The 244,131-nt window shown below is 40.9% G+C and overlaps 2 protein-coding genes and 3 long non-coding RNA genes across 7 annotated transcripts; all 5 read left to right on the top strand.

Annotated features, from left to right (window-relative positions):
* Positions 1–21,468: 21,468 nt before the first annotated feature.
* On the top strand, positions 21,469–89,751 carry AP1S3 (adaptor related protein complex 1 subunit sigma 3). Of its 2 annotated transcripts, none has more exons than XM_047721126.1 (5): positions 21,469–21,657; positions 68,890–69,068; positions 71,094–71,202; positions 78,713–78,850; positions 88,566–89,751. In XM_047721126.1, the coding sequence occupies exons 1-5, from the start codon at positions 21,655–21,657 to the stop codon at positions 88,617–88,619; spliced, it is 483 nt and encodes a 160-aa protein (XP_047577082.1). In that variant the 5' UTR covers positions 21,469–21,654; the 3' UTR covers positions 88,620–89,751. The 2 variants fall into 2 exon arrangements, with proteins under 2 accessions (XP_047577082.1, XP_047577083.1); XM_047721127.1 differs by lacking the exon at positions 88,566–89,751 and adding an exon at positions 83,978–84,330.
* Positions 89,752–91,478: 1,727 nt separating this feature from the next.
* Positions 91,479–143,370, top strand: LOC125095126 (uncharacterized). Of its 2 annotated transcripts, XR_007125793.1 has the most exons (5): positions 91,511–91,525; positions 101,226–101,307; positions 102,770–102,946; positions 126,201–126,386; positions 143,160–143,370. It is a non-coding gene; the product is annotated as an uncharacterized LOC125095126 (long non-coding RNA). The 2 variants fall into 2 exon arrangements; XR_007125792.1 differs by lacking the exons at positions 101,226–101,307; positions 102,770–102,946 and having other exon boundaries at positions 91,479–91,525.
* A 10,932-nt stretch (positions 143,371–154,302) lies between these two features.
* LOC125095128 (uncharacterized) lies at positions 154,303–165,897 on the top strand. The gene is made up of 3 exons (XR_007125795.1): positions 154,303–154,350; positions 155,339–155,418; positions 165,324–165,897. It is a non-coding gene; the product is annotated as an uncharacterized LOC125095128 (long non-coding RNA).
* Positions 165,898–191,514: 25,617 nt separating this feature from the next.
* Positions 191,515–200,488, top strand: LOC125095127 (uncharacterized). Its single transcript, XR_007125794.1, has 5 exons — positions 191,515–191,818; positions 196,410–196,597; positions 197,620–197,753; positions 198,795–198,925; positions 199,295–200,488. It is a non-coding gene; the product is annotated as an uncharacterized LOC125095127 (long non-coding RNA).
* Positions 200,489–209,221: 8,733 nt separating this feature from the next.
* SCG2 (secretogranin II) lies at positions 209,222–214,599 on the top strand. Its single transcript, XM_047723282.1, has 2 exons — positions 209,222–209,379; positions 212,314–214,599. Exon 2 carries the CDS (start codon positions 212,328–212,330, stop codon positions 214,179–214,181), a length of 1,854 nt encoding a protein of 617 aa, XP_047579238.1. The 5' UTR covers positions 209,222–209,379; positions 212,314–212,327; the 3' UTR covers positions 214,182–214,599.
* The last annotated feature ends 29,532 nt before the right edge of the window (positions 214,600–244,131 follow it).

Genomic DNA, 244,131 nt, shown 5'->3' with positions numbered 1-244,131 from the left:
GTCTGCCAAGCAGACCATGCTTTTTTTCTTTAATTTATTATTATTATTATTTTTAAAGATTTGTTTAGTTATTAGAGGGCACAAGCAAGAGGGCAGAGGGAAAGAGAATATCAAGCAGGCTCTGCACCGAGGGAAGAGCCTGATGTGGGGCCCAAGTTCATGACCCAAAGGTTTCTAACCTGAGCAGAAACCAAGAGTTGGACGCTTAACCTGCTGCTCCACCCAGGTGCCCCCAGGCCACATACCTTTAGGACAGTCCACATAGAACCCAAATCACCATTGGAAGGTTGCTTAGCAGCCAAGGACACAGAAAGGTTGGCTGGATGACTGATGCCATCGTGACGGTCTGATGTGCTCATTGCCAAGGTTGCTGAACAGTGGAAACACATGCGCAAGTTGTTTCTGGACTTCCCTTTGTAGACTTCACACGACTTACCATTGATTTGTAAAACACATGCTCAGATGAGCGGTTCAAGTATTAGAGTTCCAGCCTTCCTTCCCTTCACTCCTTAGTTTCCGAATCTCCTTGGCTATACGTTAGATCTCTCTCTAAGTCTTTGCATTATACATGCAAACTATCCCTCATGAAGCCCATTACATATTGGTACATGCAGTTTCTCATGAAAGCAGAGAAACACATTCTGGGTCCACCTTCAGAGCTGTCATCTGTAGTGTAGAAGCAGGGACTGAGACAACCTTGCAGGTCAAACTCAAGTGGGAGACTGAAGGTTCAAGATTGTTCTTTCTGACGTCAAGGCCCACGCTCCTTTTTGTTTTACCCGATCTGGCTCATTAATATTTGAAGAAATTTTAGATCCTGAGTTTTGATTTTCTGGAGAAAGCCACAGTGATAGACATTTCATAACAGCATTAACAAGGCAGTGTGGTGTATTTTCGCACACCCAAGAGTTCCAGTAGAACTCTGACAGCCATGACATCTAATATCTTGCTGCAGGAGTCCTAGCAGCTGTTACTGTATGAAATGGATCTCAAGTTGCACATGTGTGCTGAAAACATGGGCGGGCTTGCGGATACAAACCTCAGTACAAGCCTATGGGCTCTACCTTCAAAATGTATCCCAGCATGGCCCCTTTGCAGCACTGAGCTGCTATTGCCATGGTCCAGTACAGTATTATCTGGATGATTCCATTAGCCTTTTTTGTTTTTTAAGATTTTCCTTATTGGGGTGCCTGGATGGCTCAGTCGTTAAGCGTCTGCCTTCAGCTCAGGTCATGATCCCAGGGATCCTGGGATAGAGCCCCGCATCAGGTTCCCTGCTCAGTGGGAAGCCTGCTTCTCCCTCTCCCACTCCCCCTGATTGTGTTCCCTTTCTTGCTGTGTCTTTCTCTGTCAAATAAAATCTTTTTAAAAAAGGATTTTATTTATTTGATAATATTTATTTATTTGATAATCATCTTTATTTTTTTAAAGATTTATTATTTGACAGAGAGAGAGATCACAAGTAGGCAGAGAGGGAGGAGGAAGCAGGCTCCCCGCCGAGCAGAGAGTCCGACTCAGGGCCCGATCCCAGGACCCTGAGACCATGACCTGAGCCGAAAGCAGAGGCTTTTTTTTTTTTTTTTTTAAAGATTTCATTTATTCATTTGACAGAGAGATCACAAGCAGGCAGAGAGAGAGGAGGAAGCAGGTTCCCTGCTGAGCAGAGAGCCCGATGCGGGGCTCGATCCCAGGACTCTGAGATCATGACCTGAGCCAAAGGCAGCGGCTCAACCCACTGAGCCACCCAGGCGCCCCGAAAGCAGAGGCTTTAACCCACTGAGCCACCCAGGTGGCCCAATAAATAAAATCTTTAAAAAAAAAAAGGAAATTCTACTGCAGTATGAAGAGTGCCATGGAGACCAGGAAAAGCAGGTTCCTGCAGATGGAGAATGCACACAGGTGGGGGCCAGTTTGCCAGCTGGAGTGATTGGGGTGATACAAGCTCAAAGAATTTGAAAAAGTTGAGGAAGATAGAGTGAAAAGGAAAGAGGTCCCAGGCAGAGAAAACAGCTAAACAAAATGCTGCAAGACAGGAGTGAGCGGGGTGTGTCTGAGGAAAAGCAATGAGCCCAGAGAGGCTATGCAGAGTGAGGGAAAGGGAGAGTTTTAGCACAGGAGGTGTGAAAGAGTTCAGTGGGGGCTGGGTCATGGAGGTCTGGCGGGCCTTTGCAAAGACATTGGCTTTAACTAAGTGAGGTGGCGGCCCTCAGAAGGCTATGAGTATTATCTGACTGGCACCTTGGGAAGCTCACTTTGGCTGCTCTGCTGTGCATACCCTGTGGAGGCAAGAAGAGAAGCACGGAGGCTGCTGGAGAGGCTGTGGGGTAACCCAGGACAAATGACAGCAGCTCCCCCAGGGGCAGTGATGAAGCGGGTAAGAAGTGGTCATGTTCTGGACATCCAGGAGCCAGCATGACTTCCTCCTGCCTCGGAGGGGAGGAGGTACGAGGGAAATCGGCAAGTCAACAGGGACTCCAAGGTTGGCCCCAAGCACCTAGAAGGGAGGAACTATTTTGTTAGATGCCTAGGTCCTTCGTCTGAGAAGAGGGGGCTGCAGATGTTTTATTGTCCCATTGTGGAAGAGCCATTCCAAACACACCATTTTCGATCCACGAAGGGTCCATGGTTCCTTTCTCATTATCATCAGCTGGTAGCGTAAGCTCTTTGGTTTGTGGGATGCATGCGAAACCTCGGCTGCTTCCGACTCTGCCTCAAGGTTTTTTAATCTTGGCTCCCTGTTTCCAATTATAATTTAAATTAAAATTGATCATGAGTTAATTAAATTGATACTTGCGTGGCCTGACTCCTTAAATTTTCTGCCCTCAGAGACTCACAGGCTGCACCCTAATCCCATCTTGAGTCACATTACCCAGATTGTCTTGGTATTTATCATAATCGGAAACTATCTTCTTCTTCATTTATTTACCGAGGTGAATAATGTGAAATAGTCCCCTCTCCCATCAGACTATAAAAAGCTCCATGAAAATGTAAACTCTTATCACGAACAGGGTTTGCTAATCCAGTAGTTTTAGAAAGCACGGCGCCTACGGAACATGACACTTGCAGGGGCTCATGCAGATGTCTGAATTTTAAGTTCTTCTAAAAATCAGAAATGCTATTTTCATACTGTTTAATTTTTGTTACACCGTTTAATTTTTGTTGTCGTACTGCTTAATTCTTGTTATCCAGAAAAGGTGAGAAATGGTATCTCTGTAAGTTTAATTTGCACTTCTCACATTACGAGTGAAGTTGAACATCTTTTCGTATGTTTAAGGGTCATTTAAAACGTTCGCGTGCAGGTGCACACGCCTGTGCATGCACCTGTACCTGTGTCTCTATGCCTTTTGCTCATATTTCTAGCAGGTATTTTGACCTCTTCCTCCTTAATTCCAAGGAGTTCTTTGTATGTTAGAGAACTAGCCCTTTATCCAAGGCCAATGTTGCAAATATTTTGTCCCTTTTTTCATTTGCCTTCTGACTTTGACTTATGGTGTTTGTTTTCCTGTAATAACATTAAAAAAAAAAACCATTATGGAGTCAAATTTATCAATCTCTGATTGAGTCTAGCTTTTTTTAGAAATCCCTTCCCTAGACACAGGTGAAGAGGAACTTATGTTTTCTTCTAGTACTTACATGATTTTCTTCCCTTCCTTTTTTTTTTTTTTTTTTTTTTTTTTTTTTTTTTTAACATTTATGATGAGGGAGTAGAAGGCAAGCTAAGGGCCAAGCACAAGCTGACATGGAGCAACAGTCCCCCAACACACACACACACACACACCCAGGTGGGATATGTGTGACCTTCCTCAGGCACTCCCAGCTGCCGTAAAAGTTAAGGAAAGAAAAGCAAATGGTTAAATAATAGAGGTCACGGTCCTGTGGGACAGGAGTCTCCAGCTGTTTACAAACATGTTAGTAGTGATTCACAAGTTAAAAGCTCTCTTATCCATAGCCTAACTTCCAGAAACCCATAGCCACAATTTCCCGGAGTCTGAACATCACCCATCCATCCATAGTGATGTGAGAAACAAATGTAGAAGGAAATGTAGATAAAATTAAATTTCCTTATAACAAGCAGCCCATTAACAAATACTTGAGCCAGGCAGAGTATAACTTTCCTCCAGGAAACTCCCAAATGTCTTAATGTTAAACAACCTTAGCTTGACAATAGGCCTCCAGGATCCTGGGAGTCTTCAGCATATCAAAGCCCTTTTAGACATCTCCCTTTTTCCTTACCCAGCCCTCATTCCCAAATATGTAATTAGTAGCTCCTCACAACCCTGGTCAACACCTCTTTCTGCCCACAGGTCCTGTCCCTGTGCTTTCATAAAACCAACTTTTTGCATCAAAGACGTCTCAAAACGTCTTTCTTGGCCGTTGGCTCTGGACCTCACCAACCTTCAAAACCCACATGATTTAGATCCCTGATTCATGTGGAGTTTCACACCATCGATCTATGGTGTGAGGTAGAGATCTAATGTTATCTTTTTCCAAATAGGGAATCAATATCCCAGCATCATTTATTAAAAACCTCCTCCTTGCCTTGTCCATATTTGAGATACCAGCTTTGTCATGAAGTGCCAATGAACTTGGGTCTATTTCTAGAGTTTGTGCGCCCTTCCGCTGGTCTGGTCACCTCTGGGCCTGCTAAGCTGCCACAGTTGTAAAGACCTTACAGCACCTGGCCGTGTCCCGTAGGCCTGGTCCCACGCTGCAGCTCTTCATTTTAAATGTTTCCTGACTGTTGTTCTTGCATGTTTATTTTTTCATAACAACTTGATTCCTATTTGTCCTGCTCCATAAACAATGACTTCTCATTTTATTGGAACTGATGCTTTTATACTGTTGAGTATTCCTATGCAAAATAGAGAATGTGTGCCCTTTTGTTGAAGTCTGCTCTTGGGTTCTCAGGAAAATGTTCATTTTTCTCAAATAAATTTTCCAACATTTTGTGTTAAATTTATTCCCAGGTAATTTTTTTTTTTAATTTTTGTTGCTGTGGTAAATGGAGGTCTGCCTGCTATTATATCCTTTAATTGGAAATTGTACAGATGAAGGATATTGGGTTTTGTTTTGTGTTTGTTTTTTTGCCTTTGGAAATTATATCCTGCTTCTTGACTGAATTCTTTTATTGTTTGAGTGCTGAGTGCTCTAACAATTTTGTGTTTCCCTCTCTCCCTGAAAAACTACACTCAAAACCTGGACATCGGTGGCTCGGTTATCATGAATTATTTGAAGACTTTTTTGGGCCACATTTCAGCCACTATTGGTGAAAGTGCTTAAAGGGAAATGAAGAAGTGTACCTATTTACAGCATGTTATCTCAAATCTTCATATTTAATTTTGATTAAAAAGTTCAAAGTCCTAATTATGGAGCCAAGTCCAATTTGTGAAGTAGACTTTTTCACATGGCTCCTTACAAATTTCTTACAGGGACTTAGACAACCATTTACAACTATTAAGCAAATTACACTTTTGAATTTGAATCAATGAAAACTTTAGCAACGTGTTGGGTAGAGGGTAAGAAGGAAACTTCATACATTTTTTTCTGATTTCTAAAAGCAGTGAGTAAACGTAGCTTTTTAAAAAAATCCAATGTTTTATGTGTTAAAATGTATTAACTGAGGGTAGTACGCAAATAAGTACCTAGTTATGTTGAAAATGCAGTTGCACATTTAGGGAACATTAGGGGACCTAGTCCCCTAGTTGCAAAGTTGTTTCTGTGCTCCTGTAATCATTTTAATGGCTCTTTGATCTCCTATTTAAACTATTTATCTGTCTCCTAATGAATGCACTGGAAGCTTCTAATTACATGCATGGTGCTGGTTTTATTTTGGCCTAAGTCTTCAAACCGACTCACAGCAGGATCCAAAGGGCCATGTACATTTCAGGACATCATATACCATTAGAGACTGGATGTCGGCATGTGCACTTAGTGTCTGAAGATCAAATATCGAAAGGAACATAGAAGGAAGTGTGTGTGCCTCGAATAAGTCTGGCAGCCTTTGCCTGGCTTCTGGCCTCAGGAGCTTTATTAGAGTTAATTCAATGAAAATATATGTCTCATTGTTTTTCTAGCTATCTCTGATGAAATTTAGGAAAATTAGGTTACTACTTAGAGCCAGTTGGTTATTTCGACAAAGTCGAACCAAAAGGTAGGGCATCAATGAACCATTTCAAAAAGAATAAATAGTCATTTATTTGTTCATTTATGTCTTCATTTGAATATCTTCTGGAACATTCTCGGTTCTGGCCCCGGTTGAGCAGGACGATTGCTTACTCGTTCTAGCCACGGTGTGAAATTCTTCACCTGGCTTACTTGATTTAATCTTTTTAAGAATTCTCTATAGAAATCGTCCTCAGCTTCCAGATTTTCTGCTTCTAAAACACACCCCCTCACTCCCTCCCTGGACAGTGATCATAGAACCTGGGAGGAGGCCAACAGGAAGTGCTAATAACCACCTTCAGGACAGCATCAGGTAGAAAGAGCGTGGACTTTGGCTCCAGACTTACCTGGGTTTGAATTCCACGGCTGCTACTCATGGGCCAAGTTAACACTTGCAAATTATGCAAACATTCTGGGCATTCATTGCTTTCATTACCTGTCAAATGAGTACAATTATATCGGGTGTATAAAGATTAAGGCATTTAGGGGCGCCTGGGTGGCTCACTTAGTTAAGCGTTAGACTCTTGATTTCGGCTAAGGTCATGATCTCAGGGTCATGAGTTGGAGCCCTGCTTCAGGCTCTGAGCTGGGTGTGGAGCCTGCTTGAGATTCTCTCTCCTCCTCTCCCTCTGCCCCTCCCCACCGTGCTGGCTTGATCTCAAAAAAAAAAAAAAAAAAAAAAGAAGATTAAGGCATTTAAAGTCAGCAGCCTGGTATCCATCGTAGATAATAAAGAGTACTACCTTTCTTCTCCCTCCCGTCAGTTAGAAATGTTAGACATGAAGCAGGGATTGAACCTGCTTTGGGGAAGTCGATGGACAATAGAATGCTGTGTGGGATGTGCCTCTTGAGGCAAAGCTCACTTTGGGGTGGCACTGGAATGTGTGGGTTGATCCCATCTGGGGATTCTGGCTCACAGCTTTTAAGAAAGGCTGATACTGGGCAGTGCCATGCAAGTGTTCTCTGGCCCAGCTTCTTGGGTGCTTGTTACCAGTTAAGAAAAGAACTTAGAGCTGCTGGCTGAGAATCCCTGAAGGTCTAGAAAGGAAGGGGAGGTGCTAGGAGACTCTATTGCCTAGGAACATTTCTCACTGGGAATTTGAAATGAGTTCTATTTTGATGCATTCAAACCTTCTCTGGACATTGGTTCATTTGGTGTATATTCACGGATCACCTACCATGCCGCAGATGCTATGGGATTTGGGGGGTGCTGGAGGAGGACCAAGAGCATGGGCTTTGGTAATGACCACCTGGACTGGAATCCCCCTTAAGAGCTGTGAGGTCCCAGACCAGTTATTTAATCTCTTGATTCAGATTTCTTTACCTGCAAGGTGGGGAGAGTAATTACCTCTAGACAGTGTTGTAGTGAATATTAAATGAGTTAATATGTACACAGTGGTTTTTTAAAAAGATATATTTATTTATTTTAGAGAGAGAGAGACTGTGCATGAGCAGGGAGAGGGGAAGAAGGAGAGAGAGGAGAAGCAGATTCCCTGCAGAGTGGGGAGCCCAGTAGGGGGGCTCAGTCTCAGGACCCTGAGATCATGAACTGAGCAGAAACCGAGTCGAACACTTAACCTACTGAGCCCCCCCAGAGGCCCTGTACAAAGCATCTTGAACTCTGTCTGCCACATATCCAATGTCCAGTAAATTTTGGCTATTTTCATATGTCAAGAGGGGCCAGAAGATCAGAATTTCAAAGACTAATGAAGACTCAGAGAGCTGCAAGGCACTTAGCAGCCCCTCATCCCAGCAGGTGGAGTCTGGGTATCCTTGTCAAGGCAAAGAGGGTGTTCGGCAGCTTCCAGACCCATTTCCAAGCCCTGCTTGGGATAAGGTGCTGTTGGAAAGCCTGCGCCATGGTTTCTGGTTCTTCTCTTCTGGTTTCTTCTCTGATTCCTGACCGGTCTTTATCATTCACATCCTTTCTTCTGGGGGCAGAGACCGCCGTGTAGGGGAGCTATTGTAGTCTGAGAGCCAAGCTTTGGGGAGGCCACAGGCTTAGACAAGTTGCTGTGGTGACTCTTTCAGGCCTGTGAAGTTGGGGGATGTTTTGAAAGCTACACGTTTCAAGTAGCCGAAAAGAGTAGAGAGCACTGAATCCTATCCTGCACCTCTTCTGGGACCCTGGAACTTGACCATCCAAGCCAAAGGCAAGGTGAAGGCAAGGCTAGAACCTGGGTCGCCAGGTCTCATCACAGGCTGCCAGGACTTTGGAACACAAAAGGTACGGTCCAAAGTTTATATATATATATATATACATATATATATGTATATATATATTTTAATATTTTATTTATTTATTTGACAGAGAGAGAGAGAGAGAGCACAAGCAGGGGGAGCAAGGGAGGGAGAAGCAGGCTTCCCCCTGAGCAGGGAGCCCAATGCAGGACTCGATCCCAGGACCCTGGGATCATGACCTGAGCCGAAGGCAGACACCTCATCTACTGAGCCACCCAGGCACCCACAAACTTTGTATTTTTGCAGATGATAACGCTAAGGCTCAGTGACATTAAAAGACACTGCTTGCTGGTTCCACTGAATTTAACCTGACTTCTTGTTGGTGAAGTGGTATTTGGAAAGGTGGCAGAGAATAAATAAATTCCTAAGAACGGCCCTGGTACGGAAAGGACATTTTTCCACTTAACACCTTTAATTTTCTTTGGGTGGGAGGAAAAAAAGTGTTGACGCAGGTAGCTATTACTCAGAATGAACACAGGGGGTCTCCACTGCCATGTCTTGGCCTTCAATTAGCTCAGTTTTCTGGTCTTCCTTGAAAGCCATATCACATCTCCCTTAAGATGGTTAGAATCTAGTCTTTAAGCCTGGCAGGGATAGAAAGGGTTACTTACTGCTCTGGGAGCTTCATTTTACCAGAAAGCCAGCTCTGAGCTCATATTCAGACTTTCCTTTTGCCTGGAAATGTAGGTTTGATGCGAGAGGACTGTCTAGGCACGTGTTGAGGGTTACTCAGTGGGAACAGTGAAAAATGTGGAACGCTCCCCATCACCACATTCCACGACAAATGACTTCTTGTGCGGCACAGGGGCACTCAGGTAATTGGATGCCACGCCGCCATGACCAGGGAAGCAGACCACCGCGGAACATAGGATTCCGACAGGGGAACCAGTGTTCTGTTCATGAATTCTTTTTTTTTTTTTTTTTAAGATTTTATTTATTTATTTGACATACAGAGATCACAAGTAGGCAGAGAGGCAGGCAGAGAGAGAGAGAGAGAGAGGAGGAAGCAGGCTCCCCGCTGAGCAGAGAGCCTGATGCGGGGCTCTATCCCAGGACTGGGATCATGACCCAAGCCGAAGGCAGAGGCTTTAACCCACTGAGCCACCCAGGCGCCCCTGTTCATGAATTCTTTAATAGTGGGAACTAATGAGTGCCATTTTGCTCTGAAAGCTAAAAGAAGGAGGTTCTTTTTCTAATAAAATCCCATGTCTTTACCAGAGCCGGCAAGGTCTGCCCCATCTAGAACCAAGATCTCCTTGAGGGCTCTGGTCCCCACTATGCTGCTGCCTCACCCACCTTCATTCTACTCTGCCAGCCGCTCACCTGCTTACCTGTCCTCTCCCATCCTCTTCACTTGGATGAATCTAGTCCAATTCTCCCAATCCCCTTCAAGCTTCAGATTTAATGTTCCTTCCTTTATCCCCTTCTAAGTGGATACCCCACTCTTCTCCATCCCTGGTCCCTGGTACTATCTACTGTGGAACCCATTACAGTTTCCAGGTACGCTTTATTACTGCTTTTGTTGGTGTACGCTTTTTAATTCTCATCACAAAACTATGAGTTGTGGGGACACCTGGGTGGCTCAGTTTGTTGAGCGTCTGCCTTCGGCTCAAGCCATGATCCCAGCGTCCTGGGATAGAGTGCCACATGAGGCTCCCTGCTCAGCGGGGAGCCTGCTTCTCCTTCTCCCTCGGCCTTTATTCTTGCTTGCATGCTCTCTCCTCCTCCCTCGCTCTGTCAAGTAAATAAATAAAATCTTTTAAAAAGAAAAAAAACAACTATGAGTTGTGTACTAATATCATCTGCATTTACTACTCTTCTACTTGTCTCGGGGAGACATAGTCTGAGTGAGATGTTTGTTTTTGCCTATGGCAGAGGTTCTCGAACTTTGGTATCAGCAAAAACAGCTCACCCTTATCAAGCACTTACTACTACAGGGGCCATGTAAATATCTGTGGGTATTATCATTGTGTTTAATTCTCACAACAGCCCCATGAGTTGCATGCTGATACCATCTCCATTTACAGTCAAGGAAACTGAGGCACAATCAGTCCAAGTTTGCAGACTTAAGAAATAGTGAGGTCACTTATTAAATCAGAGCCGTGTAGTGGATCTGAGCTTGCAACTCCCTCATGGGAAGCCCTTGAAGAGATCTTCTGAATCAGCATTTCTCTGGGCAGGGCTGGGTGTGCCTGTCATTAGCATGTTCTGGGCAATTCTGTGCACACCAAAGTTTGAGGTCCACTGGCTCTTGTGAGGGGGGTCTAGAGGTTCTGATGGCTTCCACAGTCTCAGCAGAACTTTTCTTGTAGGTGTGTGAGTCTTCCTTTCTAATCACGGGGACCCCATCCCATGTCGAGAAGTGTGAGCACTGCTGTGTGCGGGAGAGAGAACCGTCTTTAGAATCTTACTCAAAAACACTGAGAGGGTTGGCTAGAATAAATGTGGCAGAAAGAGAGTTGGGAAGGAAGAGGACAACAAGATAAAGGAAAGGTCAAAGTCTAACTAAAACATGCTGGGGGCTGAAAGATAACCATAGTGGAAAGACAGTGGACTCTGGAATCAAGGTCGCCCATCTGAATCCCAGCTCTGCACCTTACAAGTGAGGAGACCTTCGTAAGCTTAACCGTTCTGAGCCTCAGTTTCCTCATCGATACAACAGGGGTGAGGACTTACACTGTGCATCTGGAGTATCTCTTCCCAAAATGTGTAATCAGAGAGGAAACAGGAGTTAAGAGAGGAAAAGAATGTGCTTGAAGAAAATAAAGCGGGGGGATGAACTTGCTCCGAAAACCCCCACTGCGGAATGGATTCCTGGTGCTTTGCGTCACTCAACTCAGAATACTAGATCAGAAGGGCAGAATGCTTGTCTTAGAGATAAGATTAACAGCTAGTATCGATTACCTATGAAGGCTGTTTTTAGAATACTGACCCATACTAGAGAAAAGTCAATATGTAAGTGGATATTTATGCTGGGGCCATATTGTAAGGACAGAAATGGGGGTCAACATACTGAATCTCTCTCAACAGAAGAAGAGAAAGTACGCTCACACCCAAAATTCTGAATGTAGGAGATGGCTTGCTGATGTTTTCTCAGGTGACAATCTCTGCCTTTGCAGATTTAGCCAACAGCCATATGCATTCACATTACTCACCGTAAGGAACGTCGAGGCCATGCGGTCACCCACACTCCGGTTGTGTGTGCAGATCACTGTTCTGCTTATTTCTTGAGTCTCGTGCACCTCACCTGGCATGTGGCTTGCACTGCTGGGAACACGATGGCTGGGGCCATGAAGCTACCCTGCCATCCCACTCACTCTCTCCATTGCTTTGGAACATGCACAAGAAGTCACATTTTAATATGCTTTGGAAAAAGTATTTTGGTCCATGAGTATACAAGGCTCCTTTTTAATAAAGTTAACACAAATGAAAACTTACTAGTAGTAGTAAGGCTGGCTAGAATTATTGAGTACTGACTTTTTAAATCCTGGCAGCATCTTTAGGAGGCATAAGAATGGTCATCTTCACTTTACATATGAGGACACAGAGGCACAATGAGGTTAAGCATCTTGCCCAAAGTCACATGGCTGATGGATAGGAGAAGCACTCAGAGCTTCTGACTGCAGAATCATCTCCTCTTAGGAGGCAATCCCACCAGTCAGGTAGGTCTGGTCTCTACCTTTTCTTGTCCCAACTCACTTGAGGGCTAGGGGATTCTGTTCTCCATCACCCTCCCCACTTCCTGTCCCAGATTTTGAATCACTGGCCTAGAGGCTCAGTTCCTTGCCCACCATCTACATTTAATAACATTTAATAGGGACTCTGTTCTTTTTTTTTTTTTAAGATTTTATTTATTTAGTTGACGGACAGAGATCACAAGTAGGCAGAGAGGCAAGCAGAGAGAGAGGAAGGAAAGCAGGTTCCCCGCTGAGCAGAGAGCCTGATGCAGGGCTCGATCCCAGGACCCCGGGATCATGACCTGAGCCAAAGGCAGAGGCTTTAACCCACTGAGCCACCCAGGCGCCCTGAGGGATTCTGTTCTTATGCTCAGCTGATGCACAGTCAAGATTATATGGGGAGCTCACAGCTAAAAGCTACAGAATCAAAGACAGCTGTTCATCAGGAGAACCAGGGCTAACAGTTTTCTGGTTGATGTTGAAATTTAAATATCAACCAGGGACTTCACCATATTCCATAAGATACCAAGGTGGCATCAAGTTTCAGGCCAAACTGAAGGCCTCTTGCACAGGAAGAGTGTCTCCTTCCTACCTATTAAACTGGGCCTTCAGTATCATGTCTGTGTCTTAGGGAATTCATTGCTATCACCCGTGGATCTGCTGAGGAGCCTGGGGTGTGGCTATTGTTTGAATCTGCAGAATTCCAAAGGTGGGTGGCTACGTGTAGTGAGGAAATGGTAGCAAAAATCAGACAAAGTGGAATGCAGCTGTCCGGAATGATGCCAACCCTTTTAAACCAGGACCCAGAGTGGGGAAGGCGACTGGACTGGACTGGACTGATCAAATCAAAGGCTAGTTCTTACATATGAAATGTTTTGGTTGCTTCAGAGGTACTCAGTCTTACCAATGACACTGACATATTCTATGTTTTTATTTTTATTTTGTTTTATGTTAATTAATTCATTAATTAATTTAAAGTAGGCTCCATGCCCAGTGTGGATCCCAACACGGGATTTGAACTCATGACCCTGAGATCAAGACCTGAGCTGAGGTTGAGTCAGACACTTAACCCACTGATCCACCCAGGTGCCCCCTCTTCTGTGTTTTTAGTGGTGATCTTAACCGCCAGCCAACATCGGGGTCCTCTGCATTCCACTTTCTTTCTTGGTGTAGCAGTGCTAACCATCAAGCCTGTTTTGTTGAAGCAGCTTGTATTTGACAAGACTAAGCAAATGAGAAACCCAGGAGCTGCTCTTCCCCATCCTCTTTATCTTTAGTTTAGTTAGCCTTTAACCAGATTACCATTACAAATTGAAAGAAAGATCTTATTCATTTCCTGACCCATGTTGTTTGGTATCAGTAAGTCTTATTTATTTACAGAGATTATGGTTCAGAATTTAATAGCCATCAGATAGCATTTTGCACAATCACACAGAAAATAGCATACTTTATACCTTTGTCTTTTCTAGAGAAAATCTGGCATCTACCATGTGATAAAATAACATTTGAATCATGTTAATTGGTGTATATGTCATCTGGGTAGATGGTTGAAACTCTAAGGCAGACACACAGGTCACTGCAGGGATATTTGTCTCATTCTGGGATCATTTCACTTTCTTCAGGGTTTGACACGTATGCATGCATCCTTTGGTATGTCCCAAAGAGATGCCAGACCGACCACTCTTGGTACTATGCATGTAGTGGTGCTTTTCTTTCTTTCTTTTTTTTTTTTTTTTTAAGATTTTATTTATTTATTCGACAGAGAGACACACAGCGAGAGAGAGGGAACACAAGTAGGGGAGTAAAGGAGAGAGAAGCAGGCTTCCCACAGAGCTGGGAGCCCGATGCAAGGCTCGATCCCAGCACCCTGGGATCAGGACCTGGGCGGAAGGCAGCCGCTTAATGACTGAGCCACCCAGGCGCCCCATGTAGTGATGCTTTTAAAACCAATTTGTGGTCTCTAGAGATCATGGACATAATTAGCTTAAGGATGGACCAAAAGGGCTTGGCATTCTGGGACTTACCTGAAGAGGCAGGGACCTACTGAAGGTATCTGCCCAGAAGAACATGTAGGGGTGACAGTAAATCTTCAGCATCCGACTTGCTGGCTTTCCCCACCTTTTTAAGGATCTGTCCCTATCCCACACTACAGCTCTGGCTCTGGAGTTTGCATTCCTCTTTCCATAAATCCGCACTGCATGGAAGCCGTGCTGGAAATATGTTCATGTAGAAATGGAAACAATTTGATAGCTGTGGACTGCCTTCCCTGGAGACTGATTTCAAGAAGTGGTAAAATCCAGAACCTAAAGGAACTGAGTGATTGGGCAGGAGGAGTGTGTGGGCATGTCTTTTTATGTGTGTGTGCATGTGGCACCTATGCATGTCTGTGAATTAAGTTATACACACATTCTAAATTTCTTGGCCAGAATTACTCTTCTCTTGTCAAATCTCCAAAGGCACATCTAAGGTCCCACCTGATTGAGCATGGAGCTATTAGAACAGTTCCTGCGCACGGTCTGCCCCATGCCATGCAGCCAAACACTTTTTCAAGTCAATTTTCTTCAAGCCCAGCTGTGTTCCAGCCACACACTAACCCTTCCCACCACACTCTCCACCCCCAACGTTCTCACCTACCTGAAAAAAACCCAGCAACTCCTCATTGTCTAAAAGTAAGGCATAAATTAGCTGAGTAGCACTAGTGCCCTTCAAAACTTGGTCCATCAGCAGCTTTAAAACCCCCACTGTCTGAACTCATGCCACATCTCAGCTAAACTGGGGAGTGAGTGTGAAGGCAAGTAGGCCAATGCTCAGAGGACTGATAGGTGGGGGGAATTTAGTGAAGGCAAAAAAGGACTTGGCCAATGAGTTAGAAGAGCCGAGAAAGTGGTGTACTGGAAGCCAAGTACACAGTTTCTGGGAGGAGGTCACGAGCAGTTTGATCCAACGCTGCTCATGGATGGAGCTGAACGCTGATCAGAACTCCACCACTGGGCTGAGCACAATGAGCTCATTGGTGATCTGGATCAACTTGGCTTGGCAGGACCAAAAACAAATGGAAGTAAGTTCAGAAGAACGTGGGACGAGTAGATATGAAGACAGAGTAACAACAAACTGTTCAAGGCATGACCAACAAGGGGAGCCGATTCACAGGTGGAGGCTAGAAGGGAATGGGATGCTGAAGGAAGTTTTGTTTTTTTCTGGAGGAATTACTGCACGTGTACACGTAGCATGGGAGTGCTCCTGTGGAAGGGGAGGAGGGGGGGACACAGAAGAGGCTGGCCAGTGCAGAACAAGACCTTCGCTCTGTGGGGCAGGAGAACTTGTGCCCAAGGGGACTAGTTGGGCTGGCTGGTACAGTGGTCACAAAAGGGAATAGCATGTGGCAGAGGTGGTGGAAGTAGGAAGTCATTTGGTGTTTTAAGGATGAGGAAGTTCTGTTCTGATCGCTTCCATTTTCTCAGCAGAGTAGAAGCTGAGAGGGAGGCAAGGGGAGGAGATGTTGAAGGATAAGGGAAGGTGGAAAATACTTCCTCCAGGAGAGAGCCCCAAGGTGACTGGGGAGCCTGCCTGTGGGCCGAAAGGCCTATTTAAATCTGTGGGCACAAATGTAAAGTGAGACCGGCCAGCCAAGTGGTGAGTTTTCTCCAGCTAAAGTCAGCTGGAACTCTGTTTATATATTCTTAATTCAAAAGTTACACAGGCTGTTTATTACTGCTGGGAATGTGTATCAGTGTAAATTAGTACAATCTTTCTAGACGGACGGGCCTATATAAAGAGAGGCTAGAAAACAGTTTACTCTTTTAACCAGTCATTTGAATTTTATAGATTGATCCTGATGTTATCAGAAGCTTAGACCAAAACTATATGTACAAGATTTCCATTGTGATATTAATCCAATAAAAACCAGTAGCAATCTCAGTATTTTGTTGTAGGGACTTTAAGACTCTAAGAATTTCATTATATATCAGTTATAAGGAAATAAAATGACTAGCCCAAGAATGGGCTATTTCTGTGTCCTCTAAGTATCATTTTTTTTTAAAATTAGGAATTGATGTTGAGAAGTTCTCACAAAATAATATGAAGTAAAAAAAAATCCATTATGTGGTGCCTCCATGGCTCAGTTTGTGAAGTATCTGCCTTCGGCTCAGGTCATGATTCCAGGGTCTCAGAATCAAACCCCATGTCGGGCTCCTTGCTCAGTGGAGAGCTTGCTTCTCTCTCTCCCTCTGCCTGCAGCAACCCCTGCTTGTGCTTTCTCTCTCTTTTTCTCTCACTACCTCTCTCTCTATGTGTATCAGATAAATAAATAAATAAATCATTAAAAAATCCATTATAACCATCCTGGTTGAAGTCACAATATCATCTCTCACTTGAAATATTGTGAAGGTTCATAAGCAAATCTCCCTATGTCCTCTCCCACCTGCCTCCAGTGCTGTGTTCCACGCTGTACACAAAGGTATTTATTCATAAACACATTTAAAACATAATCTGGACAATTCTCTGCTTGTAAGCTTTCAGTGGTTTCTCATTTCTTGGTCTCATATTCCAAACCCTTGAAATGACCTCCAAGACTCTACGTGATCTGTCCTTTCCCACACTCAGGCTTTCCTGTTCCAACACTGTCCAGCTTCTGCTGCTCCAGGCCCCTTGGCCAGATGCATGCTACTCCTTCTGCTTCAGTTGTGCTCCTCACCTCCCTTCTGGTCCAAGCCTGCTTAACTCTGATTCCATCCTCAGATCTCACCTTACACCTCCTAGCCTCAGGAAAACCTTTACATCCCCAGTCATCTTAATTACCCCAAACTGTGACAATCCAAACTAGTTCAGTTAGCCGCAAAACCTGAGGTTAGTTTCAGGCTGGGTTCAGGAAGAAATCACCAGATCTGATTATCTCTCCACCTCTAGACCCCATTTCCTTGGCCTTGGCTCCATGGAGAAGCTCAACCTTTACGGTGTTAAGATGGCTGCAGCTGCTCCAGCGACTTCATTCACCTTCAAATCCAGTAGGAAGAGGGGGTAGACCTCTCTAAGAGGATTCCAAACAGTGTCCCAGATTTAGTCCTATGCTTGGCTTATTTGACTCCAGGCACTTGCCTATTTTAAAGCCAGGTATTGTCACTGAGACAATGCAATGCTCTGATTGGCTAGGACTAGGTCCGGGGCCACCCCTAAGACTAAGAGTTCACATGTGGGTTGGGTCCCAACGCTAACCCGGGAGCACAAGAAGCAGGGGCAATGGGTCCTGAAAAGGTAAACAGTATCCTTACCCTTCTCTTTCACAGCATTTGTGATAAACTACCTTTATCTATGCTATTATTTATTTAGCATTTGTCTTTCCCATGACATTCTGCGCTTACTTTGACAGGGACCGTGGCTCCTCTTCACTGTTCTATGCTTGGTAGCCAGCATAGTTCTCTTGGCACACAGCAAATGCTCACTTAACATTTGTTCAATAACTGTGTTACTAAGAACAAAAACCAAAAAAACCCATAGCAGACTATAAAATAGAACATATGATAGGATTCCAATTTTTGTTTTAAAAACTATGTATCTTGGGGCGCCTGGGTGGCTCAGTGGGTTAAGCCTCTGCCTTCGGCTCAGGTCATGATCCCAGGGTCCTGGGATCGAGCCCCGCATCGGGCTCTCTGCTCGGCAGGGAGCCTGCTTCCCTTCCTTTCTCTCTGCCTGACTCTCTGCCTGCTTGTGATCTCTGTCAAATAAATAAATAAAATCTTAAAAAAAAAACAAAACAACAAAAAAACTGTGTATCTTGATGTGCCTGGGTGGCTTAGTCAGTCAAGTGTCAGCCTTTAGCTTGTATCATGATCCCAGAGTCTGGGGATGGAGCCCAGGGTCTGGCTCCCTGCTCAGCAGGGAGTCTGCTTCTCCCTCTCCCTGGGTCCCTGCTCAAGTTCTCTCTCTCTCTTAAACAAATAAAAATCTTGAAAAAAAAAACCAACCCTACATCTCTCCCCTCCTCTGTCTCTATAGATTGCAAATCTGAAAAGAACTACACCAAATGTAACAGTGGTTATTTCTTGATGGTAGAATTAAGAATGGGATTTTAAAACAACACTTTTCTTGATTTTCCTAATCTACAATTAACCTGTAGTATTTTTAACTAAAAAGTTTCCTGAAAATACCCTTTAGAAATAGAGTAGTTAAGGTTCTTCCACTTGGAATAAAAAAACGCCCTGTTTGGACAATAAAAGAGATTTTCTAAAACGTGTACGACCTTAAGTCAAAAGTTTTCCCCATGACAAAATGAGTTCCTGTGCCCTGTAGAGGGGATTACAGGAGAAGCTGATTACTTAGGATGTTAAGAGGAGGGTGCTGGGGAATGGGAGGGCCAGGTTTCAATCAAGGATGTGTGTGTGTTGCTGTGGAGCCATTACATAAGATGGCTTGGAAGTGGGCCTCTCTTTTACTTCTTTTATTTTTTTTATTATTATTTTTTAAAATAAAGATTATTTATTTATTATTTATTTGACAGACAGAGATCACAAGTAGGCAGAGAGGCAGGCAGAGAGAGAGGGAGAAGCAGACTCCCTGCTGAGCAGAAAGCCCAATGCAGGGCTTGATCCCAGAACTCTGAGATCATGACCTGAGCCGAAGGCAGAGGCTTAAGCCACCGAGCCGCCCAAGCGGCTTTTATTTTTATTTTTATTTTTAAATAAAATTTATTTTTAAAACTTGTGGCTTGACCTCTCCTAATTTCTAGAAAGGTAGTATTTTGGTTTATTGACTATCATAGTTTTACTTTATCATCAGGTCCCTAATTTTTCCCCCTCCCCAACCTCCATGGTTGGTGGCGGCTTTCACCCTCTCTTCTGTTACCTGGCGGTTCTGGAACCATCTGAGAAGCGAAGCTCCTACCTTGAGTTGTTCTATTGCAGGCATCATGTGGGGAGTAAATGCACACACACACACAGAATCGCTATGCCAGCTCGCGACCTCATCTGAAACACGTAGCACACTGTATACACCGGTCTCTGCCTAGGACAGCAGATTCTGAATCTAAAGCCCCCCTTGGGATGGGACCAGGGAGTCCCTTTTTACAGTGGAACATCTTGAGCTCCAGGGCCTCTGGGTTCTCCCTGGGGTCAGCTTCATCCTTGGTAGACTTGCTGTGGAGTTCGAAAGGGAGTAAAGATGGGAGAGGGGAAGGAAGACTCAAAAATGCAAGTCACTCCTCTGGGACACGCAGGCATTCTACATAAACATTGCCCACCACCCACTGTCGTGAACTGAGTGGGTCTGTCTCACATGAGGCTTTGAGGGGAATCAGCTTGAGCCTTGGTGCTGTGACACCAGACGTGCTCTGCCCCTGAGCTGTCTGTGACTGCTTTGGCCTCACTTCCTCTCAGTCTCAGGTTCTCATCTGGATGATGGGCACAGCACCCCTTTCTCTACACGCTGTTTTGACAGCCAGATAAGATAACCTCTGTGAAGTGTCCAGCTCTGGTTGGGGGAGGGAGGATCTGGGCGCAATGGGAGAATCTGGAGGGAAGAAGATTGGGGGCAGAAGCCCCGGAGGGCTTCCTCTGCCCATCACAGCAAGACTGTGAAGGAAGACAAAGGATAATAATAGTTTTTAAGTTAAACTCCTCTCATTTTCTAATCAAACATTCCCTAGCATGGGCCATCCTATAAGGGAATTGTATGTAACCGTCATGGCAAGAGCACTGAGATTTCTTTAGTTTCCAAGCACACCTTTAGTCCCCCAGCTGTTTGCACTAGGGAAAAAACCCTTAAAACAGAGAGTGCCCTGGGTGCTTTTCATAGGCTTGGCAAGACAGGTGAGGCAGAGCTGGGCTCTGCCCTGAAGTTAGAAAGAAAAAGACACAAAGGTTAGGGTTGAATTGAGTAAAGTCGAAAAGCCAGAGATAGGGAGAAAACACACCCTGGGGTGACAATTAGAAGTTTAGAAAGCAGCTCTGTGACTCCTCTGTCCAGAGGCAAACTCACCCCATTGATTGGGGTTTAATTGTTAAATAACCTCTTCAGAGCCCTCTGGAACATGCACCCTGGGGTGGAAGCCAACAGGAGGTGCGTAGCAACATACAGGTGAGCTTTTTGAGAACTTTGAGGCTGTCTACGGGGTCTGTAAGTGCACCTGATGCACTTACATCAGGTGTAGGGAAGACCCTTCACTGCCTTCCGGCTCCGGCTCCAGCCACCACTTGGATCTCCTGTCACTTAGGTCTAGACAGAGAGGCCTGCTTTAGGGTCTTTTGAAAATGACAAATCTCTTTTCTTTTCCTTATGAGCACTGGCTTCTCACCTTTAGGTCCTCCATCACTGCGCCAGGCTTAGCCTTCCCTGTGCACCCCCACCCCAGCTCAATGAATGTGGCTTTCCCCGAGCCTATCCCAGCCACTTGCACTTAACCTCCTTATAATCTCTTCACCTACTTAATGCTCATTGTACTGTATAATTATTATTTCAAATTATTTTTATTTATTTATTTATTATTTGTTGTCCCACAAGAGACTGTAAGCTTCGGAAGAAGGCCATCTCATTTGTTCCCAAGCTGGACCCCCGTGAACTTGGCAGAGAGTGAGCGCTGATAAATGTGGCAGCGAGGCATGGATGGAAGGAGCATCCCTTGTTTTCCATCACTTCAGTTGGCCCACACCCCACAGAAATTACACAGTAAATCCTAGGGAGGACTTCCACCAATTTGGCTTCCAAGGACCACCCAGGCAAAGCCTTTTAACCTTTCCGCACGGATCTCTTCAGGTATGTAACCAAACCAACGGACTCTCCCAAAAGAACATCTGTATACACTCAAAACTCTGCTTACAACCTGGGGGTCTGGAGACTTCTACCGCCCCAGGTAAAAACTCCAGACTTAAGAAAAATGAAGTGGAGAAGGAGACTGGAGACTCGACGCCACAAAGTCTTAGGAGAGACGTCTTATAAAACCGGGCCTGTAGAAAGCAATGTGTCCTTGGATTGCAGGATTAAAGGATATAAAGAAAGAAAGAAATCGGGGCAAGTAGTTGCTTCTAGCTCCGGATCTGCCAACCACTGCTTCTCTTCGCGGTTTAGGACCAGCCTGCCTCTGCCACTTTCCCTAAGTGTATTCGCAAGTGCCAGGGCAGATAAACGTTTCTCAAATAAATGAATGACACATTCCCCGGGCAGAATCCGGAAAGCAGCCCCCTCGGGGCTCCCTGCTTAGCGCTTCCCAGTGCGGGGGTGCAGAGACGCACGGCAGGTGCCAGTGCACCTGCTGCCGCCTGCGGGGCGCCGGGCTGGGACAGCCGCGGCGCGGGCCGGGGGAGTGCGGGAGAGGAGGAGGGGGAGGAGGAAGTGGAGGAGGGAGGGGAGGAGAAAGCCGGGGAGGAGGGAGAGGAGGAGGAGGGAGAGGGGCAGGAGGGAGAGGGGAGGAGCGCGGGGAGGAGTCTGCGAACTTTCCGTTGGAGGGCATTGTGGGAAGCAGCTATGGTCTGAGGCGGGCACCTCACCTGTCAGCCGCGCCCCGCTCCTGCGCTCGCCTCGCGCCCTCGTGACCACCGCGCTCGCCGCTCGCTGCTCGGCGGGCGGGGACGGCGGAGGCCCGGCCACCATGGTGAGCGACCCGGGAGCACGCGCCGGCGGGAGGCACCTGCGGCGGCGGGGCCGGGGGTGGGGGAAGCCGCGAACGGTTCCCAGTCCGCGCGCGCCTGCGGTGCAGCCGCGGGACGGGGCGGACGCGCGGGCCACCCGGACGCCTGCCGGGACTCCCGCGGCCTCGAGCGCAGCTCCTTCATTCATTCTCTCGTTCGCTGAGCGCGTCGCGCGTGCGGGGCACGGGGCCAGGCTCCCGGAGTCGCGGGGGACCCGGCGGACCTGTGCTGGCGGGGGGCTTACATTCTCGGAGGAGGCTGTGGGTGCGCAGGGAGCCGTGTCGTCTGCCGGGAATTAAAGGGTACCTCTGCGAGTGAGCGCTCTGAAGTCTCAGCTACAACCGGATGGAGGGGTGGAGAGGCAACTCTAGAGGAGGTGGCGGGGAAGGCCTCTTTGGGGAGGTGACGTCTGAGCTGTTGGAGGTCGTGAAGGGGCCCTGCCCGTAGTGGGCGCGGACAGAGCGAAGGCCCGAGAGAGAAGAAACCCTGGCTTGTATCAGGAAGATAGACGGAGGCCAGAGAGCCAGTTGAGGCAGGTCCTAGAAGACAAGTTTGAAGGAGTTTGGGTTTTATTCCCACGGAGTTGAGTCTTGGGAGAGTTTTAGCAAGATCACAGACCTCATTCCTTCTACATTGAAAAAAAAATGCTTCTGGCTGTTGGTGAGAGTGAACTGGGGTGTGTGTAAGGAGGGGTGTCCATGTAGAAACAAGGAGACACAGGGAGAGGAGTTTTGGTGCTCAAGGTGAGAGATCCTGGCGAGCAGTTGAATGAAAACAGTAGCTTCCCACGCCTCTACCAATGCCTTCAGTCTGGGGTTTGTGTTTTGGGAGTATGGGGGTCCCACTTCCCCAGGTGACTTCACTTCCCAAAAGAAAGCAGGAACAGAAGTGACCTGCACTCTGAGGGCTTGAGCCCCCACTTCAGGCAGGAGCGGGAGTGCCTGTGGGTTCAGAAATCGGTGGGGAAGGAGTGCAGTGGGGTGCTCAGCCCCTGGACAGGAGGGCCACACAGGCTGGTTCCTGGAGGAGGTCTGGTTGCACCGACGAGAGGTGCCTCGGTTGTTTGTTGAGGGTTCCTTGTAAGGACAGTGGGATGCAAAAAGAAGCCTGTAAATAATGGAGCAGCTCTGTTGGCTTGCTCCGGTTTCCCGAGGAACACGGTGACAGTGTGCCTAGCTCGCCGTTATCATTTGCCTAACGGAGGTCGGAATAAGGCCCTGGCATTACTGAGTACCAAATGCTACTTCCACCCTGAGAGCAGGGGCAGGATCCTTGCTCTAGACAGTCCTTGCTGTGGAGTTTTCTTTTTCCTTGCTGGTGGCATATAATCAGGTAATCAGAAATGCGTGAAGTTTCCCTAGTTTTTCCACCAGACCTTGCCCGACAGAAATGTTCATGTTATTATTGAGCACTTGATAGGCCTGGTGGGTTGCTCAACCCTTCCCATTCACCGTCTCAGGCAATCCTTGCAGCAACCGGATAAAGGTTAAGTATTATGCTCTTTGCCTTTTACCTGCTCTGACCTCTTTCAGCAGTGTGTCCTTGCACAGTCCCCTTGACCTCTCTGTGCCGGTTTGCTGATTTGCGATATGGGGATAGTAAGAAGGAGTTCTCCAAGTGCAGTCTGGGGACCCTAAGGAGTCCCTAAAATTTTTCAGAGGTCCGCAAGACCCAAGTATTTTCATAATAGTTCATAATAGCGCTATGATGTTATTTGCCCTTTTCATAGTCGTTCCCTATGTGACTCAATGTGGTGTTTGCTTGCGGCCAACATGCCCTGGGATAGTGTGACAGTTTGAAAGCAGAAGCAGCTCAGAGAACCCAGCTGCCTTTGATTGAGCCGCACATGAAGGAGATTTGAAAAACTGTGCCACTCTTCTCACAATTTCTTTTTTCTTTTTTCTTCTTTGGAGAATATTGTGACTGTCTATGAGAAAGTCATTTCTGTTAATGTGTAATACTACTTAAACGTGAATTAGTAAATATCTAAAAAATTTTCTCATTTAAATGTATATTACAGTACGTACCAAAGGAAACAACCTACATAAATAAAAGGTCTTGGGGGCCATCTATTTTTAAGAGTGTAAAGGAGTCAGAGACAGGCTCTGTGAGTTAATGCAAGTGAATGAGTTTAGAGCAGCTTTGCCCGCTGTAAGAGCTCAGGGACTATGGCATCTTATCTGTTCTTCCTGCCACGAGGTAACCCCCTCTCCCCCAGCAGCTTTGGCCTTTCCTTGAGGGCCACTTGGTGACTCCTTGTTTTTCTCCTGCTCCATTCCTGACTATTGCCAGCTCTTACTCTAGGAAACTGGAAGATGGCTTACAGCATCCCTCCTGCTACCTCCCTAAGGAAATGGTTCTTCATTCCCTTGTGTGGGTGGTCCAGATTTCTAGCACAGAGACTTCATACCTCCTGAATCTTGGGACTGTGTTTGTATCTGGAGTATCTTGTTTGAATCAACTTTGTACTTCTGCACCCTGTCTTTGGTTTTGAAACCTCTGGCATAGAGAACAACGTAGGGTTATTGTGTTTCAAGGAATCCCGTGGTTTCCGAGCCCAGTGTATTTAAACATCTTAGTGGGAAGAATTTACTATTGAATGGTTGACAATGTTAGTGGAAGAAGGAGGATTTTCTTTTACTTGTTTCTTTGTTCTGTTTTTCTGTAAAAGGTAGCAGTGAGGATTTAGAGGGTGATGTTTAAAAAGCTGTGGGAACACCTTTAGTAAAAATGCAAGTCAGTTTTGCTTTATCTAGTCTGTATGCTTCTGAAAAGTTGAAGTGACTTTTTAAACCACATTGTCAACAAAATAGAGGAATTACCCATTGAAAGAAGCTCAAGAGTTTTTTTGAAATATGAATCATCTTGTGTTGCAGAGCCAGTTCTCATAATGGATGTTGTTTATCCAAAGTGATATTTGCTTACACTAAAAAAAGAAGAAAAAAATGGATTCTTTGGTGTGATTTTAAATCTTCCTTTAGAGAGAGAGAGAGAGCTTCCCGAGCTGAACTGTGAAGCCATTTCTTTATCAGAACTGTTGTTAGTTTGAAACAGCATGAATGCACCCTTTCCCTAAATCAAGTAATTCAGAGATGCTCATGTTCATCCTCATCTCATTGTATTATGTGGGGACAGGAAGGGTGAAGAGGAGTGCAGAGGCTGAGGGGGGAGAAGTCTAACAAGAACCTGTATCCTGCTATGATCCCTCTCTCCCCACCCAGTGTATCAATTTAATTGTCCCACCTTAAGGGAATTGTAATAAGTGTGTAGTTATTTTGGTAGTTTAAGTTGTAGTTCGAAGGTGAAGTCGTTTATTATAGTAATGAGTGCCTTCCTGCTCCGAGGCTTGGTTTGGGCTGCTGGCCAGAGGTGTGGCCAGAGGTGAGTAGAGGGGCTTGGGAATAGGGGAGGGAATTGCCCCTCTGTGGTATTCAGTTGTCCCCAGAGGGTAAACCACGACAGCCCTTCTCCAAGTTCTCCCAACAACATCAGTGAGACTTGTATTTACCCCTCACAGGAATGTTACTTTTGAGTTCCCATTACTGGCTTCTGTGGCAAGTACCATCAATAGCTTGCTATTTCTCTATGGCATTTTACTAAGAGCAGCTGGAAGGCAATGGTCAGCAGATTGTGTATTTCCCACAGGGCATTTTCAGTGTGTCCTTTTGGGTCCCATGAATGATTTCATTATTGACCAAAGTTAACCCTCTTCTTCACTCCACCCCCCAACACCAACAAAGAGAACTCCTTGAAGAGTCCCTAGAGATAAGCAGTTTTGGGTATCTCCATGACTCATTCCTTTGATGTTATTTTGTAGTTACAATGGCCAGAGGTTCTCCCAGTGGTCTAGGACTCCCCTGGGGTCACTTCTTTCCTGGGACCCTTATTTGCCTCTGAGAAAGTCTCCTTTCTGCCATATCTTGTTCTTCTTTAATGGAATTCTTTGTTTTCCCCAAAGTATCATAGCCATTGACCCAGGATAAACTCCTGTTGACTACCTGTATCCCCCAGATCCTGTGATGGGAGAGAATGTACACAGAAGCCAGATGCAAAGCCCCTTGAATCCTCTCAGGGCTGGACTTATCTGTCTCGCTGGCATCCTGACCAGCTGGAGAAAATGTGCTCATTATGTGGCTCCTGATAGCAGGATAAATTGTGAATTTTAACTATGAGAAAGGAGTGCTACAAATTATTTACAGTAGGAATGAAACTCCATTGACTATTATGAGGAACCTGGCCTTTGAAAAAACTCTGACTGAGTCTCAAGTCTTAGAATTAGATCTGAAATGGCTGTCTCTAAGGAGTTTTTGAAAAGTGCCTGGGGGAAAAGAATACAAGCGTTCTTTAGTCTCTCAGTGTGATGGGACATAGACCTACAGTACGTTACATCAAGAAGGGCATTCAGGATTCCATAATTTAATGTCCTTGATGGATCTTTTCCAGGAGGACCTCAGAGCTGGTAAGAAATGGTGGGTGTGTGGATACTTAAATGCTACAGGAACTTCCTTTCCACACTGTGTCATTAAAGAGGGGAAACTGGGGCGCCTGGGTGGCTCAGTGGGTTAAAGCCTCTGCCTTCAGCTTGGGTCATGATCTCAGGGTCCTGGGATCGAGCCCAGCATCGGGCTTTCTGCTCAGCAGAGAGCCTGCTTCCTCTTCTCTCTCTGCCTGCCTCTCTGCCTACTTGTGATCTCTGTGTGTCAAATAAATAAATAAATAAATCTTAAAAAATAAATAAATAAAGAGGGGAAACTGAGGCCATTGTTTGCAAACTGCCGTGCTTCTGCTTTTTTCTTTTTTTTTAAGATTTTATTTATTTGTCAGAGAGACAGAGAGAGAGAACAAGAGCACAAACAGCAGGAGCAGCAGGGAGAGGAAGAAGCAGGCTCCCTGCTGAGCAGGGAACCCAGGACCCTGGGATCATGACCTGAGCTGAAGGCAGATGCTTAACTGATTGAGTGCCCCTCTTCTACTCATTCTTATAGAAAGGGAACAGCAAGGGATAAATGTGACATATACAGATCATCTTAGATTAAAAACTTCTCTACACAAAATCACGAATGCATTTGGGTCCAAGATGCAAAATTTTTGCAAACTTTAAAGATAAAAACCCAAGAAATATCTTGTTTATGGCTAACTGCTTAAGATTAGCACACTACATCTCACAAAAAAGTTGGACTGGTGTTCTAAGGCAAGGGTCAGAAAAATTTTCTGTAAAGGGCTGGGTTGGAAGTATTTTAGGCTTTATTGGTCCTATAGTCTCTGGCATTGTCACTTAACTCTTCTCTTACAGAGTGAAAGCAATCATGGACAAGATGCAAATGGGTGTGGCTATGTTTTAATAAAACTTTATTTATAAAAACAGGTGGAGGGCCAGAACTGGGCCGTAGGCTATGGTTTGCTGACCTGTGTTCTAAGGTAACTTCCATTACTTCACTGTATATTTGACAAATGAATTGGATACCTGCCCTATGACAGGCAGTGCTTTGGGTAGGACTGGCTTTATCATTTGTGGCACCTCATAGAAAATGAAAATGTGGGGTCCCTTGTTCAAAATTATTAAGAATTTCCAGATGACTGCAGGGCATTAAACCAAGTCTAGGATCCTTCTGAACTCAGGGCTCCGGGTAAGGACCCTGTGTTCATGGAAACTAGCCCTGGGTCTAGGCCCCAGAGGTTGCATTAAATAAATCGGAAGCTCATGCTTTCCCAGAACCCATGTTCTTGGTGGGAAGTTCTCTGAACTTTCTAAATATTTTATATCAATTACACAGAAGAAGCTATTATAAGGCATTGGAAAATCATCATCTCTTTTTTACTCTATGGAAGTTGCGGACATTTCTGACGTGGGCAATGTAGGGACCAGTTGGGGCATGTGGAATTAGGAGCAGTCCTGGCCTTGGTGGCTATGTCAGGCTCTGCCATTTCAACCCTGTGTGGCCTAAGGAGGAGGTCCCTTCACCCAGCCACCTCAGCTGGTTCTTGGTCACTTCCTGAACCAGTTCTGGCTGGACAGAGAGTTCAGGATCCATACCCTTCTCCCAGGCTTTGCCTTTGTCCATGTCTCCGTGGAGTCTTGGGTGCCGGACGTCATGGCTTCTCTAGCCCCTCCCTGGTCGGCCCTAAAAATCTGGGTGTGGTATTATTTGTCAACATAAATCCTGTACATTAGCTCTTGTGTAAAATAAGGCAGATATGCCCATATAGAAACTGGGAACTTCTAGCAGAGTATACAAGAAACAGTGATTCTTTCTGAGAAGGTCTCGAAACACCTAGTGTGATAAAGTTTCACTCTTTATTGTATGCTCTATTCGGCCATTCAGTTTCCTCTGTTGGAATGTCAATCTTCTAAATTATATGAAAAATGACTTTTAAAAATTTTGTCATTTATATTACTTCTCCAGCAAAACTTTATTTTGTTTTCCCCTATTTTTGTAACTTTTTAAGGTTGGATGTGTCTGGAATTTGGATGGAAACAGAAGTTCCCTGAAGTTCCCTGCGCACGCGCGCACACACACACAAACATACACAGAGGCTTTCTCTAATTTGGGCTCTTGGCCAGATGTCTGAGATTGCTGTTTGTACCTTGCTTTCACGTAAGAATCGAGAATAGCTGAGGGGCAAAAATCTGATTCATCTCTCTCACTTCAGTGACTCTCAAAACTTATGCTAACAATGTTGAATGTTTCTGGTTGCTTCATAGGACTAAACCATTAAAGTACAGAGATGGCTGTCAGATCACCTGGGGTCGGCCTCTCTGCATTCAACAGAGAGCCAAACATTCCAGCGGAGATTAAGAAGTCATGTCTCTGAAAAAGCCCAGAGGCCCCATCAAATGTGATATCAGATTCTGATTATCACTGAATTATTCTTTTTTTTTTTTTAAATAAAGATTTATTTATTTATTTATTTGACAGACAGAGATCACAAGTAGGCAGAGAGGCAGGCAGAGAGAGAGGAGGAAGCAGGCTCCCCACTGAGCAGAGAGCCGGATGGGGGGCTGGATCCCAGGACCCTGGGATCATGACCTGAACTGAAGGCAGAGGCTTTAACCCACTGAGCCACCCAGGCGCCCCATCACTGAATTATTCTGCCCCCAATTTCAGTGTCTGCTGCACACCCCCAGCTTCTCTTCTTTAAAAAAAAAGAAAAAGAGGGACGCCTGGGTGGCTCAGTTGGTTGGACGACTGCCTTCGGCTCAGGTCATGATCCCGGGGTCCCGGGATCGAGTGCCACATCGGGCTCCCAGCTCCATGGGGAGTCTGCTTCTCCCTCTGACCTTCTCCTTGCTCATGCTGTCTCTCACTGTCTCTCTCTCAAATAAATAAATAAAATCTTAAAAAAAAAAAAAAGAAAAAGAAAAAAAAAGTATCAACTTTTTGTTATGCATGTGAAACTAGAAAAGACTTGAAAAAATGTTGACTTTTAAGAGAAGTGTCAGAATTTCATGGGGGACAGGACGTGCTGTTGGAAGACATACCTCTGTTGTGTAAATATTTAGCTACTCCTTCCCTGTGGAAGTGACACACAGGGTGTTTTGCCCCCCCCCCCCCCCCCCCCCCCCCCCCGCCCCCGTCTGCAGTCACTTGGAGAGGCCGGTGTCAGATGTCAGGGCAATGTGTCCAGGAAGAGAATGAGATGAGGCAGACAGCCTAAGGCCCTGCGTATAAGCTCTGTGATCTTGAACACTCTGCTTATCACTCTCACACTGGGCCCACTTCCTCAATTTACCTGAAGATCGAACAAGATAATTCATTCCAAACCCTTTGCGTGAGTCCTGGCACCTAGAATGCATTCCATCAATGTTAGCAAGGCTATTTTTAAGAGAAACAGGAAAAAAAAAGTTTAAAAACAGTTCATAAGTTTTTTTTTTTTTTTTCTCTCCCTAGGAAACTTAGCTGAACCAATGAACTAAAGGAACAAAATATCATAGACTGTAAACACTGGGGAGGTGGGAGAAGGTAAGGGTTATTGTAAGATCAGTTTTCCCAGTGGGATTCAATTACCCGGCATAGGTCTGGGACATTTTTCTTTTATTTCTTAGACAAGTACTTTCAGTTTCTTTACTAAGAAGCCAGGTCCTCAATTCTAGGTGCAGGGTGCATGAGTCCTTCCTTTCAAAGTTAATTCAGTCTCATGACTTCCGTACTTTAAGGATTCAGATAATCTACATCAACTGTCTTGGTAAAAAACTAAGAGGGAAGGGGAGACTTGACTGTATATACAGCAAGGCAGATCTGTCTCTCATATTGAATCTGAACTTTGAAAGAGGTTGACAGATATGCCATCTCCCTCCTCCTAACAAATTTTGTTCAGGCTGTAGACATCGTTGTCAAGGTATAAAGGCCCTGGGGACAGATTTTTAATGAGTGCTAGCTAGGTAGGCTGCTGTAGGAAAATAATGAAAGTTCTTAATCAACATTTAAGTGGTCATTACCATGCAGGGTGCTGAGGTTTGCATACTAAGCATAGCCTCTCAAACCAAGTTTGTTCTGATCACAAAAAAATTCGCATTAAGAAAGATCAAATAAGCATCACTATGAAATACGAATAGGGTCCCAAGATATTAATGTTTCATTCAACTTCAAAGTCGTAGTGAAAGTTGCTGGGAATGTTTGCTATTTCCAGTTTCTTTTTGCTCCTTAAATGATTTGAAACAGAACCGAAAGCCAGTCTGCCTCTCAGAAGACTCCAGGAAAAAAACCTAGTGAGAGGCGTATTTACTATGGGACAAAAGTTAAATGCTTAACAGGTATTGTTGGTATATTCCCAATTGATTACTCTGTCCAGAGGAAGTGATAAATGAAGAAATAATATGTGAATCACTTTTCAGGGTTTTTTTTCTTTTTTTCCTCACTTGCTTTCCTCTTTGAGTTCTTTTTCTTTTCTTTTTTTTTTTTTTTAAAGATTTTATTTATTTATTTGACAGACAGAGGTCACAAGTAGACAGAAAGCTAGGCTGGGGGTGGGGGGGGTGGGGGCGTGGGGTGGGGAAGCAGGCTCCCCGTGGAGCAGAGAGCCCGATGTGGGGCTCAATCCTAGGACTCTGGGATCATGACCTGAGCCAAAGGCAGAGGCTTAACCCACTGAGCCACTGAGGCACCCCTCCTCTTTGAGTTCTTATTTGGAGAGGTTATTAGAAAAGCAAAACCCACAGGTATAAGATCTGTTCCTTGATTACAAGAAACTCGTGTCGTTGGGAAGACATTTGTGACATGCGTAGCAAATCTAGATGAGTGCGGGAGTGGATAATTAAACACGAAAGTGTGTCATTCAGATTATATAATTGCTGCAGGAATTCCATGGAGCAGGACTTGGGAGGGGCTTGTGGGGAGAGAGAGAGGCTCGGGACTGAGTCCAGAAGGGCAGGGCGATCCCGCCCTCAGCTTTTCAGAGGAGAGCGTACTGTGCGGGTGCTGGATGTGTGTGTCAATGGAAGGGGTTAATAAGCAGACTGTAAAGACAGGCAGTTAAAAGGAAATGCAAATCCTGGAGGAGAGCCTGGTGTCTCACTGACACCCCTGGTCAACCCCACTAGCACAGGATTCATCTGGTATTATCTGGGAATGAGACTTTCTCACAGGTGGATTTTCCAGATAGCTCAAATGGACAAAGTTGTTTTTTTTTTTTTTTAATTTTATTTTTATTTTTATTTATTTATTTATTTTTAAGATTTTATTTATTTGTCAGAGAGAGAGGAGAGCGAGCGAGCACAGGCAGACAGAATGGCAGGCAGAGGCAGAGGGAGAAGCAGGCTCCCCGCCAAACAAGGAGCCCGATGTGGGACTCGATCCCAGGACGCTGGGATCATGACCTGAGCCGAAGGCAGCTGCCTAACCAACTGAGCCACCCAGGCGTCCCTTTTTTTTTTTAAATTTTAGAGGTAAGAAAGATGTTAATACCCTCCTCAAGCTTTGGGAAAATGGATCAGAAGTGCTTGAGGCTTGTTCAAAGTCAGGAGCAGCTTCACTTCACTCCTTCACTCCACTGCTTGGTTTTGGAGAGGAGTTGCCTTTTTACCAGCCAAGGTACAGTGTTACTGAAATTGCAGGTGTGTTTAAGAGAGTGTGTGTGTGTGTGTGTGTGTGTGGTCTCCCGAGTGGGTTAGTTCCCTTGTGTATCTCTAAAATACCATCTGTTGTTCTGCCTACCCTGCCTGGTCTGTCTCCAAACTCTCTTCTACCACTTTCATATAGTTTTGAGAAGAGAAGGAAAGGTCATTTTAATAGTAGCATAAGAGACATCACTGGAAAAACAGAAGAGCCTAACACTTGGAAGGATGGCTGCCCTGGAACTAAGGGGACTCGGGCCGTCACCCAGCCCTGCTCATTGCTGTTACCTTCACCACTCCCCTACCTCCCTGGGCCTGTTCTTGCTGTCCCAGGAAGCAAGCACGGACCTGAGGCATAGTCTCTTAAAAATCCTTCCTGGCTCTCACAGTCTGTGATGAGCCACAAGAAAATCCTCTGCCTCTCCGACCCTAACACACACTGTGTTCCGAATGGGTCAGAATCAGAGGCAGGGCTGGCCTGATTCTCAGTTGCTGACCCGCGTGGCCTTGTGTTGCTGCCGATGAGGTTTGGGCTTGTCCTCCCCGCAGCGTGCAGGTGGAGCTCCCATGGCTGCAGCTGGCCCCGAAGGAAGGATGACCCCACCAACTCGGAGCGCACATAACTAGTTAGTGAATCACTGCGCTGCTCACACGTCTGTTTGTTGACAGAGTCTAGGCACGGTAGTAGGTGCAGTTTTGGCCTCAGTCAGGTCAAGTGTAAAGGAAGCACAGCATTATTGTTTTGCTTTAGGTAAAAATTACCAAATACCTACTGTGGTCTAAACCCAGACGTGGAGATGATGAAGGAGCTATAAAGGAAACAGAACTGATAATGCTTCTGACCCAATAGTGGGGGGCGTGGAGGGGGGGGGGAACATGTAAGTAGAGCAGCTTGTATGCTACCGTAAACTGTGGCTTTCTTCAAAGAATGTTGAAAATGAAGCTGTGGTCCGCAGGGGCTAGGGTTCATAGGGAAGTGGAGAGACATCTGGACAGGAGTCCTGAAAGCATGTTACAGACCTGCTTTGGGGAAGAGCCTATTTCAGACATGGGCAGGGAGGAGGGGCCAGATGGTGAGGCCAATCTGGGCACGAGGTGCTTCAGGGCGGGAAGCCCCCTGGCATGGATGCGTAGGGGAACGAGTTTGGAAAACACAAAACACACACAATCACACACACACACAGACACACACACACACACACTCTCTCTCTTCTCCAAAACACCCAGATATCTAGTGCAGAAGAAAAAGTGGAGTACTTCGGTGGAGGGTGTTGAAAGACAGGAGATTTTCTCCATGTCATTCTCTGGAGGACCATCCAGGAAGGTCGGGCTTTTTTTCTCTTCTGTTCAGGACCATCGTTTCATAGATGTGGACAATGAGCAGTGTGACAGGCCCTTCTTGGGACAAGCGCCTAAACTAAATCCTTGTCCCTCTGTCGTATTTTTGGATGGTGGAGGGTAGTATGTACACAGACAGATGCTATTGATTTGAGGTGTTAAAATGGAATGTAAAGTTTTATGTTCATCTTCTTTGTCTTAGGTAAGTTGAACTATACCCATTTCTCAGAAGAACTTGAGCCTATCTTTGTCTATGATAATTTTACTTAATTTTATTTTTTTAAAGATTTTACTTTGTCAGATTGACAGAAAGACAGAGAGCAGAAGCAGGGGGACCAGCAGGCGGAGGGAGAAGCAGGCACCCCGCTGAGCAGGGAGCCCCACTATGTGGGGTTCGATCCCAGGACCCTGGGATCATGACCTGAGCCGAAGGCAGATGCTTAATCCACTGAGCCACCCAGGCGTCCTGCCTATGATCATTTTAAAACAAAATTCAGGCAGTAAATATTTATTGAGCGGCTATATGTCAATACCTATTAAAATTCAAACATTACACTTACTTAAAAATAAAACATTTTGAAGCATGCAGGACTGAATGTGAAGGCTTCAACTTTGGCGCCTTGTCTAGAGCTGCGAGAGAAATAACTTTTGTTCTGAGAAAAGAGTTGTTCAAAGTGACCTTCTTTGAAATAATGGGCTTGTCTGATTAAGTGATGTTTATCCATATTTATGAGTAAAGTCAATATCAAAAGTGTCTTTTAAATCATGATAGAAAGTAATTTTTGGAGCAGCTAGCTTAGCAAACATTATCCCAATAAGATTTGCATTGGTGCTATCTCCGCCCCATGTAAATCAGTTTCAGGGTCAAAATGCTGAGATTTTAAAGACCATACTAAATCTTGCTAACACAGTGACATTAAGACTTTTTAGAGCAGCTCTTTCTGCCCACAGGTCCTGTCCCCATTCTTTAATAAGCCACCATTTTGCACCAAAAAAAAAAAAAAAAAGACTTTTTAATAAAACCAGCCTTTAAATCTCATTTTCCCAAGTTCCTTCTTATATCCAGTAACTATAACTACATTTTATCAGTAAGAGTTCAAAGAACAGAATAGCTTTTCTTTTTTTTTTTTTAAGATTTTTTATTTATTTATTTGACAGAGAGAGATCACAAGTAGGCAGAGAGGCAGTCAGAGAGAGGAGGAAGCAGACTCCCTGCTGAGCAGAGAACCCAATGCGGGGCTCGATCCCAGGACCCTGAGATCATGACCTGAGCCGAAGGCAGAGGCTTAACCCACTGAGCCACTCAGGTGCCCCAGAATAGCTTTTCAATAATCATTGTATTTTTAGCAAATATCTACAACCTGAAAGCTTCTATGACATACTTCCAATTTAGAATTATATTCTATAGTAGAGTCTTGACTGTGGGAGCTAAAATTTTTAGACCTTGAGCAAAAGTGACCCCAAAAAGCTGTGAAGTTCTTTTTTATTAGCTGCAAAATAAGACATTCATGAACAGAGTAGGACTTCCTTTTCTTTTTTCTCCCCAGTTTTATTGAGATAGAACTGACCGATGCATCTTGGGGTGGTATCTTTTTATAACATCATTGAAAGATTTATGATTAAATATCAATTTGACTGCCAACTCACACATTTATGGGTACCAATGACTTCATCACTTCTTCTGTAGCTACACACTGCTAAAATTAGATTTGATTTCTGGATTTTAAAATAACAAGTTAAGATGTTGTGCAAGGGAAAGAAGTGAGAAAATAGAGTGTGCTTTTCTAACATTGCCAGTTTCTCTACTGGGTGATGTAAAGAATTGTTATTTCCAGCAAAAGTGATCCCAAAACATCTGTTGTATTCTCCCTTAAAAAAACAAACAAAAAACAAACAACCCTCCCCCCCCCCCCCCAAAAAAAAACCTTCATGCTGTTTGGGAGATCTCATAAAAGAAAAACAGGTGTTCAAATTGAAGATGTTAAGTCCATCTTCAGTCCTGTCGACACATGGTGGACTGCAATGACCACCCCCCCTCCCACCTGAATGCAATGCCTAGACCTATTTCTTGATGACTCCAGGAAAGTCTTTTAAGTGTCAGAAACATAATGTCTTTTATCTTCAATATAATACATCACCTAAGCGTGTGGATTCAACAGTATAATATGTGTAAATGTGCCCCAAACCGTACCTGCCATGCAATGGGTCATTTTTATTGATAAGTATAATTGTCATGTGGAATACTGTGTTCAACTGTGGTCAACAGACTGGAGTCTTCCTGAAGGAAGGGGTCCCTGAGCAGTTATAGAGGCCAGACAGGGCACCTTTTCTGGAGCTGTGTTCACAAATTCTTCCAAATTGTCCTTTTTTCCAAGGACTCTGAGCAGACCACTGCTGCTAACACAGCTGTCGTCAGACAAGCTACTGTTGAGTAGATCCTGAAGCCTTCTTCTGGTTGTCGTTCCTGCGGTAGAATGACCACACCATGGTTGATTGGACTGTGTCTTCTGTAGAGAGCTAATCTAGCTAATCTATTTTATTCTAATTGTCAGGTTATGAGGATTACCTGTAGTCTTCTATTGAACGGTGTTGTGGATGGTAGTGTTATGCATCTATTTAACACAGACTAGGAAGGCTGGGGAGCCGTAACTAGCGGTCTCATGTATGCTGTGCACATTCAAAGACTGCCTCCGGTTGGTAGGAAGGATTGATGTGTGGATGGTGGCAAGACCTCAGGCTTTAAAGCCAGAGGTATCTGTGTTGGAATCCCTCTCTGCCACTACCTTTGAGCTTAGTCACTGACATGGGTATTCCAGGACATCTGTCCGGGGCCTCTTATCAACATTCACTATCTGTTTCCTGCTGGTAGTTATCGTGATTGTGATGGCTTGTGGCTACTCACACTTCCTGCTTCTCTAGCAATGCAGCGTGTCCATGGCCTGGAGCCCTGACTTTGCTTAGAAAGAGGCCCTGTGATCTCTTGATTTACTTTTGACAAGTGACCAACTGAAGTGGTTGTTTTCACATGTATGGAGATGAAAGGAATAATCATCCGCTCTCTGTCATAGAGGCTTATCATCATGTTCTTTGTTCTGCTCTGTCTAGTTCAGAGCCTGCAGCCTAGGAACAGAGACCACACCCATCAGAATTGAGTTTAATAAAGAGGCAAAATGACAAAATGACAAAAATAGCCTGTGTTACATCCCATTCTTCATTAGCCAATTAACCTACGATGATAAAGTTCTGTCTGGTAGGGTAGTGTTCTGTGGAATGCAGAGTAATGCACACGTAAGAATGGTTAATGGGCTTGAATTCGTTGCTGTGGAATTAAAACCTTTCTAGATTTCTTCGGAAGCTTGGACCCATTGCTTTAGTTTTTCTGACAAGGTCCACATGTTAAGTTGGTTTACAAATCTGTGCATCATTCATTTGCAGTTAGTTAGTACCAAGATCTGAAGTTGGTTCATAAACCTTTAAGGAAAATGATTGTTATCTGAAGGTTAAATCAGAACCTAAAAGAATTGTTACTTGGGTCTTTCTGGAATTAATTAACCCAGTCTCTCAGCTTTCTCTGGATCGAATCCAAAACCAACCCTGGACAGTTTCTCCCAGACTTACCTCCTCCAGATTCTTCCTCCCAAAGAATGTGTATCCTACACGAGCCCATGACTAAAAGTTACCATGCAAGAAGAATCAAAGACTGTCCTTAGTTTTATAGCAGAAGATATTCAGATGTTTTTTAGTGTGGTTTATAGAACATTTATAGAAGCAATGGTGTTGTTTTGCTAACTCTATGAAGCTCTATTGGTAAAATGAATTAAAAGTCCAAGTCAAAAATTAAATCACGTTCATTTAAAATAAAGTTGGGTCTCTGTTATTATTGTCAGCCTGAAATCTCTTGTACAGTCTTAGAATTCTTGCTGTCTTTTTTAGTTTAATGTGCAAGCCTCATTTTGATTGAAGTACAAACAAGAGTTTCTGTATTTGAAGCATGAGCCTGTTTTGCAAATGGCGAATGTTCCCACGATCAGTGAAAATTTTGTTACTGAAGTTTATTAGGGTCTTTGGAAAATTAGTCCTGGCCCCATGCCCCTGGAATGGTGACCACGGATGGTTTCAATGTTACTTTCAAATACTTTTGGTTTCAGAATTTTGTGATGTCCGAGAAGCAGAAAGAACAACCCTTTGTCATTTTGCCTCTTTATTAAACTCAATTCTGATGGGTGTGGTCTCTGTTCCTAGGCTGCAGGCTCTGAACTAGACGGAGCAGAACAAAGAACAAAAGGCAGAGCATAACCATTTCCCATTGTTAAGAGAGCGGAGTGTGAGATACTCAACGATGCCAGCTATGCCCACTGCAGCCTCTTCTCTGTGGTTTTGCTCAAACTTACTTAGCATATTCTTCCTCCTGGTGAGAGTCACAAGGGGACTGGGGTAGGGGTTCGAAACCCAGGCCACTTCCATATTCTGAAGCCACTGGCATGTGAAAAAAAAAACAAAGTGGCTAAGCCAGGCTATAAATATTGTGGCAGTTTTTCAAGCCTTACGCGTAACAAGCGAATGCATGTAGCATACGTAAAATATCGTGCACTTTCATTTTCCCTTTTGCAAAATGTTTCGCAAAATATTTTAAAACACGTATTGATGCACTGTGTCGGCCAGGAGCTTAGTCTGCAAATGGGCACAAGCTTATATCCCGTATGAAGAACGTCTCTGTCTTTTGGCCTCCCTGGGGCTTCCCTGTGACCTCCTGAATAAATACACAATTCTAAGTTTGAGATCCTTTGTGGATGTCAGGCTGGCCCCTTCCTTCTTACCTCTTGCACTCAGAGGAGTACCTCTGCTTCTGAGGATGACTTGTCTGGCATTACTGGAGGTCAGAATGGCATAGCATACATGAGGCAATAGTGGAAGAAAAGAAAAGGCCATTTTGTCATTGGCTATATGACCAGTTTTGATTCCAGTTTACTTGTTTTTGTGACTTTATGGCACAATCCTGGCTTTATCACGCTCCCCCCCCCCAGCTCTTTGAACAATGAGACAATAGTGTTCAATCAAGGCTCCGTGGAGATCCCCGAAAACCCCCAACGTTTCTAACCAGAGCTGCTCAGATCTCACTTTTGACTCTTTGTCACTGACTTTTGTTTAGATAGAGACTTCATGTTTAACAAAAACCCAAAAAGCAAAAAGCCTCAAACTTGAAAACCACTTCTCTAAGGGCAAAGGGTAGAAGAGAACCATGTTTTTTTTTTTTTTTTTAAAGATTTTATTTATTTATTTGACAGACAGAGATCACGAGTAGGCAGAGAGCAGGCAGAGAGCAGGCAGAGAGAGAGGGGGAAGCAGGATCCCTGCTGAGCAGAGAGCCCGAAGTGAGGCTCGATCCCAGGACCCTGGGATCATGACCTGAGCCAAAGGCAGAGGCTTTAACCCACTGAGCCACCCAGGCGCCCCAAGAGAACCATGTTTTATTGCACTTGCCTTATTCCAAGAAAGCAATGGCTCTCATATCTTGGGCGGGGGGGCAGGGAGGGGAGACTTTGGTCAGAAAAACTTTGTGTGGGGCGCCTGGGTGGCTCAGTGGGTTAAGCCTCTGCCTTTGGCTCGGGTCATGGTCTCGGGGTCCTGGGATCAAGCCCCGCATTGGGCTCTCTGCTCAGCGGGGAGTCCGCTTCTCCCTCTCTCTCTCTGCCTGCCTCCCTGCCTACTTGTGATCTCTCTCTGTCAAATAAATGGTAAATAAAATCTTAAAAAAAAAGAAAAACTTTGTGTTTTCCTAGAATATTTGGTTTCTGAGAAGTATGAAAAATTGCTTTATGACTGTCCATCTAAGAAGCACTCTCTGCATCCCATCATTTGAAAGAATCTGTGGTTATTGTTGCCTTGTGCGATAGGTATCTAGTGTGAGGCGGTTGGGGTTGAAAGGAACTGTGGAAATCATTTCAGGTCCAGCACCCCAGAGATGCCGGTCAGGTTGCCAAGTCACATGGAACTGGTTCTTGGTAAAATCCGGGACTGGAACCACAGTCGATGCAGCTAGGCTGTGTTGTTTTTCCTAAGGCTATTATTTTGCTGACTCAGTTAGTAAATAGGTACAGAATAATCAAGGCTTAAACTACTCACAGGGCACCTAAAAACACCAAATCACTGGGGAACCTGGGTGGCTCATTCTGTTAAGAGTCTGCCTTCAGCTCGGGTCATGATCCCAGGGTCCTGGGATCAAGCCCTGAGTTGGGCTCTCTGCTCCATGGGGAGTCTGCTGCTTCCTCTTCCTCTGTCCCTCCCCCATCTTGTGCATGCTGTCTCTCTGTCAGATAAATAAATAAAATCTTAAAAAAAAAGCCCCTACCAAATCACATATTCTAATTTCTACAGCTTATGTCTAAGAGGCCCCAAGGCATAAACACAACTCCCATGTTCCAAATAACCTTCAAACCAGAATGCCCCCAGCATCTACAGTTGTGTATAGATGAAATTGTTAAAAATGGAGCCAAACAACTTAATGAAAAAATGGACAAAGGCCTTGACTAGACATTTCTCCGAAGAAGATATCAAAATGACCAACATGCACCTGAAGCTCAGCATCACGATTCATTAGGGAAATGTAAATCGGGATGATCATGAGATAGCAGTTCACAGCCATTAGAAAGGCTACTATTTAAAAAACCCGGAAAATAACAGGTGTTGGCGAAGATGTGGAGAAGTTGGAATTCTTAGGTTTGAAATGAAATGGTGGGAATAGAAAATGATGCAGCTGCTATGGAAAATGGTATGGTGTTTCCTTAAAAAATTAAACAGAGAATAACCATATGATCCAGCAATGTCACTGTTGGGCATGTGCTCAGAAGAATTGAAAGCAGGGACTTGAAAAGATTGTGGGGGCACCTGGGTGGCTCAGTCAGTTAAGCATCTGCCTTCAGCCCTGGTCATGATCTCAGGGTCCTGGGATAGAGTCCTATATCAGGCTCCTTGCTCAGTGGGGAGTCTGCTTCTCCTTCTTCATCTGCCCCTCTCCCGTGTGTGCTCTTTCTCTCTCTCAAATAAATAAATAAAATCTTGAAAAAAGAAAAGATTTGTGCACCCATGTTTGTAACAGCATGATTCACCAAAAAGTGGGAGCAACCCAAATGTCCACTGATGGATGAATGGATAAAATGTGCGATATATACATACAATGGAATATTATTGATACTTAGAGAGGAAGTAAATTCTGACACAGGCTACAACATGGGTGAACCTTGAAGGCATTATGCTAAGTAAAATAAGCCAGTCACAAAGGACAAATGCTGTGTAATTTCACATATATGACATATCTAGAGTATCAAATTACAGAGACAGAAAGTAGAATGGTAGTTGCCAGGGGCTGGGGGGAGGGAAGGAGAAGTGGGAAACTGTTGTTCAGTTCAGTGGGGGACAGAGTTTCAGTTTGGGGAAATGAAGTAGTTCTGGAGATGGATGGTGGTGATGATTGCGCAACGTTACGATGTATTTAACGCCATGGAACTATACATTTCAAAATGGTTAAAATGACAAATTTTATGTTATGTATATTTTACTACAATAAAAAATCTTAAATCCTTAAAAATGGAGCCAAACTTTAAACCATAATAAAATGATCAGGCACTTCTTAAAAGAATATTGCAGTGAATGGACCAGTAAAAGAGGAATCTTTAATGGTCTATTAAAAATAATGGCTGTCTAGTTTATTGGGAATTTTCTATCCTTCACACAGTATTTGTTGAGCCTTTTCCGGATAGTATTTCTTTGGTAAGTGGGACGGCAGACCTTTGCATTTAGATAAGTAGACATTACTTCATGTGTTATTTCAAGAAAGGAAATAACAATGCTTCTGTGGGCCAGCTGCAAACTTTATAGTAGTGTATTTCAAAAAACTACAAAAGAAAGAAGGGGGTCAGGTATCATTTATTTCCCCTTTGTCACATATTAAGCCACTTAGTCTAAATTTTCACCAGCCCAGCAGCATTTTGCTTTGGTCAAAAGACAGCTGTAACCTGGAATTTAAAATAAACACATATGCGTGTGTGTGCATGCGTGACACACATGGCAACAGTGTTTGAGGTCACGAACACATGACAACAGTGTCTGAGGTCAGGTTCCCCAGGCAGTCATCCTGACTCAACTGCTTACCACTGATACAACTGTGGGCAGTGCCTTCTCTTCTGGAACTGAGTTTCTGTTAGATTGTATCTGGTAGTCCTATCCAGCTTTAGCATTTTGTGAGCTCTCTGGTCATACACTGGGATTTTTAGTGCATATACAGATTTTAAAACACCTCACTCTTGGCTCTCGGTCCATCTAGCTCTTTTCTCATTTCTCAATAAAAAAAAATCCTTAAAGACTGCTTTTGAAGAAAAAGTAGGAGACCCAGTAGACTCAGTAAATAGCCCAGACTTGAGAAGAGCCATGGACAAAGATGTCAAAGCATCTTGATGTTAGATGGTGTTCTGTTAGGTCATTCTCAGTTCTGTAACAAAAGAAAACCACCATCAAGCTCCCTTGATACTGGTGCTGATGGAATCTGTTATCACCTCCCTCTGAAGTCAGCGGGTGGGCACTGCCGCTCTGCCATTGGAGCAGTACCTAGAAAAGCATGAGAACATGAAGGGACGGATGCTGACAGAAGCTTGGATCCTTGTTCTGAAAATATTGGCTTGGAATTAAAACAGGGTTTTCCCAGGAGAACAAAAAAGTGAAATGGCTACCTGTAATGAATGGCTTTAAGAAAATTCTTTTACTTCCTACTTACTTAAAGTTTCACAGGCTAACGTTTAGAGGTTTGCTTTCTACTTGCTGTACCGTGGTAGTCCACGTAATCTAGGTACATGCTAGATGCAAGCCTGGTCTACAGTTGTGCTGTCAAGATTCTTTGGCTGTAACTTTTTTCTGATAGTCGATTGTCTCATTTTCTGGGAGGGGTATTATCAAATGTGCTGGAAGAACAGATATTTGTATCTAGTTGAGAAGTTAAATGTTAATCAACTAAATGTCACGTCCCCGTGGCAATTACTTCATGATTGTTAGTCTTTCCAGTAAATGGGCTAAGAGATTTTCTTTGACTTTAGATGATGGATTATTCCTTTTTTTTTTCTTTCACTCTAAAATTTATAGCAAAAAAAATTCATAGTGTTCTCATGTTGCTTTTTCATCTGTTGTCCTGGTTGTATCCACCAAAGATTGGCACTGAATATACTTGCATGCTGATAGTATATCAACGTTGCCCGGAAGAAATTAATTTATCTTCTCTCCCACAGGCAAAATTCTGCCATTAAGAGGTGAAGCAGTGGTTGATTTAGACATAATTCAAAACCCATCAATATTATTCTACACATTAATCTTCTAAATTCTCACAGCTCTATTGTGAGTTAGCTAAATAATTACATTTTACAAATTTTTTTTTAAAGATTTTATTTATTTATTTATTTGTTAGAGAGAGAGAGCAAGCGAGCACAGACAGACAGAGTGGCAGGCTGAGGCAAAGGGAGAAGCAGGCTCCCCACTGAGCAAGGAGCCCGATGTGGGAATCGATCCCAGGACACTGGGATCATGACCTGAGCCGAAGGCAGCTGCTTAACCAACTGAAGCCACCCAGGTGTCCCGGAGAGAACATTTTGAGCAGGGGAGTGACCTATCCTCTGTTCAGTCTGGCTGCTTTATTAAGAACAGATGGTAAGGGAGCAATGGATGAGGTCATTGTTATGACCTGTCTAATCAAGTCTCTTAAAACTTCACTAACCTGTTAAAATTCGTTGAAAGGAAAATGTTGAGTATTCTAAGGAAATTTAGTTGCATTGTTTTCTAGTGCTAATATTAGTCTAGGACATCCTAGTTGATTTACCATGAGAGTATTAAAATTTAGGGATCATTTTAGGTCTGCATTAATGAAAAAGATGAACTGTTTAAAAGTAGAAATTATACAGTATACCACTCTCTCATGTAAATGTGCTTGAAAAGAATCCTTTCTCCTGTTGTGTCTCTGGTGGCCTATGGAATAACCAAAGCAGAAACAAATCCCCCTTCCATGTAGCATTAGATTAAATTCTCAGTAATAGGGGTGACTGGGTGTCTCAGTTAAGCATCTGCCCTTGGCCCAGGTCATGATTCCAGCCTGGAATCGAGCCCCACGGTGGGCTCTCTGCTCAACATGAAGTCTACTTCTCCCTCTCCCTCTGCCTGCCACTCCCCTTGCTTGTTCTCTCTCTCTCTCTCTCTGTCAGATAAATAAATAAAATCTTTAAAAAAAAATTCTCGGTAATAACCTAGAATTTAAAATGTATCCAAAGGGAGCAGGTTGCTCAGGGAGGAGCAGAAGCAGGACTTCCCAGCCTGGATCCCTGGGGCCTCAGGGATAGATAGGATTGGCTTGAAGCTGCCAGTGATGCCATCAGAGCGATGGCGTTCTCCAGATCCTCGAGGCTCACTTCTAGCTACCTCACTACTCAGTTCTAGCTTTCCTCCCTGTGTTTTGGGTCATACTTGCCCTCTGAGAAGAATTTATGTTAACTTTTTTTCACTTTTGATGAAGGAAATGCTAATAAATACTGGGCTGTTTCTTGACCTAAGGCTCACATCCGCAAAGCCTTATTTTCTTGGGCAGGGTGTGTGGGGTGCGGGGTTGGGGTGTGTGGCAGAGTCCAGGGCCCCTCTCATGCCCCTGAGTAACAGCTCTGCCTCCAGCTGCTCAGTATCCCAGAAAACCCAGTTCTCGCCTTCCTGTGTTACGGTAGATCCTCTATTCTGTAGTTCCCTAGCAATCTTCACTTAAATTTTTAAAACTATGACTAATGCATAATTATTACAGAAAATTTGCAAAAAAAAAAATGGAAAGAGGAAAATACAAACCACCTGAAATGATGCCTGAGCGAACCTTGCAACGTTGTTTATACAATTACTTTTTCCTTCAAATATTGTAAAAAATAAACATGAACGGTATCTGAAATTATTGAAGCCCCAAGAAAGAACATTAACAATCTCAGCCACATGTGTATAAAAGAATGTAAATATATTCTAAATACCGGAAGTATAAAGTCAACTTTCAAAAGTAAGTAAAAGGGAGAGTCTAAGATGATAGAAAATGGGGGTGCTTGGGTGGCTCAGTTGGTTAAGCATCTGACTCTTGATTTTGGCTCAGGTCATGATCTCAGGGTGGTGAGATGGAGCCCTGTGTCAGGCTGCATGGTGGGCATGGAGTCGGCTTGGGGTTCTTTCTCTCTCTCTCTCTCTCCCTCTGCCCCTCTACCTCCCCCACTTAAAAAAAAAAAGAAAGAAGAAAAAAAATGATATAAAATGATAGCAAAAAAAGATCTAAAACACAGCTGAATGATATAATATGACATAAAAATAATCAGCCACATGAAATTATAGGCAAAATGATATAAAATAATCCTTTGTTTATTTCAAAAACTGAAATGTGACTGTGAATTTTACAGAGCGTGCATTTTACTTTACTGGAGTGATTCCCGGGGTTATTTGAGTTTGGCACATTTAGTAATGAAAGCATGTGGTCATTTGGAACCTGTCTGGTTTCTTTTTAACTTGGCAAGCTTGCCTGCTGGAGAGCTATGCAGTTTTTCTAGTATCTGTAATCGAGTCTATCTGTATTTTTATTTTTTTAAATTTATTTATTTATTTATTAAAATATTTTATTTATTTATTTGACAGAGAGAGAGAGATCACAAGTAGGCAGAGAGGAGGCAGAGAGAGAGGAGGAAGCAGGCTCCCTGTGGAGCAGAGAGCCCGATGCGGGGCTCGATTCCAGGACCCTGGGATCGTGACCTGAGCTGAAGGCAGAGGCTTTAACCCACTGAGCCACCCAGGAGCCCCTGTATTTTTATTTTTCTAGAAGTTAGAAGTTTGAGATTCTTTCTCTCTCTCTAACCTTTACTTGATACAGTACCAATTCCCCTTTAACAAATTTGATTCTGGACTTGGTGAATCAGCATTAGAAATGGAGGTTTCTGGTACACTCAGACTAATGAGGGCACACAGTAAAAGGTTTAATCTTAGAATCATTTTTTGCAAAAGTTCTGAAAAACATTATAATTAAATTGTGTATATTGCTTGGGTAGAAAGCATAATGCAAAAGGAAAAGAAAAACCTCAACTCATTGAAACTTCAAAGCAAAATAGGTTAGGGATCAGCCTATGAGATACCAAACTACATTAAAAAAAGTTTTTTTTTTACTGTTTCAGGTTTTTGCTTAAATTCTAGTTAGTTGATATATAGTGTATTTTTAGTTACAGTAGTAGAATTTAGTGATTCATCACTTAAATACAACACCAGTGCTCATCACAAATGCCCCCCCAATACCCATCACCCTTTTAACACACCCCCCTACCTCCCCTACCCTCCAGGAACCCCCAGTTTGTTCTTTATAGTTAAAGAGTCTCTCTTATGCGGGTGCCTGGGTGGCTCAGTCTGTAAAGTGTCTGCGTTCAGCTTAAGTCATGATCCTGGGGTCCTGGGATCGAGCCCTGCATCGGGTTCCCTGGTCAGTGAAGAGCCTATTTCTCTTTCTCCCACTGCTGCTCCCTCTTCTTGTGCTCTCTCTCTTTCTGGGTCAAATAAATAAAGTCTTAAAAAAAAAAAAAAGAGAGAGAGAAAGAGCCTCTCTTTGGTTTGCCTTCCTCTCTTTTTTTAAATTCTTTCCCCTATGTTCATCTGTTTTGTTTCTTAAATTCTACATGCGGGTGAAATGATATGGTATTTGTCTTTCTCTGACTTATTTCACTTAGCATAATACACTGTAGCTCCATCCACGTCATTCCTAATGGCAAGATTTCATTCTTTTTTATGGCTGAGTAATATTCCAAACTACATTTTAAAAATATATATATATAAGAAGGGAGATAGGATTCTGAACTACAGTAAAGCATTAGCATATACTTGAGCATGCATTGTTACTCTGAAGTAACTTAGAATGGTATTCGATACACGTCTGAAGTACCTTATGGATCACGTACTTGGCAGAATGAACTCTGAGACTAAACGCTTTTGTCTTGACTTTAGAAGCGTGGCACTGTATGTCGTAAACTTAATGGCAGAAAACACGGTCTCCACAAGTATTTCAGGAAATCGTAAACCTGTAAAGTTTCAGTAGTCCCTATTTCTTTCTTCCTAAGCCCACTGACAAGTTGTCAAGGCTTCTGTTCAATGCTGGCGCATTCTTTGCTGGGCTATTCAGAGGCAAATTCTTTCCGTGGTGGTTTCTCCATGAGTATTTTCTCACAGGGTCTTTTTACATGGCTAATAGTTGCACATGTTCCAAGCCTGTATAATTTCAGGTGTTGGCTGAAGGTGGTTTTCAACTAACCAGCACTAAAACGCCCATTCCCTTTAGCACTGCTGCAAAATGAAGTCTTTTCCTAAGAGTCACTGTTTGAGGTGGACATACAAACACAATTTGCAGATTTTAATATCCTTACTTTAAAAAACTCCCTTCCTTCCACGTGGTCCAGAAGATCCAGGTCTTTCCTGTCATCCCATAGTTTGCAATCAGTGAGCTGGAAAACTGGAAGAAAGGGAATTACGGTATTGGCAAAGCAGGCGTGTTCACTTGAGTGTGCATTGTGACGTTAACTAGTGGTTCGCCTCCGTGTGGGCAGCACAGATCGGCAGCCACTAACCTGGGAGCATTTGGGATATGTGCTCAGCCACTGCCTGATGGCTGTTCGGTCATGCCTGAGCTGTGGGTGGGACCTAAATTTAGGAGTGTGAACCTCGACATTGGTTGGGAGACTCTGCGTGTCTAACTTTACCTGGCTCTTATCACAAGAGTTTTTGGGTGTTTTGTTTTGTTTCTCAAGGCCTTTGTTTAGCCCGTGGGAATGGGAGATGCAGGATAGGGTCGGTCACAGTTCAGCATTCTACTTGAATTTGAATAATGACAGCCTTGCATTCCACATTTCTACTGTCCATTCTACCTTGCAAAGGCAAACTTGTTATTAAATATCTTTTGGAGCTGATACTTCCATCATCATGGCTCTTTCTCTCTCGGTTGAGTTATGTCCACTTTCCCACATGTTTCCTGAACTCAGGCGTACTGTTTTCACCCTGTGGTAATAAGTGACCTGCCGTCCTGGGCCTTTCAAGAGCAATGTTCTTTGAGTACACAGTATGGCTGGACCCATCACCTCTGCCCTCATGCCAGGCATCATGCTGTTAGGATAAAACCAATTAATTGTTGCATGAAGCGAAAAGCACTTAGGAGTGGAATTCTGAGAAGTAACACTTAGTAACACCAAAACTGCATCATAAAATTGGGGTATTATACCCATAACAGCATCTAATTTTTGTTTGCCATTTTGGCTCCCCTTGACTCATCTTGGATATAAATTTAAAAAAAAAAAAAAATCAACTGGCAGCATTTGACTGTGAATAAAGCTTTAGCTTTCTGAAAGAGGAAGACTTTCTGTTTGGGAATAGAAGATCTGAGACCTGGAGTGTATTGTCTTCATGGAGCACCAGTGATTTAGTAGTTGGTAGGTCTGTTTGTTCGTCATTGATAACATCATTGAGGCTTAAAGTTGTTTTAAACAGGGTTCAAGCAGTTGTGGAAAAATGTTGCCTTCTAGTTACAAAAGGCGGTTCAGTATCATAGTGACTTTAAAAGTGGTGCTGGCAGCCCAGTTGGTGCCCATGTCCTGCACTTACTTTCTCGTCAAGGAGGCAATGTTACATAACCACTTAAACGGTGGGCTCTAGAACCAAAGCCCAGCTCTGGAGTCTTCTAGCTGATTAACCTGAAGCACGGGATTTCACCTTTGGGGGGGCCCATTTTCTTATCAATTAAATGGGGGTAATAATAACATTTTTTTTTTTTAAAGATTTTATTTATTTATTTGACAGACAGAGATCACAGGTAGACAGAGAGGCAGGCAGAGAGAGAGAGAGAGGGAAGCAGGCTTCTTGCTGAGCAGAGAGCCCGATGTGGGACTCGATCCCAGGACCCTGAGATCATGACCTGAGCCGAAGGCAGCGGCTTAACCCACTGAGCCACCCAGGCGCCCTAATAATAACATTTTGATGAGGATTAAATGTATTGCATGTGAAGTGCTTAGCGTGGGGACTACCACATGCCCAGTATATGTCAGCCATTACAAGTAGGTCTCTGGTGTTAGCGTAAGGCTCACTTGGTTATGGGGCGCCTGGGTGGCTCAGTCTGCCTTCAGCTCAGGTCATGATCCCAGGATCCTGGGATCGAGCACCATGTTGGGCTCTTTGCTCAGCGGGAAGCCTGCTTCCCCTCTCCCACTCCCTATGCTTGTGTTTCCTCTCTTGCTGTCTCTCTCTGTGTCAAAAAAATAAAATCTTAAAAAAAAAAAAAGACTCACTTGGTTATAATTATTTGGATAAAAAGAAAAAATGAGGGAAAATAGTAATTTTAGCTTTGCTGGAAAACAAAAAGTGGTTGAAGGCAACAAGTGCAAAGAGCCTTGGGCTGGGAGGCTCTTGGGAGCTCTGGAAGGCAAGGAGCTTGTTTTAACTCTGCCCCTTACTAGCGGCAGAGGGTCCAGCTGTAAGCATTCTGGGCCAGCAGTTCCTCCTCTTCAGGGAGAAGGTTTGCACCAAAGCAGCTCTGCTGTCCTTTCTGATGTTGGCATTTTGTGAGTCCAGGAATGAGTGATTATTTCGTTTTAAATACCTCACTGTGGTAGACAGTGTATAAATATTTGCAAAGCTGAATGGAATCTGCCCACCTTATCTTTGGAATGTAGATGCTTTGGTTTTATGATATGCATTGTAACAACTTAGAAAACAGTAGTGATGCTTTTTGAGATTAAAAAAAAAAAGACAAAATTCAAAGCCACAGGAAAGCTGGTGTAATAAAGGACCACAAATGGATTGGCCTAAACAACAGAAATTTATCAAAGTTCTGGAGGCTAGAAGCCCCAAATCAAGGTTTCAGTAGGGCTGATTCCTTCTGGGGACCCAGAGGGAATCTGACCCATGTCTCTCTCCTAGCTTCCGGGGGTTTGCTGGCGATCTTTGGCTTCTGCTGCATCATCCCCTCCTCTGCCTTCAGTCTCCCCTAGCATCCTGTCTGTGTGCATGCCTCTGTCTCCTTTTGAGAATGATACCTGTCATGTTGGAGTAGGGGGTCTCCCTACTCCGGAGTGGGGAGTACTCTCGTATGAACTCATCTTAACTAACGACATCTGCCGTGACCAAGGTCACATTCTGAGCTACTGGGGGCAGGACCTCAACATACGAATTTTGGGGTAATGCAGGCCAACCCATAGTAGCCTGCTTGTCCTGTCCTCTAGCTGCAACCTGGTCAGCCTGCCCGTCTGTCCTTCCATCCTTCCTTCCAGTAAATGCTATTGTACAGTACAGGTAGATGGATACTGGACAGTTTTATAAGGAATTTTCTTCACAGAAGGAGCTTTAAAAGTGTACATAAATGGTCACCAGCTAATTCTCAGCAGTTAATCCTTTCATTTATGGATTACCTATAACTTTTGTTTCTGTCGTCATTCCTTTCTTCTTTTTCTCTCTCTGCCCCGCTGATGCTCTTCTCTTTCCTCCTCTCGTTGGCCTGGCTCTGTGCCTGCTTCACTGGGCATTTCAGCTTGTTTTAAGCAGACCATTCTGCCACCAGGTGGTGTACAAGGATCAGGAAAGGAATTGAAAGACATTGGCTGATGGGGCTGCTTTCCAGTATTTTAATTCCGGGAGAAAAAGACTGACACGATGAACCAAAAATGCGATTCTGAGATTTCATGGATCTTACTTTCTTTCCATTTAATGTTATCTTCTTCTATTGTAGCAACAGAAACCAGAGCTGGAAATCTTGAGGAAAAGAAACCTATACGATTTGATGAATTTAGTTAATAGGAGATTCTGATTCACAATAGAGTTGACAGTAATAGGGAGCTGAGATGTGGAAGCAAGGTTCTCAGGTTAAAGGGCCGCTTCCTCAGAGAGATTCAGAAATAACAAGGAAAGGAAATCCACTGTGTGGCCAAATGCTACAGAATGACATTATACAGTAGGGGACTTCAGCTGTCCCCTGATTCAGCAGTGTCACATGAGGCCTGCAGGCCAAATGCTGTTCGAGCCCAAAGCTATCGCAGTGTGCTTGGCTTAGCGTGAATACTATTTTGGTAGTATTAGTACTAAGATTAATGGCCAACATTAAAATAATTCCAGTATTTTACATAGTTATCAGATTTCAGGCTTCTTTTGGGAAAACAGAACAAAACAAAACAAAACAATCTGAAGATCCAGCAATACTGTCTGATCTTTTTTTTTCATGGCAATACTTCAGTGTGGTTGAGTTGTGCCTGTCTCTTTATTTTTTTTTTAATTTTTATTTTTTTTAAAGATTTTATTTAGTTATTTGACAGACAGAGATCACAAGTAGGCAGAGAGGCAGGCAGAGAGAGAGAGGAAGGGAAGCAGGCTCTCCGCCAAGCAGAGAGCCTGATGCGGGGCTCGATCCCAGGACCCTGAGACCATGACCTGAGCCGAAGGCAGAGGCTTAACCCACTGAGCCACCCAGGCGCCCCGTGCCTGTCTCTTTAGTCAGGACAGGTGCTTTCCAGTCTCGCTCTGTGTCTTCCACCCCTATTATATTACCCTGAACCTTTACCTTCATTTGGAAGGTTACCTGCCTCTGCACCCAGTCCGGGAAAGGTATTTGAGTATTTGACCTGCTCTCCGGTTTCATAGGGGAGGACACAGGGCCTGGAGTGGGGAGCCGGTGGCTGGTGGAGGGCCACACCTGCCCCACGGTTCCTGCTAACCCTTGCCGCCCCATGAATAGGACCTGGCAGGGGGAAGAAGAGACGAACACTAATTAACACATGAACTGTTGTTAAAAGGAGAAGTTGTGGGAAAGGAAACTGGAGTCTCACACACACATAGGTAAAAAAACGGGAAAGCCTGAAGCACACGCCTTACAGAGAACTTGGAGAGGATGAGTAGAGACAACCAGAAGACCACAGGTCAGCAGTCAAAAGAGAGGAAGGGGCTCTGAGCGACTTATGGGCAAGTTTGGGCTGTCTTTGGGGCAACCTCAGTATTGGAGGGTTGGGAAGGTAACGGAGGGGACTAGGTAGCAGGCAGGTTGGGTAGAAACTGGATGGCTTATGATTACCCCAAGAATCAGCAGAATGCCCCTCTGTGTCCCTGCGGAATGCCTGTCAGAGCCTCTTTCCGTCCCAGTGTGGGAACCAGTGAGGGAAAATAGATGGAGGGGCAGCGATTCCAAAGGAAGAAGCAGAGAATACGTTGCCGGCCTCCATGAAGAGGGAGGGCAGTGTAAATGGGCGGACCTGCCTCCCGGATGACTTGTTAGCATGGCAAGTGGTTACTGAGAGTTCTCTTTGCTAGACTTGGCCAGAGGCGGACGTGTGTGATACCGTTGCAACCCCCCAGGGCCCGGCCTGGTGATGCATTTCCTTAATCAGATTTGGGCTGGCCTCATGGTGAAGGCATAGCATACTCTCGACCGAATCTGAAACAGTAGTTGAGCTGCATGTCACAGGTATACAAACTGTGTAGCCCTGAAGGAATGAGTGCCCAGAGCAGTTGTGTGCAACCTTTTTATAATTGATTCCAGAAGAGTAGCTCCATCTCTGAGTTTGTGGACACTTTCCTGCATTCCGGGCCAGAAGATTGTTAAACCAGTCCGGGTAAGCACCCAGGAGATCTGGGGGATCCAAGGGCTATACTCATTTACTCATCTGGAGGAAAGTAATTCCAATGGTAAACCTATGATGTCCAATAAAACCCCGGGCTTTTAAAAGGTCATCTCAAGAAAACTTTCATGTTCTCTAAGCCCGAGAGAAAACCCAATTCTTTGCTCTATATTATAGGGCTTGGTGCCATTGCTCAAACTTCGACAGTCCCGTATTTATCGTGTCCCAGTTATGAGCAAAGAACAGAACTGGACGTGGTTCTGGAGAACTGTGCAGACGAAGAAGGGCCTGCGAGAGTTTCTTTTCTCCTTGCTTTTTTTTTTTTTCTTTTTTTTGAGAGAGAGAGAAAGAGAGGGAAGCAGGCTCCCTGCTGAGCAGAGAGCCCGGTGCGGGACTCGATCCCAGGACCCTGAGATCATGACCTGAGCTGAAGGCAGCGGCTTAACCCACTGAGCCACCCAGGCGCCCCTCTCCTTGCTTTCTTACTGCTTCCAGCTGTGTACTTTTTCCCTGTTCTAGGGGCATAGTCGCACCCATGACAGAGTGAGGCATTTCCCTCCATTTTACTTGCTTATTTTGTTTGTCTGCACTGAGGGAAAAAAAAACGTTTCAGTTCATTCCTACTCCAAAGAGGGCATCTTCCTCCTTGACACCGATTTAGTTCTTTGGCCTGATGTCGCCCTTCCTGGAAGTCGGCTTTCTCACCACGCACAATGTCATGGTTTGCTACGCCAAATGGTGGCTTCTCAGATTGGGGAAACCGTGTTGTTTATGGGAGTTTTCTTCCTGGTCAGGGCAATTCTCTAAGAGCTTCAGTATCAATACTGAATAAAGAGCTGCTTTTTTCTGTTAACATTTCCCTACTGACCAGCTTTGCATAAACATATTTTTTATGCTTCTTTACCTCATTGTGGATGACCTTTTCACTAGGCTCAGTGTCTTTGTCCTTGACTTCTTTCCAATGTCCTCCTGCCCCTCCCCTCCTTCTTTCAGACACAAGCGGTAGCAAGACATGCACTTTACACTACCGCCCAGTCTGAGCATATGCTGTAGGAACAGGTTTCTTGAAACACACACCCGTAATATCCATGATAGCTCTGCTGTGTTCCGTCCTGTCCTTTTTAATTAAAGACATGCTGATTGGGATGCCCTGAGTTTGTCAGACTGTTGCAAAAGCAATGCTCTAGTTCGTGTGAATAGAGCCTAAACTATTGACTCACGCTTTTGCTCATTCTCCCTTTCTTTATTTCATTGCCAGAATTAAATACCCTTGATTTGAAATTACAGAAAAATAACTATGGGCCCCCATCTTAGTAGGGCTACAATGACCTTTTTAAAAAATTTTTTTATTTTTTTATTAACATATAATGTGTTATTAGCCCCAGGGGTACAGGTCTGTGAATCGCCAGGTTTACACACTTAATAGCACTCACCATAGCACATACCCTCCCCAAGGTCCATAACCCAACCACCCTCTCTCCCTTCACCTCCCCCCAACCCTCAGTTTATTTTGTGAGATTAAGAGTCTCTTATGGTTTGTCTCCCTCCCCAGCCCATCTTGTTTCATTTATTCCTTTCCTACCCTCCAGATCCCCCACATTGCCTCTCAACTTCTTCATATCAGGGAGATCATATAATTGTCTTTATCTGATTGACTTATTTCACTCAGCATAATACCCTCTAGTTCCATCCACATCATTGCAAATGGCAAGATTTCATTTCTTTTGATGGCTGCATAGTATTCCATTGTATATATATACCACATGTTCTTTATCCATTCATCTGTGGACAGACCTCTAGGTTCTTTCTACAGTTTGGCTATTGTGACATTGCTGCTATAAACATATTGGGTGCACGTGTCCCTTCAGATCACTACATTTGTATCTTTAGGGTAAATACCCAGTAGTGCAATTGCTGGGTCGCCCAGGTAGCTCTATTTTCAACTTTTTTTTTTTTTTTTAAGTTTGTCAGAGAGAGAGAGGGAGAGAGAGTGAGCACAGGCAGACAGAATGGCAGGCAGAGGCAGAGGGAGAAGCAGGCTCCTGCTGAGCAAGGAGCCCGATGCAGGACTCGATCCCAGGACGCCGGGATCATGACCTGAGCCGAAGGCAACTGCTCAACCAACTGAGCCACCCAGGCGTCCCTATTTTCAACTTTTTGAGGAACCTCCATTCTGTTTTCCAGAGTGGTTGCAACCGCTTGCATTCCCACCAACAGTGTCAGAAGGTTCCCCTTTCTCTGCATCCTCACCAGCATCTGTCATTTCCTGACTTGTTAATTTTAGCCATTCTGACTGGTGTGAGGTGGTATCTCATTGTGGTTTTGATTTGTATTTCCCTGATGCTGAGTGATGTGGAGCACTTTTTCATGTGTCTGTTGGCCATCTGGAGGTCTTCTTTGCAGAAATGTCTGTTCATGTCCTCTGTCCATTTCCTGATTGGATTATTTGTTCTTTGGGTGTTGAGTTTGATAAGTTCTTTATAGATTTTGGATACTAGCCCTTTATCTGATATGTTGTTTGCAAATATCTTCTCCCATTCTGTCAACAAAATTTTGATTTTGTTAACTGTTTTCCTTTGCTGTGCAAAAGCTTTTGATCTTGATGAAGTCCCAGTAGTTCATTTTTGCCCTTGCTTCCTTTGCCTTTGGCGATGTTCCTAGGAAGAAGTTGCTGTGGCTGAGGTTGAAGAGGTTGCTGTCTCTGTTCTCCTCAAGGATTTGGATGGATTCCTTTCTCACATTGAGGTTCTTCATCCAACAATGACCATTTTTGCATGTTCTTTCCCTACCCTCCTTCTCCTTATGCAGGCTTAGTCCCATGGCCAGGACACCCCCTGTGAGCTGTGGAGGGGCAAGGGGGGAGGCGTTTGTCTGTCTGCAGGATCTCTTGAGTAGCGAGGAGCGTGCAGTCTCCTTGAGGTATAGTTTTATTTGTTGAAAACACTTTGACATTTACTTAGTATTTGGCCTTCAGATAGAATCCTGACTAATTTTTATTGAACTTGCTAATATTCTTTTCATTAAGCATTTTTTCTAATTATAAAATCATGCATATGAATTTGGGAAATTCCAGGTAAGTACAAAGAAGAAAATAACATTTGTAATTCCAGTCTTCCAACATAAACACTATGAGCAATTTCATGTCTTTCCCTTATATAATGTCTACGTAAGTATAGTTTTAAATTGTTGCTGTAATGCTCCATGTACCTTTTTATATTCTTTTTTTAAATGTAACATTATACTGTAGGCCTTCTCACTTATTGAAATCATTTAACAAATGGCATTTAAAAATGTCTCTATTGTTGGTAATTTAGTTAGTTTACAGTTTTATTGTTTGTGTGTTACTCTAAAGAACTACAGTAAGCATTAATGCCTAAATGTTTATATGCATTTTAAGGCACAACCTTAGTCCAGATTTAAACAGTAGGGTCATTGGGTCAAAAGGTATGGGGACTTTTTGGACTCTTGGCACTGGCTGAGTCAAGATTGGGATTCTAGAGAGGACTGTTGTTTTTTAAACATGGTAGAGACTTGGAATTATTTAGTATGTGCATGCAAAGAGTCTCAGAAGGGAGGGACAGTGTCAGAATGCTGAATCCACATTCCTGAAGACATAGATGAGGGTGGGCAACCAGAACAGAAGATGATAGGGAGCAAGTAAATTGGTTGGGGTGGTGAGGGGGGGGTGACTGAGTTTGTGCATGTAGATGTGTACTGGTTGTGGGAGGAGCTAAGGAAATCCTGTGGAATGATTTTGATCCTCTTGACTTTTATCTTCCCAGAGTCAGGGAGTAAGGATGGAGGTAAGGAATAGGAGGGGCTTGGCCGTGACTTGGCAATAACCCCTGTGGGGAATAGAAGGGGGCAGTTGCTTAGCAACCCCTTTACTTGAAGAGGTAGATGGAGAATTTCCAAGTAACACTGGAGATTTCGTACCCGTAAAATAGTACCGATCTGCAAAGCCCTCTGCAGTTTTTCTCAGGAGTGGCTGATGCTTCAGTAGAGAAGCAGAGAGGAGGGTAGATGGGCTGATCCCATTGGGATTTGGGAGTTTGTTGAATGGCTGCAGCAGTTGGAAAGGGGGTTAAGGAGGTGAGGACTCCAACAATAGTGTTATTTAAGTGATGTATTATGGGTTATAGGGTGCCATAGGATTATATGGGTTTATATTTGCAGCTCAGATCTTGAAATACAAGCCAGCCCTGCATATGTGGTGTTGGTGAGGTGACAGTGTTGGGGATAGGAAGAGGTTCCTGGATGCCTCTCTTCTTGTAAGCTAGTCGTGGGTCTACTAGATTTGCAAACTTTAAGAACCAAAGCTGCTTCTGGATGCTTTCACCTTTTATCTTTAAGGAGAAGGAAGATGCTAACACCAGTTCAAAACAGCAGGCTAAGTAGATTGGTATTGGTCTGCTTTGTGCTTCCTGCAAAGGCCTAAGGGTACCTCCCTGGACATGCTTCAGAAATAAAATTACGAAAATACCCAGAGTAGTTTGCATTCTGGGCCAAATTTGGGCTATCCCCAGTTAGGTCAAGGATTATACTAGTGGACACTCTGAGGACAAAGAATGCTTGGATTAACCAGACATGTTTGGATTTAAAGGATCATCTGGTACAGAACCAGACCCCTCAGAAGGGCTTCTGAGATAAGAATGGGAGCTCTTGGTGAAGCTGTGTCCACCTGAGGCCAAAGCATTTGGGCTAAATGTAAGAAGTCAACCTTGCCCAACACAGTTCATTGAATTTTATGGTTATTTCTGGAGTTAGCATTTTCCAGAAGGGTATTACCAGTCAGCCTCTCCATTACTCCTCTTATCTCAGCAGTACTATGGAAGGGGAATGTCTGGGTGTTATTTTCTGAAGTCAGATGAAGTTTGTTTATGACATCACTTGAATGTAAGTTGGCTCTTTGTAAATATGAAAGAATCCTTCCAATTGCTTTCCTCCTACTCTCAAGCTAATGCTAATCAATAAAGGTGTTTGATTAACCTCTTGAAACTTATTATTCAAATATGCCTTGAATGGCTAAACTGATAAATTAGATAAAATTAATTACTGGAGGTGATGAACTCCTGTGAGTCACCACAACTCATTCTGCTGGTTCTCTCAAGCCACCTTAATTCTGGAGGCGTGAGAGATACCAGGCACCACAAACGCGAGCTATGTTCTGTCTCAGAGGAGAACTTGGGAGGGCTAAATCTCTCAACACTGTCTTATGCAAGGCAATTATGGGATAAACTTCAATCAGTTTGTTGCTTCTTTTGAATTTAGAACGTATTTCTATTTATTGGGCTTTTATGTATCAGGTTCCTGATCATCTTTTCTCTTTGAACTGGTTGTTGGAAGAAAGAGTTGCTCTTTGTTCATTGTCCTGCATTGTTGATCCGTTTTTAAGAAGGGATCTTGAGAGATTGTTGCAATGTAGAAGAACTAGAAAGTAATCCACAATGAAACTCAGCCCTACTTCCAGCCGCTCTCTGGAACTTTGGGTATCCATCTGAGTGCCCCCAGTTAAAAGTAGCACTTACTTAGCCTGTGGAAAAATCTGGGAAGAATCAACAATGATGATCTTGAGGTCTGGAAATAGAACCGGTAAGAAGACAACAGGAAACCAGGGTTATTTCTCCTGGAAGGAAAATGATTCATGGTCGCCTGAAAGGCTGTCTTCAAATATGTGTTTACTTATTTACGACATACTGTCTTTTAATATACTCTGTGGATAAAATCAGGGAAAACTGGTTTAAACTGTAACAGAAGGGATTTAGGTTAGATGGGAAGAAAAAAATTTTCTGACAGGAAATGCAAAGTGAACACTAAGAAAATGTGTCGATTTCATTTCCCTAGACATCTCTAGACCATTTGCTAGACATTGGATTAAATAGACTTATCCATTGGTAATGATCCAAAGCTGAGGCTTGTTCTCAAGATTCTGAGATTTTATGGTTTTATGATTCTATCACCATTCCACCTTATACTTTTATTATTTATTTATTTATTTATTTATTTCCACCTTGTACCTTCAGAATGTCACTTTTAGGATGATCTCTTCTTGGAAGTAAAAATACCTTTCTCAATTTAATTCTTAGAAAACAGTGACTGTGTTTCCTTACTGAATTATTTATACCTGTGCTGATAGTGAAATGGGTATTTAAGAAAATGCTGCATTCTCAGCAGATATTTAAAATTCCAGTCTGAGGGTGATGTTTCTTAAATTTGCTAGATAAGCAAGGTTTTCACATTTGCTTTTCCTCGCTGATGATACCTTGGTCCTTAAGTCCTTGTTCTAAGAGATGTTTTCTTTCTAAGACAGAATATAACCTTATTAAGAAGACTTCAAATTCTGTAGGTTGGAGGTACGAGGAGCTCTGAGGAAAGAGCCTGGTTACTTTTGGTTCTCAGATCACCACCTAGTGAGTTTTTATGATTTATGTTCTGACACTCAGAGCCAAACCTTTTCAATAAAAGGAGGTGAATATTTTATTTATAAAAAGTTTTTAAAGGGGCAGCTGGGTGCCTCAGTCTGTTAAACATCTGCCTTCAACTCAGGTCATGATCCCTGAATCCTGGGATTGAGTCCAGAGTTGTGGGGCTCCCTGCTCATTGAGGATTCTCCTGCTCTCTCTTCCTCTGCCCCTCCCACCTTGTGTGTGCTCCCTCCCACCTCAAGTAAATAAATAAAATCTTTAAAAAAAAAAAGTTTTTGGGGAGGAGTCAAGATGGCGGAGAAGTAGCAGGCTGAGACTACTTCGGGTAGCGGGAGATCAGCTAAATAGCTTATCTAAAGATTGCAAACACCTACAAATCCAATGGGAGATTGAAGAGAAGAAGAACAGCAATTCCAGAAACAGAAAATCAACCACTTTCTGCAAGGTAGGACTGGCGGAGAAGTGAATCCAAAGCGACGGGAAGATAGACCGCGGCGGGAGGGGCCGGCTCCCGGCGAGCGGCGGAGCAACGGAGCAAAATCAGGACTTTTAAAAGTCTGTTCCACTGAGGGACATCGCTCCAGAGGCTTAACTGGAAGCCCAGGCGGGGTCAGCGCGGCCTCAGGTCCCGCAGGGTCGCAGAAGGATCGGGGGTGTCTGAGTGTCGCAGAGCTTACCGGTATTAGAACGGGGAAGCTGGCTGCAGAGACAGAGCCGAGGAGTGACTCTCAGCTCGGGGTTGCCTTGAACCGGTCGCAGGCTCGGTCAGCTTGGAGCGCGGTCGGAGGCCAGGGTGGCGGGAGTCATTGGGCGCTGTTCTCTGAGGGCGCACTGAGGAGTGGGGCCCCGGGCTCTCGGCTCCTCCGGGCCGGAGACTGGGAGGCCGCCATCTTCATTCCCGTCCTCCGGACTCTACGGAAAGCGCTCAGGGAACAAAAGCTCCTGAAAGCGAACCCGAGCGGATTACTCAGCGCGGCCCCGGGTAAGGGCGGTGCAACTCCGCCTGGGGCAAAGACGCTTGAGAATCACTACAACAGGCCCCTCCCCCAGAAGATCAACGGGAAACCCAGCCAGGACCAAGTTCACCTACCAAGGAGAGCGGCGGAATTCCAGAGGAGAAGAAAGCAAAGCACGGAACTCATGGCTTTCTCCCCATGATTTTTTAGCCTTGCAGTTAATTTAATTTTTTTTTTCTTTTTCAATTTTTTTTTCTTTTTCTCTTCTTCTGCTGAATTTTTTTTTAACTTTTACCGTTTTCTTTTTTAACGTTTTTTAAATAGTTTATCTAATATATATATATTTTTCCTCTTTTTATATTTTTTCTTTATCGGCTTTCTTTTTTTAATAGTTTCTTTTTTTTTTTTCTTTCTTTCTGAACCCCTATTTATCCCCTTTCTCCCCCCTCACAATTCGGGATCTCTTCTGATTTGGCTAAAGCATATTTTCCTGGGGTTGTTGCCACCCTTTTAGTATTTTACTTGCTCCTTCATGAACTCTTATCTGGACAAAATGACAAGGCGGAAAAATTCACAACAAAAAAAAGAACAAGAGGCAGTACCAAAGGATAGGGACCTAATCAATACAGACATTGGTAATATGTCAGATAGAGAGTTCAGAATGATGATTCTCAAGGTTCTAGCCGGGCTTGAAAAAGGCATGGAAGATATTAAAGCAACCCTCTCAGGAGATATAAAAGCCCTTTCTGGAGAAATAAAAGAACTAAAATCTAACCAAGTTGAAATCAAAAAAGCTATTAATGAGGTGCAATCAAAAATGGAGGCTCTCACTGCTAGGATAAATGAGGCAGAAGAAAGAATTAGCGATATAGAAGACCAAATGACAGAGAATAAAGAAGCTGAGCAAAAGAGGGACAAACAGCTACTGGACCACGAGGGGAGAATTCGAGAGATAAGTGACACCATAAGACGAAACAACATTAGAATAATTGGGATTCCAGAAGAAGAGGAAACAGAGAGGGGAGCAGAAGGTATATTGGAGAGAATTATTGGAGAGAATTTCCCCAATATGGCAAAGGGAACAAGCATCAAAATCCAGGAGGTTCAGAGAACCCCCCTCAAAATCAATAAGAATAGGTCCACACCCCGTCACCTAATAGTAAAATTGACAAGTCTTAGTGACAAAGAAAAGATTCTGAAAGCAGCCCGGGAAAAGAAGTCTGTAACGTACAATGGTAAAAATATCAGATTGGCAGCAGACTTATCTACAGAGACCTGGCAGGCCAGAAAGAGCTGGCATGATATATTCAGAGTACTAAATGAGAAAAACATGCAGCCAAGAATACTATATCCAGCTAGGCTATCATTGAAAATAGAAGGAGAGATTAAAAGCTTCCAGGACAAACAAAAACTGAAAGAATTTGCAAATACCAAACCAGCTCTACAGGAAATATTGAAAGGGGTCCTCTAAGCAAAGAGAGACCCTAAAAGTAGTAGATCAGAAAGAAACAGAGACAATATACAATAACAGTCACCTTACAGGCAATACAATGGCACTAAATTCATATCTCTCAATACTTACCCTGAATGTTAATGGGCTAAATGCCCCAATCAAAAGACACAGAGTATCAGAATGGATAAAAAAACAAAAACCATCTATATGTTGCCTACAAGAAACTCATCTTAAACCCGAAGACACCTCCAGGTTTAAAGTGAGGGGGTGGAAAAGAATTTACCATGCTAATGGACATCAGAAGAAAGCAGGAGTGGCAATCCTTATAGCAGATCAATTAGATTTTAAGCCAAAGACTATAATAAGAGATGAGGAAGGACACTATATCATACTCAAAGGAACTGTCCAACAAGAAGATCTAACAATTTTAAATATCTATGCCCCTAACGTGGGAGCAGCCAACTATATAAACCAATTAATAACAAAATCAAAGAAACACATCGACAAGAATACAATAATAGTAGGGGATTTTAACACTCCCCTCACTGAAATGGACAGATCATCCAAGCAAAAGATCAACAAGGAAATCAAGGCCTTAAATGACACACTGGACCAGATGGACATCACAGATATATTCAGAATATTTCATCCCAAAGCAACAGACAACACATTCTTCTCTAGTGCACATGGAACATTCTCCAGAATAGATCACATTCTTGGTCCTAAATCAAGTCTCAACCGGTATCAAAAGATTGGGATCATTCCCTGCATATTTTCAGACCACAATGCTCTAAAGCTAGAACTCAATCACAAGAGGAAATTTGGAAAGAACCCAAATACATGGAGACTAAACAGCATCCTTCTAAAGAATGAATGGGTCAACCAGGAAATTAAAGAAGAATTGAAAAAATTTATGGAAACAAATGATAATGAAAACACAACGGTTCAGAATCTGTGGGACACAACAAAGGCAATCCTGAGAGGAAAATATATAGCGGTACAAGCCTTTCTCAAGAAACAAGAAAGATCTCAGGTACACAACCTAGCCCTATACCTAAAGGAGCTGGAGAAAGAACAAGAAAGAAACCCTAAACCCAGCAGAAGAAGAGAAATCATAAAGATCAGAGCAGAAATCAATGAAATAGAAACCAAAAAAAACAATAGAACAAATCAACGAAAGTAGGAGCTGGTTCTTTGAAAGAATTAATAAGATTGATAAACCCCTGGCCAGACTTATCAAAAAGAAAAGAGAAAGGACCCAAATAAATAAAATCATGAATGAAAGAGGAGAGATCACAACGAACACCAAAGAAATACAGACAATTATAAGAACATACTATGAGCAACTCTACGCCAACAAATTCAACAATCTGGAAGAAATGGATGCATTCCTAGAGACATATAAACTACCACAACTGAACCAGGAAGAAATAGAAAGCCTGAACAGACCCATAACCAGTAAGGAGATTGAAACAGTCATCAAAAATCTCCAAACAAACAAAAGCCCAGGGCCAGACGGCTTCCCGGGGGAATTCTACCAAACATTTAAAGAGGAACTAATTCCTTTTCTCCTGAAACTGTTCCAAAAAATAGAAATAGAAGGAAAACTTCCAAACTCATTTTATGAGGCCAGCATCACCTTGATCCCAAAACCAGACAAGGATCCCAACAAAAAAGAGAACTACAGACCAATATCCTTGATGAACACAGATGCAAAAATTCTCGCCAAAATACTAGCCAATAGGATTCAACAGTACATTAAAAGGATTATTCACCACGACCAAGTGGGATTTATTCCAGGGCTGCAAGGCTGGTTCAACATCCGCAAATCAATCAATGTGATACAACACATTAATAAAAGAAAGAACAAGAACCATATGATACTCTCCATAGATGCTGAAAAAGCATTTGACAAAGTACAGCATCCCTTCCTGATCAAAACTCTTCAAAGTGTAGGGATAGACGGCACATACCTCAATATTATCAAAGCCATCTATGAAAAACCCACCGCAAATATCATTCTCAATGGAGAAAAACTGAAAGCTTTTCCGCTAAGGTCAGGAACACGGCAGGGATGTCCGTTATCACCACTGCTATTCAACATAGTACTAGAAGTCCTAGCCTCAGCAATCAGACAACAAAAGGAAATTAAAGGCATCCAAATTGGCAAAGAAGAAGTCAAACTATCACTCTTCGCAGATGATATGATACTCTATGTGGAAAACCCAAAAGACTCCACTCCAAAACTGCTAGAACTTGTACAGGAATTCAGTAAAGTGTCAGGATATAAAATCAATGCACAGAAATCAGTTGCACTTCTCTACACCAACAACAAGACAGAAGAAAGAGAAATTAAGGAGTCCATCCCATTTACAATTGCACCCAAAACTATAAGATACCTAGGAATAAACCTAACCAAAGAGACTAAGAATCTATACTCAGAAAACTATAAAGTACTCATGAAAGAAATTGAGGAAGACACAAAGAAATGGAAAAATGTTCCATGCTCCTGGATTGGAAGAATAAATATTGTGAAAATGTCTATGCTACCTAAAGCAATCTACACATTTAATGCAATTCCTATCAAAGTACCATCCATTTTTTACAAAGAAATGGAACAAATAATCCTAAAATTTATATGGAACCAGAAAAGACCTCGAATAGCCAAAAGAATATTGAAAAAGAAAGCCAAAGTTGGTGGCATCACAATTCCGGACTTCAAGCTCTATTACAAAGCTGTCATCATCAAGACTGCATGGTACTGGCACAAAAACAGACACATAGATCAATGGAACAGAATAGAGAGCCCAGAAATGGACCCTCAACTCTATGGTCAACTCATCTCCGACAAAGCAGGAAAGAATGTCCAATGGAAAAAAGACAGCCTCTTCAATAAATGGTGTTGGGAAAATTGGACAGCCACATGCAGAAAAATGAAATTGGATCATTTCCTTACACCACACACGAAAATAGACTCAAAATGGATGAAGGATCTCAATGTGAGAAAGGAATCCATCAAAATCCTTGAGGAGAACACAGGCATCAACCTCTTCGACCTCAGCCGCAGCAACATCTTCCTAGGAACATCACCAAAGGCAAGGGAAGCAAGGGCAAAAATGAACTTTTGGGATTTCATCAAGATCAAAAGCTTTTGCACAGCAAAGGAAACAGTGAACAAAACCAAAAGACAACTGACAGAATGGGAGAAGATATTTGCAAATGACATATCAGATAAAGGGCTAGTGTCCAAAATCTATAAAGAACTTAGCAAACTCAACACCCAAAGAACAAATAATCCAATCAAGAAATGGGCAGAGGACATGAACAGACATTTCTGCAAAGAAGACATCCAGATGGCCAACAGACACATGAAAAAGTGCTTCACATCACTCGGCATCAGGGAAATACAAATCAAAACCACCATGAGATATCACCTCACACCAGTCCGAATGGCTAAAATTAACAAGTCAGGAAATGACAGATGCTAGCGAGGATGTGGAGAAAGGGGAACCCTCCTACACTGTTGGTGGGAATGCAAGCTGGTGCAACCACTCTGGAAAACAGCATGGAGGTTCCTCAAAATGTTGAAAATAGAACTACCCTATGACCCTGCAATTGCACTGCTGGGTATTTACCCTAAAGATACAAACATAGTGATCCGAAGGGGCACGTGCACCTGAATGTTTATAGCAGCAATGTCTACAATAGCCAAACTATGGAAAGAACCTAGATGTCCATCTACAGACGAATGGATAAAGAAGATGTGGTATATATACACAATGGAATACTATGCAGCCATCAAAAGAAATGAAATCTTGCCATTTGCGACGACGTGGATGGAACTAGAGGGTATCATGCTTAGCGAAATAAGTCAATCGGAGACAGACAACTATCATATGATCTCCCTGATATGAGGGAGAGGAGATGCAACATGGGGGGTTGAGGGGGTAGGAGAAGAGTAATTGAAACAAGATGGGATTGGGAGGGAGACAAACCATAAGTGGCTCTTAATCTCACAAAACAAACTGAGGGTTGATGGGGGTGGGGGTTGGGAGAGGGGGTGGGGTTATCGATATTGGGGAGGGTATGTGCTATGGTGAGTGTTGTGAAGTGTGTAAACCTGGAGATTCGCAGACCTGTACCCCTGGGGATAAAAATATATGTTTATAAAGCTGTAAAAAAAAAAAAAAAAAAAAGAAAGAAAGGATGAATACCCAAGTTTTGTAGCAACATGGACGGGACTGGAAGAGATTATGCTGAGTGAAATAAGTCAAGCAGAGAGAGTCAATTATCATATGGTTTCACTTATTTGTGGAGCATAACAAATAGCATGGAGGACAAGGGGAGATGGAGAGGAGAAGGGAGTTGAGGGAAATTGGAAGGGGAGGTGAACCATGAGAGACTATGGACTCTGAAAAACGATCTGAGAATTTTGAAGGGGTTGGGGGTGGGAGGTTGGGGGCACCAGGTGGTGTGTATTGTAGAGGGCACAGATTGCATGGAGCACTGGGTGTGGTGCAAAAATAATGAATACTGTTATGCTGAAAAAAAAAATTAAAAAAAAAAAGTTTTTAAAATTTTAATTATTTTGGCTTCCAGTATATATCATTCTTCTCTCCATAACACACTTAACCTCTACTGAACTGAATTTTATTATTATTATTTTTTTAAAGATTTTATTCATTTATTTGACAGATAGAGATCACAAGTAGGCAGAGAGGCAGGCAGAGAGAGAGAGGAAGGGAAGCAGGCTCCCTGCTGAGCAGAGAGCCCGATGCGGGGCTCGATCCCAGGACCCTGGGATCATGACCTGAGCCGAAGGCAGCAGCTTTAACCCACTGAGCCACCCAGGCGCCCCTGAATTTTATTTTTTTAAGAAAAGAAAACAAAGCAAAAACCTGATGAAATAAATTATGATTCTAAACTTCTCACATGGTGCATTGAGAAAATTTAATCTCCCATCAAATAAATATACCATCTGACAATTTCTGAAAAGCATTATCTACTGTACCTCCAAGTTACCAAAGTAAATTTCTGCATGTTATGATGTCTTCCATTCATTTAAAGCTTTTAAAATGCATTAGAATATAAACCCGTACTTAAAATACACATTTTGAAACTTAATTGAATATAAGATCCGGTTGCTTCCAGATAGCCAACACACTATCTCAATTGTTACAGTTCTATCATGATGACAAAGACAATTGCTACATGAGATGGTCTATTCTAAAGCTCTCAGCTAAGTTACCCACAAAGCGGAGGAAAGACCTTAGGTTTAAGGCAGTTTGATCTTCAACAAAGCTATCAAGAACACACAATAGGAAAAGGACAAGTTTCAATAAGTGGTGTAGGGAAAATTTGTTATTTACATGCAAAAGAATGAAATTGGACCCTTCTTTCATTCCATATTAAAAAAAACAAAAACAAAAACAAAAAAAAACAAACAAACCCAACTCACAGTGAATTAAGACTTAAATGTAAGATCCGAAACTGCAAAACGACTAGAAGAAAGAATAGGGAGAAAGCATCATGACATTGGTCTGGGCAAAGATATTTTGGATATTACCCCAAAAGCAAGGGGAGCAAAGACAAAAATAGGTAAATGAGGTTACTTCAAACCAAACAACTTCTTCGCAGCAAAGGACACAATCAACAGAACGAAGAGACCACCTGGAAGAAAATCTTTGTATATCATACATCTGTTATGGGGCGCCTGGGAGGCTCAGTGGGTTAAAGCCTCTGCCTTTGGCCCAGGTCACGATCCCAGGGTCCTGGGATTGAGCCCCGCATCGGGCTCTCTGCTCAGTGGGGGGCCGGCTTCCTCCTCTCTCTGCCTGCCTCTCTGCCTACTTGTGATTTCTGTCTGTCAAATAAATAAATAAAATCTTAAAAAAAAATCATACATCTGTTAGGAGGTTAATACCCAAAATATATAAGTAACTTAAGTCAATAGCAAGAAAATAAGTAACCTGATTAAAAAGTGGACAAAGGATCTGAACAGGGGCGCCTGGCTGGCTCAGTCATTAAGCGTCTGCCTTCAGCTCAGGTCGTGATCCCAAGGTCCTGGAATTGAGCCCTGCATGGGGCTCCCTGCTCGTCGGGAAGCCTGCTTCTCTGTCTCCCACTCCCCCTGCTTGTGTTCCCTCTCTCGCTGTGTCTCTCTCTGTCAAATAAATGAAAATCTTAAAAAAAAAAAAAAAAGGACCTGAACAGGTATTTCTTCAAAGAAGGTGTACAGATGGCCAACAGGTATATGAAAAGATGCTCAACATCATTAATCATCAGAGAAATGCAAATCAGAACAGTAAGAGATCACCTCACATTGGTTAGAATGATTGTTGCCAAAAAGACAAAAGATACAGTGTTGGTGAAAATATAGAGAAAAGGGAACATTGTTGGTGGGAATATAAACTCGTGCAACCATTATAGAAAACAGTATGGAGGTTCTGCAGATAATTAAATATAGAACTGACGTATGATCCAGCAACCCAGCTTCTGGGTATATTTTTAAAGGAAATGAAATCAGTATCTTTTTTTTTTTTAAGATTTTATTTATTTATTTGACAGAGATCACAAGCAGGCAGAGAGGCAGTCAGAGAGAAAGAGGAGGAAGCAGGCTCCCTGCCAAGCAGAGAGCCGGATGCGGAACTCAATCCCAGGACCCTGAGATCATGACCTGAGCTGAAGGCAGAGGCTTAACCCACTGAGCCTTTCAGGCGCCCTGAAATCAGTATCTTGAAGAGATACCTGCACTCCCAAGTTCTTTGCAGCATTATTCACAATAGCCAAGATATGGAATTAACCCAAGTGTTCGTCAATGGATGAATGGATAAAGAAAATGTGGTATATATGTGTGTGTGTTGTGTGTGTGTGTGCATGTGTGTGTATATAATGGAGTATTTTCAGTTATAAAAAAGAAAGAAATCGGGCGCCTGGGTGGCTCAGTCAGTTAAATGTCTGCCTTTGGCTCGGGTCATGATTCCAGGGTCCTGGGTTCAAGTCCCACGTTGGGCTCCCTGCTCAGCGAGGAGTCTGCTTCTTCCTCTGCTCTTCACCCTGCTTGTGCTGCTCTCTCTCTCTCAAATAAATAAATAAAATCTTAAAAAAAAAAAGAAAGAAATCCTGTCATTGGTGATATCATGGGTGAACCTGGATGACATCACGCTCAATAAAATAAGCCAGACAGAGGGGCGCCTGGGTGGCTCAGTGGGTTAAGCCGCTGCCTTCGGCTCAGGTCATGATCCCAGGTCCTGGGTTCGAGCCCCGCATCGGGCTTTCTGCTCAGCAGGGAGCCTGCTTCCTCCTCTCTCTCTGCCTGCCTCTCTGCCTACTTGTGATTTCTCTCTGTCAAATAAATAATTAAAAATCTTAAAAAAAAAAAATAAGCCAGACAGAGAAAGACAAATAGTGCATGATCTCACTTACATATGAAGAGGAGGCTAAAAAGTTGTAAGTCATAGAGGCATATCAAGTAGCACCGTAATTACCAGGAGTGGGGAGGTGAGGGAAATGGGGAGATGTTGGTTGAAGAGCACAGAGTTGCAGTTTTAAGATGAGTAAGTCTAGAGATCTGCTGTTCGTGATGACGACTACAGTTAATTACACTGGGTTGAATACTGGAAATTTACTAAGGGAGTAGATTTCAGGACTCTTTATCACATATACACAATAATAACCAATATGAGGAGATGAAATATTAATTAATTTGACTATAGTAAACATGCTACTATAGATAGATGTAGATTCGATCACTCTGTTGTATGCATTCAATATATACAATTTTTATTAAAAAAAAAGACTGAGAATGTAGCCACTTTCTTGCTTTCTCACCCTTTTCTAGTGCTTTAACTTCCTTTCCTTCCCTTCTCTCCTTTTTCCCTCTATTGTTGTTATGTTGCCATAGTTGTGATATGGAACTCGGGTGTAATTTTTAAAGTAAACTCTTCTGCTGTTTTTAACACTTTATTTTTGCCTTGTGAAGGAAAATTTTATTGTTTTCTCAATAAGAGTATGTAACTCTCTCTCTCTATTTTTTTGCATATAATAATTTGTGACTCCAAAAGGGAATAATTTTTTAAACTCGTATCTTTCCCCTCTAATATCAATAAGTCATGTTTGTGATGCACACGTTTCCTTGTTCTTGGATGGATTAAATGTAATTTTCAGATGAAATAGTTTCATACTGGTGAGAACTTTTTCATTTGTGCAGAATTATCATTGCTTGTAAACCCTGCCATTTAATTTCCAGTGTCTATGTAGAATGATTTAGCTGATCAAGTTCTGTTTTTCTCTGTCCTTTGTTTGTTCTAGATACATTTCATATTGCTTTTCAGTAGACAGGGGAAATTGCGGCTGCAGAAATGGTACACGACTCTCCCTGACAAAGAGAGGAAAAAGATCACCCGGGAAATTGTTCAGATTATTCTCTCTCGTGGTCAGAGAACAAGCAGTTTTGTTGACTGGAAGGAGCTAAAACTTGTTTATAAAAGGTGTGAGTAACTGTCTATGAGATCTGTCTTTCTCATTATTGCTTTGGGTTGTTTAATCCTGAACATTTTTTATTACAACACCGGTTGCATCACTTACTGAAATCTTTGGAGTCTGGAGCCCATATATTTGTACCAGTAGACTAATAGAAAAAGAGCTCTCATGTATTGAAAGGCTTTCCATGTGCCAGGATGGATTCTAGGGATGTGATCTACATGTGGATAATGTAGTGCATCAAGAAATAGCCTCTGGGCACCTGTTACATTTCCAGCACCTCTGATGACTGCGGATGCCTTAACAAACAAGACGGGGATCAGAGCTGCTCTTACGGAGCGTACTCATCGGTCAGGCAAACAAAACCCTATCTATCCGTTAGTAACAAATGCTGTGGGAAAAAATGCAGGTGAAGGTGCTAGGGCGATGAGCAGCCCCAATTATTGCTATTATTACTCATCTTTGCAAAGGAGGAAACTGAAGTCACACAGAGTTTCTAAGTAATTAGTCTTCAATCACAGGAACTACGGGGCAGTTGGGAGAGCCAGAATTCAGATGCATATCCTTTTGGCTTTTTTTTTTTTTTAATTTTTAAAAAGATTTTATTTATTTATTTGAGAGAGAGCACATGAGTGGGGGTGGGGGAAGGGCAGAGGGAGAGGGAGAAGCAGGCTCTCCGCTCAGCAGGGAGCCGGACTTGGGGCTTGATCCCAGGACCCTGACATCATGACCTGAATCAAAGCAGATGAGTCACCTGGGCACCCCTCCTTCTGGCTTTAAAACCTATATATTCTCTCATTATTGCACCTGCTTGCCGTAGCAAGACCGTACTGGCAAGCAACCTCAGTTTATGGATAAGGAAACGTTTCCTAAGAGGTAAAGCCATTTTGCCCATAGACCCAAATAACTGGTGTCTAAGGCAGGAGCAGAACCCAGCCAACCGGACTCTGCATTCAGCATCCGACTGCCACTTCCAGAAGCAAAATGCACATTGGGAAGGCTCTTGCAAAGGGTGTTTCTAAAACCTGAAAGGCAAAAACAGAGGCAACTTGGCAGGCTGTATTTAATGGAGTAAATTACCGGGAAGTGCCCGGGCAGAGCTGCTGCTGCTGGGTCCAAGGTTAAAGCTTTTAGTACAAGCCTCCGGAGAGATGTCAGTGAAGGCCCCTTTTAATAAGCATCCCAGGGACAGCAAGGCAAAGTCCTGGGAAGCACTTGTCAACAAGAAGCTTGTCCCTATCTACTCTCTGCCTACTGGCTTTTAAAACTTTGAGTTCATTTGTGATTTAAGCCATTGTTTGAAGAATAGGCTTTAACAGTTCTCTCAACCGATATTGCAATGCCTGAGTACATCGTGGTGAGCAAGGCAGACTCGGCACCTGCCCTTGGGAAGCCAGTGACCTAGTGGGGCAGAGACAGGCCGTGAAATGGGCAATGAAGAGCGCTAGCCGCTCTGATGGGGGAGGCTCAGGAGTGCAGAGCCTGGCATCCAGCCCAGTGTGGGAGGTTAGAGGTTTCCAGGAGGAAGGACATCCAAACTCAGAGCTAAGGGGGGAAGTTGGCGTTAACCACACAGATAGGGGTGGGGAAGAGGATTTCGGGCAGAAGAAAGTCACTGGAGGACGGACTGGATGGGCTGAGGGCGGGTCACATACAGGAGTGCAGCACCATGTGAGGTGAGAGCTGGGGTCGAAGCCTTGAGGTTTAGAAAGGACACTCAACAAGCCGGGGAAGGGTGTCAGCAGGCACCCCCATAACTGTGGGCCGAGAACCCCGTCTCCCTGATTATAGTTCCTCAGGGTAAAACAGTGTTGAGAGTCTTTTATGTAATTACTCGGTACAACCCAATGGGCACGCTATTTTTATATATTCTCTTTCACGTATTGGGAGGCTATTGGATGTGATCCATGATGGCTTCTTTCTTGGATTTGGATGGGGGGAGCTTCGCATATTCACTGCAGAAAACACCATCTTTGGGGTATTGGATGTGTCATCTTATTTTACTTTTCTTTCTTCGTGTTTTTCCTTTCAAGGTATGCTAGTTTATATTTTTGCTGTGCTGTAGAAAATCAGGACAATGAGCTCTTGACTCTCGAGATCGTGCACCGTTACGTGGAGTTGCTGGACAAATACTTTGGAAATGTGAGTGCTGTTCTGGTCTCTTTGGAATCAGTCCTTATTTCAGCTCTTACGTCAGTTCTGTCTTTATCACATTCCTTCTCTCTCTCAAGTCTAAAATACAAATTGCACTTGCACAGGGATCAGAATATGAGGCATTCTCCCCCTTCCCGTAGTTCTTTGTAAACAAAGGAGCCAAAGCTTTCAAGAGACAGGCTGTGTCTCTCTCTGTCTTCAGACCACAACCACCCTAGAGAGCTTGTTCAATGAATGAGAATTTAATTGTGCAGGGTTCCTTGATATTTTCCTCTTCATTCTTCATCGCCTGTCATCTCTCTTCTATTTTGACTTTTTAATCCCCTCTCCAGCTTCTTTCAGTAAGCTCTGAATGTTCTCTTAATATTATTTATACATAAAAAAATGCCAAACACATACACAGGGAAACCAAAATCCTTTTCCTTTTCCTATTGCTATTTAATTTCCATGCATTTACTGCCAAGTAATATCCTGTATGAGGTGCCCCCATCCTTAGAACTCATTCACTCTTACGGCGTGGGCTCCTCCTTGAGGGTTCCCAGGAAATCATAAAGGTACCACTGGCCCCTTCCTAATGGTCAGGACTAGGGATGCTTCTTCAGCCTTCCCCTGACCTTCCTACAGCACCAGAGTTTTGCTCGTCCCTGCTCCCCTTTCTTTTTTTGCCACAACCCTGAGTTCTGCTGGTTCTCATCCTGTTTCTAATGGCTTGGTTTCTGCCCCGAGCTCTCTTCCTCCCCCTACCTTTTCTACTCTCCTTGTATGTCTGTCTCCCTGCCTGCCTTCTTCTGGAATCTGTGACTACATGGCTCTCTTTCCTTCTGCCGAGGACGGTTTTCTCTGGGCTTCTCCAAGCCGTCTCAGTCGAAACGTATCAAGAACTAAAATCATCTTCTGCAAGCCTGTTGTGTCTTGTGATTGAGTTTATTATGTCCCAGGATCCTTCAATGCTTTTTTCTTTCTTCTTCCTCCACGCTTTGCTAAAGGCTGCCTTTGTCTGTTCAGATGGGTCTACAAACTATCTCTTTCCTTTCACTCTCAGTAGTACAGGCTTACCTGAGATAGCAGTTTTGCTTTTGCCTGAAACCTCATCTCTGGCCCTTTGCACCTCTAGGCTTGTCTCTGCTTCCCTTTCCTGCCTTGTTAGTTACCGTCTTCCTTGCAGTGCATGGATCCAGGTGACGGTCGTCCTCAGCCACTTTCCAGCATCTATACTGAATAAAAGCCCAGCTTCTTAGCCTGATGTTTAAGCTTTCTAAACATCAGTCCCAGACCACTTCTCCAACCTTCTCGCTGTTCTCTCTTTTCACCCCTGATGTGCTCAGTGCTCCGGCGACATAGAATAGCCTGGTATCATCCTTCACTTGTGCAAGGTTTGTATGAACACCAGACTGTAAGTGTCTCGAGATCATGACCTGGCACTTAGTTGTTTGATTTTTTCCAACACTTGTGAGTCACTCTGGGGCAGATTTTAGCAAATGTTCCAGGAACATGCCAGCCAGTTCACATTCTTGAGAAATAAACCATTGGATTTGGAATATATTTTCTCTCAGTCAGGTACCTTCCCTGTTCCCCAGCTCACTGAGGATTTCTAGTAAGTGTTGTTGGGAAAGTTTGCTTCCACAGGACTTTCTGTGCTCCGGTCAATGGAATGAGTAGCATTTGCAGTATTGGGTGGGGTTTTATCCGATTACTTGCAACTATTTCCACAAGGGTAAGTATTCGAAAGGCTTTTGAAAGAATTTTCCTCTCCCTCCTTCCCTTCATCCTATTTATTCCCCTTTATTTCCCTTTGTAAATGATGTTAGAAGATGACCTTAAATGTTGCTTGGGAGATTTTAGGTCGTTGGTCAGTATAGAGAGTAAGATAGCCAGACCAATTTCCTTTCTCTTTCTCTTAGCTCCCCATGTTTATTTTCATTTTTTAAAGAGAGATTTGCAAGTGTATAGCTGCATGTTTTTGAACATGGGTTTATTTAATTTTATGCTTTCCATTATTCAAAGGAAGCTCGACATTGTCAAATCCACTGCAACCTTGGCCTTTTGTAAAGGCCTGAAGGTGTTTTCCTGAGGCCCAGGTTTCCCAGGACCTGCCTTCTGTCCTTAATTTCTGTACTCTGGTTTGACCTGTTGTGTTTTCCTAGATTTCCCCGACTGTGGTAATGTGAATGGGTTAAATTTTGATGTCAGTCTTATCTGACCAAACATTAGATATTTCAGATCACGTTGCTTTCTTAAGAGAATCTAAATCACCTTCACCAAAGCTGAGTGAGCCCAGTTAAGATATAAGGAGAATCAGAATGAATTCCTATTTCTCTAACATTAATTTTTCATCCTATTTTTGGCCTACCTTTAGAAGCTCTGTCTTTGCCATGGACCAAAATTTAATTCACTAAAAAATTCAATGAATCTTTTATTAAGCTAAGAGCAATTCAAGGCTATCTGCCCAGTAGGTGTTCAGTTCTTATTAATTAACTGTGATGAGCAAAGCCTACCAGTACCGATTCTCATTGACATCATCTCAGGAGTAATATATTTCTCTTTGGCTCTCTTTTCCTCTTGTGTTAATCCTGAAGGTTTCCTGGAATTCTGCCCTTAATATTATTGAAGAGAAGACTTTGTACCAAGCTTCTCTTATAACACTGGAAAATGTTATCTTCCTATGACAGATAAATCAGAATCTCTGGCTACTAATTTATGTGTTTTTTGAGCATTTTTCAATTCCAGGGAGATTTACAAGGATTAACTAGTTAATCTTTCCATCTTCAGTAAACAGCATTAACCCCAGTTTACGGAGGCTAAGAGGAAATACCCCAGAATCTCCCGCTAGATAAAGGTCTGTCTGAGGATTTAGGCACCTGCCATATTTTCCCATTACAGACTACAGTATGAGTTTTTGCAGATGTGCTCAGAGTGTATGGGTGTTGCTGTTCCAGAGAGGTTTGACCTTGACTTAGGAAGTTTTCTGGGAGGATGTGGAGGGCTCTGAGTCCTGCTGGGTCCTGGTGTCCGCTCATCACTCACTCACCAGACCCATGATTTTGGCTGGGGAATAAATCTCTAATTGACATCTAAGAAAAATAACACTCAAAAATGTTAATAGAGGGGTGCCTGGGTGGTTCAGTGGGTTAAGCCACTGCCTTCGGCTCAGGTCATGATCTCGGGGTCCTGGAATCGAGTCCCGCGTCGGGCTCTCTGCTCAGCAGGGAGCCTGCTTCCCTCTCTCTCTCTCTCTCTCTCTCTCTCTCTGCCTGCCTCTCTATTTGTGATTTCTCTCTGTCAAATAAATTTAAAAAAAATGTTAATAGAAATATTTACTTTGGGGCGCCTGGGTGGCTCAGTGGGTTAAGCCGCTGCCTTCGGCTCAGGTCATGATCTCAGGGTCCTGGGATCGAGTCCCGCATCGGGCTCTCTGCTTGACAGGGAGCCTGCTTCCCTCTCTCTCTCTCTCTCTCTCCGCCTGCCTGCCTCTCTGTCTACTTGTGATCTCTCTCTGTCAAACAAATAATAAATAAAATCTTAAAAAAAAAAAACTTAAAAAAAAAAAGAAATATTTACTTTGCTAATCTCATGGGGCTGTTGTGAGGATGAAAGAGACAGTGTAATTAACAATACTTTTTACAAACTGTCAGTTGCTACGTTGTTGTGTCTTACACTCTAAGTATCGTGTCTGGTTTTATACATTTACTGTATATAATTTAAGCTTTTTGTATTTACTTTAGAACAGAATTTAGTAAGAGAAAGTTTTTAGACTCAATCAGAAGTATTGAGTTATTGAATTGCCAGGAATAATCTTCTGCATCATGTACTCTGCTATACGAGTAGACCCTCAGGCCAAATTATGGTAAAGCATAGACTAAGAGACCAAGGGTAAAATTAAATTATCACTATTTTTGCCTTTTATAAGCTTTCCTCCAGAATACAGATACACCAGAAATGAGAAAAAACCCTAATAGGCTCCTATGTTTATAAACATGGAAATCATTTGTTTTTTGCATTATTAGATGAAATGCAGTCATTTGAGCATCAAGGGCATCTTCCTGATGTACTGGAACAGTACCCTTGAGGTGGACTCACAAGTATTTGAGTAATTGGTCTGCATTTGGTCTAAGGTGCTCTGGGAGATGTTTCCTGTTCTTAGTTGTGGCTGTAGTAAACCCTTGGGGTTAAGCTCAAAGAATAACCATAGAAGGAGCATTTTGGAGTTGCTCTATATGAAATAGTTGCTCATTTGTAAAACTCTCTATAATTCCAGTAGAACTTGTGCATCTGTTTCCTTATGATCTAGATTATAGTAATTGTATATCCAGGTTGCCTCTGTGTGTGTGTGCGTGTGTGTGAGTGTGCCCTCGCGTGCGCATGTGTTTGTGTATCTGGCTTTGGGTGCCATGTTACTTTATTCCCATCATTTGAAACTAGATGCAGTAAATTAATTGCCCCATGGCTGCTGGCCAACCCTACAGGTTGTCACTCTGAGAGTGGGGTTTGAGATGGTCCTAGAGAACCAGAGAACTTGCATTAGTATCTGCCAAGTTCATCTTGCAGGATTCTGATTGCTGGTTTCTCCTAATGAGGCTCCTGTCTGTCTCAGATTCCTGGTCTACACCTGCCTTGAACTTTGAGGTTCCTCAGCTCTTGCTACTGTAACTCCTGACTTCCTGCCTCTTCTGACTTCTGGTAACTGCTTGCTTCTCCTACCTTCTCTAATGAGCATGGATGTCTGATCTATTGTGCTTTCTTTTTGTTTCTCTGTGTTGTTTAAAATTCCATTTTTTTAATATATCCTTCTAGACATGTACAGTTTTATTTTTAAATGGGATTGTATTATGCATATTATCCTGCAAGTTTTTCTTTATTTTTTCCCCCATGGCCATCCATGGAAATCTGTCTCCTTCTTTTCCAACTTCTACATGGAATTTCCATGTGATCACAGCAGGAAAAGATAGACTATTGAGGGAAGAGGGAAGTAGCTCTAGATATATATACCCACTGGTTGATTTACTTACTTGATGCTGCTTTCTAACAAATGAGACCATGACCTTTGCAGATGAGTTAGGTGAGTTTTTCTGAGCTGGCCGTTTATGATAGTGGTATTAACCTAACTGTTTATCTTATGGAGTCTGCAAGTTTATTGACCTAAACCTTAAATATATGGAACCAACATTGCTAAAATGTTGACATTGTTTTATGTTAAGTTATAGCACTCAGTAGCGTCACAGAATTGTTTATCTGGAAAGCTGTTAATTCCCAGCATCATAGAAACGAGGCCTAAGTGGTGAGTGACTCATTTATCCTACAGATGTGTATTATGTCCTATTATGTAGCACTAGGTACCAGGAATAACGAGATGACTGATATGATAAGGTCTGTGCCTGAGCTCACAAAAGTGCTGGTGGAGAGATTGATCAGTCAGCATATACTAGTGCCCACAAGATATAACAGAACACAGAGCAACACAGAGTGACATCTGAATGGGGGAAAGAGGCTTTGGTGGAGTCATTGTGCCCCTGACTTTTGAATTTGGCTTTGAAGAATGAGCTTAATTTTGCCAGCAGAATAAAGAAAGGCCATCTGGGGGCCATCCCAGGAATTGCTGGAATGGGCAAAGGGGAAAGGCAGAAGAGTCCCTGTGAGTTAGTGGAGTGTGGGTGTAGCCTGGGGTGAGTGCTGACATGGGCTGCAGAGAGCCTGCCCCGGCTGGGTGCCCAGGAGTCCTCTGTGCCAGGCGGAGGAATGGAAGCTTCGTCCTGAGTATAAGACCCCACACAGGGGAAGAACAATATTGCAGCTCAATGGAGTGTTAGTGGTTGTTGGCTTTGGGTGGGGATGGACACCACCTAGAAGGTCATTGTAGGTGACTTAATGAGAGACACTGCAGGCCTTAATGAGAGACACTGCAGGTCCGAGCAGTGGCAGTGAACGGGGAGAAGACAGGAAAGGTTGGGCTTTATTTACACGGCAGAATCAATAGGAATTGGTGACCAGACTGAGAGGGATGAGACTGAAGGAAGGAGAGGGATGAGAGGGAAGGGGAAGGAAGTTGGACCCGTGGGATGATTCGATTGGGCCACAGATGGAGGTTGCAGCTACAAAGCAAAACAAGGTCTACCGGGAAAAGAATTCGCTTAACCACAGTTTGGCACCTGATCACTTGGGCTGAGGACTATCCAGGCAGAGAGGTTTAATGAGCAGGTAGAAATACGGGACTCCCCCTGGAAGGAGATCAGGGCTAGACACCTAGGTTTGTTAAGACACCCGCATGCCAGACACAGCCAGAGAGCATCCGTGGAATATTCTAGAATATACACAGGGTTAAGAGAAGAGGCTTTCATGGAAAACACCAGCGTTTAAGCAGAAAGTGGGTCACTGGAAAGTAAGCCACATGTAGCAGTGAGGCCAGGTTTTGCTGATTATGTCCCAAGCACTCCATAAATACTTCCTAACCAAATGCAAAGTAGCAGGGGGAGAACTCATCCAACAAGTCTGAGAAGGATTCAACAGAGATGGAAGACAAGAACAGGCATTGAATGGCATTGCCAAAGTCAGGGAGTAAGGGAGAGAGGATTTTCAGGAAAAAGATTGCTGAGGGTATCCAGTGCTGCTGGGAGGTCAAGGAGGGGGAGGGCTGAAAACTTGCAGGTGGAAACCTTCCAGAGGGTGTGGGACAGGAAAGAGAAGTGCTAGGGACTTGAGGAATGAGTAAGAAGGAGAACATCAGGAGGGTGCCTGAGTGGTGCCCAGTTGGGGAATTGGAAACCAGCCCTGTTTGGATTATTGGGTGGGGGTTGCTCTTGCCACTTGCTTTACTTACACAGCAGAATCTGTCGGACTCTGCTTTGGTCTATGACCGTTGTTCTCCCTCTGTGGTCCCCAGACCCGCACCATTAGCATCGCCTGGGAACCAGTTACAAGTCCAGACTCTCAGTCCTTACGCAGACCCACCAAATCAGAAACTCCTGGGCTGGAGCCCAAGCAGTGAGTCCCTCAGGAAGCCTTCTGGATAACTCGGATACACTCTAAGATTTGAGAACCACTGACTTGTGACATGATTTTGAGAGAAATTAGCACAGCTGGGTTAATTTGCCTCTGAAGAGTGAGCTTCTGATTGTCCCAAAGCTAGGAGCCAAGATTTCTAGACAGGAGAGCAGGGGGAAGCAGGCGCTGTCCTCCGCCTGACTCGCTGTGGCGACTGGGCTTCTTTTCATGCCCATGGAAATATGAACCGAGCTTCCTGATGCCTGTCCCAAGTCTCAGATTTCTTGTTGTGACATAAAGGAATATTACTTAGGGACATGGTCTGCTTAATGGAATGTGGTTTTACTTTTGCTTAAGGCCTGCAATCCTTTGGCTCTGTTTCTCAGTCCTTCCAGTTCCATCCAATGGTTCTGTCTTTGGTGTGCTGCATGGGTGTAACTTGTTGAGACGTCTTGAGACGCTGACATGGGTTTGCCCTGATATTCCCGCAAGTTTCTCAAAACATCTGTTTTTATCCTACCAGGTCTGTGAGCTGGATATTATCTTTAATTTTGAAAAGGCTTATTTTATCCTTGATGAGTTTATAATGGGCGGAGAAATTCAGGAAACGTCCAAAAAATCTGCTGTCAAGGCCATTGAAGATTCTGACATGTTACAGGAGGTCAGTACCCAGTGTTGGCATCATGGGGGAGGGTGGCGATGGTGATGGTGAGGGTAATGATGATACTTACTGAGTGCTTCTAAGCAGCTTACCTGTTTTAACTCATTTAATGATCACAGAAACTCTAAGAGGTGGGTAGCATTTTTGCCCTCACTTTGAAGCTGAGGAAACTGAGACACAGAGAGGTTAAACAGCCTGTTTGATGTCACACAGCCAGTAAGTGTGGAATAGAGATTTGAATGAGGATGTTGAGCTCCAGAATCTTTGCTCTATGTTTGACTGAGGAAAACTCACTGTCAAAAAGGTAGCAAAACCTTTGGTGCTTTTTTTTTTCCCAAGGATTTTATGAAAGGTATAAAAAGATTCTCATTAAAAAAAAAAAATTCTCATTAAAATATCTGGGCTACCCTGGGAAAGAAGAATAGGAGTACATTGTTATTTCCTTTGCCAGGGATATTAGACCTTTATTATTGAAGATGGCATTTATCATTTTAATTAAAATTTCTTACACCTCCCAGCGAGGCTGCATGTGTGCTCCTATTTGCATAAATAAATTGGGGATACTGTGGCTTGCTTGCCAAGGTATAAATGGGTCCAGAAGCATACATGTGCTCCTGATTCTGTGATATTTAGAAGCAGTCTAGATAGGCATCATACCCAGTACCCTTACTCATCCACATCAGCGCCTTCCCTCCTGCCAAGGACATGGAGAAAGAACACATCACCGCTCTGACCTTTGGCCTCCCTAATGAGGTGACCCCAGCTGCCCTGGAACAAAGCTGAGCTCTGTCCCAGCTCCACCACCCCGGGTCCTTCTTCCTGCAGCATCCTTGGGCCTTTCCACCTTCCTGTTTTACAGTAGCAGGTCAGGAGATCCCAGAGGATCCTAAACACTCTCTTAAAAGTTGGCATTAAAGCCATCCTCCCTGCTGTTTGAGAAAGAAGATTCTGATTATGTTAATAAAACAACATCAGGCATGTTTTCCAAGCCACTCTTTTTGGCACGTCTCTGAACTGATGACTTGCTCCTGCCCATCCAGGGGAAGCGGTCCTCAGGTGAATGGACCCTGAGGAAGACCTCTGTTGGAGCAGGTACCCTGAAGTGGCTATGCGTGCCTTTTAGGAGGCTGCCGCATTTCTTCCCAGTAGTGTTCTCTCCTCAAGAAACTCATTTAAACTTTCGGCTGTTTACTTGGCTCTCTCCAAATGCCACAGGAAGGGAATTTTACAAGGTACTTGAGAACTCAGTGGTTTGGAAATTCCACAGAACAACCTTTCTTAAAGTATGCCGGGGGTTATTTATAATTTTACCCTCAGGGCCCAGACTGCGGAGTCTAAGCCTTACCAGAGAAAGGAACTTTTTAGCAGGATCTTTGGCACTCGCAGTAATCAAAGCTTTTTGAATTGGGGCCAAGACACACCTGAGTTATTTTGAATTCCTCCTCTGTAAGACATACATAGAGTTATAAAAAGTTTGCTGTGCACCTGGTGCTGCCAGTCCCATGGAACAATGGGAAGCATGGATTTCAGAAGAGAGCCCTTTCACAGGTAAATGCCAACCGGTAGTTCATGTCCCTGGTGATCGAGTGGGAGGTCTTGATGGGTAGGCCTCAGGAGCCCCTCCGTTGAGCCCCTGCATCCCCATAGTGAGCAGGCAACATCATGTTTGCCCTCCAAATGTCTCTTGGTGAAATCACAGCACCTGCCTAATAGAGACTGTGTTATCAGCACTCTCTTGGGCTCTGGGTACTTCAGCTAAGTCATTGAATCAGTGAACGTCTGGGGAGCTGTTTGGGAAATTGATTGGGTCTATCTGATCAGAAACGTTTAGAATGAAGGAGCACAAGTATTATAATTACATTCAGAAAAAGAAATGACTGCTTTCTTTTTTCCCCTGTCCTCTGGACCTAAGCACATACTTGTAGCTACTAAAGGTTAAGGGAGGCCTTTGTCATATTGTTTGCACTTTTAGCCCCTGGAATTTTCCCCAGCTCCTACCTAAGAAAGGTTTCTTAGAATAGAAAAGCTGTCCTTGCATATTTAATAAGAAGGTACATGGTCTTAAATCTCCAAATGCTCTAAGATTATTCTGAGCGTACTGGGGCTTGATGTTAGTGATACGGATTAAGAAGAGAGCAGTTTAATTGGTTGGGGGTGACTTTAGGAGGTGCCTTATTTTGAGGGTGACAACCCGTGGACAGTGGTGTGGAGTGAGAAGAAGGGAACAGAAGCTGAAAGGGGATGATGGTACTCATTACCTGCATGAGTTGCAATTCCTGGCATCACCAGCGGGGGCGACTGAGAGACGAGGTTTCACCGCAGAATGAGGGGCGAGGGTCCAAAAGGGTATCTCATTAGTTCAGGCAATAGGATACCTCGTCTGTGTGTGTGTGGATGCGTGAGAAATGGCTAGGTGCACCCCAACATTGTCATCCTTAAAAACAAAACCCATGTTAACAGCTAAGAGAAGGCATAGTGCAGTAAAAAGTTGCAACACATACAGTGTTGAATACGTAAGAAACTTGGGGGTACAGGATGGATAACAGAAAGGCTGCTGAGGGACAGATTTGGGTCCTCTTGTGAATGGCCAGGGCAGAGCTCTTTAAGGTTGTGTCAGCTTTAAAAGTCTGTTCCAACCTCGAAAGTGGCGAGCTCAAGAAAATACGAACCTTGTGTGTTCTTGGTTCATGTGACCTGGGGAAGAGCATGACCCAAAAACAGCAGTCTGTGCAGTCTTTAGCGGACTGAGTTAGCCAGCGGAGTGAAGCAGGCCCGAGAACGAGAGGCCAGTGGGCTGTGAAGCCAGTCAAGTGACAATTCCAGAGCCTGCTGGCCCAAGCCCCTTCCAACGCTGCAGGCTCATGTGGCCAGATTTGCAAAGGTAGGATATCTAACTGCAAAGCATATGTGCCCATATAATGAATATATTATAAAGTGTGTCAGGTACGTAATGAATGAAAATTATACGCTGTTCTGAATTTTGTGATATTTGTCATCTTTTAAAAATTTATCATCTGAGGGATGTCTGTGTGGCTCAGTTGGTTAAGCATCTGCCTTCGGCTCAGGTCATGATTCGTGGGTCCTGGGATTGGGTCCCACATTGGGCTCCTTGCTTAGCAGGGAACCTGCTTCTCCCTCTGCCTCCCACTCCCCTCACTTGTGTTCTCTCTCTCTCTCTTTCTCTGACAAATAAATAAAACCTTTTTTTAAAAAAATTATCATCTTGGGGTGCCTGGGTGGCTCAGTTGGTTAAGCATCTGCCTTCAGCTCAGGTCATGATCTCAGGGTCTTGGGATTGAGCCCCACATCGGGCTCCCTGCTAGCAGTGAGTCTGCTTCTCCCTCTTACTCTCCCTCTGTGCTCTCCTTTCTCTCTCTCTCTCAAGTAAATAAAATCTTTAAAAAAATTATCATGATATTTCTTTTCTCATTCTAAATAAACTTTATACCCAATTTTGTATCTGTATTTTTGTATTCCTCTTTTTTTTTTTTTTTTTTTTTTTTTTGAGAGAGAGAGAGAGAGCAAGAGAGTGCAAGCTGGGGTTGGGGGAGGAGCAGAGGGAATCTTAAGCGGGCTCCGCACCCAGCATGGAGCCCCAATGTGGGGCTCGATCTCACAACCCTGTGATCATGACCTGAGCCGACATTAAGAGTTGGACACTTAACCAACTGAACTACCAAAGTGCCCCTTTATGTTCTTTTTTTCATGCTATAAACTCTAGATGCTACAAAATAGACATGGGCCCCAGGCAAACGTGCTATTCCTGCTAACTTTAAAGACACCCCCAACTTCTGTAAGAAGAGGTATAGGGCTCTTAGGGTGTGGGCTTCTCTCAGCTAGTGCTCATCTAAGAGGTATAAGAACTTCATAAGAAAGTGGATGACTGAAAAAAAAAAAAAAGAAAGTGGATGACTGAGCATAAGTATTTCAGCAGAGGAGCCCTGGAATTCTAAACAGAGCTGGTGAAAACCAGTCAGAATACCTGATTTCTAACTTTAGTACCTCGGAGCAATGTTGCTAAGCCATGGTCTTGCTCTGTTTGGCCCATGCTGATCAGCTTCCCTGGCAGGTGCAAGTGAATCACGCACCTTGAGGTTCAAGCCCAAGAACAGGTTGCCGGTTGCTGATTGAGCTGACTGTGGCTCACATAGAAGAAGCAGGGCCATTACCCAAGTCTGTCCCCTTGGACTTCCTTATTGATTCAACCCAGGAGCCACCGTGTTATACAAATATGTATGTTTACAATAGGAAAGAATGCAAGAGAAAGTCCATTTATCTTGCATAGTAAAGGGCTCGCAACATCACTGTATATTTTAACTCTACCTGTAATTGCAAATCTGTCCAAACATTTTTTTTTTTTAAAGTACTGGAAAAAAATTATGGTCTTGTGGCATGTTAGCAAACTTGCTAACTGATGGGAATGAAGAAAGTTTGCATACTTCGGAGGAAAGCTGTTGTGAAATACGTGGAAGAAATTCTTTTTTTTTTTTTTTAAGATTTTATTTATTTATTGGACAGAGATCGCAAGTAGGCAGAAAGGCAGGCAGAGAGAGAGGGGAAGGGAAGCAGGCTCTGGGTTCATGACCTGAGCCAAGGCAGAGGCTTTAACCCACTGAGCCACTCAGGTGCCCCCATGGAAGAAATTCTTAAGAATCAGAGTCTGTTTAACCTTTATATCTTGCCAGTAAGTGTAAAAGGATGTTTTGCACTGAATCTATAGCAGTACATATGTTCTACAAATACAATGGAGATTTCCCTAATACATGTGTCTGGAGGGGGTGTTCATGATCATTTCAGTAGGCACATTTATCTGAAGTCAACAGTGATAAATACTGGCAGCTGACGCTTTAGTATTTTTCTTACTGACATTCTTTTTATGATCAAGCTCAGCTTTTTCTCTTTTGAAAGTTATTTAGTCCCAGCCATATGGAGATGTATGCAAATTATTCTCAAACTTTGAACCACCGTTCTTGATCAGAATGCAAAGATTTATGTGCATACATGTTTCAGGAACTTCTGTTTAGGAACAGCAAAAAATGAGTAAGTAAAATAGTGAAAACAGGTTTCACATTCTGCTAAAGGCTGTGGTTTAAGGAGAAATTGTTCTAATTTATTGTTGTCTTTCAGACAATGGAAGAATATATGAACAAGCCTGCATTTTAGCTGTGAATCTACTTGAAGAGTCCAAGGGCTGTGCACTGGGTGCTTGTACCTGAGCAAAGCCTGGCGTCCGGTTCTTTGACAGAGCCCCCCAGCGTCATGCCAAAAATAACCTAAAAGGGATTCTTTGTTAACTAGCAAAAAGTTGTTTAACATATTTATCATTATTACATACCTGTATTATACTGTATATACCTACTTACTGTAGTCTGGATGTTCAAATAACTGCTTTTGTGACTCAGTTGACTGAATATTTGTTTTCAACATTTGAACTCCATGTGATATTTTTAAGCTAATTTAAACAAATGTTTTGCAATATGTTTGATTTTGCAATATGTTGCATTTGATCCTGACAGCTGAAAACTGTATTGTAATAACCCATGATTTTGAATGTAAGATATATGTTGTATTAATAATTCTTTTCTAAATGTTTAGCTTTTTAAATTGTGTAATAATTCCAAGTCACGTTAAGAGTTCAGAGTTCATACATAATGCTAGGCATTTTTAACATACTTAGTAAAATGTAATTTCAGTCCAGATACAATGTATCTGATTTTAATGTCCTGAATTCATTTATTTTTTTCAGGGTTGGAATTAAGGAAAATAACCAAAGACAATAAGGGACTTAAATGGTTTTGATGTCTTGGAAGCTGCTATCTAATTGAGGTTTTAATTTTACCTTTTAGTTGAATATTAAGGGCATTCCGATAAGGCTGTGGTTCCTACAAATTCTGTGTATTTATTAAGGATTTGAGACGTCTGGAGATACTGTGTCTATGACTTCTCTTACTCTAAAAATAGTATAATGAAGACTAATAGCAATAGCAGTTATTATTATTACTACTATAATTTTAATAATTTTTGAGGTTCGAAGCCCTCCTTGCTTGAGAGATTTTGCTTCAAATATGTTTTAATGTATGTCTGCTGTATTTGAAGACTTACTGTTTATTAGACTTACTTAGAGAATTGACTATTATTGCAGCCTGTATGGTAGATGCTCTTCCTTTTTTATTTCCTCATGCCCCAGATTTTGCTGCTGACCATGATTATTGTGTCTGTGTTGCATTCGTGCTTCTTGGAATGAAAGTTCTATATACCCAGGTAGTAAATTTGATCAGGCATTATAAGGAAATAGCTCATATTCTGTCTTGATGTCCCACTTCTGATGTTGTATCTGTGCATTTTCAGTGTTGGTTTTGAGGCCTGGTATCACTCCTTTTGGAGTAGTTAGGGGCCTGTAGTGCTTTTCCTATGAGAAGAGTGTGCTCACTATTGTATTCTGTCTCTAGAAGATCCTATATGGTAGATCTTTAGGGGACATGATGGAAAAAATGTCCTCTTTGGGGGAAAAAAATGTCCTCTTTGATTCATCTTGCCAGATAGATTTAGGGGAAAATAACAAGATGAGACCACAAGAACAAAGAAAAAATTGACCAATTCCTCAATAGAGCCATTACTAAAAAGAAATAACTCAGATTAGTAAATGAAGGAATTATTGGGCTTTTAATATCTGATATGTACTCAAATTAATCATGTGATTACAGTGATGGCGTTGAGTTGAAGTTTAACTGTCAATTTTGATTACCTATGTTTATTTTATGTCTTCAGATTTGTGGTTTTGCTTTTTTTGTTGTCAATATGGTGGAACTCTGTTTTTAAAAAGTTTTGTAGAGATGGGCTTTATGTAAATCAACACAGTTTTTCTGGTTCTTTTGAAGTTTTCCACCATTTGGGGGTGAAGGTATTTATTCCTGTATTCTTTCAAATTGGATAATTCCACATTAGACACTGTTGAGCTGTATGTAGGGCTTTCCAGACTCCGTATCAGTGTCTCACCTAGAAAATGAACATAATGATATAGCACACTGTATAAATTTGAGGGATTTGGGAGGCATTTTATGTGGGTCTTGGTGAAAATAATCATTATATTTTCTTTATATTATAAAATTGTAATAAAACTACCAAGTGAAAGATAAATATAAAATTTGTATAAAACTTACAAATAAAATGTTTTTAAATTTTTTAATGAGAAACTTGAATGTACTTTTATGAATATAATTATTTTTTAACCCAATTTTATGCTTGAAATTGCTACCCACACTTCCTGGTGAAGTTCCTTTAGCATGATCTCTTTATTTTCTTGGTACTTACCATCCAGGAGCAACTTCACGAGCATGTGACAGTGGATGAGAGAAGATTATTTAATGCTTTATACATATACATATATATATATATATTATATATTATTTATTTTGTTTATTATTTTAAAATTATTTATTTATTTGAGAGAGAGCAGTGTGAGAACATTGGTGGGGAGGGGCAGGGAGAGAGGGAGAAGCAGGCTCAGGGAGCCTGATGTGGGGCTCTACCCCAGGATCCTGGGAGGATGACCTGAGCTGAAGGCAGACTGAGCCACCCAGGCACTCCCATTCAACCACATTTTGATAATCTGATCTCTTTGCATGTACTTAGTGATGCAATCATTCTTTAAATCTAGTAATTTCTTTTCTTGCATGAACAAATGTAAAGTTGGCGTTTACTGTGACAAAGTAAGTGAATCTTCACTTCATTCAAACTCATTTTCGAAATCAAGTCTCCTAAAATAATGATAAAGCTTTGTCATCAGCTGTTGTTCTTCTAGAAATTCTTCTTTAGGATTCATGTTGTTTGTAACATCACTATGAAACACCACTGAGGAACTGTGTTTAACTTTACTTTTCTAAGGTTTAATCAATGAACTTTGTTGGTAAATGTTAATGTATTCTTTCATATGGTTCCTTCCATTTTGGATTAAGTCCAGTCAGATGCTCTGGGATGTAAGTAAAATAAGCCAGTGAATATTTTTCAGTAATTAAAGGGAGGGCCATTAAAATTTTCTTCAATTCTTATTTTAGATTTTGACAAACTTGAAAAAACTCTTTTCATAGACAGTGTATTTTGGTATCCGACAGTGATAATCTGTTTTGTGACATAGAGCTAAAAACAGGAAGGACTATAACAGGTAGGGCTGTTTTAGCTTCACTTTTTTTTTTTTTTTTAAAGTAGGCTCCACACCCAGCATAGAGGCCAGTGTGGGGCTTGAACTCACAACCCTGAGATCCATAAGAGATTCTTAATTTCATGAAAGGTAAACTGAGGGTTGCTGGGGAGTCAGAGGTAGGGATAAGATGGCTGGGTTATGGACATTGGGGAGGGTATGTGCTATTGTGAGTGCTGTGAAATGTGTAAGACTGATGAATCACAGACCTATACCCCTGGGGCAAATAATACATTCTATGTTAATGAAAAAATAAATAAAAATAAAATGTAATTAACAAAATAGAGCAGATTAAGTTGGAAGAAAATTTAAATCTTTAGCAGACAACCTCAAGAATGATAAATCATGAAGTAAAAATGAGACTAACTCAGTAGTTTAGAAAGTATTACATGTGCTGACACTAATTCTAGCCCTCTGCCTTTTGTCAGTGTGTTCTAAATTCAAGATTGTAGGAGCTAAAATACATAATTACTAAATATTTCTGAAGTGATTTTTTTTTTTTTTTTGAGGCAGCCATCCAAATACTAGTCAAATACAATTCCCACTGTTGTGAACTTTTTGAAGTGATGGGGAATAATGGCTTGATTTTTTTTAAAAATCTTTATATATAATTTTCAGCCATCAGTTTCTCTGAGCAAACAAGTGGACATTTACTCACTGGTTGTGACCATGAGTCCCAACTTACTGTTGGGATTTTTTGAGCCATAAGACTAGGTATCATATTTGTGGTCAGAACATCAAAATGGACTAGAAATTGGGGATCTTTGTACTGGTACTGACTGTACTGCCGAGAAGGCTCATTAACTTGTCCTTTGGAATGGATGGAAATTTAGAATCAGGATCTTGGAAGTGAGCTAATCTCTACTACCCGTTATACAAAGAAAAAAGAGGAGTCAGTGCATTAACATTTTACACTTTGATCAGGTCTCAGTGCTAAATCATTTGCTTAATTAAACCTTGTCTTTTTCAAAGGTTTTACCTCATGAAAGCATTTGATGAGCTTGTTTTCCTGGTATGAAATACAAGCCTAATGACATTTAAACATGTTTTTCACCCTTTTAAATGATACAGATGAAGTATATTGAGTGCACTTTGAGTGAGGGATGCCATTATAGGAGTAGAAAAAAAAAACCACACTACTGCAGCAATATAGGAAAAGGGTGAATTGCCAGGTTTGTGTTTGTTGAATTTTGGAGGTGAAACTTCTTACATATTTCAGAGGAAAGGGAGTACAGAAGAGGAATACTTTTTTTTTTTTTTTTTTTTTTTTTTTGGCTAGTCATGAATAAAAGGAGCTAATGATCTGGAAAAATCCTTGAATTCAGTGACTGCTTCCTGCATGTAGCTAAGATTTATCATTTCAGCCCTCTTTGTACCTAACTATGAAAAGAAAACCTTTGCCTTTGGTTCTGAGCTGAGGCGTCAGTGTGGGATGAAACCAAACACTGCTTGAAAAAATGAGGCAGATACCAACTGCTCATTTATGAGATCGTTTCTTGTTTCCTCCTGGGCACGCAGGTGGACTTCATCTCCCAGTCCCTCCTCAGCTGTCATTTCTCCATGGTGAAATGACGGCCAGTGGAATGTGGGTTGATCTCACAGAACCTCCACGCTGCAGGTCTGGCTCATAAAACATTTCCACCCATGACCCTTCATTTTCGGTCTTTCCCTGTTATGGCTGTAGGAAAATACTCCAGGATCCAGAGAAGGTAGAGTCATGAGGTGGAAGGAGCCTAAAAAAGGCTGTCAGGAGGGCTAACTAGGTAGAACAGGCACATGGGACCTTTCCATGTGACCGAAAGAAACAATTGTGAACTGAACTTCCATGGTTGATTTGTTTCAGCCACGAGCCCAAACTAACACGTGGAACGATCATGGGCTACCATCAGCAGCATCAAGATGGGGTAATCAAGTTTATTTTCAGATAATGGAAAAACATAGCCCCTTTTAGAGCTAATACAAGCAACTAATTATCTAGAGGAGGGTGGATAATAAATCTGATTGGGAGAGTAGGCTGCTGAGAAGTAGAAAGATGTTGATGTTACCACCCACACATTGTGCCGGTTTTCTAGAAGGTCAAACCGGGTCCCTCCCAAAGGGTACCCTGAACCTGCATATAGATTTTGTTTGTTTGGCTCTTACTGGGTAAGAAAATCCAATCAATTGAGTAATTTCACATGAAAATTAGATTTTTTTTTTTTTTTTTTTTTTGCTTTGCTTGGATAATTGCAAGTACTTTGGGCTTGTAGCTCTGGAGAATCACTGGGAGCTGGAGGGCATGCACTGCTGCTTTTTGTGGTCCTCACGTTATACCTGCCCCCTTCACTGAGTTGCAGACTCAGCCAGCTTGAAGAGGGGGTGGGGATTTTCATTTTGACCCCCGTGCTACATTTTACTCTGCTTCTGTGGTTGCTGATGCAGCTTCTTAGTCTGACTTCTGAGACCTTTCATAATCTGACCCCTTCTGGATCTTTAAATCTCCTGTGCCACATTCCTTCACAGGTCATCGTGTTACTCTCTTCTTTGCTGGTGCTGTTCCATTTATTCCTTTACCTGAAGCGCTGTTTGCTTCAGTTGTATCCAGATGCTTTAATACACGGCCCGAGTGTCACTTCCTTCATGGCCCTCCTCTCATTCTGTCCTTTCTCCCTTTCTCTGCAATCCCTTTGCGGTAGGTACATGCTTCCCAGGACATTCGTTGCTTTAATTCTGTATTATAGATATTCAAATACATGTGTTATCTCTTGCTTAAAAATACTTGAGAGCAGTGTGTGTGTGTGTGTGTGTGTGTGAGAGAGAGAGAGAGAGAGAGCGAGAAAGAGATCACTTTTTTGACTCTCCCTGTTAGTGTCTTGCATACACGAACACAATCAACATCTGTCAGATCAGAAAGTGAAAACCTCCCCTTTAAAAAGGCACATTTTCCTTAATACTCCCTTACTGGAAGGATTTTGAAGAATCATAAGAAGTTCACGGGTGTCCCTCTCAGTGGAATCCCATGGGGCTAACCTGAGCCGTACACTGTGAGTGTGCTTCCACCGTAGAAGCCTGGTGTGCCGGTCACAGAAATGGTACTGAATGAAGGCTGGCCCAGAAGTGTGGTGGCTTCCCTTCTGGTCCAAACCCAGTAGCTCTCTGTGTCTTCTTTCACAAGAGACAAAACATATCCATATGGTACCGCTGCTAAGTGCTCAGTTTTAATTTTATAAATCACTTTGCTCCATCCCAGAAACAACCATGGCCAATTCATTGGCACATTCCGCCCAGTCTTTCATCACTCAGCTCCCATTCAGCAAACATTTCTCGATATTTACTGAGTCTCGGGCACGGCGAAGGGCACTGGGGACCCAGCAGAAGATGAAATCAAACAAGTCACCCGAAGCTTCAGGGATCCAGTCATACATCAGAAATGTGTGTGTAGGAAAGGGTTAACTCAGCAGGTCTGGGTGGGTCCAACCCTGCACGTTCAACAGGAAATCCTGCCTCCAGGCTGGGCTGGTGTAACCTCTGAGTCCTTGGAATGTTCTGCTTGATAAGAGTGTTTTTGCAGGTCTCAGGGCTTGGGCGGTGATTTACCGGTGTGGCCAGACAAGTTTATCCTGACAGTGTGATTTATGGTGAACGCTTGTTTTTGCCGTGGGTTGGGGCCTGGAGCCCAAGGACCTGAGCTCAGTCACATGGGCCCTGAGTACCAACAGGACTGATCCCCAGTGAAACTTCCAGATCCCAAGGCTGGGGCGCTTCCCTGATTGGAAGCACTTGGAATGTGTTTTTGCACATTTTGCTGCACAGTTCAGGTTAGCCCCATGGGATTCCACTGAGAGGGACACCCAGAAGCTGCCACCTTGTCTTTTCTGTGCCTCTTGCCTGTGCTGATTCTGCTTCATGTCCTTTGACTGCAATAAACTGCAACAGTGGCGGGATGCCTGGGTGGCTCAGTGGGTTAAGCCTCTGCCTTTGGGTCAGGTCCTGATCTCAGGGTCCTGGGATCGAGCCCCACATCAAGCTCTCTGCTTAGCGGGGAGCCTACTTCCACCCCCGCCCCCTCTCTGCCTGCCTCTCTGCCTACTTATGATCTCTCTCTGTCAAATAAATACATAAAATCTTAAAAAACAAACAAACGAAAAACAAAACCTGCAACAGTGGCTACAAGACTTTTGAGCCCTGTGAGTCCTGGTAAATCATCCTGGGCACTCCCAGCACACAGCACATTCAGATGCCACCACTGGGGACGATGGTATGTACAAACAAATAATTATGGAGACCAAAAAGGGGAAAGTCTGGAAGGTGTTTTGGGGGCTGGGCACCGTGGACTCACTGACCAGATTGGGTCTTTCCACTTTACTGGGATTATGCACTGAGAGCCAGGTGGACATGGGCAGGGTGGGGTGCGGAGGGGGGTGGGAGACTCAGCTTTGTTTCTTTTGACACAAAATGTATCTCCATGCTCCTGAGGGAAGGAAATGAAGTGAACACAGGTACGTATCTATAACTGGCAATTTTGCAGATTTGGGGGTTCTAACTCTGCCCAGGGCAGCTTGTCCATCTAGGACTGGTCCCTCTAGGGGGCAGGAGAGGCAGACCTGCATGGGAGTTGGGGGAGAGGTGGGCCTTCCTCAGCCCTGTCAGCGCTCTGTGAGCTCAGACCAGGGGAATCTCTTCACATAGGCTATTTTTTTTTTTTTTTTTTAATAGGCAGAGAGGCAGGCAGAGAGAGAAGAAGGGAAGCAGGCTCCCTGGCGAGCAGAGAGCCCGATGCGGGGCTCGATCCCAGGACCCTGGGATCATGACCTGAGCCGAAGGCAGAGGCTTTAACCCACTGAGCCACCCAGGCGCCCCCACATAGGCTATTTTATGAACTCTTGAATTTAGCACCAAGAATCCCTGCGCTCTTTAACAAGGTGGGTTTTCCACCTGGAGTCTCAGAGTTCCTATCCTGATGCTGTCACCTGCCAGCTGTGTGACTTTGGGCAGGAAACTTGTGCTTGCCTCAGTTTTTTCATCTGTGCTCAGTACAGGGTCTGGAACCTAGTAATTGCTTGTTACATGTCAGCTGCTGCTGTGGGTTTCTCTTCTGGATTTATCTGAGAAGCGGCAGGAGAGCTAGGCTAACTGTATCTCTGGGAAGAGGGTTTGTGCTGTTCAAAATAGCTTTCAGGAGCTAGAACAAAGAAAAGGGACTGGAGCAGAGGTTGGCATTTTGTGTCGATTTCTCAGATATTCTATTCAAGGGAGATGATTTCTTTATGGCAAAGAAGTTGGGATATGTTCTCTTGGGGGGGGCTTCTCCTCCTCCCCTTGTCCCTGGGGACTTCTTTCCCGTCCCCTGCCAGTAGCTGGCCAGGACAAATTTCTTGTGTTCCCAGACAAAGCAAGGACGAGGCTAATATCACCCTTGAGGCCAAGAGGGGCAAACTGAGAAAAGAAAAACTTTAATCATGGACAAACTCTCGATTTAAAATAGCCTTTTTCTTTGACATAGTCAGCATTATCCCCAAATAATAAAGCTCATTTTTGCACACACTTGAAAGGCCACAGGCTAGTGTTTTCTGGAGTATAATCTCCTCAGTGTGCTGAAGGTCTGATGTGACATTTTCTCTTATATGATTTGGTGAGCTGTCCCTCCACAGGACAGTAAAAAAGAAAAAAAAAAAAAGACATAATGAGGTATTTTAATTCTTTAGGGTTAGGTGCTCCATTTCCAAACTCTTTTTTTTTTTTTTTTTAAGATTTTGTTTATTCATTTGACAGAGATCACAAGTAGGCAGAGAGGCAGGCAGAGAGAGAGGGGGAAGGAAGCAAGCTCCCTGCTGAGTAGAGAGCCCAACTCTGGGCTCGATCCCAAGACCCTGAGATCATGACCTGAGCAGAAGGCAGAGGCTTTAACCCACTGAGCCACCCAGGCGCCCCCATTTCCAAACTCTTGAAAGTTTCAGTAAGATTGGCATGTTTGAAGGAATGAATAAGAATCCCTAGCAAATTCTTTCACAAAAATGCAAATCCTATTTAGCAGAAAAAGGAACACCAAATGTAATTCCCAGTGTTGGATGACACAGCTGAAGAGCATAGTCTGCCGAAGAAGAGTTTGTCAGTGTGTGTAAATAACACTGTCACTGTCCTTTGACCCAGGGACTCTGAGAATCGAATGCCGAGGTCAGCAAGTCGGTCCATGGGCCAGGTCCAGTCTCGTGGCCTGATTTTGTATGGCCAGGAAAATAAGGACGGTCTGCAAGGTTTTAAACTATTTTCATTTTTTTTTTAAGTTTTCATTTTAATGCTGGTTAGTTAACATGCAGTGTTATATTAGTTTCAGGTGTGCAGTATAATGAACTATTTTCAAAAGGGGAAGAAGGAAGGGGAGGAGGAGGAGTGAGGGGCAGGGCAGACAGACTGCTTGGCCCACAGAGCCCAGTATTTTTACCATCTGGGCCTTTTCACAGCCATCCGATCTAAGCAACAACTCAACACATGGGAACATCTCCATGGCAAGGGTGATCTTTGCAATGGTTAATCGTTCAAAGGACTGAGAGCAATTTAAGTGCTCAGGAGAGAAGACTGCTTGGTAACTATTAAGTGATTCACCTAAGAGGATATTTTACCACAAATAAAGTGATACCTCACCAGGACCACAGATCTGGGTGATGCATTTTGCCCATCGTAGGAAGCCATTATGGCCTGCCAGGCTCACAGACCTTCTTCTCACTCCTGAATGCTCCATGCAGTTAGGGATAAACTACGCATATTAAAACTTCGTGATATTCTGCCTTGAATGTGAGGGTCTTGGCTTAAGGAATGGACCCTGACAGCTCCTGATTCCTGTGTTCTGGCTCTCAGGACGCTTCGTAGCTGGGAAATTACACCCAAGGTCACACAACCCACTTGGGAACATGTCCTAGCTCAGGACACACTCTTCTCACTTCAGGAAGCTTCTCTTTCTCCTGGAAGCCTCCAGGACCCCTTCCTCCTTTTCTGCAGAGTATCGTGTGGGTGGATGGGATTCTTATGCTCTTTAGTTGATTTCTATGTCCTTCTGAACCTGGATACCATAGGGAGGTTGTATATATTTCATTACATGGAATCTTTGTGGCTATTTCTGTAAGAGTCTGGCTTCAGAGTCTTGGCCAGGAATATGATCAGGGTTACATTTTTGTTCTGATGAAAGACATTAGATATCATTTACATTGTTGGCTCTTTTCAGAGAAGGAGACCAGATTGATTGTTTCAGTCTTTGCAATGAAGACTTGAGAGGAATTCTCTAACCCAGGCTCTGTGCCAGTGATTTCTTAGTGATTGAACACAGCACTGCTGAGCTATAGGTCAGATCTGTCCCCTGTGTTATCCTTAATCCTACTGTGGTTCCCTGGTGCCCTTAAGATAATGTCCAAGCTCCCTGGTATGGGACTCTGTGTTGCCACCATCTCTTTGGCCTCACCCATCATTGTGCCCCTCATTCAGTGGTGCCCCCAACATGTGATATGCTCTTGCTTTCTTCCACAATTTTGCATGTTTAGAAGCTACAGCTTATATGCCACCTCCTCAGAGAGTCCTTCATTGATCCCTCCAGTTGTCACTTTCATTCTATAACCCCATTTTGTTTTATTTATAATATGCACATTATTTGAAATTATCCTCTGGCTTTGTTTGGCTGTTGACCTATTTATTTACCTGTGTTTGCATGTATCTCTGCACTTATCCCCTGCCTCTTCTCCCTCACTAGGACGTATGCTTTTTGAGGGCAGGGACCCATGTTCTCAGCCCCTAGAACACAGCTTTAAAGAGAGCCTGGTGGGCAATGGTTCCCCCAAATTTCCATTTTCCATGATGTGCCAGAGGATACTTTCTCATCTGTAGGACCTATGGGTCATCCTCCCATACCTTCTGAGGTGGAGGAGGATGCCTCATCCTCTGTGTTCCATCAGCACAGCTCTTAAGTAGCTTCCCTGGCCAGACTATGCATCAGACCCCCCACTAAACTGTAAGGAGCCTGGGAAGGAAGAGATTGGCCCCTTGTGCCCACAGCCCACAGTCTGGCGTTAAGTAGGGAAAGATTTTTATTTCCTGATTGGGTAATGAATAAATTGACAGTAGTTTCCCAATTAATGCTTGTTATTTTGTTGAGTTGACTTGAATCTACAATTTCTTGGTTCCCTTCTTAAAAAGAAACAAAAAATTTAAAAAACACACATTGCTACATCTATTATCCTAATATCATGCTATATTTATTAGCCTAATATTATTTTTACTCAAGTTTAAAAATATGTGCCTCTATGCAGAATGACAGCTTGGTTTATATTTATATTTTGTCTAGCCTTTTTTTTTGTTTGTTTTTAGACCTCTGTCTCTCCTAACTTAACAGACAACCAAAAACTCTAGAAATCATGTAGAGTCATAATACTTCTGGCTATTATTTTGTCATAGTCACCTCTTTTCCGCATTTATAGTGACAGAAATAGAGTTGGTGAGGCAGCTTCAAAGAGTTCGTTTCATGATTCTGTCAGATGAGATCATATTCAGGCCAGACAGCTCACACACAAAGAAACAGGAGTTAATCATAGCCAGGGCTGCATAGTGGTGACATAAGGTAAGGGCTCAGGGATAGACATTGTTCATATGTTTGATCCAGAAAATATGGGAAGATTTTCACTGATCCATTTCTTTGTTTGCTCATCCACTTGCCCATTCATATACATCTTATTTAGTAGTTCCTCACTGGAATATAAAAAGAACTTGGAGTGAATCATGCTCATGGACAAGAATCAAGGAGTTTGTAATAGAGCAACAATCTTGGGCTGGGAGAGGTCCACAGGGGACCCAATTTCTGAGCCAGGGTGGTCCTGAAGAAACAACCACAGAGCATTCTTCCCTCATTTGCTTGCCGGCTGGTGTGGCATAGCCAGAAGGAAACCAGCCCAGGTAAAAGGCTCAGCAGAGCTGGGCTCAGTAGCCACTCAGAGCACCTCTAGTTTCTGACTGTTTTTGAAGCTGAAATGCTGGAGTGTAAGATCGAAATGAACACGGACCTCATGCTGCAAAGATCTATGCTTAGTCCTTTCTGCTGCTATGGCTCATGCTCGTGTTGGAATTCCTCTTCTGGAACTCGCCTACAGAATACCACACTTTCAGCCCCTTAAAGACCAAATGAATATTGAGCTCCCACCATATGACAGCTGTTTGTGTCCTCACTCGCTAACTGAGTCTGGGTTGTTCCCATTTTACAGCTAAGAAAACCGAGGCACAGGAAGTGATTGACCTGAGCATGGTCACACAGGTGTTAGGAGGCAACAATGGGATTTCTTCCCAAATCTTCCGATTTCGAATCGCTGGCCAACAATTTGATACTTGGAAGTTTTGGACATCAGGTCTGGTGAATATAGTGGAGGTTTGACTTAGGTGCAAACCTTTGTTTAGGTGAAAATAAGGCATGTTGATCTAATGAGACTGGTTTTCTTGAGGGTAATATCAACCAAATTCAAAGGCAATTTCAAAAGATTCATTCAGAAAGAAAGAGAAAGGAATCGAAAGAAAAGTAATAGAACAGAAAGAAAAAAGAGAAGGAGAGGAGGGAGAACGGTTGGCCGGCCATCAGAGAGCACACCATATTGATGGAGAGTACAGGAAACCCGCCTGAGGAAGGGCAGAACTCAACAGAGGAAAGCGGCTGCTCAGAATCACCCTATGGCCCAGATTGTGCCCTGGGCCCCCCATGGCAGAGTACAAATTGCCTACAAGGAAATGAGAGACTTTTGGAGAAGGGGGACAGATTCTGGGCGTGCAAGGGCAAGCGTTCCAGAGGAATGTCCAAGATGGCCTCAAAGGGCTGAATGGGAAAAAAAAAATCCAAAACCTTTCTTTGCAACTATTTTCAGAAAGAAAACTGCAATGGGTACCCTTTTATCTGTGTACTAAATTTAGAAAAAACAAGCACAACAACTACAGACTCTTGTAGTTGACAGGGCTTTAGATAGGATCATCTCATAATCCCTTGTCTTTATTATAAATGAGAAAATTTTGAATAAATGTAAAATAAATTTCTTTTCAGTGAGTGACTTTCCCATTTGGATGATGAACTGCAGAGTTGGAACTGGAATCCACATCTTCAGATTCCTACTTTGGTGCTGGAGTTAGACTAGAATTTCTTGTTCAGTGTCTGGGATTCAGGGCTGTTAAGCTGGAGCTGGTTCGAATCCCAGCTCTGCCACTTAATCTCTGTGGGATCTTGGATTTTGTCCAACCTCTCCATATTTTCATCAGTAAAACGGGGTGAGGGGGTGGCAGTGGGGGAAAATCCCCTCCTCTTTGTTAAGACTCTTGTGGGAATTACATGAAATAAAGCTTGTAGGAGCTTGATTCAATGCTGAGCATTAGAAAGTGCTCAGTTAAGGTCAGCTAAACCCAGTTATGGGTACTTAGATGAGCAGGATGGAGCTATTGCAGTGACATCGTTCTGAGACATCCATACCGCAGTCGAAAAATAAATTGATTTGTGATACTGGTGAGTGGGTAGATGATAAATGTGTTGAAGAACTTTGCCAGAGAAACAGCTGAGTGAAAGCCTAAATTCCTGGCTCACGATGTTTTTAAAAATGGACTTCTGTGTGTCTCTAGATCGGCCAAGAATACACTCGAAATGGAAGAATGGAACTTCGAACATAGGAAGAGGGCAAGAGAGGAACGCGGTTGTATCTTTCAGGTGCTTCAAAGTTCTGGCTGTTTTTGGAGCTCCCTAGGTCTTGCATGGGACTCCTCTGTGAACTTGTGACCTAGGATGAGAGAAACCTTGGGGGGCTCCAGCTGAGCCTGTGCAACACAGAGAAACAAGATATTCACCCTTGGGGTCCATCTTGGGTTCCTCTCCCCAATTCCTGCCTTGAGCCCTGCTTACCACCCGCCTACCTCCAAGGGGTCTCTACATGTTTGCTGCTCTAAAAGAGGTACCTGCCTTGCACCTGCCTTGGTGCAAAGTGACCCATTTCTGTCCATTGGCAAATCCATGCAAATCAGTCCTTACCTCTTAAAGACCTTACCCTTCGTCCACAGAGAAAATGCCAAACCAAAGATAGGCATCTCTGACGCCCTGTGTTCAATACTCCTCCATTCTCCCAGTTCTCCTAGCTTTGGGGCTCTTAGAATTGGGGTTTCACCTCTGATCTCTGACCTCAAACTCCCTGATTGCACTGCCCTCCCAGTTCCATGTGACTCTAGCACCTTGCCTGGCGTTTGACTTCTTGGAGTTGACCTCAGAGTCCACTCCTCCACACCACCCATCTCCTCCCTCATCACACCCGAGAGGTGAGTGGGTTAATGATTATTTCTGCTGAGTGTTGACCAGGGGCCCCTAGAATATGCTGCTTTTACCACAGTACTTCCCAGGATGTGACACATCTAAGTTGCTGAAAGAGATACTCTAGAAAATAAGGTCCTGTGCTAAAAATTGCTTTAAAAGTCACCATACATCTGAGCCTGTTGCAGGCTCTGGAATCCCCAGCTGTGAGGAGACATTTTAACTTGGTGTGTTACAAATGTATTTGAATATAGGAACATTTTCCCAGAGAGTACTTACTAACAACCCAGAGAACTAATATTTCATGGAGAATGCTGCCTTCACTCCGTGTAAAGATGGCACCCCTAGGGGAGGGTGTTGCCCACAGAAGGTGCTCACTTAGTCTCGTAGCAACAGTATAAAGTGGATATTATTACCCTCATTTTACTTCACTATTTTGTAAGAACTTATTTTATTAGAACATTTTTAGGTTTACAACAAAATCTAGAGGGAAGTATAGATATTTTTCATTTTTCCCTACCTTGGCACAGGCATAACCTCACTCACCAGAATGATACATTCCTTTTTTTTTTTTTTTAAACAAAGGACGAACCTATATTAATACATCATAACCACCCAGAATCTGTAGTTTACCTTAGGCTTCCCTCTTGGTGTGGTGTACTCTGTGAGTTTAGACAAATTCATAAGGAGATGTATCCATCATTGTGATAACATACAGAGTATTTTTGTTGCCCTAAAAATCCTCTGTGCTCTGCCTATTCATTTCTCCCCCACCTCACCCCTGGTGAGCACTGACCTTTTACTGTTTACATAGTTTTGCCTTTTTCAGAATGTCATAGAGTTGGAATCATGCAGGACATAGCTTTTTCAGGTAGGCTTCCTTCACTTAGTAAATCACATTTAAATTTCCTTCATGACTTCATGGCTTGATAGCTCACTTATTTTTAGTGCTGAATAATATTCTGTTGTCTGGATGTACTGCAGTTCATTTATCCCTTTGTTTACTGAAGGACAGCATGCTTACTTTTTAGAGAAACTGCCAGACTGTCTTCCAAAGTGGTCAATACCATTTTGCATTTGCATCAGTAATGAATGTTGCTGTTCCTGGAGTTCCTGTTGCTCCACATCCTCATTTGGTCATGTCAGCGATTACTTCTACTTTATTTTATATATTTTTAAAATTTTATTGATTCATTTATTTGAGAAAGAGAGAAGAAGAGAGAGCATGAGTGGGGAAGGAACAGAGGGAGAGGGACAAGAAGACTACATGCTGAATGTGGTGCTTGATCCCATGACCCAGAGATCATGACCTGAGCCAAAAATCAAGAGTCAGATGCTTAATTGATTGAGCTACCCAGGTGCCTTGATTACTTTCATTTGAAAGAGGAACTTAAAAATTAAAGAGGTGAAATAGTTTTACAGAGCTCACACTTCATCTTTCCACTGGTAATCAGGGGTGAGGAACACACCATCTTATGTTGAATCTGCTGGTGCCATGAAAGTAGCAGAAGAGAGGCAATGCTATCCCTCTGGACAAGTGTCTGGGACAACAAAAGGAACACACTCTACGTTGCTGTAGGGCTGAGTGATGAGTCCAGCTTGCAGAACCCTCTTTTGGGTTATCTCTTTCTCTCATTGACTTAACTTCATCCAGTCCACCTGTAAGACACGTTGGATTATCTTCAAAAGATTCTTCAAAATCTCTTTCCATCACCTCTGCCTTTACTACCCTAATTCAAGCCATCAGAATATATTGCCAGAATATCATAAAGACCCCTTAGCTGGTGGCTTCCACTTTTGTTTCACTGAAGTCTATCCTAGAGTAACAAGTGATCTTTTTCAAATAATAATTGCATCATGGCACTTTTCTCAAAAGTCTCCAAAAACTGCCCATTACATCTTACATCAAATCTGCATGAATCTGGCTTCTGTCAACATCTCTGTCTTCAGGTCACTCTCCTCTTGTCTGTTTTCCTGTGGCCATGTTGGACTTCACCCCCGGTTTGTGAGTGTGGCCGAGATCACTGGAGCCACCAAAGCAAGCCCCCAGACATGGGGGCAGCACTAGCTGTATTGCATTCCAGATAACTGTGTATGATTTGTTATAACCACCAACTGGCAAGAAAGAGCCAATGGTCTGGCTTCCTCACTTTGCTCATTTCTATTTTTATGCCTGCTAATCAAAGGGGCTTTTCTTGGGGCGCCTGGGTGGCTCAGTGGGTTAAAGCCTCTGCCTTTGGCTCAGGTCATGATCTCGGGCTCCTGGGATCGAGCCCTACATCTGCTCTCTGCTCAGCTGGGGGGCCTGTTTCTCTCTCTCTCTCTCTCTTTCTGCCTACTTGTGATCTTTCTCTCTGTGTCTAATAAATAATAAAATCTTAAAAAAAAAAAGGAGGCTTTTCTTGGCTATTCAATCACTTTCTATTTCCTTATTTTTTATTAAAATAAATTGTATTTATATTTACAATTTATCCCTATCTCTTCACTTTCTTTGCTTTAGTTTCTTTTAGCTGTTACTACTACTTCAATCAAGAATATACATCTGTTGGAGTGCCTGGGTGGCTCAGTGGGTTAAAGGGTCTGCTTTTGGCTCAGGTCATGATCCCAGGATCCTGGGATCGAGCCCCAAATGGGGCTCTCTGCTCAGTGGGGAGCCTGCTTCCCCCCCCCCCCCCCGCCTGCCTCTTGCCTACTTGTGATTTCTCTCTCTGTCAAATAAATAAATGAAATCTTAAAAAAAAAAAAAAGAATGTACATCTGTCTCAGTAAGCTACCGGAGGGCAGGAATTTTGTCTTAAGTCATTATTGTCTCCCCAGGGCCTATAAAAATGCTGTGTAGGTGAAACGCTCAAAAATATTTGTTGAAGAAAAGACTGATATTAACATCTTTATCTCAGTGTTATATATCACCCTCAGGAGGCCTTCTCTGATCACTGCCTACCTTCACTCAGTGGGGATCCCTCCTGCCCCTCCTCAGTGGTGAGTACTCAGGCTTAGTACTTTCATATTCTCTACTACTTCTCTGTCTTAGCATTTTTTTGTTTGTTTGTTTGTTTTTTGTTTTTTGTTTTTTTTTTGCCTGTCGAAACCTGCAGAGTTTATTTCCAATACACATATCTTGGTATCATCCCAGATTTATTACATCAGAGGCTCTACATGGGAAAAGCTTCAGAATCCACATTTTTTAAAATTTCTTTTCAGTGTAACAGTATTCCTTGTTTTTGCACCACACCCAGTGCTCCATGCAATCCGTGCCCTCTCCAATACCCACCACCTGGTTCCCCCAACCTTCCACCCCCCGCCCCTTCAAACCCCTCAGATTGTTTTTCAGAGTCCATAGTCTCTCATGGTTCACCTCCCCTTCCAATTTCCCTCAACTCCCTTCTCCTCTCTATTTCCCCTTGTCCTCCATGCTATTTGTTATGCTCCACAAGTAAGTGAAACCATATGATAATTGACTCTCTCTGCTTGACTTATTTCACTCAGGAAAGATCTGTCTTAGCATTTCATATTGCTTGCCTATTTTTCTTTATTTCTCTCTAGATTCTAAGTTCCTGAATACCTGGGGCTCTGTCTTGGTCATTTTATCCTTAGAGCTTAGTATACAGGGAGGGTACATGGCAATGGTCACTAAATATTTTCTGAAGGTATGAGCATATATTCAGCACGTAGCCCATTCTGGGTTGAATGACCTTGGCTGTTGTGTTAAGGGAGGAAGCAAATAGAATAAAAATACTCCAAAAAGAGAACAAGGTGTTTTTATGCCCACTTTCTTTATTTGTACAGGATCTGTTTTATGAAAATTTAACAATTTTACTTTCAGTTGGCTGAACTGTCTACCCACAGATAATTTAAAGTTGTCCCTGGAGAGGGAATGACGCAGAAAAGTAAGAATAACTGGTGTTGACGTGTGAATTACACCCGGGAAGGCAGGAGCAGCCAGTATATCAGTTCCATCAGGCTCCTCTTAGTTAACATATTTATGATGTGGACTTGAATTCAGGAGACCAAATATAGCAGCAGCCCCAGGGAATTTATAGGAGCCAAAGCCAAAAGTTTATCTCATGTTTTCCATCAAGCTCCTATTTGAGCTCATCCCTCTTGTATTGGCTTCTTATCTGGTTTTATCTGATAAACCAGGAGCAAGGAACATTTGATTAAAGATATCACTATTTAAGGTTGAAAAGCACCCCACCTGTGACTTACAGTACAGAATGTATTCAAAGCAGGATTGGTTTTTTGTTTCTTGTCACTTTTTCTTTTTTTTTCCTCTCTCTCTTTCTCTCTTCCTCACCTCCCTCCTTCTTTTTTTCCTTCCTTCCTTCCTCCCTTCCTTCCTTCTTCTTTCCTTCCTTCTTTCCTTCCTTCCTTCCATCCATCCTTCCTTCCTTCTTTATTTCCTTCTTCCCTTTTATTTTTCCTTCCTTCCTTTTAGACTCAGGGCTGTGTCAACTCTCCTACTGTCTGCCACAGTGTTGTCTGTAGAGAGGTTGAACATCTTGACACTCCGAGGAATAACACGCTAGTCTATGCCATTGATGGTGTTGTGCTGATTGGACTTCGGCGAGCAGGGATACCAACTATTTAGGTTCCTTACGAAGACACAAGTGAGCCAGAGGTAGAAAGATTCCAGTGTCTGGTGTCATTACACATGATGGAAGGTTGAAAAGGCTAAAAGGGAATGCTAATGAATACTAGCTGCAGGAAATATTTACCACTCTCGGGAAACAAAGGGAATTTATTGGAGTTATTAGAACCTAGAATATTGGAGGAGGAATCTTCCAGAGTTGGGTCAGATCCTCTGAGGAGTTTCAGGGCTTGGAGGAGGGTCCTGCAGAATTACTGACATTCAGAGATCTCAGGAGAGAGGAATGGGAGAAAAAACAGTAGGAATTCTGTTGGATGGATTGTGGGGCCAGAAAATGAAGGTTCATTCAAGCTGTAGGAACATTAGTTTATACATATGTTGGGAAATTCATTTGACTTGATCTATTTTAGAAAGAGGATAAGGGGAAAAAAAAAAAGAAAAGAAGAGGATAAGGAAGCAAATGTATAAGGTGAGATAACATTCAAGATATTTCATGCATGTATTTCTCTGACTTTTACAACTCAATTTGAAATCAATATTGTGTCAGAGAAAGACATCCTACAGAAGACCAGTAGAAAGTCAATAGGAATACAGTGGCTGAATCCTGGAGCTCAACAACACTTGGGCTCAGCCTATAATGAGAAGTGCAGGGAAGCATGAATCAGATAGAACTTTGTTCAAATTTCAGCTTTATTTCAAGCTGTGACATTAATCAAGTTATTTCACTTCAGGTTATTTTTTTTTAAATAATTGGGATTCTTATTATACCATCATACATTTGACTTTTATAGAGTTAAAATCGAGTGCCATTATGCCTCCTACTTTAATGATTGCTCCCTTCTAAGCCTCCTGCTGCCCTACAGCTCTATACATAATAACCATACACCATCTGCCTGTCTGATCTCCAATAATTATTTATGATGCTCCCTTTTTTCTCCAGTAGATGCCTGGAGTTTGGATCTCCTTAGCATAAACTTCAAAAACTGTCTCACTTTCTTGATGTACTCCCAGATTTGGGAGTTTCCAGACTGAGCATAGAAAGAGAGGGCTATCAGGAAGTTGTCCTCCAGGTAGGAAATAGGCAGAATCCCAGTGAGAGTGATAATAACAAGTAGCACAGAAATGCTGTCCTAGGGACATGGGGAACAGGTGAAGAGTTTTTTGGTTTTTTTTTTTTTAAAGACTTTATTTATTTACTTGACAGAGAGAGATCACAAGTAGATGGAGAGGCAGGCAGAGAGAGAGAGAGAGAGAGAGAGAGAGGGAAGCAGGCTCCCTGCTGAGCAGAGAGCCCGATGCGGGACTCGATCCCACGGACCTGAGATCATGACCTGAGCCGAAGGCAGCGGCTTAACCCACTGAGCCACCCAGGTGCCCTGGAGAGTTTTGAAATAAGATGAAGATACAGTATTCAGAAGATGCAGATTTATATAAACTTTAGAAAAGAAAGTCGAAGAGTAAGAATTTGTCATGGTGACTCTAGGCATTTCCTAAAGGATTGAGATTCCAATTCCATGTGACCACAATGTGATCCATCTAAAGAAGGGAAAGATCATGCATGAGCTGTCCAAAGTCCATTGGAAATAGCTCAGTTTAGCTCTTATCCAATATTCATCAGGCATCTACTTCTCATGCTACTTTGCTTTCCTTAGCAAACTTCTGCCACAGGAAAGAATTACCCTCTGCTAGTGCCAAGTTCATAGTCTGGGTTCTTCTCACTATAATTTAGTGAATTAATAATTTGTTTCCTGTTACTAATTAGTACTGTGTGGATTTGGGTGACGGTGTCACATTGAGGCCAGAGCTGGGGCAGAGTTAGCAGTAATTAGGGATAGTTTTCTGCATCAATAGCATATATGTGGTTATGTTAAAGGGCCTCAAAATCCTTCTAACACCAAATTATCTTTCCTACCCACTTGCTAGAATATCTGAAATGCTTCTATTATATTTATGCCTTAGACTATAGTTCCAGAAGTTACCATCATGTAAATTCAACTCAGCCTCACAAAGTCTTACTGGATGAACCTGAGTGCAAAGCATTGTGAGGGATGCTCTAATTAAAAGAATAAAAACAATTAAGACAATGATAAAATAAGGCTCTCTCTCTCAAGAGTCACAAAACAAATCATAAGATGTGATGAAAAGTTAATATAGGAAAAAATGCTCCAAGAGTGATAACAATGCTTATGCAATAAAAATTCAAAGCACTAAGTGATCAGTAAGTACTGCAGTGGCCAGATACATGACTTGAATTGAAACTTCCCAGGAAGAACAAGAAAACCAGTGGTAGACATCAGCATTTTAGATTAATTAGATATCCAGTCTCCTTGGGAAGAAGAGATGGCGCCGCCCAGGCGACCAAGTAGTGAGATAAGCCTGGCTGGGAAGCCCTAAGACAAATACCCGGGCGGCTGAAATAGCCAGAAGTTTCCAAGAGCAAATTTGTTTGACTATTTACGCAGGGGTGTCAGAGATTTGTTGAATTGTGACCCGGGGCTTACTCGGCACACTTGAACCTCTGTTTGAATAAGTATCAGAGTGAGGGATGGCATTGCCCCATATGTAAGCTGGTAAATTCCTTGGAAATCTGGCAGTGAAAGGCGAACTGGAAGTGGTCAAGCAAGTTGTTCCAGACCACGAGTTTGGTCCCCGCAGAATATCCCACACAGAGCAGTGATGGTATTTGGAGTGGGGCCATTGAAAGTTAATTAGGCTTAGATAAGGTCAGGTTGGTAGAGCCCCGTTGATGGGATTGGTGTCCTTACAAAACAAAGAGGCTAGAGCTTGCTCTCCACCTTGTAAAGACACAGCAGGAGTGAAGACACAGCAGGAAGGCAGCCCTCTGCAAAGCAGGAAGAAGGTCTTCACTAGACAGGAAATCTGCTGGCACCTTGATCTTGATTTGCAGGCACCCAGCCTCCAAAATTGTGAGAAACAGATGTTTGTTTGTTTTTTTTTTTTTTTTAAATTTTTTTTTTTTCAGCATAACAGTATTCATTATTTTTGCACCACACCCAGTGCTCCATGCAATCCGTGCCCTCTACAATACCCACCACCTGGTGCCCCCAACCTCCCACCCCCCACCCCTTCAAAATTCTCAGATCGTTTTTCAGAGTCCATAGTCTCTCATGGTTCACCTCCCCTTCCAATGATATTTGTTAGAGCAGCCAGAACTAAGACACAAGTCAGTACAAAACATTGTATGCCTTTAGCATTTTCTTTTCTTTTTCTTTTTCTTTTTTTTTTTTTTTTAAAGATTTTATTTATTTGACACAGAGAGAGAGATCACAAGTAGGCAGAGAGGCAGGCAGAGAGAGAGGGGGAAGCAGGCTCCCCGCCAAGCAGAGAGCCCGATGCAGGGCTCGATCCCAGGACCCTGAGATCATGACTTGGGCTGAAGGCAGAGGTTTTAACCCACTGAGCCACCCAGGCGCCCCATCCTTCAGCATTTTCCAAAGGAAAAGAACTCAAAAAATTATTGCTTGACAGAAGAAAAACTCCTTTTGCCAGTTTTTCAGTCAGCTTGACAACGAAAATTAGAGTTTTCACAGTTTAAACTTTCTCTGGGTTGAAATAATCATTTGCCAGGTGGGGGAGAAAGCCATTATGACCCGCATGGGATTCAGGAGGGCATCTGGGTCGTTCAAGCCGGGACATTACCATTCCATTCCTACTCTGAAAGAAACAGAGGCTGAGCGTCAGGTGCGGGTGAGTCATCTTTCCTCTCAGGGGCTCTGGCTGAGATTTGCAGGCTGCCTTTGCGGCAGCTACTCTGTTAGTCATTCACAAAAACGTGTATTGGAAATGCTTGGATGAACAAGTGATTAAATTTCTATTTTCATGGCAGCACTTTTGCTTGCTTGCTCACAAAAGCAGCTCCGTCCAGAACCCAGGCACCCTGAGGGCACTCAGTAAATAAATACTTGTTGATTGGCTGATAAAAGGATCTCCTGGGTCCTGGTAAATCGGGGTGTTGAACTGAATTGTCAGATATGATTTCGTGGCTGGTATACAGAAATTTGTGCTTATTCACTTCGCCAGACCGTGGAATGTCAACTCTGATTGGTCGGATTTGCATAAATAGGTTGGTAACACTGCCGGCCCCACTCTCGTGAACATCCCTGAAAGGAAAAGGAATAGGGCCCCTTCCTGGAGCTTTATCTGCAAGGGCACGTGTGAGATTCAGCACAAGGAAGGTTGACCTGTGTTGGAAGAATTATTCTTTTTTTTGCTCTACGAGGCCCACCCCAGTCTTTCAAACGTGTTAGGGAAAAGAATAAAAATATCTCCTTACTTGCCTAATGCAGAGGAACAATCTAGAATGAAGGAAAAGAAAGAGGATTCGTCCTGGCTTCCTTTAGCCTGAGGCAGGCAATATCCTTATTGCTTTGCTATCATTTAGCTCATAGGGAATCTGAAACCCCAGGAGGGATAATGAATGAGCCAGCAATGTCTAGGAACCATGGACCATGCGTGCCTTTTTGTTTTCTTTGCTCTTAGGTGATCTCCTCAGCTTTTAAGACCATCTACATGTCGATGGCCCTTCACATACCCAGCTCTAGCCCTAAGCTCCAACCTCACATGTACTTTTATACTTTTATACCTTCACATGAAAGTGAGAGGTAGTTCAGACTTTGCATTCAAACTGGAACTTGTGACGTTCCTCTGAAAACTTGCTCCTCCCTTCCCTCCCTGGGGACAGACCACCATTTGTAGTCATCTGAGCCAAAATGTCTAGGAGTCATCTTTGGTTCTTCTGTTCTTCTCATTCTCTACATTCGTTGCATTAGCAAGACTTTTCATTTCTATCTCTATTCCCTTCTCTCCATGTCCAATGTCAATACCCTACTATAAACCACGGTCGTTTCTGCATTGATGGCAGTCACTCTGAGTTAGTCTCCCATCTTTTACTCTTGACTCCTGTTACTTATTCTTCAGACAGAAGTTAGTGTGAAATTCTAAAATTACTAATCAGATCCTTTTTACCCTAGTCCTTGTTTTCAAATGTCCACTGACCTCCTGTTGTCCTTCACATGACCTTCAAACCTCCCACTGGGGCACAGGGTCTTCCATTATCTGGTTTATTTCATTCTACTTTCACATCCTTGCTCTGGTTTCTCTTACCAGTCTCGCTTTTCTCCAGATCTGTGCAGTTGCAGTTTCTTCTGCAGGAACTCTTTTCCCTGCCTCTTCATAGAACTCTTTTCTACGTTTTAGATCTCAGTTCTAGGGCCCCTCCCCCGGAGAAGCCATTTCTGAAAACCCTTTCAAAAGTAGTATTCCCTGATCACTCCCATTCCTCTGTAAATTTAATCATAAATACTCCAGTATTTGTTTACTGGTTTATTGAATTTCCGCCATGCTCTCTGCCTCTTTCCAAGGAGGTTGTAATCTCTATGTGAGCGAGACCCTTTGTCTCTCTATCTCTCTCTCTTTTCTTTTTTTTTTTTTAAGATTTTTATTTTATTTATTTATTTATTTGAGAGAAAGAGTGTGCAGGAGCAAGGAGGAGGGGGAGATGGGCAGAGGTAGAGGGGCAGAGGAGAAGCTGGCTTCCCAGCTCCCCACTGAGCAGAGAACCCAATGTAATGTGGGGCCCAGTCCCAGGACCCTGGGATCATGACCTGAGCCAAAGGCAGCTGCTTAACCAACTGAGCCATCCAGGTGCCCCAAGATTTTGTCCTAAAACAGACAAGATGGAATAGTGGTTAAACTCTCACAGTTTAGAGATAGAGGTTTTCCTCCCCCCCCCCAGTTTTATTGAGAAATAATTGACATGTATCACTCTATGCTGAATTAAAAGCCCAGCTTTGCTAGGCATTTAACCCTGGGGAAGTTGTTTAATCTCTCTGTCCTCAGGTTAAATGATGGCATAAAATTGTTATGAAAAGCTCCCTACCCATATGACACAGCTGGCATAATGGTATATACTCAGCAGAAGTTAGCTGTCAGTATTGTTAATTACAAACCTGCTTCACATGTATTTATTTGTTGAATGGCCAATACATTAATTTTATGTATTCAAGGAACACTTCTGCTATGTCACAGATCTGACTGTAAAACACCCATTGAAGGGGGGCCCAGCCTGGGGGCTGAGAGAAGAGTTTGGAAGCTGGCTGGGTGAGCAGCTCTCTACAGAGAGGCGGGGATAGCATGTTGAAATGGGAAATGATAGTAATAGAAGCCAGAGTTTAGTTAGCACTTATTCTGTGTTGAGTACGGTAACCCATTTTTCCTTCTCAAAATTTCTGGTGTGTGACTGTGAAGTTATCTTATGAAGGACTTCTGATGGTTCTTCATTACATCAACCTTCCTCCTCCTACAGAAGCTGGGTACAGTCCATTCCCCTACATGATTACCCTCGCCAGCCCCTACTCTCGTGCCTAGCTACCATATACCCTTCCTCAGCTCTCAACTACAACCTCATGTCCTTAGAAAAGCCTTCTCCTATCCTGACAGAATTTCTAGATCTCCCTGTAGTACATGCTTATCATGTCGCCTATCTTTCCTTTCTTGCCTGTACCATTGCTTACTTATTTAATTAATCTGTCTTCCTGACTAGATTCTGTACTTTGTGGGGGCTGGGTCTCTGTCTTGTTTTCCTCACCGTGGTTTCCCCAGAGCCCAGCAATATTCCTTCCAGTGGTTGGCACATAAGAAATACTTGCTGTGGGGTGCCTGGGTGGCTCAGTGGGTTAAAGCCTCTGCCTTCGGCTCGGGTCATGATCTCAGAGTCCTGGGATCGAGCCCCACATCGGGCTCTCTGCTCGGCAGGGAGTCTGCTTCTTCCTCTCTCTGCCTGCCTCTCTGCCTACTTGTGATCTCTCTGTCAAATAAATGAATAAAATCTTACAACAAACAAACAGAATATTTGCTAGCATTTTTCAACTTTTACTCTATTGAGAATATTTCAGAAAAAAATTTATAAGCAATTGCATTTTTTTCTTTGAAACTAAACAGATACAATTTCATCTGACTTCTGTACAGAGTTATCTGTACATTCATTACAATCCTTCTAGAAGAAAAGCTTGATTTTCTTTTCATTTTTAGGGGACAGTAAAAAGAACTTCTGCTGATATCATCAAATTTATAAATGAAAAATTAGCACCGGTCTGATTAACATTATTTCTTAACAGTCTGGCTCAACAAAACCCAAGAAAATTCAAGAAAAAGGAATCATCAAGTAGCAGTAGATTTAATTATCACTTGATAACAAAGGTCATTCCGCACTTTATTATTCTCATTAAAATAAGAATGACTAATTCAGCATGAACCATGCAAATTGTTTACAACTTTAGATTATTCATGTCAATAATTTCCACTAGGGTTGATTATGAAAGTAGCTGGAAGCCTGATGGAATTCAGAGAAACCTGACCATGATGGTAGTATCTTCAGAGATGGCAAAAATAGGGAAATCACCAAAAGAATCTATTGTTTGACCCACTGCCCTACTGGTTCATAAAACAGAGACATAAATGTTCCAGAGGGGAGAGATCAGACCACTGAGATGACTCCTCTAGAAGTTCAGAAAGAAATGTGACAGGTTTCAGTTCAGACAATTCATAAGACACTTGTCAAGTCTGACTGTGAAATTACCTTTTTCAAATTTAAAGCCAAATCTTTTGTCTGGAATTTGTTTTTTCTTCTCCTTGGCTTTAAGAAATTAATATTTCAAGGGGCACCTGGGTGGTTCGGTTGTTTTAAGCAGCTGCCTTCAGCTCAGGTCATGATCCTAGGGTCGTGGGATTGAGCCCCACATCGGGCTCTCTGCTTAGCGGAAAACCTGTTTCTCCCTCCCGCTCTGCCTGGCTCTCTGCCTACTTGTGTTCTGTCTGTCAAATAAATAAAGAAAATCTTAAAAAAAATTAATATTTCAAGCAAGAATAAGATTTTACAGAGGGGTATATGAAAGGTATATTTACCATTTGGGATTAGGTATAAGAAAAATGAACTAAAATTACATTATTGATGAAGTTACTAGAGATCTCTTAAAATGAACTGGAGCTCCAAGGAGAAGTTGACATAAGAAAATTCTTTCTGAACCAGTGTTCAACCTAAGAACAGGGACTCGTATGAATGGAGGGAAATAGCAGAAGAGAGTAACAGACAGGAAAAAAATAAAATAAATCAAAATGGGAAGAACTGCAGAATACGTGGTCTCGCATCCCTTCTCCATCGTTTAAAATTTTTCTTAAAGTTTTTTTTTTTTTTCAAATTTTAACTTATACAAGCAATTTAGGAGCCTTCTGTTTCTTCTATAGAAATTTATCTTTATGAACTCTGCCTCTACTCAGGTAAATTTTGGAAAACATATTTCCTAGGTAATTATCCATTCATCCAGGGTTTCAAGTGTATGTGTATAGAGGTCTGCAAAGTAGTCTTATTAAAAAAGAAAAAAATTTTCGGTTTCAATGGACTTGTTTCCCTCAATGTCATTGATTTTGTGAATTTTTGCCTTTTTTGCTTCCCACCCCTCAATTTAGTTAGCTAGTGCTTTGTTTACTTTGTTGTTTAAAAAAATTCATATCTTGTTTTATTAATTAGATCTGCTGTTTTTCTGTTGTCTTTCTCATTAATTTGCTTTCATATTACTTCTTTCCTTGTGTTATATTTTGGTGTACTTTGTTACTATACTGATGGTTGTTTTGTTTGGCTTTTATGAGTCTGGAATTTAGCTTATTTTTAAATTCTTTTCTATGTATTGATGAAGTGTGTAAGACTACAAATTTTCTCCTACAAACAGCTTTAAACATATCCCATACATTCTGAACTGCAGTGTTTCAGTCATCATAAAGATTAAAAAGGGACTGTGAGTCTTCTTTGGATTACCCTTGCCTGTAGCTCAGGCTAATTATCAAAGCATTCAAGCACTCAGTTTTGCCATCATAACTCTTTAAAAGTATGGCTTTTAGCATTGGTTTTGGTCTATGGACTCTAGAAAGCCTTATACATTTTAGAGATTCTATGAATGATGAGTAGGTCCATTTGGTCATGTCTTACAGAGTAATTAATAAATATCTGCATTAAAAATAATTTTTAGAAGGGCTGCTATGTTGGTTGTATATTTCCTTTTATTTAATAGCTATTTGATAGAAGTTTTTCTCAATTTAAAGTTTTTAAAGCAAACTTCTGATTTTGAAATAGTTTTATGTTACAGAACAGTTGCAAAGATAGCATGGAGTTCCCAAATACTCTTCAGCCAGTTTCTCCTCTTGTTAATAGCTTATGTGATCATGATACATCTGTCCAATCTAAGAACCAACATTTGTACATTACTGTGAACTATGCTCTGGAATTTTTTTGGATTTCTTCAGTTTTCCCATTAAGGTTCTCTTTCTGTTCCACGAATCAATGCAGGATATCATATTGCATTTTGTTGTCATGTCTCCTTTGTCTGCTTTAGCCTGTGATAGATTCAATAGTACTTTTTAAATTTCTGGGGGTTGGAGGGACTTTTAGCTTTTTAAAAAATATTTATTAATAATTATCAATTTTATTGTGTTGTCATTAGAGGTTTTTTTAAATTTTATGTGACTTAATGTTATTTTCCTTATGATCTAATATTTGATCATGTTTGTAAGCAGTCTATGTGTGCTTGAGAGGAAAGTGTGTTCTCTCTTATCAGTCAAAGTTCAGCAAAAATCCATGAGATCTGTCTTATTAAATATGTTCTTTAGGTCTTCTATGTCTTTGTTTATTGTCTACTTGATCTATCTTGTGCTGAGGGTGGTGTGTTAAAGTCTCCTGTTTTTAGTATGTTTCTACTTATTTCTCTTTTTTGAAGTTCTGCTTCATAAAGGTAATTTCTACTTCCTTTGGTGCATGATATTCATAACTGAACTTTAAGTGAATTTTAACACTTAGTATTTAAAATGGTCCTTTGTTACCTTTAATGACTTGGCTTTAATTCTATTTATTTGATACATCACAATCTGAAATCTTGATGTCTTATTATTTTCATTTTCCTGGTTTATCCTTGCCCATCCATTCATTTTCAACCTTTCTGAGTCACTTTATTTTAGTTGCATCTCTTGAATACAGCATATAGTTGAGTCTTGCTTTGTGAGCATCACTGAGACATTTTGTTCTTATAATAGGTGAATAAAGCCCATGCACATTTATTGGTATGACATTTGCATTTGGTCTTTTTCAAATTATTTTTATAAATACTATGTGTCCTGTATTGTGTTTTTTGTGGCTTATTCTCTACAGGATGTGTTTTTCTTTTTAAAAAATTGCTTTTCGTATTTAGGAAGGTTTTATTTTTTCTAGTACTTACATTTTCTACTTTTTTTAGTAGTTATTTTTGTACTTCTTTGGGGGAGGGTATCTTTTTTAGTCCCTTTTAAAAATGTTTCCAGCCCATGTTTCCTTGTTTGATCTTTATTTCTGGTTTGTGAGTTTTTAATTCTATCCCATGACACCCACCAATTGCCCATTCATGAATCAGTGAACTCACTCTGCTTTCCTCTTTACCTCTTTCTTGTCTCCTGATGTTTTAATTGCATGATTTATACCTTGCCAGAACATACAACATTTAAATATCATTCTTCTTTCTTTTGTTCTCATGGTTGCTGAGTCTTAAATCTACAATTATATATATTTAATGCTCACCATCCATTCTTTTTCTGTTGTTTACTTAATTATCTCTTGGTTGGGTGAAACTCATCTTCCAGGAGATCCTCAGGAGGGGGATATGTGTACAATGTACCTGAGTTCTGCCACATTGAAAACTGTTTTCTAGGGCACCTGGGTGGCTCAGTCATTAAGCGTCTCCTTTTGGCTCAGGTCATGATCCCAGGGTCCTGGGATCAAGCCCAACATTGTCAGGCTCCCTGCTCAGTGGGGAGCCTGCTCCTCCCTCTCCCTGTGCCCTCTCCGACTTATGCTCTCTTTCTCTCAAATAAATAAACACAATCTTAAAAAAAAAAAACAAAAAAACAAAAACCTGTTTTCTATGTACTGATAGACAAAAGACATCTTGACTGAATATAAAACCTTCATTTCATAGTTTCTTTCCATGAAAGCAGTCCATGTGGATACATATCTGAGTGGCTGTCAGCTAGACAGTTTGCTGGTGGTAAGGGGACAACCAGAACCATTTGTATCCTCTCTGCATAATCTCCAGGCTGGCAAGAAAGTCCCAGGGGAATATTAAACTTCAGTTAGACTGGCCTAGGTACTTGTTTAATACTAGTTCTCTTATGGGCTAAGTGCTTTAAATCACTTAATTGCACAACCCTCTAGGTATGTATAACTATGCATTTTCTGCTGAAGCTCAGAATATTATATGTCACAGACTCACACAGACTCACACACTTACCAACCTGGCCCCTAAGCCCTAGCACAGAAGACACCCAAACCTACACACATACGAGGAGCTAGCTGGTATAGTGGTCAAGATCACAGACTATGGTGCCAGGCTGCCTGGGTTCAGATCCTGGGATGAGGATGAAGATGACTACTGCTTCTGCCCCATGGAGATGCTGTGAGAGGGGCAAGTGCATGTAAAGCATTTAGAACATTTACCTCTTGAAGTAGTTCACCTTCCTCTCTAATATTAATTTTCATCAAAACTCATCCGTCTATCCATGAATCCAGCCATCTATTCACCAACCTACCTACATAATGATTCTTATATTTTATGCAATACCCAAATACACCGTGCTCTTTTATATCTCTGTCCTTTTCTCTATGTTCTTCCCACTGCTTGAAGAATACCTGTGCTGTACTAACTCCTACTTTTCTTTCAAAACTCAGATCTGAGGGCAATTCATGTGTAAGTTTCCTCAGGCCCCTCAGGCTGAGTTAGGTGGCCCTTTCCTATGCAACCCCTCAACACAATGTTTGAAGTCCCCCAGAAAATCTAGGCCTAAATTAGTTTCCAGCTTTGTTTCTCCCCATGGTCTATCACAAGTTCATAGGCAGGATTGCATAATAGTCAAGAGAGAGGGCTCTGATATCAGACTGTGGGGACTGATATCCTACTGGTATGATCTGGACCAAATTTCCTAACTCTAAACCTATTTTTTTTTTTTGTCTGTGATATGGAGGTTTTAATATATCACCAATCTCCTGACAACATAAGGTGTCATGATAATAATGAGGTAATCCACTTCATAAATCGTCCGACTTATTAAGCACTTTCCATATATTAGCTGTTGTCATTAGTAATAGTGATAGTGTGTCTCATGCTGAACTTTGCCTAGTTTTTCAAAACTCTGATTGGCATTGGAAACTCAAAACCTGAGGAACAAGAACTTTTGCTGTGTTAAAAGTTCAATGGAGAGATAAGTACACAGAGAGAAGGAAGTCAAGATGTGTATAGTGATAAAGGGAAGGCAGTGAATTCAAACCTGAGAAAACATACCAAGAATGAGTTAGGGCTTAGAAAGAAAGTGATTTATGAAGTTTATTCTAGTGGTGGAGAGAATTTCAGTCTGGCCAGAGGAGGCATTTGCGTCAACACAGGAATAATATAAATTAGAACTTTACATAGTGAACTCTTACAAGTTATCCTTAGAAGAGGCTTTGGATTAGATTATAATGAGATTTATTTTAAGGGACTAAAAGAAGCCATCAAAATTATTTTATTTCATAAACCATCTTAGAGATATTATATATTTCATGTATTATATGTTTCAGTTTAAAAAAAAACTCAGGTAATTCAGATATTCTGATGAATTTTTTCTCATTACACCAAGCATTGGTAAAATAAGATGGTTGGATGGGATGATCTCTAAGGTGGACTGTAATCTTTAAGATTATCTCTATCTCTGGCATTCTATGACATTTTTTTTTAGATTTTTATTTATTTATTTGACAGAGATCACAAGTAGACAGAGAAGCAGGCAGAGAGAGAGAGAGAGGGAAGCAGGCTCCCCGCTGAGCAGAGAGCCCGATGTGGGACTCGATCCCAGGACCCTGAGATCATGACCTGAGCCGAAGGCAGCGGCCTAACCCACTGAGCCACCCAGGCGCCCCATTCTATGACATTTTAAAAAATTTTGTTTTCCTAAGATTTCTATGGTAGGGAAGGAATTGTAATGTAGCAACATCCTTCTTTTAATGAGTTTTCCTCAACGGGATGTCACTTATTTAATGGGATTAATTTGGCCGACATGTTCAATTTTAAAAAGAAATTTCTGTTCTTATGCCAACCAGTATGGCTTTTGACAGGTGTAAAAGCTCCAGTCCTGCCAATTTCCCCCAGGAGTGTGGCCCTTTCAGCCATGCCTCAGGCTAAAAGCCACCTACAGACATGGGTTTCTTCGCTGATGAAGTCAACAGTTGGATGAGATATTCCGGGAGTCTCAAAAAGAGCAAATACTCTTACTCTTCCAGGCTATCCAGCCCAGTCTCTGGGAGCTTCTTTCCAATCAGTGCTAAGAGGACAATCAGATTTAGAGGAACAGTGTTCTACTACCCCAGGTTGCAGGCACAGTTGAAGATGAATTTCATTCATCTTTATGGTGAATGAATGGAGGTTCATTCCAGAAAGCAAAGCAAAGGCTCCATCATGGAGGCAGAACTGGCAGCCCTAGAGTTTCTCTCTTCCGTCTTGGCCCTCTCCTTTCGGTACTTTCAGGTTCATGCAGGAACAGCTTTCTAATTGTGACATGGGTATTTTCAACAGGAACTGTTCCCTTTATCTTCTTCCAGAGCTGGCAGGGCCATTTCTCATTAAACTCTGCTTTTCATGCATTTTATACTTCTTCCTATGGAGAGACGATGGTCTTAGTGACAGAGGGCAGGGCAGCTATAAATAATTAGGGCCAACTCAGCAGAAGCTGAACCCACTGGGGTTCCAAATGGGTCTTCCTCTGACAAATTAGCTAAACTATCATCAGTTAGCCAGGATAGATTCCATTTTTATCTATCCTCTGAAGCTGGGGGTGAAGGAGAGCACATCAGAATAGATGAGGGACTGATCTTTGTCACACATTTCTGTGACCACTGTGTTTTTGCACATTGAACTTAATTGATTTGCAAGGACTCACCCTGGAGCTGAGACACAGGGGTGCCATCAAGCTGCGCGTGGCTTCCATGTCAGCCCCTGGAAGGTGTTCCTTGCCCCAGTTAAGATATGTATTGTAGACTTGGGCTTGATACAGTCTAGGCTCCACTTTGTACTGTACATATATCTGTTACCTGGGCAGGTACTTAATTTCTCTCTGTGTTCATCTTCTTCTAAAACTAGGATAATAATCATGTTTCCTTCATAGAGTTGTAGTAAAAATGAGAGGAATGAATCTAAATGCTCAAAACTCACCAGTTATTATTAAGGTATGGACACTACCTTCTTTACTTTTATATTTTTTGTCCTTGAACCCAGGCTTCTTGGCCCAAGTTAAATCAGATTGAAGGCCAGGGGAAGGGAGAGATAATGCTAGCTTTCAGAAACTGCAATGAAATGATTGTCAAGACAGGGGAATACCTTTCATGAGAGATGAGAGTGAAACCAAAGATAATGATTAGGCTTAAAACTTTAGAGACAAAGAAGATGGTGGTATCAAGAAATGGGAAGTGAGGAGAGGAAAATTCTTTGAGACAGAAGAGGAGAGTTTAATGGCTCTTGACTTGAGACAATGATGGAGCAGGCAATTGTTCAGCAGACAAATGCAAAAATTGGGGAAATAATTTTTTTGTTTACTTGTAGAAATTATCTTAAAAATCTGAGTCTGACTTTGATGACTTTATGTTGAGATTTTGCTCTAGATTTTTAATTTAATGCAACGTCCTTTCCCTGTTCAGCCTTTGAAGGCATTTTTAACTTAATTTTTCAATTATGCTTTTCTTTTTGGAGGAGTTTTACATTATAATTTGGGGGACATGATTTAATTGCTTTTCTCTATGAATTTTACCTTTTTCTAAACATGTTTTGATCTTTATTGCAACGAAATATTAGCAGACATAAGGAATGAAGTACACTTCCAGGAATGTAAGAATTCTAACTATACACGAGGGAGTTCATGGATTAGCAATACAATCTCTCAAAATGGAAGCCCATTAGGAAAATTTCTCTCTTTTAAGAGATGTTCTGAGGGCGCCTGGGTGGCTCAGTGGGTTAAGAGATGTTCTGAGAATAATCCTATTAGGCTAGAAGCCTGCTAAGCTTATCACCTCCAGACACATTTCTCTACAAAGGGGAGAAAATCCAAATAGAATTAATGTGATAAGTAAATGTTGATAAAATATATATATATATATATATATATATATATTTAACCTCAGAAAATAATCACCACATTATATACAAATGTCAGTTTCATGCCAGGAAAAATCTGATGACCTTTTAAGATCTAAGCTTGATAGCATGAAAAATGTTAAAATGAAACTTTTTCATTTTAGATGGAAAATGAAAAATTCAGTCTAGCTTCAAATAGTTGGATCAGTATGATTCTTTAAATACTCATATGTATTTTTTTAAATTAAGGGGAAAATGCTTTTCTGTATTTATTGACTATTTCCCAATTCTGACGCTCCTCATTATTTCCTGAAGATTTGGGTTTCCATCTGGTTTCATTTCCCTTCAGCCTGAAGAATGTCCCTTAGCATTTTTAGTAGTGCGAGTCTGGACGTTGTGAACTCTTATATCCTCTTACCTGAAAATCTCTTTATTTGACCTCGATTTTTGAAAGATATTTTGCTGGAGATAAGATTTTACATCGACTATTAAAAAAAATCTTCAGTACTTTAAAAATAATTACTTCTGATGAGAAGGCAATAGTCATTTGAGTTTTTTTCCTTTATGCTCAGTGTATTGCTTTTCTTTGTCGACTGTTAAGAAATTTATCTTTGGTTTTCACCAAATTGACTGTGATGTGTGTGGGTATAGGTCTCTTTTTATTAATACTGCTTGGTGTTCACTGTATATTTATGGCTTTTATTAAATTTGTAAGAATTATAGCCCTTATTTCCTAAAATATTTTTTTCTGCCCCCATAGTTTCTCTTCTCTTCTTCTGGGAATCAAATTGTACACATTGTAGACCTTTTGATATTGTCCCACTGGTCCCTAAGGTTCTGTTCCTTTCTTAATTTTCAATCTTTTCTACTCTTTTTTGGATTGGATGGTTTCTATTGGTCTATTTTCAAGTTAGCTGACTTCTCTGTCATCTCCACTCAGATGCTGAGCTCATCCAGCAACATTTTAATTTCAGAAATAGTATTTTCTAGCATTTGATTCCTTTTTAGAGTTTTTATTTTTCTGTTGAGGTATATGAGTTTTCACACAATATGAGAATATTCTCCTTTCTATCCTTGGCATTAATTTTAACAGCTGGTTTAAAATCCTAGCCTGCCAATTGCCCAACACCTGTGTTGTCTCAGGATTAGTCTGCACTGATTGTCTTTTCTCTTGAGAATGGTCCATGTTTCCTTATTTATTTGTATGTTGAGCAATTTTGTATTGTATCCTCAACATTGTAGAAAATGTTATAGAAACTTTTGTTTCTATTATGTTCCTTTGAAGACTATAGGTTTTTAAAAAATCAGGCTGATAACTTGGCTAAGCTGAAATGGACAATTTTTGTTTCCTCTGTAGTAGGTGGTAGCTCAAGTATCAATTCACTTCTTTTGTCCTTGTGACTGCCTTCATTCAGAAAGTTATAAAAACTGGAATTTTACACAGTGACTGCTTTAATAAACATTGTCTCCACTCCATTTTCTGACTGCTTTTGTTCACCCTCCAGTACCTTTAGTTGGGTATTTTTATATCTTGTCCAGAGTTTATAGTTGTTATTTACTGTAGGGTCAGTCTGATAGGAGCCACTCAACCTTAGCAGAAGTTGAAGTATACCACCTCTTTCCCCACTCTTCTGAAAATGGAATGGCTATTTCCACTAATCCATTGTCTTGAACACTCTCAATTTTTTTTCCATTGACTTCCTGAAAATAGAGTGTGGTCTTGCATAAGAGAAGGACAAATGTTTGAGCAGATGACAAGAAAGTATCTACTCTGTTAGTTGCTGTTCTCTCCACATCATTAAATCACAGGGAATTTGCCTGTATCTTTGGATGGGTAATACCTCAGGAAGGAATGCCCTGAGTATATTAGGCAGATAGAAGTAAAATGTAGCAGAAGTCTCAATAGCAGAGATTTGAAATCTGCTTTTCTTTACACTGGAAAAGCTAATATTATCTCTTTGACTAGAAAACCACAGGTGGTAAGTATGAGAAAATGAACTTATAAAAAATTAAATACAATACACTAGTCACTATTATCTTGTATAGCATTCCTCAAATTTTGTTTAGATGAACAGAAACCCCAAGATATTTCTTTGGAAAAGGGCTATGTGGTTGAGTAAGTTTGAAAAAAGAAACTACTTGGGGAGTAGAAATGTGCATTTATTACCACCCACAAATTATAGATTTATCCAGACTGAGAGTACAGTAAAAGTCCTCTTAGCATTGGTTAACTAAGCTGAACATGATTAGTTCATTCTTGGATGATTCAGAAAGTACATCAAGATCTTTCCTCATCTTGTTTTCCCTTTCTACATTCTCTGCCTAGGTAATTTCATCCATTTCCATGGCTTTAAATGCCATCGATGAGCTGATGACTCCCACATTTATCTTTTTCGTCAAAACCCCTTCTCTGAGTACATTCAAGAAGTCCTAACTGACAGTTCTTTTTTGATGTTTCATAACATTTCAAAATTAACATTTCAATACAGAAATTTTAATTATACCTCTCGTCTCCAAATATTCTCCTGCCAGTCTTTCCCATTTCAACAAATGGCATCACCATTTACTTATGCTGGTATGTCTAGAGTCATCTTTTGATTCTTCTGTTACACTGACCCATTAGTGAGTTCTGTTTGCTATTGATTTTCCTCCAAAATATATTTTGAACCCATCTACCAGTCCAAGACATTACTATCAGTTGTAAATAGGGAGGGAAAGTGTTTATCATGTTATTCTCTGAGAAGTTAAAGCCCTATGAATAACTCTTATGTCTAAGATTTACCATTTTGTATTTTTCATTTCCTCATTATTACCTGCATTAATGAAGAGTAGGAAATATAAAATCCCCTGTGATAATTTAGTTCAAGGGCCAGAAAACTATTACTGTATACAGTATCTGGCCTGTCATATGTTTTTGAAAATAAAGTTTTATGGGAACACATTCTTTTAAATATGGTCTATGGTCACTTTCATGTTTCAACAGCAGAGCTGACTAGTTGTGACAGATCCTATATGACCCACTAAACTGAAAATATTTACTAACTGATCTCTCACAGAAAAGGCCAATTTGCTAACATCTGGTTTAAATTAATGCTGTAATACTTTCAAGATAGTGAATCTTTAGTATAAAAAATTAGTGAATCTGGGGTATCTGTGTGGCTCAGTTGATGAAGCATCCGACTGACTCCTGGTTTTGGCTCAGATTGTGATCTTGGGGTCCTGGGATTGAGCCCCATGCCAGGCTCTACCCTCAGTGCAGAGTTGCTTGAGATTCTCTCTTTCCCTCTGCCCCTACAACTCAATGCTTTTGCACACACACACACTCTCTCTCTCTCTCTCTCTCTCTCTCAAATAAATAAATAAATCCTTAAAATATTAGTGAATCTTTGAGTCATTATCATTTTCCTTTCTATATCAGATGAGGTTACATTTCTCAGGGGATATCAAGGCATGAAGATCATCAATGGAAAATGAAAATCTTGAGAATTTTTTGATTACCTGTCAAAAGTAGCTTGTATATCCTGCCAACACCCTTAGGTGATGATGGTTGATCAAGGGTTTTAAATAAATGTGAATATACTCAGTGTTTGATGTTGCATATTGAAGCCAACTTTTCTCTCCTTTTCCAATTATACTTAGGACCTTATATGGCGATAATTGATGGTAGAAAGTGTGTGGGACATGGATCAAAAGATCTATGTACCAACTTCAGATATATCCCTTATTAGCTAATGACCAAGATCACATTTAACTCTCTGATACTCAACTTTTGCATCAGTTAGATTGAGACTAAAAAATACCTAATTGTAGGTTATATGAAGAGATTCTGGGTAAGAAGGTATATGTTTAGAATTTTGTAGAGTCTCTGGCTGCTAGTATTATTTCTCCTAGCCTCTCCCAATTCCTCAACCATGCAAATCACCTCAGTATTCCTCTTCAATGGATCTGTTCTCAGATTTTTTGGTTTCAGTGGTGTGCTGAGTATCCTTTGCTGGGTTCCTAAACTACCACAAAGTTACTCTTATCTGTGAGTGAATGTTGAAAGTAACTTTCTGTGGGAAGATGATGGTAGAAAACTCCTATTTTGCCATCTTACTGATGTCACTCTATAATATTGCCCCTTAATTCCTAGCAGAAATTCTCAATTTCCATAAAGCTTCAGCAGTTAGTGTCTTTCCTTATTTGTGACCAGCACCTTCCTTCAGGGCATTGCCTAGGGAAAACAAAAACTGATGGAGAGGTAAAGACTTTCCCAGACAAACATGAGCTAAGGGAGTCCATCATCACTAGACCTAACTTATAAGAAATGCTAAAGGGAGTTCTTCAAGCTAAAATGAAAGGATGATAACTAATAATAAGAAAACATGAAAATATCAAACTCACTGGTAAAAGTAAGTATATAGCCAAATTCAGAGTGTTCTAATACTGTAATGGTGTAAGACCTGAAACTATAAGACTCCTAGAAGAGAACTTAAGATACAAGTTCCTTGATGGAAGTCTTTGTAATGACTTTTTTTTTTTCCTGTATGTGACCCTCAATATACGGGCAACAAAATAAAAAAATCAGGAAGGGGGCGCCTGGGTGGCTCAGTGGGTTAAGCCGCTGCCTTCGGCTCAGGTCATGATCCCAGGTCCTGGGTTCAAGCCCCACATCGGGCTTTCTGCTCAGCAGGGAGCCTGCTTCCTCCTCTCTCTCTGCCTGCCTCTCTGCCTACTTGTGATTTCTCTCTGTCAAATAAATAAATAAAATCTTTAAAAAAAAAAAAAAAAAAAAAAAAAAAAAAAAAAATCAGGAAGTGTAAGTCCATCAAACTAAAAACCTATACAGAAAAGGAAAAATCAACAAAGTTTAAAGGCAACTTACAGAATAGAAGAAAATATTTGCAAACCATACATCCGTTAAAAGGTTAACATCTGAAATATATAAGGAACTCAAACAACTCAATGGTAAAAACCTGAATAATCTCATTAAAAAATGATCAAATAAACTGAATAGACGTTTATCTACAGAAGAAATACAAATGGCCAACAGGTACAAAATAAGGAGCTCAATATCACCCAACATCCTGGAATGCAAACCAAAACCACAATGAGATATCACTTCACACCTATTAGAAGTTCTATTATCAAAAAGACAATAGGTAACAAGTGTTGGCGAGGATGTGGATAAATGGGAATCCTTGTACACTGTTGGTGGGAATGCAAACCGATACAGCCATAATGGAAAACAGAATGGAGGTCCCTCAAAAGATTAAAAATAGAACAACCATATGATCCAGCAATCCATCTCTGGATATATTTGTGAAGGAAGCAAAAATCAGGGTTTCCAAGAGATATGCACTATATTCATTTCAGCACTATTCACATAGCCAAGATAGAGAAAGAGCCAAAGTGTCTCTCAACAGATAATAAACAAAGAAAATGTGATAAAAATAAATACATAGGTAGATAGATAGACAGATAGATAGAATATTATCCAGCCTGGAAAAGGAGCCGAATCCTACCACCTGTGATAATATGAATGAATCTGGAGGACATTTTAAGTAAAATGATCCTGACAGATAAAGATAACCATGAGATGATTTCACTCATATGTGGAATCTTAAAAAAAAAAAAAAAAAAAAGTTAAGCTCATTAAACAGAAGATGGTGTTTTCAGGGATGGGAGAGGGGAAATGGGGAGCTATTAGTCAAAGGGTACTGACTTACAGTTATAAAATGAATTAGTTCTGGAGCTGTAATGTACAACATGGTGACTATGGCTAATAATACTGTATTGCATATTAGAAATTTGCTAAGAGAGTAGATGTTAAGCATTCTCATCACACACACACACACACACACACACACACACACATACACAAAAGGTAACTGAGATGATGGATGTGTTAATTATCCTGGCCATGATAATTACCCAATGTATACATTTATAAATTTCTCAAGTTGTACACTTTAAATATGTACAATTTTATTTTCAGTTATATCTCAATATAGTTAGAAAAATATAATAAACTCTCATTGTCTTCATGGTCTTACTTTGCTTTAAAAAGAGATTATTTATTCATCATGAATATGAATCCAAGTGTTTGGATGGGTATAAGAGAACCAAATGCAATAGAAATTTAGACTATTTTCCCCTATAGCATGAAAAATTTGATGTTTTGTATTTCATTGGACAAATTATGAAGCATTTTCTAGACCCTGAGGTTGTATATTTTATGATGTGGGTGTTACAGTTACCATGATTGGGTTTTTCAAATAGTTAATTTAACTTCTTTTTAATACATTTGAATTTATATGCCCCACAGGGAAAGAGCATAGATTATATAATTGTGTTTATGAGTTTCTTGTTGTTTTAATAAGTTCCATGATCAATGCAGATGTTTACTTGGAAAAAATAGAAGAAAATCTAAACCTCTTGACTTTTGAGAATGAACTTCATTATAAGGTTCAATCCAAAGTTATGAGATCAAGAAATATATTTTATGTTGGAAAATGAATGTACTAACAGAAAAATAGTATTCAGGAAGTTTACTTCTCAACTTTCAAACAAACTGTGTGTCAGATGGGCTGAATGTGATGCTGAAACTCAAACAGCTAAATACACCATCTTATGACTCATTTCCTCTAGTTAGGCACTGAGTCATAACTCATCTTTGCTCATCATATCTACGCAAAAGGTCTTAAGATGAACTCCAAAGTACCTTATGTTCTTCTTAACGAGGTGGGGAGGTATCTAAGTACATTCTTTTTTTTTTTTTCCAAATATGTATTAAGTGACTTTGATGGGCAACCACATGAGATACCATTGAACATTGACAAGATGGTTCATGGTCTTTCTTTTTCCTTTCTTGTAAACTTTTTCTCCTTTAAACTTTCTCTAGCCTTTATATCACCCCTTCTGCCTCTAACACAGTCCGTGTAAACTAAGTTTGTTGGTTGAAACTGATTTGAAATTTTTTCATGCCTGAGATCAAGTTTGAAAACAGAGTCAAAAATCCCTTCCCTTTCTTATTTATTTATTTAAATTTAATTAATTAACATATAGTGTATTATTAGTTTCAGAGGCAGAGTTCAGTGATTCATCAGTCTAGTATAATACCCAGGGCTCATTACATCATATGCCCTTCTTAATGTCCATCACCCAGTTACCCCATTCTTCCCCAACCTCCCCTCCAGCAGCCCTTAGTTGTTTCCTATGATTGAGAGTTTCTTATGGTTTTGAGACACTGTGGACTCTGAGAAACAAACTGAGGGTTTTGGAGGGGAAGGGGGTGGGAGGATGGGTGAGGTTGGTGGTGGGTATTAAGGAGGGCACGTATTGCATGGAGCACTGGGTGTGGTGCATAAACAATGAATCTTGGAACAATGAAAAAAAATTAAATAAAAAAAAGTCCCTTATGGTTTGTCTCCCTCTCTGATTTAATCTTGTTTTTTTTCCCTCCCTTCCCTATGATTCTCTGTTTCATTTCTTAAATTCCACATATGAATGAAATCATGTAATTGACTTTCTCTGATTGACTTATTTTGCTTAGCATAATACCTTCTAAATCCATCCATGTTGTTGCAAATGGCAAGACATCCATTTTTTTTTTCCCAATGGCTGTGTAGTATTCTATTATATATATATATATATATATATATATATATATATATATATATATATATATATATTTATTTATTTATTTTTTCCTTTATCCATTCATCTGTTGATGGATGTCTGGGCTCTTTCCATAGTTTGGGTATTGTGCACATTGCTCCTATAAACACTGGGGTGCAGGAGCCCCTTTGAAAAATCCCCTTCCTTTCAATGGTTACTTTCTTTTAGCTACCTGACAATTATTGGACCCACTACTTAGACTTATTTTTTGAACCAAAGCAATAATTTCCTCCTCTGTTTCAACCTAATGTACCTCCACCAGAGATGGAACAATTCCCGAGAGCATGTGATGACCAGATTCAAACACCAAGGCAGAAGTCAGAGAGGGAGACTACTTGAATTTGTTCTTGTACTGTAATCAGGATAATAAGGGCATTAGTTTGACATATGTGCGCAGACTTTATTACTCTGACCAATCTCCATTTCCTCTATTGGAGAGAAGGAAAGCTTTGAGAATTTTTGAATAGCTGGGAAAAAAGTAGAAAAAATGCGAGCTAGTTCTTATGGAATTGGGGGACCTCAAAAGATGCTATGAACAGATTTGGACATATTTTGTAATATGTGCTTGTTTCTAATGAACAAAAAAAACCTGTCTTCTTAATTAGGATGAATGTAATTTGGAGGTAAGAAATAATCTCTGGGAAAGGAAATGACTTTGGGTCCATACCCCTTAGATCTTGGCTTATTCAAAGAGTTTATACAAAGACATTTTGAAGAATATATCCTATAGTTTCTCCTTCCTCAGGATAGTCATAACATTATTTAGTTATCATATAAAATCTGAGAATGAGGGGCACCTGTGCGGCTCAGTGGGTTAAAGCCTCTCTGCCTTTGGCTCAGGTCATGATCTCAGAGTCCTGGGATTGAGCCCCGCATCGGGCTCTCTGCTCAGCGGGGAACCTGCTTCCCCCTTTCTCTCTCTGCCTTCCTCTCTGCCTGCTTGTGATCTCTGTCTATTAAATAAATAAATAAAAATCTTAAAAAAAATTCTGTGAATGATAGAAGCATTTCCAGGGGAAGATCAGGAGAAGCAGTCTTTCTCCTTGAGCACATTCTACAAATGTGGTTTTTTGTTCCAGCAACATTTTAATAAAGAGTATATGCCCAAAATAAGCAGCACTGTATTATACACTTAAAAACTCTGTTAGAAGGGTAGATTTCATGTTAAGTGCTCTTAACACACACACACACACACACACACACACACACACACACACCCCAAAGGGGGGAAAAAAAACCCAGGGGCAGGTGGAAACTTTTGAAGGCAATGGATATATCTATTACCCTGATTATAGTGATGGTGTCACAGGTGTATGAATATGTCCAAAATCAACAAACTGTATACGTTCAACATGTACAGTTTCCTGTATATTAATTAGCCTTCCAAACCGCTGTTTTAAAAAAAGAGTAACATATAAACTCAACAGGTTCAGCGATACTGAGAGCATGGTAGAAAAAGCAAGACTGTGTCATACAAGGTGGTTATGGGGATGGGGGGGCACACATATGTTGTTCCACCAAGGACACAGATCCCCTGCCCTTCAACCCCACATGATCCCAAGTATTGCTCACCTTGAAGTTAGACTCTTAGTGTGCCTTCATGATGATGTAGGTACATAAAATAATAGGTAATCTACTGCCTGCATCAGGAGAACAGTGAGAATCTGTACTGTAGGCACAGGTGGCAGAACAATCCTTGGCCTCCCTCTCAGAGTTGACCTTGGGAGCTGCTGTGTCAAAGGGAATTACCCTTCTGACCTGCAGGCTCAGATGAGTGTTGTGCCATACACCTTGGCAGAAAACCTCTATCATCTTGTAGATTAGATAGATAGATAGATAGATAGATAGATAGATGGTAGATAGATAGAATGGCTTTTTTTTTTTTTTTTGACTCTGTGAAACACATTACTTTTTTTCTTTTCTGAGTGAAACTGAGCTCTCAGCCTCTCTTGGAGTTATCTCAATATTGATGAGAAAGTAGTTTGTTTATTTCAAAACCCCAGGGGCCAAGTTCATAGTGTTCCCTAGACTGAGTCATAAAAAAGTGCTAAATGCATTACCTGTTCCTTGATGAAAAGCACGGGTGTGAGATATCCTTGAAGTTCATATGATTCACAGGAAATAAATGAAAAGGACAGCCTTATGAAACAGTATCAGTTCAATTTATCTTTCCCCCTGATAATTACGAGGCCTCGATTTCATTTGGGTTCAGCGTGTTTAATGAAGGAAGATCAGTTTCTATGGAGAATCATTTCACTTGAATAGATGAACTAATAACTAGTGCTAAAGACAAATATCTTTTAGCTGAGGAAATTATACTTTTCCTTTAGTCATTTCTAAAATCATGCTACACTCCCGAAAGTATTCAGTGTCTCAAAGTGCTGGTGAGATTGGAAGCCATGTTGGATGTTCATCCTTATTTTAGAAACGGAGAGCCTAAGGAAAGGAAATGTTGGAAAATTTTATCAAATAGTGACATATTGGGGATGGACCATGATATAATGACTGTGAATTCCACTGATTCCTATCAGAGCCTTTAACAAGATACATATCATTTGACACGTTGCTATTCCCTCATGTAGATATTCACAGACCATTTCATCTTGCATTTGGAGATGCCAAGACCATTTCCAAAAGGGAAAGGATTTTCATCACTATAATTAAAATTTTATAATAAGAAATAGACTAAGATATTTCATGTGTTATCTCTCTTTCTGAACAGATAAGCATAGAATGCTAAGTAAAAAATGAGGCTGAACACAGCCTCAACTACTATGCATAATTATGGTGGCTATGTTTCTGTCAGTTCTGAAAATGTGTGAATGTATTAAAAAGTTTCAATTTCCAATACTTGGAGAAGTATTTGTTCCTTGTTCATTGAATAAGGTTGCCTATTAGAAGTGGGGGATAAACAATTTGTGGACAAAATAACATGACTTAGTATAGAAACAGTAGATGAGTAGGCTACTCTTGCCTTGTGCTAAATCATTTATGTCAGACAGATTCTGGAGGAATCTAAGAAGGAACCCACATCTTTGTGAAGTTGCAAGTGCTTTCCAATTAGGTAAAATAAAATCTCAGTGACCAGAGGGCTGGGAAACTGCCTTAGTCATTGTTTGAATCACTTGAAATGTAACACAGCCAAGAAGAAGAAACAAGACTTCCTGGTTCCATTGAGAGTTCTGTTCATAATAAGGGCTGTTCTTCAAGCTTGTTCTCTATGATCTGGGGTTATCAGCCTTGTATCTTGTCAGACACCCAAAAGTTTTTTTTTTTTTTTTAAGATTTTATTTATTTGTCAGAGAGAGAGAGGGAAAGAGAGCGAGCACAGGCAGACCGAATGGCAGGCAGAGGCAGAGGGAGAAGCAGGCTCCCTGCAGAGCAAGGAGCCCGATGCAGGACTAGATCCCAGGACGCTGGGATCATGACCTGAGCTGAAGGCAGCTGCTTAACCAACTGAGCCACCCAGGCGTCCCAGACACCCAAAAGTTTTAAACACAGATGTCTGAGTCCCCCCAGATCTATGGAATCTGAATTTCAGGTGGTAATAGTCGGGCTTCTGTAATTTGGAAAGCTCCAATGATGATCCAGAAGGGCAGCCTGGGTTGAAAATGGGTCCCTGGAGTTTTATGGATGGATGTGGGCAAAGGCTTACTACCCTCTCCCCTTTGCCTTCAGTCCTAGAACAAGTAAGTCTATGTGTTTTTACATTTGGGTTTCCTTGTGTGAGGGGCTAAAGATCATCAGTATGAAGCGATCCATGCTTTCCCATTCCTTGGTCCCTGCTTAGCTTTTCCTTGCTCCTCTCAGTATGAAGAGAGAACAGAAACAACTCACGAGCATGTGTCCTCCTTGGAGAGAGAGGAGGAGCATGTTGGGAAGAGAGAGCGAAGGACATCATGGGAGGAGAGAAGGACTCAAGGCACCTAGATGGTGGGACAGGGTGAGCCAGTGGCATATTCTTCTTTTGGGTGGAGGACAGTAGAGTGAAAGACATTCAGGATTAGACAGGATGAATTCAAGTGGAGGTGGGGACTGGGGTATAAGACTTTATATATTGTTTTGTAGACAAATTCTTGGATGATATCAAATGTTTGGGAAGGTAGACAAATGGGGATTTCTAAGTAGGTCATATTTCTTTAATTGTGTTTTTCTCTGGAATGGATTAGGAAGGTGGGTGATTTATCAGTTAGGAATGTTGAAAGCTGTGGTGGATGATAGCATTGATCTGGACTCTGTTGTTCTACTTTGTCAGCCCTAGTGTGCTCATCTTTTGTCTTTACACTTGCCCCTCCACAGTCATAAAACAGGATCACATCCAGTTTCCAAGCAGAAAGGATAGGGAAGGGCTGAAGCCAGGAGCCTACAGCTTGCACAAGTCCCTTTTATAAAGAACCCAGTTTCCCAGTCCCACTAGTGAACGTGTCTTGTAACGTATTTGCCAAATTAGTGGCAATACTATATATACTATATAATACTATAACAATAGTGCCTTGTTGCCAGTAGCTGTGTGGGAGCTGACAGAAGTGGGTATTTAGCTTTTCTCGCATCTACAGTGAAACACAAAAAAGGGAGAAAAAGGCTCGAATTCGCTGCTGAGTAAGCCAACCAACAGAATGTGTCATGGCATATCACAGCTTCACAGGGCTTACCCTTGATGACGAAAAGTAACCCAAAAAATGATCCCCTGCAAAAGAAATTGGGAAACTACTGACTTAGAGTAGTAATTCCCAAGTTCTCAGAATCATTTAAGACCTGTTTGAAGCAGATGTCTGGACCTTGGTCCCCATATTCTGATTCAGTAGGTTTGGGATAAGACCTGGATATTTCCCTTTTTATTAATATTTTTAGCTGTTGTGGGAAGTCTTTGGATCACACGTTGAGAAACTGGTTTTGAGACAAAGGCTAAACTTGGTTCAGTGGTCCTGAAACTAACTGGCTAAATGTTAGGCTTTTTGGAATCTTTTTAAAAATATCAAAGCAACTCTTGTGCATGGGCCCTTTTCCCAATGAATTAAATCAGAAAATCTGGGGTTGAGAAATTAGCATCATTCAAAATCTCCCAGGGTGATTCTAATATGCAGTCAGGTACGAGAATGTCTTACTTAAAGGTTCTATGGACCAACAAGCTTCTTGCACAAATAGGGAAGCCAGGGACAGCAGGGTGGCAGAAAGATGTAGCAACCTCTCCACTCTGGCTCTTGGAAATCTTTGAGAGGGATAGATGGAGACCAGAGAATAAAGCAGGCTGGCAATCTTAGATAAGGTAAAGAGCAACAGAAATGCAAGAAATAATAGCAAATGTGAGGCATTTCAAACAGCTCAGTCTTTTTGTCTTTAAGTACTGATTTTAAATACTGGTTTTAGATGCAGGCATTTAAATACTATTTTTCAGAACTATAAAGTACTCATGAAAGAAATTGAGGAAGACACAAAGAAATGGAAAAATGTTCCATGCTCCTGGATTGGAAGAGTAAATATTGTGAAAATGTCTATGCTACCTAAAGCAATCTACACATTTAATGCAATTCCTATCAAAATGCCATCCATTTTTTTCAAAGAAATGGAACAAATAATCCTAAAATTTATATGGAACCAGAAAAGACCTCAAATAGCCAAAGGAATATTGAAAAAGAAAGCCAAAGTTGGTGACATCACAATTCCGGACTTCAAGCTCTATTACAAAGCTGTCATCATCAAGACAGCATGGTACTGGCACAAAAACAGACACATAGATCAATGGAACAGAATAGAGAGCCCAGAAATAGACCCTCAACTCTATGGTCAACTCATCTTCGACAAAGCAGGAAAGAATGTCCAATGGAAAATAGACAGCCTCTTCAATAAATGGTGTTGGGAAAATTGGACAGCCACATGCAAAAAAATGAAACTGGACCATTTCCTTACACGACACACGAAAATAGACTCAAAATGGATGAAGGACCTCAGTGTGAGAAAGGAATCCATCAAAATCCTTGAGGAGAACACAGGCAGCAACCTCTTTGACCTCAGCCACAGCAACATCTTCCTAGGAACATCACCAAAGGCAAGGGAAGCAAGGGCAAAAATGAACTATTGGGATTTCATCAAGATTAAAAGCTTTTGCACAGCAAAGGAAACAGTTAACAAAATCAAAAGACAACTGACAGAATGGGAGAAGATATTTGCAAACAACATATCAGATTAAGGGCTAGTGTCCAAAATCTATAAAGAACTTATCAAACTCAGCACCCAAAGAACAAATAATCCAATCAAGAAATGGACAGAAGACATGAACAGACATTTCTGCAAAGAAGACATCCAGATGGCCAACAGACACATGAAAAAGTGCTCCATATCACTCGGCATCAGGGAAATACAAATCAAAACCACAATGAGATATCACCTCACACCAGTCAGAATGGCTAAAATTAACAAGTCAGGAAATGACAGATGCTGGCAAGGATGCGGAGAAAGGGGAATCCTCCTACACTGTTGGTGGGAATGCAAGCTGGTGCAACCACTCTGGAAAACAGCATGGAGGTTCCTCAAAATGTTGAAAATAGAACTACCCTATGACCCAGCAATTGCACTACTGGGTATTTACCCTAAAGATACAAACGTAGTGATCCGAAGGGACACGTGCACCCGAATATTTATAACAGCAATGTCTACAATAGCCAAACTATGGAAAGAACCTAGATGTCCATCAACAGACGAATGGATAAAGAAGATGTGGTATATATACACAATGGAATTCTATGCAGCCATCAAAAGAAATGAAATCTTGCCATTTGCGACGATGTGGATGGAACTAGAAGGTATCATGCTTAGCGAAATAAGTCAGTCAGAGAAAGACAACTATCATATGATCTCCCTGATATGAGGAAGTGGAGATGCAACACGGGGGGTTAAGGGGGTAGGAGAAGAATAAATGAAGCAAGATGGATTGGGAGGGAGACAAACGGTAAGTGACTCAATCTCACAAAACAAACTGGGGGTTGCTGGGGGGAGGGGGGTTGGGAGATGGGGGGGTTTGTGGACATTGGGGAGGGTGTGTGCTGTGGTGAGTGCTGTGAAGTCTGTGAACCTGGCGGTTCACAGACCTGTACCCCTGGGGATAAAAATATATTATATGTTTATAAAAAATAAAAAAAAAATACTGTTTTTCAGGTTATTATAACGTGTGGTTGATTTGTCCCTAACCACAAATTTATTAACATTTACATAAATCTGTGATTAAATGTTCATTTTGTTCAGGGAAAAGAAATCCTGTTAGAAATGGCCGTCTCTGGTATCCTCTTCAATCTTTATCCACGGATAAACTTCCTTGTTGTCCACAATGACACCTAGTGTAGACTAATTAAAGCTGCAGGACTGGGTCCTTGGGATCTGAGGACTCTGGTCTTCAGCAGCAGGTTTAGCAGATGAAATAGGACAATTTCAAATTCTTAACAGTAAATCTAGTAGCATTTGGCTAGTGGAGCAAGAATAAAAAGAAAGATATATATGTATACAACTACCTATGTAAAATACCAACCTGGTATTCTAGAAAGGGTGTTATTTGTGAGAAATGCTATCTGTGTGACACACTGATGCTTCCAAAATGTCAGCCAAAGTATTGAGGAATGTGGTAGTTCATGCATGTTCCCAGACCAGCTCTGTGGCCAGGGAATGAATACCCTGGTGTTGCCAGTTGCAGCTTCCCTGTAGGAAAACAATGAAAAAGTAAGTACACGAGAAGAAACCAAAGGAGGAAATAAAACTAAATTCTATTCTGCAAACACGGATAAAGCATCAGCTGGGTCAAAGAAATGTTCAAGAAAAGAATGGAGAGATAAACAAGAAATAAATCCTACCTACAGGAGAAAGCATACATGATGAATAAACCAGGAAACAGAAGTATCAGGAGATATATGATGAGACATTCAGAAGTCATTCAATGTAAATCACCTTTGGTTGTCTTTTTTTTTTTTTTTTTAAAGACTGTATTTGTTTATTTGACAGAAAGAGAGATCACAAGTAGGCAAAGAGGCAGGCGGGGGAGGTGGGGAGCAAGCTCCCTGCCAAGCAGAGAGCCTGATGTGGAGCTTGATCCCAGGACCCTGGGATCATAACCTGAACTGAAGGCAGAGTCTTTAACCCACTGAGCCACCCAGGCGCCCTGTAAATCACCTTTGTAAATTGAGAGGAGAGAAATTTACATTCCACCTCGGAATTTAGAGATGATTTTAAATGAAATTGTTGTTTTTTTAAAAATATTTTATTTATTTACTTGAGAGGAAGAGAGCATGAGTGAGAGGAGGGGCAGAGGGAGAGGGAGAAGCAGACTCCCTGCCAAGTGGGATGCCCAATGTGGGGATGATCCCAGGACTCTGGGATCATGACTGAGCTGAAGGCAGACACTTAACCGACTGAGCCACCCAGGCGCCCCGAAGTGGTAGTTTTGGATGCAAGAATGGAAACATGATGTTACAGGCTGAATTCCCTGAGATTCATATATTGAAGTCCTAAGCCTCAGTAGCTCAGAATGTGAACTTATTTGGAAATAGGGTGGTTACAGGTGTAATTAGTTAAGTTGAGGTCACAATGGAATAAGGTAGGTCCTTAATCTAATAGGACTGGTGTCCTTTTAAAAAGGGGAAATTTGGAAATACGCATACATAGGGAGACTGCCATGGGAGCATGAAGGCAGGGCTTGGGTGGGATGCATCTAACAAGGTTAGGGACATCTGAGATGGGTGGCAAACCAGCAGAAACTAGGGGAGAACCCTTGAACTGATTTTCTGTGACAGTCTTCAGAAGGAACTGACCCTGCCGACACCTTGGTTCTTGGACTTCCAACCTACAGAGCCGTGAGACGATACATTTCTTTTGCTTAAGCCACCCTGTTGTGACACTCTATTACAGCAGCCCTAGCCAACTCATACACTTGGGTATTGTTTTGACAGATGGCAGTTAGGAAAAGGTGTATCTGAAGAAGGCATGACATGAACAATGACACAGAGCTAAAAGCGTGATCTGGTAACAGAGGTGTGAGGGGGTTGTGACATAGAGTCAGTGTGGGGGAAAGGTGAAGAGTGTCTAGAAAGGCATGTTGGGGAAAGATTGTGAACCTTGTTAAGGGCTATGGGCCTTTTCCTTTGAGTATGAAGGGGCTGCTGAAGGTTTCTAAGAGGGAGGATGAGATGTTTAGAGCTTTCGAAATTATTTTTAGTTTTGGAGGAAATTATATTTAGTTTTGGAGGAAAATACCTGAGGAAAATGTAACCCAGTGTAAGGGAACTGAAAAACTCACCTCAGCCTGTAAATGAGGAAGCCTTCTTTCTGTCCACTTGTGCCCAATTCCATTGAAGACGCACATGCTGTTGTCTTACATGTCACCTTTAGCAAATGTCACTGTGCTGCTCTGCAGGAGGGCTTTCTGAACCGCCCTGCCATCCCTTGATTGTACCAGAAATTAATCACACAGACCTTTCAGACTCCTAGCTTCCTGAATATAGTTGGCAGAGTGTAGGTGTACATTGCATAGATGACGGAAGAATTGGCCATCATATGAGTTTAAAAGGATAGGAACGGTTTGATGGACTGAAAGGAACACTATTGTTGGACACCACATTTCCCTCTGTCCTGCAAGCCACAAAGCCACGGTCATAATAATCCAGTGGCAGCTGTCTCATGTGTATGTTGTGAAGATGAAATGGGAAGGTGCACATAACGTGTGTAAAGAGTCTCCAAAATGTCAGGTATTGTTATTTCTGGCAGGAATGTAGGAGCTGGGATTCAAATCCCTGCATTTTGACTCCAAATTCTGTGCTCCTTCCACCCTCCGCTCTGCTTCCTACGTGGTGTTTATCCATAAGAATAACAGGCTTTGTGCTTCACTCCTACTGGTTTCTTATCATTACTTCTCTCTCCTGACACATGTTACATCAGCGTCTTTCTGTGCAAACTCCTCATCTGTGACAGACATGACAAGACTCAAGGGGTCCTCTGGGCCTCTGTGAGGAGGGCTTGAGAGCTGCCAGTGTAGTCAACAAGCGGGGAATGGGCGGCTGGTGTCTCACACAGCCATAGCACTGATGGATCTGAGCTGAACAAACTGCTCTCTAGAAAGACATAATCCCAGGGAAGGGGGAAACTCTTGTATGTGTGCAGTCAGGAGACTACCCATTGCTGCAAACCTCATGCCCTTGAGTTGCTGAGAGAGGCTTTCTCTTACGATGTTGCAAGATCTCATCCTGGCAAATGCTAGTAACAACTACGCCTGGAAAATAAAAACAACTGGGCATCTACTTAAACATGAAATTTAACATCTGGCAAGAAGTGGATTTCTGGGGCACCTGGGTGGCTCAGTGGGTTAAGCCACTGCCTTCGGTTCAGGTCATGATCTCAGAGTCCAGGGATCGAGCCCCACATCAGGCTCTCTGCTCAGTGGGGAGCCTGCTTCCTCCCTGCCTCTCTGCCTGCCTCTCTGCCTATTTGTGATCTCTCTCTCTCTCTCTGGTCAAATAAATAAATAAATAATCTTTATTAAAAAAAAAAAAAAGAAGCAGATTTCTGCCAGGGGCTCTTCATGTTTGTTTCTGCAAGTGATATGTATAAGTAGAAGTTCTGTGCTTGGCATCCTTGCAGATGGTCCATTGCTTAAAGACTTTGATGTGCATAATAACAAAAGTTCAGAGAGAAAGCTGTATCTAATAATTCCCTTATTTATTTATTTATTTTTAAAGATTTTATTTATTTATTTGACAGAGAGAGATCACAAGTAGACAGAAAGGCAGGCAGAGAGAGAGAGGGAAGCAGGCTCCCTGCTGAGCAGAGAGCCCGATGCGGGACTCGATCCCAGGACCCTGAGATCATGACCTGAGCCGAAGGCAGTGGCTTAGCCCACTGAGCCACCCAGGCGCCCCAATAATTCCCTTATTTAAAAGCAAAACTTCCTCCATCAATTGACCTATGTATCAATCAGGAGAGCTAGGTTATATAGCAGTAACAAACATTCCCAAAATATTAGGAAATGACATATGACATATGTCATATGGCTATAACAATGTAGTTTTATTTCTCACTCTTGGCAAAAATCCAGCAAATTTTTAGCTTTGTCCTCCAGAGTAATATCTTTTTTTTTAATTGAGTATCTTTAATGTGGCAGTCATGAGACTAGTACTTTGCATATGTCTTTTTAAATCTCATACAACTGAAAGGTTGATGTTATTATTTCCTTTTTGCAGATATGAAATTGAGACACAGTTCAGCAAATAAGTTGTAGACTGGTTTGCGATCCAAATTTTTCTAATGCTAAACCCATTACTTTTAACTACTATTAAGCTATTCTTTTAAACATAACCCTCAGGTTTTAATTTTTAAATGTAACTTCACTGGGGCACCTGGGTAGCTCAATCAGTTAAACATCTGATTCTTGATTTTTCCCTCAGGTCATGATCTCAGCCTTGTGAGATCGAACCCCAGATTTGTCTCCACTCTGGACATGGAGCCTGGTTAAGATTTTCTCTTTCTCTCCCTCTGTTCACCCACCCCCTCCAAAAACATAACTTCACTAATGTCATCCTTCCGATATTTCAAGAGGGAAGGAAGATCCAAATGTCACTTTTCGGCTGTATAGATTGGCAAATCAAGGCGTTTTAAGAGATTTTGCATTGATCTTAGCCAATACACTTGATGATAAAGTTAGATATAGAACTTTGAGCAGTGTGCTTACATCAGAATAACCATGTGTAGCTTGTAAAAATGCAGGTTTCAAGGCTGCCCTAGGGATCCTGGGGTAAGTCTCATTCTGGTAGTGAAAGAAGGTCACTTGGAGAATTCCTGAATCTTCAACTCTCCCAGCATGATTGCCGTGAGACCATGTTGTCAATGAAAGTTGAAAAACTATCAAGGAGACATGGTTGAGATTCTGCAGGTCTGCTAATGTTTTGCCTAGAGAGATTGCCTGAACTTGAAGATTGAATCTGAGAGCATTGTGGATTTGCTGATTGAGCTCCATCTGTAACATTAGCTATATGGGAATAAACTGCCACTGTTTATAGTATATTCAAATTTACATTTCTGAGAAGGCAATTAGCCTAATTAGTTCAGTAATGAATAATGTTAACCTTTGTCATACCATTATAGAGTCCATGGTGCTAGTTTGCTTCTGTCCCTCAATTTTATAGGTCACTGGAGATTGAGATGGAAGTGTTGTTTCATAATTCAAAACCACTGCTCAGTTAGGTAGGGCAGCTGAGCGATTAAAAAGCCAAACAGATCATCCCAAGGCAAAAATACCTGATGAATCAGTCTTTTTATTTTTTACTTTTTTAGGGGGCGGGGGAGAAGGAGAATGGGAGAGAGAATCCCAAGCAGGCTCCATGCCCAGCATGGAGCCCAACTCAGGGCTTGATCTCACGACCCTGAGATAATGACCTGAGTCAAAATCAGGAGTCAGGCACTTAACTGACTGAGCCACCCAGGTGCCCCCCTGATGGACTGTTTAAATCTTTCCTCTTTCAAATATGGCTATTTCAGCCTATGGCAAAATTGCTTAAAAGTAAAGATTAGTACTTCGATTTCTTGCTGAAATGTCATTGGGTGGTTGCAGATTAGTTTACCAAAAGTTGATTTGCTTGTCATTTTTTACTTCCTAAGTTAGTGTATCCAAATTTATTTTCCATCAGTAGTTAAGAGCTGAGACACTTTAAAAATATGCAGATTCCCTGGTGCACTTTGGGAATCTGTAGTGTAATCTGCTGCCATCTAGGACAATTTAACCCTCATGCACAGCCTTAGAACCCACCTGTAAGTTAATGACTCCCAAAGAGTTGACAGTATCACCCTTTGAGGTCTTGGAATATTTATCTGTAAGGGTTAGTTTAGTTAGAGTCTGTCTCATTGTATATGAACTCTCCATTACAGCAAATGTTACAGCTTTTTATTTATTTTTTGATATCCCCCACACTCTAATTTTGTTTTTCCAGTAGTGGTGACCCATTATAAACTAACATGAACAGCCCAGCTGCTCTTTTGAATTTAAAAAAGATCATACAAGTTTGTGCACAGCAGACCAAATGGATTAATGAAGGAAACTTTTGGGAAATGAGACTTTCATCTAAAAGACATATCCCTTACCAGGTGACTATAACAAGTATAGAAGACATAATCTGCCCAGCAATTTAGCTTTGCTCTTTTACCTAAAACTTATTAGCAAAATTGCTGCTTTCTGCCTTTTTGATACTTTCCCGCATTAGGAAGAAGAGACATACAGGATCCCTCAAGGGTGAAATCAAATGCAGTTCACACCCATAAGTTCCCTAATTCTTTCAAAGATATCAGAGGAGAATCTTCAATCACTGGTTTAATATTTTAGAAGCAGAGTAAGTCACTTCTTTAGACATGGTTTAATTCTTTAAAAGTCAACAACACCAAAATAATTAAATGACTATTAGTACCTGCGTTTTAAAAAAAATATTGACAACCTAGAGATTATGTATATATTATTTTATATGTATAATCTCTAGATTATATATAAAATAACATTATTTATGTAACACAAGGTATACAACACAAAATACACATCTATGTGTATAATATGACATTATTCTGTTCCCTGCGTGTTACAGTTCATAGTTTCATTTGGAAGTCAGTTACTTGGAACTTGGAAAAATGCCTGATTTCTGATATTACATTATTTATTATTATAATATCTGTATATTTTACATTATAAGAAAAGTATATATTGCATCTTAAATTATGTAATAATCTATGTATTTTTATAACATATCATAATGTTATTGTTTTCTGACATTACAAAAAGTGGCTAACTCCATGGTTAGCCCACATAGCTATGGGTTTTTGTTTATACTTTGCAATAACACTTTTCCCATTATTATTTATTTCTACTACCTAGTAGCACAGTTAAACCACAAGCTAACTAGGCTTTGATGTACACAACTAACAGGTATTACAGAGTTATAATAAAAAATGTCCTACAGTAACAAGGGAATGTGGTGATTGGTGACTATTTCTTCTTCTGGAGGGGCACTGGCAGATGTCTAGGTCTTTGGACAAAGGGAGCCCACCGGGTAGCATGGTTTGGCCATTGGTCTGTATGAATATTTAAATGCCCTGTATATATAAACAATGGAGACTCTGCCTTAATTGTAATGATAATGATGAAAATAATAATCATAATGAGAATAACATCTACTAAGCATTTATGATATGGAGGTACCATGTTAAGACCTCAAAATATTTTATTTCCTAATCACAACTTTATAAAGTGGTTACTGGGGAAACTGAGCCTTGGGGAGGTTGAGTGACTTGCTTATTATGCAAAAAAGTCTTTGTGAACAAAGGTCATTGAGAAAACCAGGGCCTGTGCAACCTGCCTTGGTCAAAAGCAAGTTTCTTCTCCAATGTGCTGTAATTTCTACATATACTTCTATTTGAGAAAAAGATTATGCAAGTTATCCATTTTGTACCAAAAAAAAAAAGAGGTAAATAAAATCAGCATTAGGAAAAGATCACAATCTTACCATTCAAAAATAACTACTCTTAGAACCCTTTTCTAACTCCCTGAGATGTAACATTAAATGTAGAATCTCTTCTAGGAAGTCCATAACAATACATTTGGTCTGACCCAACTTTACATTCCTTCCACCATAATCCCACACCCTTAGTATCCATCCCCACACATATTCCCCAGATTTCTGATTGCATAGATTAGAAAACTTAAGTAGTTCTTTTGGAGTATGGTGTACTTCCTCACATTCTGTACCTCATTTTAGGGACCTGCTGGGATTTGAGTCTAGTTACAGGTCTGGGAGCAAAGGGTGGTGGCTGAGCAGACCTAGCATTGTCTTTCATGGCAACTACTCAGGGGAGGGCATTATTATTTCCTCAGGCAGTTCAGGTTTAGTCCCTTCAGAGGAATGGAGAGGTCATTTCTTGTGGGTGGAGCAGCTGAGACCATTGCGGGTGGATTGCTTGCACTGGCAAAAAAGACTTATCAGAATGTAGGAGAAAGTTTCTCCTCACTCTAGGGTGATATACATTTTCTCCTATATATTCTTCTAGTAATTTTTGGTTGCATTTTTTACATTAACATTTTTTTTCTCTTGGGATTTATTTTGGTGTGGGAAGTGAGGTAGGAAACTCTTTTCTCATTTTATACTTTTCAGAGCATTTTAATATAAATTAAGGTATTTTTATTTGTTGAGTAGATAAGAGCTATATTCTTGTGTTTTATACATATAAACTTAGTAATTCAGACATTTCAAGTGATTTGCCTGTGATGAAAAATTTAGGTAATGGCAGAATCAGGCCTGGATCTAGATCGTAGTCATCTGTCCAGAATTCTTTATACCCCATTAGCTTGCTTCTTGGTATTAGTTACAGACAGTTCTCTTTTCTGTGCTACTTTTATTACTCACTGGAAGTGAATTTGGTCATCAAGTTTCTTAAAACATTACTGAATGCAGCTTATGACATTGTTTTTGAGAATTAGAGCTTTTTGGAAGTCCCTACTTTGTCACTGACAGTGTGACTTCCAGCATGTTATTTCACCTCTAATAACAATGACAATAACTGTTGACACATGCTGACATTTTCTATGTGCCAGTTTCCATGTTATGTGCTTAAAATTGGTTATCTCATTTAATCCTTACAAACTACCCCCCATCCCCAAGAGTAGACACTATTACTGAAGTGCATAGTGTACAGAATAGCAGCCATTTCCCAACTTTTGGGTTTCTGACACTCCCTTTACCACTCTTAAAACTTATTGAAGACCCCAAAGAGTTTTTATTTATGGGTAATATTCATCAATATTTACCCTGTTAAAAATTGAAACAGAAAAAAGTTAGTATTTATTTACTATTTCCTTTAAAGAGGGAAGAACAATCATAAACCCATTATTTATCAACCTATTATTATTATTTTTTTAAAGATTTTATTTATTTATTTGACAGAGATCACAAGTAAGCAGAGAGGCAGGCAGAGAGAGAGAGGGAAATAGGCTTCCTGCTGAGCTGAGAGCCCAATGTGGGGCTCAATCCCAGGACCCCAGGATCATGACCTACGCTGAAGGCAGACACTCAATGACTGAACCACCCAGGTGCCCCACAACCTATTATTTTTCAAGCAAAAAGTAGCTATCTCTTCCCAAAGCATGACATTCTTTTTCATTTTTGCAGTATTTCTTTAATGGCTGCTTTAATAGAAGGACTGCAGGTTCTCATGGGTTTTTTCCACATTTAATTTGCAGCAATATCACATACCACACAGCCTCTGGAAAACTCCCAGTGTAACACTCATGACAGAATGAGAGTAGGAAGGACAAGTAATATCTTAGTATTCTTATTAAAATAGTTTTGATGTTGCGGCACCTCTGAAAGGCTCTTGTCTTTCTCTGAAGAATCACTGTCATATCACATGATGGGTAAGAGGGTTGTGCTGGTGTGGAACAAGATCCCTGGGTTTTAATTCCAGCCTCACTGTTTACTCACCGTGGGATCCTGGGCAAGTTCTTTTGCATTTTTTACCAGTTCCATGTCCGTAAAATGGGGGTTAGAGTAGTAAGGATGAAATCAGTTAAAATATCCAAAACAATGTTTGATAAAACATAATTACTTATATGCAAGAGCTTCATTATTTTATTTTTAATTTTTTTAGAGAGGGAGAGAGAGGGAGAAGGGACAGAGGGAGAGGGAAAGAGAGTCCTAAGCAAACTTCAACCTGGAGCTCTATCCTGAGATCATGACCTGAGCTAAAATTAAGAGTTGGATGCTTAACTGACTGAGCCACCCAGGTGCCATTATTATTATTATTATTATTATTATTATTATTCTCCCCTGTCTACACTGAGAAACCTGAGATTTGGATCACTTCTCTGTCAGTTTTCAGCTATGTAATTTCTTCAGCTTTGGGATCCTCAGGTTCCCTCATCTGGAAGATAAGAGTAATGAAAGTAGCCACCCTGAGGAGTTATACTGAGCTTTAGATGAGACAACACATGTCAGATACTTAAGACGGTGACTATCAGGGAGGAAACACTTTCTATGTGTTTGTGGTAACAATTGATATAATTTTTACTTCCTTTAAATATGACATTTTATATATGTGTATGTATATAGAGGTCCCCACACACTAAGAATATATCTAATGGCCTATGGAGACTAAGCAAATAAACCATGGCATATCTGGAACATTCGGGTCAGTCAACTTAATTAGATTTCCAGGCTCTCAGGTTGTCATTTTAGCTGGGATGCTTTGAAATCCACAGTGAACCTTGTCTTTTATTAATATTCAGAGGAAGGAAATTATGGATGCATATCCAATAGCAATCTCCTAACAATTATAATTATTTTAATACTAGTAGATCTCCACAAAAAAACTCTTCTTATTTTGCTTTTTATTAGGAATCTTTGAACTGTTGCCTACCGACAATCAAACCTGAAAAATCCAAATCTAACATGACTGAATGGCTGATGGGTGTTTTGAAATGACAGCTTTTTGATTAATTAGAAATTAAAGCAGCATGTCACTTCACATGTAAAACTGAAAGTGCTCCATCTAAACATCCTCTTCAGATAATTAAAATGTGACATGTAATGCCAGTTGATTGACTTTGATATTTTTGTTTTTGTGATAGGTGTTACATTAGGCAGGTTTTCCTCCATGCAAATTATTATCACTTATAAATTTTAACTTTAATTTTATAGCTTCATAACAAGAGAAGGGAAACAAAACACAGCACCTTTGTTTTGTGAATAAATTCTCTATAAAAATATTAAGAATTGTATGGGGGGCTCTTTAAGAAAAACACTAGGCCAAAATAGAAAATTCTGTAAACATCTAGAGTTTTTGGATAAAATCAAAATAAGAAACTTAAAGAAAAATAGCATATTAGTCCAGGTTCTCTAGTGAAACAGGTCCAATAGAATGTGCGCACGCGTGTGTGTGTGTGTGTGTGTGTGTGTGTGTGTGAATGCATGTGTGTTTATTTCTTAAAGAAATTGATTCAGGCAATTGTGGAGGCAGACACAAAGTCTGCAGGCCAGCCTGGCAGGCTAGAGACCCAGGGAGGAGTTAAAGTTGCAGCTTGAATCTGAAGGCAGTCTGTTGGTAGAATTCCTTTTTCCTTGGAGGAAGTCAGTCTTTCATAAAGCCTTCAACTGATTGGATGAGGCCCGCCCACATTATGGAGGGTAATCTGCTTTACTCAAAGTCCACTGATTAAAATGTCAATCTTGCCTAAAAAAACCCTTCGCAGTGACAGCTGAAGTGGTGTTTGACCAAATATCTGGGTACAGTGTCTTAGCTAAGTTGACACGTTGAATTAACCATCACAATGGCTGACTTTGCCAGAAGGAAAAGGGAACAGTATGTGCAGTAGAATTGTAAAGAATGTTGATCACCACAGCATGGGAACCCCCCAGGGTAGGTATGACTGGTCCTGGTCATGGCATAGGTTATGCAGGGGCAGAGGACAGTGTCTTTTTTATTTTTCTACTAACACCTTTTATTCCATTTTTCCATTCAATTTTTAAACCGCTTTATTGCATGTGAAATAATTGATATACCAAAACACTGCACATATTTAATGTATACAATCTGATGAGTTTTGACATGTCCATACACCCATGAAACCATCACTACAATCAAAATAATAAACATATCCATTACCTTCAGAAGTTTCCTTATGCTCATCTATTTTTTTTTAAAGACTTGATTTATTTATTTGAAAGAGAGAGAAAGCACATGGGAGCAGGGGAGAGGGATAGAGGGAGAGGAAGAAGCAGACTCCCTGCCAAGAAAGGAGTCTGATGTGGGGCTCAATCCCAGGACCAAAGGCAGGCACTTAACTGACGGAGCCACCTAGGCATGTTTCTGTGTTTGTTTTTTGGTAAGAACACTTAACTAAAGCTCTATTAATTTTTTAATAGAGTTAATAGTGTTATTAATTTTTTTAAGGGTACAAATACACTACTGTTAACTACAGGCACTAAGTTGTACATCACGTGTCTAGAACTTACTCATGTTGTAGAACTGAAACATTATACCCACTGAAGATAATTCCCCATTTCCCATCCCCCCAACCATTGGCAGCCACCATTCTACTCTCTGCTTCTATGAGTTTTACTATTTTGGATTTGTCATATGAACGGGATCACATAGTATTTGTCCTTCCATGACTGTTTATTTCACTTAATATAATGGTCTTTAGGTTCATCCATGTTGTTGCTAATGGGAAGATGTTAATTTTTAAAGGTCAAATAATATTCCATCACATGCATATATCACATTTTCTTTACCCATGTATCCACTGATGGACACTTAGATTATTTCCATATACTGGCTATTGGGAATGATGCTACCATGAACATGAGAATGCAGATACCTCTTCTAGGTTCTGGTTTCCTTTTTGATATATATCTAGAAGTAGGATTGCTGGATTGTCTGCTAATTCCGTGTTTAATTTTTTGAGGAACTTCTACAGTGTATTCCATAGCAGCTGCACCATTTCATATTCCTAAAACAGTATATAAGTATTCCAATTTCTCCATCAACATTTGTTATCATTTATCTTTTTCTTTTTCTGTTTCTTTTTTTAGAATAATAACCATCCTAACAGGTGTAAGGTGATATCTCACTTTAATTTTAAACTGCATTTCCCGGGCATTGGGTGGGTTAAGCATCTCCTTTCTGCTCCGGTCATGATCCCAGGGTCTTAGGATTGAGCTCCACATTGGGCTCCCTGCTCAGTGGGGAGTCTGTTTCTCCCTCTGTCCCTCCCCCACTTTCCCCTCTCTCTGCTCATGTTCTCTCTTGCATACACTCTCTCTCAAATAAATAAGTAAAATATTTTAAAGAATATTATTTCTCTAATGATTAGTGATGTTGAGCACATTTTTCATAACTATTGGCCATCTACATGCCTTCTTTGGGAAACATGCATTCAGGTCTTTTGCCCGTTTTTTTTTTTTTTTTTTTTTTTTTTTTTTAAAGTAGGCTCTTCATCCAGCATGGAGCCCAACACAGGGCTTAAACTCATGAACCCAAAATCAATACCTGAGCTGAAGTCAAGAGTTGAACACTTAAGAGAATGAGCCACCTAGGTGCCCCCTTTGTCCATTTTTTTTCTTTAAAAAAAAATATTTTATTTATTTATTTGACAGAGAGAGAGATCACAAGTAGGCAGAGAGGCAAGCAGAGAGAGAGGGAGGAAGCAGCCTCCCTGCTGAGCAGAGAGCCCAATGCAGTGCTCGATCCCAGGACCCTGAGATCATGACCTGAGCTGAAGGCAGAGATTTTTAACCCACTGAGCCACCCAGGAGCCCCCGCTTTGTCCATTTTTTAATTGGGTTATTAGTTTCAATTTTTTTTTTTTGCTATTGAGTTGTAGGAGTTTATTAAATATTTTGCATATTAACCACTTATCAGATATATAGTTTGCAAATATTTTCTCCCATTCCATAAATTGTCTTTACACACTGTTAATTGTTTCCTTCGCTGCACAGAGCTTTTTAGTTTGATGTAGTCCCACTTATTTATTTTTGCTTTTGTTGACTGTGCTTTTGGGGTCATATCTAAGAGATGATTACCAAGACCAGTGCCAAGAAGACCTTCCCCAATTTTTTTTCCTAGAAATTCTATAATTCCAGGTCTTATGTTTAACTCTTTAATACATTTGGGTTCATTTTTTGTATGTGGTGTAAGACATGGGTCCAATTTTTCTCTTGTATCTGGATATCCAGTTTTCCCAGCACCATTTGTTAAAAATACTATTGTTTCCCATTGTATATTCTTGACACCCTTGTTGAAGATTAATTGATTATATGCGTGCGGGTTTATCCCAGCCTCTCCATTCTGTTCTATTTGTCTACATGTCTCTCTTTATTCCAGTACTATACTGTTTTAATTACTTTTCAGATTCAATGCAATCCCTATCAAAATAGAAAGAAATCCTTAAATTCATGTAGAACCACGGGGCGCCTGGGTGGCTCAGTGGGTTAAAGCCTCTGCCTTCGGCTCAGGTCATGATCCCGGGGTCTTGGGATCGAGTCCCACATCTGGCTCTCTGTTCTGTGGGGAGCCTGCTTCCTCCTCTCTCTCTGCCTGCCTCTCTGCCTACTTGTGATCTCTCTCTGTCCAATAAATAAAATCTTTAAAAAAAAAAATTCATGTAGAACCACAAAACCCGTAAATATCCAGACCAAGGTTGAGAAAGAAGAACATAGTTGGAGGAGACAGTGTCTTGAGTGGGTATCGGTCAAATATTGAAACTGAAGTTCTTGCATAAATTTGATGGGTGCAGTTCTAAGGAAGGTAGAACTTTGAAGAAGATAAGCATGTCTTCACTCTGGAAGGCCACAGAAAATTTATCTGAGGTATAGATCAGAGTGGGGAAAAAATAAGTCTCCCTTGAAATGTAAAATCTATGATCTCATATATTTGGAGTCTGAATTTTAATTACCTCTGTTGAAGAAATCTCAGGATAAAAGATTAACGTAAAAATTAGACTCAGAGCAGAGATTCCACCGGGATAAGAAGTAGGAATAAGATGAAAACATCTTCAGATGTACATTTCAATAACCCTGACACTATAGAGAAAAACAAGTGTCCCTTAAAGTAAGTGCAAAATAAAAATTAGAAACAATGCAAAAACACTCTATTATTTTTTATCAGATGGCAAAAAATAAAAGAAAGAGAGAGAGAGATGTCTTCTCTAGGAACTGGGAAGGCTATGAACTGAGACCAAGTATGACACATATTTAAAATTTAGAGAGGAAAATAAGTATAAAATGCACGTGGGTATAAAACAATACATTGTACATAGGTTTCAGAAAGAATGAAAGATAAATTATGGAAAAAACAGTCATTAAAATAAAAAACTCAGTGGGCAGAGTAAATGTCAGAGTAGGCACAGCTAAAAGGAATATTAATAAACTAGAATCAGGGATGAGAGAATTAGCAATAAAAATAATAACAATAACAATAAAAAGACCAACACCTACTAGTTGTGTACTCTGTGCCAGGCACGGAAACTGCTTTGTGGGTAAGTTTTTTAATCCTTACAGATACTTTTTGAGAAAAGCAGCACAGGATCCAGGTGTTGGGATAGTAGATGTAATAGTTTTTACTTAATCTAGAAATATACAAATACAAATTTGGGACATATTGTGATCCAAAAGTGAAATTATAGATGGTAAGCAATAACAGTTGTGTTTCAGAAAAGCTCTGTATTTAAACTACTAGTCCATCAGCCTGAGTATTTAACCTTTAAGATCAAGAAAGGGAAAAGATGTATAGAAAAGAAATTCTAAATAATTTAAGAAACAATTAAAAGTTAGAACTCTTGAGTCAAGTAACCTATCTTCTAATTTAGATTCTCTTACTTTTATTCCTTTTATAACCTTAGGCAATTTACATAATCTATTTTCCTCTGATTTCTAATCTATAGAATGGACATATTAACAGGAATTTATCTGCTCAGCTTCTGGGATAGTTCAGTTAGGTCTGTCTTGTCCCTTGTCAATTTTTAAAAATAGATTTCTTATTTTGGACTAACTTTATTTTATTTTATTTATTTATTTTTCAAAAAAGATTTTATTTATTTATTTATTTACTTGTCAGAGGAGAGAGAGAGAGAGAGAGCACACAAGCAGGCAGAGTGGCAGGCAGAGGCAGAGAGAGAAGCAGGCTCCCTGCTGAGCAAGGAGCCCAATGAGGGACTCGATCCCAGGATCTCGGGATCATGACCTGAGCCAAAGGCAGCGGCTTAACCATCCGAGCCACCCAGGTGTCCCAAGGACTAATTTTAGACTTACAGAAAAATTGCAAATATATCACACTGGGTTCTGGTGTATCATTTACCCAAGTTCTTCTAAGAGTAACATGTCCTATAGCCAAGAAATTAATACTACTAACGAAAGTCTTGACTTTCTTTGGCTTCCACTAGTTTTTCTGCTAACACCTTTTCCTGGCTCAGAATCCAGTGGTGGTTTAGTACACTCCGTTTCATCATGATATCTCCTTCGTCTGTTTCTATCTTGCTTCCAATTTCATTAGAAGCAATTGACAGCAAACCATCAATTTAAACCTTGCTGGCTTGCAAGAACACTTGCTATGCATTTTGTAGAATGTCCATTAATTTGTGTATCTTATGTTTTTCTCATCATGAGCCTGGTGGTGTGGGTTTTGAGAAGAATATGACAGTTGAAATACCCTTCTCATCACATTGTATCAGGCTCCATGATATCACGGGATTTAGGACTTCCGATGTTACCCCCAACCACGTAGTTATAGGGGTTCCTGCCAGGTTTTCCCACTGTCAGGCTTTTTCCATTTGATATAGTTGATTCTTTTGAAGTGAGTCATTAAGTCCAGTCTACACTCAGGAAAAGGAAATTAAGTTCCACTTCCTAGAAGGGGAGAGGATATAGCTTCATGTATTATTGGGAGTTCTTCTTGTATTATTGGGAAGATTTGTTCCTTCTTCATTTATTTATTATTTAATAATTTATATTACTATGGCCTAAACCTTCAGTCGATTTTAATGCAATTTTATATATAAGGTAATATTCTGCGTCTTAATACCCGGGTTTCTGGCCTTGCTTATTTGATAAATTACCTCATGATATCAGCCAAACATTCTAGACTCTCACTGGCTCCAAATTAAGTCTAATACATTTTACCTCTTAATATGGATCTGAAAAGCTCCCGTATGCACAAAATATATACGTGCACCTAAATTCCCTGAACTTTTACTAACCTGACAATTGAAGAGTTGACTTAATGACATTGATTGTAAAATTTTTTTTAAAAAATGTGGATATTTTAAGATGTATTAATTGATTGTAGATTCCAATATTCCATTATCTACTTGATTTTTTTAAAAGATTTTTTAAAAAATTTATTTGACAGACAGAGATCACAAGTAGGCAGAGAGGCAGGCAGAGAGAGAGGGAAGGAGGCTCCCCGCCGAGCAGAGAGCCTGATGTGGGGCTCCATCCCAGGACCCTGAGATCATGACCTGAGCTGAAGGCAGAGGCTTTATTTAACCTACTGAGTCACTCAGGCGCCTCTATCTGCTTGATTTTGAATTCAATGGTGACTGAACAAAACAGATGAATGTGCTGTTACAAATACAAGTTTGGTTTATTGAATCTGCAAACCTCATTATGAAGCTGTTTAATGCCGTTTAACCTAATGTTTTTCCTCCTTATTTGGCAACAAAGATATTTTGTGTGTGTGTGTCTGTGTGTGTTTGACTGTGGCATTAGTCTTCTCAACCCAGTTGGAAAAATGCTGAAGTATTTTCCCAAATTATCTTTTTCTGTCTACTGTTTCTAAATGCATGCTTCTGTGAGTAAAGTATTTTCATAGTGTAAAGTGTGAGCATAGCTATTCTGAACACTTTTGAAAATGCCTTAAAATAAATAAAAGTACATTATCTGTATAATGATGATAATCTGCCTTGATCAGGACAAATACAGAGAGTATTTCTAGGAAAGCTTTCATAAGCTGAAATGGCATAAAGTGAAGAAGCACTTACCATTAATTTATATGGAAAAATTTTTGAACATTCTCAGACCCCAAAAATATCCTCTCTTAAGCTTTTCTGATACCTTAGGACACATCTTGCTAACAGATACACAAAATAAATTGAGATAAAACACAGATATTCAAAACACACATTTCAAAGCTCTAGTGGCCAGATGCTGAGATGCTGGGTAAAGTTTCAGGGGACAAAGCTCCACAGGGCCACTCTCACTGTTCAGGGTATGTGCTGTCTATAATAGCTCCCTGGAATGAATGCTGAATGCTGGTTTTGCTTTTTTTTTTTTTTTTTTTCATAAAAGCAAAAATTCTTTTTTGGATTTCTTTTGGTTAGCAAATACAGGTACTAACATGTCTTTCATAAAAGCGAAGTGGCATAGCACGGACTTTGAAGAGGGAGGAATACTTGTATATTCTTATCATAGTCCTTAATGCTACAGTTAATATAGAGGTACACAATGCCATCCTAGTCATGGGCAAATCTGACTTAATAATAATAATGATAATGGTAATAGTTCACAGAAGCTACCAAGCATTATTCTGAGAAGCACTTTTCATATATTACAAAATTCAATACTCTGAATAACTTCACATGTTAGGTATTACTATTTCTCCCATTTTATAAATGAGAAAATCAAAGCCAAGAGAAATTATGTGGTTTGCCTGGAATTACAAGGCTGGTAAGTGGCCGAGTCTCTAGGTGTGTGTTCCACGTACAGGAAATGTTCAGAAGTCAAGGAGAAGAGAGGAAAATTGGGAGAACTGCTGGGCAGGAGGTGGAGCCCAGACACATGGGGAAGACACACTCCCCCCTCAAATCCCCCAAAGCCTCTTCAGTTCTGAGAGCTCATTTTTTTTTAAATCTTATTTGTACTTAGCACAGAGGGAGCTCTGAAGACTCCACAGCTTTTCAGGCAAATGAATGTCTAAGGGACTTTCTCATTTTTGATGAACTAAGTAAGTCTGACAGAGTCTTTTGCTAGTCCACAGCCTCTTTAATGTATTGTATCAGTTAGTAGGTCTCCAGCTGCTTGAAAGAAATTCTGGTCCAGATAACTTAAACACATAGAGGAAATTTAACATCTCGCAGAACAAAGAATCCAAGGTAAGGTGACCCTTGGGTTTGTTGACTGAGGAGCTCCTTACAGTCACTGAGGATTCAGGTCTGCTTTGTTGATCTATTCTGCTGCTCTTCAAGATCCTCCACCTCTGTGTTTCAAGATGGCGGGTACAGTTCCATGCATGAGATCCTGACAGGGCAGCTTCCAAGGAAAGAAGAGGAATGGTCTTTCCTTGATCAACTGATGAACACAAGTCTACCCATAAAGGAATCACTGGCAAAGGGAACAAGATTGCTATGGAAGGATAAGACTGATCTGGATTTTCCCTTGGACTGGGGAATGGGCCATCTTCCTTGAGCATATACCCAGAAGAGGGTAGTTGCTCCACTGGAAAGAACTGGAGGATGGTTGTTGGAGGGGCAACCCGGTTGTCTGCTACAGATGTCTTCATCTTATATTGGTATTTGTTGAGATTGTTTGAGTGAAATTGTTCTCTTTTCAGAGAAGCATGGAATCCGTTTACCAAAAGACAGAGTTAGAATTCATTTTAGTGTTCACTACTAACTGTTCTGCTCTGTTCATCCTTATTTTTCTATTTGTAGCTTTTTAAATGATATGAGTGAACATATCCAAGCTACTGAAATGAAAATATATAATAATCTTGAAATGTTTTCAATATTCAGGTGAGTAAAAAATATAATTCTGTAACTTCTGCAAAATTAAAATGAATGATAAGGAGATACCAGGCTGAGAACCCTTATTCTCTAGGACTTACAGTTGAAAGAGAAAATTGACTCTCTATATTTGTTGTCAACTGAAATTTCTGCCAACGTCCATTTTTCCAATTTTTGGTTGTATTTAAAAAACTAACATATATGCCCTTTGTTGGGCACTGGGAAAACTGAATGAATTTAACATTAATGATTTTTTTTTCCTTTGCCTTGATCAGAGATAGAGGAGCAATTAAGAGCTGTTTCAAACCCTTAGAAACAAATTAGGAGTGTTTTAGCAATTAGCAGTACAAGATCTCTTGCTTTTGAGACCCCCTGCAGCAAAGAGTTAATGTTTAAACTATTTAAAATTCAGTGGTGGTTAATAAGGCAGTTTTAAGGCTCTTATTTCCTGACCACATTGGTTTTGTCTCATGTAGTTTTTCAATTATTCTAGCCATTTTTAAAGAAACGAATTCTAATTTCACTGCAATTTCAGGTGAGTATTTTAACACCTTAATCCATGGGCTACCTTTGGATTTATGCTGCGGGCTACCTTCAGATACTGTCATATTTCCAAACTAAAATGTTAGAGACAGAAAATCAAAATTTCCTTTATTTCTTAAAACACAAATCATCCCAGTCTCTTTTTGTGATCCTTCTGTCAGTCACAAGGAAAATATGGACTCTTTAATTTCATTCATTTCTTTTAATAAATGAGGTATTCTTTTTTTTTAAATTTTTTACTTTTAAATTAACATATATTGTATTATTAGCCCCAGGGGTACAGGTCTGTGAATTGCCAGGTTTACACACTTCATAGCACACACCTTCCCCAATGTCCATAACCCCACTACACTCTCCCTACCCCCCTCCCCATGGCAACCCTCAGTTTGTTTTGTGAGATTAAGAGTCTCTCATGGTTTGTCTCCCTCCTGATCCCATCTTGTTTCATTTATTCTTTTCCTACCCCCCAACCCCCCACATTGCCTCTCAACTTCCTCATATCCGGGAGATCATATGATAGTTGTCTTTCTCTGATTGACTTATTTCACTCAGCATAATACCCTCTAGTTCCATACACGTCGTCGCAAATGGCAAGATTTCATTTCTTTTGATGGCTGCATAGTATTTCATTGTATATATATACCACCTCTTCTTTATCCATTCATCTGTTGACAGACATCTAGGTTCTTTCCACAGTTTGGCTATTGTGGGCATTGCTGCTATAAACATTCGGGTGCACGTGTCCCTTCGGATCACTACATTTGTATCTTTAGGGTAAATAGGTAAATTTGTATCTTTAGTGCAATTGCTGGGTTGCCCAGGTAGCTCTATTTTCAACTTTTTGAGGAACCTCCATGCTGTTTTCCAGAGTGGTTGCACCAGCTTACATTCCCACCAACAGTGTAGGAGGGTTCCCCTTTCTCTGCATCCTCGCCAGCATCTGTCATTTCCTGACTTGTTAATTTTAGCCATTCTGACTGGTGTGAGGTGTGGTTTTGATTTGTATTTCCCTGATGCCAAGTGATGTGGGCCACTTTTTCATGTGTCTGTTGGCCATCTTGATGTCTTCTTTGCAGAAATGTCTGTTTATGTCCTCTGCCCATTTCTTGATTGGATTATTTGTTCTTTGGGTGTTGAGTTTGCTAAGTTCTTTATAGATTTTGGACACTAGCCCTTTATCTGATTTGTCATTTGCAGATATCTTCTCCCATTCTGTCAGCTGTCTTTGGTTTTGTTAACTGTTTTGTAGCAACATGGACGGGACTGGAAGAGATTATGCTGAGTGAAATAAGTCAAGCAGAGAGAGTCAATTATCATATGGTTTCAATTATTTGTGGAGCATAACAAATAGCATGGAGGACAAGGGGAGTTAGAGAGGAGAAGGGAGTTGAGGGAAATTGGAAGGGGAGGTGAACCATGAGAGACTATGGACTCTAAAAAACAATCTGAGGGTTTTGAAGGGGTGGGGGGTGGGAGGTTGGGGGAACCAGGTGGTGGGTATTGGAGAGGGCACGGATTGCATGGAGCACTGGGTGTGGTGCAAAAACAATGAATACTGTTACGCTGAAAATAAATTTTTAAAAAAACCATACACACACACACACACACACAAAGCTTTTGATCTTGATGAAGTCCTAATAGTTCATTTTTGCCCTTGCTTCCCTTGCCTTTGGCGATGTTCCTAGAAAGAAGTTGCTGCGGCTGAGGTCAAAGAGGTTGCTGCCTGTGTTCTCCTGAAGGATTTTGATGGATTCCTTTCTCACATTGAGGTCCTTCATCCATTTTGAGTCTATTTTCGTGTGTGGTATAAGGAAATGGTCCAGATTCATTTTTCTGCATGTGGCTGTCCAATTAAATGAGGTATTCTTAACAATTGTTGCCTCCATAATCCACAAGCAGTTGTTGAGCTCATACTGTGTGAGAAGCAATGCGATATGCCCACAAGGAGAAATCAAACATTTCTAAGGCAAGCCTTGGCTCTGAAGGACCTCACAGGTAATTGGGGCTGATAGCAATGGAATCAAACATGGGCAGTGCAAGGCTACAAGGAGGTTGATAGAGAAACCAAGGACAGGTGGATGCCCTTAGTCTTGAAAGGGTGTGTCAGGGAAAGTCCATGACGGAGGAGGTCATCAAGAGGACATGAATGCTGACTGACCCAAGAGCTGGACACCAGCTATCTGGTCAGTATAGATGACTGAGCCCAGCTAAGACATCTATATAAACTCTTAAGATTGTGGTGACAGGGACAGAGATCTACTCATCTTGGGCCATCCAAGACAAACCTTGTAAATTCCTTTCTTATTAGACCTGCCATACACCAATCTGGAATGCTCCGTCTCTCTCTGTTTCTCCTTGATCTCTGGGTACCCTGCTGGTTTTGAATTTCACCCAGGGAACTCCTGAAGGTGCAAAGCAATAGCTTGCTAAGGAAATAAGATCTCAGTTGAGTCCTGAAGAAATGGAAAGGGCTCACCAAACAGAGACGAACCAAGGGCACATAAAGCCATAGGAACTGTGTGGGCTTCCAAGTCAGTTACTTATCTTAGGGGTTTTTCTTAATACCAAGAGGCATTTTGTGAGCCAGAGATTTCCTGGAGAATGTCCCTCAGCCTGACTTGTATTTGTTTTATCAGCTCATTTCCCTCTTTACTAGTTTTTCTCCCCCACCTCCCATGACAGCAAGTACTTAACACAAAAGCTCCTTAAAATGTTTTCCCCCTGTGGGTTTCATTTTTTGTGATATGATCTCTGCAGGTAAAATGGCTCCTGATGTGTTCTGCACACTGGAAAGGGGAAAGGACCCCAGGACTTGACTTCAGCAGCCTTTGGGACAGGTACCGTTCTCATTCCCCACCTCCCCCTATGGCTGCAGCCTTTGGGACAGGTACCATTCTCATTCCCCACCTCCCCCTATGGCTGCAGCCTCGTATGGTACTCTGAGACTCTCTGGGTTGTTTGACCATCCCCAGTGCCTGCTCCTTTTGAGTGTGCTGCCTGTGATTCCTGTCTCCTGAATCTGTTAGCATTGACCAAAGTCATGCATTGAGTTTTGAGGATTTAAAAAATGGGTTTGCCCTCTTCCTATGTCATTCCTCTTTTGGGAATTCTTTTCCCTTCCCATTTGGTGGAGTTGCATTCATCCAATCAATATGCAAATTCATTCTGTTTGTTCTCCCTGGTCCACAGCAATGCAAGCTAGTCTTGCTTTGTTAATTAGAGGTTAGATTGCATCTCTCTGTCAAAAACATACAATTCTCTGTTTTAAAGGAATATGACTCCATGCCCATAGCAGTGACAGTTAAGAATTCTGAGCCAAACTCAGCCAGTTGTACAGTAACAGGGATGGGAGCTGCTGATGTGTTTCAGACACCAAAAGAAGATTAGTGGAATGTGCTTTCTAAGCTGTGCTCTTCCTGCCCATAGGTGTCTGAATCTTCAGCACTAACTTGAATGGCAGAGAGAGGGGCTGTTGACTTCTCTGTGAAGACTTTCTTAGTCCTTCATTTGGTTGAGTCTCTATCACATTTTTTATACACAATGCATGTAAAGAGAGGGGGCTACATGATGCGCTCAAGATGGTACATCCTGTGTAAAGTAAGCAAGTCATGACCTTGGGGTAGATATTTAACTCTCCTTGCATCTGTTTCCTAATCAATAACATGGGAACAAAAATAGTACCTACCTTATATGGTCATTCAGCTTAGATAACCATACCTATTGGAAAAATCCAGATTGTTCTCTAGGATCTGCTCACACTGTTCTGGGAGTACTAGGGGATCTCTCATAAGACCATCTTATCAAGCTCAAGTGCTTTGGAAGGAGAGGTTAGAATATGTTGGGTTATCTTGTGTTCAAACAGATATGCCCCCATTCTTAACCAGCTTGGTTGGGGGGAAAAAGTTAATTGAGTGTTTGGAATAATGTTGAATCACACTAATTTTCTTCAAGAGAGTAACTGGAACTTTTAATCAAACCCACAGTGGATTTTGTTATTAAAATGATTGGGGGGCGTGCCTGGATGTCTCAGTTGGTTAAAGCCTCTGCCTTCGGCTCAGGTCATGATCCCAAGGTCCTGGGATCGAGCCCCACATCAGGCTCTCTGCTCAGTGGGCAGCCTGCTTCTCCCCCTCTCTCTGACTGCCTGTCTGCCTACTTGTGATCTCTGTCTGACTTCTGGTCTATGTCTGTGAAATAAATAAATAAAATCTTTTTTTTTTAAAGATTTTATTTATTTATTTGACAGAGATAGATCACAAGTAGGCAGAGAGGCAGACAGAGAGGAGAGAGGGAAGCAGGCTCCCTGCTGAGCAGAAAGCCCGATGCGGGGCTCGATCCCAGGAAACCTGAGATCATGACCTGAGCCGAAGGCAGCGGCTTAACCCACTGAGCCACCCAGGTGCCCCAATAAGTAAAATCTTAAAAAAAAAATAAAATAGTTGGGAAGGGGTACTCCTGTGCTTGAGGAGAGGAGACACTCAACAGATGTGCACCGAGGTAAAGTGAAGACTTCAGGGAGAGTCACTGGCTTCCCTGCTCATTGTAAGACATTGCTGAATGAGAGTCTAACCCTGGGCCGTATACCTACTAACGAGTCAGCATGGATTGATTACATGATCGGTTTGTATTTAGATATGAAACTAGTCATACACAGGGTTTTGTGATAGTTCTCGTCCTTCTCACTATGTCCACGAAATCTTGTACACTTCTGCCTTTGCATTTTGGCTCAGGCATTTAAGAAGTGTAAATTAAAAAGTATGCTCAAGTCAGGTTATTTAGGTTCATGACTAATTTTCTACTGAGACTGAGGTAGATGTTAGTAGCAGAGTAGTGATCAAATTTATTGGAACAATTCAGTTATATAAATGACCAACAATCTCTGCTTAAAGTTAGATCTTTAAAAGTGACTCACATTTCATATTTTGTTCATGTATGTGTGAAGTCTTTTACTCAAAGGATTAGAGAACATAATAATGAAAGAAATTCTTTCCTTGTTAATTGCAAAAGTCATGTACCTGGTGTAAATAAAGCTAGGTTACAATAAATATTTTTATTCCTACGTGCCTTAGTACACACCCATTAGAGCAGCCTGAAAAATGCAAAAGTCCTATAACTTCTAAAGAGAAAGCCAAGTGCTATTTCCTTTTGTCTTCATCAAAAACTTGACTCATTTTATAACCTTGCTACTGTATCTATTACCACCTAGAATAATATTCTCTGGCTCAGAAGGCCAATAGTTAAATCCTATGATAATCAATCCAAATATCCCCTTTGAGGAAACATTGAACAGTTTGGTTTTGACTGATTGCAACCCTCCCTAAGAATTCTTGAAATACCAATCCTTTACCTCATGTCCTTAGCTGTTTTCCCATTGTTAATTCAGACCTTGACTGTCTGGTAGGTAAGTGATTGCAAAGATCTGCTAAGTTGCCCTAGTGTTTACCTCTTTCAAACTCAAGTTGCCTGATACACCCTGTAATGAAACAGGCATTTTGTCTTATTTACCACCATATACCCAACACCTAGAATCGTCATGTACCTAGGGGCACTCAGCATGTTTTTTTGAGTAAAAGGATTTCTAGTCATGATAGTCCCTCACTTACCCCTCCCCTTCTCAAATACCAAATTTTAATGTTTCCTCATTACATTTGTATAATTACTTGTTTCAGAATTCTAGGCTAACCCTGATCTTACTCCATCTAAATACTCAGTCTCATTCTCATCTGTCGTATTGTCTCTCCACTTCTTTCTCCATGTTCCAGCTGAACATCACACTCATACCCTTCTCCCTTCCTCCTTCCTGAACATACTCCTCTACGGCCCTGTCTTTTGCTCATATCCTTTTCATTGCTTGGAATACTTTTTATCCCAAATCCCCATGTTAAATACTACCAACTTTTCAAGGCTCAGCCCAAATAGCACTTCTGTATTCCATTGCTGTCTTTTACTTCTTCTGGCCTTTTCACCTCACAGCACACCTACTCACATATATACAACTCTCTTCCCTAGGCCACAAACCCCACACCTTGTGTATCTCTGCCTCTGTCTGACTGGCTCAGAAATGAAGACCTCGAAGTTGCTCAGATCAATGTTGTTGAAAGGAGTATCTCTCACCAATCGTTCCAAAAAATCTCTCCATTAAATTCAAATTTTACAGGGGGCTTTTGGAGACAGTGGCTTTAATTAGTGGCACCATGTTGTTTTAGATTCCCTGGGAAGCGTGTCATAATGAATGCATTAATATATCACTTGGGACTTGTCAGTTTGATTGAACAATTCTATATTCAGAAACACTCATGTGGAAACCAGACCTTCCTGGGATTATCTGCAGTAGGGATTCTCCATACTAGGTAATTATCGAAATCACTTAAGATATGTTGAAAATCTAACTTCCTGGAGGTTCTTATTTGGTAGGTCTACAAACAGGACCAAAAAACTGTGTTTGTAAAAAGATCCCTAGAGATGTTTGTGCTAACCTGGTTTGGGAATGAAAAGGAAACCGGATTTGATGAAAGGAACACTTCTCAGAAGTGTTTGGGTAGGAGCAACCAAGAGAACTGAGTATGTGGATTTGAGGGATGGAAAGGAGGCAGGAGAAAGATCAAAGAAAAGGTGAATGGAATTTCACTCACTCACTGGACAAACCCTCTGAATTGCCCAACCCAGTGGGAAATGCTGGGGATATCATGGGGAGCAAGGACTTTGCTCTCACTGATGTTGCCATGTGAGGAGGAAAAATGATCCAAGCACTACAGAAGGAGCCATAGTACGTAGTGCTTTTGTAGCAAGTGGCATGATCATCTCACTCAGTGTGTGTCTGAGCAAGATGTGTGGTGTGGGAGGACACCCAGAAGACATGGGACCTAGGGGACATGTGAAGTAAGAGTCAGCATGAGACAGGGGCTGAGGAGGGAGAAGAGTGTCAAGCTAGTCAAGGAGGCCATAACAAGCCAGTTATACTTGAGAAACAAAAAAATTTCATAAATTCTAGAAGTTCAGGGAGAGCGGGAAGGGGCAAGGGAGAAAGGGGATGTAAGAATTACTTAGGGTAACATTATATGAACATTCTGGCTTTGAAGTAGATGGGCAGAGGGTGAACAATCTGAGAAGCTGGTGATGCCGTGAAATACAAAAGCAGAGCGTTTCGTTGAGGAAGGAGTCAAGAATGGTGTACCCAGTGACACCAAGAGGTCAGGTAGGAGACAGATTGGAAGGTGGCCCGAATGAAGTGATGAGGGATGTCATTTGTGAGTATGCCCAGAGTGCTTTCATGAGCCGTGGGAGGAAATGCTAGAGTTAATGGTCTGGTTTGTGAGTGGAGGCAAGGAGGAGGAGACAGGAAACTAGTCTTTCAAGAAGTTTGCCTGTGAAGGGGAGAACAGAGGTAGCATGGAAGCGGGGGAGGATGTAGGGTAAAGGAGGTATTTTTTCTTTAAAAATTTTTTTTTTAGCTAAAGTTGAGCAGGCTGATAGAATCACATTTTATTAGAGTTAAATTGGTGGTAAAGGAGAGTTTGAAAACAGAATAGAGAGAAGGATCCTGGAAAAGAGAAAAAGGACAGGATCCATAATAGAGGTAAAAGGATTTACTATATGTAGGATGAGGAGCAATTTTTTTTTTTTTCCATCATCACAGAAAGGAAGAAGAAATAGCTTGGGGCAGATGTTTGTAGAGCTGATTTAGAAAATTCACAGAGCTCTTGTCTGATGATCACCAATTTTCACTGTAATTTTCAGGTAGTGAGGGGAGATGGGTCAGGGAATGGAGCAATGTAGAAGTTTAAAATACACTTTCCCCTTTGGGCAGACATGACTACATGAACTGTCAGGAGGTATTAGCATCCTAATTGTCAAATTGTCATTAGTGAGCTCCCCTGAGAAGTGCCAGCAGAGCCTAGTGGTCAGGCCGAAGGAAGGGTAGATGGTTAGCGTTGTGCTAAAATTCCAAAATGATTGATTGCTTACATCATACTCACCACATTTCCCCCTTCTTCCTTCCTGACAGAACCCCATTTTTGTTTCAGTCACTACTGTCCTCAAATTAGACATGCTCTTCAATGGTCACTGGCCCACCCGCTGTCTAGGGAGGCTGGCCCTGATTCGTCTAAGCCAACCAAAATGGTCCCCTTACCAATGACTGATTTGCACAAGGGTGTGAGCACCTGATACAATTCCAGACAATGAGGGGGATTCCACAGACAGGGAAATGTTTTCTTGATTCACAGAAGAGACAGAAGGAAGAGATGGTCTATTTTCCACTTTGGGATGCTGTCCTGCCAGCAGATGATGATTGGTGAACTAGTCCAAAGACAAGGTGAGATAGAAGGATTCAGGGTTGAAAGACAGAACTTGGCCCTTGACCACATAATTGAACTAGTGGTCTTGCTTGGTGGCAGAATTACCTTATTGCTTATGTCATTTTCAGTAGGTGTTTTGCTATTTGAATCTGAAAACACTCTACCTGATACATTAAATGAGCACAATGGAAAGATAATGGCAAAAAAAAAAAAAAAGGCTTTGGGGATATTGGTTAAATCCTGCTTAAGGTGATTGACCCTCCAGTTTAAGATGGAGAGGGAAGGAAATGATGACAGGAGGGGGTGACTCAGAGAGCAAGTGGACGGCTCTTGGCCAGGAAATCACAAAGAAGTCAAAGAAATAATGTCTGGGGAGCAGCTGAGTAAGAAAAAGGGAGAAACTGGAGGGAGGAGAAGAACTGAACTTGTTCATGGGGCGCCTGGGTGGCTCAGTGGGTTAAGCCGCTGCCTTTGGCTCAGGTCATGATCCCAGGTCCTGGGTTCGAGCCCCACATCGGGCTTTCTGCTCAGCAGGGAGCCTGCTTCCTCCTCTCTCTCTGCCTGCCTCTCTGCTTACTTGTGATTTCTCTCTGTCAAATAAATAAATAAAATCTTTAAAAAAAAAAAAAGAACTGAACTTGTTCAGAATCTTTGGGATTTTCCTAGCATTGTCATTTTTAGGATCTGTTTGACTCTCTAGTTCAGCAACTGTGAGTATCTCTCCAAAGGAATTAATATAGACTCCTGTCAGCAGAAGGAGGAGAGGCAAGAGCATCTTGACATTTTTTTAATATGCTTTAGAAATAAAGAAGAAAATGGTGTATTTCAGAGAACATTGGCGCTTTTAATAGGGAGCTGCAAGTTGTATTTTCTCCCACCCAGGCTCCATGCCAAGTGGAGGAGATGGTAATTAGCAGGACACACTGTTGTCTATTCTTATGCATTTAATAACCTCAGCTTGATTCACAGAAGCTGCAACACAGAGTAGTTACTGTGAACAGAACATTTTTATGTGGGGCATTTATTTTGAATGGAAAAGTTTGTGCTACAGCATTCACCGTATAGCTGCCTGACGGTCCCTGCCTTCCCCATTTCTTTCACTCACGGCATGGTTATAGCAGGTTATTCTTCTGGAAATAGTGCCCAATGTTTTATTCATACTTTAGGTGAAACAAGGAATGCTGAGTTCAGAAGGAAGTTGTGTTGTGCTTCTGATGTGGGTCCTGTAATTGTACCTTGTGACACAGAACAGCCTTTTCTGTCTTCCCACTGCCATTTGGCTGCTTCCTTATAACTGGCACATCTCACGCCCTGTTTCTTCCTCTGGACTTTTCTGATTTGCAAGATGGATAAATAAGACTGGTAATATTCCATAGACAAAAAAAATGCATTTGGTGCACTCTTTTGGACAGAGTTTGGAATCTTTCTTAACATTGTAACATTGTGAAGGCATTTTGGCTTTCTTCTTTTTAATTCACCTTTCACTTTTTTATTCCCAGAATATTCATATCCCTGATTGTCCCAAATCCTCCTATTTAAGCTACCCACCCAAGGACCTTTCTTGTCTCCTTAACCACCAAGAATTCAGTAATTTAGCAATAAAGGACCCCAGAATGTACTCATGTTAAGCTACTCCTGATGAAAAAAGTTTATAATGAGTTATTCTTCTTAGAAGTATGGACATTTAGCAAGAGAATAAATGGAGATAGAAGTATCTATGATCAAAGAAAAAAATTATCAATAATCGAAGAGTAGCGTAACAAGTGTTTGGGGTGGGGAGATTTTCTGGTGCTCATTGATGCCCTAAGGTAGATTATAAATGACATGATTTAATCCCCTAAGGTAGATTATAAATGATATGATTTAATTTGTCCAAAGTACAGTCTAAGTTTATTCAAAAGAGGATGTTTAAATTTTAAAAGGTATATATATATTATATATTACATACACATATATGTATAATATTTGAGTATATAATATATAATATATATGTATTTTCTGACATAATATAATATAATATATTTCTGGCTTAGAGGCTATATCAAGCAAAACAGTCAGGCCATGCTGCAGTAATAAATAACTACCCCAGTAATAGATCTATTTCTCTATCAATGGCCACTGAGCAAAAGTCTCTACTAATCATAGTCACTCAATGACCCTACATGACGGAAACCATGTCAACAACATGTACCTTCATGATCACCCCAGTTGGGGAAGAGAATGAGGTATATCATGGTTGGGCTCTTTTCTGTGGCCACATATAGTCTCAAGGTCATGTCTAACTTCAAAGGAAATAAAATCATGCAATTCTGTATGTGCTCAGAAGACAGAGAGCCAGAAATATTTAATGAACAGAACGAAGAAGAAAAATAGTGGCACCTGGTTGGCTCAGTCGGTTAAGCATCTGCCTTACGCTCAGGTCATGATCCTGGCTGGGGTTCTGGGATCGAGCTCTGTGTCAGGTTCCCTGCTCAGTGGGGAGTCTGCTTCTCCTTCTCCCTTTGTTCCCTCCTCATCCCCCCTCCACAGCCCTGGGTTCGTGCTTTCTCTAATTCTCAAATAAATGAATAAAATCTTTTTAAAAAGCCTAGGAAGAAGAAAAATAGGTAAAAACAAATTGTCCTTGTCTGCTTGGACTGCCAAAACCAAATACCATACACTGGGTGACTTAAACAAAAGACATTTATTGTCTCACAATTATCAAGTCTGGGAAGTCCAAGTTCAAGGTATAGATCAATTTGGCTCCTGAGGAGAGGGGTCTTTCTGGCTTGCAGATAGCCACCTCTTGCTATGTCCTTACCTGGTCTTCCTCAGTGCATGTATGAGGTAGGAGAGAGGAGAGACAATGAGCTATCTGCAAGCTCTTTTTTTTTTTTTTAAAGATTTCATTATTTATTTGACAGAGAGAGAGATCACAAGTAGGAAGAGCAGCAGGCAGAGAGACAGGGGGAAGCAGGCTCCCCGCTGAGCAGAGAGCCCGATGCGGGGCTCGATCCCAGGACCCCGAGATCATGACCAGAGTGCAAGGCCAAGGCTCAACCCACTGAGCCACCTTGGTGCCCCTGCAAGCTCTTCTAATATGGACACTGATCCTATCAGATCAGAGCTCTTACCCTTATGAACCCATTTAACCTGATATCATCCATAAAAACTAAAAATCGATTGAAGACTTGAACTTAAGCCCTGAAGCCTTAAAACCTTTAGAAAAATACATAGGAGATAATCTTGATATTGGTCTTAGTAATGCATTTTTTTTTAATTGACACCAAAAGCAAAGGCAGAGGTGAAAAATAGCAAAAATGAACAAGCGGGACTACATCAAACTAAAAAGTTTCCGTGCAGCAAAGGAAACCATTAGCAAAATGAAAAGGCAAGCTATGGACTGGGAGAAAATGTTTGCAAACCACATATCTGATAAAGGGTTACTATCCAAAATATACCAGGAACTCAAACAACTCAATAGCATGAAAAGCAAGTCACCTAATTAAAAGATGGGCAAAGGATCTGAATAGATATTTTTTCAAAGAAGACCTACAGACGGCCAGCAGGTACATGAAAAAGTGCTCAACATTACTAACCATCAGGGACAAGCAAATCAAAACCAGAAGGTGATAATATCTCAGACCAGTCAGGATGTTTGTTATGAAAAAGACAAGAAATAACAAATGCTGGCAAGATTGTGGAGAAAAGGGAATGCTTATACATTACTGATCAGATAATTATGGTGTGTATTCTAAATACATTATACTTTTATTTGTTAGTTATACCTCAAAAAGCTGAACAAGAGGGTAGAGAGAGAGAGAGAGAGAGAGAATTCAAGACCAAAGGGGAAGCTTGAAGAGAAACTGATTTCCCAGACATGATATCAGCCTTGGAGGTGACCCTAGGGCTGGGGCTTGGTATTCAGTGCAGGCTGGGGAACAGAAGACAAGGATTAAAGGTAGAGCTGTAAATGAGTCCCTCTGTGAAAAGAAGACAGAAAATCTTTAGCTATCAGACTGGAGAAGTGATGAGGAAACTAGCTATCCACATGGCAGATGCGGGGAAGTAGTTTTCTCTAACAAATGGAAACTTACCTCTGCACTCCTGGCTGCTGTGTGATCTGATCTTACCCTCTTAGTTCAGGACTCTAATCATAGAAATGAATGTAAAAACTGGTCTAAGTCACAGAATTCTGGGTACCCAACAGAGGGATGTGTAAATTACTCTAAGACATCTGGCATAATTACCTGGGGAGGCCTACTGAAATCTCATCACCCAAAGACAGCATTGGTTCATATGTTGCTCACATAGTCACTGAGGATTTTTCTATATACAGATCTCGGCTCTTACATAGTTGCAATCCCAATATTTTGTGTAACAGAAAGCAAAGTTTTTTTTTCAAAGGAACATAAGTCATTGAACATAATTGAGTTACTCTCGTCAATGTTTTCTCCCAATTGCAGCACTCCTTCCTGAAAACATGGGAAGTGTTTTGTTTCTCCTCTATACCTCAGATATTTGGCTATCTCCTGCTGTCAAAGAGGGGCAATGAAGAATTCAAAGCAAGAGAAGAATTTAGAGATGGATAGAGAGAGGAAACGTGGCTCCATAGGAACCGCAGGTGATGCCGTTGTTCCCAGGGTGGTGTTAACAAGAATGAAATCATTTCCATGCAATTGATTCATACAGGTATATCTTGCAGCAAGGGGCCTTCTCATCAGCTCAACGCCCTCAGCATCCGTGCCTCACGATTTCCTGCTTCATGTCTAATTGGACTGGAAGATGGACTGTTTCTCCAGAGTCTCTTGTGGGAATTTGTCTAAGAGCGTATACATCTGGAGGCTGTTTGGATGAGTTCTGTGTCCCACACTTCTGTTCTTTCTGAGCAGAAGGCATAGTGGAGGCAGATGAAAGGCTCATGGAACAGTTTGCTTTTTAAGTAGTTTCAGTTTCTTTTCAGAAACATGAACTGCTCATCCTCGGTCACAAGGGACCCCCTTTCCCTGGGCAGGGTGGAGGAATCTGCACTGCCCACAAGAGCTAACTCTGTCTCCCCCCGCACTTTAGGCCAGGCATTCAGCACTCTCCCCCCACACCAGTGGGTTCTAACCAACTGAAGGCATGCACAAGGAGCCAAGAAGAGATTAAAATGCAGGATCTACTTTTTAAATAGTAAAGCTGGTCTGAAGAATTCCGCAGAGCCCCTTCTATCTCCAAATCAGGGTTCCAGACTCAAAGGGGTCTGATCTCCCTACCCAGTTGCCAAAAGAGAAATGAGAATAGAAACTGCGGATTGCTGGCTGGGGCCACCAGGTCATCTTATTACACCACGGTGGACATTCCTGGTGCTCAGGACTTCCCCTTCTCCTTCTCTTCCTTATCACGTAGGAGGCAGTGTTGGTTCACCCTCTCCGAAGTTGGGCAGAACGGTGTGACTGGCTCTGGCCAATGGACCGTCCGTAGCAGGAACTGAAATATGTCATTTCTGGGCTGAAGCAGGAAAAGTACAATTCTCTATGCTCTCTGTGGAGTCCCCTTCAGCCCCCAATCCCACACATGACAATTTGGCCCAGCCCCTGGTTATCACAGAGGCTTTTCTTGGGCAGGCTTCGTGATGGTGGGGGAAGCTGTGCTCCTCACGTTAACTTTGGTGCACACACAGCCAAGGCACTGTGGTCTCCGGAGGCAGTAGTATTCTAAGAGTAAGCGCCCTCCCCACCCCACCCCCACCCCAGCCTCCAGGTGGCTGCTTTTAGGCAAATCTGTGTTCCCGCCTAGGCACCTCCTTTTGAAAGCCTCTCCAAAAGAGGTCAGAGATTGAGGATACTTTTCTCCACTCTCACTAGATACTTTTCCACCTCTAGCCCTTCCCCTTCCTCTTTCTAGCCCCTGAGTCCAAAAGGTAGTGGTAGTCTTCTGCTTAGAGATCTTCTTTCCTCCACCTCCCCCACTAACTGTCTGTGATGTCTGTCATCTGTCCCCAGCCTGGTGCTGTTCCCCATGGAAAAAAGGAAGCTGGCAGGCTTTCCTATTTGGCCTTATAGTCTCCCAGAGAGTGAAATCAAGTCTTAATTGTTACTTTCAGTTTGGCTTACTGTAAAACTTCTGTTAACTGAAACACCCAGGGTGTGCAGTGTTCTGTTTACTAACCTTCGGTTTACTACTAAAATCTTCCTCAAGTTCATGTGGATAAAAGCATGCGCCCCCTTTTCTGCTTTAGTTTTAATATAATGTCATCATTCCAATTAAATCTTTCTGTGATGATTCAGAGCTGTATCTCAAAGTGCCCTTTATTTTCATTGAACAACCGTGTAAATGTCGGTGTAAAAAAACCCAAGATGAATGAATACAACCTGCTAGAAGAGATTCCCTGAAATCTATTTTAAAGAAATATGTAATAACATTTTTTACCTGTTACTTTAGTTTAAAAATCGCATTTTGGAAACAAAACAAAAGTTACCTGTCTTTAGATGACTTGAGATATAAACATGAAAAAAAAATTCCCCAAATGGAGCTGGCTGGAGATCTGGGTGTGAGGCATCCTTTTTTAAAATTATATTTTCTTCCCTTCCCCTCCCCTTCTTTCTTAAATGTACAGATACATTTTAACTCCTCACTTGCAGATTTTGGTAAGCCTGTTTTCAGAGAGCCACAACTTCTAGTGTATTTCTCTTGTTAATGATTGTTTTTCTTTTTTATCTTGGTCACTGTCAAATTCCTCTGGACACATGTAGGGCTGTTGCAGTTCAAATGCAGAATGTGTTCTGTCTTCTCTCAGTAAGCTCTCTTACAGTTAGGAAACTGCTTTGGGGGCCTACCTGTGGAGCTCCTAAAAAGAAAGAACAAGATTTAAGAAACTGACAGATGTTTTCTTTGTCAAGGGGAAACTCGATTCTATGAATATTTAATAGACTCCAAAGCAACTGATAAAGTTTATGGAGAGTTTATTCTTTTAACTTTAAATCTTTTGCATTTCTTAAAACAAACCAAGTATTTCGCTCAATACACACTTTTATAAAAGGTGAAATAACACTGATAAGGAAAGATCAATAAGAAGAGCTATTAAGGGGTGCTTGGGTGGCCCAGTAGGTTAAAGTCTCTGTCTTCAGCTCAGGTCATAATCCCAGGGTCCTGGGATGGAGCCCCGCATCAGGCTCTCTGCTCAGCGGGAGACTGCTTCCCCCCTCTCTCTGCCGCCTCTCTGCCTACTTGTGATTTCTGTCTATCAAATAAACAAATAAATATATTTTTTTAAGATTTTATTTATTTATTTGACACAAGTAGGCAGAGAAGCAGGCAGAGAGGAAGAGCGGAAGAAGGCTCCCCGCTGAGCAGAAAGCCTGACATGGGGCTCGATCCCAGGACCCTGGGATCATGACCTGAGCTGAAGGCAGAGGCTTTAACCCACTGAGCCACCCAGGCGCCCCAATAAATAAATAATCTTTAAAAACAAAAAGAGCTATTAAGGTATGACTTGTTTGAGAAACAAAAAATGCAAGGACAGGTCAGCTCTGCGCACTGTAGACTTCTGCCACAGGCAGCTGGCCACCCCCTTGACTTATCTTTAGGAATCTCTTGATTTATCTTCTTTTATCTTAGGGATTTATTTAGAGATTTCTTCTGAGGCCATTTTGGCTTTCTCTGGAGTTCTCTTAGACCAAAGCCCCAGCCTCTGCTGAAAACTCTTGGCTCCCAATGCAGCTGTCTGAATCATTTTTGTTTGGCCACCCTTGAAAAGTAACTATTTTGCATTTGAACACCCTTCCTTGGGAAATGCCACTGAGGGTTGACTACGGTTTTCAGAATTCCCTTTCCCTGTTAGAAGGGAGCATTTGAGTTTGCAACTCCTGTGTCTTAGTATGGGATAAGCTATTTCTGGCACATCTTAAAATGTGGAGCATATGGAATATTAGAGGGAGGAGGGATCTCAACAGAGTGACTGGTGAGTTGGGATCCGTGAAGGAATCGGAAAAAAGAGAAAAGAGAAATGAGATAGATTAAGGAAATCAATACCCGCCTATTTAGATACTTGGTTTTCACAAGAAATAAACTCATTGCACCAGGCAGCTTCCATGCCTAGGACATATACAGTGAACTCAAGCGTCTGTGGCCCGGTGTGCTTGTGCAGTGCCTAACAGTGGTTAAGTGCGTGGATTTCCGTGTCAGCTTGTTTGGTTAAAATACAGTCCCATCACTTACTATGGGTGTGCATTTCCTGATCCGACAGATGGAAATAATAGTTCTACTTGCCCCATAAGCTTCTTGCAAGTACAGAGTTAACAGTTTAAAAGTCTCTGGGGGCGCCTGGGTGGCTCAGTGGGTTAAAGCCTCTGCCTTTGGCTCAGGTCATGATCTCAGGGTCCTGGGACAGAGCCCCTGCTTCCCTTCCTCTCTCTCTGCCTGCCTCTCTGCCTACTTGTAATATCTGTCTGTCAAATAAATAAATAAAATCTTAAAAAAAAAAGTTTCTGGCACTTAGGAAGTACTAACTGTTGACTCTGATTCACTCATTCAATCATCCAACCATTTATCAAGCTTAAAAGAAAATTTTCTATGTTCTAGGCACTGTGGTTAAGTCCTGAGTATTCAGCTTTGAGTCAAACTCAGCACCATTCTTCCAGAAGCTCTAAATCTCGCAGTGTGGGCACCTGAGGCTACCAAAACTCAATGCAAAAGCTAGTCTGAGCACTGGCATGGGAGCCTCATCTCTTCATACTCGGCGCCATTTCTTTAAAAAACAAAAACAAAAATCGTAAAGGGTTAAACTGGCAAACATGTTTGTTTTAGTAATGAAATGTATTTTTCTGTGTGTCTGATAAGATAGTTAAAACTGAAGGGAGTTTTTGAGAAAATCACCTGACCACTCACTGTGTGTACAGACTTGATGAAGCTTCTATTTCTAAGGACATGGCCTACTTCCCATGTGGAGATGTGAAGGACAGTGAGTGCCTGCTATTTTTTTTTTTTTTAAAGCTATATCCCTTTTTGGTGCAAAGCTGAAATGCATCTAATTCCAGGTTGTCATATGCAGTTAGGAAATGTGGGATGGAACAGAGACAGTGCTATGAAGAGCTTACAGCCTGAGGTCCTTGTTTCTTTGCACAGCAGACAGAAGTCTTCCCTGGCCCAGTGCTTAGCACAGACAGGCCACATGACTCCAGACAGGCCAGTCGGGGCTAATGGGATTCGATTCTGGGAACTGGTTTGTATTAGCCGAAAGACTCTGGGTCTATAGGACTGTAAGTTGGAGCCTGGTCACTGATCTGAGCCCTGAATGAACACTTGAAATCTTGGGACTGTCCTGTTATGTGAGTCAACGTATTCCCGGTCTGTAAGCTTAGGAGGCTTGGGTTTGATGTTTTTGTAACCAACTTTGGCAGACTCCCTGAACTTTTTTTTTTTAAGATTTTATTTATTTATTTGAGAGAGAGAGTGAGAGAGAGCATAAGAGGGGAGAAGGTCAGAGGGATTAGCAGACTCCCCATGGAGCTGGGAGTCCGATGCAGGACCCGATCCCAGGACTCTGGGATCATGATATGAGCCAAAGGCAGTTGCTTAACCAGCTGAGCCACCCACGCGCCCAGACTCCCTGAACTTACTAGGTTCAAACAAATGTTTTAAAAGTAAATGTCTAGTGGCTCAAAGATAGACACCCATCCATTTGCCAGCAGTCAGACTCACTGGTGAACACCTGCACAGACGCTGTCTGATCCAGAGAATAATTTGAATCATTGGCTTCAACTTGAGTTAAGGAAGATAAATGAAAACTGTTTCCATTATGAGGCCTGCTGCACCAAAACCTTGAGTAGGCCTGAAGGTGTGGCAAGAAATTAAGCTTGGAAGGAGATGATGGGGTATGACAAAATCGTCCTTCATGGAAGCCTTTGTGCTGTGGCTGTCATGGCCTGGGGACACACTGCCTGGGGGTGAATCCTGTCCCTCCACTTAGCACTTCCAAGACTTTGGACACATGATTTCACTTTCCTGTGCCTCAGTCTCTCTATCTGTAAAGCAGGATAATAATAGTACCTACTGATAAGGGTTTTCACAAACCACATTGGAAAATGCCTCCTAGGTGCCATATACTTTTACATATTACAAATATAGATGGTAAAGTCTATATATTGGACTATAAGTGCCCATGTAGCGCTTCCCCAACTGGAAACTATTTGGCCTTCGACGGAACGTGAAGCCCACAGTTCTGTGCTCCTCTGACTCTTCCTTCAGAGGACCTGGGCTACTGAGAATATCGAAGTTTAGGTTCCTCTGAGGAACAAAGGTGCATTCAAGAGCCCAGCCAATTCATATCATCGCATCATGTGATCTCTGAAGCCAACATTTTGCAAGGCTTGTGTGCTGGTTAATTACTAAGAAACAGTGAAAGCACCCACAGTTGAGACCACTGGTCATTTTTACCTGGGCCAGTCATGGTGGCCTGACTTGGCTCAAAAGGAATAGGGTCAAGGCTCAAAAAAAGATGTTTGAAAAGAATATTTTAATAAACTCAAAGATTTTTTTTTTAAATTCTGCTTAGTGTGTCTTGGGGAATAATAGATGTTTTTATTATCATATGCAGGTTTTCAGCATGCTTTGACATTTTGATTTCATTCTAAGAACGAAGAACCCATTTGGCATTGATAGTTCAACTCTCTTATCTTTCTTTTTACACGTGTCATTTTCTTTTGTGGGTGTCAAATCCCATTTTGTTTTAACCATTGAAAGAGAACAAAACATTGGTGACCATGAAAAGCAGCCTGAAGCTATTTTCAACAGTGTGTTTTGTTCCTGGATTATAATCAAGGTAAACAAAACTCAACAAATACAATAGTATTAGAAAGCATCTCATAAGATCAGCTTCTTGTTGGAGCAACCTACAGATTTTAAACTCTTTATAAAGTGCACAAAATAAATGCATTTGCCATTAAGTTTTTGTATTAGATGCTTAGCATCCATATTTATACTTAAAAGAGCTATCAGTTTATAAACTGAGAAACTGTCAAGGAAAATGGAAGTAGATAGTATGTTTTTATTGTTAATAAATGGTTTCAGCTATGGGGTCAAGATAGTCTCTTAGTCAAAGTGACTAAGGTTATTTTTTTCTGGTTATTTAGACTGGCTTTCCTGGACTTTATTTTATATTCCATTTACAGAAGTTAGAAAGCCGAAATATGACGTCACCCTGACTCTCTGCATTTAGGGTCCTGAATGCGGAATAGATTCAGTCATTTGAAGGACTTTGGTGAGATCTGACAGGCAGGAGGATGGGGCAGGTCATCTGTCAGCAGAGTGTACAGGGACAATTAGATCTAACAGAAATACATTTTAGCAATAGCAGGATTCCACAACCCACCCTGGTCACTGGCTTTGAAATTAATAGCTGTGGTGACGGCTACAGCAACTACTGATCTCTGCATCACATTTACGATGATAGAAACTTGGAACCCAAACCTCTCCAATCTTTAAACATTTTTTTAAAAATTTAAATTCCGTGAGCCAACATAAAGTATGTACTTAGTTTCAGATGTAGTGTCCAATGATTCATCCGTTGCATGTAACACCCAGTGCTCGTCACATCACGTGCTCTCCTTAATGCCCATCACCTATCCTATCCCCCCACCTGCATAAACTTTTTTTTTTTAATTGAAGATTTCTTTCTTTCTTTGAGAAAGAGAGCTTGTTCACAAGAGTGGATGGAGGGGGAGAGAATCCTTAAGCAGACTCTCCTGCTGAGCGTGGAGCCTGAGGACGTGAGGGGCTCGGTCTTGTTATGCCCCAATAAAGGGTCCGTGATTAAAGGAGCAAGACTGATACAAAGTGAAGGTCAAGCAAAGCTTTATTTCGCGCCAAGTATCAATAATCTAACCGAACGTTCGGTTCTCTTACAAGAGAGGGTGACCCTTCTCTGTTTCTCAAACTAGCTTTTAAGGGCAAAGGCCATGTGGTTGGGCCTGGCCACGCACAGGTGGCCAATGAGATGTAACACACACAGGAAACTCCACAGTGATGCTAGGTGACCAATTGAGTTACAATTGACCCTAGTAGACATTTGAACCAGACTATTATACCTTGATAGGGATTGGCGCCCGAAGGGCGGGGCTCATACTCCTTGGTAACCAGGGAGACAGTATGCATCCCCCCACTGATCGGATGCCTCCACCTGGCCTGACCCACCTTTGTATCTGGGCTTTGTTACCTGAAGCTGGTTTCCGGGACTTGTCTCCAAGTAAATCCCCTGGAGGAAGGGGAGCAGGGACAGTTTCTAAATAGGTCCTTACAGGTCTCAGGACCTTAAGACCATGACCTGAACCAAAACCAAGAGTCGGACACTCACCGGACTAAGCTGTCCAGGCAGCCTAAACTGTATTTTTTAAGACTTTAATCTTTTTAAGTGTATAATTCTGTCTTTTGCACTGAATTGTAGACTTGATAACAAACATCAAGTCATGTCTGTAACCTGTGCACATTTCAGTTAATATCCTTAATTTGTCCTTCCCATCCTGCCTAGCCATTCAGAATGCCATGAAGAATGTATGAAGCCACTGGCTATGTAATTCATTGAAGAGCGCCTTCTGATATGTCCTTGATTTCATTCCCCCTAGGAATAACTTACTAATAACTATTTGTCAAATACTGTTTTAGTGGTTGGAAATGGCTTGGTGAACAATGACTTTGACCACGAACAGTTCATGATCTCATGGAAAAGCCCAATGAGCAAGTAATGCCAATAAGAGCTGGTACGTATACCAGTTACCCACAGGACGTTCTGATGCAGGAGGTCCACACACGAAACTTGAAAAATATGTAATCACTAATCTCAGGAAAGAGTAGACATAGAACCAGAGGGCATCCTCTGCACTGAGCTATGGGATTGTGAAAGAGTATATGGCTGGGATATTGTTGGACATGACGGCTTTCTCTGATGATTATTTCATTTCTAAGCATCTGCCTTCAAAATGCTCTCCCTACAGTCTCATGGTACAAATTTCACTGTTTTTGTTGTTGCTCTTTAAGCAGCCATTTTCTTCCTCAATGGTAAAATGTCACTTTTAACTTAAGAATAGATAAAATGTTTTGTTTTTGAAAATCTGTATTTGCTAACTGAAACCAATATTCAGTCTGACCAAAATGGAATTTTTACAGTTGATTCTCATATTAAATGCTTGTAAAGTTTAATGTATTCTTTTTTTTTCAGTTTTTATTTTAATTCCAGTTAGTTAACATACAGTAGGATATTAGTTTCAGATCTACCATATAGTAATTCAACAATTCCATAAATCATAATGTATTATTTAAATAAAAATATATAAGTAGAGGTTCTTATCAGCAATAATTGGCTGATGCTGAGTAGCAAATTCTGCCTTTAGAAGGACATATTCTAATATTTTCTTCCAAGCTCTAATTGATTGTCTCCTACACATGTTGGATGTGTCCAGCCATCTTTGGAAACCCCTGGCTTAGAGGACAATTTCTGCTGGCCTACTACTTTCCCTTTTATATAGTAATTTATGGCTCTTGTCCCTACAGAATAACCCCTTTTTAATAATCTTAATTTCTTACTTCCAAGGACCACTGTTATCTTCACATTTATTCATTCAACAAATACCTCTAAGACCCAACTCTATGCCAGGAATAATTCTAACCTCCAAAGATACAGAAGAGAACAAAACAAAATTCCTGCTCTCCTAGAGCTTGTATCTTGGTGCATATGAAGGGGAAACAGACCATAAATGTACAAGTATGTAAAACATCGGGTGAGTGTAGGTAAGTGTAGAGGGAAAAAAGCAGAGTAAAGAAAGGAGAAGGGCATGCTGAGTGCAATGATGTGGGCTGCGGTGACATGCAGGAGCTCTTAAGAGCCAGTTGTATGCTTGTCTTCTCAGGTCAGTGTTTGGTGATACCAGGTTGACAAGTGGTACTGGCCACACTGGGGGTGTTTAAGCACAGAAATTAACAAATACTAGAAACCAGGACTTTTTTTTTTTTTTTCTTCAGAGAGCCAATAGTTAAACATGTACCAGCCAATTACTGGGTGAGAGTGAGGGTCTCTATACTTTATAGGGTGATTGGAGAACATCTCACTGGGCAGAGACGTGAAGGAATGAGGGAGTGAGTCCTATGGTCATTGGAAGTCAAGGTGAAGAGCATTCTTGGGGGAGGGAACGATAAGACCTTTGACATATAATTGGGGAAAGCAGGCAAAGTGATAGAACTGGAACAGTGTGAGATGGAAGGGAGCGGTGGAGTGGAAATAGGCCAGTTACCTAGGAGCAGGGTTATGTGGAGTCTTGTGAGTCAAGATAAGGAATATGATGCATCATAGCAATAATTGGCTGATGCTGAGTAGCAAAATTTGCTTTTAGAAGGACCTGCAGTCTTCAGTTTGTAGTAGTTCCTCTCCCAGCTATTTCACCAAGCCCACCTGCTTGACTGATGTAAGCTTTCTACCTGGCCTCTATACATATATGCATTTCTCACCCCATTCAATAGCATCTCCTTCTCTATATGTTATAGCACATATTTTATGTTGCCTTGTTTTACATTTTATTTTATTTTTAAAGTAGACGCCATGTCCAGCATGGATCACAAGGCTGGGCTTGAACTCATGATACTCAGATCAAGACTTGAGCTGAGATCAGGAGTCAGATGTTCAACCAACTGAGCTACCCAGGCAACCCTGTATTTAACTTTTAAATTTGTGCAAAGACTTTCCATAACTGAACTTAAAAAAGGCTGTCATTTATTTTTCTTAGCACCTGGAACAATGCCTTTCATGTAATAGATGCTTAAGATATGAGTGTTGAATAAAATAGGATGAAGAGTCTATATTTTTGCTGGTACTTTCTTGGGGTGTGCTGACCAATTTCTTTCTGTTTAGTGAAATCCTTGTTTCCTCCCATCATTCTGAACCTAAGCCTATGATGCAGGTTTCTTTAGCATTTACATATCTTTAACTTATTAGAGTCTACTTCCAAGTGATACTATACCACTTCACACATAGTATAAGAACCTCCCAATAGTAGAATTCTTTTTCTTCTTTCCTGACCTCTGCGCTTGCTACATTTTTTTTTTACATGTATTATAAGCTCTGCACTGGGTTGTTAATGTTTTTGTTTAAACATCAACTATCTTTTAAAGATATTTAAATAATGAGAAAATAAGTGTTGTGTGTTTACTCATGTGATTACTATTTCTGGGCTTATTCTTTTGTGTGGATTCTTTCTTCTGCATTTCCATCTGGTGTCATTTTCCTTCTGCCTGAAGGACTTCCTTTAACATTCCTCGTAATGAGGGTCTGCTGATGGTAAGTTATTTCAGCTTTTGTAGGTGTGAAAAAAAGATCTTTATGTTGCCTTTGCTATCTCTGTTCTTAAAGTGGCTGAGTTTCGTTTGCTTTGGTATGAGTAGACTGTTGGATTTAAAAAAAATTATTATGGTAAAATATACATGACATAAAACTTAAAATTTTAGCCATTTTTTTTAAAGATTTTATTTATTTATTTGACAGACAGAGATCACAAGTAGACAGAGAGGCAGGCAGAGAGAGAGAGAGGGAAGCAGGCTCTCCGCTGAGCAGAGAGCCCGATGTGGGACTCGATCCCAGGACCCTGAGATCATGACCTGAGCCGAAGGCAGCGGCTTAACCCACTGAGCCACCCAGGCACCCCAAATTTTAGCCATTTTTAAGCATACAATTCAGTGGCATGAAGTACATTCATATGTTGTAAAACCATTACCACTATTTCTGGAACTTTCTCAGTAAAGACTCTCTACCCATTAGGCAACAAGCACCCATTCTTCCCTCCTGTCAGCTCCCTGGTGACCTCCATTCTCCTTTTCTCTTTTTGAATTTGCCTATTCCAGATATTTTTTATAAATGGAATCCTGTACTATTTGTCCATTTGTGTCTGGCTTATGTCACATAGCATCATGACTGAAAGGTTCACCCAACATGTGACGTGTGTCAGAACTTCTCTAATATGGGAGGACGAGTGTGTGTGAGTTATTGTCTTAGTTCCTTCGGGCTGCTTTAATAGAATACCATAAACTGGGTGGCTTATAAACAGCAGGGACCGATTTCTCATATTTCTGGAGTTTAGAAGCCCAAGAACAAGGCAGCACCAGTTTGGAGTCTGGTAAGGGCCTGGATATTCATCGATGTTATGAATCTAGCATCTAGATTTTTTTTTTTTACTGCATCTTCACATGGTGCCAGGGGTGAGGGAGTTCTCTGTGATAAAGGCATTGATCCCATTCTCAAGGGTTCTGCTCTCATGACCTAATCACCTCCCAAAGGCCCTGTTCCCAAACATTATCACTGGAAACTCAGTTTTAATACATGAATTGTGCGTGTGGTGGTTGTGTGGAGGGATGCAAATGCTCGGCGTACAGTGTTCCATCCACAAGCCCCGGAATTCATGTCTTTTTTGCATGAAAAATACATTCATTCCATTCTAATAACCCCAAAAGTCTAAACTTATTCAAACATCAACTCAAAAGTTTAAAGTTCAAAGACTTATCTACCCCAATTCACTTTTCCTTTCCTTGGGGTAAATCAGAGGGGGAGATGGACTATAAGAGACTGTGGACTCCAAGAAACAATCTGAGGGTTCTGGAGGGGAAGGGGGTGGGGCGATGGGTGAGCCTGGTGGTGGGTATTAAGGAGGGCAGGTATTGTATGGAGCACTGGGTGTGATGCATAAACAATGAATCTTGGAACACTGAAAAAATAAAATTAAATTAAAAAAAAAAAACCAAAGCAACAACAACAACAGTCTTATCTAAATACCCTCTAAATCAAAAGTGTGGAAGACTGGAGGTAAGATTAATCCCAAGGCAAATTCATCTCCAGTTATGAGCCTGTGAAACCAAACAAATTACACGTTTCTAAAATACAATTATGGGACAGGCATGGCAGAGACATTTCCACTTCAAAATAGAGAAATAGTAAAGAAGGAAAGGGTAACAGTTACCAGCTAAGTCCAAAACTTATAGGGGCAAGCAACATTAAAACTTAAGGCTTGAGATCATCTTCCTTGACTCCATGCTCCACTTTCTGGACTCACTAGGGCTGTGGCCCTGCCTCCACAGTTATTGTGAGCTAGAAATCTCATGGAGGTGGCTCTGCTCATTCTGTCCCCATGACCTAATCACCACCCCCCACCCCCTCCCACCCCCGCCAAATGCCATCACATTAGAGACCAGGTTTCAACATATGAATGCGGTGGGGGTGGGGGTGGGGAAAAGAACATTCAGTCTATAGCAGATGCGTTTTCCAAGAAGATTTTCGGCTGTCAAGTTTTATGTTTTTGTCTTTATTATCATCATCATTAATGAATTATTAAGACTGAAATAAAGAAAAATCATCCATAAGACCATGCTGTTTGTGTCTTCGCACATTATTCTTGAAGTATGAATGAAAGTGCTCAGACAACCATGTCAGTAAACGCTACCAAGGGCAACACGTGGAACAGACAGGTTATCTAGCGGAATACATCTGGGCAACACAATCTAGACAGTCTGGCATGAAAGAGTGATATAACAATTTTCCAATCTTGTCACACCTTATGGGAGACAGTTCAAAGGAGACAAACAGCTCCTCAGTATTGAATGCAAGTAGCAGCTTTGAGTTCAGTTCGAGGAAAGAGTTTTGTCCACTCCCTGTCCTGACTGCACAGGAAGTTAGGACTGCAGACAGAGCATATTCCCGTGCCCTCACCATGCCACCCAGCCATGGACATAGGTTGTCCAGAGTGGGCGAACCAGAATGGTGTAGAGGCTGCCAAGCTGGACTGTCTGGGCTCAGGTTCTGGCTTCATCACTCACTATGTGGCTTAGAACTGGTTACTGACTTCTCTGGGCCTCAATTTTCTCAACTATGTAATGGAGTGATACTCATATTTTCCACAAAGGGTGGTCGTGAGGACTGAGTGAAGGAGTCAAATAAATGGCTTGACATTGGGCCTGGCATATGTGAGGAGCTCAGGAAATGTTAGTTGTGAATCAAGAGTGATATTTGAAGTGTTCTAAGTGGGAGGGCATGAGTAGAGACTGATCTGAATTGTCAATGCCTGGAGGTCCCTACTGTGTCAGATGTTATAGCTTTAGTAACTGGATGGTGAGCAGGCCCAGGGGTACTGGGGGTAGGGTGAGGCAGAAAACCTTCAGGATACTCGAGGGAGCCACTATTAACCAACTGGTGTGGAAGTATTTAAATATTTTAATAACTTGCATGACCGTACCCCTGGGTATCAGGCTTGTTTGTTAGTCTGATGATTATTCTTGAAGAAGAGTATTCTTCTGGAGGCATGAATTTGCTCTTCACATTAAATAACTTCTTTATGCTGATGACTCACAAATTTGCATCTCTAGCCCTCTGCTGCTCTATGGCCTATTTGACATCTCTACTTGGATGTCTTATGGGCATATCAAGCTTAACATTTCCAAAGCAGAATTCTTGATCTCCCCTGCAGAGATTCTGCTCCTCTCCGTGTTTTTCTCATCTCAATTAATGGTGCCAGGGACCTGGTATATCTTTGAGGTCATGATTTCTCCACATGTAAGAGGCTCTATTGCAGAGTGAATTGAGTTCAGTGGAGCTAGACAGAATTAGACTCACTCTCAACCTTGTCATTAGTTAACAATGGCCTTGAGCAAGTCACCAAAGCTCCACGACCAAGTCATTTCCCTGCTTAATGAGCAGAATGACACTGTAGGATTATGGTGTGCATTCAAGGCAATATATTAGAAGTGACCAACACACAGTATGTTTGTTATTAACACTTGATTGATTTCCTGAGTCAGATAAAAGGCCAGGAAACTCTAGGGTAGTCAGTTGGCCAGGAAGTGAGGACTCTTACCTGTTTCATCTCTGCCTCACTCATAAACTCATCATCTCTGACCTCGAGTTTCTTACATTGTACTTAATTCCCCTGTGTTTTCTCATAGTATCCTTCCTTCAGTATGTTCCCTCCCATCTGTTTCCATGTTGCAATTTCTTCACCTTGAAGTGGAACAGATAGTAGTTTACACTTATCAGGATGGAATGTTTGGAGAGTTAAGAAAATTACCTGAAACTTGGAAATAAACAAAAGGCATTTGCTATGGACTGAATGTTTTCATCTGTCCTGTCCAAATTCATATGTGGAAGCCTTAACTCCCAGTGTGGTAGACTCTGAAGATAAGGCCTTTGTGAGGGAATTACAGTTAGATAAGTTCATGAGCGGGGGTGCCCTCACATTGGGGTTTGTGCCCTTGTCTGTAGAGATTCCAGAGAGCTGTCTCTCTCTCTGAATGCCCAGAAAGAGCTCATATGAACATGCACCAAGATGGGAGCTGCCTACAAGTCAAGAAAACAGAAGAGACCTCCAAATGAAACCGGCTTTGCTGCCACCTTGCTCTTGGACCTACAGCCTCAAGAACGCTAAGAAATAAATGCTTGAAGTTTAAGGTGTGCATGGTTGACTTTCTCTCTTTTCTTTTCCTCAGCATTACTAAGGGTTCTTTCAGTGAAATGTTGCATGTTTCTACCGGGCCCACCCATCGTGGGGATCTTCTACTTTTCCAGGGTGTTATAACCTACTTGATTTCCCACTTACCACTGATTAGGCAATTTTACAACTCTGTAAAGGTAGAAATTAGCTGAAATCAGAAAACTGACAGCAATGCAAATTATGTTTATTTGGAGGCAAAGCAAATAATTCTTGTCCATAAACTAAGTCACCGTAATGGTTACAGTTTATTGGCTTGGAGGATGCTTACTGGTTTTGCAACTACCAGCAAATGCATTTCAGCTTTATATGGACTGTTTGGCTCAAATTCCCTTTTAAACCAGTCTTAATATGTTACCAAGTCACTCATTCATTAATGAGTTGAATGGAATATTTGAGATGTTCATTTTGTATTTATATGAGAATCATGTCTTTTTAAAAAAAATTTTTAAATTTATTTTCAGCGTAACAGTATTCATTATTTTTGCACCACACCCAGTGCTCCATACAATCCGTGCCCTCTCCAATATCCACCACCTAGTTCCCCCAACCTCCCACGCCCCGCCCCTTCAAAACCCTCAGATTGTTTTTCAGAGTCCATAGTCTCTCATGGTTCACCTCCCCTTCCAATTTCCCTCAACTCCCTTCTCCTCTCTAACTCCCCTTGTCCTCCATGCTATTTGTTATGCTCCACAAATAAGTGAAACCATATGATAATTGACTCTCTCTGCTTGACTTATTTCACTCAGTATAATCTCTTCCAGTCCTATCCATGTTGATACAAAAGTTGGGTATTCATCCTTTCTGATGGAGGCATAATACTCCATAGTGTATATGGACCACATCTTCCTTATCCATTCATCTGCTGAAGGGCATCTTGGTTCTTTCCACAGTTTGGCGACTGTGGCCATTGCTGCTGTAAACATTGGGGTACAGATGGCCCTTCTTTTCACTACATCTGTATCTTTGGGGTAAATACCCAGTAGTGCAATTGCAGGGTCATAGGGAAGCTCTATTTTTAATTTCTTGAGGAATCTCCACACTGTTCTCCAAAGTGGCTGCACCAACTTGCATTCCCACCTAGAATCATGTCTTAAACTGTTTTGGAAATTATACTTTAATGGGAGCTTTAATGAGTTAGTGTTTAGAGAACAATAAATCTCCAGCTAAAATATGTTGTTCCATTGATAAGCATTATAAAAAAGAGCCCTTGTAACTGTCAAAATTCCTTCCTGAAGTGGTTCTACATTTCTATCTTATCATTTAGCGTCTTTCATGTACTTTTGTAGCCATACTAGAGATTTTTCTCTTGAATAACACAGAATGAAAATCTGGGTTGTTATTAAGGCATATTCTCCAATAGCCAATAACGTGGATCAGTTACTTTTTGGCTTTTCAAAAATTACCTTTGCATCCGTGGTTGTTTCTTTTCAGGGCAAATGAATTTAGATTTGAATTCGATTGAATGTACTGAAATAGGACATTCTGTTCACTGCCCATCTTCTAGAATGCTTAACAGATAAAATGTCACCAGGGTAATTTGTGGTCGTTAAATTTTTTATTTCTGTAGTCCCACAAATTAATGGAAACAAATCAGATGTCAGCCACCCTTCAGGTATCTTATCCTACCCCAGTCAAGCTCTGAGATGCTTGTCAGGATAAATTGCAGAGAAGAGTAGTGTTTAGTGACATGGCAAATTATGATAATTTTAGTCCCCCCACTTCTTCATCACCAGATGGAATTTATAGGTTTCTGCTCTGTGTCATAAAAGAAACAAATTTGTGAAGTCAAGTTGGAGCAGTCAATTCCTTACTGCTGCATTTCAGGTCCAGGTTATAAAAAGTCTCTGGAGTTGAACTATTGTCAGAAGGTAATTTATTAATCCTGTGTAAATAGTTCTCTTTACACAAATATAACTGTCATGACTTTTGGTGGTTAATAGTAAATTAGCTCCTCTCACACCCAGGCTATTCTGAACCAGCTAAACCGGTCTATGACCAGAGGCATTAACAGAGTGATAGTCAGGTACTGTCAGTTAAGAACCATAGAGCAACGGAAATGTGTTCCCTGTGATATTGTTTCCCATGTAATCTTAGTTATGATCTTCACCTCTATGGAGGTTATTTTAGAAGAAGACATAATCATCCAACAAATAATTAAAATTGTGAGGAATGTCTGGATAAGTTGTCCAGAACACAAGGGGATATGACCTCTTCTCTCGGGCTCACAGCTTCTTAGATGTTTCTGTCATAGTCTCTTTCTTTGCCTTTTTTCTTTCACTCAGTTGCCCTTAGTTATTAATCAGTCTTTATCCAATGCCTACTACATGATCAGCACTGGGCTGCCTGGGAATTGTGAATGCCCTGATCTCTGATGATTAATAAAAGAGAAACAAAGTCCAAAGGATGTCTACACCATGGGGAATGACAAGGTTGCTAGACACAATGGATATAGCTGATATGTATCAGAGTACAAAACTCCACCAATTCCATGTGTTATCTGCAGCTAAGAAAGAGAAGAGCATGAGTAAGGAGGTAGGACGTGAGCCAGCAAAGAAATATGGAGAGAAGGTAGCTCAACATTTTATTTAATGAAGGCAGTTTGCATACCTGTTATGTGCCAGGAATTGGTCTAAGCACTTTAGAAATGCTAACTTCATTTAGTCCTTGTAATAACCCTATGAAATAAATATTATCAGGTCCATTTTATAGACAGATTCAAGGCACAAAAAAGAGGCTAGGAAGCCTGTTTAGGTCAGGTAACTGCTTGGCAAGTCAGAATTTATACCCAGGAGTTACAAATGGGTAGTAAGGCTCCCCTGATGTGCTTTTCACCACCATACCCTCCTGTCTCCCCAGCATCAACCAAGGCACAACATTTAGAAAAGAAACTAGCTAGCTATGGGGGATCAGTTAAACTATGGGTGTGTTGAGATGATGGGACTTCCAAGTCAACATATCAGGTGGCCACGTTGGCGTGCAGACTGGGGATTGTACTGAGAGGAGGAACCTGGAGTTATGGATTCAGAAGTGGGTCATCTGCCAAGAGGCTGTAAGTGAAACAAGGGGTATCTTGACTAGAGAACAAATCTTATTTGTTCTCAAATGGGACACTTGCTAAATTCTACCTACTTGACAGTCCTTAGGCAGAAAGGAAATTTTCCTCTGTTTCCTAGTGCATACCACTAATTAAAAGATTGCCAAAGTGAAGGAGAATGCAAAGATATTGGTAGTTGTGACATGTACCCAGTTCTCCACTGTATTTGTATATCCAAAGTCATCAACACAAGCATACACTGTCAGGGACAGACTGTCTTGGAGAATCAGAGAAACCTCTATTTTGGATATTTCTCATTTTGCTTTGGGAGCAGAGCTTTAAGTTGTCGAAGGAAATGATTTCAGAAATGGCTTTTTCAAGCCGATTGCATGTCAAACCGTTACGGAGTGTTGAACTGCCACTATCATTATTCTGATTAATAATTCAAAACCTGATTTTGAATTATTCATGGTGTTTAAATAACTATCAACATGAACAAAAGTGATGTGAAACTGTTGCAATTAGAAAAGCTTATTTAAAGCTTGTAGACAAACATCCTTAATTAAGTAATATTGCCTGCTAGAGATGGCATTTCTGGGAACCTAAGAGGAACTGGGGAAATGGAAGACCACGAGGGTCAAAAAAGTGTGTGTTGGGTGGGGGGCATGTTAGCATCACCTCATGGTCTTAGAATGTCGGAGGAGGCATTAAGTAGAAATCTTGGACAGTTTACTTCTGCCTTAGGAGAGGCCAGTTAGTTAGTTAAAAAAAAACAACACCAAAAACAAAAAAAAGAAATAGAAAGTATGGAATATGATATATTCACCTTTCAACTTCTTGCTGGAAGACTAATAGGAAAGGTCATGCTGACACAGACATACCTAAAGTAGTAGAAAATTTAGGCTAAGGATGGGCAGTATTGCAGCCTCAAGCCAGCTCAAGAGTGTGGCATCTGAACACCTAAGACATCCTGAAGATTCCTGGTTAGGTTTCATATACTTTTCCTACATTCCTCTCAGAACCATATTCTCGAATCAGCAAAGCTAAGGAAGAAGTTTAAGGTAGATGGGAGACCATTCCACTAATAAGTATGTCCAAAAACTTTTATCATATGCTACTGAGATTGAGTGTGAGGCTCCAAAACCAAATATTACCCATTTCTTGTCTCTTAGAGAGCTCACAGTCATGCAGGACTGCAGAAAAGCAGATGGAGGGTTATGGGTGGGGCAGTAAATCTTTGCCCAGGATACCAAGGAAGCACAGCACAGGGACACAGAGCTGTTGTAGGGACCAGAGGGCAGGAGGCCCAGAGTCTGAAGAGATTCAGGGTCACTAGTATTGGCGGCCCACAAGGGTAGAATGGATAAATGAGTATGCCAGTGACTGCTCTTAGTTTCAAGCAACACATATCAATGCTGGTGAACTTAAGCAGCAATTAACGGAAATTAAACAATGGAGGACTGCAATGGAGCCTCCACGAGCAGGCTTGGCAAATGAGTAAAAGTAGAGGAGTTTGGAAGAGAAGGTCTAGTGTGGATAGCCACAATTAGCATCGTCCTAGGTAAACTTGTCACCATGTCACTGGACTCTGCTCCGCACCCCTGAAAGCTTCCAACTGTTCCTGCTTCATTGAAACACTAAAATTCAAAGTGCTTCATGCTGATTGGCTGAGTTCAGTCATATGTCCCAAACCCAGAGGCCTGAGGGCAAAGTGGATACCTGTCTCATTTCTCTTGTTTTGCAAAGTAGGGCTCCTTCCCAAGCCTGCTTGCTCTTACTCAGAAATTCTCTCAAATGGTAAGGATGTTTGGTGGGTGACCAGCCTTTTCACCAGCACTATCCTCTCTAGGTTAGAAACAGATATCATCAAGAAGTAGAGTGCATACTGGACATTCGTGGTTGAGGAAACATGACCGGAAAAGCTACTATGACATCTTTGAGAAAACTCTATAGGGCTGATGTCCAACAGACCATGTATTCTAATAATAGTGCCATAAAATGAGAAATTAATAAGAAAAGGGTATGAAAATAAATCCCATATATAAGAAGACTAAATATCTTGGTATTAAAAAAGGAAGTCACTTTGACTTAAATTATGATGAAAGCATTAATGTCAAGGCACCTAGGTGGCTCAGTCAGTTAAGTATCTGCCTTCGGATCAGGTTGTGATCCCAACGTCCTGGGATTAAGTTCTGCACCGGGGTCCTTGCTCTGCAGGAAGCCTGCTTCTCCCTCTGCCTCTCTCTCTCTGTCTGTCATGAAAAAAATGAATAAAGCCTTAAAAATTAATATCAAAGTTGTCAGGCACATCTACAGAAGTACTGAGAGGGAAATATGTAACCTTAAATACATGTATCAGGAAAAATGAAATATTTAGTATTTCATATGAAATATTTAGAAATAAATGGGCTAAGCTTTATGACAATGAAAAAAGAAGAGTAGAGCAAATAAATAAGAAAGGAAAAGCAACAAGGAAAATAAGTTAGATGTCAATGTAATGAGGATAAAGAATAATAAAAAAGATAAATGCAAAATTGGCTCTTTGGAAATATTAATTCAAAGGAGACCTTTGGCAAGAAAAAATAAGAGAAAAGAGAGAAAACATCAAAAAGGTTAAAATGTAGTACAAAAGAAGGAGAAGCAAACACAGACACAACAGAAATTTTAAAATAATAAGAGACTGCTATGCTATTGATATCTAATTCATTTGGTAAACTGGACAGAGTCAATGAATTCCTAGAAAAAAATCAAATACTAAAATTAGTATAACAAAAAATAGAGAAATTAGTGCACCCATAATTATTTTATTTTTTAAATCAACCAATCAATCAATTAATTAATTTTTAAATTAACAAATAATGTATTATTTGCCCCAGGGGTACAGGTCTGTGAATCATCAGGCTTACACACTTCACAGCACTCACCACAGCTCATACCCTCCCCAATGTTCATAACCCAACCACTCTCTCCCTACCCCCTCTCCCACCCCCCCAACCCCCAGTTTGTTTTGTGAGATTAAGAGTCTCTTATGGTTTGTCTCCCTCCCCATCCCATCTTGTTTCATTTTTTCCTTCCCTATCCCCAAAACCCCACTTTGCCTCTCAACTTCCTCATATTAGGGAGATCATATGACAATTGTCCTCTGATTGACTTACTTTGCTCAGCATAATACCCTCTAGTTCCATCTGTGTCATTGCATATGCCAAGATTTCATTTCTTTTGATGGCTGCATAGTATTCCATTGTATGTATATGTGTGTGTGTGTGTATATATATGTGTGTGTATATATATATACACATATATATTTGTGTGTGTGTGTATATATATATATATATGTATATATATATATATAAACTCACATCTTCTTTATCCATTCATCTGTTGATGGAGATCTAGGTTCTTTCCATAGTTTGGCTATTGTGGACATTGCTGCTATAAACATTGGTATGTACATGCCCCTTCAGATCACTATATTTGTATATTTAGGGTAAATACCCAGTAGTGTGCACCCATAATTATTAACAAAACTTCCCCTAGGGTCCCACTCACTCCCTGTCCCCAGTCTCTGCACAGAAGTCTTCATGGTTGCTCCATAGGCTTATAAGAAACACTAGATACCTAGTTTATGTAAGTTCTTCCAGAAGATAGTAAGACAAGAGCAAACTAGCTTATCTTTATGAGACTGGTCTAATTTTGATCTCAAGCCAGATAAGAAAAATTTATTTTTTATTTTTAAAGATTTTATTTATTTGACAGAAAGAGAGGGCAAGCACACAAGCAAGGAGAGTGGCAGGCAGAGGGAGAGGGAGAAAGCAGACTCCCCACTGAGCAGAGAGCCCAGTGAGGGCCTGGGCCCCAGGATCCTGAGATCATAACCTGAGCCAAAGGCAGATGCTTAACTGACTGAGCCACGCAGTCACCCTCAGATAAGAAAAACTTTAAAAATGGGCTCATTTCTCAATAAAATATAGACTAACCAAATATAATAGTGTATTTTAAAGATGTCATGATCAACTAGGGATTTCTCCCCAAATGCAAAGAAGATACAACATGGGAAAAATCTAATAATGAAATGCTTACCTTAATAGACTAGGGGAGAAAAATCTTATCATTATTGCAATTTATACACAAGAAAATTTTCAGATTTAAAATTTTTTTGTAAGAAAAATTCTTCAGAAACTAGAAAGATAAAGGAATTTCCTTAATATGATTAAAGTTATATTCCAAAAACCTATGACAAATATATCTAATAGAGCAACTATAGCGTATTATGTCTAAGACCAGAAAAAAGATCTCTTGATGCCAGCACTTCTGTTTTCAGAGTACTGGAGGTCCTGACCCAGGTAAAAGTAACATAAGCTTTTAGGAAAACAAATAAAACTGTTGTTATTTGCAAGTGGTATTACCTCTACTCTAAAACAATCCAACAACAGCAATATTCAAACTTTTGGAGCTATCAAAGGGATTCAGTAAGTTCAAGGCTATGAAATTAAATCCCAAATAATGATAGAATTTCTCTACACTCGCACCAAATATAACAAAAATTAAGATATTGTTTATAATTGCAACAAAACCCAGGACGTATTTAGGCATTAACATGTGCAGGAAGACATATACTTTATAATTCTAAGTACATTGAACATTATATAAATAAATGAAGGGACATTTATTTGGAGGTAATGACTTAAACTCTCACAAAATTCACCTTTAAGCATAGTGAACATTATTCAGCATTCCAGCTGGACTTTAAAAAGAACTTGATAGATCTCTGAACATTATTTAGGAGAAGGAAGATCACGAAATATCTAACCTTAAAAACATTAAAAATAGGAGTAGGTCCTGGGGCGCCTGGGTGGCTCAGTGGGATAAAGCCTCTGCCTTCGGCTTAGGTCATGATCCCAGAGTTCTGGGATCGAGTCCCACATTGGGTTCTCTGCTTGGTAGGGAGCCTGCTTCCTCCTCTCTCTGCCTCTCTGCCTACTTGTGATCTCTGTCTGTCAAATAAACAAATAAAATCTTAAAAAAAAAAATAGGAGTAGGTCCTGACAACAACGGTGAAACCTTTGAGGAACCAATCTATGAAGAGGCTGTAGTTTTGGAATCCCAGTGTGACCCCCAAGGGTTGGATCAACACCCCCTCATCCCACCCCCAACAGTGTTGTAATCCCCCAGGACTTGAGGAGGGACAGCCTAGACATCAAGAGGAGCTGGATAGAGCCAGACTAGAAAGACAAGTGGGCTAAGAGGGGTCTGTGACCCCAGAACCCTGGAAAAGCTCCAATTAACTTTGACTTTGGGGACTAAGGGTTGTAGCCATTGTTCCTGATCTGCAGAGCTTGGTGGTGTGATACCTCCCAAACTAGAGCCTCTCAGTCCACCCCCTGCCTATGATGTCAGCTTTGGTCACTCTGATGTTGACGTTTTATTTGAAAATAACTGGACACCCCCCTTAAAGACTTTCCAATGATATACTCATCTCTGCACCGGATCCATTCATTCATTTGACCAACATTTCTCAGTGTCTACTATGAGTAGGGTTTCCACTTGGAGAACTTAACACCGAGGGGAGTCAGGCTGTTGTGAGTCCTTCCCAGCTGAGATGTAGGTGGCACAAATTGGGTCTTGAGGTAACACTCAGTGACCCACCCCATATCTGATATCTTCAGAGTTAGGTGGAGGGTGAGAGGAGAAGTATCCAGAGAATCTGGAGAAGGAGGAAAAGAAACTTCTGAACAACTGTTCTGGGTGCTCTGCCTCTATTAGCTCTGTTAGGTTTCCCAGCCTTGTGAGGTGTTGTTATTATCTTCATTTGAAAAATGGGATTTCAAGGGGCAGAGAAGTTTATGTATTTGCACAGGGGAACGCTGCAAGTAAATATCCTAAAAATAATCTTAACTCTTCGGATCCCAAAGCCCATTGTATTTTCAATTCAAAGTCATCCACAAATCTTTCAATCTCTGTTTTGGACAACTGCTGGACAGAGGTAGGAGACTTCCTATAGACAGAATGGTAGACCAGTTGTGTCTGCAACCAGTGTGGCTGATGTGGCCAGGAGTGTGCCCAGCCTCTTTGATGAGCAAAGCTAATCCAAGCCATGATAGGCCCTGCTCAAAGGAGTGAACAGTTTCTGCCCAAGGTCTCAAGAGCTGTCTTCAGTGCAAGGTCCCCATCCTACGGGGAAGCAGTGGAGAAAACTACCCCAGGGGAAGGGACTTCCAATTTTGAGATGGGTGGGTGGAGGTCCACAAGGATAAAACATGAGCTTGGAGAGAGGTGGTAGAGTATCTAAGGCTCCTTCTTGAGACATTTGTGAGGTGCAGGAACCAGTGGCACAGTGTCTAACCATGTAAGCCTCACCCCTGTCCTCTGATCACAGGGTTTACTGCTGTCCCTGGTCCTGTTTCCTTGGATCCCAACAGAACACCAGATTTTCTGGAATTGTGCTGGGGCAAGTGATGTAGATTTTAGGCACTGGGAGCTGCTCGACCATCACTGACCCACCCTCCTGAGGGGTGAGCTCCCCACTTAGGTCTTCATTCTCTGTGTGGTCTCTGTCTAATGCATTCTACTGCTCTCCATGTTCTCCTTACCCTGGCCCCAACAGTTCACCTTCAATAAAGTGAAAAGTCTGGCCCAAACAAAAAAGACCAAAACAAACAAACAAAACAAAACCCCCCGTGTCCTCAAACCTCATTAAAAGTATATGCTAGCTCTTACAGAAATCAAAATAACCTACAAAATCATTGAAATAAAAGAGTATAGCATATGTTCAAGAACAGATACATATATCAATGAAGAACTCAAAGACAGTCCTATGAATATACAGAACTTCATATACAATCAATGTGGCAGCACAAATCAATAAGGTATTGACAGTTGGTTTATTAGATGAGATTGAAAAAAGTGGCTCACTGTATGGAGAAAAATAAAATTGGATTTCTACTCATACCAACTGAAAGTGACTTTCAAAGGGATTCAATACCTTAGTATAAGTAGTAACACTATAAACTTAATAGTAGAAAAATGTAAAATATCTTTGTGACAAAGAAGTAAGGACAATCATTTGAAATGAAACCTTGAATGAATACTTTAGGATAAAATATGATCAATTTCATGACATTCACATTAGGGGTTTCTGCTCAATAAAGGATGCTATAGACAAAGTTATTAGATGGTAGAATGGGAGCAGGTAGTTGCAGCATCTAAGACTAACAAAGGATTAATAGGAAGACTCTAGAAGAGAGCAACCACAAAAGAAAAATAGACAAAGAATATAAATAGACAATGTAACCAGAAGAGGACATCCTACAGGCCATCAAACATATGGAGGAGTGTTCAAATTCATTAGCAAACGGATAAAAACAAATTAAAGGAATGAGATATTACTATACATATACTAGGTTAGCAAAAAGTGGGAGGGTGGAAAATGCCAAGTGGTGAGCCAGGATGGGAATTTGAGAATAGAGGATCTGTCAAGAGCCTCTGGAGAGCAATCTGGCCCTTAGAAAAATAAGAATATGCACGGATGTAAGGGGCCATGCCCAAGGATGTCTTCTGCCACATAGTTTGCAACAGTGAAGAGTTGGAAGCAACTGGAACATCCATTGCTGGGTCAGTGGCCAGGTAAGGTGTGGGCATCCATTCCGTGCACATCAGATGTACACCTAGCAACTATACCAGAGAGGTGTAGTGATGAATGACAAAAGGCGTAAGAAATGAAAGGAGGCAGCTAACACAACCCAATTTACATAAATTAAAAATACATGCACGGAGAACCACAAGGAAGCCCATTTTGCAAGAATACAAACAAACAAAAAAGATCCACATTAAACACATTAGCATGCTTGCCTGTGAGGAGGTGGTTAGGAGTTGGGGAATGAGCATGGAGAATGGGGATAAAAGATTTTTTTAAAAACTTGCCTTCTGGGACTGGCAAGCTACTTAATTGGGTTTGGAGGGAGGATCATTTGATGCGATGCTCTCAGTCTGTCAATTACGAAACAATAGGCGAGGTGTTTGGATGCGTCAGATCCCTGGGCTCATCATCTCCGAGGCTGGAAATAGAATCCAGAGCTCGGGAGCCTGCTTCCCACAGATGGGGTCAGAGGTGCTAGATGCTGGGCTTCTAATTGGACACGCTGTGTCAGAGAGCAGAGCAGGAGCTTCCAACACAATGCACAGGCGGCATGTTGAGACTCTGTGACGCATTTTAGAGAGAAAGTGAGAAACAACAGTGACACTTTTGCATCCTGTGATTAAGCCCTGGGAGTCGGCTATCGGTGCTGTTATTTTACAGTTACAGCTCTGTCAACTGTCACTCAGATTGTGTTCCTAAATGCCCTTGGGCATCAACGGACATATTTCCAGAAACACTCTGTGATGTCCTCAGGGCGTGCTGAGAACACAGATGCCTTCTTTCAGACAAATACGAAAAGTAAGCTCCTATTATTATCAACAAGGCTGTATTATAAACTTCAAAGTTGCTAAGAGACTAGATCTTAAAGATTCTCGCCACAAAAAAGAAATGATAATTACATGGCTCCATAGAGGTGTGAGTTAAGGCTGTGATGGTAATCACATTGTAATATACAGATATATCAAATCAACCATTGTACACTTGAAACGTACACAATGTTATATGTTAATAATCTCAGAATAAAAAATTAAACAGATAAATGAAAACACCCCCCCACACACACACATAGTTTCTGACCACTTAGAGCTTTCTCCTTGGCAAGGGGGAGTCCCTATTTCCTGCCCCCTTGTTTGTGTATAATTTTACCATTCCTGTGTTGTCTAGGTGGTTGAGAACCTAGGTAAAGCAGGTGGCCTACGGAGGCTCACTCAGGGCGGGGAAAACCAAAATGTTGATTCACTGGTCAGTCTGACCACCTCTCTCCAAGTCCCCAGATCCACTCAAAAAGTTATTGATGTCTTTGGCATACATACTAGCGCCCCAGACCTAACTGGAATTGAGCCCATCTCCAGATTATGGGCTCTGGAGCTAGTCCTGCTGCCACTTACCCGACATCCTCTCTGTTAGGGGAGCTCAGGGTTCCCACCTGGATCTGCGTGTCCCGTCTATTTCCATGGCTGGCGTGTCAACCTTGTTGTTATGACGTGTTTCTGCCTCACTCTTCCTGTATAATTCTGCTAGTCGTCATGGGACTGGGAATATTTGTTCTTTTTTAGAGCATCTCTCAAGAGCTAGGTACAGGGATAAAAAGGTAAACACAAACGGATATGGAACCTTCTTTCAGGGACACATAAGACATTCATAGAAATGACTGAAGAAAATCCTGTGACATTGTTTTAAAGTAGGTTGGGGATTTCTTTTAGTCAGGTATAGTAAAATTTGACATATATATATATCATGAAATTACCACTGCAGTAAGTTAAGCTAACACCCACCATCTTATATAGATACAAAAAATAGCAAAAGAAAAAAAATTTTTTTCCAAATGTATAAGAACTTTATGTTTACAGAAACAGGAAATACCACACACCATGCATGGCAACATGGAGAAGAATCAGGGTGAGTCAGGAGGCAGAGAGAGGGAAAGAACAGAGCATGGTCCAGGGCCTTTACTGGGGTTTTGGTGGGAAGGAGTGGGCAAGCAGGGCAGGTGTTCTGAGTAAATTTAGGATTGAGCAGTTTGAATAATTGCAGCAGGCTCTGGATGGTAGGTCCCTAATTGTCTAGCACCTGGCCCTGGGGTGATTTAGTGCAGGGGGAATTCAGTGTGTGAAAGTTTGATAAAAGAGGTAGTATGGTGTAGGCTCTGGGTTGGTTGATTTCTATATGAAAGGCATCTTGCAAGGGAAGTCCTTTACCATCTGTAGGAAAATGTCTGCCTTGCAAGAACCAGTTACTTCAAGATCAAGGCCTCAAAAGCCAGAGCATCAAGAATACAGAAAATAAGAAAATATAGTCAATGCAGTAAGCGATTAAGTTTTTCAAGAGTTTGTAAAAAAGGAACTGTTTTAACCTGGGTCAGGAATGGCTTCTGTAAGGAAATGATGAGGAAAGTGAAGGGTACAGACTGAACGGAAGTTAGCTAGGAGAGGGTAGGAGCCACATTTCACGTTGAGGAAATGGCATGTGCAAAGGTCCTGGTGTGGTAGAAGGCCCTAAGGGGGACTGAGGAACAGACAGGTAAGACTAGACTGAAAAGAGGTAGGACTTGGGGGACCAGTAGAGACAGACTCTATAGAAACTGATGCATAGTGTTAAGGATTGGGATATCAATTTGAGAGAAATGGCTAACCATTGAAGGACTTCAAGTAGAGAGTGGTCAAGGACCCACACCCCACGTACTTTGTTGGTTTCTCATACCTGACTTGGGCATGAGCAGAACCTTCCTCTGGATAAGTGGACCCTGTTGCTCCCCCTCCAGTTACTAGGATCACCATCAGTGGAGTATGGCTACTCCCCTACTCTCCCCAGTAGATTGAATGTCCTCAGACAGCCGGCTGCCCAGGCATGCTTGTGTTTGCTCCCCCCAGCTGCTTTGTTGCATAGCCTGGGCCAGTCCCTCAGTGCCCACTCTCTAGCTCTTACCTTCCTCTCTTGCCCATATAGCTGCCATTCCTGTGAAGGAAGGGGCATTCTAGTGGGGTGTACTTTAACTAAATTCTGCAAAAATTGGAAGGATTCAATGAAAAGTTGATCTTCTGCCAGGAAGCAGACTCTCTTTCTAATGAAGGAGAGATTGGTATGCAGAGGGACGTAGAGCTGAAATCAGGCTGCCTTCTTCCCATTAAAAATGCAGGAATAACAAGTCAGCAAGGCTTTAATGCGAGTATGCAAAACCTAATTTGGGTCAATTAGATATAAGGCAAATAGCTCTATGTGTCCAATTATGAATTTGTGGGGGAATTAGTTCCACAGTGATCTTGAGATTAATTTCTTGTTCTTAGAGTCCTGTGTTTAAAATACAGAAGGAACTTATGGAATGAATAAGTCACAAGGATGAAAGGCACAGCTTACGGAAAATAGTGGTCTTGTAATAGCATTGTGTGGTAATAGAGTTGTGGTTAGAATATCGTAGCCTATAGATTTGTCCAATCTGTATGTTGTACAGGCAAACCAATATAACATTGTGTGTCATCTATGCTTCAATTTAAAAAAAAAAATACAGCAGGGGGATGCCTGGGTGTCTCAGTGGGTTAAGCCTTTGCCCTAAACTCAGGTCATGATCTCAGGGTCCTGGGATGGAGCCCCTCGGCTGGCTCTCTGCTCAGCAGGGAGCCTGCTTCCCTCCCCTCTCTCCGCCTGCCTCTCTGCCTACTTGTGATCTCTTTCTCTCTGTCAAATAAATAAAGAAAATCTTAAAAAACAAAAAATACAGCAGGAAATGATCTTCTGCATCTGGTTCATTTGCCTTCCCAACCTGACTTGTTTCATTTGACTCTTCCCTGGGTACTTTTAGATTACTGGCTTTGGTCCAAACTTGGAAGAAAAACCAAACCAAACCAAAACAAATAGCCAAATGGGTGAGAGTGGGAAGCAGTGGGGCAGGGGAGGCGTGTACTTTAAAGTAGCTTGGGGGTGACAAGGAGGGCCTGAGTACAGAGTAATTAGCCGGGAGCCACTGCTGGGGTGGGGGTGGGGGGGTGGCTAGCCCTGCTCCGGGCCTGCACGAATTCAGGAGAGGTTGGAAGTGCAGTCCTCAGCGGGCTGCTGGCAAGCTGCTGCTAGTTTAAATATTGGGAAGTTTAACCCCGAGTCACGCGGTGGAAGGAACACAGGACTTGGAGACCAACGACCCACGTTTGGATCTCAGTTCAGCCACGTTCTAGCAGCGGGGCCTTGGGCAAAACAACTCAGTTTTTCTCTTTCCTTGTCTGGAAAATGAAAAGATTGATGTAAATGACTTCGTTTGCAGGAGATGGGGGTGGATTGCTCTCGTAGCACTACCTTCGCTACCTTCGCAGGATGTGTGAGGGGTCTCGTTAAACTGCGGGCTGCTCCCACCCTCAGCGTCGTCTGGAAGCTCTTCATTAAAGGCTCTAGCTTGAGGCGGTTAACGCTCTCATTAAAATGCAAATTAATTCTCCACACAGCTGCCCTAGTAGTTTTCCTTGTGTTGTCATTTATTTCCTTTCTCTACTTAGAAAGTGTGACGGTAATGAAGCCCAAACTCCTTAATCTGGCATTTCAAAGTCCCCTCTATCAAGCCCCCAACCTTGCTCTACACTATCCAGAGGGCAATGTGGGTGCGCGGTTAGGAGACTGGCAGTGTGGGGGCGTGGTTGGGAGGCAGAGGCTGTGGGGGCGTGGTTAGCAGGTCACACAGGCCTGGGAATGTCTCAGGGGCTCTTAGTAAATACCTGAGCTTGGCAAAAATATGCGTCTTCAGGAGCGTCTGGGTGGCTCAATGGGTTAAGCCTCTGCCTTCCGCTCAGGTCATCATCTCAGGGTCCTGGGATCCTGGGATCAAGCCCCACATCGGGCTCTCTGCTCAGCGGGGAGCCTGCTTCCCCCTCTCTCTGCTTGCTTCTCTGCCTACTTGTGATTTCTCTGTCAAATAAATAAATAAACTCTTTTAAAAAAAATATCTGCCTTCAGTTTCCTTCTCTGTAAAGAGGGAATAATAAGAGTACCTATCTCATAAAATTCTTACAAGGATGAGTGTTATAATTTATTTAAAACACTTAACCCTGTGCTTGGAACAAGGTAAACATTTAATGAATGTTAACTGTTGCTGGGGAGAATCGAATTCCATCTTCTCCAACAGATCTATTTTCTCCCCACTCTGCACCTTGCTCATGTCATTCACTCAGTAGAGCATGTTCTTATGTAACCTTTTTTTCCTACCTGAAATCTTTCTTCAAGAACTTGTTCAAATGCCACCATACCCATGAAGGCTTTCTTAAGCTTCTGGGAGAATTAATTACTCTTATTCCCTCTTGGCCCTATCCTTGTGCCTCTCTGGAGAATGTATTTTATTCTCTTTTATCTGACAATGATTTATGCATGTATCTTTTTCACTCCATCTCCTTGCAACCACCCTCATTCCCAGCCACCATCCTGTGAGCTCCAAGAGGGCATAGAACACAGCTCCTTCTAACTAGAATAATTCAATCAGTTCAATAAACATTTGGTGGATGAGCAAATGACCGAATGAATGAGTGAGTGGACGGTTACTCACATGGCACTTTCTGTCATTACTACAGATTGGTTCTACCAGAGGGCAGGACTTCAAGTAAGGTAAGTTCCAATATGGTTGGTGCTCACGGAGCAAAGGTTGAAGTGTGTGATGCAGCCGTGGAGAGACAGGCCTGTGTGGGGCCAAAGAAGATGTATGATCCCCAGAGAAGAGCTACTTCCTTTTTAAAGTAAAAAAAAAGGGGGGGGAACTCTGTGACCTTGGTTTGAGTTGATGGTGATGAGTAATTACATGAGTGATGATAAATAAACACGCACAAAATGATGTAAATCTGTATGTAGCAAAGCCCATATCCATCTTGCTGGATTTTGCACTTCTAGTTAAAACCCCCTGAGTGATAGTGGCTTTTGAAGGAGGGAAATGCCTCTAGCAAAGGTTAATGGGAATCATGTGGGAGGAATGCACCACGTAGCCTATGTAAGACCCAGTTATACAAAACTGGGTTCTAGCAATCCCCGGTTAGCTTTAGATTTGTCTAATGGGGAATCTACTTGTTTAAAAGATGATCATCAAATTCTCAAGTTTAAGTTTACTTCACTTAAGTGATCATACTTTCAAGTGGGATAAAATAGTGGGATTTTGTAGGTGAAAGTTGTCATCTCAATACGAATAGGAGGTTGAGAGTTCCTTTAACTGTCCAACATGATCACCAGGTACCCCACTAGCCCTGGGGCAGCAGAGAGAAGAGAATAGTGGAAGAAGATTTTTGGGAAGTCTTTGGAAATCTTTCCATTACCATGGCCTCTGGGAAATGGCCATCAATGACACAACCAACAGGATGCTCTTGACATTTTACCCCTTTTACTTTCTATGTTCTTTTCATGCTCCAGTCCAGTAGTTTCTGTCAGCTTCTCACTTTAATCAAAACTAGCAGTCTCATCCCAAGTCTCCAGAAATCAAGCAAAAGTCCTCCCTCCCAAGTTTCCTGACCTTGAACTCAGTGATTGCTCCAGGTTCTACCCATCAGAGTCTTTAACTACTTACTCAGACTCTCTCTCTTGTCCAGTTCCTTGGCATTCATGATTGATTTAGGATAATTTTTTGTTGTTGTTTTTGGTTCTAGCCAGTGTGCAACTGGTACCTTCCATGTGTCCATATTTCCAGATTCTGGAATTGGGACAAGCAGAGCAAGCTCTTATATTCATCCCATGGAGGCCATTTCCTCAACCCCAGCCACCTGATTGCATGGGAAATGGGGTCAGTCTATTTGTTTTCTCTTTCTCCCTTAAGGAGTAGCTAAGTTGCTATAGAAAATAAATCTCATAATGGACCAGGAACTTTACATTTATTATAGCTTTCCATTTAATCCTTGTAAAGGTAGAAAATATTACTAAGAGGTAGAGTCAGAAATCATACTCAGGTTGTCTGAGCATAGGTCATTTGTGTTTATGACACTCTGAGGCTCAGTTTCCTTATTAATAAAATGGTGATAATATTAGTTTGAATCACAGAAAATTGTCTATATTCAACCATTTTAATACAAAAATGACAATTTCAGATGTTCAACATGTAACATTCTCTGATTTATAGTTAGTTGTAAAGATATAGTAATTGTCAAGAGTGTGACACATAGCAAACGTAATTAACATTAGCTATTATAATTGTACCATGTTCTTCATTTTTAGTTTCACTTTGTGTGTGTATGTGTAGTTTCCTGCTTCCTGGGTTATAGCTATAGTACTGTCCCTAACACTAGGCAGATAGTAAAAACTCCATTAATACTTATTGAATTGAATTGGAGTTGACTGAATTTGTAAACAAAACAAAACTTGTCCTTTTTCTATGAATTTCAGAGTGGAAGTCATTTGTGACCAAAAACCATATTTATCCCATCTGAGCCATCTTTGTTGGTGGATGGTTAATAGGTCCTGATTTAACTTTTCTCATCTAAGAATTCTGAAAAGTGTTTTCTCATTGTCCTGTTGTAGCTAAAAGCTACGAGATCCTATATCAAGACCCAAAGACCAGGATACCGAGTCTCTTTCTTGTTTTAAAAAGAGACCCATTCTTTTACTAGGCTTAGTATCTTTGGGTTTGGGAGACATAGCTAACCTCTGGAACATGCAATGTATTCTGGAAAAGCACAAGTGGGGGAAAGAGGCTCTGGACCTGGAAGGTCTAGAACAGCCACATATTTTGTGAATCACATGAAGGGGGTGGGATCAGCCTGTGTTTTGGACAATTGAAGAAAGTGCTGTGTAAAATTGCAGCTGCCTCAGGGGAGAACATGAAACAAAGCTTTCATCCATCTTAGCCAATTTCCAAGTTTCCCTGCTACCTGAAATCATCTGCATACCTCCTCTGAAGAATTAATCAAGATCTCCTCCACTGCTCCTTGAGTACAGTTGCTGACCGCCCATTGCCTTTAGGTTTGTATAGATGGTTTCCTCAAAAACCATTTTCTCCCACTAGACTATGTGGGCAGCCCTCTTATGAGTCTTATTCATGTTGGAACTTTGTTGCCTAATGCAGTGGTTGGCACAAAGAAAATATCCCATAAATGCTTGTTAATAATGATAGCACAATATTTACTGAATGTTTATATGTTCTGATTGAGTTTGCACAGAACCCATACCCACCGTGATCGTTTCTATTCTATAGAGGGAGGAAGCAAAAACAGACAGAATAACCTGATCAGGCGTCCACAGCTCGTGAGTGGCAGAGGAAAGGAATGGTTCAAACCCAGGCAGTCTGGCGCCAGAACGCGCCTATTAACTGCATCTTTCTCCTTTTAATAGATGGAGGATTCTTGACTTTGGGCGAAGATGAAGAGTAATGAAGCGGTTCAGAAGGAAGGAATTCACTGTTGAGGGAGAAAACCAGGATTTTATCTCCAGGGGCTTTTGACTGATATTGTTAAAAAGACCCCAACCCCGACTTGAGCTGATGATGGGTGCTAGGGAGAGAGACACAGGGAATTTCGAGATTTCAGAGTTGAGGTCGGGGAACAAAAATGCCCAAAAGGGACTCTGAAGAGTCTCTATCACTAAGAACACTCGAATCGGCTCAGCAGCCAAGATGGCTGGGAGCCTTCGGGCTGGCAGTGATTTCGCGGTTAGCTTAAGAGGCCCCTGGCTCCTCTGACCCACGGCTGCTGCGTTGAGGGCATCTTCAGCGTCGTGCTCTGGACACCCAAGCGTCGTGACATTTCAGCCTTGTTCCCGAGTCTCATTAGGACAGAGCCAGGGGATGAATGTAATGAATGGCTGCGCCTCCGCGAATCCATAATGTGCAAATTGCTTCCGCCGTGCGCCTTGGTGCAGAGCTGCGCGGGGAGACTGATGATTAAACCGTGAACCTGGCCTCCCGCTGGGGCGCCGGCGGCTCGCGCCCGGAATGAGGTGTTCGCTTCCATTCAGATCTGCGGCCGATCCTCCCGAGCCTGTGGGCCCCAGCGGACCGTGACTCACGTCTTATTCCCCGTAGCCGCGTGTGTTTTGACTTTGAATTCTTCCGTCTGACGCCACGCCGGGGCTGAAGTCAAGACAGCCCGTGGCAGAAGCAGCTTCCCAGAAGAAATTCCATCCACCCCCGCCGGCTGGAGGCTGGAGAGGCGAGCTTGCTCTCAGCAGTTACGCAAACACTTGTCTCCTTTCTTCCTTTTTCTAGTTGTGAGGAGGCTGCAAATGACTTGCCTTGCAGGGGCATCCTGAAATCCATTGTAATCACATTGGAATAAAGGAAATTATCTTTTAGCTTGGTTACAGTTTCAAAATTCAGATATGGCTAGCCGGGTTTCAGTGAATTCTCAGGGATTGGGAGGTGAATTATAAAAAGTCAGTAAATCTGCGGAGTGCCTCAAACTTGCCAGAGCATTTCTACAACTATTATATAACTGAATTCTGGCAGCAACTCTCTTACGCCCTTATCCCTGGTAACAACACCGTCATTTGGCAAATTAAGAAATGGGAGCTCAGAAAGGTTGAGTAATTTTGCTGAGGTCACACAGCTAGGTGGAACATCAGGTGGGAGCCTAGAGGCCCACCTTACCCCAGACATAACTGTTGCCTATTGAATTCTCTCTGAGGCAAGTTTTACTGAGGAACTAAAACGTCTTTATTTTTATTTTTTTAAACTCTTTTTCTTTTTTTTAAAGATTTTATTTATTTACTTGAGAGAGATCACAAGTAGGCAGAGGGGCAGACAGAGAGAGAGGGGGGAAGCAGGCTCCCCGCTGAGCAGAGAGCCCGATGCGGAGCTTGATCCCAGGACCTCAGACCATGACCTGAGCAGAAGGCAGAGGCTTTAACCCACTGAGCCACCCAGTGATTAACTCTTTTGGTAATGGGAACCACTTGGGGAAAGCAGGACAAATCCTCATTGCCAACTTGTCTCACCAATGACTGTAATTCAAGTTATAGTACTATTTTAAACCAGTTTATCTCAATAGTTGTATCAATCAGTTTGGGCGAGGTCTATGTAGTAACAAAAAGTCTCCCCAAATCAATTACTTAAAACAACCTTATTTCTTGCTCACATTGCATGCCACTGAAAGGTCTGGAAGGCAATGCTCCACCTTACAGTCAGTCACTCAGGGACCAGGCTGTGTGGGCAGCCACGATCTCAAACCTTGCCTGCCACTGTGTGAAGGAATGTGAGCTCTGATATGTCCACCTAAGTTCATAGGCTAGAACTCAATCATGAATCCAAGAAATGTAATTATTTTATATGCCCAGAAGAAGGGAGAATTAGAAATACTTAGTGAACAGTACTAAGCATACCACAAAATTTTAAGATTACATACTCACTTGAGTATCTGTTTATAGCTCTGGAGCTGTCTGGTAAAAAGCATGCTGTAATATATACATAAACATTTGCATTCAATTTCATGGGATTCAGTGGACCCCAGGTTAAAAATCTAATGCTCTAATAAGTGGAGTAACTGCATGTAGGGGCTAGGGATCGATCAAGGAAGGTCTTCCTGAGGAGGTGAATCAACTAAATTTTGTTTTTAAATAATCACAATGGTGAAGAAGAAGGTAGACTATTTTCTGGGCAATGAGAAGGATATGGCTGCAGAAGGGCCTGAGGAGAGTAAGTACAGCTGCTGGTAAAGAGGTTTATATAATTAAAGCTAAAAGAATCCAAGAAGCTGGGACTGGAAGGTATGGGAGAGCATTAAGGAAAAAAAAAATCAGTGAAAGATCTTGAACTATGTATGGAAAGTTAATACAGTTTGTTCCAATTCAGCAGAAAAGCCTCATAATGGAAAAATGTTGAAAGATAACTTGCTTCTGTATTTCTAAGGATCAAGCCCCATGGTTTGTATTCAGTAGACAATTAATATAAATTGATTGTGATTTTTTTAAAAGATTTAATTTACTTATTTATTTGACAGAAAGAGATCACAAGTAGGCAGTGAACTGGGATCTATAGTGAAGCCTAAAAGAGGTCATACCTCAGGTCACTACAAAGGAAAAAAATCCCAAATTTAAGAATAAAGTTATCCAAAGATAGGATAGCAAGTGGCATTAGTACACAGTGAGTTGCTTGTCATTGGAGGTATGTAAGTATAGACTGGAAGGCTGTTTGTTAGAGATGTGACGGAGCAGATGAAAGCAATAGATTAGGGTAGAGTCGATGATATTTTATATAACTTTCCAATCATAATAACCTATGAACTAGCTTGTACTCAGATAAACTCATCTGTATTTATTCAAGAATCAATTTAAAATGAAATTTTAGGTTGAGAAAGAGATCTTCTTTACAAATGTCAGCAGCATTTCCATAATGGGAATAAACAATGGACTAGCAAGCAAATCTCTAGAAAAAAGGTAAAAAAAGTCAAATGTATTTACATTTAAATTTGGTTTTATGTTTAATGAACATTTCTGATATGAGGAAAATTTAAAGATGTGAAAAAAGGAAAAATTAGTTTCATTATGCCATCTAAGAAAGGCATGGAAATAACCATATCTTTTGATAGAGATAGAGAATCAAATTTACTATAGTATTGTTATGACTTGGTTTGACTAATCAAATTTTTAGTATTCTTCTTTATACCAGATGTGATGTATGAAATGGCCCTGGAGTTACTGGTTCCAGTTCTAAGCCCCTTGAGCAACTATACTGGGGCTATTTCATTTCTCATGTTTAAGGCTGCTGAGACAACTTCTCCAAATACTCACAAAAGACCAATGGTACAGATGTATTTCATTTTGTTAACATTTGCTTGTGGGACTCTAAGAACTTTAGAGTTATTAAGGAACATTTAAGAGGGCTGGTTAACACAAAACTGTAAATTTATTAGCCATGTCTCTCTTTATTATTTTTTACTTCGGTTTTTGCTTCCACACTCCCCATTGTCAGGGTTCTTACCTCTATTTTACAATCTTTATTCTGGCCTTTGAAGATTCTCAGGGTCTGCCCTATAGCTCCTTTCCCAGCCTTTCTTTCTTCCTTTTTAAAGATTTATATATTTATTTTATTTTTTTTTAAGATTTTATTTAATTATTTGGCAGACAGAGATCACAAGTAGGCAGAGAGGCAGGCAGAGAGAGAGGAAGAGAAGCAGGCTCCCTGCTGAGCAGAGAGCCCGACGCAGGGCCCGATCCCAGGACCCTGGAACCACGATCCGAACTGAAAGCAGAGGTTTTAACCCACTAAGCCACCCAGGCGCCCCTATGTATTTATTTCAGAAAGAGAGAGCACGTGCACACAAGCAGGAGGGGTAGAGGGAGAGGGAGAAAGAATCTCAAGCAGACTCCCTACAGAGCATGGAGCCCGATGTGGGGTTCAATCTCATGACCCTGAGATCACAATCTAAGCCAAAACCAAGAGTTGGGTGTTTAACCAACTGCTCCCACTACCCCCTAGCCCCACCCCAGCCAGGCTTGTTTTCTTATGCTGTAACTCTGTGTCAATCAAAACATAACTTGCATTAGAATTGCCTAGAGGGGTTGTAGGACCTCCATCACTAGGATCCACCCCCAGAGTTTCTGATTCAGTAGATCTGAGTAGGGTCTGAGAATTTACATTGCTATTTTCCAGGTGATACTGATTTGCTGATCTGAAATCACACCAAGAATCACTGCTTTAACAGATGCTTTAAATCACCCTACCTGTAGCACGTCCTCTTTTCTTCGGTGTCAAAGTAGTAGATGATTTATGTGCTAATTCCCAGACTCTATACCAAAAGTTAAAAAAAAAAAAAATGCCTGAGATGTAGAATACAACCTCACTGGCTTTCTTTGGGGGAGGAGATTTTAGGTCGGAAGACTTTTTTTCAGCTCCTGACTTCATATTACACATGTGAATGCCCTACTTCAGAAGTGATATACTCATTTTACCAAAATAGCACTCTAAAATCCCAACAAAGGCTAAGTGAACTGTGAAAGTCATCTGGTGAATCAGTGGGAGTCCTGAACACAAAACGCTAAATTTGACCATGAAGATGCTAAGCTTTGACCTTGAAGACTTTCTTACATCTCCTTGAGCTTCTGGTTAAAAAAAGGTATAGAAATGCATACTTGAGTGATTTCCAAACAGAAAATATCCTTGTTAAAATGTTTGTATGCATATACTCAAAATGTTGATTCACAAAACAATTATGGCAGGAGAATCTGAAAGATTGAGATATTCAGTGTTGTTTTAAACAAAGTAATCAACTTCTAGTACATAAACTTCTTTCCCCAAAATCCATTGAGGGAGCAGATGCTTAAACATGCATGGTATTAGATTAAGGGAATGGTACTTTCTTTTCTTCCAAGTACCAGATGGTTCTAGAATCCAAAGGCAATGGAAAAGAAAGCCTAAATTTATTTAAGTGGCTCTCATTGAGACTTTATGAGAAAGATCATATTTTAATACCTAGCAGGCAAATGCAAAAATAATTTCACAGCCAAATCCCATTTCGCAAAGAAAAAAAGGCATAGTGTCTCAGGATTAAAAGGCACCTTAAATGTTACCTAGTCTATCTAGGGCCACTAGCAATACAGTACTTTGATAAGACGAAGAAAGAAAAGAAGAGGAGGAGAGGGAGGGTGAGAGGAAAATGAGGAAGAAGAAGAACAACAACCACCCTCTCCAACAAGAATAAACAAATACTAGAGTTATAAATGGCTTATTTTTCTTATGTACAGTCTCAAATTTTAACTCAAATACTGGAAAAAATGTTTTACAAAATAAGGGAAAGAGTGGAAATATAGAGTGAAAGAAAATTTTCCTTAAAACAAAATCTATACAGGGGCGCCTGGGTGGCTCAGTGGGTTCAAGCCTCTGCTTTCTGCTCAGGTCATGATCCCGGCGTCCTGGGATCAAGCCCCGCATTGGGCTCTCTGCTCAGCACAGAGCCTGCTCCCCACCCCCTCGCCTGCCTCTCTGCCTACTTGTGATTTCTGTCTGTCAAATAAATAAATAAAATCTTTAAAAAAATCTATACATAATTTGCTAGCAGTGCCCAAAGCTCACATATAAAGGCAGTTCATTTGGCTAAGAACGCTGAGAGGACAAAACCATGCCAAGATGGAGCTTTGACAGTAGAAATGAGGACATGTTAACTCAATTTTATGCAGAATCATTTTGGTCAGCCATTATGGCAAGGCAACGGGGTAGGCGTGAGGGTACAGTGGTAGAAAACAGAGTTCCTGCCTCAGAATTAGTGGGCTTTGTCTGAGAAACTAGGTAGTTACAGTAGTAGATGTAACCAGTTCCTGATTTATATGTTCTCTGAAAGCAGTTTGGTAGGCTCTGCCTTTGCAAGGGAAGTAGTAAAACATTTCATTCTTCTTTGATAGGGAGTTTTAAAAAAAGTCATCTTATGACAGGAACGTTTATTAATAAAGGAAGTATACCACAGCTAAAAGAAAAACATTTAAATAAATGTTGGAAGCAGTGCATCAGGGAGGAAAAGAGTAAACAAGGAGTATGAAGAAGGAAAAGTAAACAGAAGAGAAGGGAGGCAGACATGTGAGGAAAGAGTGATGAGAAGTAACCCAGGCCTTTAGGGGCCTGGGGAAGACATTGCAGACCAGCCTGTGCCCCTGGCAAGTGCTGGAGGACCTCAGGTCATACATACATGCTGCAGACTAGAATCCTCCATGGGTCTTATCTCCCAAGGGAGAGAAGGACGAAGGAGTTAGGAGACAGGGAAGAAGGAGGAGAGAAAGAGGAAAAAGAAAACACATTAGCTTCTGAATCTTAATTGCTTTCATATAAATTGAAACAAAATGGGAAATGTAATGGAGTGGAAGAGAGACACATTTCAAATTGAGAGATTATTAAGATTGCTCGTACAAATAACAAAAAAAAAAAATCAAAGTCTGCTCTAAATGAAATATGAAATTGAATAGCAAAGAATGAAATGACTAAGATTTAAGAAAATCTGATCATAAAAACAAATTAGCCCATTCTAATTACTTAGATTTGAATTGTGAATGATTGGCTTGATCTTAACAGCACATGGTGAGGATTCAAGCTAATTTAGTAAAAACCATTAACATACACAGTACATAATTATTTTGAAAATGTTCAAGATATAGAGCTTTGTTTCTCAGAAGCAATGATAGTTGGTAATTTGGACCTAACAGAAAATTAAAATTTTGTAAGGAATATTTAAAATGATTTTATCTCAGGCTTAGTAATAAAAAGATTTATAGGTTATCTATAATATATTATACATGCTCTAAAAGATTTCACATCAACAAAAACACTGCTTTCTCTCTATATATTACATTTTAACTTCTTCAGATAGATTTCTATTTCAGAAAATAGTTTCCTTTAGAAAAAATAACTACTGGCAAAAATATTAATGATTTCTGGAGCTATATTAAATATAACTCATTGAAAAATTTATAGAACACAGGCTGTTGGTGAGTAGAATTTTCCAAATTTCAGTAATTACTCTCTTGTTTGGAAGACATTATAATATACCACAGAACATCAATAAAGTGATCTAATGTCAACTCTTGTTTTCCATTTTTGTTGTCCCAGATAGGAGTGTGGGCCTAGGCCATCTGGAGTGACCAAGAAGAGCAACTGGGACAACCCCTGAGGATTTTTGTCAAAGTGGCTACATTCTTAGACTTGGATCTTTAATGGTTCCATCCATGACATACTCACTTCTCTATTCCTACAATCCAGCAGAGTTCTAATTCATAGTCTTTATTATGGAAATACCTTTGGAAAGAACTAGGTTCAAATCATACCTCTACCAGTTATGAGTGAGGAAACAGGAGCTGACTTATGTGTTTCTGAATTTCAGTTTTGTCCTCTGCAAAATGGAGAAAAAAACCCATCTGTTGTAGTTACATGAGGATTAAATTAGGTTGTAAAAGTTCCAACCACAGTGCTTGGAACATAATGGAACTCAATAAATGATAGGAACTTATCATAGTATCATACAGTAGGCAGGAATTCAGTTACCTGCATATGGCTCATTACTCTACCCACACCTGTAGCTGATGGAGCTGGTCCATCCCAGCAGCTGCCTCATGACATCTTAACTGGAATTTTTGAATGAGGTTCTATGTGGATTTTAGATGATTAACTTAAGGAAAGAGATTGACTTTGGGGCCTTAGAAGAACTATGCCTCTGGTCCTTGTCAAAAAAGTTCAATTGCTGAGCTAGCCTTGTCAAGAGTGACTTCCTTAAGAGCTATTGAGACTTATGTTGAACCAGTTTGATCCTTCAAGATTAAACTTGCAGAATTTTCTCGGGGCAGTGTTGGTCCTGGTTAGTTCAACTGGCCACACAGAACTACTAGAAAACAAATTAGGTCAAACTCAGAGTGACTTAAATATTTATCAAGATTAAAGAAAATGTTATTATGTATATAAAGCTAACAAAAATATCAGCAAAAGAGCTGACATCATTGAGATAGTGGTTGAGAAAGGCATGGGAGATTTCAACCTTTTCTCTAACCTAGCACTTGACCTGGCTCTAAAAACTCATTATGGCACACGAAAATATTGGATGAATTGGCCATAGGATTTCAGTCTCAGACTGTATGAGCTCCATGTCAATCCATAGATGATGGTGGTCTTGTCATTTAGAAAAGTCAAATATTTTCATTAAGAGAGCAGGGAAGGAAGGAAGGAAGGAAGGAAGGAAGGAAGGAAGGAAAGAAAGAAGGAAAAAAAGAAAGAAGGAAGGAAGGAAGGAAGGGAGAAAGGAAAAGTCAAGGGTCATTTTCCCAAAGATTGCTTTTTCCCGAATATTTTAAACTATTTCTATTTCCTTGAGGATTTCAAGACTACTGTGGTTTACTTAACATAGTTAGAAATCATTTTAATAAAACCCGATAATGAGATATCTTAGGAAAGACTTCTTTTCTCAGGAGGCTTTTTTGCCCTTAAAATTTTCACTTGAATTTGTAGATGGAACTCAAAGGCTCGCCACAGTGCTTCCCAAACACTACTGGCTAACCTCTTTCTTAGTGCTTTTCAATTTATATAAAAATAATCTGTTTGTCATCCCCATCAGACTAAAGGATCCTCAAAAGTATATATAAAGAGCCATATATATAGTCATACATATATGATGTCATAGAAAGCTTTCATACATACATATGTATATATATATATGATGTCATATATGAGCTAACATACATATATAATTCATCTTTGTATCTGGTGATTAGTAGGCATTGCAACTTATTGAATGGACAAATCAATAGCTGATTATTCATTTAAACAAGATATAAAATCTTATACAGTAAGATTCTTTTCATACTTGAAGTATATTTCAAAACACACAGGTTTTAGGAAACACATCTTTAATAAAATAGTTAAAAATTTAGACCTATATGAATTATTAAAATAAATAATCATGTTATCTAGCAAAGCAGGACACTGGTCATGAATTACAAATCTAAGAGGTTGGGCGTTAACTACTATATTATTCCCTGGATTTGGCACATTTCCAAAAGGTATTCAGTTCATCTGATTCCATAGGAAAAGAAAAATATTTATAGCTATTCCTCTCAATACAGTTGCATTCCCATTACATATGTGTTGCATTTTTCTCTAACAGTAAAAAAAAATCCATTTTTTATTTAATGGAAGTATTTTCATTAACATTCAACCTTCAAGCCTCCCTTTTTGAGATAGATATTGTAAAAGATACCAACAGATTCATATAGAATTATCAACTAGTAGACCTGAAAATAGCTGCTTCAAAATTATACTGAAACTCTAGAGCAAAATTCCAACTCATTAGAGCCTTAAAGTTTATTATCATATAAAAAAGAGAAAAAATTCTTTTCTATTCAAATAAATGTGAGTTTGAAAACACTGCTGCTTCTGTTCATGATATGAAATATGACTTTTCATATTAATAATGTGCCTTCCATTCCTCTTGGAGTATACCAGGGAATGGTAATGTAATTTCTTTGTGGGCAATGTAGAAAAAAAGTCCTTGTGTGTAAAACTTTTTTTTATAACGACAAAAACAACAGCAACTAGAAACACTTATCACAAGATATTAGAACACAGATGAGATTATATTTCAATTAGCCATGTCTGTCTGACAGATTTCTTTATTTCTAAGGGAAATTGTGCAGAGCACTTTATTTCAAGCCTCAAAAATTTTGATGGAAAAAAAAACTGCAATTTTTGACACGAAAAGACAGGTGGCGTAAGCATGCAGCATTTTTTTCCCCCCTTGAATATATGAAGTGATTATTTTCTCTCCGGTTCTTTGAAAAAACTCGCTTGTGCTCGGGTTTGTGGCTGAGCTGGGTGACGTCAGTGTGGCAGTGCGGAGTCAGGCGCGGCGGCTCCCTATAAGCCGAGGAGCTGTCCGGGTGCTGAAACAGCTCCGAGCAGCTCGCCGAGAGGACTGGGAGGAACATGCTGTGGACCTCCTCTGCCATATAAAAAGGAGGTAAGACTGCTTTTCCATTCAATTTACTGGAAAGTTCTAAATTGCGTGTTTTTTTACTTAATTCCTAGCTAAGAAGAAAAAGACTGTTTGGCAATCTTATATCTATAGAATAAGTGAATAGCAACCTGCTGCTCTTCAACCAATGTAAGGACACTATATATGCACATATAGAATTGAATCTATGATTTGTACCACTTGCTGTTGGATATTTATAACCATCATGCTATTTGGATAACCATATGTAAGAAGTGTGGAAAAAGTTAAGGATTTTAGTGTCAATACTCATATTAATGTAAAGTTAACTAAGCCTGATATTTTGTTTCTTTCCTTAATGTATTGTTTCTTCTCTTAAAAACTAGATACAAAGCCAGAGATATAATTTATATGTTTAATATTATTAGCAGTAGGTTTCCAATCATCTGAAGGCTGTTAAACACATTAGTCATAGAGACAACCAATTTTGGAACTAGTTCTTCTTTTTTCCTCTGACATTTATAAGACCTCAAAATTAATAAACTATATAAAATTATTTTCTGAACTGATATGCTCTGAAAGGGCTTACATTGTTATTTCCTAGTTTTAGTCCCAGGAAAGAAAGATTAGAATTATCTTGAGAACAATTTTTTTCTTTTATTCAGGGTGCAATATTATCTTGGGTTAGAGGTTAAATATGACTGAATTACAGAGAGTTGATAATTTTGAATTACCATGAGGAAAACCTTTATAACTGTGTAAGCTATTATTATTATGTTTTGGTTGAAAGAGGTTGTGATATTGTAGAATATTTTGCTGAACAAATGGGACATGTTTCTTTTTTCTGTATCTTAACTAGTGGAATTGCTCAAATTAGATATATCCCCCTGTATTTGTCAGGGTTCCAGTCTTAATTTCAATAGAATAGACATTTTAGTTTACAAAGCAGTAGTTCAAATTGTACATAGGATATTAGAGCTGTTGAAACCTTTTTCAGTATATAGAAGAACTGGTACCTGCGAAAGAAATCCCTTGAGTCTTACTCAAAGGCAATAACTATGTCATCCAAACTGAAATCTTATATATAACCAGAGGATAGCATATATTAGGCTGTGGTTTAAATACCTACATTAAATATTCTGCCCCAATTCCATAGGAAAGCCAATCTACAAGATAAAGATCTTCTATAAGAATGATTTTAAAGACAAGCACATAACTCATGTTAAGAAAACCCTAAGATAATGGTTTTGAAGAAAATAAGTTCACTAAGGTTCTTAAAATTACTATTTCAAATGCCAATGTTGAAAATAGATAAAGATAAATTCATCCTGAAAAAATATAAAGAAGAAATTGTAATGTATGTTTACTTAAGTCTAAGAATCTATGAATAAAATTTCTTATTGTAAACTTAAATTCATAGTAAATATTTCAGAAGTTTTCTCTGACATGCCTTTAAAGATCTTTTTCTTTCAGTAAATTAAGTGTAATTAATGGGAATCATTTTAATGATTATATGCATTTATGCTAAAAAAATTTCTTTAACTGCAACCACTGTTAGGGTCTAAAAACTGAAAGCATTACTTAAATACCAAATGATGAAAAATGATATTTTCTACAATTGGTATCTAAGCTAACAGAATATCATACCCACTAAACTAAGCTTATATGTCACAAAGTCATGATGCAAGTAATATATTATGAACAAACTTGTGAGCTTTCCTCATATTTATTTGCAAAAAAATTGCAAATATTAAAATAGTCTTTCAATGTTAGCAAGCTGAATGTAAAACATGTAAAAAATAATCCCCTTGCTAATTCATACGTGAGATTATAAAGCATTGGAGGAAAAAATGAATGAAGACTTTTAAGTAGGAAGAATTCAACATATTGTCTGTGTTTATCTAAATTGGAAGTTACATAGTGGTTATTTTAAGATTTTCTAACAGTATGAGTCATTTAAGATTTCACAGGTCCACACCAAAATAGACACAGACATAAGTCAAGCTGCATCTGAACACTCACAAGTTCAGAAATAGACTGGTTAAGAAAACTTATGTTCTCTCTGTAGCATCTGTTATTATTTACTATGCATTCTTGAAGGCTGATGAAAAATATAACTATGATTGCATTTTGCAATACAGTCACAAATAAAATGATTATAAGAAATATGGAACACAGATATTTTAAAAGTTTACTTTTTCAGTAAATTTACACAGAAACTTACTAGGTTAGCCTACTAGCTGGGACCAGAGAATGTTCTGGAGGTTATTAAGATACAGAAATTTTAAAATTGTCAGTTGGGTTTGGTGTCAGAGTGAGAATAAGTTATTTCTGAAGAATGTATGTATATAGGACCATCCACAAGTATGATTCAGTATGATTGACATTAAGATGCTGTATTACTTTGTCATATATAATATCACTGCTGTGGTGTTTCTACAACAAAATTAGATGGGCGATTCAGGAACTAAACCACATGATTTTTTATACAACCATAAGGAAATCAGTGTGTGGTGTGTGTGTGTGTGTGTACATGCACGTTTTAAATTAAGCCAACTAATTTTTTTTTTGGCCAATGATTTTAATAAGAATGTCATACAAGAGAACTAAAAATCAGCTTAGAAATTTTTTATTAAACAGCAAATGCATACTAAAAAACTAACTACATGTTTTGTAAATTAAAAAATAAAATTTGAGAGACCTGATTATCAGTTTTTGTTATTATTTTAATAACGTGAATGCCATGCAAACTTGATGCAATTGAATAACAGTTGTGCTCGATTCCTGTAGTTAGTTTGTGGGGGTTATATAGGAAATATGTATGGCTTTTAAAAAGAGTCATCCTAAGTTTAATGTGAAATAATGTCTGCTATATGTTTTCCGTCAATGGTCAGTTACTTCTTTTGCTATAGTGTCTTCTAGTTTTTCATTTCTAGTAACTCATATTTTCTATGCTTTAAGGACATCTTTCAAACATGGCAGAAGCTAAGACTCACTGGCTTGGAGCAGCCCTGTCTCTCATCCCTTTAATTTTCCTCATCTCTGGGGATGAAGCAGCTTCGTTTCAGAGAAATCAGCTGCTTCAGAAGGAACCAGATCTCAGATTGGAAAATGTCCAAAAGTTTCCCAGTCCTGAAATGATCAGAGCTTTAGAATACATAGAAAAACTCCGACAACAAGCTCACAAAGAAGAAAACAGCCCAGACTACAATCCCTACCAAGGTATCTCTGTTCCCCTTCAGAAAAAAGAAAATGGTGATGAAAGTCACTTGCCAGAAAATACAAGGGATTCCCTAAGTGAAGATGAGTGGATGAGGATAATACTTGAAGCTTTGAGACAGGCTGAGAATGAGCCTCAGTCTACACCAAAAGAAAAGCCCTATGCCTTGAATTCAGAAAAGAACTTTCCAATGGACATGCCTGATGATTATGAGACTCAGCAGTGGCCAGAGAGGAAGCTCAAGCACATGCGATTCCCTCCTATGTATGAAGAGAATTCCAGGGATAACCCCTTTAAACGCACAAATGAAATAGTAGAGGAACAATATACTCCTCAAAGTCTTGCCACACTAGAGTCTGTGTTCCAAGAGCTGGGGAAACTGACGGGACCAAACAACCAGAAGCGTGAGAGAGTTGATGAGGAACAAAAACTTTACACAGATGATGAAGATGACATCTACAAGGCCAATAACATTGCCTATGAAGATGTGGTTGGGGGAGAAGATTGGAACCCAGTAGAAGAAAAGGTGGAGAGTCAAACCCAGGAAGAGGTAAGAGACAGCAAAGAGAATGCAGAAAAAAATGAACAAATCAATGATGAAGTGAAACGCTCAGGGCAGCTGAGCCTCCAAGATGATGTCCGAAAGGAGAGTAAAGACCAACTCTCAGATGATGTCTCCAAAGTAATTGCATATCTGAAAAGGTTAGTGAATGCTGCAGGTAGTGGGAGGTCACAGAATGGGCAGAACGGGGAAAGAGCAACCAGGCTTTTTGAGAAACCACTCGATTCTCAGTCTATTTATCAGCTGATTGAAATCTCAAGGAATTTACAGATACCCCCTGAAGACTTAATTGACATGCTGAAAACTGGAGAGAAGCCAAATGTATCTGTGGAACCAGAGCAGGAGGTTGAACTTCCCGTTGACCTAGATGACATCTCAGAGGTCGATGTAGACCATCCAGACCTGTTCCAAAATAAAATGCTCTCCAAGAATAGCTACTCCAAAACACCTAGTCGAGCTGTGGCAGAGACCCTACCAGATGGGCTCACTATTGAGGATATTTTAAATCTTTTAGGGATGGAGAGTGCAGCAAACCAAAAGCCTCCATATTTTCCTGGTCAGTATAACCGAGAGAAAGTTCTGCCAAGACTCCCCTATGGTCCTGGAAGATCTAGAGCAAACAAGCTTCCTAAAGGTGCCTGGATGCCAGATGTGGAGAACAGGCAAATGGCATATGAAAACCTAAATGACAAGGATCAAGAATTAGGAGAGTACTTGGCCAGGATGCTAGTGAAATACCCTGAGATCATGAATGCAAACCAGGTGAAGCGAGTTCCAAGTCAAGTTTCATCCGAAGATAATCTACAGGATGACGACCAAATCGAGCAGGCCATCAAAGAGCATTTGAATCAAGGCAGCTCTCAGGAAACTGACAAAGTGGCCTCGGTAAGCAAAAGGCTCCCTGTGGGGCCTCCAAAGAATGATGATTCCCCAAACAGACAGTACTTGGATGAAGATCTGTTAATGAAAGTGTTGGAATACCTCAACCAAGAAAAGGCAGAAAAGGGAAGGGAGCATATTGCTAAGAGAGCAATGGAAAATATGTAAGAGTTTTCATTAATTGCCCTACTTTATTCCTCCAACCCCAAGAAAACCCCAACATTTCTCTTTAGTGTGTTGACTTCTATCCTGTTAACACTGTAATATCTTTAAATGATGTACAGGCAGATGATTCCATTTCACTGGGGTATCTGCTTCACTTACTCTGAGCTGTTCTCTTGTGTATGGATATGTGTCAATGTTATGATTTCTGGATAAAAAAATTAATCATATCCCTTATTCAAGAAAGATATCTGTGATAGTGTTTATAGTGTATTTAATGGCTGTGGCATTGTTGATGCTCACTTACGATAAAGAGTGTCCTACAATTCTCTTGAAAGTTTTTAATATTTATTGAATTATTTTGTTACTGTCTGTAGTGTTTTGTGAAGTTCTGGAGCAAAAAAAATAAAGCATTATAAATATATAGTTTTATTCACAAGGCCTTTTCTATTCTGTGTTCAATTGCTGATTAATAAATGTTATTTCTCGACAACTGTGGACTATTCATTCTGGAAACCAGAGACAATGACTATGGAGCCTAAAGAGAAGATCTTTATCTTCCACAGCCAATCCAGGTAAGAAATAATTGTAAACATATTATTATGCTATGTGCTTATAGAAAGCAATGTCCTCCAACAGCCCACTGCTTAACACTTGCCTATGGTTTTTCTCACATATATGATTTATGGAATAAGACTTCTATTGCCATAGTTATACCTTGCACCCTTGATTTATAAATAAATAAATACATTTAAGTCTTCCATACCTATAACCAGCTTTGGGGGGAAAAATGTTTAATTCAGGGGTATCAGAAATAACTACAGACTTGGAAGGGACCTACTTATTTCCAGATCACCCTGGTCCTCAGAAGACAAGGCTGATGCCTCTTTTGTATGATTTGAGAGGGGCTAAAGGACCCTCAAACTGTAAGGTAAGTGAATGAGCACAGGCACAGTGGAAAACACCAGTTGCCATCTCTTTTGTCTTAGTCCTTGAGAGAATCCTGAGGGCTACGCAGTTTGTGATTGTTACAATGTATATCATGTTGGGGAATAATATCAGCATCCTAACATATCAACAGGGAATCAACAACAACCACAAAGGCAGCAGCACACAAGAATATTTACATAGCAACACAACAGTAATAGTCATAAAAGAAACAAGGAAATAAATAATTACTATTTACTGGATGCCTATTCCGTGCCAGGCACTGTACTAAACACTTTACCTCATTTAGTCTGTACTGTAACACTGTCAAAGGTCTCCTATTATCACTGTTTTACATGAAGAGAAGCAAAACTCAGAAAGGTTAAGTAAGTTCCCCAAAGTTACTTGGTGTTATGAGTTACCAAAGCCTGAGTCCTTCATCACTTCACTACATCGTCTCTATGGGAAGTGCCCTGTCAGCTGAATTGGGACTTTGGAAGTGGGTTGATAAGAGACTCATGAGGTCTCAGTGTGGGTTACTTCCAAGTGACACACCTGTGGTATATATGTATATGTATGTGTGTGTGTGTGTGTGTGTGTGTGTGTGTGAACGCGCATGCACGTGCCAGGGGTAGGGAGGGGAGGCGATCCTTGAAGGGTCAGAAGGCAAAAAGAGGGCCTGCATACATTGAGGAAAACACAGAAAGTAGGTTTTTCTACTTCATAATTTTGCCTAGACTCTTTTCTAAATTATCACATAATTTTGTGGAAGCCTAGAATCTGTTAAGTGGAAGAGATGTTAGAGATAAATTACCTCTACAGTGTTTCTAATTAACACCTAATCAATTAATACTAAATACTTTACTCAAATACTTTCAATATAGAGACTACCTCACTAGACAGTACTACGAATTGAAGATTATGGGGAGATCCAGGATATTTGGGTGGTTTAAGGTCTAGGTACATACTGTATGCCATGCTTGGCAGATGCCCACATGTATTTTCTGCCCTTTATATATTCTTTTCAACTTCCTGTTTCATGCAGGAAGTCATTCCTAGTATTCTAAGTCAATCCTGTGACTATTTCCATGCCAACCCTAAGCAGGAATGAGAATGTGGCACGTGACTCCACCCAACAGAAATGCTTTCACTCATGTTTGGACATTCTATCCAGAGGTTAAGAATTGAACACATGCTCCTGGACATGATACAGCTGTGTCTCCAGGCTGGAATTTACACACAAATCAGTGGGATAGCAAACCCTGCATTCATTCTGCTACCATGTACCAGGTACATTTTTCTTAAAGTCTCAGACTTAAAATTCCATGATTCTCTAAGATGACATTGTAGGCATCAGGATTGGCCATTGGGGAGCTACTTTAATTTGGGATGTATACTCTTTGCCTCACTTCTTTCCAACAGTCAGCAAGCATCTCTACCTTTTTTATAATACCATCAAATCCCCAGCTACTGAGTCATCAGATTTATTTCTGATCCAATGATTTTTTTCAGAAGTGCTTTAGTACATTGCTCGCTAGTGTAAGACAGAAAGCTCTAAGTATCATTTAAGAATGTAAATGACAAATTAATTGGGATTAGAGCAACACAGCCTCTTTGTCTGCCCAGAAGCCTCCTTCAGCAGAAGTAGGGAGTAGTCTGAGCTCTCCAAACAGATGTCCTCTGCAGGCTACCACTGCAAGAAGAAGAAATTGCCTGGGCACTAAGACTGCACCCCTTGTGGGGGTCCATGCCTCCACTGGAAGTCAGAAGCCTAGCAATCTCTATGCTCTTGCCAAGGTCCCCCACTTACCAGCCTTCTGTCCCCTTAACACTCACAGCTGTTCTATACTACCTGCCTCAGGAACAATTAGGACTAACCCGATTGCACCCTTTATGACAAAACTTCCAAGTTATTCCTCATTTACCACACTCAAACCCCACTAAACCTTGTATATCACCTTTTCTGACCCCAGTTCCTACTCTTTTCCATATCATATGACATTTTTTTTATTATGTCCTTTGATATTTAAGGTCAATCATCAGCAAAACCAGCAAAATCTCCTGCATCCTCAACCTTTTCTCTGAATATTCTCTTTACTTTCTTGCTCTAAAGGAAACTTTCCTCTCTCCTCTGAGGTTGCTGTTGCCCTTGAAATTCCTCCTTACTCCTTTTTGCTACTTATGGGACATTATTTTTTCAAGTTTTCTGTGTGCATGTGTGTGTGTGTGTGTGTCTGTGTGTTAAGATACAACTTTCTTATTCATGAAAATCATCTTAGATGCACATGGAAGTAAAACCAATTCAAATAAGATATATTAAAAACATGAATAAAGGGTCATAAAATCCAAGTAAGGTTCAAGCTAAAATGTTGGACATCTGGAACAGCCAAATAATGGCTTTAAAAAATGAAATATATTTGACAAATACCCTGGTATAAATTTAAGATGTACAACCTATTGATTTGGTACTTCGAATGTCAGGTGTTATTCAGTACCCACTCATGACCCTGGTTGTTGCATTCATTTCTTGCCTCAGGTGACTCACTTGTTAAAGATAGTAGCTCCTGCTCCCTTCCCTTCTTTTAACACTGCTCCTTCATAATACTTATCCATTTCAATATCCCTGAAGACGATCTTTCCAGTCCTTTCCAGTCACCAGCCTCCATCAGCTATTTACTTGCAGGTCTTCTTCTCGGCAATAACTGCGACCTAACCTAAATCTAAATCCTAAACATTTTACTCTAAGGACTACCTTCTATATTTCCAGTGCACTTCCTCTAGGACCTGAGTTCCAATAATCACCCACACCCACACATGAGGTGTTATCCATGGATCCTACCATCTTTCTACTCTCTCCCATCCTCTTTATTCTTCACCACCCACCTTGCCAGTCTTAAATTTCATGGTTTCATCATTATATTCCTTGTAAACCTTAACTCTCTTGTGTTTCATTGTAGTTTCTTTGTTAATCTAGGAATTCTAGTGAAGTCCAATTCTCTACCCACTCTTACCTTTTCTCCTACAACTGAACATCGCAGGTGAAAGACACACAACCACACTGATATCACTTTAAATTCATGCCTACGGATCTCAAGTGGTCCATAATGCTGTGCTGGAACTCTAACATACCCTTGTCTACTCAGGCTCTTTCCCTTAGACAGTGATTTCATACTTTCCCTCTATCCACAAATATTCAACCCTGCCTCCACAATCTATATGCGCATGATTACCTTGCTTCCTGTTTCACTGAGAAAAATGAAGCCATCTGAAGAGAAGGTCTACAGAGTCCCATCTCCATTTTAAAAAATATTTTATTTATTTATTTGACAGAGAAAGAGAGAGAGAGAACAAGCAAGGGGATTGGCAGGCGGAGGGATAGGGAGAAGCAGGCTCCCTGCTGATCAAGGAGCCAGATGCAGGGCTCAATCCCAGGACCCTGGGATTATGACCTGAGCCAAAGGCAGACACTTAACCAACTGAATCCCCTCAGGCTCCCTGTCATCTTCATTTCTGTTTACCTCTCTGCCTCTGTGGTGATACGTTCCCTGCTTTCCTGCTCTTGTGGGTAACTGTACTTCCATCTTTATCAAACCTTCCACCTATGCACTCAATTCTGCCCTCTTGCTTACTTGAGAAACTTGCTTGAGAAATTCTCCCCTTTTTTGTGCATCAGCTTTGTTCTCTCTACCGGATGATCTTTGTCAACATACAAATAGTTTGCAATTTCTTTCACCTGCAAAACCAATGAAACACCTAAGAAGCAAGCAAGAACTTCTGATTCTGCCTGCCCTTATACCAATGCTTCATGCCTATTCTTCCCTGGGGGAAAAAAATAAACACCAAAACTCTTTAAAGAGTTGTGTGTACTTAACCAAATTCTTTTCTCACATCTCAAACCCCTTTTAGTCAGGTTTTTACTTCTACTTCTCTACAGAAACTCCTGTTGAGCTCCTGTTGAGATCAGCAATGACTTCTATATTGCTAGGTACGATGATCAAGTCCAAGTCCTTATCTAACTTGTTCTAGCAGCATTTGGCATTGTTAAACACCTTATTTTTTTTGGTATTCAGGCCACTGCACATGCCTGGCTCTCCCTCTACTTCACTGGCTACTCTTTCTCTTATCCTTTACTGTCTTTTTTTTTTTTTTTTTTTAAATCTCTTCAACCTCTGAACATTGGAAGCCGGCACTCAGACCTTGGAACTCCTCTCTTTCCTTCTGCTCTCATTCCTTAGGTGAATCTGTATGTCCAGCCCATAATGTTTCCCTGAACTCCACACTCTTTACTTCAACTGACTAGATGACATCCCTATTGGATATCCAATAGATATCTCACATGTAACTTGGCCATAGAAGAACCCCTGGTTTCCCTCCCCTTGACAAACTTCCATCTCCTCTCACAGACTTTTCCATTTGACTTCTTCATACTAAAACCTATGTTTTTGTCCCTAACTCTTCTCTTTATCTTATAACTCATTCATGAACTGGCATCCAATCCTATTGTTTTGACTTCAAAATAGATCTATAATCCATCTTCCTACCACCTCCATTATCACCAACATGCTATAAATTATGATCATCTCTCACCTGGGTTATTGGAATATCTTCCTATTTGTTTTCCCTGCTTCCATTCTCCTTTTGGTGAAATCTTAACACAGCAACCAAAATGACCCAATTATAATCCAGATCAGGATCTAGGTATCTTGATGATACCCAGGAGTGAGACCAAAGTTACTGCTATGATCTATCAGTGCCTACCTGGTCTGGCTCTGAACTCATTTCCTAGTACTCTCTTCATTATGCTCTCCTTTCTATGGGCACTGGCCTTCTCAGTTCCTTGAATATGCCAAGCATATTCCCACCTCAATACTTTCCCATTTGCTGTTTCCTCTTTCAGAATTGCTATTTCCCAAAATACCTGCATGTTTTTCTCCCTCACCTATTTTAAGTTTTTGGCACAAATATTGACTTCTCAATGCCATTCCTCCTCAAATTTCAACTCCTACGTACTTTTCCTGTCTCCATTCCTTGCTTGACCCTTTCCTTTACCACACACTACATTGAACATTCTTTCTTTTTCTTTCTTTCTTTTTTTTTTTTAAGGCAGGCTCCACACCCAGCATGGAGCCCAAGCTGGGACTTGAACTCACCACCCTGAGTTCAAGACTTGATTTGAGAATGAGAGCTGGACCCTTAACTGACTGAGCCACCCCGAGGCTCTCTACGTTTAGCTTTCTTAGTTTATAGTGTTATCTTATTTACTGCCCACTCCTCCACCACTAGAATGTGATCTCTCCGGAGGTAGCTGTTGTTTGCTTTATCCATGGTTGTACCTCTAGCTCCCTAGAAAGTGCATAGAAACTAGTTATCAATGAAATTAATGAGTTGGGAATGAGAGGCAAAAATCTTGAACAATAAAACAAGGTAAATCCTAGTTGAAAGAACAAAGAAGCAGTAATTTTATTACATCAGTACAGATTTAGGACCCACTTAAAATTTTTATATGATGAAATTAATGAAATAAAATTCCTGATCCAGATTTCAGTGTCCTTCCTTACCAAGTCCTTTATCTTTGCCTAAAGGGAACATAACAGGAGCAATGAAGATCAGTTACTTCGGTGACTTAGCAGGAAGAGATAGGTAGAAGTTGTCAGCTTGTGACAAGTGGGTCCAGAGAGTTCTCCAGCTGAAGCATTATCAGAAGGGCCTATGCCATGATTAGGCACTCCTTTAAGATGGCGTTGTTTTCTAGCACTACAAAATTATAGCTATTTTGGTATTTTTATCAATATAGGTAAGAATTATAGTTATTTTACTCCATAGAAGAAGATTACTGTTATTAGAAATGCTATGGAGATTAGTCACATGCTGATATAAGCTATGCCAGTGCAAATACATTGCTACTACAGCTAAAGCTATTTATGCTGTGACTATTATTCCTGACAGTTGGAAGGCTAAGAAGCCCCATGGGTTTTGATCAGGAAACTTCTGAAGGTTGAAAAGAACCGGGAACTGAAACGCCAGTGGAGTTTTCCTGGAGAGTTGAAGTCTTTTGATTTGGAACAAAGATGACAATTTGTCTGCAAGTGTTCAGACAGTATATACCTTTTAGAGGGTTTATTATAGCAATCTTCAGCAAGTTTTTCTGGAGGGCCAAACCCGCATGTGTATTTATAGTTAATTTCCATATCATTTACATAAGCCCATAACCACTCTGTCTACTGTTCTCAGGACATTTTCAAGTAAGAAATGTTTTGTAGATAACTTGAGGTTTGTTCTATTGTCAGACTCTTTTTTTTTTTTTTTCCCTTGAAGCCCTTTCATTAAATCATTACCATTGATGTGACTTCTGGTCATCACTGGGGAACAGTGGATGATTGGGTGGAAGGGTTGGGTGAAGTAAGGGCTATAGTCTGAGCTTAAGACATAATGATGTAATAACCTTGGTTCTTTCTGTTGCTTCAAGACATATTGATATCTCAATGCTTTTGCTTCTTCAGTCTGATGGATTCTTCTAACACTGTAGTCATTCTTCAAGGTTTAGTGGACATACTGCTGTCCCCATTAAGAGTGCACTGATTCCTCCTTTTCCTCGGCTCTCATAGTGATTTTCGTTTACCTTCAATGTTTATTTCTCTTGTTGTGCCACATAACCATGGTTAGTCATGTTGACCTGTCTGCCTCATCTGTTGAATTATAAGCTCTGAAATCAGGAGCCTGCTCTGAATATCCTCTCAATATCCTCTACAGTGTCCAACCTCTGTCTCTCTCAAGTGAGCTACTCAATAGCTATGTGGTAAATAAACGTACAGATGTTATCAAGCAAACTTTCTTCTTTGTTGTTTTGGGATTTATGGAGTCTGTTCACATGCCCTTGTACCCTCAGCTCATTTAATAGGGGAGAGGGAAGTGGATTTCTTACTGTGCATCCAACATGGTCATTGAAGAGGCTCTTTGACCTTGGTGTGAAATCTCAGAATGGTGCCATGGTTTATGCTTTAAGAATATCTAATTTAATGTTCAATAATAATATTGAATTTGAGTTTGAGTCCAACCCTAGATTCCCACATGGGCATCCCTTTTTAGCTGGCATATTCCTAATCCTGACACCTAGAGACACTCAAGAGCTTGCTGTTTCAAGCAATTGAGTTTTCACACATGTATGATAAGGTGGGTTTGGACTGCCACATACTAATCTAGGTTTTCTCATATTGCCTGGAGCATCAATTCCTATATCACAGCTCCAAGACCATTCAGATTTTAGGTCTAGAAAGTCTTCTGACCTACCTAAGGCATTGGAACATTCACTAGGAGAAGAGGCTTTTGGGCTAATAAACAAAACAAAACAAAACTGAGTCAAATCCTGGCTTTGCTCCTGCATTTGGTCAGGCACTTAATCTGCTTGGATCTGAGGTAGGGATTATGTTCACTTTGTAGGGCTGTTGCAAGGATTTATCAGTGAACTCTGTGAAGTGGCTTTACAATGCCTAGAACAAAGTGGTTTCTAGATATATGGCAGAACTTCCCAATCAATTAATCAACAACAATTACTAACCATTTGCAATGTTGCAACCTAGCATTAGACATTATGTAAAAAGAGGGATATCAAGGACACACGTAATGTATTTCCACAAAAATTGACCATGTTGTGAAAGCACTTTTCCTCAATTTACAGACAGGATTACTTCTCCTGCTGCAGCTATTTTTGGAAAAGTGCTTTCTGATGAAGCAACAAGTTCTGATTCCATCTGTCATGGGTTCCAATTTAACTGGGGCCATTTCATAGGAACTGAAATGTTCAGAAGTCCGTAGGTGGCATAAACCAACACTTCAGGTTTATTTTAAGCTTAAAATTCCAATTCATGCTGAAGTTCAGGGAGAACTAATGAGACCAAGTTCGAGTTTCATATGATTGTCCTTTCTACACACTGCTCCAAATTCCATCTTTTCTTTACAATGAATTTTCAATGAGATGATAAAGACTTTAATTTTGATTTTATTTGTTCTCTACATCCCACTGATGACGCAATGATAAATTAACCTTTCTAGACGTTATACGGATATCTACGAACCATGGTGTTTTGAAAATGCAACGTAGATTTTAAAAGAAACAACACAATCATTCCTTTCTGGTTGTTCCATTCATAGGCATTGCACAGTGAACTGACTAAAAAATAAATAAGGCAGAAACCCCTCCCTTCTCCCCCTTAGTGATGATAATCCCACAGTTCAATTCATTTTGAACCAACAGGTTGCTATGGTAGCAGGAGAGTCAGGGTTACAGCATTGAACCATTCTGCAATGTGAAATCAGTGCCATGCAGGAAGTGTTTCAAAATTCATGAGCCTGGGGACGCCTGGGTGGCTCAGTTGGTTAAGCGGCTGCCTTCGGCTCAGGTCATGATCCCAGCGTCCTGGGATCAAGTCCCACATCGGGCTCCTTGCTCAGCGGGGAGCCTGCTTCTCCCTCTGCCTCTGCCTACCACTCTGTCTGCCTGTGCTCATGCTCGCTCCCTCTCTCTCTCTAACAAATAAATAAATAAAATCTTTAAAAAAAAATTCATGAGCCTGGTGGAAGAAATTTTGTGCTTTAAACGTCAGGCTTCCTGCATTTTTTAAAAAATGAAAATAAGAAGGGGACAGCCCACCTGAGCCTCTGTGGTGGCTTAGCCTCCTTTACAAAGTTTTAGATGAAGTAAGCATCATCTGTGCTCTTTATGTATTGAGCTTAAGATTTGATTCTGGTAAGACTCATTATTTATGGAAAGTTGCACCCACAGAAAATGAATTAGAAGAGTTTCTAATTTTGTGCCCTTTATTTCTATTCCTATCCAGTTAGGCTAAATTAAAGGTTTACTTTTCTAAATATGTGTATGTTTGGATATACTCACACTTTATTATAATTGGAACCACTGAAGAACAGAATTCAGTATAATTTAAAATGTTCACCTTTGAGTCTATCTATTATGTGAAAAATGCCTTTTAATATGATATATGTAAATATTTGATATATGATATATAATATGTGTGACAATGTACGTGAATATGTTATATACATGTACATATGTATGTACATTAAAAAGGTGTTCACATAATGAACAGACTCATGTGATATACTCCATGTATGTTAATCTTACATGTCCACATATGTAAATATACATTAGTATACTGATAATTTGTTCTACATATTTAAAATATTAGTAAGTTTAATAATTGCTAATATCACCTAATATGCTTTCTGCATTCTTTCTTCATATGGAATTATTTTCTTTCCTTTACTTGACTGAAATAATAACTTGCATCTTATGCACGAAGCTGTGGCTTTGAAGTTAAAGAAAAATAGCTATGAAGAGCTAAGTAAGCCTGATTTCTTAAATGCATAGTTTCTTCTTATTTGTTGTAAACTGGAGGTATTTGGGGACTAGAGGCGCATTTGGGCTAGAGATGTGCGGACACTGTGCACATGGAGATGCTCCAGTAAGGATTTCAGTGGAGGAAGGATGTTCCATGATGTTTCATATCTCAACCTGGCAGACTCCATTCCCTTCATCTGGATGGTCTTGTCTTTCTACCAAGCTTCTGTTCACCCTTTGAGCTACAACTTTGTGAAGACTTTCCAGATATTACTTTATTTTATTTCCCTCCTCATACATGTTGCCTTCACCATCCTCCCAGAGTTAGTCTTTTTTCTTCTTTGTAGTAACTACTCCTTCAATAGCACATAGAGCCTACTGTTGTAATTTCCTGTTTATGTGTAACTCTATGATGCAATATTGAATTTCTTAAGGACAGGGAATATGTGGTGAGAAACTATACTTTTTTTTGTTATTGTATGCTCAGCGTCCTATTTCCTCTTTCTTCTTGTCATACCACCACACTTTGCTTTGGGGGCTGCCTCTCCCCATTTCCTGGATATGTGTTGGGCCTAATAATTGTGGTACCTCCTCACTTACAACCACAAAGCCATGTGGAGTCTTGAGTTTTATCAATCATGGTAGCCCATCTTCTTGTTTTTAGTGATGGCTCAGGGAAAAGTATGTGATCAAAGTCAAGCTAATCAGAGTTTTTTCCCTAAGAATATATAAATGGATGCTATGAAATAGAATTTCTTGGGATTTTGAATATTTCATGCCTGTATATAACTATTGCCTTATGGGACTGCCAGGCTTGAGGCCATGAAGGACATGGCAGTCTGGGGGAAGCTGAGATGAGACTGAATTATCACCAAAGCAGTTGTTAATCTCTGAAAAACTTGGAAAGATCAGACTGTGAGTTAGATCAGCCTGGATAACCAACAGGGCAAGTGGCCTTCGGTTGGGCAAGTGGCTTTATTCCAGAATGCCAGTAGAGTGCTCCAAGAAACAGACCCCGAGATGGAGGTAGGGATACAATATGTTCATTGGGTGTTACCTTTGAAAGAAAAAGAAGTGTTGGTTTGCACTTTGGGGGGCTTTCTGGGTAAAATATGAAACTGGTCTCAGCAAATGCAGGGCAAGGACAGACAGAAGAAGGAGGCTGGCCACTCCAAACTGGTAGGTGGCAGGTTTAATAAGAAAGGAAACTTACATACGGGGCTTGTCTTGGGCAGTGAGATGAGTAGGTTTCTGCATCTGCCTGTTAGAATCTTAAAAGATCATATAGAGGCCTTGACCAGGCTCAGGTACCGTCAGTCTGGATGGTCTCAACAACACCTAACTCTTTGAAGGCCATGTCCTGGGAACAGCTCCCACTGTGGGAGCAGGAGGCAAACAAAGTATACATTCCAAGAGCAGGGGAGAAAGTGAAGAGCCTCTGACTGCCAGGTCCATTCATGGGTCAACAAATGGTCATGACCTCTCATCTACCTCCTCCAAAGGGAGGAAGCAGGATGAGTAGGGGAAGCTGCGAGATTGAGATACAGATATGGAAGTCACTGCTGATCCAGTGAAACACTTCAGAGAATGCCTTCTCTCTTGGAATAGTCCTGCATAGGCAGCAGTGGCCAGGACATCATACCATCTTACTCATGAACTGGCAAGGTTATTTCCTGAAAAGACTGCTAAAATTATTGTATTGAACATCAGGTTAGTTTGTTTTTCTGGTGACCCCGTGATGAAGGCTCAGGAAGATGAGTGGAATAGTTAACAGCAAAATATTTTATATTTTCTTATTTTATATAAATGTAAGTTGAATTTTGTGACCTTGTCATCGGTGTCATTACTTTTATTTATTTATTTTTTAAAGATTTTATTTATTTATTTGAGAGAGAGAAAGAGAGAGTGAGCATGAAAGGGGAGAAGGTCTGAGGGAGAAGCAGACTCCTGGTGGAGCTGGGAGCCTGATGTGGGACTTGATCCCAGGACTCCAGGATCATGACCTGAGCTGCAGGCAGTTACTTAACCAACTGAGCCACCCAGGAGCCCTATTATTACTTTTAGAGTCATGAAGTGCTGCCAGCAAATAGCTACAAAAAAAAAGAGCATTTTTGCCATGAATTTGTCAAAGTACTTCTACGAGATGGTTATTTTTAAGAGTTTACTTTTTTTATTACCTTTTTTTTTTCTTTTTTGGTGGTTGTGAGTGTTGTGGGAAAGAGAAAAAAAATTGCTATTTCCCTTCCCTTTCCTTTGATAATATGTTTCTTCCCATGCATATATATTGTAAATCAAGAACAGAGTGTAAGAAAGAAAATTGGGTCCATGCAGTTAAAGCCTGTTGGATGGTGACTCTCACCTGAGGATTTCAAAGTAATATGATTTATTGATTGCATGTTACAGATTGTAGCTCATGTATTCTTACTGCATCCCAGGGCACAGCACCGCTTAGACAGCCTGGCTGACTTTCTGTAATGGAATGCAGTGACCTGAAGCTCAAGAGTCATGTGACTAGGTGAACCTATAGGAGAAATGAGAGCAGAACATTGGAGCTGAAGCCAGGAGAATGAGAACTTTGCTTCCTATCTCATTCATTCATTCTTCATTTTTCTGCTTTAATCCATCCATCTATTCATTTTCTTTTTGCTAATTAAATCACTCATTACTGATTGTTCGTTAAATGTAGGGCACTAACTGTTAGGGTGACAAAGATAAAACAAAATTTTGCCTTTAAGAGGTTCACAATCTAGTTAGGGCAACTACCTTGTAAAGGTGCTTATTTGAGAAAAAAAAACATAAAATAGATATATACTATGGAAGAGAAGGAATGAGGCATTTAGGGGATAGTCTGTGACAGTTTTAATTTGCCTGCTTCAGGAAGTAAATACAACAACTTTATATGAATAAACAAAGCAACAAAACAAACACATCACATCAAATCAAAACCAGAACTAAGTTATAGACACACCTATAAAATCCTAGAAGCTTTTATTCAAACTGTCCAGTTTTTGGTGGCCTCCCCCCACTTTAGGCATCAAGACTCTCCCTTTACCCTCTTTGAGGATTCTGGGGAAATATAAAAAATCCTTAGAATTGGGGTCTTAAGATACTGAGGTGCTGTGTTAGCCAGAGGCTGGCCCTGGTTTCTGCTAAAGGGTGATGCTGGGAGCAGAGTCTGTGGTACGTCTGAGTTGCTGCTCGTGGACCTCATCTCTCCCTGTATCCTGGTCCAGTGCTGTTTATACTTTGATGTGTACATGAATCACCTGGAGATCCCGTTAAAATGCAGATTCTGAGTCAGTATGTCTGGGGTGGGTCCTGAGATTGTACATCTAACAAGCCCCTGAGTGAGGCTATTGTGGTGGCTGGTCTTGGTGACTGGTCTGGACTGAGTCCTACAGTTTGAATAGCAAGATCCAGGAACATACCGTTTCTGGATTGGGTATGGGAGAGCACAGATGTGCTCCTGTGACCCTATTACTCCTGCAGATCTTATATTAGTCTGAGGTGATTGAGACATAAATGGATTTTTTGGGGGGCATGACTAGATTTTTTATTTTTTGCCCTTTCTCTTTCTGGGATCCCTTTCTGTCTTCCACTGCTGCCCATATCTTCCCGGCTCCCTTTTATCTTCTTATTCTAAGAACAATGGGTTAGCAATCAGAAGACTTGAGTCCATGCCCTGGTCACAACTGTGTATGACAGTTTACATCCAATCTTAGTTTCCTCATTTGTAAAAACAGCCATAAACTAGATGATTTATAGACACACCCAGAAGTATTTACATGTCTATGAATATCTTATCTATGAAGACACTGTTGTCATTGTAAGCTGTTGTATCTGTTCCTCTCTAGGAGGATTTACCTGGATTCACATTTATCTCTAATGGTGGAATGAAAGGTTTAAATACCTGAAAATGGATTCCATTGACACCAAATATGTAGTGAGTGGGGATAGATGTTCTTCTTCCTTTTTTTTTTTAAAGATTTTATTTATTTATTTGACAGAGAGAGAGAGATCACAAGTAGGCAGAGAGGCAGGCAGAGAAAGAGGGGGAAGCAGGCTCCCTGCTGAGCAGAGAGCCCAATGCGGGGCTTGATCCCAGAACCTTGAGATCATGACCTGGGCCGAAGGCAGAGAGAGGTGTAACCCACTGAGCAACCCAGGTGCCCCAGATGTCCTTCTTAATGCCTCTAAATGTTCTGTATAAAAGCTTCCTCTTACTCCAGAGAGTACAATTGTTGGTTTGGGATGGGAATAAGAAAAGAGGAAACAATTCTACTGTGTTTTCTTTTTTCAGGAGCATTATTCAGTCTTCTTTAAGAGTGATAGGGACATGGTGGGTGTGAAAGTGCAAAGGTCCTGTGGGAACCTATCCATGGTTCTGGAATGACATCCTGACCTTATGGGAATCAACTCTATTTATTTTAAAAGGAACAAATAGGTGACTCATGAAATCTTTGCTAGGTAATAGACATCAGGAAGAACAGCATTTTTTGTTATAAGGGTCACAGAATTAATTAATCCAATAGCATACTCTGAACATGGTCTCTGTCCCATCTTCTGTACCTCATTCTGATGAGCAACTTCCTGAGATTAATGGGAACAAACAATTCTTTCAGAGATGAGAAGAGTGAGAATATGAGGCTATCTATCTGAAAAAATAAATTGATTTAAATAGGAAATAAAGGAGGAAGAATTTTTTTTTTTCTATACTTTTCCCACATCATACATATATACTTCTCCCATAAGACATGACTCAGAGCTGCCTCTGGGACAACAAGAGTGCCTTATATGTGTCTTTGAACATATTAGGTCCTTAAACATTTTATATACAATGAGGTATTAATGGAGTACCTTGATAGTGAGGGCTTATAACCTATCTAGCCTAAGTGTTAGTCATCAAAGAGAAAGCAACTGTAGCTGCTGGGACAGAGAGCCTAAGTGTGAAAATCACCAGTGATTCTACTTCCAGTGGCTTGCATGGTGTTTGCATGGTATTTACTGCCTAGTTCTGCTACCTGCATCTGGAGCCTGAGTCCTTGATCTATGCAAATGTCTCCAGAGCTGGGGATGGGCAATAGGGGGCTCAAAATAGAAAACCCAATGTCCCAGCTTACTGAGAGCAGTATGGGTTTGAGCCTTTTGTCCGGTGTCTTTTCTATTTAACATTGCTTGAATTTTTTCCTTTTTAAAAAAGATTTTATTTATTTATTTGAGAGAGGGGAAGAGAGATAGAAGGAGACACTGAGTAGGGAGCCCGACATGGGGCTAAATCCCACGACCTGAACCAAAATCAGTTGCTTAACTGACTGAGCCACCCAGGCACCCCTTGAATTTTTCATTTTTTAATAACGTGTTTAATTAGAAGTTACATTAAAATAATTGGGATGGGTTTCAGTAGACCTTTACTATGTACTTCTACCTTATGCCATGGTTACATGGTTTTGAGATTCCTGTGTAGAGAACAGAATTCTTTAACATATGGTTAAATCTGAAAGACAATTAGCAGCAACTCATTTCTCTTTTCCAACCTTTTCTAGATGTAAGGTAGCAACAACTTTCCTTTCAAAAACAGCATGAAGGATGGGATTGGGAGGGAGACAAACCATAAGTGACTTTTAATTTCACAAAACAAACTGAGGGTTGATGGGGGGAGGGGGGTTGGGAGGGGGGATGGGGTTATGGATATTGGGGAGGGTATGTGCTATGGTGAGTGCTGTGAAGTGTGTAAACCTGGCGATTCGCAGACCTGTACCCCTGGGGATAAAAATATATGTTTATAAAAAATAAAATAAAAAAAAAAACAGCATGAAGGATGCCTGCAGATGAACCAAGTATACCCACACAAGAGGTTAGGGGAAGCCAACTCTTCCCAGTTTCAGATGGTGGTTCAAGAAACACCTGAAACTATTGCCCATGCTAGCTTTAGTTGCACTACCCAGGGATACCATGATCTTGGCTGTGAACTATGTGATTCAGAAAGTTGCCCAACTGCCACTTGGTGGGGTTTCGGGTCAATGGGAAACCAGAAATTATAGGTTAGGTGAAGATAAATATGTGTGGGAAATAGAGACTATTATTATGCCATAAAATGCTTAGAAAGTTATTGGAACATTCTTGCTATGATTTATGGTTTATAATTTATTATATGTTGCAAATTAACAGATGCTTATTTTGTCTGGTGATGTTTTTTAAACTTTCACAATAAACAGAAATGAGCCAAAGAATAAGAGTGAATGCTTAATAATAAATTGGTTGTTAAATTTCTATTTCTCAAGAAAGTTGATAATGAACTTTTAATTTGCTCAAAATGTTGCCCACAATTATCACCCACCATGATAACTCTAGTAGTAAAACTGGCCATAAGAAAATCAGAAGACAAAAATCTCCTGAAGTAACATCAGCAACTATTTCAAAACTCAGTCATTATTTTGTGGACACTGTGCTCTAAGACAATTGTTTAATAGGTGTAGCTCTAGAAGATTTAGTTACATTATCATGACTTTTCATTTAGCTCAAGCTATGGCATTTCTAAAATGATTTAAAAATTTTTCCAAGTAATAGTTGTTAATGTGTTAGTTCCATGAACCAAAGGACTTTGCAAATGAATTATGCCAATCTAATGTCCATGTAACTATGCATTTTGATAGAAAACTAGTTAACTAATTTAATGCCAGTATTTTTGTCATTTCTGATGCTTTGCTCCCCCCGATGCCTATGAGTATTTAAGCCTTCAAAAGAACATTCAGAGTTGTGTTAGTGGGATTTTTAGGAAGGAATAGAGTGAAACACATCATTCTCCAGAGCAAGGAGGTCTACATTTGGAAGTGGCACAGTGTCACATCTGCATCTAGGTGAGAGCAAGCCATGGAGCCAGCCTGGATTCAAAGGGTGGAGAAAAGATGCACAGTTGATGGAAGATGCCTTAAAGTCACATTGCAAAGGGACCTAGATAAAAAGAAGACAATAATTGTGGCCATTTATCAAACTGCCACCATTTTTCCTCTTGAAAGTTATACCTACAAATATTATAGATTCTATGTCTGAAATTTGTCTTTAATTATTATTCTCCTTTCCATTCTCATGGTACTGTGGCAGGTTAAGGAAGCCTCATCATATCTCTGTTTAATAGATTCTCACCTATTCTCCTTGCATTCAAATTGACCCCCACTTCAAACCATCCTCTTGAATCTCTTGAATATGAATTTTACCTAATCTAAATATATCACTCCATTGTTTAAAAGTTTTTAATGATTCCTCATAATCTAGGTGATGAAGTGTTCATAATTTATGAGATATCTTGACATTGTAAGGTTCTTCATGGTCTTGTGCCTATCTCTGTTTCCAAATTTCTTTTCTCCCACTCTCCAAAATGCTTCTTTGATTGACAGCTCATTATCCTACTTGTAATTCTCCAGATATGTTTCTTAATCTACAGAGACTTTACAAATACTGTCCTGTTGCTTAGGGGAAAAATCCCTTATTATCCCCAACTCCTTTGCTAACATTTCTGTTTGGCAAACACTTATCCTTCAAAGTCTAGCTCATGTGTTATTCCCTCCAGGAAGTCTTCCTTATACTGCCAGATTGTGAGGACCCTTTCTATGTGTTCAATAATCTTCTGAAGAGTTGTATGGTAGCAGTTGTCATGCTGTATCACAACTAATGGTTTATTTCTCTAACTTGCCTACTAGACTATGAGACCATGGAGGTCAGGATCTACATTTTGGAAATCTGTTATCTAGTTATTATTATAGTGTCTAGTTTAAGGGACATTTTTGTTGTGTTTTCTTCCATAGAGAAATGAAATTAGAATACATGTAATTACACAAAATGTAGAACCTTTAAATTAACTCTACTTTGAAGTATACCAACTCTCTCTTATAATTAATCATTGCTTCTAGAAATTCATTTAAAATTTATCAAATGAGGTAATAATGCAATTTTTCAACAAAGAAGATTATTACTTGCTTGTAAGTGGAGCAGTAGCTCAACTATTAGTTCAAGTTTTACTCTACAATATTTAAAATTCAGGTCAGTTCTTTGATTTGTGCACTGAAAGGTTTCTGCTATGGAATAAAAAGTGAGCTTTTTAAGGATATTTTTGGTGACAGCAGCAAGGGGGTGGTAATTTTTTTTATAAGAAAAAAGTGTTACAGACAGAAGGAGTTGAAAATTTTAATATTAAATCAGGTAATGCTTTATTTTATTTTATTTTTTATTTTTACTAACATATAATGTATTATTAGCCCTAGGGGTACAGGTCTCTGAATCATCAGGCTTACACACTTCACAGCACTCACCATAGCACATACCCTCCCCAATGTCCATAGCCCAACCTCCCTCTCCCTACCTCCCTCTCCCCAGCAACCCTCAGTTTGTTTTGTGAGATCAAGAGTCTCTTATGGTTTGTCTCCCTCCTGATCCCATCTTGCTTCATTTTTTCCTTCCCCACCCCCCAAATCCTCCACCTTGCCTCTCAAATTCCTCATATCAGGGAGATCATATGATAATTGTCTTTCTCTGATTGACTTATTTCACTCAGCATAATACCCTCTAGTTCCATCCACATCATTGCAAATGGCAAGATTTCATTTCTTTTGATGGCTGCATAGTATTCCATTGTATATATATACCACATGTTCTTTATCCATCACCTATTGATGGACATCTAGGTTCTTTCCACAGTTTGGCTATTGTGGACATTGCTGGTATAAACATTTGGGTGCACATGCCCCTTTGGATCACTACATTTGTATCTTTAGGGTAAATACCCAGTAGTGCAATTGCTGGATCATAGGGTAGCTCTATTTTCAACTTTTTGAGGAACCTCCATGCTGTTTTCCAGAGTGGCTGCACCAGCTTACATTCCCACCAACAGTGTAGGAGGGTTCCCCTTTCTCCGCATACTCACCAGCATCTGTCATTTCCTGACTTGTTAATTTTAGCCATTCTGACTGGTGTGAGGTGGTATCTCATTGTGGTTTTTGATTTGTATTTCCATGATGCCGAGTGATGTGGAGCACTTTTTCATGTGTCTGTTGGTCATCTGGATGTCTTCTTTGCAGAAATGTCTGTTCATGTCCTCTGCCCATTTCTGATTGGATTATTTCTTCTTTGGGTGTTGAGTTTGATAAGTTCCTTATAGATTTTGGACACTAGCCCTTTATCTGATATGTTGTTTGCAAATATCTTCTCCCATTCTGTCAGTTGTCTTTTGATTTTTTTAACTATTTACTTTGCTGTGCAAAAGCATTTGATCTTGATGAAATCCCAATAGTTCATTTTTGCCCTTGCTTCCCTTGCCTTTGGCAGTGTTTCTAGGAAGAATTTGCAGCAGTTGAGGTCGAAGAGGTTGATGCCTGTGTTCTCCTCAAGGATTTTGATGGATTCTTTTCTCACATTGAGGTCCTTCATCCATTTGGAGTCTATTTTGAGTGTGGTATAAGGAAATGGCCCAGTTTCATTTTTCTGCATGTAGCTATCCAATTTTCCAACACCATTTGTTGAAAAGACTGTCTCTTTTCCATTGGACATTCTTTCCTGCTTTGTCAAAGATTAGTTGATCATAGAGTTGAGGGTCTATTTCTGGGCTCTCTATTCTGTTCCATTGATCTATGTGTCTGTTTTTGTGCCAGTACCATGCTGTCTTGATGATGACAGCTTTGTAATAGAGCTTGAAGTCTGGAATTGTGATGCCACCAACTTTGGCTTTCTTTTTCAGCATTACTCTGACTATTTGAGGTCTTTTCTGGTTCCATATAAATTTTAGGATTATTTGTTCCACTTCTTTGAAAAAAAAAAATGGATGGTGTTTTGATAGGGAATGCATTAAACGTGTAGATTGCTTTAGGTAGCCTAGACATTTTCACAATATTTGTTCTTCCAATCCATGAGCATGGAACATTTTTCCATTTCTTTGTGTCTTCCTCAATTTCTTTCATGAGTAGTTTATAGTTTTCTGTGGATTCTTTGCCTCTTTGTTTAGGTTTATTCCTAGGTATCTTATGGTTTTGGGTGCAATTGTACATGGGATTGACTCCTTAATTTCTCTTTCTTCTGTCTTGTTGTTGGTGTATAGAAATGCAACTGACTTCTGTGCATTGATTTTCTATTCTGACACTTTACTGGAGTCCTGTACATGTTCTAGCAGTTTTGGAGTGGAGTCTTTGGGTTTTCCACATAAAGTGTCTTATCATCTGCAAAGAGTGATAGTTTGACTTCTTTGCCAATTTGGATGCCTTTAATTTCTTTTTGTTGTCTGATTGCTGAGGATAGGACTTCTAGCATTATGTTGAATAGCAGTGGTAATAATGGACATTCCTGCCATGTTCCTCACCTTAGCAGAAAAGCTCTCAGTTTTTCTCCATTGAGAATGATATTCACTGTGGGATTTTCTTAGATGGCTTTGATGATATTGAGGTATGTACCTTCTATCCCTACACTTTGAAGAGTTTTGATCAAGAAAAGATGCTGTACTTTGTCAAATGCTTTTTCAGCATCTATTGAGAGTATCATATGGTTCTTGTTCTTTCTTTTATTAATGTATTATATCACACTGATTGATTTGTGGATATTGAACCAACATCCCACTTGGTCGTGGTGAATAATCCTTTTAATATACTGTTGGATCCTATTGGCTAATATTTTGGTGAGAATTTTCACATCGGTATTCATCAAGGATATTGGCCTGTAAATCCCTTTTTTGATGCAGTCTTTGGTTTTGGGATCAAAGTAATGCTGGCCTCATAAAATGAGTTTGGAAGTTTTCTTTCCATTTCTATTTTTTGGAACAGTTTCAGGAGGATAGGAATTAATTCTTCTTTAAATGCTTGGCAGAATTCCCCTGGGAAGCCATCTGGCCCTGGACTCTTGTTTGTTGGGAGATTTTTGATGACTGCTTCAATCTCCTTACTGGTTATGGGTCTGTTCAGGTTTTCTATTTCTTCCTGGTTCAGTTGTGGTAATTTATATGTCTCTAGGAATGCATCCATTTCTTCCAGATTGTCAAATTTGCTGGCGTGTAGTTGCTCATACTATGTTCTTATAATTGTTTGTATTTCTTTGGTGTTGGTTGTGATCTCTCCTCTTTCATTCATGATTTTATTTATTTGGGTCCTTTCTCTTTTCTTTTTGATAAGTCTGGCCAGTGATTTATCAATCTATTAATTCTTTCAAAGAACCAGCTCCTAGTTTCGTTGGTTTGTTCTACTGATTTTTGGTTTCTATTTCATTGATTTCTGCTCTGATCTTTATTATTTCTCTTCTCCTGCTGGGTTTAGGCTTTCTTTGCTGTTTTTTTCTCCAGCTCCTTTAGGTGTAGGGTTAGGTTGTGTATTTGAGACCTCTTTTGTTTCTTGAGAAAGGCTTTGTATCGCTATATATTTTCCTCTCAGGACTGCCTTTGCTGTATCCCACAGATTTTGAACCATTGTGTTTTCATTATCATTTGTTTCCATGGATTTTTTCAATTCTTCTTTAATTTCCTGGTTGACCCATTCATTCTTTAGAAGGATACTCTTTAGTCTCCATGTATTTGGGTTCTTTCCAAATTTCCTCTTCTGATTGAGCTCTAGCTTCAGAGCATTGTGATCTGAAAATATTCAGGGAATGATCCCAATCTTTTGATACCAGTTGAGACTTGATTTAGGACCAAGAATGTGATCTATTCTGGAGAATATTCCATGTGCACTAGAGAAGAATGTGTATTCTGTTGCTTTGGGATGAAATGTTATGAATACATCTGTGATGTCCATCTGGTCCAGTGTGTCATTTAAGGCCATTATTTCCTTGCTGATCTTTTGCTTGGATGATCTGTCCATTTCAGTGAGGGGAGTGTTAAAGTCCCCTACTATTATTGTATTATTGTTGATGTGTTTCTTTGAATTTGTTATTAATTGGTTTATATAGTTGGCTGCTCCCACGTTAGGGGCATGGATATTTAAAATTGTTAGATCTTGTTGGACAGATCCTTTGAGTATGATATAGTGTCCTTCCTCATCTCTTATTATAGTCCTTGGCATAAAATCTAATTGATATGATAGAAGTAGTGCCACCCCAGCTTTCTTTTGATGTCCATTAGCATGGTAAATTGTTTTCCACCTCCTCACTTTAAATCTGGAGATGTCTTTGGGTCTAAAATGAGTTTCCTGTAGATAGCATATTGATGGGTTTTGTTTTTTTATCCATTCTGATACCCTGTGTCTTTTGATTGGGGCATTTAGCCCATTTACATTCAGGGTAACTATTGAGAGATATTTAGTGCCATTGTATTGCCTGTAAGGTGACTATTATTGTATATTGTCTCTGTTCCTTTCTGGTCTACTACTTTAAGGCTCTCTCTTTGCTTAGAGGATCCCTTTCAATATTTCCTGTAGAGCTGGTTTGGTGTTTACAGATTCTTTTAGTTTTTGTTTATCCTGGAAGCTTTTTTATCTCTCCTTCTATTTTCAGTGATAGCCTAGCTGGATATAGTATTCTTGGCTGCATGTTTTTCTCATTTAGTGCTCTGGATATATCATGCAGTTCTTTCTGGCCTGCCAGGTCTCTGTGGATATGTCTGCTGCCAATCTAATATTTTTACCATTGTATGTTACAGACTTCTTGTCCTGGGTTGATTTCAGGATTTTTCTTTTTCACTAAGACTTGTAAGCTTTACTATTAGATGACGGGGTGTGGACCTATTCATACTGATTTTTGGGGGGGTTCTCTGTACCTCCTGGATTTTGATGCTTGTTCTCTTTGCCATATTAGGGAAATTCTCTACAACAATTCACTCCAATATACCTTCTGCTCCCCTCTTTCTTTCTTCTTCTTCTGGAATCCCAGTTATTCTAATATCATTTCATCTTATGGTATCGATTATCTCTCAAATTCTCCCATCGTGGTCCAGTAGTTGTTTGTCTCTCTTTTGCTCAGCTTCTTTATTCTCCATCATTTCGTCTTCTATATCACTAATTCTCTCTTCTGTCTCATTTATCCTAGAAGTAAGAGCTTCCATTTTTTATTGCAGCACATTAATAGATTTTTTTTTTTATTTCACCTTGGTTAGATTTTAGTTCTTTTATTTCTCCAGAAAGGGCTTTTATTTCTCCAGACATGGGTTCTCTAATATCTTCCATGCCTTTTTCGAGCCCAACTTTTTATTTTATTTTTTTCAGTGTTCCAAGATTCATTGTTTACGAACCATGCCCAGTGCTCCATGCAATACATGGTGGTGGGTATTAAGGAGGGAATGTATTGCAAAGCAGGTAATACTTTAAAAAAAAAAAAAGAACTCATCATCCAGACTTAATTTATGATGTCATTTTGTTATATTTACAATTTAACACCTTTATAGAGAAAATGCTACAAGCACACCTTAAAGTCTCCCCTATTCCATTCCTCTCATTCTCCCTAGTTATAAAATTTATTCATTCATTTGTTCAAAGATAATTACTGAAATCCTATCATTTATCAGACACTCTTCTAGGTGTGGGGAATAGCTATAAACAAGTCCCTGTCCTCATGAAATATATAGTCTAATTTCTGCTTGTAAGCTCCACTCATCAAATCAATGTATGTCATATCAGTGGGTGTATCTATATATTTACCATATGTGTATGTATTAATAAGTTATATATGTCATATATTACATACATTAAAAGATATATTGCTTATTAATATATGGACATAGCTTTAATTATATTAAGGGACATATTATATAAATGATATATTGTCAGAATGGCTTTTCCATCTTTTCCCCTCATAATTATGTTCTGTGATTTTCCTCATTCATCCACTTAGTTCATTCATTTTATAGTATTCATCGTATATTTAGACTATATGTAATTTTCCCATTCCCTTCCTGGTGGATACTAAGGTTGTCTTTACTGATTTGATATCACAAATAGTACATATGCATCTTTGAATGTGCCTCTTTGCATATGAGTACATTTCTCCTAGAATGCAACATAAACATGAAACTGCTTGGTCAAAGGTCATGTACAACTTCAACTATTAGGAGTTACTCCAAATTGGAACAATTTACATTCTTATTACAATGTATGAATCCATTTCCCTAATTACCACCAAAACCCTAGTGATTTTCCCTCCAATGTCATGGGTGACTTAGAAATACTTTCCTTGTTTACTGGTCACTTAATTTTCTCTTTCGAGAAATTCATGTTGTTATTTTTGTTCAGTTTCTTATAGGATCATTTGTCTTTTTTGTATTGATTTGTAAGATTTATTTTATTTTATTTTAAAAATAAATTATGGATATTCATCTTTAGTGGTTATAAACTTTTAAAGCCTTTCAAGCTGTGCTTTATCTCTAACTTTCCTTACCCTGTCTTACATTGTATATAAGGTTTTTCATTTTCAAGGTAGTTCAGTTTCAGTATTTTTCTTTTTTACGTTTTATACATTTTGCTTCTTCTTTGTTAATTTTGTTAAGCCCAGTCATGAGAACAAACTTGGGTTTTGGAAGAGGGGGTGAGGGGCATGGGTGTGCCTGGTCAGGGTATTAATGAGGCACATATTGCATGGAGCACTAGATGTGGTACATAAACAATGAATCTTGGAACACTGAAACAATAAAATAAAATTAAAAAAAATAAACCTAGTCATGAAAATTTTTCACATTTTCCCCTAAAGTTCCTATATTTTCTCCTAAAAGTACAAGATTTTTGTTGCTTACATTTAGGTTTTCAGTTCATCTGGAATTTTTAAAATGTTGTGTTAGGGACCTAACATTATCCTTTCAATTTAGAAATCTACTTATGGAACTTATCCTACACTTTGCAATAACACATTGAATTTTCTTAGCTTCCTCTTTCCTCTCAGTGGTCCCAAGGTCTTGATGGTTCAAAGTTCAGTCACATTTGTGTTTCAAATATGACAGAACTGCCTGTACTCAGAATATAACTTGGGACTTTATTCTTTAGAGATTTGGGTAAAGTTGGCTGAAACCCTGTGTCGGAACTTGGGTATGATTTGCATCCTCTTGGTCTCTTCCCTTTATTCATAGAGACCCATTTAGTTTTTTTCTTATCAGTTGTGTCCAAAATTCTATTTCCAAGCCTTGCCCTTGTTTTTTGTTCGTATTTTTACTGGTGGCTTGAGATGTTATGTAGAGAGGTCGTCTTATTCATGTCATAGCACTCTGCCTGCATAGGGTGGGCCTATTCATTCTCTTCTCTGCTGATAATGCATTCATATGCCATTCCTTTTCCAAGCCTATGACTTATAGGACACACAGTTTTGGGACAGGTTGACCAGTTCCCTGTTCTATCTGCTTCCCTCTCAGATGCCTCCCTTAGAATTCTGGTGAATAACATTTTTAAGAATCACATTAGATATATATATATAAGATAACAAACTTTTTTAAGTTATTAATTTGCTCTTCTAGAAATTGCTTTTCAACTCAAAGCAATTAGTTTACAAGTTACAACCATTTGAATGGAATGATCAATATTCAATGACTGTGTTAGTTTTACATTGCTGCATAACAAATTACCACAAATTTAATAGATTAAAACAATATATGCTTATTATGTCACACTTTCCATGCATCAGAAGTTCTGGCATAACAGAGCTGGGTTTTCTGTTCAGGGTCTCACAGGCTAAAATCAAAGTGTCAGCCAGAGCTAAAGTCTCATCTGGAGGTTGAGGTCCTCTTCTGAGCTCATTCAAGTTATTTTCAGAATTAAATTCTTTGTGGCTACAGAATGAAAGTCCCGGTTTTCTTATGGCTAATGACTATGGTTGTTCTTTGCTCCTAGAGGTTACCCTTAGGTTTTAGATATGTGGCTGTTCACAACACAACTGTTTGTTTTCTTGCTGTTAAATGATAGCACATTTTTGAAGCTTCATTTTCTTTTAAGGACCATACTTGATTAGTTAGACCCAGCCAAAATTGCCCCCTTTTGGTCAACTTAAGGTCACTTTGTTAGTAACCTAATTACAGGGGTGATATTAAAGGTATTACTTATAGGGGCGCCTGGGTGGCTCAGTGGGTTAAGCCGCTGCCTTCGGCTCAGGTCATGATCCCAGGTCCTGGGTTCGAGCCCCACATCGGGCTTTCTGCTCAGCAGGGAGCCTGCTTCCTCCTCTCTCTCTGCCTGCCTCTCTGCTTACTTGTGATTTCTCTCTGTCAAATAAATAAAAAAAAAAAAATCTTTAAAAAAAAAAAAGGTATTACTTATATTCAAGAGGATTATACAGGGTGGAAACTCCAAAGTGGGGGGAATCTTGGAGGCCATCTTGAAATTCCATATACCACAATAGACTTGCATTCCAAATTTGGATCCCCTATTTTGAATACTTGAGTAAAATTTATTCTCTCCAGAAGGGTTTTTGAGGAAAGTCCAATAGATAGAATCCCTCCTTTTTTCTTGATTAAAAAAAAAAAAAGAAGAAGAAGAAATTGAGAAATTAAACAAAAGAGCCAGCATCAGCAGAAACAAAATGTCATCTTTATTGCTGATAAAGTTAATGGTAAGAATGTAGTTTAGGGATAGAACCAAATGGGACTACTTGTCTAAAAGCAAGTTTGTTTGTTTGTTTTTTTTTAAGATTTTATTTATTTATTTGACAGAGAGAGAGATTACAAGTAGGCAGAGAGACAGGCAGAGAGACAGAGGGGGAAGCAGGCTCCCTGCTGAGCAGAGAGCCTGATGCAGGGAATGATCCCAGGACCCTGAGATCATGACCTGAGCCAAAGGCAGAGGCTTAACCCACTGAACCCCCCAGGTGCCCCCAAAAGCAAATTTTAACCTATAAGGAAATCATTGCCTCAGCTGATATTGGGTGGTAGAAGAAAGAGAAAGAAACCAAATCTCCATGCTTTTGATAAATTAATTTCACCCAAAACCAATGGGTATTGCTCATACATGAGTAAATTTATCTACTTCCAAGAGTAAGCTTTGGGAAGAGGCTTAAATAGTTTAAGAAAAATTCCTACTTATGGAAATCAGAGGACAGGAAAGAAAAGTTCCTCTTTAATACTTATTTATGCTTTAAGTGTATGTCTAAGCATCAGATTTTCCCAAACTGAATAACTTTTTTTAGATTTTATTTATTTATTTGACAGAGAGACAAAGAGAGCACACAAGAAGGGTAAGCAGAAGAGGGAGAAGCAGGCCCCTAACCCCCTGAACAGGGAGTGTGCAGGGCTTGATCCCAGAACCCTGGGATCATGACTGGGCTGAAGGCAGACACTTAACCGATTGAGCCACCCAGGTACCCCCAAACTGAATAATTTAAAAATAACAGTTAATACCTTTTTGCCTTCCCACTAGAGTATCAGAAGCACTGATAAGAGGAGACAAAGAAAGCTATTTGGGATGCCTTAATTTCAAAGGGCATAGAAGTTTCACATAAGAATGAACAATGTAAAGATCTGATGACATCAATCCAAGATGTACCTGAGCACCACCAGGATTTTTTAGGATGTGCAGGAGGTGCTTTTTGGGTTCACGTTTGAAGCCTGAGGGGCCCGCTAGCTCATTTCATGAAGCTCAAGGTGAAAGAATCCGGAGTTTCATTCTCATTGCACTCCCGTCTCTGAGCAAGAGAAACAATCTCTTTCCTTTTTGTAGAGATTTAGTTCCCTAGTGCAAAGTGATTTTAATTTTCACCAAACTGAATTAAAATGACATTGGCAAAAAAGTGATGTATTTTGCTCTACTTCAGGCTGTCAACCAGAGAAGAAAATTAGATTTCTTTGGACTTAGATAGAGGAAAGAGGGAAAATGCTTATACAACTCTGTCTCACTCATTTCATCTTCCTGCTAACTCTCAGTTTCTTTATTAGTTAAATAGAAAAAATATCCCAGCTATTCCACAGGTTTATTACAGAGGCAAAGAGAGTTAATAAATATGAGAGTGCTTTGTGATTAAAAAAGGTTCTATAATTATAGTTTATTATCAGTTTTTCTTTACATGCTGACTGTCCAAATTTCCAAAATCTTTCATGAAACATTGACGTGGGAAGGGAATATCAGTTCTATGAAACATTGATTTAGACCCTTTTTAACTTTCATCTGACAAGGTATGAAAATTCCTCTTGAGTTTTGCCAGGTATTAAACAAAATTTCTAGAAGTCAAACTAACCTACAATTTGGACTCTTACATTTCTTTGTAATTTCCTTCCTTTAGTTTTAGTAGTGCAAGACTCAGTTGTCTAGCAGCCACATTCTCCTACATTCGACAGATTTTTGATTTTCAATTCAAGTTTGTGGCACAAAGTAATGGAGAAATAAAGACAGCTTGGACATGAGGACTCCTGGAAGACTCACGCCTTCTGGATAAGATAGGAAATCTATTTGCAAAACTCCTACTGCTATTGATGTCAGTAGTCACCTTTAGGGTTAAGTGTTCTCTATTCCATTATCCATCTCTCAAATTTTGAAAATTTAATTCAAATCCCTTAAAGAATGAGTTTGTTTGGGTTACTGCCTTTCTTTTAGCATCATTTGGATTCTTGAGTCATGACTCAGGTGACTTCCAGAAGTTCGATAATCTTTGATTAAACTAATTTTTCCTGAGGATTTCAGAAAATCAAGGTTTGGCAGGAAATATTATTCATGAAGCAAATACTTGGGGATGTTTACAGAGAACAAATGATACACAGGGCTTTATGGTTTTCTCCACTTTTGAATTGAAAAAGGAAATCCAGAGGCATGCAATTCATCAGGTTAGGCAAGACCATGACCTGGATGCTTTACCTACCAAAGCAGCTAGTAGAAAACCTAAATGCTTTACCTGCCTTACCACAAAGCAGCTAGTAGAAAAAAAAAATTAAAAATTGATTGGAAACTGTAGTTAAGATACACTGTATATTTACCATACAACACATTAGATTTTATTAATTAAATCTAATTATAAAAAATAATTTTTAAAACTATATTAAATAGGTTGTTAAGCCAAATAAGTCATGTAAAATCAAGCCCTTGGATATCTGTTTAGTTAAAAAATTTTCAAACTAAACTTATTAGTTTGTCTCTGTTCAGTTTTCTTTTTTTTTTTTTAAAGATTTTATTTATTTATTTGACAGAGAGAGATCACAAGTAGACGGAGAGGAAGGCAGAGAGAGAGAGAGAGAGAGAGAGAGAGAGGGAAGCAGGCCTCTCGCTGAGCAGAGAGCCTGACACGGGACTCGATCCCAGGACCCTGAGGTCATGACCTGAGCCGAAGGCAGCGGCTTAACCCACTGAGCCACCCAGGCGCCCAGTTTTCTTGATCTATGAGTGAGGACTTCATGAGTGTATCCTAATTTTATAAGCAAAGTGTTCTCCTAAGCAAGATTTATTTTGTGCATCATATATTCAGCCAGCATTTATTATGTTTCTGCTGTAGATTAGGTACCACAAGAAAAGTCTTATGATGATTTCCATATGAAAATGTATAGGGGATCTTTAAAAACAGATTTTATAGGAAGCACAACATCGTTTTATCAACACTGAATCATGAAATTGCATAAAGAATAGTATGCCAATTTTTAGCTTCCAGAATCTTCAGGTGGTATCCCCAATATATCAGAATGGACCACCTACCTTCTAAAGCAAAATATCTAGGATGAGAGATAAAATATTTAGAATCATTCGATCATGAGAACTGCCCCTAGCAGAGATCATTGAGAGTAACCCACTGAGGTGAGGCCATCTGTTCAATCATTCAGTTGTTAACTAA

The sequence above is a fragment of the Lutra lutra genome, chromosome 3, assembly GCF_902655055.1.
Source record: "Lutra lutra chromosome 3, mLutLut1.2, whole genome shotgun sequence".
NCBI lineage: Eukaryota > Metazoa > Chordata > Mammalia > Carnivora > Mustelidae > Lutra > Lutra lutra.
Note: the sequence above shows the minus strand (reverse complement) of the source record. Positions and strands in the feature narration are given on the sequence as shown.

Coding starts and splice junctions, on each gene's coding strand:
- AP1S3 (XM_047721126.1), top strand. Junction 69,069..71,093: donor CTAAAACTTGTTTATAAAAG/GTGTGAGTAACT, acceptor TTTCCTTTCAAG/GTATGCTAGTTTATATTTTT. Junction 71,203..78,712: donor TGGACAAATACTTTGGAAAT/GTGAGTGCTGTT, acceptor TTATCCTACCAG/GTCTGTGAGCTGGATATTAT.
- SCG2 (XM_047723282.1), top strand. CDS start 212,328: ATGGCAGAAGCTAAGACTCACTGGCTTGGAGCAGCCCTGTCTCTCATC.